At 33.2% G+C, this 288,358-nt stretch overlaps 3 protein-coding genes and 5 long non-coding RNA genes across 17 annotated transcripts; 3 read left to right on the forward strand and 5 right to left on the reverse strand.

Moving 5' to 3' along the window:
* Nucleotides 1-5,912: 5,912 nt before the first annotated feature.
* LOC126892295 (zinc finger protein 664-like) lies at nt 5,913-181,120 on the reverse strand. 7 transcript variants are annotated; one of them, XM_050661800.1, is made up of 3 exons: nt 180,543-181,120; nt 14,536-15,723; nt 5,913-6,501 (listed from the first exon to the last, which is right to left on the reverse strand). In XM_050661800.1, the coding sequence occupies exons 1-3, from the start codon at nt 180,769-180,771 to the stop codon at nt 6,281-6,283; spliced, it is 1,638 nt and encodes a 545-aa protein (XP_050517757.1). In that variant the 5' UTR covers nt 180,772-181,120; the 3' UTR covers nt 5,913-6,280. The 7 variants fall into 7 exon arrangements, with proteins under 7 accessions (XP_050517757.1, XP_050517755.1, XP_050517761.1 ...); XM_050661798.1 differs by lacking the exon at nt 180,543-181,120 and adding an exon at nt 46,418-46,913; XM_050661804.1 differs by lacking the exons at nt 14,536-15,723; nt 180,543-181,120 and adding exons at nt 7,006-7,605; nt 46,418-46,912.
* Nucleotides 46,932-48,967, forward strand: LOC126892309 (uncharacterized). The gene is made up of 2 exons (XR_007700777.1): nt 46,932-47,563; nt 48,684-48,967. It is a non-coding gene; the product is annotated as an uncharacterized LOC126892309 (long non-coding RNA).
* Nucleotides 65,170-71,386, reverse strand: LOC126892308 (uncharacterized). 2 transcript variants are annotated; one of them, XR_007700776.1, is made up of 3 exons: nt 70,015-71,345; nt 65,641-69,855; nt 65,170-65,574 (listed from the first exon to the last, which is right to left on the reverse strand). It is a non-coding gene; the product is annotated as an uncharacterized LOC126892308 (long non-coding RNA). The 2 variants fall into 2 exon arrangements; XR_007700775.1 differs by lacking the exon at nt 65,170-65,574 and having other exon boundaries at nt 68,179-69,855; nt 70,015-71,386.
* Nucleotides 74,831-75,304, reverse strand: LOC126892311 (uncharacterized). The gene is made up of 2 exons (XR_007700779.1): nt 75,099-75,304; nt 74,831-74,999 (listed from the first exon to the last, which is right to left on the reverse strand). It is a non-coding gene; the product is annotated as an uncharacterized LOC126892311 (long non-coding RNA).
* LOC114326576 (uncharacterized) lies at nt 90,927-95,602 on the forward strand. Its single transcript, XR_007700780.1, has 3 exons — nt 90,927-91,654; nt 94,322-94,479; nt 95,422-95,602. It is a non-coding gene; the product is annotated as an uncharacterized LOC114326576 (long non-coding RNA).
* LOC126892294 (piggyBac transposable element-derived protein 4-like) lies at nt 164,358-166,768 on the forward strand. 2 transcript variants are annotated; one of them, XM_050661797.1, is made up of 3 exons: nt 164,358-164,679; nt 164,740-164,853; nt 164,913-166,768. In XM_050661797.1, the coding sequence occupies exons 1-3, from the start codon at nt 164,409-164,411 to the stop codon at nt 166,493-166,495; spliced, it is 1,968 nt and encodes a 655-aa protein (XP_050517754.1). In that variant the 5' UTR covers nt 164,358-164,408; the 3' UTR covers nt 166,496-166,768. The 2 variants fall into 2 exon arrangements, with proteins under 2 accessions (XP_050517754.1, XP_050517753.1); XM_050661796.1 differs by having other exon boundaries at nt 164,358-164,853.
* Nucleotides 181,121-250,103: 68,983 nt separating the features above from the next.
* On the reverse strand, nt 250,104-279,192 carry LOC126892296 (zinc finger protein 681-like). Its single transcript, XM_050661806.1, has 2 exons — nt 278,281-279,192; nt 250,104-251,518 (listed from the first exon to the last, which is right to left on the reverse strand). Exons 1-2 carry the CDS (start codon nt 278,516-278,518, stop codon nt 250,521-250,523), a joined length of 1,236 nt encoding a protein of 411 aa, XP_050517763.1. The 5' UTR covers nt 278,519-279,192; the 3' UTR covers nt 250,104-250,520.
* Nucleotides 279,193-282,233: 3,041 nt separating this feature from the next.
* Nucleotides 282,234-284,661, reverse strand: LOC126892306 (uncharacterized). Of its 2 annotated transcripts, none has more exons than XR_007700772.1 (3): nt 284,391-284,661; nt 284,069-284,330; nt 282,234-283,676 (listed from the first exon to the last, which is right to left on the reverse strand). It is a non-coding gene; the product is annotated as an uncharacterized LOC126892306 (long non-coding RNA). The 2 variants fall into 2 exon arrangements; XR_007700773.1 differs by having other exon boundaries at nt 282,234-283,262; nt 284,391-284,658.
* Nucleotides 284,662-288,358: the final 3,697 nt, after the last annotated feature.

Raw genomic sequence — 288,358 nt, forward strand, 5'->3', positions numbered from 1 at the left:
TTTAAAATCATTTGAATTTATTCCTGGATATTGGTCTGATAGAATCATTTCGATTTGATCATTTTCTGGAATACTATTTACAAGTTTAATGAAATCATTTGCAGTTTGAGTTTTCGATGTCAATATATATGCATATCGTGTGAAGTGGTCTACTAGAATATGTAAATATTTTTTTGTAGAACGGGAACCTCCAAAACCTCCTACTGTGTCTATACTGACAATGCTGAAAGGCTTTGTGGCTGGTCCCAAATGTGACATTAATCCGAATTTTTCTAATCCCCTTGATTTATTTCTAATGCATACTGAGCATTTTTGGCAGGTTTCTCTAATGTTTTTTGTTAAGTTTTTTGCTGTATAATATGTTCCAATCATATTATGCATTTGTTTCACTCCTATGTGACACAAGTTTCTATGAACGTTTTTTAAAAATTCTCTACTAAAGTCTTCAGTCAAAAGGATTTTTTCTCTTCCTTTTATATTTTTGTAATAAACATTATGTTTATTTATTAATTTATACTTATTTTCCTGTATGTCTCTATTTTTTTCTTGATCTTCCAGTATATCTTGGATAGTTATTGAATTTACAATTTTTAACTGTTCCTCAGTATTTTTATCTGGGCCTAGGACAGGATTTCTGCTAAGGCAATCAGCTTCTAAGTTATGTTTCCCAGGACAATATTTAACATCAAAATCATATTGTGATAAATAATATGTTAGATCTCCTAGTTCCTCATCAGTCCTAGATTTTATATTCATATTTTCTAATGGTTTATGATCAGAAAAAACAGTAAATTTCTTACCAATTAAGTAATGTTGCCAATACCTAACACATTCTTTAATGGCCAAACACTCCAAGTATATGGCCTTTTTTCTTTTTTGAACTTCATTTAATTTTTTTGAAAAATAAGCCACTGGTTTTTCTTCTTTGTTTTCCTGTGGTTGTTTTAATACCCCTGCTACTCCCAATAAGCTGGCATCAGTATAAATATGTATTGGTAGATTTGGATCAAATATAGTTAATACAGGTTGAGTTAACAATATGTTTTTTAATTTGTCAAACGAATTTTGGCATTCTGTAGTCCAAATAAATGGTTGTCCTTTTCTCAACAGGTTGTGTAATGGGTTCAATGTTATTGCAATGTTTGGCACATATTTGTGGTAAAAATTTATCTTTCCTAGAAATTGTCTTACATGTTTTTGTGTTCTAGGTATTGGAAATTCCTTTATTGAAATTAAGTTGTCCTTCAGTGGTCGTACACTATTATTTTGTATTATATGACCCAAGTATTTTACAGATTCCGCAGCAAATGTGCATTTTGTAAGCTTTAATCTGAATCCTTCACTTTTGATAGCTGTAAATAGTTGTGTTAGATGTCTGATATGTTCTGAGAATGATTTTGAGAAAACTAGTATGTCATCTATGTAGCTCACTGCAAAGTCAGCAAGTTTGTGTTTTCTTATTATATTACACATTATTCGCTGAAATATAGCTGGGGATGTTTTCAGCCCAAATGGTAAACAAGTCCACTGAAAATGTCCCTCTTGTGTAACAAATCCTGTTTTGTATCTATCTGTAATACGCATAGGAATTGACCAAAATGCAGAATTGATATCAAGGGTTGAGAAAAATTTACAGTTTCTCGTCTTTTGCATTAAATCTTCAATATGAGGAAATGGTTGTGATTGTGGCACAACAATTTTATTCAGGTCTCTAAAATCAATGCATAATCGTGATTTTGTATTTTCCTCTCTCTTGTAAGCTAATGTAACTGGTGCTGCGAAGGGGCTGTATGATTCTTCGATTAGCTTTTTGTCTAATAGCATTGCAATTTGCTTTTCAATTTCCTTTCTATCCTCAATTGAGTTTCTATATGGCCTTCTGCTGCAATATTTTTCTTCTAATAAATCAATGTGTGCTTCATAATCCTTTACTGTTCCTACATCATACTTATCTTTGGCAAATATGGATTTGTTTTCATTTATTAATTCATCTATTCTTAATTGTTGATAGCGATCTAAATGGTTTACATAAATTTCAAAAATTTGATTTTCAAAGTGTTCATTAAAATTTATTAAATGTTTATTTCCCATTTCATTTGACATATCAGATACCTTTGAATTATCATTTGTTTCCTTAGAAGCAAATATTATTTCTTCATTAATTTCCTTAGAAATTTTAGCATTTGTTTGAAAAGTTTTTTCTATTTCCTTAGAAATAGTATCTATATGTATAGGTGGTTTTTGACTTATTTTCAGGTTTTCATCTTGACATAAATAAAAATTTTTTATACAGTCTAAACCAATTAGAAAATCATAATCAAAATTATCCTTGTCAATCACAAAGACTTCAGTTTCTTTTTCTACGTCAAAAATTTTTATACTTAATTTGACCATTCCATTTGTTTTTTTAAGGCCATTAATAGTTTTTAAATTAGTACCTCTAGGATTAATTAGTCTTTCATTATTTATTTTCAACAATTTTGAATTTATTAATGAGACATTTGAACCTGAATCATATATTCCAAAAATCTCAAAATTGCTATTCAGTACTAATTTTACTTTTATTAATGGCAACACTAGCAGTTTTTTTGATTTTCATTTTGTAGTTCACATTCTATTTCTGAGTTGTTGATAAGTTGAATTTGACTATCTTTGTCATTGTGATTATCTTTTGCCTTATACCAACATGCTGATTCTAAGTGGTAACGTGTTCCTTTTTTAAGCTTTTCACAAATACTGCATATGTGTTTTTGTTCTTTGTATAATCTTTGGCTGGTTTTGTATTGTTTTTCTTCAACTTTTTCTTTAAAATCTAAGAATACTTTCTGTCTTTTACCTTGCTTGTTTACCAAGTATTCATTCTTGTTCAACTCACTAAATAGATGAGTAGTTGAAATCAATGAATATTTATCAAGTTTATTCATTATGTCGTCTGGCAAACCTAATACAATAAGGTTTATTAATGTGTCATTGTCGATTGTTTTATTTACTTCCAATAATAATCTTTCTTTTTTTGTTGCATATTCTATAAGAGAACCACTTTGATATTTGAATGTGAATGCGTATTTGATTTGAGACCAACCTTTCTTTTCATATGCATCACAAAAGTTTGTTTTCCAAATTTTCCAATCTGATTGTACTGTGTATTTAATTATCATGCTACTGTACCAATCTAAACATTGTTTTTCAAGTAAGTATTTTAATGACTCTATTTTCTGTTCATCATCTATGATTTCAAATCGTTCGCACTCTCTCTCAAAGTCTTCCATCCACTGACAAGCATTCGGTATTTTTATAGAAAATTTTTCAATAAAAAAACTTTCAGTTACTCTGCTTAAATTTTTTATTGATGGTATTTCTTTTTCATAAGTAGCAACTACAGATTGTGTTTTCTCATCTAAATACTGTTCCCCAAATTGTAAATTCTCACCATCATCTAAATATATCTTTCTCATTTCAATATCTAATGGTACCCATAAATTTCTTTTTTGACCTCTTTTTTTCAAAGAATTTTTTACTTTCATAAATACATTAGATTTCGCTAGGTATGTATGTTTATTTACCTGCTTGAATTCTTCTGGGAGCTCAAAAACACGTCCATCTGGAGTTTCAATTGCTGTTATACATATTTCATTCGTTTTTCCATCTGCGGATCCCTGTATTGTAAACTGGAACTTTAATTTCTCCATTTTTTTGACTAGTAATGTCGTTTTGTAATTATATTTATAGGAATAAGGACAGCTGTGTTGCTCTAGAATAAAGTATTTTATTAAAACATGTTTTAATACAACATTTACAATATTTACCTAGAATAAAGAAACGACATTTAATGTCAATATTCCCAATCTATGATTATTTCTACAAATAAGTGAAAATAAAAGTTTCATAAATGCTTGACATTTCATAAATGACGACGTCTGTCAATCCAATCTCTTCTCAGCTAGTGACGGTTCGGCAGGCCAGGAGTGTGTTCCGAATTTCTAACGTTGGCTGACTGCGTTCCAATTTGAAATTCCAATTTGAGATGACATCTTGGAGCACAGCAATATTAAAATGATGAAAGTATAATATGTAGTTTCATTACATATATATATATAGCATATATATATATATATATATATATATATATATATATATATATATATATATATATATATATATATATATATATATATATATATATATATATATATATATATATATATATATATGCTTTCTGTTGTTTTCCGGGTTTGACTCCGCGTTGAATAATTTTGGTTTTGATAAAAACCATTATTTTGACGACGTTTCGGCAAGATCTCACTTGCCATTGTCAAGTCAGGTAGTTCCGCTTCTCGCTGCTGCTTGAAGTAAACTGAATTTTTACTCACGATACCGTCGCTTATGTAGTTGATCCTGATGCTGCTTGCCCTGCGCGAACTCTGGCTCTTGTTATTGGTCCGGTGTAGGTTGCAGTCGTCGGCGGGATGTTACGCGTGGATGTTGCGGCCTGATTTATTTTGGTCTTTTTCTTCAATACCGTTTTCCAAGTTGTAGGAAGCCGTTGCGCATCATCTCTTTGGTTTAAGCCGTTGGGATTTCTTTCAATTTCTATCGATTCTCTGATTTCCCGTTTTCTTTTTATTTCGATGTTAGCTAACATCGTTGTTTGGTTCAGGTTTATTGTGTGTCCTGTATTTGCGACATGTTGAGCCAGGGATGACGTGGTTTCTCCCCTTTCGATAGCATTTCGGTGTTCTTCTCGTCTTACCTGGATTCTTCGGTTGGTCTGTCCAATGTACGACTTTCCACAATCCCCACACGGAATCTCGTATACACCTTGGCTTTCTAACGATATTTTGGTCTTTGGTGTTGGTAAAATAGTTGAGATCTTTCTGTCCGTATTAAATATCGTTTCTATGTTGTGTTTTCTCAGCACTCTCCCTATTTTCTCTGTCGTACCCTTCACATATGGCAGAATGGTTTTGCCGATCGGCTTATTGTCTTCTGTAGGGTCCTTATCTCTTCTTCGAGCATTTTGAGCTTTTTCGATGTTGTATGTTGAGAAGCCGTTTTTTCTTAACGCTGTTTTCACGTTATGCATTTCTTCATTTTGATGTTCTTGGTCTGTCAGTCTTTCGGATCTTGTAATCAAGGTTTTGATGACTGAATGCAATTGTGCAGGATGGTGGTGTGAAGCAGCATTTAGATATCTATCGGTATGTGTCGGTTTCCGATACACTGTATGGCCTATGTGTCCGTCTTGTTTCTTTATTATTAACACATCTAAGAATGGAATTTGATCGTTTTCTTCCAGTTCCATGGTAAACTGAATTTTATGGTGGATATTGTTGATGTGTTCTAAAAAAGCCTTTAGTTTTTCTTCTCCGTGGGTCCAGATAATAAAAGTGTCATCCACGTATCTAAGCCACAGTTTGGGTTTGTATTCAGCTGTTTCTATTGCCCGCTGTTCTATTTCCTTCATAAACAAGTTCGCTATTACTGGTGACAGTGGAGAACCCATCGGTGCTCCCTCAATTTGTTTATATCTTTGTTCCTTATAGATGAAATAAGTGTTATTTAAACAGTGTTTGGTTAGGTTTAGTGTATCCGGTGATATTGGATACTTTTTGCTTATGATGTCCAGTGATTCATCTATAGGAACATTTCGTTTTTCACGAATCACATCACATTCGTTAAAGAAAAGCGTGGAGTGAAAACCGTTTATTCGATGAAGACGCGCCACGCTTTTCTTTAACGAATGTGTGTTAGATTTTTCCATTTTTTTTTAATTTTTTGCTTTTTGGTTGATTGTTTTTATATTTGTAATTTTAGTCACTCGTAACTAAAGAAAAGCGTTTCCTAAAAATTTTTTTTCATATTTTTTTATTCCATTTATGGTCTTCATTACCTTATTTAAATCAAACTACAGATATTTAAAAACAATTTATTCATAATTATTTAGTTTTTATAAAGTATTTATAACTAATTTCAGGCCAAAATTAATATTTCTATATGCAAAACAAACCAGAAACTAAATTACTTTACTTTATTGAATCCCGTCAAGTCTTTAAAAGTAGTTTACAATCTTCGTCAAGTCACTATGCACGCATACAGTCAACATTAAAAACCATACCACGTGCATGTTGTTTTATTTTTAAAGAAGTGCGCAAAGTCGAATTAAAATATTTTTGACGCGTAAAGAAATCAGTCGATAGAAAAAGCGCGCAAGTCCAAACACGTGCGCACAGACTGACCAACAAACTCACGCTAAACCTGGCAGTGCATTATATTTTTGCTACTAACGGTTAAGATCTTTTCTAGTATGTACTTTCAAATGACGTTTCAAACCACCTGCTTGACCAAACTGTTTAAAACAAATCTCGCACTTGTAAGGCTTTTCTCCAGTGTGCACTCTCAAATGTGTTTTCAAATGACTTGTTCGACTAAACTGCTTTAAACACATTTCACATTTGTAAGGCCTTTTTCCACTGTGAACGCTCATATGTTGTTTCAAATTACCTGCTTGAATAAATTGCTTCAAACAAATTTCACACTTGTGAGGTTTTTCCCCAGTGTGCACTCTCAAATGTGTTTTCAAATGGCCTGACTCACTAAACTGTATAAAACAGATATCGCACTTGTATGGTTTTTCTCCAGTGTGCACTCTCAAATGTGTTTTCAAATGACTTGTTTGACTAAACTGCTTTAAACACATTTCACACTTGAAAGGCCTTTTTCCACTGTGAACGCTCATATGTTGTTTCAAATTACCTGCTTGAATAAATTGCTTCAAACAAATTTCACACTTGTGAGGTTTTTCTCCAGTGTGCGTTCTCAAATGTATATTCAAATGGCTTGTAGTAATAAACTGCTTGAAACAAATTTCACACTTGTGGGGATTTTCTCCAGTGTGCATTCTCAAATGAGCCTTCAAACTACATTTTGCAGCAAATTGCTTAAAACAAATCTCGCACTTGTAAAGTTTTTCTCCAGTGTGCACTCTCAAATGTCTTTTCAAATTACTTGCTTGAATAAACTGCTTCAAACAAATTTCACACTTGTGAGGTTTTTCTCCAGTGTGCACTCTCAAATGTTTTTTCAAATGGCCTGCCTCACTAAACTGTATAAAACAGATATCGCACTTGTATGGTTTTTCTCCAGTGTGTATTCGCAAATGATTTTTTAAATGATCATTTCGAGAAAACTTCCTAAAACAAACTTCACACTTGTGAGGTTTTTCCCCAGTGTGCACTCTCAAATGTGTTTTCAAATTACTTGTTTGATTAAATTCTTTAAAACAAATTTCACACTTGTAAGGCGCTTTTCCAGTGTGAACTTTCGTATGCGCATGCAAAGAAATTTTATGTCTGAACTGCTTAAAACACATCTCGCACTTGTATGGTTTTTCTCCAGTATGTATTCGCAAATGACTTTCTAAATGTTTATTTCGAGAAAACTTCTTAAAACAAACTTCGCATTTGAAAGGTCTTCGTCCAGTTGCAACTGTCCTATTTTGAGTTAATGCTGTTCCTTCGTCGTGTCGACTCATATAATTTCCTTCATAAGATGAATGTTCAGGTTGTGTCTCCATAATCTCCAATTTGTTCTCCTCTTGAAGATAACCTAAAATACAAAGCAATGAAAAAGTTTAATTTTTATGATACTCTATAAAACAACTGTTTTTACTGACCATTTAACAATCAGCCATGTGATGAATCACCGAAGTTATTTTTAACGTTTGCGTTAAAATTAAGATAACTCTGAAAGATAACTGTCGCGATAACTTTTAACGTAAATTCCGTGTGATGTACCATTCACCATTATGACACGAGTTATTTTTCGAACGTTATAAAGGAAGAAAGTATTGAGTTGTCTAACAAAGACAACGTTATGCATAATCATCAAAGTTGGAGCGCGAAAGAGAATCGTGAGAAAGTATACCTACTACCCACCGACCACCGATTCCGAACAGGCTCGGTGGTGTATCATAAAAGTAAATAGAAAGGACATTACTTAAAATCCCTCGATGTTTATAAATTTCAACATGTATATCTCGATTTGATTTTGGTATAATTTTAAAAAGTGTATTACCCTTCTATTTTCAAATAGAAGGGTTTTTAATTCTTATTTTAAGTCTATATGTTTTTGATATTTTTAATTTTGTGCTGCTTTACGTTTGATTAATTAAATTAATAGAATACCGCACAAGAACTTGTGACAACCTGAAGCAGCGTTCAGGTTCAAGTCAAAAGATAAACCTAACATTACAAATCCTCTTACATAACTACAAAGTTATCTCATAACTTTACGTTTAACGTCGCGTTATAAAATGACAGTTGATACATCAGATAACTCAAGAACTGTCAAGAAATAACGCAAGTAGTTAAGTTAAATATGATACATCACACCAATTCGACGGTTATAACTTAACTACAGGATAATTTTACGTTATATTTAACGTGGGTGATTCATCACAGGGCTGATTGTATATTCCCGAGATTTATTATGACTATTGGTTGTAATAAATCTTACTCAAGGTTGTAATAATACCCAATTGAAAGTATCGAAATGGTGGTGCCGAAATGAAATTGTTGAAGTTATATTTCTTTAGACGTGATTGGGAAAAATGTTATGAGAGTTCATTATTATAAAAACGATAGTATAAAGTGCGCCCACACCGACAGTCTTGTCATAAATAAATATATTGGTGGTTAGATGCAGTACCTTTTAGTCCTTAATTAATTATTTGGTATAACAAATACTACTTCATGTTGTTATACTTTATTGGCGTGTTGCAATAATACTAATTACAATAAATACAATAATAAACTATATCACAGGAGGTTTCTTTTATATGCCAATATGCTCTCCCTTAATCACGCACTGCTCTGGTAAATGTCACTTAATTTCATATTTACTTGATTATTGACACTGGGTAGATTTTAACGTGAGGTTTAAATATAATATGTTATACTGAGAATGTTATAATATACTACAGTATGAAGTTAGTTGCTAAATCTTTCAAGTTACGTACTTATGTATCAGTGCAAATAGTCTGAAAAAAATTTATTGGTGTTTTCAGTATAGTTATTTACGAAACAGTTCGTGAAGTATGCTTTTTGCGAACGCACGGGATGTTTAGAGCACGAGCGACAACGGATGCTATACATCGCGTAAGTTCGCAAAAAGTACTTCACGCACAGTTTCATACAATATTTTATCTACGATAAACAAATAAAAAACTGTAACTCTTCGTCACTGGAATTCATTTCTATTCTACAATTTTTAGAACTTTGACATTTAAAAATTCTAACTACTTTCAAACCACAAAACTTTTGTTGTGATTCGTTGCTCATATTGTCATCACCATGACAACGCGAAAGTTAACGATATTTGATTACATGAAAGTGTGTCAAAAAGAGTGCTAAAAAGTAAATCCCATTTAAAATACATTGTTACGCAACGCATACTTTAAACCCTTCACGCACTGCTATCTATGATGACAGTTTTCACAAACTAAAAACTTATACATAATATGAGATAGAATAGATAAAATTTATTTATTATAATTTTTGTGTCTTTGGATTTGTCTCGTCGGGAATAGGATAATAAGTATTAAACTATGATAAAAAGCAATCTTAATAATATATTATTTATACAATCTGGCAGAACAATTCATTTTGGTATCAATTTTACGGCCATAACACACTGACTATACCGGTTGCCGCCCGATAACCATAGTCAAGCAGTGTCGACCAAGGTTATGTTTTGAATGCGTGACCGCTTGCGAACATCTTATGGTGTTGCCTTTCCTTACGTTTTTATTTTCATATTATTTTAAGAAAATTTTGTGGAAAGTAGTAAATATTAAAATTAGTTTAATACAAATAAACTGTTTCAAATATATTTATTTCGTTGAAATCATATAATAGAAAATAACTTTCTTACTTGAGTACAAAGTACCTACACACACATTCTTTTTATTATCAAATGTATAAAATAGACCAGGTCAACAAATTTGTTCCATTATTTTAATTTTTTTTATTGAACGATGGGAAAAATTAAATTTTTAGTGATCTATAATACAACGCTGGGTTAACGATTCTTTCCATTCTTTCGATTTTTTCCATTTATAGTCTTCATTACCTTATTTAAATCAAACTACAGATATTTAAAAACAATTTATTCATAATTATTTAGTTTTTATAAAGTATTTATAACTAATTTCAGGCCAAATTTAATATTTCTATATGCAAAACAAGCCAGAAACTGAATTACTTTACTTTATCGAATTCCGTCAAGTCTTTACAAGTAGTTTACAATCTTCGTCAAGTCACTATGCGCGCACACAGTCAACATTAAAAACCGGTAAGACCCCATTTTAACAGTCCCCGTTTCAGCGGTTCTCGATTCCACCGACCCATTTCAGCAGTCCCCGGTTCAGCGGTACCCATTTCAGCAGTCCCCGTTTCGGCGGTTCTCGATTCCACCGACCCGTTTCAGCGGTACCCATTTCAGCAGTCCCCGTTTCGGCGGTTCTCGATTCCATCGACCCGTTTCAGCGGCGTTTGGTTCTGCAGCATGCCGTTTGAGAGGCATCGTTCAGGAAAATGAGTAAAAACAGGACCCTCTTGGGGACAGTAGTTTTAACAATAAAAAATGAATTTTATAAAACAAACAATAAATTGTCCCAAAATCACCCTATATATAGCTTTGCAATTGCATAAAAAGTAGGGTAATATAGTAAATAATTTGCAAAAAAATTTTTAGATTAATTCATGCAATAGTTTTTGTAAAATTGTAAAAGTTTATCCTAGAGCAGGGGTGGGCAAAAGCCGGCCCGCGGGCCGTATCCGGCCCTTTTGCTTACTTAATCCGGCCCGTTGACAAATTCCGCTAGCAATTTTTGTATCTCTTTTCTCCGCCAAAAACATTAGCTATGCAAAACGTATGTACGTGGTGTTGTCCTCCGGCCCGGGAGACATTTTGAAAATTTCATTTTGGCCCGCGTTTAAAAGTATTTGCCCACCCCTGTCCTAGAGGCTAAATATTTATAACATTATTCTACATAAACCAATTTACTTAGGATGATTCTGCGGGTACCTATCGAAAGAGGGAGAGCGGGTTTATCAAATCAATTTGTTAGAAGTAAAAAAAATATTTTTTTCTACTAGCATGCGGAAAATCACATTTTCCGCACCAAAAAAACAGTGAGTAAAATCCATTTTTTTTACAACCACTACTCAAAAAGAGCTTTTTCTACGCCCCATTTTTAAAGTTCCTAATATTATACCGGTTTGTTGCACTTAAAACGGCTGTTTATAGTTAGAGTGACAAAATGTAAAAAGGCATTAAAAAATGCAACAGCGTTAACTTTATTTCACGGTTTCCATATGCGAACACAATTATTGATTAGTCCAGTTAGTCCACACCATACCGAAGTAAATTGTCAAGTCACCTTTGACTTTGACAGCATATGAACTACACATGTTTTACGTGTGTAAGTGTCAATAATTTAAATTTATTTAATTATTTAGTATTATAGTTGTTCTTACTATTATTATGGATAGGGAAGATTCAAAACTTGAAATATGCACTCGGGGAGAAATCATAGATATGGCAAAAATGTGGAGACAATAAATTTACTGCCAGAGAAATCCAAAGAATATGATACTTTTATAAAATGACGGAACCAGAATAATATTTACAGCTTTACGCAGCGGATGACATTTGCTTATTTTGAAGAAAGATTTAGAAAATTTAAGTCTTCTACATTATGGTCTAGCTATTCAAAACTAGAGCAACCTTAATAATTATCTGATGTTCAAAATATCTATTTCGATTTTATTATTTGTATAGGGCTGTAGAAAAATTTTTGTATGCAACACATGCCTAGTGACTTTTTTTCATTCATGAGATTGCCGGTCAATTTTTCCATTCGTGAAAAAAAGTACCACTTAATGCACTTGTTACATTAGTTAAGTTAAGTTAAGGAACCTTATGTTTTCTCACCTAATTGAAATATGACTTTTGTGCAGAAAAGTGACCTTTCTATGCCACAAAGTTTTTCTGAACAGACAAACTGCACGTTACCTGGCAACCAAGCAACATTTTTTATTTAGTTACCTGATTCCCTGAACATTAAGTTTGTCGACAAACGTCAAATATAAAATATTATTTTATTTTTATTAATTTTTGAAATAAGTGAGGTTATGTCCTGTCCTGACGAAAGCATCATATCTCTGTACCATTCAACGAAATAATTGTAAAATTCAATAATTAAAAAAAATGTAATCAATTGATTTTTCCATGATTTTCCATCATTTTAAGGGGTCACAACTTTTTATTATTTCACTGCATAGGCAGTTCATAAACAGGATCTTAAATGTAGATTCTCATATACAATCTGTTCAATTTTCAGCTCTTAGTTTGTATGAACAACGGAAATATGATTTATTAAAAAATAAATGCTAACTTGATTTCTGTTTGTCATATAAAATTATTTTTTCTTTTTTTATATGCATTTTTTCATCAGCTTTTCATTGAGCCTACATGCAAGCACGGAACATAAAAAATATCTAAGTTTTTCTAATTGTTTATAAGCTAAAAAGTCAGGTATTTTTCAAACAGTTTTTTTAATAACAATTTCAATAAAATGTTATTTTTTTTTAATAGGTACGTCTTAAAATTAAAGTCTCAAATAATTGACTGCGATCTGCTAAATATCTCACAGAGTCACTGTAGGGCAAGAAGAGTTGTATAAACAATTGCTCTCTGGGATAAACAAATTGAATAACTTATAAACTATTTGGTAGAGCTGGTTGAAATTTAGCACACTTAAATAACTCATTAATTGACATAATTATTAATTATCATTAAAGTCATTAAATTTTGCGTCATTGTGCAAAAAATAAAGTTATTAATATTTATAATTTATTGCAAAAATGAGGGTTTTTTTGCAATTATCTCGGTCAATTGTTTATACAGTGAGCACGTAAAGGTTGGAATAAATTCATTTTCTCGAGAATGGACGATTTTGGAAAAAAATCCTGAAACAGGTCAATTTTTATTTTTAAATTACGACTTTTTGGCATATATGTCAATACTATACTAGTGACGTCTATACTAGTGACGTCACCAATCTGGGCGTGATGACGTCATCGATGATTTTTTTAAATGAAAATAGGGATCGTGTGATAGCTCATTTGAAAGGTAATTCAATTCTCTATTCAGTAATATAAACACTAACATAATTATTTATACAGGGTGTCCAAAAAACATTTTTTTAATTAAATTTATTGACATAAAAAGAAGAATGTGTGTAATTTATTTAATTCAAAATACATTTTACTGCTATCAGCAAACAGAAAAAAATGTTTATTTTGCAAATAAATATTGTTTTTTGCTTAAATTCAATATTAAGCAGCCACCCACCTTCGTGACAGTTTGAACATTTAATTTAAGCGAAAAGTCATGAATATTTTTCAAATAAACATTTTTTCTGTTTTCTGAGAGCAGTAAAATGTATTTTGAGTTAAATAAATTACATACATTCTTCTTTTTATGTCAATAAATTTAATCAAAAAAAATTGTTTTCGACACCCTGTATAAATAATTATGTTAACGTTTATATTACTAAATAGAGAATTGAATTACCTTTAAAATAAGCTATCACACGACCCCTATTCTCATTTAAAAAAATCATCGATGACGTCATCACGCCCAGATGGGTGACGTCACTAGTATGATATATATGCCAAAAAGTCGTAATTTAAAAATAAAAATTGACCTGTTTCGGGATTTTTTCCCAAAATCTTCCATTCTCGAGAAAATGAATTTATTCCAACCTTTACGTGCTCACTGTATATTACAATATGCTTACCACCAAACTAAAGAACTTTTTAAGATCTACATTTATTTGAAACATTTTTCTCTAAAATGTATAAGAAACGTTTTATAGTCAAAAAACTGCTTTTTCATTCTTTACAATTGTTTAAAAAAAAGCAAAATCAGCTGTACGTCTTCACGGAATTATCATCAGTTATCCCTCATTTACCGTTTAAAACTTTGAAAACCCTGCAGAACATTTTTACGTGAAATCGATGATTTTTTTCCCTATTACCTGGGGTATATACCAGATACTTAGATATTACTTATCATTGTCATATTATTATTTTCTTATTGAGACCGCCCTATTGGGGACCGCGTTTATGGGGACCGCTGAATCGGGGTGAAACCTTAAAAACCATACCACGTGCGTGTTGTTTTCTTTTTAAAGAAGTGCGCAAAGTCGAATTAAAATATTTTTGATGCGTAAAAAAATCAGTCGATAGAAAAAGCGTGCAAGTCAAAACACTTGCACACAGACTGACCAACAAACTCACGCTAAACCTGGCAGTACATTATATTTTTGCTACTAACGGTTAAGATCATTTCTGGTATGTACTTTCAAATGACGTTTCAAACCACCTGCTTGACCAAACTGTTTAAAACAAATTTCACACTTGTAAAGTTTTTCTCCAGTGTGCACTCTCAAATGTTTTTTCAAATTACTTGCTTGAATAAACTGCTTCAAACAAATTTCACACTTGTGAGGTTTTTCTCCAGTGTGCACTCTCAAATGTGTTTTCAAATTACTTGCTTGAATAAACTGCCTGAAACAAATTTCACATTTGTAAGTTTTTTTTTCAGTGTGCATTCTCAAATGTTTTTTCAAATGGCCTTCCTCACTAAACTGTATAAAACAGATATCGCACTTGTATGGTTTTTCTCTAGTGTGTATTCGCAAATGAATTTTTAAATGATCATTTCGAGAAAACTTCTTAAAACAAACTTCGCATTTGTAAAGTTTTTCTCCAGTGTGTACTCTCAAATGTGTTTTCAAATTACTTGCTTGACTAAATTGCTTAAAACAAATCTCGCACTTGTAAAGTTTTTCTCCAGTGTGCACTCTCAAATGTGCGTTGAAACTACTCGCATGACTAAACTGCTTAAAACATATCTCGCACTTGTAAAGTTTTTCTCCAGTGTGCACTCTCAAATGTGTTTTCAAATTATTTGCTTGAATAAACTGCTTGAAACAAATTTCACACTTGTGAGGTTTTTCACCAGTGTGCACTCTCAAATGTGTTTTCAAATTGTCTGACTCACTAAACTGTATAAAACAGATATCGCACTTGTATGGTTTTTCTCCAGTGTGCACTCTCAAATGTCTTTTCAAATCAACCTTTCGAGAAAACTTCTTAAAACAAACTTCGCATTTGTAAAGTTTTTCTCCAGCGTGTAGTCTCAAATGTGTTTTCAAATTACTTACTTGACTAAATTGCTTCAAACAAATCTCGCACTTGTAAAGTTTTTCTCCAGTGTGCACTCTCAAATGTGTTTTCAAATCACCTCCTTGAATAAACTGCTTCAAACAAATTTCACACTTGTAAGGTTTTTCTCCAGTGTGCACTCTCAAATGTTTTTTCAAATTACTTGCGTAAGAACACTGTTTGAAACAGATATCGCACTTGTATGCTTTTTCTCCAGTGTGTATTCGCAAATGATTTTTTAAATGTTCATTTCGAGAAAACTTCTTAAAACAAACTTCGCATTTGTCAGGTCTTTGTCGAGTTGCAACTGTGTTATTTTGAGTTAATGCTCTTCCTTCGTCGTGTCGACTCAAATAATTTCCTTCATAAGATGAATGTTCAGGTAGTGTCTCCATAATCTCCAATTTTTTCTCCTCTTGATAATAACCTAAAATACAAACAAACTATAATACAAATATATGAGTATAGGAAAAATGAATGTAAAAACAAACAAATGCAATACTTAATCAAAATACATTTTTTACAGAAATTTATCCATGCGTTGCTACGCCTCTGGTAGCAAAATAATTTTTACCTTCATAACCTTACCGAGTAACTTGTTCCTAAAATCTCGTGTAGAATATATTCAAAATCCAGTGACAGCTTACGTATCCACGAGTTTGGACGCAATAGTTAGGCTGCACCTACATTGGATCCGTATTTCTCCGATCCGATATATCGGCCGACGTCGGACTGAGTTGTTTCTCCTATCAAACGTGTTTGGTTTCATTCCCATCGGGATTCCCACTGCAGTGTAGGCACTACGCTTTAATCCTTTGAGTTTGCTTTTCAAACAGACGTCGGATCGGAGAAACACTGATCCAATGCAGGTGCAGCCTTAGTAAAAATAATTCGTTTAGACACTGTAGAATATGTATGCCAAAGGCGCGGGATAAGATGGTCAACAATGCCCCCGCACCGATCAGCCCCGCTACTTATTTTTTCGATAAAGGATATAGAATTAAGCCCTCATGCAAATTTTTAGCTTCCCAAAGATCCTAGAACCGCTTAAATCGAGAAAAGAAGAATTTTTAGGTTTTATTTTTTTGTGAGCGCAATTTTAAATTAAAAAATCTGAAAAAATTCGAGATGATGTATATTTTGAATACAAAACAACCTGAATTTTTTCAGATTTTTGTAATAAAAAGTGAGCCCAGGAAAAATTTTCGAAATTTTCAGGTTATGTAAATATAATTTGGCCAACTTTTAAATAGTATTTTTTTGTGTATCTTTTGCCCTTCTTTTGAATGACAGAGGCAGAATTTTTAATATCTGAGCGGAAAGAGCGAAAAAATTGAAAAAACCGATTTTTGCTGTCTCGAGATGCATCTCGGGACAGCCAATTTTAGGATTTAGGATCCTGACTTCAACAACTTAAAACAACACTAAAAGTGTGAATTTGGTCATAAAATTTGGTATGCGGGCTTATAATAATATTTAGAACAGCTTTTCCAAATAATTTTTTTTCGATATCTCTAACGCGAAGCAAATCGAATCGCATATCGAAAATTCACTCTGTTTGTGGATTCGCAGTAGACCGCGTTTAAAATTTAAATTTCAGTTGACTATTTTAAAAATTGTGAACCATCAACCTGTATGACTGTGTCAAATTTCAAATCTGAATATATTTTGATAGCCGAAATATTAGGGGTGTCTTTATTTTAAATGCGATACACTGTATATTATCAATTTGATAATTTATTGCAACTGATATAGTCGTATTTTTTACACCTAGATTCAAAATATACATTCAAAATACTGACTAATTCAACTAATTTTATCAGAAAAAGTTCAAATTGATTGCATTGAAGTATTGAACCAATTATTGTGTAATAATATAATATACAGAGTGAGGTTTATGTACGGAAACCCTCAAATATCTCGGAAACGGTTAGCACAATTTTTATAAATTTTGGTGGATAGGGGTTTTCTAATGCGGCCGATATTATAGTGATAATTACATTGTTGTCAGATCTTCCGTTTTTCTAAAAATCTAACTTTTTTTTACTTCAATTGGAATACCCTTTCTATTTTTTGCTTTTTTAGTCCTTAAGAAATATTAATTATTTTTCATGTTATATTCCCTATACCTAAAAATCATAATTTCGGAGTTATTGCTACATTTATTAAAAAAAAATTTAAACAAATTATAAAAATCAATTTTTTCGGCCCGGGTAGACATTATTTTACGTTCTTTGGACTATTGGGAACAAGAAAAGTTCTTTTGTAATTTTTCTCTAAAGTTAAACGAGTTCGAGTTATAAACAATTTAAAACTGAAAAAAATCGAATAATGACGATTTTCAAGGTTCAAAAACACAAATCAAAAATATTATTTTTAAAACTGTCTACACAAATTCAAGTCTATTTTATAAGTTACCAATAAGTAATTTAAGCTTGTTTCATTCTAAAATATTGTTTTTTAGTTGTTAATGTAGCCCGATCGCCCGTCCTCTCATATGCGCTTCACTAACAATTATTAAAAAGCAATGTTTTAGAATAAAACGGGCCAAAAAATTTTATAGCGAACCCCTAGAAGAAGGACTTAGCTTGAATTTGGCTACTCAGCAGTTTCAAAAATAATATTTTTTATTTGTGTTTTTGAACCTTGAAAATCGTCATTATTCGATTTTTTTCAATTAAATTATTTTCATCTCGAAAACCATTAACTTTAGAGAAAAATTACAAAAGACATTTTTTCTTCCCAATGATCCAAAGAATGTAACTACACGGGCCGAAAAAATTGATATTTATAATTTGTTTAATTTTTTTTTAAATACATGAAACATTAACTCCGAAACTGTGGCATTTAGGTATAGAGAATGTAACATGAAAAATAATCAGTATTTCTTAAGGACATCAAAACGCAAAAAAAATAAGAAGATTCATTAGATTTCCAGAAAAACGGAAGATCTGACAACAATGTAATTATCACTATAATATCGGCTGCATTAGAAAAGCCCTACCCACCAAAACCTATAAAAATTATGCAAGATGTTTCCGAGATAATTGAGGGTTTCTATACATAAAACTCACTCTGTATATTATAATTATTATAATAACATTATATTAATACGCATTAATTGGTTCAATCTTCAATGCAATCAATTTGACTTTTTATGATAAAATTAGTGAATTAGTCAGTATTTTGAATGTATATTTTGAATCTAGGTATAAAAAATACGTCTATATTAGTTGCAATAAATTATCAAATTGATAATATACAGTGTGTCGCATTTAAGATGAAGACACCTCTATATTTCGGCAATCAAAATATATACAGATTTGAAATTTGGCACACTCATACAAGTTAATGGTTCACAATTTTTAAAATTGTCAACTGAAATTTAAATTTTAAACGCGGTCTATTGCGAATCCACGAACAGGGTAAATTTTCGATATGCGATTCGATTTGCTTCGCGTTAGAGATATCGAAAAAAGTTATTTGAAAAAGCTGTTCCAAATATTATTATTGACCCACATACCAAATTTTATGACAAAATTCACACTTTTAGTGTTGTTTTAAGCTGTTGTAGTCAGGATCCTAAATCCTAAAATCGGCTGTCCCGAGATGCATCTCGAGACAGCAAAAACGGTTTTTTCAATTTTTTCGTTCTTTCCGCTCAGATATTAAAAATTCTGTCTCTGCCATTCAAAAGAACGACAAAAGATACACAAAAAAATACTATTTAAAAGTTGGCCAAATTATATTTACATAACCTAAAAATTTTTTGAAAATTTCTAAAATTTATCCTGGTCTCATTTTTTATTACAAAAATCTGAAAAAAATCAGGCTGTTTTGTATTCAAAATATACATGATCTCGAATTTTTTCAGATTTTTTAAGTTAAAATTGCGCTCACAAAAAAAATAAAACCTAAAAATTCTTCTTTTCTCGATTTAAGAGGTTCTATGACCTTTGGGAAGCTAAAAATTTGCATGAGGGCATAATTTTATATCCTTTATCGAAAAAATAAGTAGCGGGGCTGATCGGTGCGGCGGCATTTTTGACCATCTTATCCCGCTATAGCCTTTAGTTTGTTTTAAAGTATCACTTTAGTTTATTCTGTGTCTCACTTATAGTTTCAAAGCTGCACGGAGACGCTTATTATTAAGTTGACAGTACTATAAGAAAATATCCTTAGTTATGTCCTATTTAGTGATCTTTAAACTGTAAAAGTGCTATTGTGTTCGTGTTTCGCGGACTAGTGTGAATTGGACAGTGAATTCGGCGGTTGAAATAGATAATCTTTGTCAAATACTTCAATAAAAATTCAAATTTATACACTCCACCATTCCATTCGATTGCGCGTGATTGGCTGTAGTTCGTATCTTCTTCATACCTAGTCTATCACAGATGCCCTGAAATACACTCACGGACAAAAATATTCCATATGCATGTGAAATAAAATTTTTTGTGCTGTTATCCTTAACCCCCTGTATCATACAGGGTGTCCCGGAAAATAGTGCGTTCCTTTAAGGTATGGAGAGAATACACAATTTGGAACAAAAAAGTCCTATACCATTTTTTTCTAAAGTTAACCATTTCCAAAAAAAAGTTAACATTGTTTTCCATATACCTGTATTTTAATGTTTGGAAATTTTAATAAACTGGCAACATCGTACGCAATACGGCATAATAAGAACTCGTTTGTGATTGTGATTAACAGTATTTAAAATAATCCAACCTAATAGTAGGTAATACTTATGTATTTACTATTTGTTTACTAAAATTATTTTCTTTTGAAATGTATTGAAATACCTATTGCATAATTTTAAACGAATTACACATCTTTTAACATAAAAACACATCTTTTAACTAAACTAGTATTATGTATTTAGTAAGGTTTAAATGGGTTGAATGCTGAGTATTGCTGAGGGCTTTAACTGAATTACATAGTTTTAATAGTTTACAGTGGAACTTAAATACACCAGATAATGTCTCAGTAATTTGTTTACTTGTGAACTGAAATAACTAAGTTGTACTTACTTGAAAATAATTAATATACCGAATAGATGTTTCAAGTAACCTTTCAGAAACACCATTCATAGGTAATAACATAATAGGTAATACACTCACTATTCGAAAACATTTTCGGCATTGACACTAAACAGGATTCTTTAAAACTATCTGTTTACTATCATCTTCTATCTATTTACATGGGACTGTCTATGCTTAAATTTGCGTACCGCACATAGTTGTCAGATTTAAATTTGGATACCAAAATACATTTTAATTTTTTGGTCAAACGGTTGCATTTAGAAAAAAATGTTATAAGAGTTTTTTGTTCTACATGGTGCCTTCTACCTATACCTTTAAGGAACGCACTATTTTCCGGGACACCCTGTATAAATGCTATAATCGGATTTAAATCTGATCTGGGCTTTATACTGACCAGTATAATTTTTAAATTAAATCTCATCAATGTAAGTCTGCACTATGCTAGAGACATAAAGACGTGTATTACTATGGCTTTCAAATGGCAAAACATGATCTTCCCAGGCAACCAAGAGACAAGAGACGTCAACAACGTCGACGAAACGTCAGTTTTTGTTGAATATACACACGTGGTTGAACATTACGTCATACTGACGTCTTTTGTAGGTGATTTTAAATACGTCAAATTAATGACGTTAAAATACGTTTAAAAGAAGTTTTCATTTCAGACAGCCGAAGTCTGACGGCTGACGTCACGAAATCCAGTCTCCCTGACGGGAGAAGCTTAAAAGTTACAAAACAAAGGTTATAGGTTATGTTTGTATCGTCGTTTGTCGTATTACTCGTATTTCGCCTATTTTGGATTCATTTGGATTTTGCTGGATGTTTTTTGTGTATTTTTAAAACATTTGTTTGTCATTTGTGAATTTTATAAATTTACCACAATGCGAAGTGATTATTTAAGGAAATTATTATTGGAAACTCCAAATGTTGGAGAAAAAGGTAAGCGAAACAATTTTTATTTACTGTTCATTTTTCCCTGATATTTATCAATAATGATGAATTTTGCAAGCAATAACATTATTTTTTTTATTGTTTTAGAATATTGAAGCTGAAAATAATTGGAGATTTAGATCCATATACAATTCAGTCATCAGAAAGCATATAAAGCCTTCAAGCACATAAAAGCCTTCACAACTGGATTTGTTTTGAAAGTTGGAGTAAAAATTGTTAGATTTCTATATATATTATTATTGGAAAGGTATGCCTTTATTTTATTTATTCACCATGAGGAAAAATATTGGGATAACAATATTAGTGTCTTTTATTAGTGTCTTTTGGATAAATTGGTTTTAAATATTAGATTTATTTACGTTTATATATCTGTATGAAACCAGATATATTGTCGTCCTAATTTGTAAACTGTGTAACTCCATATTTCTCTGAAAATAAGTTATTACTGCCATTTATTTGAAAAAATCCCTACTCGTTTAAAAAATGATGCATATGCAGTATGATGCAATGAGTAAATAGTGACCTCTTCGTATACACCGTATCTCCCTTGCGGCAAATTTAGTATGAAAAATATGTAAGTCCCCAGTTTGTCATACCACACTACTGACCTCACTGTTTAGAAAGTGATATTTTCAAGAAAAAGTTGGTGGTAAATAATATTAAATACTCATTAAACAATATACTGTTATATTCCTATTTGATAGGAGAATTAAAATTTATAATTATAAGCAAAATTCAAATTAATATAAAAGATCTTCAATTTTCTCAACCACGGGCATGTAAATTTAGAACAACCTGTATACAACAAACTATTATACTTAGTTTTTAAGAAAGTGATTCGAAGAAGCGGACGGAACTCGGTAACAATGCGCCTAAGATAAACAAGTTTGAGTGACGCGGACCATTATAGTGTTCGCGGAAGATTCGATCATTAGCCTACGCTAAATAAGACTCAGTGAAATAGATAATAGGTCATTAAGTTTTGTAAAAAGTAGAAAGTAAGTTTAAATTGGGAAATGATTATTTGTTCTTGAAATCCATTAAACATATTTAGAAAGATTAAAAGTTGGTATTGAGGAATACGGCGAATTAAAATTTGTGGTGGAATGTTGATTTTTGAATCTGGAAGGGATATGTAGAAAGTAGGGGAATGAATGAGGAAAAGAGATCAGAATGTTTTGAGAGAGTCGAGAGGTGAAGTCGAGTGGTAGACGGTAGTGTACGAAGAGTGAAAAAGCCGGTGTAGTTCCGTGAGTGTTGAGTACCCATCGGAACGAGAGGTAGGCCGAGTCGAGAGAAAAGAATCTCCTTGAGCAAAGAGTGTCCCGGTAGCTGATTGAAGTGGTTCAAAAAAGGTAGAACACGGCATCACGAGAAAAGCAGGAACGAGAGCTATACGAGGTAGTTTTCAAAGGAGAACATTACTGGAGGCCAGGACGAGTTCTTTATCGCAACCAAGGGTAGGAGGAAACGGGTCTTGTGTGAGGACATTCGCAGCTCACCAGATAAAGGTCAGTCTCCTTTGTCAGGACATGAATGTATGGGTTTTTGTATTGAATACCACATTAAAAAATTGAAGAACATAATCGCTAATATCAGAAGATTTTCATCAAACTTAAATCAATTTGTTGCTAATAAATCCTAATAGTTCATTATTAATAAAAATTTTAAATTGGAAACCAAAAGGAAATAAGATTCCCATTTTTAAATGTTTGTGTTAAATAAATATAAGATCTAACAAATATTAAGCAATGATTGCCATTTATATAAAATAAACAAAATTTTGATTTATAATTGTAATCCATATGTGTGTATTATTTTATTTTTCTTCCTATCCCGATTAGGAACCACTGAGAAATACTTAGAAGTCACGAAAGTAAGTAAGTAATTTTATAATTCGCCCTGAGATTGAAAACATATTGATATGTGATCTGGTTGATTAATTAGATTATCATTAATGCATTAATTAAATTAAATTACATATAAGAATATCATCACATATAAATAAATAAGATCACAATAAATGTCGTCCAACGTGGTAAGCATTGAAAAGTATTTCTAGTGGCAAATTTGAAGGATAGAAAGAGAAAAGCCGGTGGTTGGAAATTTATATGCCTGTGGTAAAAAGTGAGATACTTACAGTTGATAACATAAAAATTTAGATCTCTTTAGGTACAAATTTTACATAACTGATTTAATACTTTATTTTTACGATATTTACATGTGATATATTTATGGACAATTTATAATATTTGGGTGAGAAAAAGTCGTCTTGGTAACATACTAGTAAAATTTCATATTTGGCGGGGATAGTACTTCTTGAAAACAAATGTCTGTGACAAGAAGCCAAAGCAAAGACAACAAAAAACAAAAAGAACATTCAGACCAAGAAGATATTTTAGACACGACAATCATGGCATCAGAACAGCAAGAATTATCAGAATTAGAAAAGATATTACAACTAATGCAACTTCAGTCACAAAAAATGGATAAAGTGGATCGAAAAATGGATGAAACAAAACAAGCAATGGATGAAGCAAAAAGGACAATGGATAAAAATCAGGAAGAAACATCAAAGAAAATGGATAAAGTGGAGAAAAAAATGGATGACAATCAACAGGAAACAAAACAAGCGATAGAAGAGAACAATAAGAAAATAGATGAACGCATAGAAAAGTATGAAAAAGAAATAAAAGGATGTTTGACAACAATGAAAAACGAGATAGAACAGCAAGAAATGAGAATGAAGGACCACATGAAAGAACAAGAAATGAAAATTCAAAATAAAATGGAGGAGTTAACGAATGGCCAGAAAAAGGAACTAGAAAATTTGGAAAATAAGTTGGAAAATGCTATTCAAGTAGACAGAGAAGAAGTGGAAAAAAGAATCACAGAAATAGAAAAACAAGTCACCGAAAACAGGACGCAACAGAATGTCGGAGAAAGAAGAGAAACGATTATCAATAGCACAGATGACGTGAAGATAAGGTTTACTTCGTTTTCAGAAGAGTTGACGGCTGTCAGTTGTTACCTCATACAGAGTGTTTTGTTTGGTGGTGGCGGCATAGTGCTATGGAGCGGTATTGTTTAAAAAGGACATACCGAACGCGTGGAGGTGGTTAAGCGAATGTCAACTGATATGTAAATTGAAAACATTTAAGAAACCAGGCAACCAAATAACGTTTACAAAACGTTGAAAAAACGTCATAATTATCACCAAACGACGTCAGTTTATCACGTTTTTTCGACGTCGAACATCACGTGAATATGTCCCACCATAACTCACGTCATTTTTATCACGTTTTAAATTCTGCCGGACAGCAGTTGCAGTCAGATGTCGGAATCAATCTCATACAAGTAAATAGTGCAAAGTAGTAACGCTGACAACTGATGTTTGCAGTTGTCGTCTGCAGTCGTTGTCGGAATCGTACCTTTAGTCAGAAATGAATACATACAAATAAGATCCAATATATTGAATTTCAATGAAAACTATCTGCTTTATATTTATAAATTTTAAGGAAGAGGATTGAATGATAAAAAATAGGACAAAACTATAATAGTCTGTGTTCTCACATATATTTCCATACTATTATAATCCTCAAATTGATTTTTCAAATAATTATTACACATTTTTGCATACAAAAAGATCTACAGACACCTGAAAAATATATTTTTGGTTAAGGGAGTGTAATGACCAAATTAAAATGATAAAAAGAATTTACATGTGATATCTAATAATACACACTTAAAAGACTAATACATAAATACTCATGATGAAGAAGTACATTATAATTAAAAATGAATAACCAGTTTCATATCGCTGCAGCATGAAGCCAAAGCCGTCTTATATTTCAGTTCGTTTAGAGAGCGCAACAAGCACTCTGACTGAACAGTTTCAAAACTCATTAGTTTTTCATCAGAGAATGTAGATAGCTGTAACATCTGTTACAGCTATCAATATTCAGCTTCAATATTCTAAAACAATAAAAAAAATGTTATTGCTTGCAAAATTCATCATTATTGATAAATATCAGGGAAAAATGAACAGTAAATAAAAATTGTTTCGCCTACCTTTTTCTCCAACATTTGGAGTTTCCAATAATAATTTCCTTAAATAATCACTTCGCATTGTGGTAAATTTATAAAATTCACAAATGACAAACAAATGTTTTAAAAATACACGAAATACGAGTAATACGACAAACGACGATACAAACATAACATATAACCTTTGTTTTGTAACTTTTAAGCTTCTCCCGTCAGGGAGACGGGATTTCGTGACGTCATCCGTCAGACTTCGGCTGTCTGAAATGAAAACTTCTTTTAAACGTATTTTAACGTCATTAATTTGACGTATTTAAAATCACCTACAAAAGACGTCAGTATGACGTAATGTTCAACCACGTGTGTATATTCAACAAAAACTGACGTTTCGTCGACGTTGTTGACGTCTCTTCAGTGCCGGTTTATCCAGTGGGCGCTTGGGGCGGGCGCCCAAGGGCCCGGGCCCCGGAGGGGCTCGAAGGGGTCCGTTCCGTTTAATTATAAAAAAAATAAAGTCGCTAAATAATTTACATATTCTTCGAAAAAAACTTCATACGCAGATACGCCAATACACTGCAAACGCCTTTGATCTATTATTACATCTTTTCACACAGTGAACTGATCTATACACAGTGCCGTAGCCTAGCCCCACAGGGGACCCGTGTCAGTGTTTGTGGCGAGGCCCTTTTCCAAAAACTACAGGAGTTGTCAGATTTCGCCATGTAATTCATTAAAAACTACCCAGTTATTGGGTAAAAACTGTTTCTAATAATTTCATTTTGAATTGTGGGGAATAATATCTAATAATTTATCTCACTTTTCGGCTTTAAAATAAGTTAAACAAAATAAGTCCATTTAAAATAGTTAAACGAAAGACAAAAATAGATATACATAAATCTAATTTATAGATCAAGAATAGATTATTCTCGAAAATGCCAATACCCAAACAATAGGTACACACTCTTTCAAACATTCAAAAGTAAAGCGATTAAAAAATTACAATTTGGCATTATACAGTGACCTCTAAGGCTAGCACTCCACTTGCGATTTGTAGTCGCAGCGACAAAAAAATCGTTGTCGCAGAAAATCTATAATCTAGAAAATTAGTCGCTGTTTTCAGAATCGCGAATTGAATGCTACAAGGATGTAACATCAGCTTTTAGATGTTTTTTTAATCTAGAGACAAAGAAGAAGTCAAGACGTCAATTAATACTTTATGCGAGAAACATAAAAACAATGTTGATGAAACCAAAGGGAACTTGCATAATGAAATTGCCCATTTTGTAACGATATGCCAAAATTTGAATAAACATCATACAATTTATGAAAAATTTGATTCTTCCAGGATTTCAAAGCAACTTTTCTCAATATTTTAACTTTACTGCAAATTTATTTGGCGATACCAATACAATTTCTAATGCGTCATGCGAGCGGTCTTTTTCGGCTTTAAAAAGAATAAAAACATATTTAACGTAAAATTTGGGCCAAGAAAACCTAGACGCATTATCACTATTGTATATAGAGAATGAAGAACTGGAGAAACTGAATTGTAATAATATTAAATGGCAGTTTGCGAATGCCAAGTCAAGAAAAAAAGTGATCTAATTTTTGTCTTGATGTATTTTTTAGAATATTTTTGTTGCTTGTCATGTAGTGTTGTTTTGTGGAACTTCCTATTTTTTATTTATGTTTTTAAAAGTATTTTTTGGATTTTTTTTTACATTTGCTATTCTTCTTGCTTGTTAAACAAATATTTTTTCGCGACCCGTCAAAATAGCCCGGTCAAAACAGCCCCGTCAAAATAGCCCGAACACAAAATAGCCTCGACAAAATAGCCCGCAAACAAAATAGCCCCGACAAAATAGATCGCACACAAAATAGCCCCGGTCAAAACAGCCCCGGCTAAAACAGCCTCTTATAAACAATTACATAATTATTTATACAAGGTGTCCAAAAACTTTTTTTAATTTAAATTATTTGACAAAAAGGAAGAATGTATTTAATTTAAAATGAATTTTACTGTTGCCCGAAAACAGAAAAAAAATGTTTATATCATAAATTAACATTGATTTTCGCTTAACTTAAATGTTCAAACTTCCAAGAGGCAGGAAAGACAGGACCCGAGTTCTCTGAAAAGACAATTTTTATTTAATGTGGTTAAGATAAACATCTGAATAGAGGATAATTACCATTTCCGAAAAAATGTATTTTTAAGGAATTATTTCATGATGAATTCTGAAGGGAGCTTTTTTTTTTCGGGGCTATTTTGTCGGGGCCATTTTGTCGGCGGGCTATTATTCCGAGGCTATTTTGTCTGCAGGCTATTTTGTCGGAGCTATTTTGTGTGCGGGATATTATGTCGGGGCTATTTTGTCGGAGCTTTTTTGACGGGGTACCATATTTTTTGGATTTTACAATAAATCTTTATAGTTAATGCATGTGGTTTCTTGTTAAAAAACTGACAACGAATAGCAATGAAGGGGGCCTCTAAACCTCCAGCGCCCAGGGCCCGAAGTTAGGTTAAACCGGCACTGCGTCTCTTGGTTGCCTGGGAAGATCATGTTTTGCCATTTGAAAGCCATAGTAATACACGTCTTTATGTCTCTAGCATAGTGCAGACTTACATTGATGAGATTTAATTTAAAAATTATACTGGTCAGTATAAAGCCCAGATCAGATTTAAATCCGATTATAGCATTTATATGATACAGGGGGTTAAGGATAACAGCACAAAAATTTTTATTTCACATGCATATGCAATATTTTTGTCCGTGGGTATATTTCAGGGCATCTGTGATATACTAGGTATGAAGAAGATACGAACTACAGCCAATCACGCGCAATCGAATGGAATGGTGGAGTGTATAAATTTGAATTTTTATTAAAGTATTTGACAAAGATTATCTATTTCAACTGCCGAATTCACTCTCCAATTCACACTAGTCCGCGAAACACGAACACAATAGCACTTTTACAGTTTAAAGATCACTAAATAGGACATAACTAAGGATATTTTCAGGGGTAGCGGGTAGACTCTCTTTACGATCCCAGTAAAGACAAGTCTGCTTCAGGGATGCGCCCCTGCCCTTGCGTACGCGAGCTCGGCTTTTTCTCCCAATCCTCTTCCGGGAGAGAAGCGGATCCTAGTCCCTATATCCTACCCACCAACCCAAACCTACCCAAATCCTTCCCTCCTCAACCCGCACTGGACCAGCGTGAGGAGATAACGGTCCAAACCTTCAAGTCAATGGATAGCACAAAAAAGAAAAGGCCCCCAGTCCCCAGCACTTCCCAAAGTCTTGATCAAGGCAGCGATCAAACAACAGACGGAAGAGGGGGTGCCAAGAATCCCTGGGCAGGACCCCGCTGCCACAAGATGACAATTTGGCTATGTTCTTACAATATTCGAACTTTGACGGACGACAATAGATTCCCAGAAATAGAAAATGAGCTAAAGGATATAAAATGGGATATCCTGGGTATATGCGAAACCAGAAGAAAAAGTGATGAGTATGTAATACTAAAAAATGGCACACATTTTATGCATAAAGGTGGCGAATACACTGGAGTGGGATTCTTGGTAAAACAAAGCCTCACACAGTGTATCGAAGAATTCAAGCCCATATCAGACAGAGTAGCATACCTTATCATCAGAATTAATAAAAGAACCACTCTGAAAGTGATCCAAGTATACGCCCCAACCAAAAGCCACGATGAAGAAGAAGTAGAAATATTTTATGATGAAATAAGAACAGCTATAGAAACAAATAAAGCAAACTACGAAATACTATTAGGAGATTTTAATGCTAAATTGGGCAAAAAAGAAGAAGATTATGAACATTTAATTGGCAATTATGGCTACGGGCAAAGAAACGATAGAGGAGAAATGCTTCTCAATTTCATGAATGAACATAACATGTACTCAATGAACTCCTTTTTCAATAAAAAACCAAGCAGAAAATGGACATGGATGAGCCCCGATAAAAAGACAAAGAATGAAATAGATTATATCTTAACGAAAAATAGAAACCTAGTAAAAGACGTATCGGTATTAAATCAGTTTGACCTAGGAAGCGACCATAGACTTATAAGAACAAAATTAGTAATAAACAAAAAACTAGGAAGAAAAAGAATACATGAAAAAAGATACAAATGGACATCTGAAGAAATAAAAAATAGTGAATTTAATAAAAAGATAATGTATGCATTAAATCAAGTTAACATGCAGCAGATAAACTCCAATGATATTGATGATTTGAATAACCTTATAACCGAAACAGTGAACAAAAGCATTCTGCAACTGAAAAAACCAAAAACAACACACAATGAATTAGATAAAGAAATATTACAACAAATAGAAAAAAGGAAGATCTTAAATAAATCTAACAAAAAGGGAAGCGCAGAATATAGAGAACTTAATAGGCAGATTAGAAAAGGAATCAGAAAACAAAAAAGAAAAGAAGAAGAAAAATTAATAACAACAACTATTGAAAAAAATAAGAGTATGAAATGCCTCAGACCGACACTAGGACGACGTCAGATAATATCATTAATGGGAAAAGACGAAAATGAAATCACAACTAGAGAAAACATACTGAAACGAATAGAAGAATTTTACACGGAACTCTACAGAACACATCAACAAGACGATGAAATGAGACCAGCACGGAAAATAATAAAAAATGTTGGATCGGAAATAATGCCAAAAGTAACAATTTCAGAGGTAACTACAGCATTGGGAAACATGAAGAGAAATAAAGCTGCAGGAGAAGATAGTATTACTACTACAGATATGATTTTAGAAGGAGGTAAGGAACTCATTGCAATTGTAACTAAGCTTATAGACAGTTGTTTACACCAGGGCAAAGTCCCTAAGAGCTGGAACAACTCTAAAGTAATCTTATTACACAAGAAAGGTGATAATCGAAAGTTGGAAAACTACAGGCCCATCAGTCTATTGTCACACCTATTTAAAATACTCACCAAAGTCATAACTACCCGACTAACAAGAAAATTAGATGAATACCAACCATATGAACAGGCAGGTTTTAGAAAAGGCTATTCAACTTCCGATCACCTGTTAACCACAAAAATATTAATAGAAAAATGTAACGAATACAAGTTTCCAGTTTTTATAGCATTTGTAGACTACGAAAAGGCTTTCGACACTATAGAACACACGGCCGTAATAAACGCAATGCAAAATTGTAGAATTCTTTAGGGAAGTGAAGACAGTCAGACAAGGTGGAAATGTTGGGGTAACGCAAGCTATGAGAAATGAAGCAGGTGAACTGATAATGATGGAAACAGAAATCGTAGAGCGATGGAAGGAATACTTTCGGAATTTACTAAATATTGAAAGTGAGATGGAGGAATCAGAGACTACATTTCATTCTGCAGATGTGGAAATACCACCACCAACACTCCAAGAAGTAAAGAATGCAATAGCATCTCTTAAAGATCACAAAGCACCAGGAAATGATGGTATAAATGGAGAATTGATAAAAAAAGGAGGAAACGTTTTACATCAAAAATTGTATGACATTATTCTCAGAGTATGGCAACAGCAGAAAATGCCTAGAGAATGGAATGGAAGCGTTATAATACCCATACATAAGAAGGGAAATAAAGAGCAATTCCGAAACTACAGAGGCATATCGCTTATTAGTACAGCGTATAAGATTCTATCAATTATCGTACTAAAGAGACTCACTCCGTATTCGGAAGATATTCTAGGCGACTACCAATGCGGCTTTCGAAGTGGAAGGTCAACAATAGATCAAATATTTACCATCCGACAAATATTAGAAAAAAACTGGGAATTCAACCGAGATGTACACCAAATCTTCGTAGATTTCCAGCAAGCATATGACTCGATAAAAAGAAGCAGACTATGGCTAGCAATGCTAGAAATGGGAATACCAAGAAAATTAGTGCAGCTCACTGAAATGTGCGTGGCAGACTCATATGCACAGGTAAAGATAGGAAACAGAACATCGATGCCATTTAGTATAACATCAGGGCTTAGACAAGGAGACCCTTTATCACCATTGCTATTCAATTTGGCTTTAGAATACGCAATAAGTAAAATATCGTCTGAACTAACAGGGGGATTCGCAAATCGAGGATCAAAACTATTGTTGGCCTTTGCCGATGATCTAGATGCAGTCGCTCATTCTACAAGAGACGTAAGAGAGGTGTTTTCACAGCTCGAGGAGGAAACAGGTAACCTGGGCCTTCGAATAAATGAAGAGAAGACGAAATATATGCTGGTGACCAAAAATCCAAGACCAAGAGTTAGGCAGAACGTAACTATTAATGACCACAACTTTGAAGTAGTAAAAGAGTTTAAATATCTGGGAGCAGTAATCACAGAGGACAATCACATAGAAAAAGAGGTCTCAGCAAGAATAGCTGCGGGAAATAGAGCATTATACTCCCTATCATCATTATTAAGATCTAAGCTGCTGAAAAGACAATCTAAATTAAGACTGTACATGTCAATTATTCGCCCAGTTGTTACATATGGGAGTGAAACATGGACTCTACATCAGCGAGAAATAAATAAATTGCTGATATTTGAAAGGAAAGTCCTCAGAATGATATTTGGTCCTCAAAGAGATGAATTGACAGGAGAGTGGAGAAGGCGCCGCAATGCTGAATTGGTGACTCTATATGGTACTGAAAACATCGTCAGACATATAAAAGCTAATCGGATAAGATGGGCAGGTCATGTAGTAAGATCAGAGGAAGACAGAGTGCTAAAGACAGTGTTCTTCGAGAGACCAGACGGTAGAAGATCAGTGGGCCGTCCCAGAAAAAGATGGAGGGATGATGTTGAAACCGATCTATCTAGGATTGGGGTACAACAATGGCAAATCGAAGCGCAAGATCGCAGACGATGGAGGGCCATAGTGAATGCGGCGAAGACTCATCCCGAGTTGTAAAGCCAGTCAAGAAGAAGAAGAAGAAAATTGTAGAATAGACAGCAGATATATTAACTTAATAAAAGAAACTATGAACCAAGCTACAGCTACATACTACCTAAATGAAAATGAATACACGAACCCTGTACCATTAAACAGGGGAGTCAAACAGGGAGACACTCTATCACCCAAACTGTTCACCTTAGTTATGGAGGACGTTTTTAAAAATCTAAATTGGAAATATAAGGGAATAAACATCAATGGCCGCTATCTCAGTAATCTACGATTTGCGGATGACATAATCCTGATAGCTACTGACCTACAAGAACTGCGAACAATGCTTTCAGAACTACACACAGAATCTTCTAAAATAGGACTGAAAATGAATTTAAACAAAACAAAAGTCATGCACTCCGAAGAAACGATGACAATAATAAACAACAAAGTTATAGAAAAAGTTGAAGAATATATATACTTAGGACAAAAAATAATACTAAATAGGGAAATTCAAACGGAAGAAATAAAAAGAAGAAGAAAGTTAGCATGGGCAGCATTCGGCAAACTGAACTATATACTCAGAAATCAGCAAATTCAACTACATCTTAGATCTAAAGTTTTTGATGCATGCATTATTCCGATATTAACATATGGGGCACAAACATGGACAATCACAAAAAAGAATATGAACATACTCAGAGTCACTCAACACGCGATGGAAAGAGCAATGCTTGGCATATCACTTAAGGACAGAAAAACAAACACATGGATAAGAGAGAAAACCAAAGTCACCGATGTGGTACAAAAATCACTAAAATTGAAATGGGAATACGCTGGACATGTAGCTAGGAGCGATCTTAACAAATGGCACAGAACAATTTTAACCTGGAGACCATACGAGCACAAAAGACCCAGAGGCAGACCTCCTATGAGATGGACAGATGATCTGAAACGAACTGCCGGGAAAAATTGGCTACAAGTAGCGTACAACAAAAAACAATGGAAAGGAAGACTTGAAGAGGCTTATGTTCAGATGTGGACGTGAATGGCTAGACGAAGAAGAGGAAGAAGAAGAAGGATATTTTCTTATAGTACTGTCAACTTAATAATAAGCGTCTCCGTGCAGCTTTGAAACTATAAGTGAGACACAGAATAAACTAAAGTGATACTTTAAAACAAACTAAATTTGGCATACATATTCTACAGTGTCTAAACCATGGACCTATAAATAAAGATGGACTAGGCATGTTCTACTCTCTACTCACCGAAATTTGAATCCAAACAGTTTATAGGCACGGGGAAGGAGTCGAGGTGATAGACTGTGAGATTTCCTTCTTAGTCAGTGGCGTACCTTCCAATAATTGAACGGTATTTGAAACATTTTTTTTTATTTGAATAAATGATTACTAATGGTATTTTTAGTATAGTAAACATATACAAATATTTGAAAGAAGTGAGAACCAACGAAAAATAAATAATTTTAATTTTCAATGTATAGAATATATTTAAAAACATTGTTTCACACAAAAGAATAAAGATGAGTTATGCCCGGTCTTTTCACCTTCGAATAACTAGTTATCGGGTAGTTTATTTGACAGATTTACGTGTAATCTGCCGGATAAACTTCCCGATAACTATTTATTTGGAGGTGAAAAGACTGGGCCTTAGTATTCAAAATCACAAATTACCATTATGCTATATTATACAATATTTTATTTAAACTAAAATAATACATAATAGGATGCATCCAAAAAATTACAGTTTGAAATGTTATATCTACTAGTGTGAAAAAATTGCTAGTGTTATTTTTTAGCATATTACATAGTATTTTTATTTTTTTTTTCTAAACAAATTTTCTGCCTCCCAACGACCTTGAATTTGATTAAATATCTGATTTTTAGTTGCTGTGGGGGCAGAAAATATTTTTTTTATTTTAACGCAATTTTCCTAAAATATGCAATAGTGTGTTCGGCAACTTTTGTGAGGTATTACATTTTCGTTTCAAAATAAGACATTTTTTCGTCTGTTATTTATTTTTTTTTCAAATTGAAAATATTTTTTCATAATTTTTAATTGACTTGGGGAGGCAGAATATATTTTCCAATTTCGACCAGACTTTCCCAAAATACTTATTAGTTGATTGGGCAACTATTGTGAGGTATTACTTTTCCATCGAAAAATTTTTTTTCTCGCCTTTTACGATACACCCTAATACATAGGTACGCAATAAAAAAAAACTTAAAACAATTCCTTCCCAAACATTAATCTGTTCAGGGTATTGAGTATATTCTTCTGTTATCCAGTCAGAGATACTTTGAAAAAATATAAAAAAAAAAATGGGTGCACTATGTTGTGAATCTCTCGCTTAGTTATTAGTTGGCAACATTTGTATGTCAGGTTAGACATATCAGTAGACAGAAAAATAAATAGAAGTTATGGAAGATGTATTTATATGAAAAGCCAAACAATAAAGGTTGCACGTAATTTTCCCATTGTTGCCATAATATAAAATTAAAAAAAAAAAAATAGGGAATAAACATATTTTTTGACATGCCATGCCTATTACAGCGAGCATATCAGTCACTACAGATAGTGACGAATTTATATGACGTCATTATTACATTTGGTGAAATTAGAAACGGTAACTGACGTCTGTCATAATATTGGAGGTTAAATATAATTTAGTTACATTATATTCAATAGTTCATTATATTCAATTTAGTTACATTATATTCATTATAATCAAATTATGTAAATAAAAGTATTACATACTAATCATACTATGTGTTTTGGTAGTTTCAAATAGGTAGGTACCTATGGAATTTTTTATTAGGATACTGATACATTTAACAATTATTACGTACCTGTTGCTTTTAAAAACTATTTAAAAGTCACTACAGTTATAAAACTTTTTTGTTTCTGTCCTCACAACAATAAAACTAATATATTTACAACATTTTTTTACCTCCATATTAACCAATTATTTATTATTGACAGATCAAATCAACATCCAATCAGAGCCCGTATAACGACTAATACAATACCATACTGTCGGTGTGCGCATGCACGCGGATCAACAATAAATTCACCCTCAATCTCAATCGCGCCTAAATAAGTATAACTTCAAAAATCATCGATTACGTCATCACGCCCAGATGGATGACGTCACTAATATGATATACATGCCAAAAAGTCATAATTTAAAAATAAAAATCGACCTGTCTCAGAATTTCTCTCTAAATTCGCCGATTCTCGAGATAATGAATTTATTCCAACTCAAACGTCCTCACTGTATATACATACAAAGCAGTAAATATAGAATTGGTATGGGATATATAAATACAGTGCTAGTCAAAAGTCCGTACCCCCCCCTCGTATCTTTTGAACGGTTATACCTATAATAGTGAAATATGGAGGGAAGAAATAAACGGACGTAAGCTTCTTAACTAGTCATGACAGGTGACATAATAGTGACAGATGACGTTACAGAGCCACTGTGACCGATACTTTCAAATTATGGCAAGTGATACCTCGTTTGAGAGGTATTCAAAATACCTATTCAGTCGTACTATTTTTTTTGGGTTCTAGTTGATTTTGATTTTGGTGAATAAATTAAATAAATATAATATTGTACTTTGGCATTTAATTAATAAAAATTCAAATGTCCGCCTATGGTTTTTTTGTCAAAAAATTTGACATTTTTCAATCTAGTAGTTTTTACGTCAACGTCAAACGTTTTGGACAAGTAATCATAGGCGAAATTTTGAATTTTTATTAATTAAATGCGAAACTACAATTTAATATTTATTTCATTTATTCATCAAAATTAGCATAAATTCAAACAAAATTAGTATGACTAAATAGGTATTTTCAATATCTTTCAAACAAGGTATCACTTGCCATAAGGTCCCATTTAAAATTATCTGTCACTATTATGTCACCTGTCATGACTAGTTCTAGTTAAGAAGCTTACGTCCGTTTATTTCCTCCCTCCAAATTTCACTATTATAGGTATAACCGTTCAAAAGATACGAGGGGGGGTACGGACTTTTGACTAGCACTGTATATGTAAAAATAAGAGATTATATGTTTTAGTGACTTGCTCTTCTTGTAGTCTAGTAGGTGTGTATGTGGTGACTGGTTACTACTAGGTGGTTACTAGCTACTAGGTGCTAGGACAGCTGTGCAATAAATTGGCCTGTGTTGTTATACGGCCACAAGGAGAAATTGCCACAGTGTCTTTCAGTTGTCTAAATCAAATTTCCATCAGCACACCAAAATATACAGCCCGAAATCCGTCACTGGCACAAGCCCTTCACGACGATCAGTTTTCATAAACTCAGGCTGTATTTTTATGGCTGATAAAGTCTGATTTGTAAAATTCTCTACTTTACAATGCCCGAACACTGTTTCCGTCAAGAACCAATTCAAAGACAGAGACAGGATGTCATCCGTCTTTCCTTAATGTCATTCGATCTGGGTTCCAACTCGGAACGAACCATAGAAACACAGAACCATGGTTGATTTAGTCACGTGACAAGAACCGATGTCATACCTGTGAGAGAGAGAGAGAGAAAGATAGCACAACATTTCTACAATCTCAAAACTTTCCTAAAACAAATCAACAGAACCATTCTTGCGAAAAAGTGTAGGGGGGTACGGACTACAACCCATGTTGCCAAAACGTATCGATATAACATGCCAACTATTTTATAGGATTGATGGATTCGACCGTTACTTGATGGAAGTTCATTTTATCTAACAATAAAACACTGAAAACGTTTGTTTTCTATACTTCCACAAAATTTATTACAACTATGTGACTACAGCTGATTCGGCAGAGTGCCTTTCTCAAGTGATATAGTTTACAATGTGTTTGCCTTTTTAAGTCTTCAACTGAAGAGGTTGAGGAGTGGGGAGCTGTTTGTCTCGAGTTGGTCGTTCAGAATTATATCTGTATTTTTCAGTTTATTAATTTCCATAGATTCTAAAAAAGATAGCTTAAGGCCTTTATTTTGAATATGTAGAATTTGAAACTCTTCATTGAAAGAATGATTATGATCTAGAAGGTGAAGTGCGTTATGTAGAAGTGTCTGTTTTTCTATTGTTGAATGCCCTTTTGTGTTCTGCTATCCGTTTGTCAAAAGTTCTGCCACTTTGACCGATGTACGTTTTCGGACAGTCACCACAAGTTAGTTTGTACACACCACTCTGTAGTTGCTTTCTCTTTCGGCTTTTATTGTTCTTAATATATTTGCTTAAGTTGTTGTTAGTTCTGAAAGCTGGTGTTATTCCTTTCTTTTTTATGTATCTGGCTATTGTTGTTGTTATCTTGCCAGTATATGTGAGAGAGCAGAAGGTACTGGGTTATTTCTGTGGTGGTGGATACACGAATTTCAGGGCTTTCTTATGGAGTTTTTGGTTTAAAATTTTGTTAACTGTTTGTTCGTTATAGCCGTTGTTTACTGCTATTTGTTTAATGATGTTTAGTTCTATCTCGAAGTTATTTTTTGTCATGGGAATTTCTGTCAGTCTATGTATCATGCTATGGTAGGCTGCTAATTTGTGTTGTGTAGGATGGGATGATGAATTGTGTATAGTTGTGTCAGTATGGGTAGGTTTATGATATACGGAGAACTCATGTTTGTTGTGTAGTCTGGAAATCGTTACATCTAGAAAGTTTATGGAGTTATTCTGTTCTGTTTATATTGTAAACTCAATATTATTATGAAGTGAATTAATATATGATAGAAATTGGTCCAGTTGTCTGTTAGTTCCTGTAAAGCATACTAGTATATCATCCACGTATTTCCACCAATATAAGAACAACAATTTCTAAACATCCCGTATTTAAACAGTTCTTATATTGGTGGAGATACGTGGATGATATACTAGTATGCTTTACAGGAACTAACAGACAACTTGACCAATTTCTATCATATATTAATTCACTTCATAATAATATTGAGTTTACAATATAAACAGAACAGAATAACTCCATAAACTTTCTAGATGTAACGATTTCCAGACTACACAACAAACATGAGTTCTCCGTATATCATAAACCTACCCATACTGACACAACTATACACAATTCATCATCCCATCCTACACAACACAAATTAGCAGCCTACCATAGCATGATACATAGACTGACAGAAATTCCCATGACAAAAAATAACTTCGAGATAGAACTAAACATCATTAAACAAATAGCAGTAAACAACGGCTATAACGAACAAACAGTTAACAAAATTTTAAACCAAAAACTCCATAAGAAAGCCCTGAAAATAGTGTATCCACCACCACAGAAAGAACCCAGTACCTTCTGCTCTCTCACATATACTGGCAAGATAACAACAACAATAGCCAGATACATAAAAAAGAAAGGAATAACACCAGCTTTCAGAACTAACAACAACTTAAGCAAATATATTAAGAACAATAAAAGCCGAAAGAGAAAGCAACTACAGAGTGGTGTGTACAAACTAACTTGTGGTGACTGTCCGAAAACGTACATCGGTCAAAGTGGCAGAACTTTTGACAAACGGATAGCAGAACACAAAAGGGCATTCAACAATAGAAAAACAGACACTTCTACATACGCACTTCACCTTCTAGATCATAATCATTCTTTCAATGAAGAGTTTCAAATTCTACATATTCAAAATAAAGGCCTTAAGCTATCTTTTTTAGAATCTATGGAAATTAATAAACTGAAAAATACAGATATAATTCTGAATGACCAACTCGAGACAAACAGCTCCCCACTCCTCAACCTCTTCAGTTGAAGACTTAAAAAGGCAAACACATTGTAAACTATATCACTTGAGAAAGGCACTCCGCCGAAACAGCTGTAGTCACTTAGTTATAATAAATTTTGTGGAAGTATAGAAAACAAACGTTTTCAGTGTTTTATTGTTAGATATTTTATAGGAATTAGGAGCAATCAAGGTACGTTTTATGAAGTATTTAAATGTCTTTAGGTTTAATATATACAGAGTGGGCAAAATAAAAGTGTCCACCTCGATATTTGACAGTAGATACTTTATTAGATTTTAAGAAAATGACGAAACAGGTCGATTTTTGATCTAAGGGGGACACATTTTTACGGTACACACATCTTTCATTTGTCAACCCCTCCCTTCCACATCCCCACCCCTTATTTTGAAATAGGGAATAAGGTTTGTGTGCTAGCTCATTTGAAAGGTTATTCAATTCTCTATTCAGTAATATAAACATTTACATAATTATTTATAGAGGGTGTCCAAGAAAAAAAATTTAAATTAAATTAATTGACAAGAAAAGAAGAATGTATGTAATTTATTTAATTCAAAATACATTCTACTGCTGTCACAAAACAAAAAAATGTTTTTTGATAAATAAGCATTGCTTTTTGGTTAATTTCAATGTTCAAGCTGCAACCCATCTGCCTTTTGGTAGGTTGAATATTGAATTTAAACAACAAACAATGTTTATTTATCAAATAAACATTTTTTTTTCTGTTTTCTATCAGCAGTAGAATGTATTTTGAGTTAAATAAATTACATACATTCTTCTTTTTTGGTCAATTAGTTTAATTTAAAATAATTTTTCTTGGACACCCTGTACCAATAATTATGGCAATGTTAATATTACTGAATAGAGAATTGAATAACCTTTTAAATGAGCTACCACACGACCCCTATTCCCTATTTAAAAATAAGGGGTGGGAGATGTGGAAGGGAGGGGGTTTACAAATGACAGATGTATGTACCGTAAAAATGTGTCCCCCTTAGATCAAAAATCAAACTGTTTCGTCATTTTCTTAAAATTTAATAAATACTGCCAAATATCGAGGTGGACACTTTTATTTGGGCCACTCTGTATAAATGAAATACTTGATTAGTCACTCGTATGATTTAACATATATCTTATAAGTTCTAAAGTATGAGATTAAAATCCAAAAATAGTATTTGACAAAATCAGTTGGTTATGAGTTACTAATCGTTACCAAGCTAATGTAAGTATAATTGATTTGTGAAGGTTGCATAAAAAGCCGTAACATATTATGTAGTTTTTCCACTGAGTTAAGTTAAACATGTTTAATTTTTGAGAACTGTACAATAGCTAAGTCGGGATAGCATTTGATCTTGCATTACGAGCTGCCCCAAACATTATTTTTCTCATCTTTAGGGGGCGTCAATAGTAGTGTTAATTTAAAATCTCGACTGAATTCCGCCATTGCGTTAGCCGCCATCTTGATTTTAAACGAGAACAGTTTTTGCTCAATATCTCCGCCATTTTCAACTTTTCGACAAAAACTATAAGAACTAAAATTGTTGAAAATGTGATTTTCTATATTTTATTTTATTACAATTTTTCGTGCGGTCGATATTTTCCGAGTTATTGGAGGAAAATAGTGACGGTTAGAACATAATTATTGAATTATCTCGTTTATTATTAGTTTTACAACAAATTTGTACCTATACAAAAATGAAGAGAAATAAATTTTGTACAATTTTGATCTATTTCATTTTTTTGATAAAATCTGATATATCGCTCTGACCGAATCATTTAATGGTTTGCTTAAATTTTTCGGCCAGACAATGTAATGACTTTAATTTTGAAATTATATTGAAATTTTTAATAACTCTTAGATTAAAAAGCAGGTATTATTAACTTTTAATAATAAATTATTAAAGTTAATAAACAAATACTCATTTTAAAAATAATCAATACTTATTTCCATTACGTTAGAACGATCCACTTACTAATCACAAGAAAAATCCAGGTCTGGATTGACAAAAAAAAGCATAAAGTAATTGTGACCTTGAAACAACACCCTGTATATTGAAATTTTCAAAATCCGTTTACATATTTAAAAAGGGCACAAAAAACTAAGTGTAATGGCTCGCTTTAATTTTTTGTGCAGAAAATTTAATGAAATTACTCTTGAAATTATACCGAAATTTTTGTTAGAGTTCTTAAAAATTTCGGCATAATTTCAAAATTAAAGTCATTAATAAATTGTCTGCGCAAAAAATGGAAGCGAACCACTAAACTTAGTTTTTTGTGCTCTTTTCAAATGTTCAAACAGACTTTGAAAATTTCAATACCTATACAGGGCGTTGTTTCAAGCTCACTATTACTTTATATTTTTTTTTGTTAAGTTGTGTTCTCACTATCATATAATTTGATCAAACAGTTTGAGCAAACTTCGGAAGTACGTCAAAGCGACGTCACAATTGCAGTTTGTTAAAATTCTAAAATTCTGTGTTCTCACTATCAGTCTAGTTTGATCAAATTTTTTGTATGGAGTTGTCTAACTTGTTTGTACTTTAAAATTTAAAATTTAAATTAAAATTTTAATTTAAAATTAAAATTTTTCATTATTATCCACAATGAAAACTCAGGAAGTGACGTCACTAACTGTAACTTTCAGTTTGCTCAAACCAGTTTGATCAAATTATTTGATAGTGAGAACACGAGTTTAATCTGGATCTGGATTTTTGTCGTGATTAGTATGTGGGTCGTTCCAATGTAGTAAATAAGTACAGTAAAACCTCAATATAACGGACTAATTGGGGGGACAGGAAGTCCGTTAAAGCCGAAAGTCCGTTATATAAAATGGGTTTAAAATCAATTATTTTTTTAATATGTACTGTATTTAGATACAGTGTACAAATCTGTAATTTAAAAAAGGAATCAAGTTTCGTTTGCTACTTTTTTACTTTTCTACTACTTCATCTAATAACTTTCTGCAGTATACTCGTTTTGGTTGCCAAAATTGTATTTTTCGGCAAAAATTAAAGTTGCCATCTTTTGAATGTCTAATATTTTAAAGGGGATAAGCAGGAACGTTGTCCAACACCAATAAACATTCCAACTCTTTCGGCGGTATTTCCAGTTTTTCTCTTGAAATTTTCTCACTGCAGGTACAAATTCTTTAAAAAACCAATTTTTTATAATATTTGTGGTGTACCTTAGAGCTATAATTTATAATAAGAGACGGGCATATGATGCATTATATTTTGACAACTCTATGTTTATGAGATTTGCTAACAACCATAACAACAGTAGTCAATCCATCGGCGTTAGAACAAAGCAGTGCCGAGATCCTGTCCCTGTTGATTTTTTGTCCAAAACTCGACTTTTCATATTTGTTGCATTCAATTTTTTTTTACATTTGATCGGATTTTTTGTCCATAATATCCAAAGTCCGTTAAATAGGGGTCCATTCTATCGAGGTTTTACTGTATTGATTATTTTTAAAATAAGTATTTAGTCAATAAATTTATTAATTTATTATTATAAGATACTAATACCTGCTTTTTAATCTCAGAGTGCTAAAAAATGTCAATAGACTTAATTTCAGAATTAAAGTTATTAAATTTTCTGCGCAAATAGTTAAAGCGAAGCTATAAACTTAGTTTTTTGTGCTCTTTTCAAATGTACAAACCAATTATATACAGGGTGTTGTGTCAAGGTCACAATTACTTTATATTTTTTTGTTAATCCGGACCTGGATCTTTCTTGTGATTAGTAAATGGATCTTTCTAATGTAGTAAATAAGTCTAGATTATTTTTAAAATGAGCATTTGTTCATTAACTTTAATAATTTATTATTAAAAGTTAATAAAACCTGCTTGTTAATCTAAGGGCCGGTTGTTCGAACGCTAATCAGAAATGATCATTATCAAATATTTAATTACTGTCACCAACTGTCAATGTTAACTTTGATTGGGTTGCTGAAAACATAATTATTGATTACAATTATTAAATTAGTTAATCAATTATGTTAATAATTGTTATATTAATTGATTAACTAATCTCATAATTATAATCAATTATGTTTTCAGCAACCCAATCAAAGTTGACATTGACAGTTGGGGACAATAATTAAATATTTGATAGTGATCATTGTTGATTAGCGTTCGAACAACCGGCCCTAAGGGTAAGAACACAACAAGTAAGTCGATGTGGATGTGTAGGTCGCGGTAGATGCCAGTAGTTAAGTCGCGGTCGATGTCGACAGCACATAGCAAGGAGGTCACCTGCGCTGTCAGTGGAGCTAGATCCACTATCAAGTGAAGTAGTTTAATGAAATTTGAATGACAAAAAGACTGTGCTTTTGCGATGTTGTGTCAGTCAAGTTATGATAGTGATGAAATGCCAGCTGTAAATAATCAGATCCTCCTTCATATTTTAAAAATTTACTGAATTTAATTACTTTAGAAATTCAAAAATAAACTAAATACAAAAAGGGATTATATAAAAAGCATAAACTCAGATAGCGCAGGTAATAACAACTTGGCTTCTAACAACGAATCAATCACAGGAAAGCATTTTTGTAGGCCGCGCAGTAGACAATCATGTAAAACAAACTCAAAAGCATCGATGTAAACCTCCTAGATGGCATCACGCTAAACCTGCACCGCGACTTACCTGCTCTGTTCGCTTCCATTCATTACAATGTGTTTTTTTTACATGGATGTCGACATCGACCGCGACTGACAGCTACACATCCACCGCGACTCACTTGTTCTGTGCTTACCCTAAGAGTTCTTGCAAACGTCAATATGATTTCAAAATCAAAGTCATTAAATTGTCTGGCAAAAAATTTAAGCGAACCATTAAACTTAGTTTTTTGTGCTGTTTTCAAATATGCAAACGCATTTTAAAAATTTCAATATACAGGGTGCTGTTTCAAGGTTACAATGAATTTATAATTTTTTTAGTCCGGACCTGGATTTTTCTTATGATTAGTAGTTGGATGGGTTGTGTTGTAAATGAGACATACGTGTACCAGAAATCAAAAAAATATACAGGGTGGTTCTAAAGTTATTGGTCCAGAAAGAAATTGGTAAAATAAATAAAACATCCTGTAATTTGGTTATAAAAATCGGTGAGGCAATAAATGTGGTATATCTCGTACCGCCTCAGTGACCTCTAATCACCATTCAAGTATTTCCTTTCCCAATGAAACACCCTGTATACTGTATATTACGATTAAAATATGGTCACATTATCTTTCAGACTGAAAGACTAATTGTGGGATATACACTTGAGAGCAAAAAAATCAACTCACTCGCTGAATTTTACAGGTTAGATGTCTCAAACTTCCTAAACCTGTTGTCCGATTTGTGATTTTTTTAGTATGCTATTGGGACCGTGCAAGTTCGGCAAAGCGACCCCTATTTCTTCGCTCTGTACTATTATTCGCACTTTTAATTATATTGGCCAATTATATTAGTCCTGGTTACTGGATAATTGTCAAGGCCATAGTCCAAAAAAATAGTAAGAAGAAAAAATAAGATTCAGGTTATGTTACGAAAACGTGAGCAATTGTATGTAGTAAATAAAATTAGTTATTAAAATGCAGTACTGCACTCAAAATACAATTAATTAAATTACCTTCATATAATAATTGCATATCATATCAATATTGTGGAGCAATATATAATTTTTCTGCTTCAATGACAGAAGGTATGAAATATACGTCAATTTGACAATTTCAATTGACAATATGAATTATTTAAGATAGTTGCAATATTTCTCCGCGACTCGCGCACGGTCGTTTCTCGTTTTCCTTTCCAAGTACTTGCACACCGCGAATAGCCTTATTATTTAAGAAAAAAAGATATAATAATATTGTTGCTAGACAGTTAAATGTTATTTTATACCGGGTATAACAATCAAACTGTTTTTTACTTAAATTTCGGAACACCCTGCGGAATATTCTAGCATATTAAAATATTTAAATAAAAATTCAATTGTAGTCTTAGACTTTCTTAACATTTTGTTTTTTGATTCATTTGCTTATGTTGTTTTATCATTTTCTGATTAGTTTAATAAACAAGCCTAAAGTAGGTTATAAGATATTAACAACTTAATGTTTGTCAAATTATTAACAGTTAAAACGTTTCTGGTTTGTTGCGAAAATTAGTAGAATGCAAGACCTCACGTTCACAAACTGTAATCAAATATTTACAACAGGTAAATGTTCGGACTTTGAAGTGGCCATGGCATAGTCCAGATCCTGACCGGATCGAACATTTGTGGGACATAATTGGCAGAAGACTACAACAGCGTTTGCCACCTCCTGGAATCTTACTAGCAAACTAACATATCTATTACAGTCAAGGAAAAAGATGGAGATGGATCGGCCACACTTTGAGTAAGGACCAAAGCAGCATAGCAAGACAAGCACTTGAATACCAACTAGAGGGGAAAAGAAAGAGAGGCAGACCAGACAACAGCTGGAAAAGAACAAGAGAAAATGAAAAAATTGTACTAAGATGGGGCGAAGTCAAAAAGAGAGCAAAAGATAGAACAGAGTGGAGGGAATTAGTTTACAATTTATCCAGAGAATAAAAACGAAAGATGTGCTGTCCCGACCAGACAGCAATCTTACACTTTTGGCCAAGAAACTCATAAGCGCCCAATACTCGACAAGGAGGGATGGAACAAGAGAGAGATTAATTTATATAATTATTAGCAACTGACGTTCTGCCGGACAGCAATTGCAGTTAGATGTCGGAATCAGTCACATCCAATTTTACAGTGTAAAGTAGTGATGTCTGTCACTGCAACAACTGCAACTGCTGTCTGCGGTCGATGTCAGAAGGTTAACATACTAAAAAAATCACTCACATCTGACAACAGGTTTAGGAAATTTAAGACATCTAACATGTACAATTCAGAGAGTGAGTCCATTTTTTTGCTCTCATGTGTATAAAGGCGGATCTACATCAATAAAAATTTGTGTGTGTGTGTGTTGTATTTTAAAATACAGAAAAAATATTTGTGGCACAAATTTAAATCTGGTCAAGTATTTTTACGACGTAAATATTATAGGATAATCAAGTCCACATTAACCCTACTGTGCCGTGAAACCGCATAAATTTCTTTGAAGTCAACTGAAAAACCGACAGATATCGTGCGTTGTGTGTCACAAAAATATTTTTGAATAAATCCATGCGGCGCACAGTCCACATCAATAAAAAGTTCAACGCACACACATACAAGTAAATTTGTGTCAAATACAATGTAGAACATAAATTTTTATTGATGTGGATCTGGCTTTAGATTTTTATAATATTCAAACTGCTCTACTACACAATTGCTTAAAATGACATAGTGCAGTTTACCTCCCAGGTCCAGAATTATTATCATTACTTACTTTCTTCATTTGTTGTTTGCTTTAATTCAAATGGCGTAAATTTATGTTCTACTTCAGTTTTTACCGATAACACATTTGTTGAGTCTAAAGTTGAATCAAATGCGTTGTATGCATGTTCTCTCTTGGGTTCTTCCGTAATTTCAATTTTGAAGGCATCCAAAGGACCATCATGGTGGGTTTCATTATTTGTTTCTATTTTACAAGTTTTCTCACTAGCTTCTTGTTTCGTTTCCATTTTAATTGTCAATTATTTCAGTTTTGTTTACATAAATTAAATCATGGATGGTGTTGGTGTTTTACAACAAGAGTCTAACGGGTGAAATGTATTGTGAGTGTAACTTGGTCTAACTGTCTAACCTCTAACAAGATTTGTTTACGAAGGAAACTTAATGGAAAAGTTAATTAAAACTTAATTTAAAAAACTTTACAATTTTTCATCCTCTAAGCTAAGGAACACAGATCACTTAACTCTCTTTAGATGTTTCACGCAGGTATCTCAAGGTCATACCACAAACCATAGAGGTATATATTGACATAGAGAGAGTGTCATTCGGAGCGAAGTGACGACACCATCTTTTTTCTTTGGATTAGTGCTACTTCACTCTTACACATAGTAAAGCTGCGACAGTATGATAAACGTCATTTTTAAGTTAGGAGAAGTACGAAGTTAGCTGATGTCTTTCCTGTTATTTTTATTTAGTCACTGACGTCACTGTTTACATTGACATTTGTTTGTAAATGTTTTTAGACGAATATTCTGTTTGGTTTTGTTTTTTATTGTTAATTGTGCAGCGAAATTGTGATAGTAAATTAAATATAAAGTTGTTTATAGCCTACAGAACTGAATTATCCCATAGTAATTATCAGTTTGTGTCAATTTGTTTGTGTGTAAAAAAGAAAAAACACTTTTCCTTGTGTTTGACCGACTTGTAGCAAGGGCTTTCTTGAGAAGCCTGTACATTGCGGGAATAGGACAGACAGGGATAAAATCCTCACTTTTTACTGTTCCCAAGGCTATACATTTCCCCCATGCAATACATTTAAATGAATTTTATCCAAACAAAGGCAGGAACATTGGATAAAAGCAATAAAGAGAACAGATCACAAATTAAAATATGACAGTATGCAGTAAACATTTAATAAGTGGTAAGTTTAAAGTAATTCAACTAAGTAATAAGTTCTTAAAATGTCTACAATAATAATATATATGTACTTACCAATTCGGTTCTAGTTTAGAACAAGGGTTATGTAAAGAAAATCATGCTTGACCATGTAAGATATAGTGTATTACAATATGGTTAAATGCAAAGCTTAATAATGCCTTAATGCATATAGCCTGCCTAAACTGTCCTTAAATCTTCTTCTTCTAATGACACTACAACCATTTGTAAATCTTTGCCTGCTTAACAGCATTCTTCTATTCTGCCCTGTCGGCTACTTTCCTGCACCACTGCCTGATATTCATGGTTTTAAGATCCTTCTCTACATCGTCTATCCATCTGTTACAGGGCCTTCCTCTTGTTATATTTCCTTGGGGCTTCCATCTCTGACATCACAGCTCGATTATCTGACATTTTTTCTAAGCGACCAAGAAAGTTTAGTCTTTGAGACTTTACAAATCTAACAATATCTGCGCTCTGCATTAGTTCATTCAGCTTGTGGTTCATTTTAATTCTCCATGAACCATCTCTACAATGTGTTGGTCCAAATATGTTCCTTAGTATTTTACGCTCAAATATTCTCAGTTGATTTTCATTAGTGGTTGAGATGGTCCACATTTCACATCCATATGTGACCACTGGTGTAATTACTGTTTTGTAGATTCTAAGCTTATACTCACGATTCAGTAACAGTAACTTACTTTTCATTACGTCTTTGTATGCATAAAAACACTTCTTATTACTGATAAGAATCCGTTGTTATATTTCTTGACAGGTGTTGTTGTCATTTTTTATTATTGAGTCTAGGTAGGGAAAAGTGGAGGCATATTCGTAGGTATGGTTGTCTACCTTCAGATTCTCATGTGGATTTGACTTTGTGCACTCCATTTATGTATTTTTTTTTACTTTCATTAATATATAGACCAAACATAGCAACTTCCTGTTTCAGCTCTATAGCTTTTTCGCTTAATACATTTTTGTTGTGGCTTATTATGGCAATTGTCCTTAAATAATGTTAAAATACTCTTGTGATATTTTGTCATATTTGTATGATATTTTTATGGTATACAATTTAGAGTTTTTATTTATGTATTTGTTGTTTTTAGGAATAAACACCAGCTATTTTAAATGTAGGAAAAGGAGAAACTGCTGGAACCTAATTTTACACAAATGTTTTTGACTATTGAAGATTTGGATAAACAACAGAAGTTACTTTGGGCTATAGCTATGTGCAGATTTATTTCCTTGTGGATTACTATGTTTATTCTTTTTAACTATACTTCCTATATTGTTTGTGAGATTAATATTATTATTTAATTGATTATATTAATATTTTGTAATAATAATCAATGCTTTGGTTTAACAAAATAGACAACTTAGAATAGAACAATGCTTTATTGTCATGGAAAATTGTACAATTTATACACAAAACTTACAGAGTCATAAAAAACAATAATAAACACAATAAAACAATAATAAACTAAAACAATAACAAAAAAAATGTTAGGATATAAAGAGACTAACGCTCATAATCGTATTGAAGGTTTTTATATCCTCTTTAAATCCTAACATTTACACAATGTGCTCATACCAGCAACAAGTTTTTATACTTGTGTAATATGAGTCCTATTTGAGAGTACCAGTAGTAATGCAATAGGTCTATAATTGCAGGCATTAGATTTTTCACCACCCTTATGAAGAGGAATAATGATGGCTGTCTTTAGGCAGCTCTAGAAATTTACCTTTCTGAAGGGGCTATCCTAGTGTAAAAGTATGAAATTCATATACTTTTTTGGGAATTTCTAAAATAAAAAGTACTGTACCAATTATTTTGAAAATTTGCATGAACATTTGTTATAAAAAGTACATGTGAAACAATTTTCATAAAAAAATATTGAAAATTAAACGATTTATTCGCCATCTACTAGCACCGTGAAAATAAAAACATAGCTCCACTGCTGCAGTGATTGGGAATAAAAGAGATCCTGAAACATAAAATATCAAAGTTATTATTGAAATATAGGTTATTTTCTATACCATCAAATAGGGATTTTTTTAATCGGATAAAAAATGTCAATTTGGAGGTTTTTGAAACTGAAAATGTTCTAGCTAATTTAAAAAAATTTCAACACTTCGTCATTTTTCCAAAAATCCTAATTGATGGTATAGGAAATAACTTATATTTCAATAATCAATATGTATTTGCAATTTTATAATTGAAGCTATTAATGCAAGAAGGTGTTAACCAGCAAATTACATAATGTGAGATAATTAAGTTCAAAGTTTATTGACTAGAACTTTTTTGCTAATAATTCAATTTGCATTTTACAAAAACAAGTGTTAAGTAAATGAAACCACAATTTTTTGAGGATACATATAGTCCTATAAATCAATAAGACTAAGAGAGTTTTTATAAAAATTACGAAAAAAATGTAAGTTAACACCTTTTTTTACAAACATATTTTTACATTTGAGAATCAAATAACACATAAAAAGGAGTTCAAAAAAGTTTATTGTTAAAAAAACTAGAAAATTTGTGTAACTTATAGTTAATAAAAAAGGATTTAATTATCGTCTTCTTTTCTGAGGCCATGGTAAAAAGCCCAGAAGTTTTCTGGAATGTATGGCATTTGCTGTTGAATATTTTCATATTTTTTAGATGCTATTGGCCTACTTTTATTCACTGGCCATAAGATTTCACCTGTACTTGAAGTTGACTAACGCGTTGCAGTTCCTTTACTTTTTAAAATGGAAACTTCTTTCCAATTGTCATCATCATTTAGAGAATATCTGTACTTTGTTTTACCAAATTCCGTAATTTTTATCCACTTATTTACCACATTATTTAAATGATATTTTTTCACCATTGTCAGCTTTTTTTTTATTTATTAGTTTCAATTTATTAGGAATTGTTTTACATCCACAAACTTATCTTCCATTCTAATAATATGAAAAGGAGTTTTTCTCCTGCACTGTACCATGGTATTTACATACTCATCCACTGTGTAAATATTCTGATGCTTTCTTACTTTTTCGAAAGCAAACAAAATCCCGGTCGGAATCCATAAATGTATAGCCCACTTCAGGGAATTTTTTATGTTCTATTGTATCAAAAACACCTTGTTTTATCAAGTAATGCCAAACACATATAATAAACCAGTTTTGTTTTGACCACCTGCTGAATCACTCCAGATTACAAGATGTTTTTGCTGTGGTTTCAGAGTGGTTAAGAATGCTAGCAGGCAACTTCCAACTTCCTCAGGTCCACGACCTCCCTTGTCTTCTGTCCAAAGATGAAAATACCCCTTGCCGTTTGGCTGGTTTTTGTTAATAACGTACACTCCTAAGTTATATAGCCATACCTACCTTAAATAAAAAGCAGTCTAGTGGAGATTTTAGGTAATGGAAGAGTTTTTTGCATGTCAAAAGTAATGTATAGGTATAACATCAGTTTTAGCCAACTCCATATCTTTTTTTTTTGTTCTTCAGAGGCTTTCTTAAATTTCTCAGAATGTCCATCTGTTGCTTTACCAGAGTCGCAGACTTTACGAGTATCCGATCGGGGAGTACCAAATCCCAAGTTAAAATCTTTAACAAATATTCTCCTGTACATTGCTTCTGACACAACATTCTCCAGTTTCCTCCTGACACAGTACGCTTCGTATAACTCGAACATCTTATTTATTGATAAGGTGGGTGATAAATACAGCCGAGAAGGGTTCTTATTACGAGCATAGTGGGACATTTCTGCTGAGAAAGACTTAATATGTTCATGAACAATCATATTGGTTTCTGCTGGTATTGCCCGATTGTGATGACGACCTCTTTCATCCTTTTTTGCAGTTAATTTATCAGCTGTTATTTGATTTCGAATTAAATCAAATTTTTTTAGACCAATATCAAGCATAGATAAAACTGCGATAAAACAAACCTTCCAAGATTCTCCATCTATTTAAAAAAATATTCGTAAGAATTTGTGCAAACAGCATGTAAAGTGAGCCTCTTACTCCAATAGGTTTCATCAAACTAAACAAGTACAGATTTTTGTCGTCATTTTGTATTAAATAGTAGTGGTTAAATAGTAAGCTTCTATCTTCATCCGTAAAACGTGAATCACATTTTAGTCGACATTTTTCTTTACACAACAGCTTACCTACACTTGACTTTTTAGCTGACTGCACCTGACCTTTATAGTTTATTTATGATTTTTCACCAGCCTTGTTGTTCTTTTTTTTTCATTTCTCATCTCTCACAACAAAATAATTGCACCGAAAACAAACACAACGGCATGTAATAACACCTGATAAACAATTAATGCTTGATTTACCGCGCAAAAATACGCAGATTTTCTTCTGCATATTCTGCAAAAAGGTGTTAACTGCTCTGTTGACACCTTCTTGCAGATACGTCGAGAGTTATCACCTTTATGCACTTCAGGTCCTTTGATAATGGGATATTAACTCCTTTTTTATATACATTTTTAGGGCTATTAATGCCATCTTTTAACAAAAGGCTTTACTACTTAATAGAAATGGATGTTAACACCTATTTGCATTTGATCAGATCAAATTTACAAAAATGTAAGTTAACACCTTCTTGCATTAATAGCTTCAATTCAGGATCTCTATTAGTCCCAATCGCTGCAGCAGTGGAGCCATGTTTTTTATTTTCACTGTGCCAGTAGATAGGGCATAAATCGTTAAATTTTCATTATTTTTTTTTATGAAAATTGTTTTACTTGTATGTACTTCTTTTTATAATAAATAGTCATGCAAATTTTCAAAACAATTGGTACAGTACTTTTTATTTTAGATATTCCCAAAAAAGTATGTGAATTTCGTTCTTTTACACTAGGATAGCCCCTTAAAAGAGTCATTAGTGGGATGAGGACTCCCAACACATTTTCTGGGAGATTTGAGACAATTTTTATGGATAGTCCATCAGTACTACAGGAAGATTTGCTTTTGATACTATTGATTGTTTGGATCAGTTCAGATTAATCAACTAGTCTTATAAATAATGAATTTGAGACCTTTCTTGAATTAGGGAGATAGGAAATCGGATCTTAACAAAATTGATCTCTTGTGACAAAATAGTTGATGTTATAATTTTACTCACATTAATAAAGTATTCATGGTCTGGAAGGGAAAATGTTTGAGCTTTGTGAGTTTGATTTCGAAGAAGATTGTTTATTATGGACCAAATTTCTTTTGCAACACTTTTAAAGCTTCTCAGATGATTTTGATAGTATAATTTTTTAGCTGATTTTTTAAGTTTTAAATAGATTGCCCTGTACTTAGTGATATATTCAGTAACAGAGACGTTGGTAGTAAATTTCTTGATGTACAGGGTTATTCACTTATATTTTGACCCCCCCCCCCCATATATATTTTTGACATACAGTAGAACCCCGCAAATCCGAACTAACGGAAAGTGAAATTTTTTTTAAAAATTCAAGACAAAAACTTAAATACATGTTTATTAGGGGAGATATGCCTGAGACGGCATACTTTTTTTTTAATATTTTGTAATCGATAATCGATAGAGTTAGACATGTAATAAAAATCAAAGTCAGTGCTAGGAACATTTACATAAATATAACATTATTTTTTAACAAGGTACATATTATAGTTTTTTTCTGAGAAAATAAATTGTAAAGTATTACATGTGCCATCTCACCCACATACATGTGGGTAAGATGGCATACCCTTGAAATAAAGGCACTAATCTCGACTCATAAGTCACAAATAATTTTTTTTGTAGTCTTGGGTACACCGGCACATTCGGAATATGACCACTTGCCACAAATTTGGCAAGGTTAGTCATTTGGCACATCTTAGTCAGGTTTTTCGAGAACGAGATAATGAAAAGAGGCCAATACAAAAAATGCAAGCAGCATCTTCCTCGTCACTTGTCTCAATATCGACGGAATCGATTTCGTCGGTTCGAATTCCTCTTAAAACGATCCATAACTGTAACGACAAACTTCAATCATATAACAAAATTAATGCAGTGTAAAAACGCATAAGGGTGAGATGGAATACCTATGCCATCTTATCCACCTGCTTACTATGCCATCTCAGGCAACATTGCAATCATACCGTTTTTTTAACCTAATTTTTCTTAAGCACATTTTTAAGATATAAATCGATACAGGCGTGATAGGCATGCATAAGGTAAAGGAACATCACAAAATTTAAAAACTTACCTCAGGTGTAAAGACTCGCGAATTATAATGTGATACAAAAAAGTCAATAAATATTTTGTCCTACTTAATTAACATTCCAAAGGCTACTGCTGTCAAAATAAAACTAACATGCATAAGTTCAACAATGTCGACAAATTTTAACTTGAGGAACTGAAAACTGTCATACTAGGCACCAAATTTGGAATAGTTTACGAAAAACACGTGATATGCCATCTCAGCCAGTATGCCGTCTCGGGCATACTTCCCCTATACAGAGTATAACCAGAAAATTGAACAATATTGGATTAGTAGGACTTCATTTAAAATGTCTTAAAAATAAATACGTAGGTACTTTATATGTAGTGCTTATAAAGGTTAAACATAAATTTACTTCGGTTTTCTCATAGTCAGGTTACCAGTTTTGCAGGAGAGCTTTGAATTACTGGTTAGGCTGAATTTCGAATAATCCGAACTTTTCAGAATCCGAACAGGCTGTCCCCCCAATTAGTTCGGATTTTCGGGGTTCTACTGTATACAACATACTAGTGACGTCATCCATCTGGGCGTGATGACGTAATCAAATATTTTTTTTAAATGAGAATAGCGATCGTGTGCTAGCTCATTCTTCTTTTTGTGTCAATTAATTTAATTTAAAAAAAATTCTTTGGACACTCTGTATAATTAATCATGTTAATGTTTATATTACTGAATAGGGAATTGAATAACCTTTTAAATGAGCTAGCACTCGACCCCTATTCCAATTTAAAAAAATAGTAGATTACGTCGTCACATCCAAATGGATGACGTCACTAGTACGATAACAGGGTGTTTGGTAAAGAATGGGCGATAGCTTAACCTTAGATTCCTGGGGTTAAAATAGTTCGATTTAAGCTAACTTACCTTAGTACGAAAGTTGATAATAACCGAGATACAGGGTGTCAAAGTTAAACTTTTATTTTATTTATTCTTGAATATTTCCTAACGGCATGAGATAATAACACTAAATTTGGTAAGCGGGGGTTTTTTGGGACGAGAAATCTAAATTCGCCACCAAAAATGATATATAGCAAGATATGTTCTTGGAATTAGAAGATAATAGTAGTCGATCTAAAAATATACTAATCTATAATGTTGATGAGAGCCAATCTAAGGTTACTAATGAGAGAATAGATCATGACAAGGCAAATACTCGAGAAGTACTAACGAAACTGGAGGTTGGAGCAACTGAGTTTAAGGTTTTGAGGGTATGACGTGGTAATAGCAGTAGTGACAGGCCAAGACCACTTAAGGTAATTTTTCAAAATAATACCACAGTGATTGCATGTCTTAAAAACAAACATAAGTTGAAGCCATCGAGCATATTGATTAAATCAGATCTTACTCAAATGCAACGAAATCATCTCACGAAATTATATGAAGAACTTGATAGGCGTAGAAGAAATGGTGAATCAAACTTGGCAATACGATACAAGAATGGTAACCCGTTTATTTCAAAGGTAAAAGAACAAAACCACCAGAATCCAAAAAACTTCCAAATGCGAACATAAGTATGAATAGTCTATCACTTTACTACCAAAATGTGCGTGGTCTGCGTACGAAGCTAAAGGACATATATTTGACATCCTGTTCAGCTATATATGACGTTATTTTCCTAACAGAGAGTTGGCTTGGTCCTGAAATTAAAAGTAATGAAGTTTTCTGTGATTTATATACCGTATACCGTCGGGACCGTGATCATATTTCCAGCGAGAAATCAAAAGGAAGTGGAGTGTTAATTGCAGTTAGAAGTGATATCAGTTCTTGTCTAGTGGAAATTGCCAGTTCAAATGTAGAACAGGTTTTTGCTGGAATTACTATTAATTGCATTAAATATGTTTTTGGCTGTGTCTACATTCCGCCCAGATCTAGATTGGATGTTTATTCCAATCACATTGATACTGTAAAACTAATTATGAATAAGTATAAAGATTCTAAACTAGTATTATTTGGGGATTATAATCTACCAAATCTGATATGGGACGGTGAGACGACTGCTAACAATATAAGTATGATACTGAAATTTTGTTTTATGACGAATTCAATTTTTTTAGGATTAGGTCAATATAATTATTTTAAAAACCAGTATGACTCAATTCTTGATCTGTGTTTCTCTGATACTTATTTAAATCTAAAAAAAGCGGAAGCTTTAATGACGTGTGACAGGTATCATCCCTCACTTGAAGCATTAATATTATTTGATAATCAATATATCAGTTTGGAAACTAATATTTATTATAACTTTCACAAGGCGGATTATTGTGCCTTGAATAATTATTTGCTTCAGATCAATTGGATTGAGTTGTACTGTTTAGAGGATGTAAATGACATTTTAGATGCTTTTTATTCCATTATTTGGAACGCAATTGAACTTTTTGTACCAAAGATATCTATAAAAAGATCGAATTTTCCTGTTTGGTTCTCATCTGAACTTGAGAGTAAAGTCATTGCCAAAAAGATTGCGCATAAAAAATATAAAACTACAAATAAGTATCACCACTATATTGAATTTAAAAATTTGAGAGATGAATGCTCATCACTCACTGAGCAGTCTTACTATGCTTACGTTTCAAATATGGAAGTGAGAATAAATGAGAACGCTGGTGAATTTTGGAAGTTCATCAAAAATAAAACCAACGGACATGGTGCTCTCCCTGGCTCTATGTTTCTAGGTGAGGAAAGTGAGAATGACAAACAAAAAATAACAGAGTTGTTTGCGAAACATTTTGGTACTGTATACAGCACTTTTAATGGTAAATCTCTGGATAACCTGGAGAGTAATGAAATTTTCTCACAACAGATGGAGGTGGAAATTAGTAACTTCGAAGTCACTTTTGACAATTTACTGAATGTGTTGTTGTCATTAAATGTCAATAAAGGGGCTGGCCCTGATTTGATACCGAATTTGTTCCTAAGAGAAAGTGCAGTGTCCTTGTGTGAACCATTAGTATATGTTCTTAATAAATCTCTCCAGACGGGAATTTTCCCGAACAGATGGAAACATTCCTTTGTGTGTCCTATTTTCAAGGCAGGAGATCATAGTGATATCAAAAATTATCGGCCAGTTTGTATTCAGTCAGCCTTATCTAAAGTATTTGAAAAAATGGTTTTGCCAAGTTTGGATAATTGTTTTAGGAACTTTATTATGGACAACCAACGTGGATTTGTAGGCGGACGTTCTACTCTCACTAACCTCTTTTTGTATATCGATAGTATAGGTACAGCAATGGATGAGGGTTACGAGGTGCACTCTATATACACCGATTTCAGTAAGGCCTTTGACCTACTAGATCATAATGTCTTAATTACAAAGCTGAGAAACTCTGGTATCACTGGTTCTTTATTAGCTTGGTTTACTTCGTATTTGCAAGGAAGAACATTGCAAGTAAGATCAGCAGGATGTGTTTCTAATGGATTTGAAACCATGTCAGGGGTTCCCATTTGGGTCCTAAGCTTTTTCTGTTGTTGGTAAATGATATTGGTAGGAACATTAAATCTGAATACCTGATATTTTCACACAACTTAAAGATATTTAAATGCATTAGGTCAGAATCTGATTGTGAGGGTTTGCAGAGAGACTTGGATTCTTTAGTACATTGGTGCCAGGAAAATAATCTTAGATTGAATGCTTCGAAATGCTCATATATTATTTTTTCACGTAATAAGACCACCAGTGATTTTAAATACAAGATCGGAGATGTGGATTTATCTAGGGTTCAGGTAATTAAGGATTTAGGTGTGTTACTGGATAGTAAGCTAAGTTTCGTGGACCATTATGATGCCACTATTGCACGTGCTAATCGGACATTAGGGTTAGTCATCAGAATGTCATATGATTTTAATAATTTGTTTGTAATTGTGAGATTGTTTTTGAGTTATGTTCGTTCATTACTAGAGTATTGTTCAGTGATTTGGAGTCCAAGTTATGAGAATCACAAATATCGAATTGAATCGATTCAAAATAAATTCGTTATATATCTGCGGTATAGATTAGGAACTAGAGGAATGCAATTGAATTCCAGTCAGGTCATGCAGATGTTTCATTTGCACCGTCTAGAGGATCGCAGGCGATACTTTGACCTTAATTTCATATTTAAGGTGTTAAATGGTATTATTGTTGCACCTAGCATTCTGGGTCGAATAGATTTTTATGTTCCAGCTAGGAATTTGAGATGTCCCTTGCTATCCGCTAGATCGTGCAATACACGTCATGCAGAAAATATGCCTTTAAATAGAATTGTTTCTAGTGTAAATGAGTTTCCAAATATAGACTTTATGGGAGTCACACCAAATGCTTTTAAAAGGACTATTTCACGTGAATTATTTTAATTTGGTTTTAATTTTTTGATGTCGTTAGTTTAATTGTAAGTAATGTAAGTTAACTTGTGTTCAATGTTTAATTTTGACTTTTAATTTTAATTGTAAAATGGAGTTTTCTGTCAATAAATATTAATTTAATATTTCCCAAAAGGAGCTACATACGTCTTTCAGCACTCATTTAATACATTCAATTTTTTGAATCAAAATTTTTATTATGTTAATATTTTTATTCAAAAAAGTATACTACATTCATCTCGCTAAACTTAACTGTGTTTGAGATAAACGCATTTTAAGTCTGTGATACATCATTTTTTTCAAAAACGAAAATTATAAACGTCAGATGGAAGTTGATTTAAAAAACGCGTATCATCAAATACCAATTCATGAATCTGACAAACCATGTACAGCTTTTGAGGAAAGTGGATGCCTTTACCAATTTTGTCGTATTCCTCTTGGGGTGACCAATGGATTATCATATTTTCAGAGAGCCATTGATTCTATCAATAAAAAAGAAAATCTACAAGGGGTTTACGCTTATTTAGATGACATAACAGTTAGTGGTGAGGATCAAGATAGCTATGATTTGAATTTACAGAAGTTTTTAAATGCCGTTAAAAAATATGGGTTAACTTTAAATCAAAATAAATGTCACTACAATCAAAAGTTATAAATATTTTGGGATATACAATATTGCACTTCTATGGACAGTAATTAATGAAAAATAAATTCTCATTGTTGAAACAGATACATGAATGAATTTGCTATTTCTATCATGCTGAGTCAATCTGGAAGACCCGTTACTTTTTTCTCACGTATCCTCACAGATTCTGAACAAAAAAAAATTGATGAATTTTCAAGATTTCCATGCTAAGATACGTCCAGTCAGACCGGGGGACTAGCTTGACTTACCAAGAATTTATTAATTACCTACACTCTAAAGGAATATCTTCAAGTAGAACAACACCATATTGAAGGAAATGGTTAAGTTAAAAGATACAATGGAGTTATATGGAAAGCAGTGAATCTAGCATTGAAAACCAGAAATTTAGACATCACTAAATGGAAAAATGTTCTATATACCAGATGCTCTGCACTCTATATGAAGTTTACTGTCTACAGCAACCAATTGTACACATCATGAACATGTGTTTACTTTTCAATGAAGATCAACTAGCAGAAATTCTATTTCTTCATGAAGGATTCAGACAAAGTATTACTAAGAAAATTTGTATGAATGAGTAAGTTTGATCCTTTAGTTGAAGAGGATTATCTTTTAGAAGTCAATGCAGATTATGCCTTAATGCAGTATCCAAACAGAAAGAAAAGTACAGTTGCAACGAAGTACTCAGCTCCTAAAAGTGACCTAAAATTATTGAATCACAATAGTGATTAAGATGAAAATGAAAGTTCAAATAATACACTAAAGAATTCCACTACCAAATCAATATCAGATGAGACAGAAAATTTACCTGTTTAAGAACCGAATCAAGTCTCTGATGATAATCATGAACCAATATTAGAAAATTCAGATTTTCAATCTAGCCGTAAATAAGCTAGAACTAAAAATAAACTAAGATATTTCCAACATTTTGTTCAAAAATAGAAATAGGGCCGCATTAAATTATTTGGGTTATGTTGTCTTGTCATTTGTCATAATAATTAAAGAAAAAAGAAGAATAAAATAATTCTCCTTATTTCAGTTGCCGTCCCGTACCCCCACTTAGTTTCATGTTATGTTTCTCGATACATTGTGCTAGAAAGAGATACCGCAAACCAGTCGAAGAGATCTTGTCGTCAGTGGTGGCGGAGTGAGGGCTCACTCTATGTTAATATATACCTCTATGCCACAAACCATACATACTCATAGACGTTTCACGACCATGTTAATCTTTCGGATCGAATTAACGCCATCTCTTGATTGGAATGGGAACTAAATTAACAAATTTTAGTTACGTGAGAATTTCAAATTATAAATTTTGCGGGATTTTTGATGAAATTTCGCAGGAAATTAAAACAGATAGACAATTCAATGTTTTATTCCATATTTTACTGAAAACTTCAAATATTCCAATTTGTTTTCAAAATGCTAAACACTACTGCCATCCATGTGTCACGTGAAAGCACTGATGTGCAATATTGAGTTGAATGAAAATTTTTGAAAGAATCTTGTAGGATGATTGTTTAGATAAATATTACCTTATAATCTTTTACAAACTTCCAAAAATATATAGGTCCGAAATGTTGATGACACACTTGCCTATTGGAACAAACTGTTTCCAGGATCTATTATATTGTTTTTTTAATGTGGAGAAACACAACACGGGATGATCAATGTAAACTAAAAATTCTACTCATAAAAACGGAGAGGAGGTTTAATACAATTGATTAAAATTTTGATTAAATCTAATTAAAAACGTAACACCACTATAATAAAATAATTAAGCCACAAACTAAAATAAAAAGTAAATAACAAATTAATTTAATTGTCAACTGTCAGTTGTTAAATATGACAAGAGAATTGACTGACAGCGACATCTCTGGATTGGAATGGTAACTAATTTGCTGTCTTGACCTTGACAATTTACGTGAAACGTCTATGAGTATGTATGGTTTGTGGGTCATACTCACGGTTCTTAGACATTACTACGGTGGCCTAAATCGACTAACCAATGAACATTAAGGGTGAGATTACGTCACGAGAGTTTACTGTCATTTGAATCGTAATATGATTTTTTTCGAATCCTGAGAAAACCAAGTATTTTAGAAAAATTTAAACGCAGGATGCAAGATTACATTATTACCGAGGGCGGAAAGCCCCTTAGAATAAACAAGCAGATTCTGTTGAATGAAATATTTGAAATTAAATATCACACTTCTCTTTTATTTTCAGCCCTGTAACTTATTAAAATAAACATTATAGAAGTTTTCAGGGACTTTCAGCCCTCGGTAATAATGTAGTCTTTTATTCTGAGTTTAAATTTTTCAAAAATATTTATTAGTTTTCTCAGGATTCGAAAAAAATGAATACAATTAAAATACATTGAGAATTTTGACATACGTCAAAGTTTTGCATTAACTCAATGTAAAATTCTGAACTGTTGAATTCCAGCTTCCCTAATAATTATTTTACATCAAAAGACATTAGAAACTATTTGAAGAGGATTGAAATCTGTATTGGAAATAACTGTTAAAATTGGTCTACGTAATTAAACATATTCCAAAATTTTGTAAAAATGTAATGCATTTTAGTTTTCAGCCCAAACTTAGGCCACACACAATGCAATAATGTTCACATTTTTGAACTGTCAATATTTTTATTTTATCTTCTATTGTTTAAAAACAATACAGTTAATAAGATACCCTCAGTTGCGGAGACAGGATTAATAATAAAGTTTTTTTATTCAGTCAATGGTGTGAGTACTGTCAGTTAAATAGTAACGTGTGGCCTTATATACTTTTACACGCATACCTATTGTGGCAAATGTATCATATTTTTAAAAATTTTGGAATGCATTTAAATCGTAGAACAATTTTAACTTTTGATTTAAATACAGATTTTAATTCTCTACAAATATTCTGTCACGACTTTTGATGTAGAATAATTAGGGAAGCAGGAATTCAACAATTCAGAATTTTACATTGGGTTTCCTATGGCCCTTTTTACGATTCACCACGAGGTATAAGATAAAATGTGTACTATTTGTCTTATTATTTCATAATAACACAAATAATACACATATATACACAATAACACACATTCAATGATCGAAAATAATCTAAAAATATGGGAATATAAACTCTTGTGACGTAAAGTCAAAAATATAAGTCTCCCCACCACCGTCGGACAAGACAACCGTAATAAAGTCTAATAACCGTGGGTCATACTAAACTAAATGTCATTTTTAGTAATGATACGTTTTTTGAGATGTCGCCATGCACCTGGAGTGAAGATATCTTCTATATCACTGAGTCTGAGTGTCATTATAATTTGTCAATTGTCATCATTGTCAGTGTCAGTATGCCTTTATCTTTTATCTTTACTTTATGTCACAGATCATCTACCTCCTCTAGATGTTTCACGATAACGCTTTGGTTAAATATGAAAAAGAGCGCTCCATGCCGCTTGTATCGGAACTAATGCAAGCGGGAATTTCAAAATGTAATTTTGGTGGGAAGAAAATGTTAGGTTAAAATATTTGTATAGTTGAAAAAAAATAATTTGGTTTTAAAATATGCAAATTATTTTTAATTTCAAATATACAAAATACCATTTGGGAAAAAACAAGACATGACAACGTATTTTTATTTATTTATTTAATACCAGCAAAACCACTTTGTATATACTTTTTTACAAATCGTATCTTTACAAATGAAATTATTAATAGTTATCTTCCAAATTGAGTTCCAAATACTTCTACAAAAGGTTATCTCAAATGATTGAAACATGTGTGCATCTCTACTTGTTGAAGGACTTTCCACTAAAACAAAAAATTAATATAATTGATTTGATAATAACCATATTTATTTCACGTAAAATAATTTTTATTAATTATATATTTTCAGTAGGGGTAGGGGTTACTTACTTGGTGTTACATTCGTTTGCTTCCCTTCCCTACACCACTATGTGTTACTTGTTCTCTAATAACAAATACTTGTTGAACTCACCATGCAAATGTAAGCTAGGAATTTGATCTTCCTAGGGATCTTCAAATCACATTCGTTTTGTTTCAAAAACTGTATTTGAATCCATTTTATCTAAATCAGGATTTTTTATTATTGCTAACAATCAGATAAACATTTACTGACATAAAGAAAGATAAAGGCATACTGACAATGATGACAATTGACAAATTATAATGACACTCAGACTCAGTGATATAGAAGAAATCTTCACGCCAGGTGCATGGCGACATCTCAAAAAACGTATCATTACTAAAAATGACATTTAGTTTAGGATGACCTTGAGATACCTGCGTGAAACATCTAAAGAGAGTTAAGTGATCTGTGCTTTATGTCAGTAAAAATGTTTATCTGATTGTTAGCAATAATAAAAAATCCTGATTTAGATAAAATGGATTCAAATACAGTTTTTAAAACAAAACGAATGTGATTTGAAGATCCCTAGGAAGATCAAATTCCTAGCTTACATTTGCATGGTGAGTTCAACAAGTATTTGTTATTAGAGAACAAGTTATTTGTTATTAGAGACGCGGCCTTACACAGTTAGTGGTGTAGGGAAGCAAACGAATGTAACACCAAGTAAGTAACCCCTACAGAAAATATATAATTAATACAAATTATTTTACGTGAAATGAATATGGTTATTATCAAATCAATTATATTAATTTTTTGTTTTAGTTGAAAGTCCTCAACAAGTAGAGATGCACACATGTTTCAATCATTTGAGATATCCTTTTGTAGAAGTATTTGGAAGATAACTATTAATAATTTCATTTGTAAAGATACGATTTGTAAAAAAGTATATACAAAGTGGTTTTGCTGGTATTAAATAAATAAATAAAAATACGTTGTCATGTCTTATTTTTTCCCAAATGGTATTTTGTATATTTGAAATTAAAAATAATTTGCATATTTTAAAACCAAATTATTTTTTTTTCAACTATACAAATATTTTAACCTAACATTTTCTTCCCACCAAAATTACATTTTGAAATTCTCGCTTGAAATTAGTTCCGATACAAGCGGCATGGAGCGCTGTTTTTCATATTTAACCAAAGCGTTATCGTGAACACTCGTGAAACATCTAGAGGAGGTAGGTGATCTGTGCTAAGGAAGGAAAGGAGGTTAGTACCATAGAAAAAAGTGTTGTCTGATCACAGTAAAGTCCTTTACTGTGTGTCAGTGTCAGTGTGTCTGATTTGGTAGAATGCGATCTTACCCTTCAAAAAATATGTCACGTATTTCAGCACCTGGGAAATTGGAAGGATACTACAAATCTGGCCTCCACATAAGTGGTCTGTAGCTTCGACATGATAGGTGTGAAATTTTAAACGTTCTTGCTGTTGATTGGATAGGAAGGGTAGCGTTCACCCTACCTCCTCTAGATGTTTCACGATAACGCTTTGGTCAAAGAATACATATCTCTCACAAGAACCGACACGGACGGCGATTCTTTTGTTGTTAGCATGTACTTAATTTTAGTATCGAGTTGGCAAGTGTACACGCGAGTACACTGAGAAAAGTCTCGCACATTTCTGGCGTGTATCAATAAAATTTTAGTTGCACTGAGAGAAAGGTTGCATGCAGGGCCGGCTTTTGTTGACATTCTTAATATGGTGGAATTATTTTTGATTTACAAAAGGTTGCAAATACAACACAAAGTAATGGTGAGAATTATATTGATTAAAACCATGGATAAAATACCTTTTTTATCCTGATTTTAGCATTGAAAGACCAATAATAAAATATATTATAGTGGCGTGACATTCACTAATTATTCTTTTTGGCTTATATTGATACAACGATACAAAATATAATTTGTTGTTTTCACCAATTTTGAAAAAGTGTGAACAAATTGGTGATAATTTGAACGACTTGGTGTGACCTAATAGGCTGTCTGTCCGTCCGACCGCGAATATAACTCCTTCAGTCACTATACCAGGTAGAATGACAAATGAGGTGTCAAATGAAAGCTTATAATCCATGGATGGTACTCAAGGTGAGACATTTGACCTAGACTGTCTGTCCGTCCGACCGGAAATGTAACTCCTCCGTTACTATACCAGGTAGAATCACAAAAGAGGTGTCGAATGAAAGCTCATAATACATGGATGGTACTAAAGGTAGGAAATTTGACCTAGGACTTCCGGTTTTAGAAATGCGACCGGAAGTACTCTTTTAAAGTCACCGCAATAGCACAAGTGATATATTATTCGACGCGCATTCGCAAGACGAGAACAAATATATACTTCTGGTTTCATGACTGTCTGTCCGTCCGACCGCGAATACAACTCCTCAGTTACTAATACAGATAGAATGACAAATGAGGTGTCGAATGAAAGCTTATAACCCATGGATGCCCTAATAGCACAAGGACGTCCAATGGACGTCCATTGGACGTACTTCACGGACTTTAGGGACGTCCATTGGACGTCCGTTTTCGTCCGAGGAACGTCCTTTATACGTCCTATTTTGGTCCAAATGTCGCGCTACCGAACGTCCATTGGACGTCCATCTAAGGTCCGAGGGGACGTATATTGGACCTTAATCGGACGTAATTTGGACGTTGATCGGACGTCCTAGGGGACGTAAATTGGACCTTAATCGGACGTAAATTGGACCTTAATCGGACGTAAATTGGACCTTAATCGGACGTAAATTGGACCTTAATCGGACGTAAATTGGACCTTAATCGGACATAAACTGGACCTTAATCGGACGTAAATTGGACCTTAATCGGACGTAAATTGGACCTTATAGGACGTAAATTGGACCTTAATGGGACGTAAATGGGACCTTAATCGGACGTAAATTGGACCTTAACCGGACGTAAATTGGACCTTAATAGGACGTAAATTGGACCTTAATCGGACGTAAATGGGACCTTAATCGGACGTAAATTGGACCTTAATCGGACGTAAATTGGACCTTATCGGACGTAAATTGGACCTTAATAGGACGTAAATTGGACCTTAATCGGACGTAAATGGGACCTTAATCGGACGTAAATTGGACCTTAATCGGAAGTAAATTGGACCTTAACCGGATGTTCTAGGGGACGTGAATTGGACCTTAACAGGACGTCCAATTTTGGTCCAAATGCCACGTTGCCAAACGCCCAATGGAGGTCCACTTAACATCCGAAGGGACGTTCGGTGGACGTCAATTGGCCTTCGTAGGACGTCCCAGTTTGGTCCAATGTCTTGCTGCCGAACATCCATCTAATGTCGTGGGAAATAAAAAATATATTTTTTAAGGAACTTATATTACATCTTATATTAAATTACAATTATTGGATATTACATTATTTACATTAAATTACAATACACTTCTCCAAGAAATTAACGCACCACCTTAAATATGGGGTATTTTTGATGTCTCATATTTCCTAAACCTGTTGTTTCATCTAAGTGATTTTTTTATAATATTATAGCCTAGGCTATAGGTTACCTCCTTAAGCTTGTCATGCACAGGCAGCTATGCTGTAATATATGTACATTATATCATATCGCTCTCTATAGTAATGAGTGAGCCTGCAGACAGGAAACAAATGGTTCCGTATGTGCAGGCTCACTCATTACTATAGAGTGCGATGTGATATAATATATATTACAGTATAGCTCCCCGTGCATGACAAGCGTAAGGAGGTACTTAACCTATAGCCTAGGGCCTAGGCTAGAATATTATAAAAAAATCACTTAGATGCAACAACAGGTTTAGGAAATTCGAGACATCAAAAATGCCCAATTTTTAAGGTGGTGCGTAATCGGTTGTATATACAGGGTGTAACAAAAATACACGTCATAAATTAAATCACATATTCTGGGACCAAAAATAGTTCGAATGAACCTAACTTACCTTAGTACAAATATGCACATAAAAAAAGTTACAGCCCTTTGAAATTACAAAATGAAAATCGATTTTTTCGATTATATCGAAAACTATTAGCGATTTTTTATTGAAAATGGACATGTGGCAGTATTATGGCAGGAATATCTTAAAGAAAAATTATGGTGAAATTTGTTCACCCCATAAAAATTTTATGGGGGTCTTGATCCCTTAGATCCTCCCAAACTTTTGTGTACGTTCCAATTCAATTTTATTATTGTGGTACCATTAGTTAAATTCAATATTTTTGTTTCTTAGTATTTTTCAGATAAGGCAGTTTTTATCGAGTTGCGACTTCTTTTTTAACATGTCTACATAAAAATTTTATGGGGGTTTTGTTCCTTTAAACCCCCCAAATGTTTGTGTACGTTCCAATTAAACTATTACTGAGGTACCATTAGTTAAACAGAATGTTTTTAAAACTTTTTTGCCTCTTTGTATTTTTTCGATAAGGCACATTTTATCGAGATCTGGCTTCTTTTTTAATATGGTTCAAAATATACCTAAAAATGTAAAGCATAAATATGTCTGCATATTATTACCAAGTCTCCATAATCGTACTTAACCATATACAAATATGTGGTGGATTTGACAAATATTCAAAATATTTCGATAAAAATTGACTTTTCGAAAAAGCAATAAGAGGCAAAAAAGTTTTTAAAACGTGTTTAAATGGTACTACAATAATAATTAAATTGAAACGTGCACAAAAGTTTGGGGGGGTTTAAAGGAACAAACCCCCGAAATATTTTTATGGGGTGTCCAAATTTTACTATAGTTTTTTCGTAAGATACTGTTGCCATAATAATGCCACATGTCCATTTTCAATAAAAAATCTCTAATAGTTTTCGATATATTGGAAAAAATCACTTCATCTTGTAACTTCAAATGAGTGATAAAGGCACAGAGACTTAGATGGCGAGGTCACATTGAAAGGATGCCAAACACGAGGACTCCAAAAATGGTACTAAACTACACTACAGCTTCAAGAAAGAGAAGAGGAAGGCCGAAAAATAGATGGAAGCAAGAGGTCGAAAAAGATTTGGAAAGAATGGTGCTACAGGGTCAGAAAAGAAAAATGAATAACAGGAAGGAATGGAGAAAAATCACATATCAAGCCAGAGAAGATCTCAGTACATAAAGAAACGTGAAAATGAAGAAAAAAACAAACTTTTCAAGCCATGGGCCTCTAAGGCCCTTAGTGCTATTATATATATATATATATATATATATATATATATATATATATATATATATATATATATATATATATATAACTTCAAAGGGCTGTAACTTTTCTTGTGTGCACATTTGTACTAAGGTAAGTTAGGTCCAATCAAACTATTTTTGGTCCCAGAATATGTGATTAAATTTATGACCTGTATTTTTGTTACACCCTGTATATATCTACATACTTCGTCTAATTTACTAACTGTTATTTATTTTAACTGAAATATTTAGGCGGTAGGTGTGTTCTTTTTTAGAATCACTTTGCCGAGTACAATGGAATTACAGCCACTAGACATATTTTATTATATACGCGTAGAAATAATATTTGAAGATTTCTATTAATGTTAACCTAAAGAAATACACAATAATATGTTTCATTTAATTTGTATAAATGGATTATAAAGCGTTTTTATGAAGCAGATTTGTTCGGATCACACTGTAACTGTAATCGAACGAAGGTGACATTTTAGAATAAATTGGTAACATTTATTTGACAGTTACGGTGATGACACTTCATATTTGTTTATATTCTTTACTATAAGTATCTGTTTTATTTATTATATTTACTGTTTTTATTATTTACTTTACTATAAAAAGATCCTCTACTATAAAAATATAAATTTCACCTAATTTTATAACGACTTGAAATAATCGAGGTATCTGACAACTTTTTTAGTTGTTATTGTAGACAAACTTATACAAAGAAACCTACCAGCTTTTTGCCAAGAGTTCGGAGCCGTTTTTTAATTATTAACAATGCAGTGCAAAAACTCTTGCACTGCAAATCTTAAAAGATTATAACTTAATTCTTGTTCTCTATTTCTTAAGTTTTTACTTATTTACATTGAATATTAATTTGTTTTGTTGTATAATCCACGTTTACAATAATTATGTGATATATTTGATTTAAAATGGATTCAGGATCTTTTTATACTTTGGCAACTATGTCAACTTAGATCTCTGGCGTAGATAATGACCTGCAACAGTAAGTAAATTAGATGGACTGTAGGTTATATTTGGACATTCCCTGGATATAGTCACTGATGTGACATACCTCCGATTTGTTTTTTCATGAGTTTTGTAAGAGAGACTAAAAACTTTTTTTATAGTCACCTCCTGTTTTCATATATTTTTTGACATGTTTTGTAGTAAATTCAACTATCTATTTACTACAAAACATGTCAAAATTTACATGTGAAAGCAGATGATCCTAAAAATGGTTTTTCATCTCCTACAAAATTCATGAAAAAGCAGATAGGAGAATTATTGTACATTACAATTCTCTGATGTTTGGGAAAAAGGGCTTAAGTCAGAATTGCACATCGATAATGTTTTGATGATTTCTACAGTACTGTAGTAGATTCTACTGTACATACAGTTTACATCTACAACAGTTTTTTTCTGGTCCAGAAATCATCAAAACATTATCAATGTGCAATTCTGACTTAAGTCCTTTTTGCCAAACATAAAAAAACAATCTGGTCATAACTGACCAATGAGCAATTTTAATTTAACCTAAATTACTACTGTTTCTTAAAATGAAGAGCTTACCCCATAGCGTCTCTTATCTAATCTAACAAGATCGTGCACTATTCTAACATACACAGGCACAGCACACAAGCACTATGCTCCGTTTTTCACTATCACCTATCACTCAAACTAGTTCAAAAGGCTTTGTCCTCTTCAATCTTCTAGTTTGCCCAGTAGTATCGAGGAGCTGGATTTCCTCGATATTCTTGAACTTATGAAGTTGTTGCTCGTGACCCTGCTATCTTCTTGATATTTGTTGATAAAGTAATAACTTATTATGCATGGACAATGTGGACTTTCTTCCAACTAGCCAATACACTTTTTATATCTCTCTTTTGCCTTTCATAGCCACAAGGCTATACATTTCCTTCTTGTTTTTTTTTTTTGTAGGCCACTTTCAGCTGATTCTAAAAAAAATTAAAATGAAGGGTAATTTTTCTATTCTTTACAATTAAAAATCAAAAGAAATAGGAAATAGGTACTATTTACAGGTAATAATATGCATGCATAAATGATTCGTTTCATAAAGAATAAAGAAAATTGAAAACGGATTTTATAATACTTACAAAATTGTTTAAACAAGAGATCCAGCCAGAGCCCAGAGCAAAAACTAGCAGCATAGAAAAAAGTGTTGTGTGATTTGACTAGCAGACAGTACAGCAGAAAAGCCACTAATTTCCATTTCCCACACCCCCTTATCGATGCATTTTTTTCCAATCAAAATTTTTACTAAATTTTTAGGTTATCGGTTATCTTATGAAAAACTCTTCTATGATGAAAATGAAATGTGATGACCAATGACCACGCGACGCTACATAGATACTCGCGCGGCAAATTTGAAAATGAACGCAAATTGAACAGTAAATGGCGAATGGCCTCTCTTAAAATCTTGTAATGGAAAATTTTACCCCTCCAGGAAGACATTGTACTATGTTCATAGAATATCTTGTGGTAACTTTCCACCCATAATTTAATCAGATAGATGTTCACGGAATAGAACGGTAGTACCTATATTCCTGGAATGTTTTGTGTTGTTAGGATTAAACTTTTATTTTATTTATTCTTGAATATTTCCTATTGTTAAACATTGTAACCAATAATTTACAAATAAGATTTTCATTACATTACATAAAATCAAAAACATGTTTTGGATATTAAACTATATAGTTTGTTTATAATTGTAATAATTGTATATACAATTTTGAATTAAGATTTAATCTTTTCGATTTAAACTACAGTAAAACCTGTGTTACCGGCCCCCTGCAAACACCGGCCACCTGTACTAACGGTCAGTTTAAAAATTCCCCAAACCAATTACAGTAAAACCTGTCAGTAACGGCCACTAAAAATGAAAAAGCTATTGGCCGATATAGAAAGGTGACCGGTATTGCCAGTTTTTGTAGTCCAGATATAATTGGTTTGGGGAATATTTAAACCGGCCGTTAGTACAGGTGGCCGATTTTATCAGGTGGCCAGTAACACAAGTTTTACTGTATATCTAGACTACAAAAACTGGCAATAACGGCCACCTTTCTATATCGGCCAATAGTTCTTTCATTTTAGTGGCCGTTACTGACAGGTTTGACTGTATTTCATTAACGTAAAGTTAACGCGTAAGTTAATATTTTATTGAATTATTTTGCTATTTGATCCCGTAATTGGTATAATGTGTCCAATATATTATATAAGCGTTCATAAAACGTCCGTATTTCGTCCAGTATGGACGTCCAAAGGACGTTCAACGTCGGACGTCCAAAGGATGTCCATATTTATTCCGTCCGAAGGACGTCCAACGTCGGACGTCCAAAGGACGTCCATATTTATTCCTTCCGAAGGACGTCCAACATGGGACGTCCAAAGGACGTCCGTTTATAGTCCATGGACGTAAGGACCAAAAATGGACCTATTTTGGACGTCCAAAGGACGTCGTGTGCTATTAGGGTGGTATTAAAGATGAGAAATTTGACATCGGACTTCGGTTTTAGAGTTACAACCGTAGGTACTGCTTTAAAGTCACTCAAAATATGATATGAATGTAAAACAAGATGACAAAATTAGTAAAATCGTAGATCAATCAACGCAAAGTTACACGAAGAGTTCTAATATCGACTTCCAGTTCTACTTTCGATTACTTTGGGTGAAAACCTAGGACCAATTACTTGTTTGTCGAGGTATTTCCTAATTCATTATATTCGTTATTTCGTAAAATAATCGAAAAATAACAGCCGTTGTAACCGTCACGGAATCCAATTCTTTTTGGATGACAAATGTTCGTGATCAACAACAAGAAACTGTATATTAAAATCGAATGTCAATATTTTCAATTTTTATTGTCTTGGAAACCAGCCAAAACATTCCGTACATTCCAGCCAAAACCAGCCAGTACATTCTTTAAAGTCGAATATCGGGGTAAATAAATAAAAAACCAATAAGTATTGTACTATTTTATTTCTATAAATATAAAGATGTAATAACTGAAAAAATATATATAGTATACAATAAAAACTAATAAGCAATCGAGAAAATAGAAAAAGTAATTTTTTTAATTAATATATTAATTAATATATATACAGAGAGAGTCTGTAAAGTGGAATAAATTCAATATCTCAAATACTAATTGTTTTTTTGGAAAATGCTCAGACCCGTCGATTAGTATTTCAAATTGTCCTTTTTGACATTCAATAATAATGTATACAGGGTGTCCCAATTTAGAGATATGACGTCATCGTCGATTTTCTTAAATGTCAACACTGTCATTTTGATAGCTAATTTGATAGGGTTTGTAAAGTTATACATAACTGCAAAATATCAAATTTTTATTCGCTACCATTTACAAGATAATAGAAAATAACAAAGTTATATCTGTAATTTGGAATATATTCAATAATTAAAATACTAACTGTTTTTTTGAAAAATGCTCAGACCCGTCGATTAATATATCAAATTGTCCTTTTTGACATATAATAATAATGTATACAGGGTGTCCAATTTAGAGATATGACGTCATCGTTGATTTTCTTAAATGGCAACACTGTCATTTTGATAGCTATTTTGATAGGGTGTGTAAAGTTATACACAACTGCAAAATTTCAAATTTGTATTCTCTACCATTTAGATGATAATAAAAAATAACAAAGTTATGAAAAAGAAGTAATCAACTAATAATTGAATTTAATTATTTCAATAAATTAAGCAAAAACTCATAATGTTGCCCTCAATTATTGTCAAATTGTCAATGGGCAACGTTATGAGCATTTGCTTAATTGAAATAAATAAATTCAATTATTATTTGATTACTTCTTGTTCTTCATAACTTTGTTATTTTTTATTATCTTGTAAATGGTAGGGAATAAAATTTTGAAATTTTTCAGATGTGTATAACTTTACACACGCTATCAAAATAGCTATCAAAATGATAGTGTTGCCATTTAAGAAAATCAACGATGACGTCATATCTCTAAATTGGGACACCCTGTATACATTATTATTATATGTCAAAAATGACAATTTGATATACTAATCGACGGGTCTGAGCATTTTTCAAAAAAACAGTTAGTATTTTAATTATTGAATATATTCCAAATTACAGATATAACTTTGTTATTTTCTATTATCTTGTAAATGGTAGAGAATAAAAATTTGATATTTTGCAGTTATGTATAACTTTACAAACCCTATCAAATTAGCTATCAAAATGACAGTGTTGCCATTTAAGAAAATCGACGATGACGTCATATCTCTAAATTGGGACACCCTGTATACATTTTTATTGAATGTCAAAAAGGACAATTTCAAATACTAATCGACGGGTCTGAGCATTTTCCAAAAAAACAATTAGTATTTGAGATATTGAATTTATTCCACTTTACAGACTCTCTCTGTATATGGAAACGTTTTGATCATTATGGTCAGAAGCTTATATTCCATATGAAAGCAGCCTTTAGCTTTTTTTGTTAGAACGCAAGTATAATCAAGAGAATGTAAACCTATTATGAAGAGTGTATTGTCAATTATCAAGCATTAACTTGAATTTTGAAACAATTTCAAGTAATATTGGATCAAACTTTTTGAATTAGCTAAATTATATAATGTTACTCCTGAAAATCCTGAATTTCAAGTAGTCAGTCATAAATTGTTTTATATATTTGACCTAAGTTATTGTTTTATACAAACTACAGAAACAATTTAATGAAACATAGTTTATTAAATTTAATTTAGGTTTGCTGATAAAAGTACTTTATGGAAGTTTTTGTGAGTATTGGATTCTCAACTTGTTAAACACAGCACGTGACTTGTGGAATGAACACATATAAAATATGACTTTGTGCTCTTCCTGCAGATGCATTTGGTACAGTAGTGTGGTATATTATGAACCCTCTGTATAAATCATAATTTAAATATGATATTAACCTTTAGGGTATTGAACATACATAAAAACAATAGCTTATAGTTTGTATCACATGTTTATTACGAGTGAACTTGAACTATATTTGTTATGGTTCAGATAGGTATAAAAACACGCTGAGCAATCAGTATGGATATAGATATACAAATAATTATTAGAAGTTAGTATGTAGTAAGGCGAGGCGCTATGAATCATTAATGTTATTGTTTAGATATTGGATACCAGTGAATAAAATATAATTTATAGTAAGACGTGTTTAGTCTTTTTAATTAATTAGAACCAGAAGGCAGTAACAACACACTATTTAATACAGTAGAGGTCAAAGAAAGGTTAGAGAATTTTTATTTTTAGATTCAAATTCTTTGTGAAATCCAATAAATACAAAATTATTTTTTTATACGATAGTTTATAGTTCATGAAAAAGCTTAAAATAATTAATTCACATAATCAAGATATCTCAAAAAGAATTAAATTGTATAAATGTTGGAAAATAACAATTAATAGTTGTAGGCTATATAAGAAAATATATATAGAAAATAAGTCTATACAAAATATTATGAGCTACAAACTGATACAAAAACAAAATACTAACGCCAAGCCAAACAAACAACTGTGACAACAAACGCCGATCCTGTACAAGACAAATGTCACCAAAATTATTTGCTATTCATACAAATTGAGAAATGGCCGATCTGGCACATGCGCATAAAAATTTAGTTCATAGATAATCCGTTTGTGTCGGTTCTTGGGAGATATGTATTCTTTGCTTTGGTTAAATATGAAAAACAGCGCTCCATGCCGCTTGTATCGGAACTAATTTCAAGCGGGAATTTCAAAATGTAATTTTGGTGGGAAGAAAATGTTAGGTTAAAATATTTGTATAGTTGAAAAAAAAATAATTTGGTTTTAAAATATGCAAATTATTTTTAATTTCAAATATACAAAATACCATTTGGGAAAAAATAAGACATGACAACGTATTTTTATTTATTTATTTAATACCAGCAAAACCACTTTGTATATACTTTTTTACAAATCGTATCTTTACAAATGAAATTATTAATAGTTATCTTCCAAATACTTCTACAAAAGGGTATCTCAAATGATTGAAACATGTGTGCATCTCTACTTGTTGAGGACTTTCAACTAAAACAAAAAATTAATATAATTGATTTGATAATAACCATATTCATTTCACGTAAAATAATTTGTATTAATTATATATTTTCTGTAGGGGTTACTTACTTGGTCTTGGTGTTACATTCGTTTGCTTCCCTACACCACTAACTGTGTTACTTGTTCTCTAATAACAAATACTTGTTGAACTCACCATGCAAATGTAAGCTAGGAATTTGATCTTCCTAGGGATCTTCAAATCACATTCGTTTTGTTTCAAAAACTGTATTTGAATCCATTTTATCTAAATCAGGATTTTTTATTATTGCTAACAATCAGATTATCAGATAAACATTTTTACTGACATAAAGATAAAAGATAAAGGCATACTGACACTGACAATGATGACAATTGACAAATTATAATGACACTCAGACTCAATGATATAGAAGAAATCTTCACTCCAGGTGCATGGCGACATCTCAAAAAACGTATCATTACTAAAAATGACATTTAGTTTAGTATGACCTTGAGATACCTGCGTGAAACATCTAAAGAGAGTTAAGTGATCTGTGGTAGCGTTATCTAGCCTCCACGCTAGGTACACCATAGCCTCCATACGGTATTGTACCCTCGAAGATCGCTGGGAAAATTTCCACTCAAAATAACAAAATTCAGTTTGGCAACACTGTGTAAATGTTGATAGTAACATATCCTTTTTAAGATAAACACAACTGTAATTTAGTCCAAACAAATTAATATATTTTTTTTGCCAACAAAAATGAGATTTTTCAACCAAATAATGTTTCAAATATGATGTGCAAAATAATTTTTAATTGGGTTCTGCTAATGGGCTTGCTTTTTTTGTCATTAAAGTAAAAAAAACTTACAATTTCACTCATAAAATCATTATTGTCCGGTATCGTCTTAATTATTTTAACTGTACTAATATCCGTCGAGTGATTAATAGGTTCTTAAAAACATTTTAATCTGTAGCGGCTTCTGGAATGTCACAAATATCGAATTTCATTGATAAAATGCGCATATCCCACCGATCTTCGCTTCGACCATACTTCCAATATTTAATATTATTTTATTAAAGTGGGCAATAAAGGTAAAACACAAACAACTTTTGTTTCTTAATTATTTATTTATACAATAATGTGACATTTTACATAGAAATATTAGTATTTAATTTCGATTAAAATGTTTACTTGTTGAATTTATCGGCTGCACACAACAGCTGATCGGCCATTAGACCCAACAACAAAACGCGAAATAAAATATGTATTTTAAAACTGTTGGATAAACAGTACCTACAATCAGAAAAACTTACCTTTAAAAAGGTACTCGATTATGAAATAACAAAAATATCAAAAAACACGACTGAATAGGGCTTTTCATCGATTGTCATTTGTTTCGAGCTTCTGTCATGTGTCACATAATATTAATATATCTACGTCATACGTCTCTGGTTTGTATCATTGGGGGCTATGCTGTATCCTTTACGTAAAGTGATTACGTACATGTGTTAAGTTCAGAATTACGTACATCAGATTACAGTCGTCAAAACATAAGTGTATAAAGTGGTATGCTGTATCAAAAAAATTACGTATCATGTTATTTAGGGTTCTGTCATTTAATTCATGTTAACCCAACTTTTTGCTTGTTTTTAAGTTTAATGTTTATATTTTGAAAAGATGAATTTTGTAAATCGGTTATTTATGTACTTAAATGCTGTGGCAGAAAGACATAATTTAAATCTAGAGTGACTTCAGTTACGAGACAACCAGTAATCCGTTTTTATGAGATATTTCAGTGCCAAAAACTATTACTGTGATATAAAATTAAATAAAACATTGTAATTACTACTAGATTAACAATCTTATATTTTTTATGTTTAGTGATAATGTTTAAAATTTAATGGACTAAGCTCATGTTGTAAGTTTTTATGCTTCTTTAATACAATGCTTTTTTGTCTTAATTTCATTGTATTTACTGAGAAAAGAATTATAAATTTATTTTAGACTTGATGAAACAAATAAATTTTGCGAAAGCTTGATATTAATACATTCACTGACACAACTACATATGAAGTCACTCCTTAAGAAGATGTGACTACATGTGAAGTGTGTCCGTTAATGTGTCTACAGAGTTTTTTTTTATTCTGCCCCTTAACTTAATGACTGCAACCTCAAAATACAGATAACAGACACTAAGAATTCAGCTTTTTCACCCATTTAGTGAAGATGTTTTGTTTACAAATCAACATTATCAGTTTATCTACATTTCTGTATGCTATACCGCTATACCTACTAGAGGTGTATGCTAGCTTGGGAAAAGATCACTACAGGAGCAATGCAACCAATTTGTGACAATAATGTTAGAAGATCCTAACGATTCCAGAGCAACAACTAACACATCCAAGGAGGAAGCTACAGCTACCTGAGGAAAGGAATGCGGAATGTTTCAAACAATCAATGTTTAGAGTTTTTCAAACAAGGAAAGGTTAACGCAGACCTATTCTAATTTGGCTATACTGTACTGATGATAGCTAATGAGTCAGAGACATGTGTCTGTCTTCACATAGTATATCTTAAACATACTGTATTTTTTCCATCCTTGTTGCGAGACGTGCTGATATATACTTCCTACTTGATTTTACTGTCAACTCGCACTGACCATGAGGAAGTGGTTCAAGCACTTCAAAAAATAAAGGAATCGGGATATTCCTGGGGAAATGTGGAAGCCATTAGAAGAGGCAGGAATAAGTTGGCTAATACGTTTATTTAATAGAATTATGGAAGTTGGACAAATGCTAAACGAATGAAGAAGCAGTATATTTGTACCCGTTTATAAAAACAAAAAAAAAATACAATAATGAACAAACTACAGTCATAAAACTACTTAGACACTTCATGAAAATATGGGAGAGGCACAGTAAGTACTCAGTTCTTATTTATACTCATTAGTTTTGGATCAGTAAACAAGGGAACTGCATAGACCTGGATAATGCGTACCAAAAAAAAGTTGATTAATAGCTAGCTGAAAATTATTTGTTAATAGATTAACAGTGTCTAGTCAGACAAACTTTGATGTATGGGAACAGGGGAAGTATTAATTGTGGAATAAGTTAAAAATTTGGAACGTCAGACTTTGAATACGTTTTATGTATTTTGTCGGACAGAACTTCCAATTGATTTGTTTCCATTTCATTACTCTCATGCAAAAATCAGACTGGTGTTTATCACCAACTGGGCATTTTAATGAGTGGAACAAGAAGAACATGTCAAATGACAGGAATCATGTTGGTTAGTAATATCAGTCTGCTTTTTGCATGAGAGTTTAATGAAAAGGTAACAAATCAATTGGATGTTCTGTCTGACAAAATACACATGAGTTTTAGTAATCTACGTTCCAAATTTTTAAACTGTTCCACAATTAAAACTTCCAGTGTTTGCGTACATTAAAGTTTGTCTGACTAGACACTGTTAAGCTATAGGGCTTTTCATTCACAGTCATTTGTTTCGAGCTTCTGTCATATGCCGTATAATCCGTGTATAGGGCTTTTCATCGATTGTCATTTGTTTCGAGCTTCTGTCATGTGTCATATTATATTAATATATCTACGTCATATGTCTTTGGTTTGTATCATTGGTATATGCCAATAACGTATGACGTAGATATATTAATATTATGTGACACATGACAGAAGCTCGAAACAAATGACTGTGAATGAAAAGCCCTATATTAATATTATATAACATATGACAGGAACTCGAAACAAATGACAATTGATGAAAAGCCCTATTAGCAAATTTTCAGCTTGCTATTAATCAACTTTTTTTTGGTACGTGGGATCCAGGCCTAGCAGGGTAAGGGTGCACTCACTAAGGAGACCAAAGGATGGTATCCTCTCCTAGAACAGAGTATCCTACTACTCTTCATTATCGTGAACGATCTCATCGCATTTAACATAATGCATCGGGCGATCCATGATATGGTACGAGGGATACCAGGGAGCGAGGGTCGGCGCCTCGTTGTGAGCACAACTTTACATTTCCTGGTACTTACTGTATCCTGATGATGTAGTGTTAGTAGGAAATAGTGAAAGCTACTTAGAACAAAAACAAAAATTCATTTTATGATATAATATATTGAAGTACTAAACAACTTCATTAAATTGCGGGGTCCGAGAAGTTAGCTACAGATACAAGGAAATGAAGGCCTAACAGTGTTGCCATGTGTTCTTAGAATAAATCGGGAAAGAGCATGTGATATGTTTTTATTAATTTATTTATTGACAATAAATGTAAAACATTAACTATGTAGATAAAATAACGACAAATTTTTTTAAATTTTTAATGTTCTCTAATTATCTGGAAATACCAAGATTTTAGTATCAATAATAAAGTTAAAAAGTGTAAAATAAGTAAAATTCTGCTGCTTCAAGATTTTACTATATATTTTTTGTTTATTATAATCTATATGAAAATGAAATTTGTATAATAAAGTGCAAAGTAAGTAAAATTCTGCTGTTTTAAGATTTTACTATATACTTTATTTATTATCTATATAAAAATAAGATTTGTGTAAATAATAAAGTCGCCAATACAATAATTACAGATTATCTAGTAATATTATTACATAGTATCTTTTCAGTTGAACTTATAGCAATCGAAAAAACTCTAACATTCATTAAAGACAAAAATATTAAAAAGCTGTGATAATAAGAGACTCCAGAATATATGCAACTGAAAATACAGATATACAAGTCCACAGAAATAATAAAGCTGTGATACAGGCTCCAGACTATATGCAACTAAAAATACGGATATACAACATACAAGTCCACAGTACTATTATAGGAAAAATATATAATTTGTCTAAAATGGAAGTGGTAACTATTTATATGGGTAAAGGGTAGGTATATATTTTTTTGTATAAATATATAATATGTATTATAATTCCATAACAAAACGTCAACCTGGTAACAAATGTAAATTAGTGTTGTGTATTATAATGTAATGTTTATTATTATTAATTAAAGTACTTATTTGAAATGACAAATATCGCGATAATAATGTGTTTTATTTATCAAACCGACAAACGCAGAAATTAAAAAAATTGCTATTTGTAATAAGTATAAATAATTTACATACAACTGTCAGAACATTAATAATTAATTAAAAGAAATATATGTGAATCTAAAGTGAATCGCTCTTCCCGCATTTGCGATATGTTCCAAAGTCTTTCACGTGCTACAATAGTTGTAGGCATTTTAATATTTAAAAAAATACAAAATGAACACAAAAATAACGTACTGACGAAGTAAACACTTTTCAGTAACTAAAAGCATTTCAGGTACATTCATTTCAAATAATAAAAAGAAATATAATATAATAAAAAGAAAGTCATAAAATGCATATCTGCGGAACATCTGTGCAATCTGGCAAACGCAAATATAAACGTTCTCACTCTATTGCCAAATCTACTCAGTAACCTATCAGGACAATTGCCACAAAACAATTTCTAATAATTAACTGCAATTATTATCAAAACAAACAACAAATATTTATTCGTTCGTATTTTACATACATTAAAAAATAGCAAAATCCACAAAATAATGTAAAAAAGATAGTTTTCAAAGCTTTCTCTGTATATTTGAAGCGTGCAACATATTATACATTATATACATTCTAATCACATGGCAACACTGTCAAACTTCAATTCAACGTTCTATGAAAATCTAATGTGGCTAACTTCTCGGACCATCCAATTTAATGAAGTCCAAAAAATCACTTAAAAATTAAACACTAAACCAATTAAACTAAAAATCAAATAAAGTCTATCACACAAACAACTTGGTTTCACAAATAAAAATAACAATATTTATTAATATAACATAAACATTTTCACATAACCAAACTAAACGGCAAGTAATTTTTGTTTAGAAAAGTTTAAAATTACGTTTACGCGTGCGTTTACCTAAAAGAAATTACATACGAAGGTAGGCAACCCCTTGGATATCATTGATACAGCATACCGATTTTACACACAAGATTACAGCCTGTAATTCGAGTTTACCGTACGTAATCAGTTTACGTAAATGATACAGCATAGCCCCCATTGTTATATTCCAATAACGTATGACATAGATATATTAATATTATGTGACACATGACAGAAGCTCGAAACAAATGACTGTGAATGAAAAGCCCTATATCAGCTTTTTATGGTGACACAAACATAAACACCAAACACATCACATAACCGACCATATCATAGATAAAGAATATATATACCGGAATAGATAGGAAGCTGTGTAGGTTATTTCTGGACAATGCTCTACAGCGCCACCTAGCGTCCTTAGTCCAGCAACACCTTTTTAAAAAAGAAGGTTTCTTCAAATATAAAGATTAATTAAGGCAATGAGAGCTAGAGGGCCTAACTGATTTTAACATTACTTTACATATTCAAAGAAAATAATTAGAAGCTAACAATGGCCGATTGTTTTAGTAGTTAAGTAGTTTTATGTTGACCAAGAATCATTATTGGTTATTGGTTAACACACAATTACTAAAACAATCGGACATTGATAGCTTCTGATCATTTTCTTTGATTATGTAAAGTAATGTTAAAAACAGTTAGGCCACTCGTCAATTTTACTACACAAATAAAACAAACGTTGGTTTTTTCTACTTTATTTTTTTATAAACATTGATCACATGTACATATTTAAATGTAGTTGGTTAAACAAGTGGCTATTCTGTAGTGTCTATAAATTATTATAATATAAAAAATATTTATGTAATATGTACCTTATGCTTTTGCAATAATTATTACAACCATGATACTATAACGTGTTATTTAAGTTCTTTATAGTATCATGATTACAACCATTAACAGTTAACAACCATAATTATTTATGTAAAACCAACAATAAAACACACAATTATTATCACAAATAATAATTATACCACACCACACCACTCATCACTCCAAAAATTTCCAATGAAAATATTGAAAATGGCGTAGGCGTACACAGACACAGTGTTGCCAGTGCCAGGTTAGCCGAAGCTCGAAGTTGCTCGAAGCGATAAAGCACTGAACCATAGATACAGTAGGAAAAATGAAAGAATACCCATGAACGAACATATAAAACACGCTGTATTTTCCTCTCACCGTGTCACACAAAAAATTGGCCAGCGCAAGTACATCTAATAATTATTGTTACATGTACTTGCACTCGACAATTTTCTTTGTGACACGGTGACAGGAAAATACAGCGTGTCTTATATGTTCGTTCATGGGTATTCTTTCATTTTTCCGACTGTAAATAATATATAGTATTACCAGATAGATAGGCAACTCACTGTAAAAATTTGGTTCCTTACGCCATTTGCGAGCGATGTGTTAACGGGAGAGATTAAATATCCAGCACGCAACCGCGCTGTTGCCAGATTTACATCTTTTCTTTTAGCGGGAATTTTAAAATTTCTAATGCGAATTGGTTTAAAATTTGACATCCGAATCTTAACCTTACTTTTGTGATTATTTATTTACAAATATGTAAATAAATTGAAACAAGTATTGTATGTACTGTGTTATAATTTAAAACGCTTAATTATGCTAGTCTTACAAAAATTAAGCTCAAAAAGATATACTTGTTTACAGTGCAAATTAATGGCAATAGGGATTTACGATTTCATTTGCAGGAAAAACATGGGCAACCTACCCAGCTGGTAAAATTTCAATTCAAAAACTCTTTAGGTAGGTATGGAATAACTTCCACATTATTATTTATTTTTTTAAGTATTAAGGTTGATGTTGATATCAAAGGTAGTTTTATGTAGGTAGATACTAGATAAAAGTAAGCTATACTACATTCGCTCTCGCGAGATTTTTTTTGACACTGACGTTAGTAATTTCTTTTTTGAAAAATTCAGTTGTCAGAAGTGACTGGAAATTACTACAAAACCAACGCACCTACTCATATCCAATATTATTAATAGTAAACAGACATAAAAATAACATAAACCTTACGCCAATCAATATTTATTTATTTAAACCATTATAATGTATTGATAGCAAATAAGAAAATTATTTATTGTACAAAATAAAAATATTTTGTAGAAATAAACTTCACAAAATTTTATGAGATTAGTAGACACTCCCACTATTTCTAATAATTCTTCTTTTTTTAATGAAAGATTAAGTTGATTTGAGTTGATTTTAGCAGTTAATAGTGTGAGGTAGGAATTTTTGTGTTGTACGTTTCCTATTCCGAATGTCTCAAAAAAAATCTCGCGAGAGCGAATGTAGTATATAAGTAGTATAACCACAGTATAGGAGGAATTCCTCCTATAACTAAGGAATATAGACTGGTGTAACTTCCCATGTAATAATCTGTTGTTTTTGTAGATTTTACTGTGTGGATGGCACAGGAAGAGAAACAAAATAATATTCAGTACTGCAGTCACAGGAGTACAAAAACATGAAGCATCTCATTATGTATGTATGCCATTCTCAAACAATAATTATTGTACAAAACAAGATAGAGATAGAGGGTAAATGTTTACATTAGTAAGGCTACTTGGATTAATCTGAAATTTGCACAGTATATTTTTGACTACTTTTTATTCACTTTACCTTCTATACATTTTTTCGCGCTGAGCTATAGTTTTTCTGTATTTTTCATTCAAAAAACTAATATTTTGACGTCAATTTCAAATCGCCTCCGCCATTTTAATTGCTGTCAAGGAAGTGCGTATGCGTACTGCATACCTTTTAAAGCACTGTTGCCACATCTTTCAAAATTATTGTTTATGGCAAAATTACTAGTTCCAGTACTAGAGACTTTAGCAAACGTAAAATAAAGGATCTTTTATTCGGCGGGCGTAATTTCGGCCGGTAATCCCTTGGCCTACCTGCATAAATGCATTACACTCCTGGGGTACTCTACACTCTAATACCCGAAAGTTAGGTTTTGACGAAGAGTTAGGTCTTCCTCCTTTGAAAATTGTACTGTGTAATATATAATATAATATATTGATTTTTTAAAATTAGCAAAATGTATGTGCAAATTATCATAAGACTTATAGCTTATTACAAGTATCCTGTAATAAAAGATCCTTTATTTTACGTTTGCTATAAGTCTCTAGTACTGGATGGAACTAGTAATTTCGCCATAAACAATAATTTTGAAAGATGTGGCAACAGTGCTTTAAAAAGTATTTGACAGCAATTAAAATGGCGGAGGCGATTTGAAATTGACCTCAAAATATTAGTTTTTTGAATAAAAAATACAGAAAAACTATAGCTCAGCGCGAAAAAATGTATAGAAGGTAAAGTGAATAAAAAGTAGTCAAAAATATACTGTGCAAATTTCAGATTAATCCAAGTAGCCTTACTAATGTAAACATTTACCGAAATTTTACCAACTGGGTAGGTTGCCCATGTTTTTCCTGCAAATGAAACCCTAAATCCCTATTGCCATTAAAAATCATTTGCACTGTAAACAAGTGTATTTTTTGAGCTTCATTTTTTTTTTAAAGACTAACATAATTAAGAGTTTTAAATTATAACACAGTAAGTACCTACAATACTTGTTTCAATTTATTTACATATTTGGAAATAAATAATCACAAAAGTAAGGTTAAGATTCGGATTCGAGAAAACAACTATCAAATTTTAAACCAACTCGCATTAGAAATTTTAAAATTCCCGCTAAAAGAAAAGATGTAAATCTGGCAACAGCGCGGTTGCGTGCTGGATATTTAATCTCTCCCTGTGTTAACTAATCACCATTTGGCGGGAAATTCAAATGGACAAGCATTAATTTTATCCGTTTAGCGCCTCTTGCGGGCAATTTCGTTACTAATTAAAATATCTTATTATTTTACAAGAAATAATCTCACCTATATTATTAAAATAAAATACCAAAACTTACTAAGCTTGTTAAAGTATTTTATTTAAATAATATCTAAGTAAAACTCATAAATTATTCGGAATTCTCAAGTTGCAAAATATGTTATTTTTGCTGTCAAATTTAGTAAGGAAAAGGGATATAAAAAAGTTAGACAATTTTTTTCTAAATATAGGTACGTGTATTTATTCGTTGTTTCAGATAAAACACTTATAAACTAATTACTATTTACCTATGCATATTCTAACTTTTCTATGATCTGTACACAACAATAATAAACCATGTTTATTTTTTTTATTAACACAACACCAAAGTTCTTTCGCAACTAAAACAAAACTACACACTACACTTTATAAACGAAGGATAAGGAACCAACTGAAATTGAAATTACTAAGAATAAATCGTTACAGATAATACAATAAAAACTGTAAACTAATAGAAAATTATTTGTATTTGCACTAACTGTCATTACTTTTGAAGAATTGACATCGTTGAGTTAAGCCTCGTTTGATTATTTTATTTGTGACATTCAGGTATGGTGTTTTAACATAAATGATTGGTTAAAGTCTTCGTGAGCGAGAAAGGCTGTCGTTTCTCTTTATTTAGCTGAGCGGTGTGGAAGTGGTGGGGGAAATTCCCCAATTTTTCCATATGAGATTCCGGGGCATGCACTGAACCTCCGAAAAAAAAAAACGACAAGACGGATCTTGGACCGTGATAGTGTGACGTCAAAACGTCAAAATTTTTCCAAACACGTTGTGTCTAGATATAGTATTTTTACTACAAAAGCGATATTACGTAGGTCAAAATTTTTGACGTAAGAGAACTGTCAAAACATTAGAATGTGACTTTTCATTATTGCCATTGTTTATTATAAACATGGCAATAATGAAAAGTCACATTCTAATGTTTTGACAGTTCTCTTAAGTCAAAAATTTTGACCTACGTAATATCGCTTTTGTAGTAAAAATACTATATATGCTAACGTGTACGCAAATAAAAAGGTTAGGTAGAATTAAACGTCATAACAAATATTTTTCTATCAAACAACATATAAAAATAGCGTGTATCAAAATATACAGTCACTGCCCACGCTAAATAGTCACTAGCTTGATAAAGTTTAACTTTTTTATTTGCGTACATTTTAGCGTGTACCTAGACACAACGTGTTTGGAAAACTTTTTTTGACGTCACGACTATCACGGTCCATTCTTTTTGCATTCGATTCGTGAATGCGCCAGGAAACTTTGTGACTCCGAGCCATAATATAATATTGAAAAACTGCATACAAAAAATGCATTCTTAAAGTGTTCTTAAAGTGCATCTCAAACACACAATAAAAAAAATTCAGAACTCATCAATTATCGGCGCCAATGAGTTCAATTTTGTTACTCGGGGGGTTTTTTGGGGTCGCTGAAAACGAATATGACGTAGAAAGTGATCTCCGGAGTACCTGGTGCCCAGGGTACCTACTATTTACTTCGTCTTGTGGAGATTTCAGAAAAATTTATTAAAAGATTAGTCAGAAATAATTACTCGAGGGTTTTTGGGGTTGCTAACGATGAATATGACATCGGATTTTTTTTAATGAGCATGACATCGAATATGACATTTTTTTGGGTAGATTTTTTGAGTTTCTATATCATTAAATTAAATATCCGTGGATTTTTCTTTCATTTCGGTATATCGGTAAACTGGAGCCAACTTCGGAAGACTTACCGAAATTTCGGTAGCCCTGGCAACACTGCCGAACTTGTACTTTTTGCTTGTTGGTATTGCGCAGACAAGAACCTTTGCTGCGCCATCTCTTGTCCTTAGTCGGTACAAATTTCAGATTTCAGGGGCCTGTCAGTCCCATAAGAGTTACCAGCCCATGGACCATATAAAATAAGTGAACGACAACGAACGAACGAACACGAACACAGGGCCTGGATTCCGTGCACTGTAGATATCTACATGTCGCTTTCTATCGATGTCAATTTTCGTAAAAATATTTGAATTTTAGCTTTAATTGAATTATTTTCTAGTTTTGCTAGGTTATACTCTAATTGATGCTGAAGTGAGACTTAGTAAAACAAGAAAATATTTGAATTAAAACTAAAAATTCAAATATATTGACATTAATAGAAAGCGATATGCGCAGTGTCAATATATTTTAATTTTTAGTTTTAATTCAAATATTTTCTTGTTTTACTAAGTCTCACTTCAGCATCAATTAGAGTATAACCTAGCAAAACTAGAAAATAATTCAATTAAAGCTAAAATTCAAATATTTTTACGAAAATTGACATCGATAGAAAGCGACATGTAGATATATACAGTGCACGGAATCCAGGCCCAGATTACAGATTCACAGATAGCGCACGATTTGTCAAAAGTCATGTTCCACCAATCACAATGCCGACATCAGCGCCTCTGACTAAACGGAAGGAAAATAAATACGATTACATGTTTTTTATTAGAGTTAGCGGGGCATGGTTAGCACAAACCATACATACTCATAGACGTTTCACGTAAATTGTCAAGGTCAAGACCATGCCCGCTAACTCTAATAAAAAACATGTAATCGTATTTATTTTCCTTCCGTTTAGTCAGAGGCGCTGATGTCGGCATTGTGATTGGTGGAACATGACTTTTGACAAATCGTGCGCTATCTGTGAATCTGTGTTCGTTCGTTCGTTGTCGTTTACTTATTTTATATGGTCGGTTATGATGTGATGTGTTTGGTGTTTGTGTTTGTCACCATAAAAAGCTGATATTCAGTCGTGTTTTTTGATATTTTTGTTATTTCATAATCGAGTACCTTTTTAAAGGTAAGTTTTTCTGATTGTAGGTACTGTTTATCCAACAGTTTTAAAATACACATTTTATTTCGCGTTTTGTTGTTGGTTGTTGGGTCTAATGGCCGATCAGCTGTTGTGTGCAACCGATAAATTCAACAAGTAAACATATATTTAATCGAAATTAAATACTAATATTTCTATGTAAAATGTCACATTATTGTATAAATAAATAATTAAGAAACAAAAGTTGTTTGTGTTTTACCTTTATTGGCCACTTTAATAAAATAATATTAAATATTGGAAGTACCGTATGGAGGCTATGGTGTACCTAGCGTGGAGGCTAGATAACGCTACCCTTCCTATCCAATCAACAGCAAGAACGTTTAAAATTTCACACCTATCATGTCGAAGCTACAGACCACTTATGTGGAGGCCAGATTTGTAGTATCCTTCCAATTTCCCAGGTGCTGAAATACGTGACATATTTTTTGAAGGGTAAGATCGCATTCTACCAAATCAGACAACACTTTTTTTCTATGGTCAAGACAGCAAATTAGTTACCATTCCAATCCAGAGATGTCGCTGTCAGTCAATTCTCTTGTCATATTTAACAACTGACAGTTGACAATTAAATTAATTTGTTATTTACTTTTTATTTTACAGTTTGTGGCTTAATTATTTTATTATAATGGTGTTACGTTTTTAATTAGATTTAATCACAATTTTAACCCTTTGACTGCGGGAACCGCATATTTGCGTAATTTCAGTAGTGCACGAGATGTGCGGGAAACGCATTTATGCGACAGGGCTAACCGCTTCGCTGCGGTTAGCGATTATTTGCGGATAGACCAAAAATAACGTAAACAAAATATAAAATATATTGTCATCAGATGTTTTCTTATGAATGGGCGTGAACCGCCCACCTAAAGTGCCTCGAGCGGGATGAGTAGGAGGGGTAACTGAGGAGGTGTTTAGTACATATTGCGAATGCGTTAGTACCGTAAAGTGAAATTGTCGCTAATTATTACGTTTTGTTTGAGATAAAAAATACTGGTAATAACTATTACATCATGCCGCTGCCACCAAAAAGGGGTAAACATTATTCGATGGCGGAATTGGAAGAATCATAAGAACAAATGAACCCTATCATTTGTTTTACTACATTATTTATTATATATATTATAATAGTTCTAGAATTGACAATAAATAGTTGAAATAAAATAATAAAGTAAAACAAATGATAGAATTCCAACAATTAAGTCAACTGTAACCTAAAAGCCAAAAATATTTGCTTCACTGCGGGAGACGTCTATTAGCGCCGCAGTGACGAGATGCAAATACTCTCAGTAGCTCCGCAGCGAAAGGGTTAATCAAGTGTATTAACCTCTTCTCCGTTTTTATGAGTAGAATTTTTAGTTTACATTGATTATCCCATGTTGTGTTTCTCCACATTAAAAAACAATATAATGGATCCTGAACCAGTTTATTCCAATAGACAAGTATGTCATCAACATTTCGGACCTATATATTTTTGGAAGTTTGTAAAAGATTATAAGGTAATATTTATCTAAACAATCATCCTACAAGATTCTTTCAAAAATTTTCATTCAACTCGAAACACATCAGTGCTTTCACGTGACACATAGCAGTAGTGTTTAGCATTTTGAAAACAAATTGGAATATTTGAAGTTTTCAGTAAAATATGGAATAAAACATTGAATTGTCTTTCTGTTGTTTTAATTTCCTGCGAAAGTTCATCAAAAATCCCGCAAAATTTATAATTTGAAATTCTCACGTAACTAAAATTTGTCAATTTAGTTCCCATTCCAATCAAGAGATGGCGTTAATTCGATCCGAAAGATTAACATGGTCGTGAAACGTCTATGAGTATGTATGGTTTGTGGAGGTTAGGGTTAAACTAGACAGGAGTCAAATACATAGATAGGGCATGCTTTATACTGTCAAAATTAAATCAATATGGCAGCCGGGAGGCAGAGAAAAATGTGATCCTAGGTTTCAACTTACAGTTACATGAAAGCATGGAGACTACAATGCCAAACTCAACTCCACCAGCCTTACACCTAAAGGTAGAAATGCTTAGGACTAAGTAAGTAAAGTAAAAGTTGCACCATAATACTCAATGGTGCAACGTGTAGGTTTCGTTAACTGCGCTTAAAGGCTGTATGACACTATGCATTTTCTTGTATCATTTCTAATATCGTTTCTGATATCGTTTCTTGTATCATTTCTTGTACGTACATTTGTGCCCTGTATGACACTATGCAAGTTCTTGTATCGAAAAATGTATGAAATTCGGCACGTGATTGGTCGAAATTTTGTTTGTCACCCTGTGTCACGTTATGGTAGTACTGCATCTACAGACACAGCTGATTTTAAATATTTTATAAAATTTATAAACTTTTATATATGAAGGGTCCAATGTATAAACCGGTCAAGTCACATAAAGCAAAATGTTCAGAAGTAAAAACATTTTGAGGTACAACTGTGAAATCCTCCACCGGTTTATGCAGTATCAAAATGCAGGCAACATATTATACGCTCTATTATTGATATTTTTAATCCTATCAACCTGGTTTATGCACTGGAAGATGCAGAATTTTATGCTGTGCATGAATAAATGATTAACTCATTTTTCCCAAAAAGTGGACTTGCCCGGTTTATGCATTGGACCCTTCATATGTAATTAACATTTTAATGTTAACCAGAATTTTACGTTGACTGAGGTTGATTATTTGTGTTTTTATTTTGTTTTGATATTTGTGCCAAAATATTTGCATTAGAATTATCTTCAGTTTGATCCAAATTAGGAACTATTGTATTTTCGTCTATTAAAAAATTATGCACCATGAAACCTAAATTTATAGTTTGAACTTTACTAGGAGCTAAATATATGGTTATTAGTAGAACAGTAGTCCATACCAAACGGTATAAGTATCAATAAAAGATTTATAAATAATACCTACAAAAACACAAATAAATTCATCAATACATTATCTTTCATTTCAGCCGCCATTATGAGTAGAGTAAGTAATTTTGACATTTTAGATGTTTTACCAGCAGGTTTTACGTTTTTGCTCTTTGCGCAGAAATTGGCGCAGTTCTTGTACAATAATCTGTGCCTGACACAAATTCTTGTATCGTTTCTGATATCGTTTCTTATTGTATCTGTGTATCCCTAACAACACACAACATTCCAGGAATGTACTACCAAAGTTCTATCAATATTTGAATGTCCTGGACATTTAGGGAACATTCGGTGAACATCTGTTTAAATTATTCCTGGAATGTTACCATAAGACATTCTGTGAACATACTACCAATGTTCCTATATTTTAAGTTGCGAAATAATACATACGTGTAAGAGATACAACATTACTTATAACATACCAGACAAACTAAGTGACATTTTAGGCCTACAGTGCAATAATATGTCAAATTTAAAGAGTTTCCCAAGATTATAAACATACAAATGTAATAAAAATTATTGTTCGCGAATATTCAATTTGGAATGCGATTTTGTTAATAAAAAAAATACTTATAACTTATGCAAAACCCAAGAGAGGCATTTATATTTATTTCTTTTGCGTTCATTTTCAAATTCGCCGTGCATATATTTTTGTGCATGGCGCTTGAGAGGGCATCACGTGACTAAAAACGACCAACCATCGACCTCGCTTCGGCCATCTTGGCATCTTCATCTTGGCGACCTTGCCTTGCCGTGGATTGTTTTTAGTTGTTTGTATTATTTGTGCTTTTTAAGAATATTTTTTTAATTCGGATACTTTTATAATAGCTTTAATAGTATTATTAACATAGTGCATAAAATGGTGTCCTGTTTTTAACGCAGTTGGAGTAGCAGAAACAAATGTAGATAAAAAAATCTGCAGGAATAACGTTTCAATTATGACAGAAGCTCAAAACAAATGACTGTGAATGAAAAGCCCTATTAAAAGGTTAGTATGCAAATATGTAAACGAAAGCATGCCCTGTATTTCAGAAAATAAATTAATACTATTAATACCCTAATAATACTATTCATAAAAAATCTTTTAAGTAACGTAGATGTAACAAAGTGAATAAAAGGCATAAATCAGAAGAATTATTATTTTATTTTATAAGTTAATAATTGGTCATATCCATTTATTATTTTAATAATAATTGTGAATAAGCCACAAACTTCGCTTATTCCTAACTAAAATAGTGGTAAAAATTTGATATAAACGGATTTGCCTAAAATGGCCTATTTTTTTGGACTTAGCCTAAAAACCCAAAAAAAGGACAAATTTTAATGTTTTTGATGTGGCAAATTATAAAAAATGCATAAAAAGTATGAAAAAGACACAAAAAAATTAAAAACTGTAAATTATCATAAAACGAGAATACAAACAACTAATAATATAGTAAATTATTTGAATAATATTTAATGTAATCGAAATATTGTAATTATCAACAGGTTTTTGATGTTATTTATTTATATTCATTAAGTTGCACATCAGAAAATTACCAAAATTACAGTTATGCGCAATACTCAAGTTGTTGTAGATATGCGCACTGTTGCCACATTTAAAATTTATTTTTACGGAACAAAGATGTAATCGCATATTTTTGGTGTCTTTTTCATACTTTTTATGCACTTTATATAATTTGCCACATCAAAATCATTAAAATTTGGCCTCTTTTTGGGTTTTTAGGCTAAGTCCAAAAAATTACCATAAAATGACAGTACAAACAACAAATAAAATAGTAAATTATCAGATTAATATCAAATGTAATCAAAATTGTAATTATCAATAGGTTTTTGATGTTAATTATTTAAATGCATTTAAGGTGCACATCGGAAAATTACAGTTATGCCCAGTAGTTGAGTTGGTGTACCTGAAAGTCATCTTTCCGTCCATTTTAAGGGTATTTCCGCACAGACACACTATCACGTCCTTCAACACCCCGTGATTAACAAAAAACTTTAGCACCTCGTCCTTGGTTTTCGCCATGTAGCCAGCTTCTAACACGCCGATGCTACATGGTTCATCTCACGCCATTTTTGATGCTTAGTCCTAACACAAACACGGTATGAACAAGAAAGAACGAAAAGGACGCGCTGGTTAGCGTCGGTAACGCTAAGCCAACCCCCTTCTACCTCCTTAGTTAAGGGATGAAAGCATCGTTGCCAAGTTTAAAATTTTCGCAGAATTATTTCCATACCATATTATTTTTGTATACCCCATATTATAAATGCAAATGCAGAAAGATGTTAAAACCAACTACAAAAAACTACATAGTGTTTCTTTTATAATTAATATTTATTGTATTAAATAAATAAATTATTATTAATATAATATTAATTATTAATAAAATTAAAAAATTAATAATATTATATATATTATATATTATACAGTACAATTTTCAAAGGAGGAAGACCTAACCCTTCGGTCCAAACCTAACTTTCGGGTATTAGAGTGTAGAGTGTTTTGTTAATTATTAATACAATTAAAAAATTAATATATTATATATATTATATATTATACAGTACAATTTTCAAAGGAGGAAGACCTAACCCTTCGGTCCAAACCTAACTTTCGGGTATTAGAGTGTAGAGTGTTTTGTTTACCTGCCTTAATCCTTCCGTTGCGCGCAATCACAGCAACCCTCTTCAGGTAAATTTCAGTACCCCAGGAGGTATTTGACCGCTCCTGGGGTCATTCAAACCATTCAAATAAACAATAAATGAGACGAACTACGGCAGTCAAGGCCAAGCAAGGTCATTATGATGCTCGTTTCAATCTTTCTTTGTCTTTTTCTTCTTCTTTTATTCGATTTGCTTGGCCTTGACTGCCGTAGCTCGTCTCATTTATTGTTTATTTGAATGGTTTGAATGACCCCAGGAGCGGTCAAATACCTCCTGGGGTACTTGTTTATGTATGTTTATGTTTGAATAAAAAATAAAGCACCTTCCGTCTTTGCACAAGAAATTATAAAAAATTTTAAATTAGGCAACATTGCAGAAATAAACTGTCATCAATCCATACGTAAGCGATCTGCGCATACTGTAATGGCGGCCATAATTTGAAATTGATGTGAAAATTTCACATTTTTAAATGAGATAAACACAAAAATTAAAGCCGAGCGCAGTTAATTGTTAATTTTAAAATGATAAGAAGGTAAGGCAGATACCATATATACAGTTGTCAGACTTGTGGGAGCGGTGAGTCAACACTAAATAAATACCAAAATAGTAAATAGAGATAGGTAATAACAAAAGGATTTGTAAAACTAAAATAATTCTTTTTGCGTTTTTGCTAGTGTATGCCTTTATAAATAGGATGGTAGACCACACACTATAATATGCAGTACCAACTAATGAATACACAGAATATTATAGTCGATTTGCTAAACTCAGTCTCAGTACTAATTACTGTAATTTTGGCAAAATTGGCCAAAAACAAAAAAAATTACCTACTAAAATCACTAGCCAGTTGTGTCTGAGTTTGGGGAACCGACTATACTAATAAACAATTTCTAAGCTGTTTTATAATAATTTTGTGAGTTCATTAATCATATTTTTTATTTAAAACTAAAATTTGTTAATAATGCTTAGTAATGCATATATTTTGTATTTTTAGCTTTCCAGAAGATCCTGCGAAGAAGACATGAAGTATAGATCAGATTTGTTAATAGAGGAGTATGTTCAGAACACTTTTTAGAAAAAGATATTGACAGAACTTCACTTTCATCTGTTCGTTTGAGAGACTGTGCTGTTCCAATAGCTTATGTCACACAGGTATATGCATAACCTAATTAATAATACAGTCCGTACAATATAGATACTGTTGTAATTCATTATCTACATCAGAGATCTAAGTTGACATTGTTGCCCAACTACAAAAAATTTTTGAATTCATTTTAAGTCAAATATATCACATAATTATTGCGAAGTAGATTATACAACAAAACAGATTAATATTCAATGTAAATAAATAAAAACATCAGAAATCGAAAACAAGAATTAAGGTATAATCTTATGTTACAGTTATTAAGGTACCAAGGGTATTATAGGGATATACGTTGACCGAAAGCGTTATTATTATAATACCTGTGGTGCCTTCAACGTTTAATGCCCGACTAAATTATTCTTTATATGCGAAAAATTTGAATGAATTTTGAATTGATTAGTTTTTAAATAAGTACATTTACCAGTAACAGTAGTAACGTAATTGTTGTAACCATAGTTTTACTTAGGTTGATATTTGTCAACTTGACAGTATCTAAGTCGTTATTTAAATTTAATGCCCAAGGGCGTTATATCGTACTTAACAGACTTCGAAATGTCATTATTTGTCAAATAATGTACCAGTAGGACATTAAAGTAAATAATAAAAACAATAAATATAATGAATACTAAATACTTATTTGTTTGTGAAAAATCTATTTCTTTGTGGCTTTTTTGTAATTAATTATTCTAATGGGGAAATAAGCCACAATTTACTTGAAAAAATAATTTTATTAAGGTTTCTACTTCCACATCGGATGTCGTTGTCAAAATACAAAATGTTCATTATTATTATTTTATTTATTAAATATTATTTATTATTTATTTAAATATTATTTAATATTTATTTTTTTATTATTATTATTTATGCATATTATTACCTGTAAATAATATTTCTTCTGATTGTTAATTGTAAAGGATAGAAAAATTACCTTTTATTTCATTTTCTTTTAGAATCAGCTGAGAGAAGTGGTCTACAAAAAACCAGAAAGGAAACGGAATATGTGGCTACGAAAAGCAAAAGAAAGGTTTACAAAGCAAATGTGACACATTTTTTTATAATATTTAGGAATGTCAGCAAATTACATTAAAAAATGTATGTAAAGATTTTTTGCAATAAAAATGTTTATATTTATCAAGGATGTATTATTTGGTATGGCCATATATCGTCAGTGATGTGACAGTACCTCCTATCTGTTTTTTTCAAGAGATTTGTAAGATAGACTAAAAACTTGTTTCGGCCACCTCCTGTTTTCATATATATTTTGACTTGTTTTGCAGTAAATTCAACTATCTATTTACTACAAAAAAAGTCAGAATACGTACGAAACCAGAAAGTGACCTTAAAAAATGTTTTTCGTCTCCTGCAAACCTCATGAAAAAACATATAGGAGGTATTGTCACATTACTGACGATATATTTCAGTGAATGTCTAAAAAATATACTGTGAATGTTCAAAGAACGTTCGTAGACATTCATGGAATGTTCTAACAAGACATTCAGTCTAAAAATATACTGTGAATGTCCAAAGAACATTCATGGAATGTTCCAACAAGACATTCAGTCTAAAAAATAGACTGTGAATGTCCAAAGAACATTCGTAGACATTCATGGAATGTTCCAACAGAACATTCTAAGAATATTTAAAATGCTGACACAGCACTTTCCTGGTACTTTCCAGGGACATTCGTGTGCATTTGGGGACATTCCAGGAATGTTTTCAATGTCCTGTGTGTACATTCTAGGAACATTCATGGAATGTTTTGTGTTATTAGGGATGACACTATGCATTTTTTTGACATATCAGAAACGATATTAGAAATGATACAAGAACATGTATAGTGTCATACAGCCTTTAAGGCACGTCTTAAGGCGGCGCCAGATATGCGGTATTTGGCAAATATACTGAACAAGTGCTTGCTAAATATCAAATATTTGAGTGCTCATGAAGGTGTTCGTTAAACGGCAAGCACCTTGCACCACATATTCGAGATTTTTCGTATATCGAGCCACTGCGGGAACAGCAAATATATTCTAAACGAACAAAAAAAGGTACAGAATGGATAGTGATACAGAGCTTCTTATAAATTCAGCTGCTTTTGTCATTATGTCTGGTGAAAGTTTATTATTAAATAGCAGAAAAAAAAGCAATTTGCATTCCATATTATAGTTTCATTTTCATATGCATCCAAAAATTGTAAAATACTTTCATTTGGTCCACTCCATATTTATTATTTTCAATATTTTCTACACTCTGTGACAATAACTAAACTACTTTAATAACGTTATAAACTTTAACCTAACCTAAAAAACTTGCTTGTGCTTGCAAAAATATGTGGATGACTCTAAAAATATTCAAACGGCGAATATTTGTTTACTTTGAAGTGTTGAAAAGACCGACAACGTACGGGAATATGACAAATATTGGACAAGCACTAAAATTGGTCAATGCCAAATAGTAAGCAACCCATCCACACTAATAGGCAAATAGCAAGCATTTGCTCGGTATTTGCCAAATACCGCATATCTGGCGCCGCCTTTAAGTTTAAAATAAGTTGGGTACAACCTGGCATTCGTCTTCTTTACGTTCTATCACTGGCGAAGCGTCCATGTAACCACTGTTACCATTGGTAACAGACAAATCTTACAAATAAATATTTTATGACTATGTACTATGAAATAATTCCATTTATATTTTTTACCAACAGAAATATTTATTAAAAGTACCTAATTCAGTAAATAGCCAACTAGACGCACGAAAATATTGGCGAGATTATGTGAATCCGTTGCACGTTATTATGATGTTACCACATTTGGGTATGGTAACGCAGGAGATTCCTCGCTTTCGCTAGAGACTAGCTCGTTTCGGAAAATTTTGAAGGAGCAACGGCTCTAGAGACGGCGCTTTGGCACGCTGTGTATATCAGCATTGTAACCATATATTGGTTTGGTAACAACGTTGGTTTAGTACCTATTACAGATTACAGTGTGCGTGCATTTAAACATGGAAGAGTGTTGCTGCGTATTTCGTAATCGATCAACTACTTGGAAAGTCATTCTCGTTGTATATTTCTTTTATATAAATATATAATTTTGAAGAAAAAAATGGGATTATTGAAAATGGAAGACTTAAAATATAAACATTAGTTTTCAAAATATGTTCATTTTCCTACTTGTTAATTTTTTTATGTTAATTTTATGATAATCTGTTTAGTTTGTTTATTATTTATTGTTATACCTATTACATATACATAATTACATACAAAATACATATAATTTGGGAATACTGATTTGTTTAATTTTATCCCACAGGATTAAAAACAAAAACTTATATTTGGGAGGTTCAAAATAATTTTTTTAAATAAGATTTTTTTACATCTGGTTTTAGTAACACTTTCGAAAAAGTCACGCGTCGCCACTGCGTTCTATCTTCTATCAAAGGTTGGAAATAATCATGGCAATGAGGACCCTGTTGCACTACTGCATTCGAATCCTCCCCTTAAGTTCTTAAGCCAGGATATTCTTAGTGTTCCCACATTTCGCTTTCCTTGGATTTTGCCTTGCATAATAAGTTGTAATAATGAGCATTTTTGCCCTCTCACCACATGTCTTAAGTATTCAGGCATTAGTGACCTATAAATAGAACGCTGGTCTATAATGGGTTACCGATTCTTTCCATTGTTATTCTTCATTACCTTATTTAAATTAAACTAGATATTTAAAAAAAATGTAGTCAAAATTATTTGGTTCTTATAAAGCATTTATAGTCCTGTCGCCAGGGGGGGTACAACGGCCTCGTTAATTCAGATGGACTTACCCAAGTTTTTTTTATGTATTTTGACCCGTAGAACACGAATTTTTTGGGTAACAGTTGATCCGGATGTCGATAAGATTGTTATAGACCAAGAACTTGAGGAATCAAATAACAGCGATTTTTGGCAAAACAAAACAATATTTTGTATTTTTTGGGTCATTTTAAGCAAAAAATATTTCTACAAGTTTTTTAGTAGGATGCACAGTTTTCGAGATAAACGCGGTTGAACTTTGAAAAAATCGAAAAACTGCAATTTTTAAACCCGAATAACTTTTGATTAAAAAATAAAATAGCAATTCTGCTTAGCGCCTTTGAAAGTTCAAGTCAAATTATGTCGGTTTTGATTATTTGCATTGCTAAAAATTTATTGTGTTATTGTTAAACAAAGCTACAAACAACTAGTGCGTGAGTGATGTTTCTATGATTTCTCATTTAAAATCGAACGAGTAGGTAGAATAGGTACTAGTGCAATCAAGACTATTTCTACGTTACATGCGTTAAAACGCATGTAAAAGCACGGGAAACCCTACGTGTTTATAGCTTTGTTAAACAATAAAAAAATAAATTTTTACCAATGCAAATAATCAAAACCGATATAATTTGACTTAAACTTTCAAATGCGGTAAGCAGACTTGCTATTTTATTTTTTAATCAAAAGTTATTCGGGTTCAAAAATTGCAATTTTTCGATTTTTTTAAAGTTCAACCGCGTTTATCTCGAAAACTGTGCATCCTACGAAAAAACTTGTAGAAATATTTTTTACTTAAAATGGCCCAAAAAATACAAAATATTGTTTTGTTTTGCCAAAAATCGCTGTTATTTGATTCCTCAAGTTCTTGGTCTATAACAATCTTATCGACATTCGGATCAACTGTTACCCAAAAAATTCGTGTTCTACGGGTCAAAATACATAAAAAAAACTTGACTAAGTCCATCTGAATTAACGAGGCCGTTGTACCCCCCCTGGCGACAGGACTATTATAACTACATAATTAGTAATTTTTGGCCAAATTTAATATTTCTATATGCAAAACAAACCAGAAACTGAATTACTTTAAGCGCGTGATACACACGCAATCTTTAAGTACGCGGGTTTAAAGATCGCGGACTTACTCGGCTCGCCGTCCGTCGGTGATACACGGCAGACTTAAAGTACGCGGTTTTAGAGATCGCGGTCGCCGTCGGTAGCAATAAATTTAGAAACTGTCCTCGTGGTTAAATTTTTTATTTTCTGTGTACCTAATTTTGCTGAAATCTTATGTTTTTTAGTAGAGTTTGATTATTTTTTTGATCAGGTTTTATTAAATAGAAGAATAATTTGATTTTTTATAAGTGTGGTAAGCTGTCAAAATCATGATGTATGCACTTACTTACTAATAAGTATAGCACTTCTTTTTGATCTATTTTTATTTAATACAAGGTAGGCATAAACAAACAAAATATCATATTTTATGGTAAGATGGTAATATTTTCATCAGGAGGATAAAACAGCCTATAAATAATTAGGTTTACTCAAAAACAAATAATCAAAATAATTTAGTATAGCTTAAAATAGTGTTTTACGGTTTTCTCAAAACCTATAAAATGTAACTGGTCTCCTTTCAACAATAAACGATTGAATTATTTCTAGGCAATTTGCTTAATTAGTGAAAATGAAAATAGTGTAACTTTAAACGCAATAACATGATGGCTCGAGGCTCGTGGCTCGTGGCAGTGATACACGTACGGGTTACGAGTAAGATTTCAAACTTGTTGGATCGACGGCGTACTTAAAGTGATACACGCGCGAAAAAGGTCGCGAGCCATAAGTTCACGTACTTACTCGCGTGTGTATCACCCCTTTTACTTTACTGAATTCCGTCAAGTCTTTACAAGTTTATACTTAACAATCTCCGTCAAGTCGCTATGCACAAAGTCAACATCCTAAATAGGCCTGGGTCCAGCGTACCAAAAAAAAGTTTATTACTAGTAAGCTGAAAATTTGTTAATAGCTTAACGCTGCCTAGTTGAACAAACTTTGATGTACGGAAACACTGGAACAGGGGAAGTTTTAATTGTGGAACAGGTTACAGGTTTCAAACGTCAGACTACGAAAACATCCCATCAGTGTGGGCTCTTGGCTTTAGGGACAGGGTCGGCAAGGTTTTGTCTCCAAAGGCTTCAATTTCATAGGAGATCTTTGGTTTTTGTTTTTTTTTTGTTTTTTTTTCTATAAATTTAGAAACTATACATGTTTATAAATTAACTCTAGTCTATGTTGTTTCGAAGTAGCAAAATGGGTTATAATGTATGTAATTGTAAAATTTATTATTGTTTTGGAGGGATTTTAAAAGTTTTTTTCTATCGAAATTTGAGACAAGTTTGACATTCTCTCCTGTTTCATGGTGTTTCGACAATACGTTTTGACTCTTTTGAGACAAGAGAAATTGTTAATAAAATATCAATTGTTAATCAAAATATATAAAACTTTCTTATTTTATTTGATTAAAAAATGATGGATAATTTTTAATGAACTTGTCGAAAGTGCACTTTACATCAACAATAAATTGAACAAGAAATTGACAAAGTTATTCAAGGTCAAATTTGGCTTACACAAAACACAATTCTACATCCAATTTTGCCGTGAATAAAAAGAAAATTGACAAAATAAAACATATCCAATTGTTCTATTTCATCAAATTCCTTCATTTTCTTTTATAAACCATATATTTTGTACTCATCAAATTTGGCCTTGAATAACTTTGTCAATTTCTTGTTCAATTATTGTTGATGTAAAGTGGACATAATAGACATTTTGAAAATTCTTTGGCGTAACTTTTAAATTTTGAATAGTCAAAGAGGTCAATGACTTATAACAGTGAGTAAATAATAGTTTTGCCTGGTGCAATTGTTTTAACTTTTGTCCGGAGCCCATACAATTCACTGGACATCAAGACAGCCCCGTCATAAATTTGTAAATAATCTATCCTTTAAATTAAAACACCAAAAATATATTCTGTCTTATGGCTTCTACTCACGTCTGAAAACCTAACAACCTCTCATAAATTTAGACGTAACGCGTATCGAAGAACAATTATTGATACTTGTGAATGACATGTTACCTCTATCAGTAGTTTCGTCTACTTCTACCGAAAAGGATCAAAATGTAACTACTAATTGATTCTTTCATTCTGTGCTGTTTTAGGTACGCCGGTATATTCTTCGAGTCAGAAAATAAATTAAAAAATTCCATAAAGTATTTGTTAAACAGTTTTATTTGTTCTCTATAATTAACTTGATTTAACGAATGTTTCGATACATCCTGTCCCCTAAATGGTAATTCCTAACAACTTAAAAGAATAATTACAATATCAATAATAATATTAATAATTAAACGACGTAAAACTACTTACCTATTTCATGGCAATACGTGGCTACGTACGTGCCTTTCTACCGTTTGCAGATCACCGCTCGGCCTCGGCAGAGGTACCCGCTGCCGTACTTGCCATTCAAATAAGTACGGAGAATGTATAATTGGTTGCCTATCGGCTAATATTCCATAGCTTCTTATTATATAGCAAATCCTCGATCTGGGGACGGCATGCCGTGCCGGGCTTTATAATAAGAATTCACACAATCGCAATCGGGTGCATGGCTATAGGATCATTAATTTGAAAAGTCTCTTACGCACAGCGCACAGGGATCCCTTAACTAACGTATCGGGATCGAAGTCTTTTAAAAACAATGAATAAAATTTAGTCTGTATTATCTCACAGATATATTTTTTATTTCACAGAAACGAATATCATCAACTCCGATTAAATTAAATATTTAAAAAATCTATAATGTGTCCATAAATGTGTGGGTTGACACTGCCGACCCTGACGAGCCGCCACTGCATCCCATGTATTGTCTTTGTCGGACAGAACTTCCAATTGATTTGTTATCCTTTCATTAAACCTTCATGTAAAAATCTGCTGTTTACCACCACCATAATTCCTGTCATTTGACATGTTCTACATGTCGGAATTATTAAAATGCCCCACATATTTATTGGATAAATTTTTTTTCATGTATTATATATAAAGTTTGCTATTGAATAAACCTGCTACTTTTCACAATCATAAATTTGTCAAGATGACACGTTCCACAATTAAAACTTCTCCTGTTCCAGTGTTCCCATACATCAAAGTTTGTCCGACTAGACACCGTTACCCTTCGGATGACCAAGGGGGTAAATTTTGACGCCAATGCATGCTTTTATTTAATAAATTCAGACATATTTTCAATTTTAAACTCATTATTTTTTATTTGACTTTGATATCATTACGGATACCCTCATATTTTGTAATAAAAAAAATTCCTATACTTAACGAAAAAAAAATTTGAATTTGGGGTCAAAGACGAACTGCCTTGGCCTTCCATGTTTTAATTTTATATTAAGTAAATACCGTCTATCGTCGCCTCAAAGCAACAGTAGGATATTAAAAAAAATGACTTGTGATATCTATGTCAAATGATTCGAAATAAACCCTTTTGTTGAGTGTAACACTAAAGCGCGTGATACACACGCAAACTTTAAGTACGCGGGTTTAAAGATCGCGGACTTACTCGGCTCGCCGTCGGTGATACACGGCAGACTTAAAGTACGCGGTTTTAAAGATCGCGGTCGCCGTCGGTGGTTTGTGCTATTTAGGAATTTTATCGTATTATATATACTTCGTATCGTGTTATATATTTTTAATACTAATAAAAAAAGACGAAATCGAAAAGTGTGGGTAACAAACAAAATATCATAGATAAGAGTAATATTTTCATCAGGAGAATAAAACAGCCTATAAATAATTAGGTTTACTCAAAAACAGATAAACAAAAATAATTCAGTATTGCTTAAAATAGTGTTTTACGGTTTTCTTAAAACGTATAAAATGTAACTTGTGTCCTTTCAACAATAAACGATTGAATTATTTCTAGACAATTTGCTTAATTAGTGAAAATATAAGTGTAACTTTAAACGCAATAACATGATGGCTCGTTTCAGTGATACGTACGGGTTACGAGTAAGATTTCAAACTTGTTGGATCGACGGCGTACTTACTCGGCGGACTTAAAGTACCCGTACTTGCTGTGATACATGCGCGAAAAAGGTCGTCGAGCCATAAGTTCGCGTACTTACCCGCGTGTGTATCAAGGCCCCGTCTCAAATAATTGACAGTTCAATCAAATAATTGACAGTTATTTGATCAAACTTGACAGTCAAACTTGACTAGTGACACAAACTACACGTACTAACTGTCACTTTGTGTCACTAACTGTCAAGTTTGATCAAATAACTGTCAATTATTTGAAGGTGAGACGGGGCCTTTCACCCCTTTCAGATAAATAAAAAGTGAAATACTTTTTTTTATAATTTTACATATCCTTGTGTAGCTTAATTCCCTTTAACCCAAATGTTATAAAGACCGCGTCCCACCATCAAATAATTTGATCAAACTGGTTTGAGCAAACTGAAAGTGACAGTTAGTGACGTCACATCCTGAGTGTTCATTGTGGATAATAATGAAAAATTTTAATTTTAAATAAAGTACAAACAAGTTAAACAACTCGATACAAAAAATTTGATCAAACTAGACTGATAGTGAGAGCACAGATTTTTAGAATTTCAAAAAACTGCAATTGTGACGTCACTTTGACGTACTTTCTCAAGTACGTCAAGTTTGCTCAAACTGTTTGATCAAATTATTTGATGGTGAGACGCGGCCTTAATGCAACACTAAGGCCTTTCGCACACACAGCTACTAAAAAGAAACTAAACTAGTTGGTAACTAGAATTATCAACTGGTTATCAACTATGGCTCGCACACTACGCTACTGAAAATTAATAAAACGAGTCACTTCTTGACTGTACTTTCTACTGAATAGCTTTATTAGGCCGTGTTTAAGTTTATATATATTTTCTGAAGCTATTTTCTTGTGGAATTTTTGTAATTAACTAGTTTTTGATGGGAAATAAGCCACAATTTTACTAAAAAATGATTTTATTACCGTTTCGACGTCCAAATCGGATGCCTTTGTCAAAATACAAAAAATATTAATGAATTAAACAAAAGTGTTGTTGTTTAGTAAAAAATTCTTCTAATAATTGATTTGATCTGACTCATTTATATCGGCAATTCAGACATATATTATACATTTTAAAGTAGAAGACTTTAACCCGGGAGTAGTCGCGCTCACTTCTGTAACGTCGATAGTCGCGTGTGAGATTCTATCTCAAAATACGAATTTAAAACAAATTTTTATTTTGTACTATTTTTATCTACTTTTTATATTGAAAATATATATTTCCAACAATTTTATTAAAAAAAAACCTGTGTTAACGGCCACCTGCCAACGTCGGCTACCTGTCCTAACGGCCAGTTTAAAAATTTCCCAAACCAATTATATGTAGACTACAAAAACTGGCAATACCGTCTACCTTTCTATATCGGCCAATAGTTCTTTCATTTTTAGTGGCCGTTACTGACAAATTTTACTGTACAGTAAAACCTGTGTTAACGGCCACCTGCCAACATCGGCCACCTGTCCTAACAGCCAGTTTAAAAATTTCCCAAACCAATTATCTGTAGACTACAAAAACTGGCAATAGCGGCCACCTTTCTATATCGGCCAATAGTTCTTTCATTTTTAGTGGCCGTTACTGACAGGTTTTACTGTATTACGAAAAAAAATGAAATGTGAGATTCTATCTAACGGAGCGACTACTCGCGGGTTAAAGCTAACTGGCTCTCCCCAAAGCCATAAATTCCACAAAAAGAAGAAGAAGAAAAAAAATTCCTACGCATTACTACACCCCTCCTCGAGGCACTTACGAAATTTTTTCAAAATTGCAAAATTTTTCATCAAGTTATCGCGAAAAAGGATAAAAATTGAGATTCTATCTCACCGCGCGACTACTCGCGGGTTAAAATGATATTGCTGTTATTATTTATTGTCACCGTGGCATGTAGTTGTATTTTTAAAGACAGATCACATATTATGATTTTTTTGTGACGGATATTCTTGAGTTGGGGTTGATTTCATGTAATCGAATGAACTATCTTTCAGTAAAGTCGTCACAGGAATGCAACTCGTAAATATTGGCAATATCATTTTAAAGTCTTCTACTTTAAAATGTATAATATATGTCTGAATTGCCGATATAAATGAGCCAGATTACATAAATTATTAGAAGAATTTTTTACTAAGCAACAACAATTTTGTTTAATTAATTAATATTTTTTGTATTTTGACAACGGCATCCGATTTGGACGTCGAAACGTTAATAAAATCATTTTTTAAGTAAAATTATGGCTTATTCCCATCAAAACTGGTTAATTTAAGTTTATATAGGCACGTATGTTTTCCACTTCTTGCACTAATTTTACATTAAACGACTCTTCCACCAATTTCGCGTGTAAAACATCACAAAAGGCTAGAAACTAGTCCCCAAGCGATCTGCATGTCCAGTCCGCCGTATCTAGTAGCGCTGTGTGCGGACACTCATTTAAAATACATGGGCAGTGACTACTAAGTAATTGATTGGTAACTAAAGTTACCTACCGGTTTCTTTTTAGTAGATGTGTGTGCGGATGGCCTAAAGGCTGTATGACACTATGCATTTTCTTGTATCATTTCTAATATCGTTTCTTGTATACATTTTCTTGTACGTACATTTGTCCCTGTATGACACTATGCAAGTTCTTGTATCGAAAATTGTATGAAATTCGGCACGTGATTGGTCGAAATTTTGTTTGTCACCCTGTGTCACGTTATGGTAGTACTGCATCCACAGCTACAGCTGATTTTATAAAATTTATAAACTTTTAATTAACATTTTAATGTTAACCAGAATTTTACGTTGACTGTTTGAGGTTGATTATTTGTGTTTTTATTTTGTTTTGATATTTGTGCTAAAATATTTGCATATCTTCAGTTTGATCCAAATTAGGAACTATTGTATTTTCGTCTATTAAAAAATTATGCACCATGAAACCTAAATTTATAGTTTGAACTTTACTAGGAGCTAAATATATGATTATTAGTAGAACAGTAGTCCATACCAAACGGTATATTAAGTATCAATAAAAGATTTATAAATAATACCTACAAAAACACAAATAAATTCATCAATACATGATCCCATTTTCATTTCAGCTGCCATTATGAGTAAGTAATTATGACATTTTAGATGTTTTACGTTTTTGCTCTTTGCGCAGTTCTTGTACAAGAATCTGTGTCTCAAATTCTTGTATCTGTGTATGACACTATGCATTTTTTTGACATATCAGAAACGATATTAGAAATGATACAAGAAAATGTATAGTGTCATACAGCCTTTAGACAACATTCATATCATACAGTTATATTTTGTCGTTTACCCATTTTGGTCACAACATTAATGCAACACTAAGTTATCTTCGCATATCCTACTGTTGCCATGTAGTTATTCATGAATTGCGAAGATGTCTTTTTTTATATTATCCGCCTTGCGGTCACAATATTATCTTCAGTAATCTTAAACAATAGTTGTTATACTATTCAGTGGCGACGCGTGACTTTTTCTGAAGTGTTACCAAAATCAGATGCAAAAAATCTTATTTAAAAAAAATGAAGATATGGCCAAATGTATATATACACTCACCGGCACAAAATTCCGCCACCCAAAATTTTTGATTAAGTTTGACAATCTATAACTTTATTATTTGTACTTCGATTTTAAAGATTCTTGCACGAGTTTGTAGGTACATGTATTGATGTCAATTGCTATTATTGCGGTAACAAAAATTTTTCCTTATATGGCATTATACGGGGGTGAATGTAAGCGTTGTTTTTTCTCCTAACTTTAAAAAATTCTGTGGAAAAATTGGAGGGCTGATTTTGTTTCATACCCATTTTGTATTATCCTGGAGGTATCACTAAGGTCTTGCTTTTTGAATTATCTGAATATCTCTTTTCTTGTAAGAACTGTAATTAAAAACACTGCTTTGAAGGTTTATTTAATTAAAAATATCAAACGAACTAAAATTAACAAAACAAATTTAACAACAAAACAATTCAATAGCGGTTATGTCCAACTCTTGCAGCAACGACTGCTCGAAATCTGTTTAGCATCTAATAAAGATGTGTTTTCCTTGCCTGGGGAATAGCCCGATATTCCTCTACCAGGGCCATAACTGTACCAAATTTTCTGTAGACCTAGGATGACTTTTTATTCATCCCATAAATGCTCAATATGATTGAGATCTCGGCTGCATGCGGGCCTTCTAATCTTATCAATCCACCCTCAATTGTATGAGTCAATCAGTGTTTTTATTTACAAAAAATGGTACAGCTCTAACAAGAAAAAAGATATTCGGATAATTCAAAAAACAAAATGTTGGAGATGCCTCCGGAAAAATATGACAGGACTATAAAACAAAATCAGCTATTCCATTTTTCCACAGAATTTTTTAAAATTAGGAGAAAATACAACGCTTCCTTTCACCCCTGTACAATGACATACAAGCAAAAGTTTTTGTTACCGGAATAATACCAAACAATATGAATACATGTACCTACAAACTGGTGTAAGAATCTTGAAAATCGGAGCACAAATAATAAAGTTATAAATTGTCAAACTTAATCAAAAATTTTGTGTGCCGGAATTTTGTGCCGTTGAGTGTAGCTTCAATAATATCATTTTGTATATCACTTGAAACTCTCGAAAAAACAGATGTTTCTAGATGTTGACAAAATTTTTGATCTTTTTTTGGCAATTAATGTTAACAATTCCCTGTAATTGCCTGGATTGTCAGAGTCGTCGCACTCAAAATCACCACGAAACGCTAGTTCTTGTTTGGCCCAAAAACATACAGTATCTATTATAAGTGTGCTAAGGATATACCTATCTATTTTTTTAACAAACTCGTTATGTCTAGCAATATTTGCTTTAAAAGCTTGGTTAAGAGAACTTTTGGAGAACCCAAACTTAATCAAATTGGATATACATCTTACATGTAGGTAACGAAGAAATTTCATGTCTCCTTTTTAAAAATCTAACACTGTTTAAATCGTGAACCTGGTCCACCAATTTTTCTGTAGAAACCAGAAGACATGGCCAACAATACAGTTATATTATATACATAAGTATATTTTTCTTGCAACCATAATATGTATAACCAAGGATTTTCACTGTACCAACTAAATTTAAAATATAGAACTACTTTTGTTGATTCCTTTTTTAAATTGTTTAAAATAGGTCTTTCATTTTTAATCTCATTTTTTTCTTCAAAATTATACAAGGAGAACTATTTTTCAAGTAGTTGATCGATTAAGAAGCGACACTCATCCATGGTTAACTGCACGTACACTTTTTATAGGTACTGTCACCAATTTTAAATGTGGTAACAGCGCTACTGATACACAGCGCGCTTATGCCGTCGCTTCTTCAAAATTTTCAGTCACTAGCCGGTCCTGAGCGCCAGCAGCGTGGGTATATAACCATTGTAACCAGAAATGAGTCTGGTAACAGGGTATAATAAAGTGCAACTGAGTCACATAAACTCGCCAATATTTTTGTGTCTACGAGTAGTTGGCTATTTACTGAGTTAGGTACTATTACTACATAATATAATAATATATTTCTATTGGTAAAAATATTAGTAAATAGAATTATTCATCGTCATAAAATATTTATTTGCAAGATTTTTAACTGTTACCAATGGTAACAGTGGTTACCTGGACGCTTCGCCAGTGATACTATTGCATTCACGTTAAAAGGTGTAAGTTAAGCCAGTGTTCAGTGTATTTAGCGAAGAAAAATGATACTGATTTTTATTGGTTATCTGGAATTTATAAAGCACAGGAAAAAGGCAAGTTAAATTATTAATTATTTACAGATAGTGTCAATACACGATAAATTCTCCTTTCGAAACTTCGCACTGATTTAAGAAAATGCAATAAGCTTTTACTTTCACAACTTTCAGCATGCGCTATTACCAAAACTGAGTCTGATTATTTTTTCATTTTATTTTGTTTATTAGCTTTGTCAATTTCTTAAATTATTGGAAAAAAGTATGTTGATGTTATAATTTATGTAATAAAATGTTTGAACAACAAAATTGTTTTGTTTTTTGTATTGGAAGGTGTAAAATTTTAAACAATACTTCAGCGCAATATAAGCTTATATAACAAAAAGGACCCCGCACAAACCTTATGGAAAATAGGTCCTAGTGGATTTCGTTCATACTTTAAGAAAATACCCTTTGAAGCATCCTGATAAAAAGTTCTCATGGGCACAACTCAATCGTATGAAGGATTTTCAAGATATGGAGGCCGAAACTCGGAAAATTATAAGATTTACGGGGTATTCAAATTCCGTGAGTTACTGGGTATTTGGCAACATGTATAAGTTTGGATCAAGGAAAAGTACTAGTAGTCTAGGATTTTTTCCTGGCTATCCAATGGCGACCTTTACTTTGACCTTGACCTTCAACGGACGTCATCTTCTAGAGTTTCGAGGGTTTTAGGCATTCAATTGATATAAACAGATTACTCATGGGTTTTTGGGATCGCAAAACACGAATATGCCATAAGAATTGACCTCCGGATGACACCACTGCAAGGGACGTCATCTTCTAGAGTTTCGATGGTTTTCGGCATTTAATTGATGCAGATGAATTACTGGAGGGCTTTTTGAGGTCTCTATATACGAATATGCCACCAGAACCGACTCCCGGAGCACCTGGTTTCCAAGGTCAATGAAAGGGGCTCCTGGAGTTTCGAGGGTCTTTGGTACTATTGATGCGAACGAATTTCTCATAGCTTTTTGGAGTTGCTGAACACGAATACCTAATCAGAACAGACATCGGAGTACCTGTTGCCTAAGGCACGTCACGCTTTGGAAATTCGAGAGCTTTCGGTACTAAATTAATGTAAACTCATTACTCACAGGTTTTTGGGCTGCAGAACGTGAATACGCCATCAGATCCGACCCACGGAGCACCTGGTGCCTAAGGCAGGTCTTCTTCTGGAGTTTCGACAGTATGCATGTTCGGTAGTATGCATGTATGCATGTTCGGCAACCCCAAAAACCTAAGAGTAATCCATTTGATTCCTCCGAAACTCCAGAAGATAACCTGTCTTAGGCACCAGGTGCTCCTGTGTCTGTGCTGATCACGTAGTCGTGTTCAGCAACCCCAAAAACCTATAACTTATCCGTTTGCATTATTGTAGTACCAAAGACCCTCGAAACTCCAGGAGCCCCTTTCATTGATCTTGGAAATCAGGTGCTCCGGGAGTCGGTTCTGGTGGCATATTCGTGTATAGCGACCTCAAAAAACCCTCCAGTTATTCATTTGCATCAATTAAATGCCGAAAACCATCGAAACTCTAGAAGGTGACGTCCCTTGCAGAGGCCCTGGCCACCAAGTCATCCGGAGGGCAATTCTGATGGCATATTCGCGTTTAGCGATCCCAAAAACCCATGAGTAATCTGTTTATATCAATTGAATGCCGAAAACCCTCGAAACTCTAGAAGATGACGTCCGTTGAAGGTCAAGGTCGAAGTAAAGGTGGCCATTGGATAGCCAGGAAAAAATCCTAGACCACTGGTACTTTTCCTTGATCCAAACTTCTACATGTTGCCAAATAACCAGTAACTCACGGAATTGGAATACCCCGTAAATCTTATAATTTTCCGAGTTTGGGCCTCTATATCTTGAAAATCCTTCATACGATTGAGTTGTGCCCATGAGAACTTTTAATCAGGATGCTTCAAAGAGTATTTTCCCAAAGTATGAACGAAATCCACTGGGACCTATTTTCCATAAGGTTTGTGCGGGGTCCTTTACGGATATCGTTAAAAAAACAGATTATCTTTTAGGGCAACAGTAGGACAAGTAACTTTTTTCTCAATTATTTTTCACTTTTTTGTGAATTAATATAATAGGTCTGGATCCCGCGTATGAAAAAAAAGTTGATTAATGGCAAGCTGAAAATTTGTTAATAGCTTAAGGATGTCTAATCGGATAAACTTTGATATATGGGAACACTGGAACAGGGGAAGTTTTAATTGTGGAACAAGTTAAAAATTGGGAACGTCAGACCACGAAAACGTCACATGTATTTTGTCCGACAGAACTTCCAATTGATTTGTTACCCTTTCATTAAACTCTTGTGCAAAAATCAGACTGCTATTTATCACCAAATGGGCATTTTAATGAGTGGAACACGTAGAACATGTCAAATGACAAAAATTATAACAGGTGATAAATAGCAGTCTGATTTTTGCATGAGAGTTTAATGAAAGGGTAATAAATCAATTGGAAGTTCTGTCGGACAAAATACATGTGACATTTTCGTTGTCTGACGTTCCAAATTTTAACCTGTTCCACAATTAAAACTTCTCCAGTTCCAGTGTTCCCATATATCAAAGTTTGTCCGAGTAAACACCTTTAAGCTATTAACACATTTTCAGCTTGCTATTAATCAACTTTTTTTTCATACGCGGGATCCAGACCTTTAACTTGTTATGTGACGCCTGTAAAGTTAGGTACTCAAACAAAATTCCATGTAAATCCATTCAAATATAAAAAAGTTATTAAGTAGTGAAGTTTCGTAAAATTTTCAATTACGTTTTTCTCGAAACTACATTTTTTAACATATCCTACTGTTGCTTTGATACGACGCTATTACGTGGAATTGAATGTAAGAAACATTCCAATACTGAAAAAAATTGTTTGTTAACACTTTCGGTGTGGTGATGAGCCCGTGTGCATCATGCTTGGCTATCCGCTCAGTACGGTGATGCACACGGGTGCATCATGAGATTTCGTTCGCCCAAAAAATCTAAAAGTGGGGAAACCACGCCCAAAAGTGGGTGAAGTCCAGAAAAAGATTAGATTTAGTTAATTTGATTGGTGATAAGGTTGTTTGGATGTTTGACTGATGGGATTGTGTGGAAGGTGAAGTTACTGTGCTGCTGTTTACAACTTACTTAACTTAATTTAACTCACATACTATGTAGAATAATAAATTTAATAAAAATAGTTTTATTTCTAAAAGTAGTGTTATTATTACATTAACTTTAATTAGTTGTAGTGTGATACTGTATTTTAACCGACTGCGCGAAGCCGCTCGGTAAGTGCTCGAATCCATACATAGGAGCCGACTTGCCGAATGACGGTCCGGCACGAAGGGGTTAAACCTGTGGCGAAGTAAATTAGTGTATATTTTAAAATTTCTTTAGCTATAAGTTCAGAATGATGATTCCAGTTTTTGTTCAGTTGTGATTAAAAATCTGTTTTACTAATGTTTATTTATCATTTAATCGGAAAACACACCGAAGCGATAACGGCGCAACAGCGTTCACAGCGATGGCGATCGCGATCCAACTCGTCTGAAACAAACAAGTAGATGAGTTGAATCGCAATTGCTATCGCGTCGAGATCGCGTTGGTATGTTTTCTGCTTTATTGATAGACTAGTAACATTAAAATTAAGAATACATTATTTTATTTCTTAAAACAACTTAATTTTTTTATCAATAATTATCATTTTTTTACTGGAGGTCATTTTTACCCCGGTTGGTCATCCGTGTAACAAAAAAGGTAGGTCATCAGAAGGTTAAGCTATGAACAAATACTTTATTACAAGTCGAGTCGCTGTACAGAGTCAACATCAAAAACCATAATACGTGCGTATTTTTTTCTTTTTAAAAAAGTGCAAAATCGCATTAATATAATTCCGAAGCGTAAAAAATTTGTTGTTGAAAAAAGCGCACAAAGTCAGAATACGTGCACACAGATCAATCAACTAGGCAGTGCATCACACTTTTGCTACTAACGGTTAAGATCGTTTCTAGTATGTACTTTCAAATTACCAATGCCAGAAAACTGCTTAAAACAAATCTCGCACTTGTAAGTCTTTTCTCCAGTGTGAACTCTCAAATGTGTTTTGAATTGACTTGCTTGGCTAAACTGTTTAAAACAAATTTGACACTTGTAAGGTTTTTCTCCAGTGTGAACGCTCATATGTTGTTTCAAATTACCTGCTTGAAATAAATTTCACACTTGTGGGGATTTTCTCCAGTGTGCATTCTCAAATGAGCTTTCAAACTACATTTTGCAGCAAATTGCTTAAAACAAATCTCGCACTTGTAAGGCTTTTCTCCAGTGTGCACTCTCAAATGTCTTTTCAAATCACCTGCTTGAATAAACTGCGTCAAACAAATTTCACACTTATAAGGTTTTTCCCCAGTGTGCACTCTCAAATGTTTTTTCAAATTACTTTTTTTGTTAAACAGCTTAAAACAAATTTCACAGTTGTAAGAAGCTTCTCCAGTGTGAATTGTCGTATGAGCATCCAAAGAAATTTTATGTCTGAACTGCTTAAAACACATTTCACACTTGTAAGGCTTTTCTCCAGTGTGAACTCTCATATGTTGTTTCAAATTACCTGCTTCAATAAACTGCTTCAAACAAATTTCACACTGGTGAGGTTTTTCTCCAGTGTGCGTTCTCAAATGTGTATTCAAATGGTTTGTAGTATTAAACTGCTTGAAACAAATTTCACACTTGTAAGGTTTTTCTCCAGTGTGCACTCTCAAATGTGTTTTCAAATTACTTGCTTGAATAAATTGCTTAAAACAAATCTCGCACTTGTAAAGCTTTTCTCCAGTGTGCGTTCTCAAATGTGTATTCAAACGGCTTGTAGTAATAAACTGCTTGAAACAAATTTTACACTTGTAAGGTTTTTCTCCAGTGTGCATTCTCAAATGTGTTTTCAAATCACCTGCTTGACTAAATTGCTTAAAACAAATATCGCACTTGTAAAGTTTTTCTCCAGTGTGTACTCTCAGATGTGTTTTCAAAGTACTTGATTGACTAAATTGCTTAAAACAAATATCGCACTTGTATGGTTTTGCTCTAGTATGTATTCGCAAATGATATTTTAAATGTTGATTTCGAGAAAACTTCTTATAACAAACTTCGCATTCGTAAGGTTTTTGTTCAGTCGCAACTTTCCTATTTTGAATTAATGTTGTTCCTTCGTCGTGCCGCCTCAAATAATTTCCTTCATAAGATGAATGTTCAGGTAGTGTCTCCATAATCTCCAATTTGTTGTCTTGAGAATAACCTAAAATACAAACAAACTATAATAAAGATATATGAGTATAAGGAAAAATGAATGTAAAAACAAGCCAATGCAATTGGGACCGTGCAAGTTCGGCAAAGCGACCTCTATTTCTACGCGCTGTACTTTTATTCGCACTTTTAATTATATTGGCCAATTATATTAGTCCTGGTTGCTGGATAATTGTCAAGGCCATAATCCAAAAAAATAATAAGAAGAAAAAATAAGATGCAGGTTATGTTACGCAAACGTAAACAATAGGTAACTTGCATAAAATTTAAAATTGGAAAAAAATGTTATAAATCACAACAGAACATAATTTAAAACATGTATCAATGATAAAAAAGTTTTGTTTGTCTTTCGTTTTTCCCCTAAAGACGATTAAAAATTCAAATTATTCCAGCCAGCAAAAAACGCGTCGTGACGTCATATGGTTTTGCATTTACATTTTACACCAAAAAGTAAACAAAATTAATTAGACATTATAAACGTCAGTAAAAAATACAGTTATGTGACGTTAAAAGTGTTTTTGTTCGTTTGAACTATTCATAGAAAATTTTTACTTTTACAAAATGGTTTTATTTTCAATAGTAAACCTTCTTTTCTTTCCTTCAAAAACTGTATCAAACTCCAGTCTCAACAAACTGGTATATATTAGGTTTGTTCCAACATGAACTTTTGGACGGTCCAGAAACCGTCACGAAACTACTTGTACCGCTTGTTGTGCGCATGTTCGTAACCGTATCGCCCAGTTATCGTCCGATGACGGTAATCCAATGATAAAAACCAACGACGTATGCCGTAGATGGCCGTAGATATATTAATATTATGTGATACATGACAGAAGCTCGAAACAAATGACAATCAATGAAAAACCCTATTGCCTAATTACTGAAATGGTCATCACGAAACCGTCACTAAAAGATCACAATTCTTGTTGGAACAGTGGGAAGGACGATCCGAGGACGATCATATTTTTGTTGGAACGGATTTTGTTTACTGCGCAGGAGCGTTACCGTTTCGTGACGGTTCTCGGTCGTGTTGGAACAAACCTATTATTACAACGACATAAGATAAATGTCATTAAAATATAAATATTTTTCCTTTATTAACCTACGACGAGCTGGCCAAATACCCAAGTAGGTGGAGGCCAATAAACTAAAGAAGGAAAAGAAGAATATACCTAAATATAACGCTGTGTCTAGGTACACGCTAACGTGTACGCAAATAAAAAAGTTAGTGTCAGAGTGTTGGAATTTGTTTAATTGCGTTGTGTTTATACTTTAAATATTCATTAGTAAAGAGATTTCTTATTTTTTATTTGTTTAGTGTTTGTTTTTAAATTAACTATGCAGTGTGGACAATTATTTAGTTGTTTTAATGAGTTTAACAACATTTTAAAACAGTATGAAAAAGTTAAGAGACTATAAATTAATATATATTTTTTTAGTTATAAGTGAAATACAGTATTTAGTATTACAATATAGTACAATATGTTACAATTTAGTATATACAATATTTAGTATTACCGTCCAAAATTAAAATAAAAGGAAGACATAAAGCTTTCACAATAATAATTAACTTGTTATGAAGCTATTTCCTCGTGGAATTTTTGTAATCAACTATTCTAAATGGGAACTAAGCCACAATTTAACTAAAAAAATGATGTTATTAACGTTTCAATGTCTAAATCGGACGTCGTTGTCAAAATACAAAATATTATTAAATTAAACAAAAATGTTCTTGCTTAGTAAAAAAATTTTTCTAATAATTTATTTAATCTGACTAATTTTTGTATTTTGACAATGACATCCGATTTGGACGTCGAAACGTTAATAAAATCTTTTTTTAGTTAAATTGTGGCTCATTTCCCATTTAGAATAGTTGATTATAATAATTAACTTAAGTATAAAAATTATTTTAGCAATATTTTGTACGTGTCATGTCAACTAAATACATTTATTTATTTTGCTAACCTAAATAATATACTTTTATTATATACATTGATTTATTACAATTAAGTTTGAAACATCTGAATAGTTCTGCTTCCTTTCCCTTAACAAATATTTTTCTATCAAACAAACACTAAACTTATCAAAATCGCATGTATTTACCAAAATATACAGTCACTGCGTACGTTAAATAATGACGTCACTGGCTTGATGAAGTTTAATTCGCGTGTATGTACCTAACTTTTTTATTTACGTACACGTTAACGTTTACCTAGACACAGCGAAATATAACCATAATAATAACTAATGTAAAACTAGGTGACGTCACGGGCCGTTCGAACTACTTTAAAATACCGAAGACTTTAAATTTGTACTTCTAAGTTATTATGAGGTTTTGAAGCGTGAAATTTTGGAAATCTCATTTTTATACAAAACTGAACATTATTATGTAATAACAAAAAAATGTGCAAGTTCCCTACTGTATGTAGTAAATAAAATTAGTTATTAAAATGAAGTACTGCAAGCAAAATACAATTAATTAAATTTACCTTTATATAATAATTGCATATCATATAGTATTTTTACTACAAAAGCGATATTACGTAGGTCAAAATTTTTGAGGTAAGAGAACTGTCAAAACATTAGAATGTGACTTTTCATTATTGCCATGTTTATAATAAATCCTGTTTATAATAAACATGGCAATAATAAAAAGTCACATTCTAATGTTTTGACAGTTCCCTTACGTCAAAAATTTTGACCTACGTAATATCGTTTTTGTAGTAAAAATACTATATCAATATTGTGGAGCAATATATAATTTTTCTGCTTCAATGACAGAAGGTATGAAATATACGTCAATTTGACAATTTCAATTGACAATATGGATTATTTAAGATAGTTGCAATATTTCTCCGCGACTCGCGCACGGTCATTTCTCGTTTCTCTTCCAAGTACTTGCACACCGCGAATAATCAAAATAAAGGATAATAAAATTAGATACATGATATATCTCTTACAGAAATTTATCCATGTGTAGCTACGCCTCTGGTAGTAAAATAATGTTTACCTTCATAACTTTACCGAGTAACTTGTTACTAAAATCCCGTGTAGAATATATTCAAAAACCAGTGACAGCTTATGGTGTAGGAAACAGGTTGAACCTTGCAAAATGGACACAAGTCCGGTTTTATTTTTTTTTGGTATATCAAGGGGTGCTTATTAAGAGACTAACTTTTTCTTAAAAAATTTCGCCCCGGAACCCCCCTTTTCACCCCTTTAAAGGGGGTAATTTGTGGTTTTTGCGGAACGTAGCCTTTCCTGTACCTTTTGCAAAAAATTTATTTTATAGAAATATGAAGAGGACTATATTTTCTACGATTTATTTCCCAACAGCATATGTCTATCACCCACCGTTTAGTGGGGGTGGGGACTCGAAAGTTGACAAGTTTTTAAAAAAGATGTTTTAAAAAAAGAATGTGTGTGTACTTTGTACGCACGTAAGAAGTTATACTTCTATTATAATATAATTTCAACGAAATAAATATACCTACTTAACAGTTACAATACAAAAAATTAACAATAATTACCAAAAATGAACCAAAACTTTACAATGCCAAATATTAAAAAAAAGAGAAAAAAATATGAATCGTCCGGGATTTGAACCCGCAATCTCGCGATTTTTTGATCTCTGGTCCAATGCTCTACCAACAAGGCCATCAAGCCGCATGCTACGTACCTTTCAGATATACATAATTATACATCACGGTGACAAGTGAAATATAAAAATAGATGTTTTATTATTTTACGCCCAAGGAAGACAAAACCAAAGACACAAAATTATAATAAAAAACCTTTTAAACCACCTTTTTCAAATTGCGCAAGTTGTATTATTAATATTAATGTTAATAAATGAAATATAAATATTTTGACGTTTCACAATTTGACAATTCACTTTTAACTGCAGTGCCTTAAAATTTTTAAAGCACTAGTGCCTTAAAGTAGCATTTTTAATGCTCCTATGGAGTCCCAAAAATTGCATTTTTAACACGTTTGTAGAAAAATATATTTAAAAACACTAATATATTCTTTCCACACCTTTTCTGGACTGATACATACATAAATTAAAACATTTTGAAGTATAACTTCAAAAATGTAATATGAAAACTATTTAAAAAGGCAGTATAACTATTAACTAACCTTTGTTGTTTCTCTTCCCACAAATTTTAAAACGCAACAACCATACATAACCAAACCGTCAACCGTCCAAACCACAGCTGCGCTACAGCTCCATATTGGATAATTTTTGACATGTCATTTGAACATCCAATCAGAACAAAGTTATAATGCGCATGCGCCGGGATCGTAGGTTTTAACATATAAAAATTCACCCTAATATCGCGCGTAAAGAAGTATAACTTCAAAAATTACTTTTCCCTAACTAACGGAAACTGAGAAGAAATCCTGCGGCAATTATTCACAAATAAGTAACTGATTTTTTGGTATAGGTTTCACTTAAGGGTAATTGCCCTTTTTTTAATTACAGGGTGTTACATTTTAAAAAAACCCCTTTTTATACCATCTGAACCGTTTATGCTAGAGTAAAAAGACTTTCAGCGATTACCCATGTACTGGTGCTATTTACAAATTTGTATAATGCACCCCCATTTTTCCCCGGAACCACCCCAAAAAATAGAAGAATTAATAAGGAAAGTGATTTTCTTGGAATCCCTCACACACAATGCCATTTATTAATATACTTCATATATCATTTTGTTCTCGTTATTATTACCCATGCATGGACACCAAAAGCGATTTCCTAGTGCAACCCCTGTAGCCAAAAAAAAAAAAATAAACAAAATAGAGGGTTGAAAAAAAATATTTTTTTTTGCTTTTTGATCCATATAGGCATATGCTTCATCAACAGTGTTTTTCAAAAATATATATGGTTATTGCAACATTCCTGCGGAAGGGCTATAACTTTTTTATGTGCACATTTGTACTAAGGTAAGTTAGGTTCAATCAACATATTTTTGACCTCAGAATCTATGGTATAATTTTTTCGGACATGGACACCCTGTATAAAAGTACATATCTCTTTTATTATTGAACATAAGCAAATTAATCAAAAAACAAAATGTTGAAAAAGCCTAAAGCTACAATTGGGTTTTAATTTAAATATTTTATATATGCTAGAATATTCAACAGGGTGTTCCAAACTTTAAGAAAAAACACTGTTACACCCGGTATAAAATGACATGCACCTGTCTATCAACAATATTATTACATCGATATTCTGAAAGAATAAAGGTTTGATTCCAAGAACGACTGCAGACAGCAGTTACAGTTGTTGCCATGACATATAAGGTAAACCCGGGGAAGTGTGATTGTGGGGCAAGTGTGACTATACTATATAAAATTTTCTACAATTTAGGTATGCCAGCGGCATCTTGTGAGTAGAAACTTAAGTTCTTGAAACAGCGATCTATGCAAATACGCAGTTTGTAGAAAACACCTAATTTGATATTTGACCGTTGGCGTATGTTAGTACGAATTAACTTGTTGATGTTAGTGTGCAGACTTTGTTTACAAATTTTGTGAGAAGCGAGTATTAGGCGGTAAGTAAATATTTTATAGTATGCAGGATTGTTTAACAACTATATTACATTGTATGTATTAAAAAAATTGCCAATTTTAATTTTTAACTGAATTATGACTTAGGTCACACTTACCTCGTTTATATTGCCTACTGGGGTAAATGTGACCACGTCTACTGGGGCAACTGTGAACTTGCAAAACTATCTTTTAATTTTTAATTCTAGATTCAATATGGTACGAAACTATAAACGGAAGTTGGATCGAGCAACCAAATATACCCAAGATGATTTAAATCACCCCTAACAACACAAAACATTCCAAAAATGTACTATCAAAGTTCTATTAATGTTTGAATGTACTGGACATTCAAGGAACATTCGGTGAAAATCTGATTAAGTTATTCGTGGAATGTTACCACACGACATTCTATGAACATACTACCAATGTCCTATATTTTAAGAGAGGCCATTTACGATTCAATTTGCATTCATTTTCAAATTTGCTGCGCGTGTATATGTATTTAGGCAATCCAAACCACATGACTTCTGGTTTTGGTTGGCATGGCATACAGGTTACAGAGGTTATGTTTGTAATATCATTTCATTTCATCATTTCACTGTTTATCGTCATATTTTGGATTCATTTGGATTTCGTTTGCTGTATTTTGTGAACTTTATAAACTTTACCACACTGCAAAGTGATTATTTAAGGAAATTATTATTGGAGACACCAGATGTTTGGAGACAGGTAGGGCAAACAATTTTTATCAATGTTCATTTTTCTCTGATATTTATCAATATTGATGAATTTTGCAAGCAATAACATTATTTCTTTTATTGTTTTAGATATTTATTGAAGCTGAAAATAATTGGGGATTTAGATCCATATACAATTCCGTCAGAATTGGATTTTACCATAAAGTGCATTCCACCAAATTACTATTATACAGGGTGATCAACTTCTGTGACAAAGTCCAATATATCTGTTATTATACAATATATGAAAAAAAGTTGTTAATAAAAGTTATAGACACCTTTAATGTACACATTTTAAAATTAGTGAGAAATATACAGGGTCCTCCATAACACGGTGCCAAACCAAAGTTATGTTTTTTTAAATGAAACACCCTGTATTTTATTCGAAATCTGGTTTCTCTACATTTTTCTGATTCTAGAAATATAACACTTGTCTAGGGTTATACTGAGTGTTTCAAAGTTACGAGCACTTTTATTAAAAAATCATACTGATTTGATCGCCCTGTATGTTTCTAACGGTGTAATATAAACTTATTTTTTTAATGCTTTTGACTGTCAAAATTAAAGTAGTTTTGCAAAAATGTACAATTTTTTTATAACTACATAAATTGTATACAGGGTAAGTCAAAATGTAAATACAAGATTTTCTTCATAATTTTAAATGGAACACCCTGTATTTTATATTATCATCGAAAAGTTCTATCAATATACTTACGTATCTTTTAAATATTCCCTATACCTAAAGTTATTAGTTTTCGAGATATTTTAGTTGTATTGTTGATAACAGCATGTATTACTTAGTTATTAATAACAATACTTTAATTTATTAAAATTTATTAAAAAAACTAAATTAAATAAAAAAAATGTTCAACGTACTTCTCATATTATAAAAGGTGTTCAAAATGACCTCCCATAACGTCTACACAAGCCTGGAGACGAGTTTCGAAAGACCTACTGATGTTTGTAAACATTTGTTGTGTGACACTTTGAAAGACGTTTTGAATCCTTATTTTCATATCGTCAACTATTGTTGGAGGTGCCCTATACACTACGTCTTTAATATAACCCCAAAAAAGAAGTCACCTTCGGTTAATTCTGGTGATCTGGGTGGCTTGTGAACTGGCCCATCTCTTCCTATCCATGTTTCAGGTAATAGTTCATCGAGTTCACCGTTGACAAGTGCGCTTTGGTGAGCAGGGGCTCCGTCGTGAAGGTTCCACATATGTTGGCGAATGTTTAATGATACATTTTCAAGTAGAATAGGTAAATGATTCACTAGAAAATTTAAATAAACCTCACCATTTACCGATTCCTCAAAGAAAAAGGAACTATAACGTAATTGCTTATGATTCCACCCCAAACATTTGAGGACCATCTCGTTTGACTATGTGTCTGAGCACAGTACGGATTGGTTGTGGAATAATAATGAAAATTATGTCTGTTTACACTACCATTTTTGTGGAATGTTGCCTTGTCTCAAAAAAAAAGGACAAACTCAAAAAAATCTCTCAGTATAAATATTTGTTTTTGTGACCATTGACAAAATTGTACTCTTCGCTCGAAATCATCCCCAACAAGTTCCTGATGTAATTGTATATGATATGGGTGCATGTTGTTTTTCTTGAGTATGTTTTGGATAGATCCATAACTTATATCTTGCTCTCTTATAATATTTTGAATACTTGTATGAGGATTTTCTGTAACAGGCAGTAAAACATTTAATTCATTTTCATCCGTAATAATGATTTTTGTTTTTTCCTTTGCTTCATAAACAGAACCAGTACGATTAAACCAGTCTAATAAGTTGTCAAATGCTCTCTTATTTGGTTGTTGATGCTATGGACACCGTTCCTTATAAATTATTGTGGCAACTAATGAGCTTTTTAAACACTCTCCTAAAATCCGTATCACGCCTGTCATTTCTTCACGACTAAAATTCATTGTTAGGTAACAATTATAACAATATGGCAAACAATTATAATCAATAACAAAAGTAAAAACGTACAGATAATTAAAATCTTACATCTGACAGTTCTTGTGTCAATTAGGTACTTCAAAGCCACCTTAAACAAGAACTTGCAGCAATTTGTAATTCCCATTTCTTCGCGGAAAATTAATATCATAAACTCATTGGAAGTTTCTAATATTAAGGGTAATTAATTTACTGTAATAAACGTATCTATGAGTTATCAACAATTAAACTAAAATATCTCGAAAACTAATAACTTTAATTATAGCGAATATTTAAAAGATATGCAAGTATAATGAAAGAACTTTTCGATGGTAATATAAAATACAGGGTGTTCCATTTAAAAATATGAAGAAAATCTTTTATTTGCATTTTGACTTACCCTGTATAAAATTTGTGTAGTGATAAAAAAATTGTACGTTGATGCAAAACTACTTTAATATTGACAGTCAACAACAGTAAAAAAATAAGTTTATATTATACTGTTAGAATCATACAGGGCGATCAAATCAATATGATTTTTTGATAAAAGTGCTCATAACTTTGAAACACTCAGTATAACCCTAGACAAGTGTTATATTTCTAGAATCAGAAAAATGTAGAGAAACCAGATTTCGAATAAAATACAGGGTGTTTCATTTAAAAAAACATAACTTTGGTTTGGCACCGTGTTATGGAGGACCCTGTATATTTCTCACTAATTTTAAAATGTGTACATTAAAGGTGTCTATAACTTTTATTAACAACTTTTTTTCATTTATTTTATAATAACAGATATATTGGACTTTGTCACAGAAGTTGATCACCCTGTAGATATTGTAGATGAAAGCGTACAAAAGCCTTCAGGCACATAAATATTTTACAGCTGGATTTGTTTTTAAAGTTGGAACTCACAAGCAACAACTTCGTAAGTACCTACAAGAATATTGAGAAAATCCAGCTCCTGGATACTACTGGGCAAACTAGAAGATTGAAGAGGACAAAGCCTTTTGAACTAGTTTGAGTGATAGTGAAAAGCAGAGCATAATGCTTGTGTGCATGTGTATGTTAGAATAGTGCGGTTAGAAAAGCAGAGCATAGTGCTTGTGTGCCTGTTAAATTAGATAAGAGACGCTATGGGTGAGCTCTTCATTTTAAGGAACAGTAGTAATTTAGGTTAAATTAAAATTGCTCATTGGTCAGAGTTATGACCAGATTGTAATTCTAATGAACAATTCAATACAATGAATCGTCATCGTAGTGATGATTATGGAAAAAAAATATATGACAAGATTTTGTGCAATAAAAATGTTTATATTTATCAAGGATGTATTATTTGGTATGGCTACATATACAGTCGGAAAAATGAAAGAATACCCATGAATGAACATATAAAACACGCTGTATTTTCCTGTCACCGTGTCACAAAGAAAATTGTCCAGTGCAAGTAACAATAATTATTACATGTACTTGTGCTGACCAGTTTTTTGTGTGACACGGTGACAGGAAAACACAGCGTGTTTTATATGTTCTTTCATTTTTCCTACTGTACTTCTGGTATATCGTCGGTGATGTGACAATACCTCCTATCTGCTTTTTCATGAATTTTGTAGGAGATGAAAAACTTGTTTGGGCCACCTCGTGTTTTCATATATTTTTTGATTTGTTTTGTAGTAAATTCAACTATCTATTTTCTACAAAACAAGTCAAAACTTACGTATGAAAACAGGAGGTGACCGTAAAAAATGTTTTTCGTCTCCTGCAAAACTCATGAAAAACATATAGGAGGTATTGTCACATCACTGACGATATATTTCAGAGAATGTCTAAAAAATATACTTTGAATGTCCTAAGAACATTCATGGAATGTTTCAACAAAACATTCAGTGTAAACAATATACTGTGAATGTTCAAAGAACATTCGTAGACATTCATGGAATGTTCCAACAAGACATTCAAGGAATGTTTAAAATGCTGACACAGCACTTTCCTGGGACTTTCCAGGGACGTTCGTGTGCTTTTGGGGACATTCCAGGAATGTTTTCAATGTCCTGTATGTACCTTCTAGGAACATTTCTGGAATGTTTTGTGTTATTAGAGACGCAGTGGCAGAAATAAAAACAGGGCACATAAAATTCGATATACCGGGCACATAAATTATATAATATTCCTAAAACAACATTATTCTACCATGTGACTGGTGCTCGGAGTGGGAACGTATCGCTAAGTGTGTGAATATTAATTCTATTTTGCTCCTGCATTAAACCCGTTTTTCGCGAAATGCAGAGTAAATCAATTATAGCAAACGCATAAAGTGTGAAGTTAAGTGAGTAATCTTTGCGCAGAACGAAAAATAATAAACTAAATATTGAAATTGTGCTCCAAATTAGCAAAAATAAAAGGTAAGCGTAACACATAAGCAAATAAAACGTCATCGATATTACGATATTCGAAGTGGAACCTCGTTGGATTGGAACGCGGTGTTGCCAAGTCGACAGGGAAGTCCTGTAACTGGGGAGGATCGAAATAGTATACAGGGTGCGCCAAACCTCTGGTTTTCTTTGATTACGGCTAAACTATGAGATATACAAAAAAATATTTATAACAAAACTAATGTGTGTCAAAGAGGTCTATAATTTAAAATTATTTTCAATTATACAGGGTGAGTCAGAACGACGGTATGAACCAAAGTTTTATTTTTTTAAATGGAACACCCTGTATATTATATCATTTTTGAATATGTTATTTAAAAATATGAAAAATTTGTATAAGGTCTTATAGACCTGAAGTTAATAATTTTCGAAATATTTACATTTTTATTGAGAAAAATGGTAATATTTGTAGGGTTGTGGATTATGTTTCCAATTAAACAAAAATTTAGGTGATAAGTCAAAGTTTTTAAAACATAGTGTTATTTTTAAATAATTTAATATTTTTTACTTTTAGCCATAAAATATACAGTGTGATCACTATTTGCAAATACAAAATTTTCTCATTTTTTTTAAATGGGACACCCTGTATATTAGTTTTGCGTTGTGTAGTAAATATTACAACCTTTCTTTTGCTATAAGGTTGTATGTACCTAGCATGTTTCGTTTTGTAGATATTTTTAAAAAACTATAGATTTTACGTTTTTGCTGATTTTTTATTTAAAAATTTTTTTGCAAAAAAAAAAATAATTATAATCTGGTTTTAGAAACATACACTAAAATATAAAATATGAAAATAAAAACGTAATTAAAGATTAAAATAAATCGTATGCTAGTACAATTCAATTGAATTTAATAACTTTAAATTATTTTACAAAAAATATTTTACCATATTAAAGAATGCATAAATTAGTTACTAAATTAAATAAACAAACAAATTTTAAATCAACCGTAGTAATTCTTCTACCGCAGCAAATTTCCTGTACCAAATTAATTGTTAGTTATATTGTATTTACGAGTAAGATCAGTTAATAACTTTTTAATTTACCTACACCTTGAGAACGTATAAAGTATGCTTTGAAACAAATGAACGTTATGGAAGTATATTAAGAAGTAAATAGTATCTATGTACCTACTCGTGTCACAAAAGCTGGTAATAATTTCTAATGGTTTCGCCCAAAACAAATGTCATGTCCAAAAATTTTTCGGTTAAAAAATTAAAATTTAAAATATAAAAAATTGTTACAAAAACTTCAACTACAAAAGTGTTACCAGCTTTTGTGATACCAGTAAATACTATTTATATTAATAAATAATTTGGCTGATACATTTAACATTCACTTGTTTCAAAACATACTTTATAATAATTTTTATATTCTCAAGATGTATGTAAGTAAATTTAAAAGGTAAATTAAAAGTTTAACTAAATGCTACTGTAGTAGAAAAATTACTACGGTTGATTTAAAATTTGGTTGTTTATTTAATTTAGTAACTAATTTATGCATTCATTAATATGGTAAAATATTATTTGTAAAATAATTTAAAGTTATTAAAAACTCAATTGAATTGTACTAGCATACGATTTATTTTAATCTTTAATTACGTTTTTATTTTCATATTTTATACTTTAGTGTATGTTTCTAAAACCAGATTATAATTATTTTTTTTGCAAAAAAATTTTTAAATAAAAAATTTGCAAAAACGAAAATCTATAGTTTTTTTTTAAAATATCTACAAAACGAAACATGCTGGGTACATACAACCTTATACCAAAAGAAAGGTTGTAATATTTACTACAAAATGCAAAACTAATATACAGGGTGTCCCATTAAAAAAAATGAGAAAATTTTGTATTTGCAAATAGTGATCACACTGTATATTTTATGGCTAAACGTAAAAAATATTAAATTATTTAAAAATAATACTATATTTTTAAAATTTTGACCTATCACTTAAATTTTTATTTCCTTGGAAACATAATCCACAACCCTATAAATATTACCATTTTTTTCAATAAAAATGTAAATATTTCGAAAATTATTAACTTTAGGCCTATAAGACCTTATACAAATTTTTCATATTTTTAAATAATATATTCAAAAATGATTTAATATACAGGGTGTTCCATTTAAAAAAATAAAACTTTAGTTCATGCCGTCGTTCTGACTCACCCTGTATAATCAAAAATAATTTTAAAATATAGACCTCTCTGATACACATTAGTTTTGTTATAAACATTTTTTTGTATATCTCATAGTTTAGCCGTAATCAAAGTAAACCAAAGGTTTGGCGCACCCTGTATACTGCTCAATATAATTTAATCAAAAAAAAAAGTAAGACGTTACACTGAGAAAGGTTAAGTTTCTGAGGAGATAGTCCGAACAAGACCTTTATCGCAGTGAAACGAACCAGTTGTAATGAGCGGAGAAGATAAAAAATACGAAGAGCTATTTCGAATAGAAAGTGACGGTACTACGACAGAAGAAAACGACAAGAAGAGAAAAGAGGAAGAATTGGAACGGGCTTTTAACAAAAGTCGAAAAATAAGCAGATCTCCATCCTACAGAAAGGAGAAAATGGAGGAGAATGTACAAAAAATTATGGAAATGATGGCAGGAGTAAGTTTAAAAATCGAGGAACAATCAAGAGAACTTAGCGAGATGCGTAGAGAGCAGAAAGAATATAGAGATGAAATAAGAGTGCTATGACAGGAGAATATAACATTAAGAGAAGAAAACACGAAACTAAAACAGGCAGTTTATCAAATAGAAGAGCGGCTTGAAAGTTTAGAAAATCAAAAAAGGCGAAAAAATATAATTATACAGGGTTTGAACATGGATACAAATGACCCAGATATCCTAAAGCATGCAATGAAAAATTGTATGCAGACAGAATTAGAAGTAGATGTACAAATAGAGAAGGCTCTGAAGTTAGGAGAAAAAGTTTGTTTGGTTGAGCTTGAAATGGAAGAAGATAAAAGAAAAATCATGCAAACAAAACCAAATTGAGAAATCGAAAAGAAGGTCTAGTTCTAGTTTATATCAACAATGACCTATCAAAGAACGACAGAATTGTACAGAAACGTGTCAGATAAAAAGCGCAAGAACTAAGAAAGGAAGGGAGAAAAGTGAAAGTAGGGTATAAGAAAATATATGCCTATCATGAAATATGACGCTGGGATGGAATGAACAAAACGTTGGTGGTAGAGACCAAAGCAAAAAACTAAGCAATAGCAATGATTATAAATATTCCACTAGATAGCTCACCTCTTGGTAACCGAAAGACGTATCAACAACTAGATGGCGCTACTCGAAAACCGTATCGAGATTTCTCATTCTCTCTCTGACTTGCGAGGAGGTAGGAGTAGTGTTAGGGCCGAACTTAACCTATAGGTGTATTATCTGTGACAAGTGACAAGTGTTGTGACAAGTTATAGCAAAATTTAAAAAAAGGACTCACATTTTAGATAAAATGGCCTCTGTACCGCATAAGTGTGTTTACGCGGGATGTTTTGAAAGAAACGATGGAACAAATAATAATATATCTTTCTTTAAATTTCCCCTGAAAGACGTATAGTCCATTCTTTCACGGTTTTTGCTCTAAATTTTAAAGAACCGCTTGGATTGATATGAAATTTGGCATACGTATAGCTTACATGTCAAAGAGAAAAGGTGATATTGTGCCGATGTGTGCTTTTGCCCTGGGGGTGACTTTCACCCCCTCTTTTGGGTGAAAAACTATATGTCCAAAATAAGTCCGGAAATGGGTAAACTGACTAATTTTAAGTAACTTTTGTTCTATAGAGCTTTTTCGCCAAGTCAACACTTTTCGAGTTATTTGCGAGTGAATATGTTCATTTTTCAGCAAAATAACCACATTTTTAGACGGTTTTTCGCAAATAACTCAAAAAGTAATATGTCTGGATCCCGCGTATGAAAAAAAAAGTTGATTAATAGCAAGCTGAAAATTTGTTAATAGCTTAAGGGTGCAGTACAGAAGCAGTTTCAATTGTGGAACAGGTTAAACATTTGGAACGGTCAGACCACGAAAACGGCGCATCTATTTTTTTCCGACAGAACAGACTTAAACTCTCCGAGCAGAGATTAAACTCTCATGCAAAAATCAGACTGCTACTTATCACCAAATGGGCGTTTTAATGAGTGGAACATGTAGAATACGTCAAATGACAGGAATTATGACAGGTGATAAATAGCAGTCTGATTTGTGCATGAGAGTTTAATCTCTGTTCGGAGAGTTTAAGTCTGTTCTGTCGGACAAAATAAATGTGCCGTTTTCGTGGTCTGACCGTTCCAAATTTTTAAGCTGTTCCGCAATTAAAACTGCCCCTGTTCCAGTGTTCCCATATATCAAAGTTTGTCCGAGTAAACACCCTTAAGCTATTAACAAATTTTCAGATTGCTATTAATCAACTTTTTTTTCATACGCGGGATCCAGACCTATAAGTATTTTGTCGAAAAAAACGTTCTTAGCAAAAATATAGCCTATAAAAAAGTAAAAAAAAAATGTTCTAGGCGTTAGGTCTCTGGATCTCGTAGAACCAGAGTTATAGCCAATGAAAAATAGATTAAAAAAATTAAGCACTTTTTGGGGAAAACCCATTATAACTTTTTTAAAGTGTTTAAAAAAAGCTTTATTTTTTTTACAAAAAGTTTCCTTTCAAAACATTAAATTTAAGCAAGTTACGCTCAAAATAAAGTTGGTCCCTTTTGTTTTTGCAAAAAAAAACGGGAAGACCACCCCCTAATTAGCAACTTAAATGAAATTAATCGTTACCGCTCCACAAATTATTTTACTTATGTTGTGTTTATATGATCTGTAAGTTTCATCGAATCCAAGTGCTTATTTTTGAAAAAAATTAGTTTTAAAGTAAAATTTTTAAAAATTTAAATTTTGAAAAATATGCTTTTTTTTTTCAAAATAACTTAAAAATTGTAGGAGATACCAAAAATCTCGAAAAACAAAAAAAGTCAGATTTGTTTTTCTGAGTATCATGTATTATTGTTTTGTTTTTCTGTTAGACAAAAATTGATTAAGATTTGGTGTTTCTAAATTTGCATACATTCGTGATCAGTGACTCGTTCAACCCCTTTTAACTACAGCCCTTTCAATAATAAGGACTTTGAACCGATGAAACTTACAGATCATATACACAATATATACACCAGTCAAGAAACTTGTGAAGTCGTAACGATTAAGTTCATTTAAGATGCTAATTAGGGGGTGATTTTCTCGATTTTTTTACCAAAACCAAAAGGAACTAACTTTGAGCGTAACTTGTTTAATTTTGATGCTAGAATTTTTTTTATAAAACAAAAATGAAGCTTTTTTTAAACACTTTAAATAAGTTGTAATGAGTTTTCCCCGAAATGTGCTTCATTTTTGGTTATTTCACGTTAAAATATCCATTTGGAATTTGACGAATATGAACCTATTTTTCATTAACTATAACTCTGCTTCTACTAGGTGTAGAGACGTGATATATACACCATTTTTTTAAAATTTTTTACAGACTATATTTTTACTAAGAATGTTTTTTCGACAAAATACCTACTATTTGAGTTATTTGCGAAAAACCGTCTAAAAGCGTGGTTATTTTGTTGAAAAAATGAACATATTCACTGCCACATAACTCGAAAAGTATTGACTTAGTGAAAAACTCTATAGAACAAAAGTTACTTAAAATTAGCCAGTTTATCCATTTCCACATTTCCCACAAAACTTGAAACTGATTTGACGGAGAAGGTAAAAAAATTGGAGTATCAAGTAAATGCTTTAAAGAAGAAGTGCCGTCAGAAGAACAGTCAGCGTTGTAGAAGAACAACAAAAAACAGAAAATCGGCAACCAAATTCATGATAGAGGTACTGTTAGAAAATAAAAGCATATACGTGCACACTTTTCTTAATATGCAGTTTTCACACAAAACTCGTTCACAATGGAGTCACAATGAAAAGGATTTAGCTCTGGCCATTTATTATAAGTCTCCTAGTTGTTAAAAATTTTTAATTAGATCTCTTAACTTTATATTACCTTCAGTAAAAACAATTCAAACTTGGTTGCGTGTCATTAAATTAAGAACTGGTTTAAACATTTCCTTAATTGACAAGTTGAAGAAAAAAGTAGAGACAATGGATGAGTGTGAAAAAATTTGTGTATTAATGTTTGATGAAATTTGTTTGAAAAAACAATTGGAGTACAATAAATTAGATGACATTATAGAAGGGTTTCAAGATTTAGGTGCTTTAGGAAGAACAAACAAACTTGCCAACACAGGTCTGGTTTTCATGATGCGCAGCTTGCTACATAATGCTACGCGGCTTGCTACAGGTGGTCCAATACATAGCGGCAACTTTAAAAACATTGTAGTTGAAGTTGTTTCAAAATTACAAAATATTGGGTATATACCAAAAGTCTTGTGTGATCAAGCATCTAATAATAGAGCTTTATTTAAGCTGTTAGGCGCATGTAAGGACCAGCCTGCAATAGAAATAGGAAATCAGAGGATTTTCACTCTGTTCGCTACACCCCACTTATTAAAAAGTCTACGAAATAATTTTCTTAACAAAAAGTTGACGTTTTTTGCCGATTCTAAACAAATACCGTGGCAAGATATTGAATACACATACAACGTCGATAGAACCAGTGTGAGAGCACGATGCATGGTGAAAATAACAAACGTTCATATAAACCCTAATAATTTTCAAAAAATGCGTGTAAAATTAGCAGCACAAATTTTTTCCAACTCAATTGCCTCAGCAATATCAACAGCAATCTCTGTAGGGCAGTTACACACCAAAACGGCTTCTCTTACTGCCGAATTTTTGAAAATTATAAATAATATTTTTGATGGTCTTAACAGCAAATATTGTAGTGATAGTAATCCAAACAGAAAGCCAATGTCAACTTTAAGCAAGTCAACTGAAAACTTAAAAGCAGGTTTAGAATATTTTAAAAAAATTAAAGTTTTTGAAAATCAAAAAGAGAGAAATAATATTCACTGTCTACACGGCTTTCAGTGGACCATTTTGTCAGTTTTATGTTTGTGGGAGGAACTTCAAAAATAATATAATGTGTCATATCTTTTAACATCTTTTCTGAACCAAAATCCTCTAGAAAATTTTTTCTCTATTGTGCGCAATAGAGTTAGTCTAGTGCGTTCATAAAAAAACATGTGTTTTTACTTAATAACAGGCGGCAGCTGGTTTGTCTTTAGTTTCATGCGTGGAAGATAATGATTCTAGATCAAAAGTATGTGTTTTATCTCGTCAGGTATTAATGACGCACGGGTAAATAATCGTGGACTCAACTGAATGTTAAACTACACTATTAGTTTTAGTTTATATATACAGTAGATATTAACAAGTATTTTATAATATCAGGAAAACAATATCAGTATGTCTTAAAACCTTGGAATCATATGGAAACTTTTTTATTCAGTTTAGGGAAAAATGTATTATTGATAAAAACTTGCACGTCCTAAAACTCAAAATGAAAGAATCAGATGTGAAATATTATGAGTCGTATACCAAGTTTGTTAAAAAATATTAATTCTTCTCAAGAGTAATATACCTTCATTTTTAAAGCACTTTCATATAAACATGAACGTGGTTTTTAATTGTTCTCGACTTTTAATAATAAAATGTTTCGATATTGTCAATAATGAAAGTACTGCTTGAGAACAAGAAATAATAAATATCTTTTTTTCCTAAAATTTTAATTTTACTATCTTAGTTTGAAAATAATTAAGATTCAAATATACTTATTTACTTTGTTTTAAAATATGATCTAATTAGTGATGTTTTAAACTTTCTAATCCTGTCCGTTTATCAGCTTTTACCTATTGTTCCTAGGCAGATGGCCCTCAACTATTTATATGTTGGAAATTCCCTGTCATTTTATCAAGATATATGTATACCAAATTTCATACCAATCCAATGGATTCTTTAAAATTCGGAGGTTTTGCAATATTTTACCTGGGGTGAATGGGTTAGATCTGGAAAGAAATTCTGTATATCAACTTCAAATAGTTTATTTCGCATTAGTTCTGAAATATCATTCTTTTACAAATTGCAAAAAATAATTTACATGTGAATTATCACTGCTAATTTTATTATGTATTTTCTATTTTGTTGGTATGTGTGATATGGTACGGACACGTCCAGAGGATGGATAACTCAAGACTCCCTAAAATAATTATGCAATGGGTACCACCAAACCGCAGAAAGAGAGGAAGACCCAAGAAATCTTGGAGAGAGGGAGTAACGAAGGCGATGAGCGCAAGAGATCTTAGAGAGGGCCAATGGGATGATAGAGTGTCATGGAAATTAGGCATCGGACAACGTCGCAAGACGTTTTAAAACCGATTGATATATATATATATATATATATATATATATATATATATATATATATATATATATATATATATATATATATATATATATATATATATATATATATATATATAAAACAAAATATGCTCAAGGTGGAATGCAACCATAGACACGTGTTTCTGACTTATTAGTCGTCATCAGTATGATATAGCTAAACAGGAGCAATGCAACCAATTTGTGGCTAACTCGCGCTAACCTCTCCTTGTTATATATATATATATATATATATATATATATATATATCTATTTTGTTGTTTTTTGTAGTGTATTAATAATTAAATAATTTTTAAGAAACCTCTTCACTATTTTTATTAATCAATTTTTAGCGTTTTATCTGAAGTAAAATCGGAATTCCAAAATAGAGATTACAATCGCGTTAAAATTATTTGTTAAAATGCTGAATACTACCCTTATATCGTTGTCTATTACGCCAGCCAAGCAACTCAAATTTATTTTTCAATCTTGGCAAAAATTTCAATAAAAGTCGCCACCGTCCAGCCAGTTAGTACTTAGACTTGAGGGGCAAAGAGGTGTAAGTGGGCGGAGTTTAACACTGAATTCGGTTTTACCTAAAGGTGAGGTATCTATGTAGTTATTAATCAATGGCAATAGCAATGAAAGGAAACAAATGACGACGAAAAATGTAAAGAAGAGGATTACGAACTATGGAAATAAAACAAATCAAGACAGCAATAAAAAAGAAAAGCCGAAAAATGACAAGATACAGTTTGCAACAGAGATAAATGAGACGGAAACGACGCAGACAATGGACAAGGCAATAAGTAAAAATAACAAAAAGAAAACTAAAGTCAACTTGGGTACATGGAATGTAAGAGGTACATACGAAACAGGAAATCTCAAAGAATTAATTAGAGAAATTAAAAGATATACTGTAGAAATAATAGCTTTACAAGAGACAAAACAATTGGAGACAGAAATAGTAGAAATAGAAGACGTGGTATTTTTTAAAAGCGGGGGAGAAACCAGAAGGTTAGGAACAGGTTTTATAATACAGCGAAAATGGAAGGAAAGAGTAATGGCATTCCATTCCAACCAATATCAGATAGATTATGCACAATAAGATTAAAAGGAGACAAACGAAACAAGCATAATAAATGTACACGCACCGATTGAAGATGCCACAGAAGAAGAAAAAGATGAATTCTACGAGCAATTGGAAAGAGAACATGATAAATTACCAGGGTTTGACATCAAAATAATAATGGGAGACTGCAACGCCAAAGTCGGAAGAGAGAATATGTACGAGCACATAATAGGAAAATATAGTAAGCATGAGGTGTCGAACGATAATGGCCAAAGAATAATAGGCTTTGCAACAGAAAGGCAAATGGTGATAAGAAGCACACAATTACGCCGAAAAGATATACATTATATAAAGGAACGTGGACTTCCCCTGATAAAAAGACAGTAAATCAGATAGACCATATTTTAATAGAGAAGAAACATGCAAACAATGTAATACATGTAAAGAGCATTAGAGGAGCGGACTGTAACTCGGACCACTACTTGGTGAGAGCAGAATACAAAATCGAGCATAACATAAAGAAAAACAATAAAACAAAAGAAAAAATTGGAAAACAATTCAACATAGGACTTGTAACCAGAAAGAAGAAGATTTTCTGTTGGAGTGAATGCACAGAGAGTGATAAACTCCAACAGAAGTAGGAAAAGGTAGATCTACTTAATGTAGCCAAAGGAACAACAATGTGGCTTCTGCGTTGAAGAAGCTGAAGTCTCAAATACTACTTTGCAGTAGTACTTGCATGGAAAGATGCTAAGACGAAGAGTATAGAATTGATATAGGACTAAAGATGAAAATTATGAATAGATAGATGTAACTTGAATAGCTAGCTCAATATGCAAGAGAATGACCACTTGACACTCAAGGAAGGATTCGGCCAATTTGCACGGCTATTTCTGGCTGGACAATAAATTAAAGGAAATGTCAATGATGGCTAGAAAAGAAGATATTAATACAATGTTCACAAAGTAGATAGGGTAAATATAATAATATAATGAAAATAGAATAAATTTTTGGGCGCCAGAAGAAGGATAACTGGGTTAACCCTCTTCCAGGTATTCTACGCTGCTATAGAGTATATTAAATTTGTAATAAAAGTATATTAAATGTACAAATATAAAGGAGTAATATGAGAAAAAAAAATATGCACAATAAATATAAATTTATTAAATTTAACTACTAGATGTTCACAATCTCCGAGTTAAGACAAGTAACTAGTCTGTGACTCTAAAATGACAAAAAAATGATACTAGTGAAAGTCAATTACAAAATTATCACACAAATGTGATCTAAGAATAATCTTAATAAGGTTAGAAAATCTAAAGAAGGGTACCTCTAATACAGAAAGTACAACTTACACCTAGGTTAGTAGAACCTTCACCAAATAATAATGGTACGTTTATAATACGTACACCTTAATTCAATACTACCTGATATCGTAAATAATATATAAATAACTCAATGTGAGTTGGACAGGCACAAGCCTTTATCGAATAAATAAACCTACGGTTGGATACAACAGATCCTTTTCTAACTCGTAGTTTATAATAATAATAGCAAGTGAAACAAGAAACAATTCTGAGGGAATAGAGTCCAGAAGTTTATAGGAATTTAATGAGTTAAAGTTAAAATAAAGTTAATAATTGAAATTTTGAATAATATTTGAAGTTAATTTTGAAAACTCTAATTCAACCTATACTAAAATAATGAAATGAGTTTAAATAATTATATAAAAATGGAAACCAGCATAAAAATAATCAAAAAATGAGTACCGACTACTATTGTAGGGGAAAATATCTGAGCTCAGAGATCTTTACCTTAGATATTGCAGAGTATTGGGGAACGCTATTAATTAAATATTATGTTGTTAAGGAAAAAATACCATAAAAATATAAAACAGGAAAAATGTGTGTGCAATTGAACTATAAAAATGTACTAAATATCACAAAAACAGTCTGTCTTTACTAAGAGCACAGTAAATGTTCCCAAACAAACCCCTTTTACACAATCTTCGAGTTGATGTAATGAGCACCCTAGGGTGCTAACTCTCGCTAGCAGCTGTCCTGCTGGAGGTACAGGAGAGGAAGACTGGTAGAAAGCAGCTGAAGGTACTCAAGACTGGTAGAAAGCAGCTGGAGGTACTCAAACGAAAATGTGTGGAAATAATCCAGGCTGGTCGCCTAGTGATTGTTTCTCTCAGTGTGGTCTGGCCTTCGTGTTGTTGTTATGTGACCTTAAGATTTCATGGTAGGTGCTAAAAAAAACACAGTGTGGTGTTACTACCAATCTACCAATGTCCAAAAAAAAGAAGCAAGAGATACGAGGAAGTGTTTTTATTCCTATGGGAATAAGAAGAAATAGGTCATTAAGTCCAAAAACTTGAATGACTAGACAGCTTGACCTTTTATCAAGTTGTTATCAGATGACCTTGGTCAAATAACACATGTAATTTCCAATTTAAATACAAAATATAATTACTGTGGAACAATATTTTATTATAATATATACAGAGGTCTATAGATATATTATACAAGGATGAAATATAGTATGACTAGGCAATGGATACTTATAGGAGATCTGTAGACTTGAAAGGAATATAAAAATTGAGTTTAAATTAGCTCTATTTTTCAACTGGAAGCACAAATTAACAACGAACATTCAATTATCTCTAGATGAGTTTGATCCATGAAAATAAACCATAAAAACCATGAAAACAGACTATGTGAAACTTAATTAGCAAATGTCAAGGACTTCCAAAATGGCTGAATAAAATAATTAATAAATGTGTATTTACCGGGGCGGAACTCATTGTATATAATATTCTCCAAAATTCTTCAACTTCACTGTTCACTGCTGGATAACTTCACTATAGTATTTATGGTAATCTTTAATACATTTGAAACTTGGAATTATAGGTGAATAATTTCGTTCAAGCCCCGCAACCTAGACCGTACACTGGAGAACAATGCCCGTTCACGGCCTTCAGTTACCAGCTGAAATTCTTCGTACCCCTCTCCTAATCATTAACTGTCAACGCGAGGGAACCAACGTTGCTACGTTTAAATGTGACATCAGTAAGCATTTAACAATTATGTTTTTGCTTTACGTTGTATCTTAACAAACATTGAAAGAAATTATTCCCGAAAATATTTAAATAATATTTTCAATGATTAAATATTATCTTCCCAACAATACTTGATTCTATAAGGGGCGGAACGCCACATTCCCCGTCGACTACGAAAAAAAAAAAAAGAATTTAATCGAACTTTTTTCTTTTTTTTTCCAAAGTATTAAACTAAAGTAGTGGTAGTGTATCATTCCCCGCTGATTCGCAAGATTACAAATAATCACAACTAATAATCAAGGGAAGGTAGGATGGTCACTGCAGCAAATAACAGAAATTGCAATATGTGACCCGAAGTCCTAGTAAAAGTGACTGGTTTTTTTTTTTTTTTTAAAGCCAAACAACCTAAAGATGAGACATAATTTATAATGACAAATAAGTGTCGAATTGGCACTAAATCCAAAGTTGAACTATCCATGGACATCAGATTTATAATGGGTATATCCAAGGACGGACAACCAGGCAAAGGTGTGAGCCAATCCGTAGAATAACACAAGTAAATATACTAAAGTAAGACCCAATAAATCAATAACTAGAATAAGTGAAGAATCGAACACTCAATCCTAAATTGAACTAGCAATGGACACCAGATTCGTAATAGCATATCCAGAGAAGAACAATCAGGAATATTTATGGAGCAATTCTCACCAATACCAAATAATATAAATACTAAACATACCCAAGGAATGCAAATACATTAACCAAAATAAATGTGGAATCGGACACTCAATCCAAAGTCGGACTATCAATGGACACCAGATTCACAAAAGCATATCCAATGAAGAACGACCAGGAAGATTTATGGACCAATTCACATCAATACTAAATCAACCAATACTAAATCACATAAATTAATTAGGCCTATGTACAACCACAACTGGTATACGAGCCTATACAACTAAATAAACAAAATAAGTGAGGACTCGGACGCTTTATCCAAAATCGGACTATCAATGGACACCAGATTTATAAGAGCATATCCAAAGAAGAACGATCAGGAAGATTGGTGTACCAATTCTCACTAATACTAAATAAATTAAATTAGGTCTATCGACTAAAGTAAGTCATTGACTAACAAAAATTGGTACGTGTTGTTGTTCACTAGCTATAGCATGTAGCTACAATAGATGCATGGGAATAAGAGATACAGATAACGTACCAATTGTAATAATAAAATCTAAATGGTGAACTGACAAGGTCTATGACATCATGATACATGATAGGAAAAAAAATATAACGAGAACGAGCAACCAATTTTGAATAAAACTGTAGATTCATGCGCTCTCGCATACATAGAATTATCCAGGAAATATCCCTGAATCTAAATGACAAAACTAATGCCTCAGGAAAGAAGAGGGAATGAAATAAAAAGAAACAATTAATTTGTCGAAACACCCTCAATACTGAATTAAATAAACCTACGATGTATAGGGAAAAACAAAGCATTGATTGATAAATACGTGCACACTAGAATATTTACCATCAACGGTCAAGGTTTAACATACTATGAAATAGGAGATAAAATATAAACTAAGTAAACTTCCCTATCAACCTATAAAAAGGTAAATGGAATAATTGGACTAAATACACTATGTGATGACGAATAGACTTCTGCGTACTCTGCCATGAAAACACAGATTACGAAGTCGTATAGCAATGGCCAGTTGCTGAACTTCGAACCCACGGATTCATTAGCTAGCATTGACAAAGCATTGGCAGACTAGTTCATAAGAAGAAATCCATACATACATCAAAATTCCAACCTAATTACAGAATCATACAGTGTAGGGCATAACGATATAAATGATTACAAAGATATCCGTGACAAATGTGGATAAAGTAAACCAATATCAAATTAAAAACCACAACATCTTTCCAATATGGCAAATCCAATATAAAAAAGATATATAAAAAAATAGGATGTAATCAAATATCAAAAATACAACATACAACCTAAGATAAGTAGTGTATAATATTGTTAGTTCCATAGTTCCATAATAAATATCAATATTAAACCAACGTACTTGTATGAGCCTACATATTCAAATATATACTTAAATATACAATAATCAACATCCCTCCTATGCTAAGGGGTGATGTGCACATACTAAAAAATACAAGTAGGTTCTTATTAACTAGATGATCCAACTGACAGGGTTAGTAATTAAAAATGTTGATTCATAATAATTAAAGTGCAACATTAATAATGGAAAAAAAATTGATAAGCTCATGTATAAGAGTACTACATAAATAATTAACCTAATGATTCATAAATTGGAAGTCATCTAACAACCATGCCAAAAGACAAAAATTGTACCTGCTCTATCTGGTGAATAAAATATTAAACTAAAATATCAAATCATAATAAGGATTGAGCTAAAGACAAATAGAGGAAGAGGTTAGCTCTAAAAACCCTATAGAGTTAATCTTCTTCCGAAGATGACGAATCAACCTCATCCATGGTGTTATCAGGCAGTAAATCCTTTACGTGAAATTGTCCAATTCGTTTGTTAGTCGCATTGTCCTTCAATTCATAAACTAACGGAGATATTACCTTCACAACCGTACAAGGAATATATTTCTGGCAAAATTTTGCCGAAATAGCATCACCCTTATTGGACTTCACAAAGTTTCGCTTCAACACTCTATCTCCAACGAAGAATCGCAGATCTCTTTTTCTCAAATTATACTGCTGCTGGTTCCTTAAATAGGAAGTTTTTAACTTCTTCCTAATGTCAGAAAAAATTTGAGGTAGAGTCTGGAGATCATCTAAGCGATGAAGGTTATCGGATATCTGAGGGAGATTTGTGGAAGTATCTGAAATTGCACCAAAATAGTCACCAGATAAAGCAACATTTCTACCAAAATTGAGATATGCAGGAGAACATTGGGTAACCTCATGGACAGAGGTCCTTATGGCTTGAGCTATGGAATGGATATATTGATCCCAAGCTCTGTGATCTGGGAATGTATAGGACCTTAGGGCTGTGACAATACTGCGATTCACTCTCTCAGTATGATTGGCTTGAGGATGGTAGGCAGCATTATAAAAGGTCTTCTGAACCTTATATTTAGTTAGAAGGTCTTTAAAAGCCTTTGACACAAACTGAGGACCATTGTCACATGACACAATTTGGGGAACACCAAACAACAAAAAGACTTGTTCCTCTAAATATTTCAGAATGGCTGGAGTTGTGGCCTGACGAAGAGGACAAACTACAGGAAATTTGGTGAAATAATCCACAACTACCAAGCAGTAAGTATTACCCTTATAACTACGAGGATAGGGTCCAATGAGATCCAACGAGATCATCTGCCAAGGAAAATTAATGTTCCTAAAGGAACCCATGAGTCCAGCTTGTGGTAAATTACTGGGTTTACAAGTCGCACAAACTAAACACTTAGAAATATACTTTTTGATAGACTTGCGCATGCCAGGCCAATAATATAATTCGGCAATACGATGAAAAGTTTTATAAAAACCAAAATGTCCAGCAGTAACTTCATCATGAAACATACGTAATATGTTCTCCCTATTTGGCGTAGGTACAACTATTTTCCAATCTGACATATTGGATAAGGCCTCTATAGGACTTAAGATATGTTTGTACAGTATATTGTTCTCTACCTTAAAATCAGGATAATTTTGTGGGTCTTGAGTAACCCTATCAATCATATTCTGATACCACTCGTCAGGAGTTAAGGTGGACAAATCTAATACATTAAGATCATGAACACGGGAAAGAGCATCAGCAACCACTACCCCGTTGGCCTTTCGATGAACAATCTTATAGGAATAGGCAGCCAGTTTGCATATCCATCGGGAAAGTCTCTGAGATGGGTTTTTCATACTATGAAGCCATACCAAGGAACTGTGGTCCGTAATTATGGTGAAATTACGGCCCTCTAAATAATAACGAAATGCTTCCAACCCATGTATGATAGCTAAGAGTTCTTTCTCAGTGGTGGAATAGTTTTTCTGGGCCTTATTCAATTTCTTACTCGTGTAAGCTATGGGATGTTCCGAGCCATCTTTCAACTGGAACAATACGCCACCAGAAGCAGTATTAGAGCAATCAGTCATCAAATAAAAATGCTCATTAAAATTAGGTGACATCATGACTGGTGCGCTAGTTAAAGCCTCTTTAACGCGCCTAAAAGCTTCATCGGCCTCAGGAGTCCAGGTAATGGTCTGCCCCTTTTTCCTGTTCTTCAAAAGATCCGTAAGAGGTGATAACAAGGTAGAGTACGAAGGTACAAACCGGCGGTAATATCCACACATTCCCAATATCCTACGGACTTGGGTGGTGGTCTTAGGTATAGGAAAATTCTTAATAGCAACTATTTTCTCAGGATCAGTCCTTAGACCCTGATTATCAACAACATAACCCAAAAACTTAAGACTAGGGCGACAAAACTGACACTTATCCAGATTAATTGTTAGATTAGCTTCCTTAAGACGTAAAAACAATTTATCTAAAATTTCCATATGAAGGGAAAAATCAGGAGTGACTACTAAAATATCGTCCAAATAATAGAAAACATAGGGCTCTAACTGTGGACCAATGACTAAATCCATCAGACGACACATTGTCTGAGGAGCAGAAACAAGACCGAAAGGCATGGTGACAAACTGGAATAATCCTTTACCACTGACAGCAAAAGCAGTATATTTCTTGCTCTCTTCACTCAGTGGGATCTGTAAAAAGGCCTTAGACAAATCAATCGAAGAGATGTATTTGGCATTCTGAAGTTTGCTCAAAATCACGTCGATTCGGGGAATTGGATAAGCATCCCTGTTAGTGGTGATACTGTTTAGTTTTCGACCATCAAAGCAGATCCTGAAGGATCCATCCTTCTTCTTTGTTAACCAGAGTAGGGAACAATAGGACGACGTTGAATGTTCTATGATATTTAAAGCAAGCATCGAATCTACTTCTTTTTCTAAATCTGCCTGCCAGGCTTGAGGTATGGGATACTGATATAATCTGAAAGGAGTAGGATTTCCCACCTCAATAGTGTGAGATATTAATGAAGTACGACCTAGTTTGTCATTTGAAGAAATAGTAGTAAACTGAGAGATCATATTCTCCAATTGCCTTTGTTCAGAACTAGATAAACTGGAAAAATCATGAATAGCACTAAGGGTAGACAGATTAAATTCAGATATGGAAAAGGAAAAATCAGAACAACTTAAAGTGCTATTAAAAGCATTGAAAAAGTCCATACCTAAAATTATAGAATTCTGTACAGAAGGAATAACATAAAATGTAATTTGCCTACATAAATTTGCCACTGTGATTTCAATTTGTAGTTTGCCTGTAATAGACTGAACTGTACCATCTGCTGTAGATACTTGCAAGGATGAAATGGGCATAATGGGAATATTAGCATTTTTCAATAAATTTAATGAATGTGCTCCTATCAACGAAATATTAGAGCCACTATCTAATAACGCTAAACACGATTGTCCTAAAATTTGGATAGGTAAATATGGCCTATTATCATTTTGTTTCCTAACCAATAAAGAATTAATATCTAAATCTAAAATATTTGGTTGGCTACAACCGTTATATGGAACTACTTCACTATCAAAATTATTATTATACTTAACACTACTAATTAAAGAAGAATTTGCGGGTTTGTAATCATGTGAATCCCGCGAATTCAACGTATCCTGACTCAAAGTTAATTTCTGGACTGATTTTGATTTGTGGTGTGCGCTTGTTTCTTGAATGATACTCTCTTCCCTTTCCGACTGGAAGATGGGTTTGAGTTGCTGGGTGTGCTTGGGCCATCGGTCTCGTTTTCTGATGGGGTTTGATTCCCTGATTGGGTGTTGGACGGAGAAACGCTCAGGGGACGGACCTCCGACATTTCGTTTCCCGAACACTTAAAACAATTTCTTTTAAGGGTGTTCTCTCGGCCACAACCATGGCAGAAAATACGATTTTGAGGAATCCCACAATTGTAAAACGGATGACCAGGCTGATCACAATTCCAGCAGACAAGAGAACTAACAACCGAAATATTATGATCATGGCCCTTATTTGGCCAAGAACGTTGCCTAAAGGAAGTTGGCTGAGAAGAAGAGTTAGAAGAGGATCGAGATGTGGATGGAGGTTGAGAAGACCAGGATAAAGTTTCCTCCAAACGTTTGCACTTTATAGTAAGGTCATCAATGTTCTGAATGTCCATAAGAGCTAATTGTTGATGATAAAAGGGTAATAGACATTTAAGGATGATTTTAATTTTAGCTAAATCTGACAAAGGAGTGTCTAAACGACTACACATACCTAATATAGTATTAATAAACATAGTAACAGATTCCCCAGGTTTCTGCTTATGATTCTTAATTTGATCTAGTAGGTCGTCCTGGAACGAGTACGTAAGAAAATCTGACTTCAACTTTTTAATCAGATCAGACCAACAAGAAAAATTACCCCTATTATTCCTAAACCAGGTAAAAGCTGTCCCGGTGAACAGTTCAGCAGACGCAGCAAACAAATCCTCTTCAGAAACACCTCTAGATACTCGAAGACATTCAACCCTTTCCAAAAATGACATCACATCAGTGTGCTGTTTTTCACCTGAAAAGGAAATACCCCATTTGTGTACTTGCACAGGTTTGGAGTAAGTGAAACTAGATACATTGACTGGAGCATTAGGAGTAGAGGTAGCTATGGGGTTAACTCTAGAATCAAGTTCACCCTCTAGTGTTAGTATTCTAAGAGAAACAGATTTCTTGAAAGGTTCCTGTTCTTCTGTAGGACAGTGTAACAAGTGTACACGGGCAGAAATATGGCCTAGACGAGATGTTAATCGCGCATACTCTGTATCCTTTACAGTTCCCTAAACTTTTCAATTTTTTAGACAAGCTGTCCAAGGTTTCAGTGATTCCTTTCTGTTGTTCCTCAAAAGGAATGGATACAGCTGAAATTTGGAGAAAACTCCTATTGCCTTCTTGTTGTTTCAAAGCACCTCTCAGAAGATTGCGTTTTTTATCGACAGTTGTCGACTCCTCGGGCATTATGTCCCTAATCTTTAATTCATAATCCAATTCATCCACCAGAAGATGTTCAGCTTTAAAAGCACACATGATGAGAGCAAAATTATTGACAAATAGTCCAAAGAACAGAAGTATGAAAGATACCTAAGTTTCTCTGTTTCACTGTTCACTGCTGGATAACTTCACTATAGTATTTATGGTAATCTTTAATACATTTGAAACTTGGAATTATAGGTGAATAATTTCGTTCAAGCCCCGCAACCTAGACCGTACACTGGAGAACAATGCCCGTTCACGGCCTTCAGTTACCAGCTGAAATTCTTCGTACCCCTCTCCTAATCATTAACTGTCAACGCGAGGGAACCAACGTTGCCACGTTTAAATGTGACATCAGTAAGCATTTAACAATTATGTTTTTGCTTTACGTTGTATCTTAACAAACATTGAAAGAAATTAATCCCGAAAATATTTAAATAATATTTTCAATGATTAAATATTATCTTCCCAACAATACTTGATTCTATAAGGGGCGGAACGCCACAGACTACTAAAAGATAACAACACACAGAAGAAGTATGAACAGCGAATAACCAACAGACTAATCAGGGAACAAGAAACGTCAAACCCAGAGAAACAATGGGAAAATATAAAAGAAGCAATCTTGAACACAAGTAAAGCAATCCTAGCGAAAACCAAAAGAAAACACAAAACAAAAGATTGGTATGATGAAGAATGTCAAGAAGTAGCAGAAGCAATAAGAAAGGTAAGACTCAAAAATCTCACAAATGACGAAGAAAGCACTAGAGAAGAATACAGAGAATTGAGAAAAATCATGAAAAGAAAATGTAGAAGCAAAAAGAGAAAATACAACGAGAACAAACTGAAAGAAATAGAAGAAAAATTAAAAAAAAAAAGAAATAAGATCATTCTACCAGGAAGCAAAAAAAAATGGAAAGAGGATATCAAAAAAACAACCCATATATGAGAGATGATAAAGGGATGTTGCTAAATGAGCCGGAAAAAATAATGGGAAACTGGCAAAACTATTTCACAGAACTGCTAAATAAGAGCGAACTACAAAAGGAAACAAACCATGAAATTGAAGATGATCAGATAGCAATAGACATACCCACAGAACAAGAAATAAAGAACGAAATAAAGAGCTTGAAAAATAACAAAAGCCCAGGAATAACAGAAATATCGGCCGAAATGATAAAATCGGGAGGAAAAAGACTGCAGAAAGAGATATATGACCTAATAAAAAGAATATGGGAAGTAGAAAAATGCCAGAAGAGTGGACCATAGCAAGGATATGCTCTATATAAAAAATGTGATAGAATGCTATGCGAAAACTACAGAGGCATCGCACTATTAGAAATAGTTTACAAAATCTTGGCACAAAGTATAAGAAAAAGGCTTAGTCAATATTCGGAAAAAATACTGGGAGAATACCAGGCAGGTTTTAGAAACAACAGATCAACGACTGACCAAATATTTGCCTTAAAAGAAATACAGACTACCTGTTACGAACATAAAACAGTACTATATGCTTTATTCATAGACTTTAAGCAGGCTTACGACACAATAAACAGACAGCAGATGTACGAACTGATGAAAGAATTGGGGATACCAAGTAAAATTGTCAGGATGGTAAAGATGACGATGGAAAACACAACAAACGAAATAGCTTGGAAAGGGTATACATCCAAAAAGTTTGAAACCAAGGAAGGATTACGACAAGGAGACCAACTATCAACAACGGCATTCAATCTAACATTGGAAGGAATAATCAGGAAAAACAGAATAAACATGCAAGAAACGATATTTAAAAACGGCCACCAATGCATAGCATTTGCAGATGATCTGACGCTATTAGCAACAAGCAAAAAAGAACTACAAAAGTTAAGGAAAAACATAATAACAGAAGCCAAAAAATTCGGACTTAAAATAAATGAAGAGAAGACAAAGTATATGATAATGGGAGAGATCCAAAAAGAAAAAGAGAATAACATCATAGTACAAATAGATGGAGAAAAAACATACTCGTTCAAAAGAGCCAAAGAAATTATTTACCTGGGAGCCAAAATAGATGAAAATGGTCATGAAGAAGGGGAGATAAAGGCAAGAATAGCTAAAGAAAATAAAAAATATGGAGCATTACGCACATTATTGAAATCCAAATATGTATCAAGAAAAACAAAAATAAGAATTTATAAGACTGTTATCAGACCGACAGTAATATACGCATGCAAAACATGGGTGCTCAAAAAGTCAGAAACAGACCTTTTAGAAAGATGGGAGAAAAATGCAAAGAGCAATATATGGAGGTGTGAAAATAGAAGGTCAGTGGAGAAGAAGAACCAATAAAGAATTGGAAGAACTATATCAAGAGCCAACGATCACGACGAGAAAATGGGAAGTAAACGAATGCCAAAAATGGTACTCTCACGAAGACCAATACGAAAGAGGAGGAAAGGTAGGCCAAGGAAAAGATGGAAGGACAGTGTGTATGAAGACTTGAAGAAAAGTAACATTGAGAGATGGAAAGAACTAGCATTACACAGAAGGAGATGGAGAGAGGTGATGAAAGAGTGTATTAAAAGACTGAAGAGTAATTAAATAAAATTTATAAGTTTTATAAGTTATATTAAGTTATTTATTATATTATTTATGTAATCAGAAATGTAAACATTTTAGCCCTAGGCCTACAAGGCCTGTTGCGCGTAATAAATAGTGACTGGTGGTCGAGGAGTTAAAAGCAAATCGCAAGGGAGGGCTCCAGCGATTCCACTCCAAGATGAGACTAGATTGGCCCAAGGAGTAAAAACTATGGAGCAGTGGAGATTTGGAATATCCAAATTGGAACTATTAGAGATTGTTCGTGAATTTGTTACCAAAAATGGCATAAAAACTACATTTAAGGATAACTATCCTGGGGATGAGTGGTTTGGGAGTTTTAAAAGACGTCACCAACTTAGCATAAAAAACCCCAAGCTGTGGAATACCCAAGAAAAAAAAATGACAGATCTTTTCATCATCCAAGAATATTTTGATATTCTCAAAAAAACTTTAGTCCACCTAAAATTAGAGGACAAGCCGCAACTCGAATAAACATGGACGAAACATCCATTTCTCACGACCCCAAAAAAACAAAAGTCGTGGGAGCTAAAGGTAAACCAAGTTCCAGAGCTACTTCCGGTCCAGGAAGAGAAAACACCACGGTTATTTCAGCAGTTTCTGCATCAGGGACGAAGGCACCACCACTAATTGTATTCAAGGGAAAAAATATTTGGGATGCCTACCTACCAGATAACAAGAATGCTTTTCCGGGAACTGCTTATGCAGCCAGTCCCAATGGATGGATGGAGAGTGACATATTTTTTAATTATTAAAAAAAAAACGTTTATTCCTGCATTAGGAGAAAATAGGCCGGTACTGTTGATATATGACGGTCATAGTACCCATATTAGCATTGAAGTAGTTGAATTAGCACAACAGAATGATATCACAATCATCAAACTTCCTCCTCATACCAGCCACCTTCTGCAGTCTTTGGATTTAGCCGTATTTAAGTCTGTAAAAGACACTTGGGACCAACAACTCGTAACCTGGCAGAGACATAATACTGGCCTTAAAATTCCAAAAAAAAAAGAGTTTTCTTTGATGATTGGCACTACATGGAAAAACTTAAGCGTAGAAATTATCAAAAACGGGTTTAGAAAAGCTGGTATATATCCATTTAACCGTCATGTCATACCAGAGGAAAAATACCACCCTGAAAGCATAAAAAGATGGAAAGAACAAAAGAGTTTAGAAGACCAAACAATAGTTGTAGCTGAAACCGCAAATACTAATATGAATGCTATTACCGCCGACAATGTTGATCAGTCGGTAAATAAAGATCAGATTGTGGAAGACCATACAACCAATATTTCTGATGCAACTCCAAGTAGTAGTTCTTCAAAAATAAGTTTTGATGAGCTGCTTTTAAACACTGTTAAACAGACAAATAAGCAAAGTCCTTCGGGCTCAAAAAGAAAGAAAGTAGCTGCAGGGGCAGAAGTATATATATATATATATATTCGTATGAACTTTACACATTGCAGTTTTAACTTAAAAAAAGACAATAACAATAATAAATAAAAAAGAAAACACAAACATAGAACATATAAAATTAAAAATTATTAAATTAAAGTCGAAGGTTGCATCCTCGAAGCCACTCTCTTGCCTTGGGAGTGAGTTGGTGGATTTCTTGAAGACTGCCAAAGAACTTGGTGGCTGGGCACTCGAAGACGATGTGGTTAATGGTTTGTTCAGCAGCGCTGCATTTGTCACATTCCGGACTGGCATTTATACCCCATTGATTTAGCGATTTGTTACAAATTCCATGACCAACTCGTATTCTATTTAGGTTGCACCATTCACGACGAGGAAGAGAAAAGCCGTCTGGTTTAATTGTGGGGTTTTCTATCAGATTGGAATTTCTGATGTCTGGATTCCATTCGCCCATCCAGTGCTCTTCCTTAGTGAAATCAACCAATCTTGTAGCAGTTCTAGTAGGTGGATGTCTGGATTTCAGTCTTAACTGCCTTTGGTGTAGTTCAGCGATGTCTGTATTTATCGGTAGTGCTGGGTTTTGTTGGCATTTTTGCACTAGGGTGTTGAGTGCGGCTAGTCGTCTTGTTGCTGGTGGAGCGATGTTGCTTAAAACTGGAAGCCATTGGATTGGTGTGGACTTTATAGTTCCCGTTATGTGCCTCATTGTTTGGTTTAACTGGGTATCGATGACTTTTGTGTGATGACTGTTTAGCCAGACAGGAGCACAATATTTTGCAGTAGGATATACTAGGGACAGCGCGCTCGTTCTAATTACATCTGCATTAGACCCCCATGATGTATTTGCTAACTTATGGATAATATTATTGCGGGTCTTAATTTTTGCTGAAGTTTTTTCCAAATGCTGTTTGAATGTTAGGGTACGATCTAGAGTTACGCCGAGGTATTTTGGGTTAGAACTGTGCTTTAGAATGGTTCCATCGCATTCTATATTTAGTCTGTAATTTGCCTTGTGGTTGTTAAGATGGAAAACTGTTACTTCAGTCTTCGATGGGTTTGGTTGTAGGCCCCATTTCTTAAAGTATCTGTTAACAGTGTTTAGATCTGCTTCTATGGTGGTTTCGGCGACTTTTATGTCTTCTTCTTGGGCACCCAGAGCCATGTCATCGGTTATGAGATGTTAGCACCTCATTGATCGAATTTCGTAAAAATAATTATACCATCCTTTTGCTCACGGTTTGTACAGCAATGATCACTAGGTTTCAGATTTTGATCACCTGTAGTTTATTTTTTATTAAGGGTTCAAAATTCAAGGACGAAAAAAAAGATGTTGGCACCTCATTGATCGAAATCTTTAAAACAAATGACTGTATTCGATAGGAAATAAAGCTCTGAGCAATGATCACCTATTTTGAACATTGATCAGGCTTTTTTTTGCACTGAAAATAATTATTAAAGTTGCAATAACATTACCACGCACGCGCAGTCCATTAAAAATTTTATATCTAACAGGAGCCCAGTTCTTTAGCGCGGTAAAAATTTTAAACCTACTGTGAAATCAGTGCCTTCCCGAGTTTTGCTAAATTACTATGTTACGGCTAGTATTTCTGAAATATATTTATACCATCTGAAAGTTAACAAAGTGCTTACGAAAGGACACACATTTCCAGGGTTTAGTCATTAGCAGATAATTTTGTATTAATTATTTGAAAAATTTTCAAGGACAGTCACTCTTCGATCTCATCAAAATTCTTGCAAGCTTTTTACTCTTCGAACGAATCTTTTTCTTACAGTGCTGCGCGATTTTGAATAAGTAATAAATTATAAGTTCTGACCTAGAAAACTCAGAATTGATTTTTTACATTATAATCACACAAAGCGGTTATAGTTAAATTTGTTGCTATCTAGAGAATGTAAAGATTATTCGTGATAATAAGAATTGTAATATATTTCTTTGTTGTGGATATTAGGACTAATATAATCCAAGGAGACTAAGTCAGATCACACTATTGGCAACTGAGCATCTTAAAACATATGTCTTATTATATGCATTGTTGTCAGGTCTAAAAGTTACTTTTTCTCTTAGAGTTTTTTATACCTACCTAATAATATTATAATTATTATACTATATTATATTATATTATATTATATTATGTTATATTATATTATATTATATTATATTATATTATATTATATTATATTATATTATATTATATTATATTATATTATATTATATTATATTATATTATATTATATTATATTATATTATATTATATTATATTATAATAATTATACTATCATTTTTTAAAAAGGAATTTCTTTTTTTAAGCAATGATACTATTATATAAAACTGGTGATTTTTTCCTTCGCCATGCGACGGGGGATATATACAATCAATTGCCCTGTACAGTCGCTGCACTCAATTTTTTTCTGGCATCCTCTAATTTTATTTGACAACCAACGTTTTCTGACTCGTACTTTTTTTTTATTTTATAACTATGAGAAAGACTGGATTGATTTGGCTAATTTTGATTTTGAAATATTTTTAAAAGTCGTGTTCTCACCATAGATATAATAACACAATAGATTAGGCCAGGTCCGAAAAATAGCCTAACGCGGAGAAGTTCTGGTCGGTGGTCTATTTATCTCTCTTTACCGGCGCTTAGCTTTCTCTCTCTAGCATATGATGGCTGCCGCTTCTGTGTCACTGTCGTTCCATTAAACCCACCTCTTGGTAGATACGCTCACACTCGCACGACAGACAAATATAGCTAGACTACTGTACTTAACCCGCGAGTAGTCGCGCCGTTAGTGAAAAATTTTGCAATTTTGAAAAAATTTCGTAAGTGCCTCGAGGAAGGGTGTAGTAATACGTAGGACCTTTTTTTATTTTTTTTCTTCTTCTTCTTTTTGTGGAAATTATGGCTATGGGGACAGTAAATTAGCTTTAATAATTGTTATAAATAATATTTTTATTATCTGGACCAGAATAATATTTCATTGTTTATATAATATAATAGGTACAATAAAAAGTATTTTTCAACATTTACTCTGCGATAAAGTTTAAAATTCAAAACCCTCCAGTGATTGACAGACTCCTAAGCCTAAAAAGACTTTGGCCAGAAGACCAAGCTGCTAGGTCAATTCCAGAGAGTCGTCAATCGCCAATGGACGACACCTGCCACAAGCCAAGAACTTATACCATATAATTACGGGTGATTCCATTTCAAATCACTCAATTTTGGATCAAAAAAACTTTTGGATCTCCGATTTGTCTGAAAATTTGTATATATATAGCATCTGAGAGATGTAGAAATAAAACATTTAAGGTCGAATTGTCTTCTTCTTCTTTTCTCAAATTGTTATTTTAAGCGATTTTATCGTGATTTTGTATTTATTTAAACAAATTTGCATTTTCTATCGTAAAGTATCAATGGAAAACATACTATTTTAATACAAGGGACTCAAAAATGTCATTTATATGGCATTATAGGTATAGGTAACAAGTCATTTGGATTCAAAACAGGTTTTTGATCAAATTCTTTAGTGTAGAAAACGTTAAAATACCGTCATTTTCCTTCATTTCCAAAATACATCATAATCGATTTGGCTGAAAATTTGCCCACAGATAGCCAAAACATAGGACTTTAAGTGGTTAGAAGGATTTGAATTATATTACAATAATAAAAAAGTTACATGCAATATCATGGTCAAAAATATAGGCGGTTACTGTAAGTACAATTAACTCAGAAAATATCGACCTCACGACAAAAATTTTTAAAAAGAAATTGTAATAATTGTAAATACGATTTATTATTAACAATTTCAGTTTCTACCATTTTTGTGGAAAAGTTAAAAATGGCGGAGATATTGTGCAAAAACGGTTCTCCTTTAAAATCAAGATGGTGGTCGCGATTTTAAATTTAGACTACTTTTGACCCCCCTAAAGATAAGAAAAATAAAATTTTGAGCAGCTCGGCATGCAAGGTCAAATGCTATCCCGACTGGACTAATTATACTTTTGAGTATTTTGAGTTTGTATTGTAATGTAATTCAATGCTCCTCCTAGCGGCGCCGCTTGGTACACTTCGCGTCATATAAAACTGGTACACTTTTTTTCCCAATGTAAACCTGTGTTCAGACTGACAATTATTGTTCGTGAATCACTTCGTTGTTGCCATCACAGATAACGCAAATACAAAACGCAAAGATAACGCAAAAAAATAACGTTTAAAATGTATATTTCGAATAATTGTAATACATATATTTAAATTACACACTTGTTCACTGTAAAAGTTATTCATTTTGTATTAATTTCAAATTAAATTTTTAATTTTTCCAGTGTGTTTTATGTATTCTACACAACTTAATGCAGTTTTGTCCTACAATTTACGAGAAACCAATCACACCTCTCGATTTGACATTAAACATAATAATTTAAAGTCATGCCAAGATTTATTATCTATCATTATTTTTGAATTGAAATATTTTTATAAATTATAATAAAAACCGAATCAATGTATGGATACTTAATTTAGATGACGGAAAATTACAATTGTTTTAGTTTTTAGTGTATTAAAAAATGCGGTCTGTCGCACAGCCCCGTTTTTACCTAGTTTGATATAATATTTTCGTTGAACTGGCAACTTTGCCCTAGAAATTTAAATGACACTTGTGACAAGATCAACTTACACAACTTGAAAAACACGATTTTCGGTTATAAGAGTTGTACCAGTTTTTTTTGACGCGAAGTGTACTATCGTATCTCGGTTAACAGAATCCTGATTCTTGGTCGAAATTTATTTTTATTCATTTTGTCATTCCCCGTTAGAGGATAGTATAACCACACTCTGCTGCAGATATTTTAATATATGCAGTTCTTCTTCGTTTCGAGTTGATTCAATTCAGTCTACTTGCATAGCCTCTTTGATAAGGGGTAGAGACCCCGAAACACGGTGTCAGAGGATGGCAAGAGACTCGAATTGAATCAAAACGAAAACGATTATTTTCTTTTCTAATTCAAATCATTCTAACCACTTAAAGTCCTATGCTTTGGCTATCTGTGGGCATATTTTCAGTCAAATCGATTATAATGTATTTTGGGAATGGAGGAAAATGTAAAAATAGTTATTTATGATCATCATCATCATTGGCTCGACAGCCCTTTCTGGGTCTTGGCCTGTTCCAGGATTCTTCTCCACTCTGATCTGTTTCGTGCTTTTTTTCTCCAGTTTTTTATTTTTAAGGTTTTTATATCATTTTCTATTTGTTCTAAATATCTCAGCTTCGGTCTTCCTCTTGTTCTTTTTCCTACTGGCATCTGTTTGAATGTTTTGTTTGGTATTTCGCCTTCTTCCATTCTTTCTACATGTCCCATCCAACGCAGCCGTCCTATTTTAATGAATGTTATGATATCTGGATCCTGGTATATTTCGTATAGTTCAAAGTTGTACCTTCTTCGCCAAATTCCATTTTCTTTTGTGCCCTTATATATGTGTCGCAAGATTTTTCTTTCAAAGGTGGCTAGCAATGTTTCCTCTCTTTTAGTGAGTGTCCAGATTTCTGAGCCGTATGTGAGTACCGGTCTTATTAGGGTTTTGTACATTTTGTTTTCCTTGCGACGTTGTCTGATCTTAGTTGCCGAATTAAGCCATGGTAACTTTTATTGGCAATAAATATTCGCCTCTTCACTTCCTCTGCTACGTTATTATCAGATGTGACTAGGGATCCCAAGTATGTAAAGTTTTTTACCCCCTCAATGTTGTATTATCCTATTGTTATATTTTGTGGCTGCCTTATTTCTGTGTTTTTACTTACCTGCATATATTTTATTTTGTTCTGGTTGATTTTCAGGCCACTATTTTGTGCAGCTCGTTCTATTTGATTGAATGCCTCTATCATTTCTCTTCTTGATCTTGCGATTATGTCAACATCATCTGCAAATGCTAGTATTTGCACGCTTTTATTAATTATTGTTCCTCGAGTGTTGACTGTTGTGTCCCTCATTATTTTCTCGAGTACAATGTTGAACAAGATGCATGATAGAGCGTCTCCCTGGCGTAGTCCCTTTTTCACATCTATTGTTTCCGTTAGTTCGTTTTGTATCCGGAGTTATTTATGATATTAATGTTAAAAGTACACGTTTAAGGCACGCATGTGAAAATTTTCAGAATGAGCGAAGCGAGTTCTGCAATTCACATGAGTGCCTTAAAAATGTATTTTTTAACACGCATATCATACAATATTTTTTCTACAAACGTAATTACAGGGCAATATCCACAAAAACTTTTAATTGAACTTGACTGACATTCCATTTTTATATTTTTTTGACATTACATCAAAATTGCCTATACGGTCAATACGAACTGCAGTGCCATACAAATTTTAAAGCACTAGTGCCTTAAAGTGGCATAATGATCGTATGGAGTGCTAAAAATTGCATTTTTAACACGGTTGTAGAAAAACGATATTTAAACGTTTTATACACTATAAAATTTGATCAAAAACTGATTTTCCATCAAAATAACTTGTTATAATGCCATATAATGATATTTTTGAGTCCCTTGTACTAAAATATATTTTTTTCATTGATACTTTACGATGTAAAATGCAAATTTGTTTAAATAAACACCAAATCATGTATAATCGCATAAAATGACATTTTGAGAAAAAAAAGAAGAAGACATTTGACCTTAAATACTTATTTTGTATTTGCTGTCTTTTTCTATAACAAAAGTTTGTTATTTATAGAAAAAGACAGCAAATACAAAATAAGTGATTGATGTGATCGTTCATGGGGCTTTTCATTCAGTCATTTGTTTCGAGCTTCTGTCATGTGTCACATAATATTAATATATCTACGTCATACGTTATTGGTATTGCCAATGATACAAACCAAAGACGTATGACGTAGATATATTAATATTATGTGACACATGACAGAAGCTCGAAACAAATGACAATCGATGAAAAGCCTCTTTCTACTTTTTTACATATTACACAGCAATTTTTTTGTATGTTTGTTAAAGACAAGTTACATTTTCCTACTATTCTTTGTATGTCCTGGTGGCCGGTGGGAGGGGTTTTAACACCCAAACCACCCCCTGGGTGCGCCACTGGTGCCATTAGTATGAGATTAGTAACAGCCATAACAGGATGTTTCTGTCGCAGCTTAAGGTCTGTTAAGAAGACTTATTCTGTCTATCGATCTCACTCTATCTATATATTTAATATCGTTCTGTATTTTCTTGTTTGATAAGATCTACGTACCCAATCGTCATTATTATCATGCACATTACCTTTTTGGAATCCCTAGTTTGTCCATAAATACCTATATAAGTAGTACACGTTGTTTTTTAATGCAACCACATTTTAAAAATTACGTTTGTTTTCTGTTATCCACCTTGTTTCAAAATATAAAAGATTGAATATAAGAAATAAAACAAAGCAGGATTCGTCCTTTAAATCGCTGATACGGTAGCGAGGTTTGATAATTGCATTGCAATTTGCAACCCAGAAAATAAGCTAGCTTCCAAAATAAGCAACTTGTTACAGAATATGTTTGTCTTCAATCAGAATTGTATTGATAATTTTCAAATAACAAGTTCAATAGTTAAGTTCAAAGTAAGCTGCTTATTATTACAATGTTAATAAATGCTGAAAGTTATACCTACTAAGTGAATAAAACGTTAATGGAAGCCATCGAGATGAATTATTACATATTATTTATAAATATTTACTTAAAAACGTAACTTATTTCAAACAATTTTATACTGTATTGTTCTGAAGCTATTTTCTTATGGCAACTTAGGATAAAACGCCAAATAAATTTAATTTCACACTTAAATTGTGGCTGATAGATAAATAAAATAGTAAATTATAATTGGTTTAACGATATATACTGAAACTTAGGCAACAAGGCAACACTGTATAATCAGCTGTCTATCAAGTTAGCCAACTTGTACATTCATAATAATCCAGTAGAAGGGATAGAACTATTAACAGAGAGAGAAAAAAATTACTTCTAATGCAAATTGTTGTTACCATCAGCAATGTTGCCTGAGTTTCAATATTTATTTAAATCAACGAACTTGGTTGAAATATTACATATAAATGTAAATATTTACAAGTTTATCTCGATGGCTTCGATTAATGTTTTGTCCATATTAGATATAAGTTCACCATTTATTAACATTTTAACAATAAGCCCCTTACTTACAAATTAACTATCGAATATATAATATATGTATTTATTAAACCGATTAAAGGCAAATATGCACCTATATAGGTATATTTTTTTATTTTTAAAAATAAAATGCAAATATTGAGCATAGTTATTTATTAATATTATCTTGCTCAAGCATACTTTCGATCTAAGTATACCTTCCCAGAATGAAGACATTTACTTAAAATTAACGATACAAATAACATACACTGGACAAAGGACAAACAGATTAAAATATTTGAACGAGATAACATTGTTCAGGGTTTGGTCTTGATGGTAAAAATATACGGTGATGAGTACATTAATAACTGGCAAAATAACGGAAAACATATTACGTTGTGTATATAAATAGATATGAAACCAGTAGAGGTGGGAAATTATATATAAAAACCTAGAAATTTACCTTATATTGATAGTTTGGCCACGTATCGGAGTCAAATTATGACAGAATTTATAAAATTTTCCTGCCACAGTTTGACTCCTATACGTCGCCAAACTCATCCGATACGTCTTAAGGTGAGAAACTATGAATATAATGTAAATTTATAGATGTCTATTAATAATTTCCCACCTCTACTAGTTTCATCTCTTTTTACCTCTCAACGTATTATGTTTTCCGTCTTTTGCGTTATTTTGCCTGTTCTTAGTGCACTCATCATACTGTATACCTATTCAGCAAGAATGTTCTTATTATAGAAACTAGCTTCAACTCAATTAAATTATCAAACCTTGCTTACGCATGATAACGCAAAAGATTGAAAACATAACACGTTGTGTAATAAAAAGAGTTGAAACTAGCAGAGGTGTTAAACTATCGATAGGAACCTATAAATTTACATTACATTACATACTTCACCATCTTTAGACAATTTTAGTATGAAAGGAGTATGACAAGCAGAGATATGTAAAGAAAATAGATCAGGCTAGTCATATGCCACTCAATGCATCGGGGTGTAACGCCGATATCAGGTACGGTGGTCTAGATATCTTTGTCTGTCGTGCGAGTGTGAGCGTATCTACCAAGAGGTGGGAATAACGGAACGACAGTGACACACAGGCGGCGGCCATCATATGCTAGAGAGAGAAAGCTAAGCGCCGGTAGAGAGAGATAGATAGACCACCGACCCGAACTGTTCCGCGTTACGCTATTTTTCGAACTGGTCTAATCTATTCTGTTATATCTATGATGACAAGTGCCACTGTTACACAATTTTATAAAATTCTCCTGTCACAGACGTCTAAAGGTGAGAAACTATGTAATATAAATTTAAGTATAGCTTCCTATTGATAATTTTACATCTCTACTAGTGTCATCTCTTTTTATTTCACAACGTGTTATCTTTTCTCTCTTTTACGTTATTTTGCCCGTTATTAGCTCGCTCATCACTGAATATTTTATAAATTCTTGGCTTGTGGCAGGTGTCGTCCATTGACGACTCTCTGGAATTGACCTAGCAGCTTGGTCTTCTGCTTCTGGCCAAAGTCTTTTATAGGCGTCTGTCAATCATTGGAGGGTTTTGAATTTTAAACTTTATCGCAGAGTAAATGTTGAAAAACACTTTTTATTATACCTAATAAATAAACAATATTTTAAACTTATTTTTATTTATAAACATATTTTCCGTATATTAATTTTCGATATTGTCAAAAATAGAGATATTCTTGAACAAGGAGCACATTATTTAGACACTTTCTATACAACTAATAACGCATTTGATATCTGATGAGATTCAATGTATAGAGTAGGTATAGAGATCTTCTTCCTTACGTGCGGTTTCATAATCAGTTAAAGTGGACTTTAAATTTTAAGTTGGTAACCTTATCATATGGGGATTTTCATTCACAGTCATTTGTTTCGAGCTTCTGTCTTATGTTGTATAATCCGTGTATATTAATATTGTACACAGATTATACAACATCTGACAGAAGCTCGAAACAAATGCCAATCGATGAAAAGCCCTATGGGTAAATGTCAATTTTAAAGTGTTAAACATCAACTAAAGTTCACTTTAACGTTGACATTTACCCATATGAATTATTGCATTGATAAAGGTAATATGAATAGTCTCCCGTTTTATACCGCTCACGTGGCTTTGGGAGTATAGCAGGGTAGTCTGCTATTGGCTCCGTGCGTCTCTACAGTCTCTACAGTCACGTGACACGCTGTCAGATTTTGTCAGGACGTTTTAACATTGAGTCTTATGGGATTATTTTGTTAAACTTGAATATTTTATTTTGTAGTGATAATAACCGAATACAATTGTTAGAATTCATTAGTTATTAATTTATACTCTAATTTATAGTGCAACAAAAATATTTTCTTTTTCGTTAATAAATATTTATTGACATAAACTGCGATAGTGAGGTTATGTATACAAAATCAAACTGATAATCAATATTGGAAATAGAAGAATTTATATCAGATTAAGTGCGTTTTTTATTTTCTGTTTATATTAATACATAATATCACTAGCGTGACACGGCATTTTTTTTAAATGTCTCATTTAAACATACACAAAGCGTCCTGATAAAATTTCAAAAAACCGCCACCATGAGCAGGTCGGTCGATTTTGTTTTGACACTTTGTTAACGCTCAGAGCGAATATCTAGGGCCTACGGTATACAAGGAAGGTAACACCTTCAACCACCTTCAACAGCGTGCCACGCTTCAACCGCCTATTATTACCCCTGGTTTTACCCAAGGTACTCATTTTATTCAGGCTGAGTCGACCTGGGGCCTATAAAAATTTTAAAAATGTCTAGTTGTTCTTGCCGGCGGTAGGATTTGAACTCCGGACCACCGGCACGCGAGCCAAGCACACTACCGCTTAGCTACGCCGGCCCCGACGTAGCCTTAGCCATTTATTTATTAGCCTTAGCCTTTATTTATAGTATCATGGCCTTAGCTATTGATAAAGGTACCAACTTAAAATTTAAAGTTCACTTTATCTGATTATGAAACCGAGCGTTAAGTCGTGTTCTCACTATTAAATAATTTCATTAAACAGTTTGAGCAAACTCCGGAAGTACGTCAAAGTGGCGTCACAATTGCAGTTTGTTAAAATTTTAAAATCTGTGTTCTCACTATCAGTCTAGTTTGATCAAATTTTTTTTATTGAGTTGTCTAACTTGTTTGTACCTTACTTAAAATTAAAATTTTTCATTATTATCCTTATTATCCACAATGAAAACTCAGAATGTGACGTCACTAACTTTCAGTTTGCTCAAACCAGTTTGATCAAGTGGACCGAAAAGGCCGCGTCTCACCATCAAATAATTTGATCAAACAGTTTGAAGTACGTCAAAGTGAAGGCCCCGTCTCACCATCAAATAATTGACAGTTAATTTGATCAAACTTGACAGTTAGTGACACAAAGTGACAGTTAGTATGTATAGTTTGTGTCACTAGTCAAGTTTGACTGTCAAGTTTGATCAAATTAACTGTCAATTATTTGATGGTGAGACGGGGCCTTGACGTCACAATTGCAGTTTTTTTGAAATTCTAAAAATCTGTGCTCTCACTATCAGTCTAGTTTGATCAAATTTATTGTATTGAGTTGTCTAACTTGTTTGTACTTTATTTAAAATTAAAATTTTTCATTATTATCCACAATGAACATTCAGGATGTGACGTCACTAACTGTCACTTTCAGTTTGCTCAAACCAGTTTGATCAAATTATTTGATGGTGGGACGCGGCCTTAAAGGCCCCGTCTCACCATCAAATAATTGACAGTTAATTTGATCAAACTTGACAGTTAGTGACACAAAGTGACAGTTAGTATGTATAGTTTGTGTCACTAGTCAAGTTTGATCAAATAACTGTCAATTATTTGATGGTGAGGGGGCCTAGACAACTCAATACAAAAAATTTGATCAAACTAGACAGTGAGAGCACAGATTTTTAGAATTTCAAAAAAACTGCAATTGTGACGTCACTTTGACGTACTTCCTCAAGTACGTCAAGTGTGCTCAAACTGTTTGATCAAATTATTTGATGGTGAGACGCGGCCTTGATAGTCGTGACGTCAAATCAATGTTGGCTACCCTGAAAAGTTTCCAAACAAAGCAAAAATTCACACGTGGTGTTTGTTTTGGTTTTTATAATTGGAATATATTGCTTATTGTAAGATGTTTAATTTTTACAAAATGGTAATGTGTTGGGTGTTGGGTACCCGTGATTGTAATCAATGCTCATAGTATATTTCCCACCATATTTCCATATAGGACTGGTTAAGAACCTGAAGAGCAGTAAGTACTATGTAGTGTGTAAATCCTTGATTTTGTGTAAGGACATTTATAAAATTAAAAGCAATATGATTGATATGACTAACAAGGATTGTGTCTTAAGGCCCCGTCTCACCATCAACTAATTGACAGTTATTTGATCAAATTTGACAGTTAGTGACACAAAGTGACAGTTAGTATGTATAGTTTGTGTCACTAGTCAAGTTTGACTGTCAAGTTTGATCAAATAACTGTCAATTATTTGATGGTGAGATGGGGCCTTTAAGAAAAAATGTGCAGATTATTGTTAAAATAAAATAAAATTAAAATGGATTACACAAATCACGTGTATAAACAATTCACAGATGTCAAACCTTTGCTTTGTTTGGAAACTTTTTGGACCTTTTGACGTCGCACTATCATGGCTCATTATTTGATAGTGAGAACCAGAGATATGTCAACAATAGATCTGGCTAGGGATATGCTACTCAATGCATCGGCCTCCTATACTGTGGCATCGAGGGGTAACCAAAGATATTATACACATAGATTTGGTCAACTCCGAAAAATAGCGTAACGCGGAGCAGTTCGGGTCGGTGGTCTATCTATCTCTATCTACTGGCGCTTAGCTTTCTCTCTCTAGCATATGATGGCTGCCGCCTCTGTGTAAAGGCCGCGTCTCACCATCAAATAATTTGATCAAACAGTTTGAGCAAACTCCGGAAGTACGTCAAAGTGACATCACAATTGCAGTTTTTTTGAAATTCTAAAAATCTGTGCTCTCACTATCAGTCTAGTTTGATCAAATTTTGTGTATTGAGTTGTCTAACTTGTTTGTACTTTATTTAAAATTAAAATTTTTCATTATTATCCACAATGAACACTCAGGATGTGACGTCACTAATTGTCACTTTCAGTTTGCTCAAACCAGTTTGATCAAATTATTTGATGGTGGGACGCGGCCTTAACTGTCGTTCCATTACTCCCACCTCTTGGTAGATACGCTCACACTCGCACGACAGACAAAGATAGCTAGACCACCGTACTTGATATTGACGTTACACCCCGATGCATTATTTAGCATATCCCTAGCCAGATCTATTCTTGACATATCTCTGGGTGTAACGCCAATATTAACCCGGAAGTAGTCGCGCTCACTTCTGTAACGTGAATAGTCGCGTGTTAGATTCTATCTCAAAATTGGAATTTAAATACGGATTTACAACAAATTTTTATTTTATATTATTTCTAACAATTATTAAAGCTAATTGGCTGTCCCCATAGCCATAAATTCCACAAAAAGAAGAAGAAGAAGAAATAAATAAATAAAAAAATCCTACGTATTACTACACCCTTCCTCGAGGCACTTACGAAATTTTTTCAAAATTTCAAAATTTTTCATCAAGTTATCGCGAAAAAGGATAAAATGTGAGATTCTATCTAACGGCGTGACTACTCGCGGGTTAAGTACAGTGGTCTAGCTATCTTTGTCTGTCGTGCCAGTGTGAGCGTATCTACCAAGAGGTGGGAGTAATGGAACGACAGTGACACACAAGGTAGATTATTGCATACTATCTATGAACCTTGAGTGACACAGAGGCGGCAGCCATCATATGCTAGAGAGAGAAAGCTAAGCGCCGGTAAAGAGAGATAGATAGACCACCGACCCGAACTGCTCCGCGTTACGCTATTTTTCGGACCTGGCCTAATCTATTGTGTTATTATACCTATGGTGAGAACACGACTTCTAAAAATATTTCAAAATCAAAATTAGCGAAATCAATCCAGTCTTTCTTATAGTTATAAAATAAAAAAAGTACGAGTCAGAAAACGTTGGAGGTTGTCAAATAAAATTAGAGGATGCCAGAAAAAATTGAGTACAGCGACTGTACATGGCAATTGATTGTATCCCCCGTCGCATGGCGAAGGAAAAAATCACCAGTTTTATATAATATTATCATTCCTTAAAAAAGAAATTCCTTTTTAAAAAATGATAGTATAATTATTATAATATAATATAATTATATAATATAATATAATCTAATATAATATAATATAATATAATATAATATAATAATTATACTAATATTATTAGGTAGGTATAAAAAACTTTAAGAGAAAAAGTAACTTTTAGACCTGACAACAATGCATATAATAAGACATATGTTTTAAGATTCTCAGTTGCCAATAGTGTGATCTGACTTAATCTCCTTGGAATAAAATAGTCCTAATTATATCCACAACAAAGAAATCTATTACAATTCTTATTATCACGAATAATCTTTACATTCTCTAGATAGCAACAAATTTAACTATAACCGCTTCGTTTGATTATAATGTAAAAATCAATTCTGAGTTTTCTGGATCAGAACTTATAATTTATTACTTATTCAAAATCGCGCAACACTGTAAGAAAACGGTTTGTCCGAAGAGTAAAAAGCTTGCAACAATTTTGATACTCGATTCTAGATCCTGACCCGAATATTAGCGGCGTGTAATTTGTGTTGATAAACTTGAATCGCGAAATGGCCTGTTTATTATCGGTGGCAATTATGTAGTTCACTTTTTCAGCAATAAAACGACACTAGCATTTGTTTCAAGCTCTATTTTATTCTTCCAAGAAATAAAGTCATCATGGTTGGAAAACTCTATTGTATCGTATAATCGTATTGCATAGGAATGCTATGAGAAGTTTCATAATGTTTAATAAAGTCCTTTTTAAAAGTTGCATGATAATTACACAGAGAACATTTATGATGAAATGTTTTAGTTTCTGCAGAAACTGATACATTTGTGTGCACTTTTTTGACATGAAAGTTTAAACTTGACTTATATCTAAATTAAAGGGGCAATTGCATCCAATTTGTCGGGATGCGAACTTTTTACATGTCTTTTTAACACGTTAAGCCCCATGTGTACCACACTGGCACACACTCTAGTTTTATCTGGGACCGTGTGTACCTATCAGGCCACAGCGAAGTGTCGTGTTCCTAATGCCGTGGCTCGTCGAGGATCGCATTTGCCGTGCTTTCTTATGTATAAATGTGTGTAAACGGTCTGTGGTAAACAAAATCAGAGGTTGGTCCGTTAAACCACGTGTTCACAAACAGGTTAGGTTATAATTTCTAACATGCTTCAGTCAGTATCGGTTCGAACGTGTAACGAGGCTAACACTATTTTCTCTTCAGTTTTTTGTTAAAAAGTGGAACTAAAAAATAAGATAATGTTCCGTAAAGGACTATCGGAAGACGAACTTCGCAGACTTGCTGAGGAGAGTGACTTTAGTGATAGTAGTATGTCTGAAAGTACGTTTTATGATTCTGATGCCGATCCAGTGTACAATGAAAATGTTACTGATGGTTCTTCAGACTCATACAGTAGTGAATATGAGTCTCGTAGAAAAAAAGCTAAAATTTGCAAACAAACACAAAATTGCAAAGAATTTACTGCAGGTTCTAGTTCTAACCAAAAGGAGGCTGATACAAGAAGGATAGGTAAATTATTTAAGAATGCACAAATTCGGTTTGTACTTTACTTTTTTTTTTGCTTTGTAGAAAAAGCTGAATCTGCAAACGTTAGCCTGGAAGCTGTTATTGACGATGTATCAAGAAATAAAATAACTGCAGGTCCTAGTTGTATCCAAAAGGAGGCTGATACAAGAAGGATAGGTAAGTTATTTAGGAATGCACAAATTCTGTTTGTAGTTTACTTTTTTTTTGCTTTGTAGAAAAAGCTGAATCTGCAAACGTTAGCCTGGAAGCTGTTATTGACGATGTTGTATCAAGAAATAAAATAACATGGAGCGATGTGCCAAATCCAGATGATCTCAATAAGTTCGAACTATCATTTACTTCAGGAATAAATCAGGAAGAACTCGCAAAACTTACATACCACAAACCAATAGATTTCTACCTACTGTTTATCGACCGTCAAGTGCAAGATTTGTTGGTTACTGAAACTAATAAATACGCCGAACAAACCATAATCGCTGGTATTGTAAATGAGTCAATAACGAAACATTCGCTTATGAGTAACTGGAGACCAATTGACAGAAAAGAATTGCTTCGATTTTTGGCTCTCATTATTTGGATGGGGTTAGACAGAAAACCGAAACTCAGAAATTATTGGAGTAACAATTTACTTTACAAAAATGAAGTTTCTAAAATGTGTGAAATAAGTAAAAGTCGATTTGAAATATTATTACACTTCTTTCACATTTCAGATAACGAGAGCTGCCCACCTGGAAACAGACTCTACAAAATTTCTCCTCTTGTACAAATACTAAATGAAAAGTTTCAGAAAATGTGTACTCCTAGAGAATCGTTATGTATTGACGAAACTATGGTGCCATTTCGTGGTAGACTTAGTTTTTTGCAATACATTCCTGGAAAAAGACACAAATATGGAGTCAAATTGTTTAAACTTTGCGTCGCAGATGGATATACGTACGCCGTTAAAGTGTACGGTGGAAAAGAGATGCAACCATCTGAAAAGTCGTTAGCATCCAGAGTGGTGATGGAACTTATGCAACCGCTTCTAGATACAGGCAGAAGTTTATATACTGATAATTTTTATACGAGTGTTGACTTGGCTCATGATTTAAATAATAGGAAAACCCATTTAGTCGGAACATTACGTTCCAATAGGAAACATAATCCCAAAGCGGTAGTCAATGCAAAATTAAAAAGAGGTGACATGAAGTATCTACAGAGTAATACAAAAGTTGTTATCGGAAAATGGAAAGATAAACGGGACGTTTTGTTTTTAACGACCAAGGATATTCCTTTGATGATAGATGTTCAAACAAAACGTGGACCTGTTCCCAAACCATCGACCATTGTTGACTATAATTCTGCAAAATCTTTTATCGATGTGTCGGATCAAAAGGCTGCATATAATTCCCCTGTTCGACGAAGTATGAAGTGGTATCGTAAATTGGCTGTGGAATTACTAACAAATACCGCACTTGTGAACTCTTTAGTTCTCTACAAATCTGTTACTGGCAAACATCTCTCAATTACTGAGTTCCGTGAACAGATTGTTCAAAGTCTTTTAATGCCTCAAACAACTTCTGAAAACTCTTTAACAACTTCTGAAAACTCTTTAACAACTCTGCATACGTTGGACGAGAAAGAGAAAAGGGGAAGGTGTTCAGCATGTTACAAGAACTTTTCGAACCGTGAAGGAAGAGCATCAGCGATGAAGAATGCCAAAAGGGTATACACTTTTTGTCCGGCATGTGCCGTTAATACCGCATATATGTGTGTTAAGTGTTTTGTGAATATTCATACATGTTCTTTGAAAAAATAAATTGTTTTTGTATTTTTAAACTTAAAATATCTTAGGGAGAAGGTATTTGATTATCTTCCTGGTGTGAGCCAATATGGCACACATGGTCCACATTAAAACAAATTACAAAAATAATTATAAATAGACCGTGTGTACCCTGTTGGTACATGCTGTTTTTTTACTTAAAAAATGTATTTTGTTTTTATTTTAGAATAGAAATAAATAGTTATACACATTCTTATTTCAAAATTATTAAAAAAATGTTCCGGTCTGACAGAAAAATTATGTCATGATGGTCCGGGGCTTAACGTGTTAAATCATGTTTATGTTTATACACTTTTTCGCATTTCACGCACTTATTAATTCTTTCCACACCTAACATTTTCGATGTCAAGAAAATGAAATACATACTCAAAAGCAAACACAAACACACAACTGTAAACAGTAGAAATGATTGAATCGGAAAATTGATCTAACAGCTTCACTGTTCAATTGGTAATTATACAAAGAGTCTACATTCTACCACATCCAATAATATTTTAATATTAAATATCATGTAACCGCAGTAAATATCGGTTTTTATTATCACTAACTAGTCTTTTCAGCGTTTTAAATAACTCAAATTTCGTCGATGTTTATATAGGCAACCCAAATTACACGCCGCTACCCCTCGGGTCAAGATTTAGACAGAATAATCTTACTCGGACCGAAGAGTGACTGTCCTTGAAAATTTTTCAAATAAAGAACAGAGCTCCTGTTAGATATAAAATTTTTAATGGACTGCGCGTGCGTGCTAAGGTTATTGCAACTTTAATAATTATTTTCAGTGCAAAAAAAAGCCTGATCAATGTTCAATATAGGTGATCATTGGTCAGCGCTTTATTTCCTATCGAATACAGTCATTCGTTTTAAAGATTTCGATCAATGAGGTGCCAACATCTTTTTTTTCGTCCTTGAATTTTCAACCCTTAATAAAAAATAAACTACAGGTGATCAAAATCTGAAACCTAGTGATCATTGCTGTACAAACCGTGAGCAAAAGAATGGTATAATTATTTTTACGAAATTCGATCAATGAGGTGCTAACATCTCATAACCCATGTCATCGGCATAAATAAATTTGCGCGAGGTGGTAGTTTGTACATCTGACGTATAAATATTAAAAAGAAGAGGAGACATAACTGACCCTTGTGGCAAGCCATTTTGCAGGTTTCTGAAATTACTTTTTTTCCCATTTAGGTGTACTTGAAAAAGTCTGTCACTTAGCATTTGGTTGATCAACCTGTTGAACGAACGGCACGGTACCATCTGGTATACTTTTATATAAAAGACCCTCCTTCCACACTGTGTCGTAGGCGCAGGTCAAGTCTATGAAAGCTGCTACTGTTTTAAGTTTCTTTTGGAATCCGTTCTCAATAAATGTTGTTAAGGAGAGGACTTGGTCACCACAGCTTCTTCCCGGCATGAATCCAGCTTGTTCTTGAGGAATATTTGACTTTGTAAAGTAAAATAGTCTCTTTTGGATTATCCTCTCGAATATCTTGTAGCAGACGCTTAAAAGAGCGATTGGTCTGTAGCCCTCAGGTAGTGCAGGGTCTTTCCCAGGTTTAGATATTGCGATGATCTTACTCTTTTTGAAGGATTTTGGAAACTTCTGCTTAGTCAAGATTTGATTGTAAAATTCAAGAAGCCACTTACTGGTATTCGGACCGATGTGTTTTATAAATTTAGGATAAATGTTGTCAACTCCTGCGGCTTTACGACATTTTATTAATTTTAGAGCTTCTGCAAGTTCTTCTGGCTCGATGAGCTTCATTATTGGTAGGCTTTGTTGTTGAGCAATTTTGGCTTGTTTTAACTGAGATCGAACTTCTCTTTTATGATCTTTTTCTATTACTGGTTTTGAGAGGTTGGCTATGCGTTTGCCTATGTCTTCCGGTTGTGGGGCTGTAGAGTTTGCTGTAGGTTTGTTTGAACCAGAGTCTAGTTTCCTTAGAAGATTCCATGCGGTGCGGCTGCTGTGTGTGAAATTGAGATTTTCTAAAGTTTCCCTCCACCTTGTGGTTCTCGCGGAGTTTAGGGTTTCTAAGAGTTGTTCACCAACTTCAGGATCTCCAGATTTCTCATACTGATCAAGTAGTTCTTTACATTAAGCGTTCCAGCATGGGATGTAGGATTTGGTAACTCCACGTGGAATGTGCTTTTTTGCACACCTAATCACTAGTGATGCGAATCTTTCATAATTTTGAACCTCGGGTTTGATATGTCTTATATCACTTTCAAGTTGAAATTTAAACTCTTCCCACCTTGCCTTCCGGAAATTCCATATTGGCAAAGGGATTTAATTTATAATAGGGATGGTGGTGCCCAAGGTTGTAATTATTGGTCTATGTTGGGATTTAGGAAAGTTATCGAGAACTTCCCTTGTGGCGTTCTTAAAGTCATTTTTTGAGCCCGTTCCGCTGGAAGATATATCCGTGAGATCGGGATTGTAGCCCTTTTTCCATCTTGCAGAATGGAAGGTAGGTTTCTGTTTTGCATCGTATAAAAGTTTGAGATGGTGAAACTCAGCCCATTCGGTGATTTGTTCTCCTTGTTGGTTACATTGGTTATATCCCCATGTAGTATGGTGGCTGTTAAAGTCTCCAGTGTATATTGTCGGGTGAGAAAATGTGGGAAGTACGTTTGGTGGTTTGTATATATTGACTATAGTTATTTCGTCTACTTTCACAGCGAGTATAAAAATCTCTTGTGTCGAGTTAGAGTGAAATGTGCTGTAATGTTTGATGTCTGCTCTACAGTAAGTCGCTATATCATACTGAGCGTGGTTGAGTGAAGCTATTAGTGTGTATCCAGGGATTTGGCCACGGTTTTTTAATTGTATGTCGTCTGCAGTATGTGTTTCTTGAACGGTAACCACGTCAATCTTATTCTTTGCCAGGAGCTTGCCAAGATACTCGCTCTTGCTTCGGCTGATGCCTTCGATGTTCAATTGGCATACTCGAACCGTTGGTCCGATTGTCAACTGGCTCTGACAAGAGCCATCATTTGATCGTTTTGTGTTGTTCATTGCAATGTGTTCGCCAGGAGATCTACGAGAGACAGGTCTGGCGGTTCTATTGTTGCTAGTTCATTTAGCGTTACCCAGGGTGCACGTGTAGTATTCTACTACGGACGCGAACTAGCTTTACACCCCGGGGGCAAAAGTCGTTACTTCCGAAGAAGTTCTGAATAAACTTACAGAAGAAAATAGATTGACGAACATAAAAGAAATAGAAAAACAAACAAAGGAAGACGAACGTAGAAAGAAAAAAGCAAAAATTCAAAAACCGAAGAGAATTAAGAAACGAGAAGAAACTTTTAGTAGCTCAGAATCGAAAGAAGATTTGGTACAGGGCCCCCGTAACCGGGCGTGCAACGCGTGCGGCGCACGCGGGCGTAACCCCAAAGGGGCGCCATATGAGTATCAAAAATATAAATTTCGATCAAGAGGTCCTTATATTTCACAATATCGAAAATTATTATTATGAAAAGTTGTTTGGAATTAATTAAAAACTATGTTTTAATATGCAATTACATCCTTTTAATTAAATTTTTTTTCTTCTCAAATTACAGATACCCAACGCCTTTTTCATTTATTACGAATAATGCGATAACTCTTTTATTGTTATGGATTAATTAATTAATAATAATAAAAGAGTTATCACATTATTTGTTATAACTGAAAAGGGCTAATTATTAATAATAAAAGACTTATCACATTATTTCTAATAAATGCAAAGGGCGTTGTTGAAAAGTACAATTAATGTATAATAAAAAGTTCTTTCTAAAAAGCTTTGCATGGTCTAAAATCTAAGATGCAACCATCAAATCCTATCAAATTTTTTCATCTAGATCACAATATATTTCAATTAGAAGGATGTAATTGCATATAGAAACATAGTTTTTAATGCTGAACAACTTTTCATAATAACTTTTCAATATTGTGAAAACTAAATGTACTTTGCTCTTGGCCGAGATTCATATTTTTTGACATACCTCGTATAAGATTCATAAAATTTGATATTTCTGTGGTGTCAGGGTAAAAGTTCTTAAGTCAAGTTTTGGTCATTTTGAGTTAAGTGGACAAGCGGAAAGATAACGTTCTATACTTGTGTATAAAAAATCCTAAAAAAATTGTGGGTAAAAAAAAGTCGTATACAACGATTAAAGCATACAGAATAACGGCGGAAATAATAATACCTATAAGTCAAATCTTGCGATTTTTGAAACAAATCGCAATACGATGATTTCTGACTTAAGAACTTTTACTCTGGCACCACAGATTTGATGGTTGCATTCTGAGTTCTAGACAATGCAGAACTTTTTATGAAGAATAACTTTTTATCGTAAAATTAATAATAAAAGTTTCCCATATTATGGTTCCTAGTTATGCAGACACCCTGTACAAAATTTGTTTGAAAACTTTGAAATGACAAAATATTATTGTTTATTTACTTAAATGTATATTTTTAATTTAATATGCAGGGGGCTTCATTAATGTTGCAAAAAAATTAAGGGGAAAGGCGCAAAATGTCGCCTGTCAAAATTTTCAATGTGTTTTAAATGTATCCATTTTTTTCGAATCCTGAGAAAACTAGTATTTTAAATGTTGTTCTGAATTTTAAATATTTTTAAAAATAGTATTTTAAAAAAATTTAAACGCAGAATGAAAAATAACGATATTGCCGAGGGCCGACAGCCCCTTAAAATAATTAAAAAGATTCTTTTGAATTAAATATTTGCAATTATTATAAATCACACTAAATTTTCTCTTTTATTTTCACCCCTGTAACTTATTAAAATAAACATTTTAGAAGCTTTCAGGGATTTTCAGCCTCAGTAATAAGGTAGTCTTTCATTCTGGGTTTAAATTTTTCAAAAATATTTATTAGTTTTTATAATAGATTTAAAGGGCGCTAAAATATGTCCCGCACGCGGGCGCCAATCAGTCTTGCGGGGGCCCTGATTTGGTAGAACATGTTGACTTTGAAGATGATTTAGATCCTGAAATATTTGAAGAAAACGAGCAAATAATTGAGAAAGAAGTGCCAACAGTTGAAGAGTTGGGAAATAACCAAATCGCGCTGGGTATTTGGGTTGTTGTAGAGTACACATCAGTGGAACCTTGATTATCCGTCTCTCCATTAACCGTCACCTCTGTTAACCTTCAGGGTACATACAGAAGTTGTATTGACTACATTAGCGATAATTTTAATGCAAAAAAAATAAAAAAAGTTAATTTGATTTGTGATGAGGGCACAAACGGCTATCCATTGCTGACAGATAAAGAAATCATTGAAATGGCAACAAAGGCGGACCAAACAAATTCAGAAGCTGACACAGGCTTGGAATTTGACTGTAGCTTTATTGATGATAGTGCGGCAGATTCGTGCAAATATTTATAAGAATTGCACATTTAATGATACAAGCATATAAATTGGGCCACATATACTGCACATATAAAGGTTCAAATTTAGATATGAGGCCATCTCAGATTTTGCCTTTTACAAAAATGGCGGACATTCAAAATGGGCGACTATACATATGTGACTAATGGCACGATATCTTTTGAATGAAAAGTCCGATTTCAACCAAATTTGGTACATAGGTTCTTTTTGTGATTTACAAGGTCTATGTCGTGAACTGGAAGAATCGGTTTACCAGAAGTTGTGTTTTTCCTGGTTTTTCACGTAAAACTATTTTATATTATGTAAATAATTTATTTTCAATTTTTTTACCCTGTATATATTAATTTTTCATAATGGTAATACCACCATTGAAAAGAGCGTAAGAATATGTTTTAGAAAATATTTTGAACTTTTTAGTTATGTTAATTACCATTTAATAAATGCATAACGTATCTTCACATGTACCTTTGTGTGGCAGATTCGTGCAAATATTATAAGAATTATTGTGAATTTAACGGTAGAAGCATATAATTTGGACCACATATACTACACATACAAAAGTTCAAATTCAGATATCAGGCCATCTCAGATTTTGCCTCTTACAAAAATGACGAGTATTCAAAATGGCGGCTATACATATGTGAGTAATAGCACAATAGCTTTTGAACGAAAAGTCCGATTTCAGCCAAATTTGTCATCAAGGTTGTTTTTTGGATGAATAAGATCGAGGTTTTAAACCGGAAGAATCGGTTCACCAGAAGTTGTGTTTTACTGTTTTTTTTTATGTAAAAATCTGTTGTTTTTTTCAATTCGTTCACCCTGTATATATTAATTTTTCAAAAAGTTAATACCGCCATTGAAAAGAGTGTAAACATAATTATTACGAGAGATTTTGAACTTTTTAGTTATGTTAATTACAATTTAATAAATGCATAACGTATCTTCAGATGTACCTGTGTGCGTCAGATTCATTTTGAATGCCCGCCATTTTTGTAAAAGATAAAATCTGAGATGGCCTCATATCTAAATTTTAATCTTTGTATGTGTAGTGTGTGTGGTCCAAATTATATGATATAACCATTAAATGCACAATAATTCTTATATTATTTGCACGAATCTGCCGCACATAGGTTTATAGATACATGTGAAGATACATTATGCATTTATTAATTGGTAATTAACGTAACTAAAGAGTTCAAAATATTGCCTAAAAATATTTTTACGCTCTTTTCAACGCCGGTATTAACTTTTTGAAAAATTAATATATACAGGGTGAAAGAATTATTAGAAAAACAACATGTTTTTACATAAAAATCAGGAAAAACACAACTTCTGGTATATCGATTCTTCCGGTTCAAGACTTTGGTCTTGCACATCAAAAGAAGAACCTATATACCAAATTTGGTTGAAATCGGACTTTTCGTTCAAAAGTTATCGTGTTATTAGTCACATATGTATAGTCGCCATTTTGAATGCCCGCCATTTTTGTAAAAAGTAAAATCTGAGATGGTCTTTTATCTAAATTTGAACCTTGATGTGTGTAGTATACGTGGTCCAAATTATATGCTTCTACGATTAAATTCACAATAATTCTTATAATATTTGTACGAATCTGTCACACATAGGTACATGTGAAGATACATTATGCATTTATTAAATGGTAATTAACATAACTAAAATTTTCAAAATATTTTCTACAAAATAATTTTATGCTCTATTCAATTGCGGTATTACCTTTTTGAAAAATTAATATATACAGAGGGAAAAAAATTGAAAAAAAAAAACATATTTTTCACATAAACAACCAGTAAAAACGCAACTTCTGGTAAACCGATTCTTCTGGTTCACCACATACATCTTGTAAATCAAAAAAAGAACCTATATACCAAATTTGGTTGAAATCTGAAGTCTCGTTCAAAAGTTATCGTGCTATTAGTCACATATGTATAGTCGCCATTTTGAATCCCCGCCATTTTTGTAAAAGGTAAAATCTGAGATGGCCTCATATCTAAATTTGAACCTTTATATGTGTAGTAGTGATGTAACGAATGTCATTTTTTGAACATTCGCGAATACGAATGCGAATGCGAATATCTGCTACCGACATTCGCGAATGCGGATGCAAATGCGAATATTCAGTTTTTTTTTTAAATTTATTTATATTTTTGTAATGTTTCCTAAATTTTAAATGAAAAGTTAATTGATATTCAGTGTAAATGAATCTGAAACTTAAGCTTTATTACATAATACCAAATAATAAAAAAAATTTAGGCTGACATTGTGATTATACAAGGTTAAGTTCTATCTATCTATTGCCCTTCATTTGTCCAAAGTTGAACGTAGACCTCCCCCTAATTTTTCCACGCTTCTCGGTTCAGTGCTAATGCTGTCGATCTGATCCCTGCGTATCTTTTTAGATCATCCGACCATCTCCTCTGTGGTCTGCCCCTTGCTCTTTTGTAGTCTCAAGGTCTCCAGTGAGTTATCGCTTCATTCTATCTTCCGTCTCTTTGTCTAATGTTGTGTCCTGCATATTTCCATTTGAGAGTAGCTGCATGCTTGAGGTTAAGTTACCTTTTCTTAATAAAAAAAAAAAAGAAGTGAATAGATTTTGATTTTATTAACCTAATATTATCTTCAAATTATTTTTTTTTCTGATATATTCGCAAAACATTCGCACAAATTTCGCGAATGCGGATGCGAATGCGAATATGCAAAAACATGCGAATACGAATGTTCGTTACATCACTAATGTGTAGTATATGTGGTCCAAATTATATGCTTGTATCATTAAATGTGCAATTGTATCGCATATCGGCCGCACTATGAACCTATTGTAACTGACAAAGATTTGTGTAAATAATCTAGAGAAGCTGCATAGCATATGCAATAATTCATCGAGTGGTATTCTCAACAAGAAGAAGCCAATAAAGTAGATTGCATGATCTTATGCCGATTAAGAAATTCAGCGGTCGCAAAATGTGAAGTAACAGAAAAACAAACACAGATTTCAGAATATTTTAAATTGATTCGATTGTATGAACACAAATCGCTCTTATATTGTCAAACAAACCATAAAAATGAAATTTGAGAGTTGTACTATGAATTTTTAATTTTTTTTTTTGTTCTGTTAACCATCTTTTCGATTATCCGTCATACCCTTGGTCCGGTGCCCTGATGGATAATCGAGGTTCTACTGTATTAAACATTTTATTGGAAGAATTAGTCATAGTCATAGTCATACTTTATTGATCCTTTAAGACATTCAAAATAAATGTATAGGATACGTAAATGTATATTAATACAATATTCACAGTGTAACAAAATTGACAAAACATAAAATATATAAAATAACATTCTTACTAGTAAAATATGAAGCTACTGCAGTTTGTCCTCCAGATATTTATTTATCGAATAATATGCTGTTCTTATGAGTAAATTTTTTTTTAATTTAGTGGAGAGTGGTATTTCTTTGTTTGGAATAGTTTCTTCTCTAAAAAAGATCACAGAAGATGGACGTGGAAAAGCCCAGATGGTAAGACCAGAAACGAGATAGACTACATAATCAGTGACAAAAAATATATATTCAACGATGTCACAGTCCTTAATAGCTTTACCACAGGCAGCGATCATAGAATGGTAAGAGCCAAACTAAAATTAGACTTAATAACAGAAAGATCCAAAATGATTAGGAAGAAAGCCAACCCAATATGGATTGACCCAACGAATTTAAATGAATACCAAGGCAATATCAATAAAATCCTACAACAAAATGAATGCATGAATAATGTAGATGCCCTAAACGAAAATATCGTAGAAGCTATTCGAGAGGCTCAAGTAAAATGCTGTCCTAAAAGAAGCCAAGACGAAAAAATAACCATTGAAACAAAGCAACTAATGGAAACTAGAAGAAAAATCAAAGAAAACGAAAGCACTGACGAAGAAGAACTGCGAAAAATAAACAAAGAAGTATCAAAAGCTATAAGGAAAGATTTAAGGAAATTTAAGAATGAAAAAGTCCAGCGGACTATAGAAGAGAATAAAAGTCTGAAAGTCCTGAGAAGGCGGCTAAACAATGGAAAATGCGAAATACACAAACTAAAGAACAAAGAAGGAGTCCCCACATCAAATAGAGAAGAACTACTACACATAGTTGAAGACTTCTATCAAGAACTATATACAAGCCAAAGAGAAGACCAAAAGAATTTAGAAGCCGCTGCATCACGCAAAGTTATCAACCAGGGTTCAGAGCTCATGCCAGAGATCACACTAAGCGAAATCCAGGACGCAATGAAAAGGATGAAAAACAACAAAGCGCCAGGAGAAGATGGAGTCGTAATAGAAGCTATAAAGATGGGTGGACGTGTCCTTCTCAACCAAATAAAAATTTTGTTTAACCTTTGTCTAACAGATTGTTGCATACCGGAAACATGGAACAATGCAGTAACAATTTTACTACACAAGAAAGGAGACAAGGCGCACCTAGAAAACTATAGACCAATCAGCTTATTGAACCACATCTATAAAATGTTTACCCGAATAATTACGACAAGACTAGAAAAAAAGTTAGATTTCTACCAACCCCGAGAACAAGCTGGATTCCGCTCAAAATTCGGAACGAACGATCACCTACAAACAGTAAAAACCTTAATAGAAAAGTCGATAGAATATAACAAACCACTGGTACTTATCTTCGTAGACTTTCACAAAGCCTTCGACACTGTGGAATTAGACAGCATTATAACTGCTCTGAACAATAGTAGAATAGATTACCGGTTTACAAAGTTAGTGCAAACATTATACCAAAACGCCACAATGCGTGTAAAACTACATGATACTACCAGAGAAATTCATATCAAGCGAGGTGTGAGACAGGGCGACACTCTCTCACCTAAATTATTTATAGCGGTCCTCGAATACGCCTTTAAAATGCTAAAGTGGGAAAATAGAGGAATAAAGATAGATGGAGAAATGCTCAATCATCTGCGTTTTGCCGACGATATAGTACTTATTACCGAAGATCTGGGTGAAGCACAACAAATGCTACTAGAGTTAGAAAACGTGTCTTCAACAATAGGTCTAAAAATGAACATCAGTAAGACCAAATTTATGACAAATTTAGTTCCCAGCGAACACCTAACCATCCAAAATCAAGTGGTAGAATTGACAGAAAAGTACATATATCTCGGTCATGAAGTCAGAATAGGCAAGGACAATCAGACCTGCGAATTTCAACGACGAATAACACTTGCTTGGGCGGCGTATGGATCACTAAGAGACATCTTTAAGAGCAACATCCCGACAGCTATGAAACGGAAGACATTTGACCAATGCGTTCTTCCTATTATGACATACGGAGCAGAAACTCTCACGCTCACAAAAACAACAGCACTAAAAATGCGAGTGGCACAAAGGCGCATGGAAAGATCGATTCTCGGCGTGACAAAAAAAGACAAAATAAGGAACCAAGACTTAAGGAAAAGAACAGGTATCACTGATGTCGTTGAACGTATAGCCAAGCTGAAATGGAATTGGGCAGGTCACATAGCGCGACTGAAAGACTCACGATGGACCAGAAAACTAATTGACTGGCGCCCAAGAGAAGACAAACGCAGCAGAGGACGACCACCAACACGCTGGATGGACGACATTAAACGAATATCCAAGAAATGGCAACAAGAAGCACAGAACCGTGAAGAGTGGCGAAGAATGGGAGAGACCTATGTCCAGCAGTGGACAGAAGAGGTTGTATGATGATGATGATGATGGTATTTCTTTCACAGCTTTTGGCAAATGGTTGTATAAGGTCAGACCCATATATCTGAAACTATTTTGAAATTTGGATGTTCTGTGTTCAGGAACTCGTAAAGATTCAGCACTTCTTGTATTGTAATAGTGATTGTCTGCATTTACTGGAAATGTATTTATTTCCTTTTTTACATAGAGTAAACATTTATAGATATATAGGCAGTAGAAAGTTAAAATTTGATATTTAATAAAAATTGGTTTACAAGATTGTTGATAATCCAAATTAAAAATTTTACGGATAATTTTTTTTTTTGGGTAATGAACACTTTGGCACTATCTACTGAGTTCCCTTATAAAATTACATTATAGCACATGTGTATAAACGTTTATTAATGCCGTTTTTAATTCTAGATATAGCATGAAAACTTTATTCAATTTCATGTTCACTGAATTCACTTGCTCTGACCATTTCAGATTACAATCAATGAACACACCCAAAAACTTTGTAGAGTGAGTGGAAGATCACATATTGGGTCTATTGAATAAAAAGAAGTATAGTATTTTTACTACAAAAGCGATATTACGTAGGTCAAAATTTTTGACGTAAGAGAACTGTCAAAACATTAGAATGTGACTTTTCATTATTGTCATGTTTATTATAAATATGGCAATAAAGAAAAGTCACATTCTAATGTTTTGACAGTTCTCTTACATCAAAAATTTTGACCTACGTAATATCGCTTTTGTAGTAAAAATACTATATGTATTTGCTTTTACTTAAAAATATTTAAGTAATTACTTAATATTAATTGAATAAAGTCATTTCTTTAATGGATTATTTAATTACTATTAAGTAAATACTTAAATACGAGGAAGTAAAAGCAAATACTTTTTTTTATTCAATAGACCCATTGTTTCTATCATGGATGGTTAAGTTATAGTCATTGGTAGATGAGTTGTATGAATGAAAATAAATAATTTCTGTCTTGTCAATGTTTAATATTAGTCTGTTGGTATTACACCAGCATCTAAAGCAGTCAACAACAGTCTTCATTGTCATTTTTAATTCCTAGAGTGTACGTGCAGACTATTAACGAGGTATCGTCAGCAAACCTTGATATTATAAGTGCCCTTATGTGATCTGGTAGATCGTTAATAAAAATTAGGAATAATAATGGTCCCAGCACGGATCCCTGTGGTACTCCTTTGTTTGTCGTGTATGGTTCTGAGTTTGATTCTTTAATTTTCACAGCACTCTTCCTGTCACTTAAGAAATCTATTACCCATTCTAGAAATATCCCTCTAAAACCAGCATTATATAATTTATTGCGAATAAATGTTATGTCTAAGCAGTCAAAAGCTTGTGGTAGATCAAAAAATAGTCCTGCCAAGTGGTTTCTACTATCTAATTCATCATAAATACACTCAAACAAGTTGCATGCAGCCGTGAGTGTCGACTTTTTTGGTCTACATCCGTGTTGGTTTGGAGTTAATAAATTGAATTCTACTATAAAATTTAACATTCTGTTGTATACAACCTTCTCTATTACTTTGGAAATTATGCTAAGGACAGATGCTGGTCTATAATTTGAAATATCATGAGGGTCATTCTTTTTGAAGATTGGAATAACTTTTGCCATTTTAAATATGGATGGAAATTGGCTGGTTGTTATTGAGAGATTAACTAAATCGGTTAAAGGATTCAATATATGCTCAATAATCAGTTTTATTATTTTTACAGATATGTTATCAATACCAGTACTAGGATTATTTTTTAATTTATGGATTGTATTTTTTATTTCAATTGGAGTTACGGGTAAAAAGAAAAATGTTTGGTTACACATTTTTGAGGTAGTACAAGAAGAAGGCAACGATGTGCCAAAATGAGTTTGAAGATTGTATTCTGTAATTGTAGCAAAATATGAGGCAAACGAATTAGCAATATCACAAGACTTGTTAATAATTTTATTATCATAATGTAGAATAATATCATTGATAACAAGATAATTGATAACAAGATTAAAAATGAATGGAAAATTTGCTTTTTAAGATATAAAAAGAGTAGTAACACCTTTTTTGGCCTGATATAGAAGACGCGGATATGATAGTTGAAGACGATATCGTAAAAACTTTACCAGAACCCGTTAAAGACAGAAGGGATCATTTAATTTTTTATGTAAATTTTGTCGGGTTGAACCTTCAAATCTTAAAAAGTTTGTAACTTGCTTAAAAATAAATAAATTAAAGTTTTTTAAACACTTAAAAATTCGTGTTTTCTTGCATTTTTAAATTATTTACACTTGCCCCAAAAATAACACACGCTGTTGTAAGCTAAAGTCCATTGTCACACTTAGCCCAAATTGGCTGGAAAGTGTGAACCATGGATATCTAAAAAAAAATTAACATAATTTCCACATCAGATGTTACGAACGTGTTTATGGAACGTTTGTGTGGAACGATGTTCCACATCAGACTTAAAACATCTCCTAAATCATGCAAAATATGTCATAAAAATCATCTAACTGAAAACTAGTTCACACTTCGACGGGTTCCCTTATTTACTTTGCACTATTAATTTGTATAATTATTAGCAACTGACATTCTGCCGGACAGCAATTGCAATTAGATGTAGGAATCCTTCACATACAAATTAACAGTGCAAAGTAGTGATGTCTGTCACAGCGACAACTGCAACTGCCATCTGCAGTCAATGTCGGAATCGTACCTTAGGCTAAACATACTAAAAAAATCACTCTCATCTGACAACAGGTTTAGGAAATTCTAGACATCTAACGTGTACACTTCAGCGAGTTGTTTAATTGCTTAAAATGACAGTGCAGTTTACCTCCAAATTATTATCATTTACTTACTTTCTTCATTTGTTGTTTGCTTTAATTCAAATGGTGTAAATTTACGTTCTACTTCAGTTTTTACCGGAACTTCATTTGACTCTAAATAATCAGATGGGTCGTATAAGGGTTCTCTCTTGGTTTCTTCAGTAATCTCAATTTTGAAAGGATCCAAAGGACCATCATCATAGGTTTCATTATCTGTTTCTATTTTACAAGTTTTCTCACTGGCTTCTTGTTTCGTTTCCATGTTAATAGCCAAGCCAATTATTTCAGTTTTGATTACACAAATAAAATTATGGATAGTGTTTTGCAACAAAACAAAAGTCTAACCTACCTAACCCTAACATAAGATTTGTTTACAAGAAGGATTAGACTAGACATGTCAAATAGGGCATTCTGACATACCTGTCAAAATTAAATCATTAGACATGTCAAATAGGGCATTGTGACATACCTGTCAAAATTAAATCAATATGGCAGCCGGGAGGCAAACAAAAATTGTTATTCAAATTCTAGATTCCGTGCACTGTAGATATCTACTGTTTTATTTTATTGTTATTGTTAAAAGAATACTACTTTATGTTTAATTGTATTTTATTTTTTATCTACGTGTTACATTTTAGTACATGTGGCTTCTTCTGCCGCCATCTGCCATCTTCCCGCCCAGTCATCACCATGACAAGACACTTGACAGGAAGCATGAAGTCACAAAACATAGAACATGTATAACTAACTACACAACACGCTTTTTCTTCTTCTAAAATAAATGATAGTTCTCTAAAATATTTTGGGGGTTTAACAACACGAGGGATATGTCTAACACCAGCTTCAGATGGATTATCATCACCATTGTTACATCTTTCATATGTATCACTATCACTCATAAATACATATTCAATATCATTATTAGAAACAATTTTACTTTCACCATCTGACACAGGCTGATCCAAGAAACTATGAGTTTCAAGATTTCTTGAAGCTTCATCATTAGTCTCTTTGACTATAGAACTCTCTTCTGAAAGTATTACATGACTTTCATGATCAGATCCATTTTCAGAGAATGAATAACTATCGCTATGTGTTGGAATCATTGTATAGGGTTTGTAGTATTAACAACAGCATCTGCATTATTATCAAATTCATAGAGTAAATCTGACAAATTTCTATCACATATATTTACAGGTAAATTTGTTTTATTAATAAACTTTCTATTCCTTCTAAATTCATTGCCTTCAAAAACATTAATATTTTGTACCTGTGCTTCCGTTACCTCCGATACTCTTCTCTGGACAGAATAATTTTGGTCCTTGAAAAAACGCACTTCGGCAAATTCTGCATGTTTGGTTGTATGCTGGACACTTCCTAGGTTCATGTGCGTAGGAACACCGTGAACATTTCTCATTTTTCTTATTTGTTCTTCCTTCAGGTCTTCCATACCTTAAGGCGAGTACTTCCTGAGGCTCTTCCGCTGTTTTGTTGAGCAACTCAACATGCTACATGGTATCACTTCGATGCTTCGACAATATTCCTGCATTTTTTCCAGGGACATAGCAGGCTCTCTTAACAAATGCCGTTGTACTTGCCTATCCTGTATGCCAAGAACCAGTTTGTCTCGAATCATTCTATCAGCATAACTTGCCTTGCATTGGTCATTTTCACATACAAAGGCACAATTAGATGCTTGTTTCTAAGTTCAGTAAGGAACGAATCTCTAGTTTGGCCTTCTTTTTGATGGATACTATGAACTTGAAGGTTTCCATAGTTGTATTAGTTTTTGGCAAAAAATGGTCATCAAAACAAGAGACAAGACATCTTCAAGCTTGCTGGTCTTGCAGTTTGGAAAAGTGTTGTATACATCTAAACAAGATTCACCAATGATATTAAGCAGTATGCTATTTTTATTTTCTCAGCTGCAGTATTTTTTTCAGATGCTAACATGAAAATTTCAAACCTCTGTTTCCATTTCAGCCATCCATGTGGTTGTACATTAACCCTTTCAGTCATCGTGTCCACACCCATGGACATCGATTTTCAAAGCATTCTCTTAAAACATCGATGGTTATTATCGCCCAAATCATTTTGTCCATGTGTGGGTACATGCATAAGAAAAGCATTGAATACATTGATAGCCATCTGTTAGTCGATTTGTGAAGCTATATAAAACGCAAAACAGGTTGCATTTAGCACGCTGTCGTGGTGGTGAAAACACCTGTTTGTTATTGGAACGATTTCTATTAAATAAACTTGTTTTTTCGTACAAATACCTGCTGATTTGGGTAAGTAAAGAGCATTAGTATAGTGTGTTTATATTATGTATCAAACTGTTGACTGAAAATATCTTATAAAGTGGTGTATATTTATATGTCTATGTAGATGGACAAAATGACTTAGGCATACTTATGCATATAAAAATTAGCAAGGTCGTGTTGTTTTAGATATCCATAAAATGGAAAGTTTACCGTCAACTAGTAAAAAAAAGAGATGGTCACGACCCTTGACTGAGGATGAACTTCTGGATTTACTCATGAAAGACGATGACTCAGAAATATTACGTTTGTCAGATGCTGATGACGCCAACAGTATTGCGGATCTAAATGACGTTTCCTCAGAATTTGGCGATGATATCCAAGATATTGAGGAAACTATTTTTGACGGATTGATCCAAGAACAGAAGTCAACAGAAAGAGGTGAGTTAGAAAATCTAGAATATCCCAATGAAGTGACTACAGAACAACCAATGTCTGAGGACATGAAAACCAAAGAAAATTCCAACCAAACCACTGAAAAACAAACAACTGCAAAGGAGAGACTGCTAGAGTTTTGTAAAGAGTTCAAACTCACAAATAAGAAAGATGTTTGTTGGAAAAAAAATATTACCTATCTTACCAGGCCAGTACAGTGGTTTGTTCCAGAAGAAGTACAAGTTCATGAATTACCTGCTCCTATTGAATATTTTATGAAATACATACCTGATGCTCTGTTTGAGAAGATTTCAGAAATGACTAAATTATATGCCGTACAAAAAAATATTGCTCCGTTTTCTCCATCAGATAAAGAAGAAATAAAGTGATTTGTAGGCATTCACATTATTATGGCGAATGGATTTAGTGTCCGCAGTCATATAAACCCAAACAAACAATAACAAACATTATTATGGGAAATCTAAAATTCCCAAGAGCAAGACTGTATTGGTCCCAGCTTACAGGTATTTCAATTGTAAAAGATAATATGACATTCAATCGCTTCTCTAAGTTGCGCAATACCATTCACTTAGTAGATGTAACAGCAAGAGGTGACGAAACAGATCGCATGTGGAAAGTCCGAGAAATATATAATTCCATTAGAAATCGTTGTAGGGACCTTCAAACCGAAACAAATTTGTGCATTGACGAGCAAATTGTTCCATTCAAGGGACAGATCAATGTCAAGCAGTACCTCCCAAATAAACCGAAAAAATGGGGGATCAAATTATGGATATTGGCTGGACAATCTGGTACCATTTACGATTTCATCATATATCAAGGTGCTGAAACGGAAATAAAAGAAAATTATGCACAGTTTGGACAAGGAGCTGGAACTGTGATGCAGCTAGTTGAGAGAATTGAAGAAACTCATCACGGTTTGTACTTTGATAATTTCTTTAGTTCTTATCACGTCTTTCAATGGTTGAACAATAAATCTATTATGGCTGTCGGAACAATTAGAATAAACCGATTTTTTGGACCAGAACTAACATCTGATAAAGATCTAAAACAAATGGTAGAGGTAGTTTTGATGTAGCGGTTAGTGAAGATGGAATTGTGATTACAAAATGGTTCGACAATAAACCAGTTTTAGTGGCTTCAAATTTTGTTGCAGCGGTAAAAATGGATTTGTGCCAGAGATGGGATAAGACGTCGAAAGAGTATATAAATGTATCTAGACCGGAAGCCATATCGCTTTACAATTCCAACATGGGTGGTGTTGATAAGTTAGATTTTTTATTGAGCGTTTACAGATCCTACAGACGATCCAGAAAATGGACTGTACGTATGATAACACATGCTATAGATATGGCGATAGTAAATTCGTGGTTGGAATATAGAAAACAAGCTGAACTGCTAGGCGTACAACACAATAAAATCCTTGATTTGTGGGACTTTAGAATGAGTATTGGGCAACACCTCATTTTACATAAGGTTCCACCAAAGAGAGGCAGACCATCTGGTCAAGAAAATACTGGTACAACAAATAATAAAAAAACCAAAACTGAAGCAAGGCCATATATTGAATTACGGTTCGACAGCTATGGACATTTTCCGAAAATAGATGAAAAAAAAGATAGTACACGTTGCAAAATGGAGAACTGTAAGGGAAAATCACATACATTTTGCGTGAAATGTAATGTTCACTTATGTTTTGTAAGCGGTCGTAACGGTTTTTTTAAATTTCATGTAAAATGATTAATTCGTTATTTACAAAGAATATTGTTTATTTCGTCATTCTAATGATATTCAAATAAATTTCTAAAATCTTCAGGTTTATTTTATTTTGCTTCAAGTCATAATGTCCATCAACATGGACATGTCATATGCCAAGTGACATATGACATATAAAAAAAATGATGTTAAAATTATCAACAAAAATAGTTTATTTTATATACCAAATATGAGAATTTTCCCATAGCTCAAAAAAGTTGTGACTGAAAGGGTTAAAAGCTTCAGGAGGCTTAAAACATTCCATTTTTAACTTTAACTTTATTAAGACTGTAGGACTCAAAATTATTATACCATATTCTTCACACTTGACACCATGTTTTATTTTATTATTGTTAAAAGAATACTACTTTATGTTTAATTGTATTTTATTATTTTTTATCTACTTGTTACATTTTAGTACATGTGGCTTCTTCTGCCGCCATCTGCCATCTTCCCGCCCAGTCATCACCATGACAGGAAGCATGACTTGACAGGAAGCATGAAGTCACAAAACATAGAACATGTATAACTAACCATGATACTATAAATAAAGAGATAGTATTTTCCCGTAGCTCGAATACGTCCGAGTTCGCGCATTGATTACGTAACTGGAGACCGGAAGTTGAATTTGAATTCTTGTTAAAGTTAAATGGGATTTGTATGCATTATGTGATGAAATTATTCAATTAGCAAAATAACATTAAACTTCAATGTATTCGAAAAGATTTTAGTGTCGAGATTCCAGTCAAAATAACTGTCCAAGATAAAATATAAAATACAACCGCGAACAATTCAAAGTAATCGGACATTACGAATGATTACGAACCATTACGAAGTTGCGGGTCTCCACTTACGTCACGACTTCCGGATGTGCAATATATTATCTTGTTATTTATAAGGTTTGTTCCAACATGAACTTTTGGACGGCCCAGAAACCGTCACGAAACTACTTGTACCGTTTGTTGTGCGCATGTTCGTAATTGTATCGCCCAGTTATCGTCCCATGACGGTAATCATATATTTGTCATTTTTGTTGGTGACAGCTTGTGTGCTTTTAGTCGATCAAAAGGCTCAAAAAATTTAAAGAATTAAATCCTAGTGCTCAAGTCAGTCCAACCAGCACATTATGCATTTGCCCGATTACTGAAATGATCATCACGAAACCGTCACCGAAAGATCACAATTCTTGTTGGAACAGTCGGAAGGACGATCCGATGACGATCATATTTTTGTTGGAACGGATTTTCTTTACTGCGCAGGAGCGTTACCGTTTCGTGACGGTTCTCGGTCATGTTGGAACAAACCTTATCATGTAACTAACTACACAACATCTACATGTCGCTTTCTATCGATATTTGAATATCAAAATATATGAATTTTTAGCTTTAATTGAATTATTTTCTAGTTTTGCTCTAGTTTATCAATTAGAGTATAACCTAGCAAAACTAGAAAATAATTCAATTAAAGCTAAAAATTCAAATATTTTGATATTCAAATATCGATAGAAAGCGACACGTAGATATCTACATTGCACGGAATCTAGGCCCGGGCCTAACTGTCTTATTAAGGTTTGTTCCAACATGAACTTTTGGACGGTCCAGAAACCGTCACGACGATCACCGTCCTGCGCAGTACCATGGAACGGATTATTTCGTTCCCAGGGAACGTGAATTATCTAGTAACAAAACGGTAATCTGACGGTTCTTGGTCGTGTTGGAACAAACCTTTTTAGTTAGCTTTTTTTTTTTCTTTTTTGGCTTGGACTATGGTCATTTAGCCAGTCTCAATCAAAAGTAAATGTATTAAAGATATTGCCAATTAGTGAAACTTGGTTATTATAATATTATTACAATTTTTTAATTATTATTTACCTACTCATTACAGCTAATGTACATATTATGTTTATAAATATAAAATGTTTATCAAGAACACATAGTGTATACATTTTACAAATAAAAATATTAATGTTAATATTAAAATAAATGCATTCTTTTTTGTATTTTATTTTAGTTTTTTTTTGTTTTGTTTTTTTTTTGTCACTACGATAGGATGTCAACCCGGTTCAACCCCGCGGAGGTTTAAATCCTCTTAGTGATTTTTTTCTTAATTTTTTTTATTATAATTTTTTGAAGTGAAAACTTCTTTAGGGACGTTGTGCGATTTTTGGATAGGGGAAAAAGCATTGAATTCGCGACCGTCATCGCTTATGCTATAGGTATATTATGTGTATGTATATATAAATTGTCTAGAAGTATTTAAATTTAAAATAAATGTAAAACCTATTTCAGGATGGGGACAAAGGATTTATTTCGCGACCGTCATCTCTTCGGCGAAATAAATTTTATACGTATATTTATTATGTGTATGTATATTATATAAATTGTGTAGGAGTATTTAAATTTAAAATAAATGTAAAATCTATTTTGGAATGGGGAAAAAGGATTGATTTCGCGACCGTCATCGCTTCGACGAAATAAATTTTGTACTTATATTATTACAATGTACGTATAATAATAGTAATATTATTGAAGTAAAAACTTCTTTAGGGACGTTGTGCACTTTTCAGATGGGGAAAAAGTATTGAATTAGCGACCGTCATCGCTTCGACGAAATAAATTTTTGAACTGAACACTTCTTTAAGGACATTGTGCACTTTTTAGATGGGGAAAAGTATTGAATTAGCGACCGTCATCGCTTTGGCGAAATACCTTTTTGAAGTGAAAACTTCTTTAGGGAATTTGTGCACTTTTTAGATGGGGAAAAAGTATTGAACTACCGACCGTCATCGCGACTGTCATTGTTTCGACGAAATATTGTTTTGAAGTGAAAACTTCTTTAGGGACGTTTTGTCCTTTTTAGATGGGGAAAAAGTATTGAATTAGCAAACGTCATCGCGACCGTCATTGCTTCGACGAAATAATTTTTGAACTGAAAACTTCTTTAGGGACGTTGTGCCCTAATAATTTTTGAACTGAAAACTTCAGTCCGTTCCAATATGTTTCGGTAGATTATGGAGGATATTTTCATGTGAAATCCTCTCATCTTCGTAAAGCTCCCGTATATAAAGTTTATATTGTATTTTTCATATGTACCACTTCCAAATGTGTTCATTTAGAGTTGGTGACTGGTCTTACTGCTGAAGCTTATATATACTATGTCTCAAAAGATTCATAGCTCGACGTTCTGCACCATCATGCATTTGGTCAGACAACGCCACAAACTTTTACGGGGCCAAGAACGAGTTGCATGAATTATACGAATTATTTCTAAAACAAGATGTTTCAGATGAAATCAGAGATTTTTGCACAAGTAATTATATAGATTTTAAATTTGGTACCCCTTTGCACCCAGAACAGTTCGGACTTCACAAACGGGGAATCCAATCTGCAAAATATCATATTAAACGACTCATAGGTAAAGAGATTCTTACTTTTGAATCTTTCTATACAATTTTGTGCCAAATTGAGGCCATATTAAATTCCCGTCCAATCACCAAACTGTCATCTGATCCATCTGACCCTAGTTGTTTAACGCCAGGTCACCTACTTATAGGCAAACCACTCATGGCACCTCCAGAAGTAGACGTCACTGATTCACCAACAAACAAGTTATCGATGTATCAACGAATTTCTCAGATACAACAGCTATTCTGGAAGAGATGGTCAATTGATTATCTCAATTTACTTCAAAATCGCAAAAAATGGCAAAAAATCACAGACACACTTAAAGTTGGGGATGTTGTTTTAGTCAGAGACGATTTTTCCCCTACACTTAAATGGAATATCGCTCTCATTACAGAATTAATTCTTAGTAAAGATGGATTAGTTCGAAATGTTAGATTAAAATCTAGAGACAAATATTATACTCGCTCAATTAGTAAGATCGCCCGTCTCCCTATCAATACAGGGTACGATTAAATAGTAGTAGCAGTTATGTCTTGAAAAGACATTGCTAACATTTAGTTTTTTGTTTTCTTCTTCTCTTCTCGGCGGTGGGGAGTATGTTTAAATTTCATTTAAACATACGAAATAATTTAAAATATTTCGTCAAGTTCCATTTTCTTTAATATCAATTTGTCATTATATTTGTAAGTAGATTTTAAGATTAGCAATAAGTGACAATGTGTAAGAAAATGAAAACAATTCACCGTGCTCTGGACTGTCACAAAAAACTTCAAGCAGAAAAGTCAGTCAAATTTTTTCCTTTTTCAAGAAGCAATACCTCTCACACCTCTCAGACATAATTTTACGCAATACTTTGTGTAAAAGTCAAGATAGTTTTTACCCTCAAGAAACAATACCTTGTTTTCTCCAAGTTTTACGCAATATTTTGCTTTGAATATAGTTTTTGCACTGACTGTGAGAAGCAATACCTTGTTCTCACACTTTGTACTCCAGATAACACAATACTTTGTGCTACCAGCAGACAACCTCAGCCTCCACCCTTTGTGATACCAGTTCGTTTTCAGTCGTCGATGTGACCAGTTGTGTTTTGTTTTGGTTGTCATCACGACCGACTTACTCAAATTTGTTTAAGTGTTTTTGTTATTGTTTTGGAGTGTTGTGTAACTAAACTCGTTGTAAGTGTTACCAGATTTGTTTGACTATTCTACATTTTGTTTACTTTTTTAACATTCAACGACCCAATTAAATATTGCTTAACCTTGACCACCATGATCTACAATTGTGATATTTGCTTGACTGAATTTTCCGAAAACGACAAATATAAGATACGTTGTCATGGGGACTGTAGACGATATTTTTGTCTCAAGTGTTCTGGTCTCAATAAAACCGTCTCAAAAACTCTACTAGATCCAAAAAATGCCCATTTAAAATATTTCTGTACATTATGTGATTCACCTAGCCTCAGATGTTTAAATGAAAAAGTAACAAATTTAACAAAAAATCAAATACCACAAGAGAACTTTGACGCCTTACTTCAAGTTACTAAAAAACTCACAGATAATTTGCCTGTATTTATAGAGACATATGATTTATTAGCAAAAAATGACGACAAATTAGACTATCTTACAAAAAAAATTGACGAGATTCATAAATTAAATAACTTGTTAAATCCTGAGTATCTTTTAAAATCCATAAGGCAGATGGAACAAGATATTTTCAATATATCGTCAGTTTTTTTCGGCTGTTCAAATGACACGATTAAAATACAAGTCCAAGATACACATTCATCTGAGATAAAGTTGGGATTAGAGAGGCTCTCTTCACAGATCAGTGAAATATCTAATCAAATGTGTAATCTTTCCAACAAACTACCTACTATACCAACGAAGAAAGAGGTATCGAACAAAAACATAGTATATGCCACTTCAAGTACCCAAACTGAAGACACCCAGCATTTCGAAACCAGTACAGTCAAAAAAACAAAAATTGCAGAAGATAAATGTCACTTTGTCGTCATTAGCAACTTAGCCCCAATATACACACCTATACAAGTAGTTCATTACATTAAAGAGAAGCTAGGTATCAAGAAGTTTATAAGATGTTACGCCCTCCTTAAAGATGCCAACTCAGATACTGGCTCCTCATTCAAAATAGGTATTAAGTCTAAAACATCTATTGACTTATTATTTAATAAAGAAATTTGGCCACCGGGTGTAAACGTTAAGTGGTCTACAGAATCCTTATACCCCGAACCAACGACTTCATCTGAGACAGATATAAATCGGAAGAACATCAGAAGCACGGTTAACTTGGAAAATCCAATTACCATTCCAAGTAACAACAAGAATGAAGTTGATACCACAAATATACTGACAGACAAGCAGGCCATTGCAATGTGCAAATCTAAAGATCCTTTCCGTTCTCATATTAATTTCATTAAGAAGGATACTTTAGAACCATCGATAAATCTGGATCCTTTGACCCCACCAAGAGTTAGATTGACCAATAACTCGAATAGTCGATATCTTTTAGCCAGATTAAGGGAACCGGATATCTTGAAGGCCATTAAAATTCATCTTGCTTTTCTACACGACCAACCTGCATCAGTATTTTATGATGGGTATACCAACACAAGTGTTAAACTGTTTCTGGCTTCCGAAGGACTTCCGACTAAAAATGAAGATCTAAGAAAAATTCTTCTAGAATTCAACGATGCTTATGGAATCGGTGCAGATGAAGTAGACGCTGATCTTGCTGCTTTTAGGTCTTTTCTCACTTCGGAAAGAATTATTCACCTGCAAAAATCAAGGGAATGTCACCGAAATTATTATTCCACTAGCTCTCCAAGACGAAATTTTTAAATAATACGACGTGTTCTGAGGAACTAGAAACCTCGAATAATTTTAGTGATGACAACTTTAGTATGGTTCTGATTAATATTCGTTCTATAAGAAATAAAACTGACGAATTGTTTTTGTTTCTAGAGGAATTAGGATTTCCCCAGTTAGTTGCTGTTACAGAACACTGGCTTGCAGTCAACGAGCCTTTTTTTGTAGAGAAATATACCACAATTGCTAGGTATGATCGTCCAAACTCAGCTCATGGAGGCACCCTAATTCTTTCTGCAAACAATGATTTTTCTCTGATAACAAAATATGACTTTTTGTTGAATGAAGCCTTCTTTGAATTTTCCTTAGTTTTTAATAAAAATCTTAGTCTTTACATTATTTGCATCTATAGATCACCTGACTCTTCCGTGGAACTATTTTTTCAGAACCTGCTAAATTTGTTAGATGACTTGCCTCACAAAAGCAGAAAAATTCTATGCGGAGACTTCAACATAAATTATGCTGCTGCTTGTGCTATCCAAATGTTCTTGGTCAACATATTTGAATCATATGGTCTCTCAATGCACGTTAATTCTCCTACAAGGATTACAAAAACTACATCTACCATAATTGATTATATTGTCTCCGATTTCTCACCCCTTGATGTTTGCTCTACAGTTATTAATGCGGAACTATCGGATCATGAAGCAGTATATACGAAATTTAACATCTTCAGCAAACCCTCCTCGAAAACCCGACGTTTAGGTAGGATTTTTTCCGCTCGGAATTTTCATAAATTTCAAAATTTATGTTTAACTTCTGACTGGCATTTTCCTTCTACGGACGTGGACTATAATTTCAGTGATTTTTTGGACAAGCTTGTCTGTATTTTCAATAAGGCATTTCCTTTAATTACGATTAAGCCAAAACGTCGCAAACCCTGGACTACCAAAGGTATCCGCATATCAGCAAAAAATATGCGTTCACTACTTTATATCAAGAAATTTACTACCAACGTCTCTGTCACTCAATATATCACCAATTACAGAGTCACATACTTAAAACTCATCAAATCAGCTAAAAAAGCCTACTATCAAAATCGTCTGGGAAGCTCCAAAAGTGTTGCAAAAGAAACTTGGTCCATAATAAACGATCTTCGAAATAAAACCCACGCAGCTCAAACATTTGCCCTTCCAAACCCTGAAAATCTAAACGAATACTTCATTAACGTGAGTAAAAATATAACATCCACTATTCAGTCTCAACAAGATCCCATTTCCTATCTCCCTAATTCAGAAATTGTCTCGAATTCATTCTTTATAAGACCAATCTATAAATCTGAATTGATCCAAACGATCAATAGTATCAAAAGCAAATCATCTTGTAGTACTGATGGACTATCCATAAAAATCTTCTCAAATCTCACAGATAATGTGTTAGAACTCCTCGTGTCACTAATTAATGATTCCTTTGAAAACGGTAAATTTCCAGAGTGCCTAAAGACAGCCATTATTATTCCTCTTCATAAAGGTGGCGAAAAATCTAATGCCTGCAACTATAGACCTATTGCCCTACTACCGGTACTCTCCAAAATTATTGAGAGGCTCATAAAAACCCGACTTATGTCCTTTCTCTTTGATAACAATATTTTATCACAAAATCAGTTCGGCTTCTTAACTAATAAATGTACAACTGATGCCATGTTTTCTGTACTTCACGAGGTTTACCAAGCACTAAACAATAATCTTTATACTGCCACTGTTTTCTGTGACTATTCCAAAGCTTTTGATTGTGTAAATCACAACATTTTGATTAAAAAACTTAATTACTATGGAATTCGAGGTATTTCTTTGAATTGGTTTAAATCTTACTTAGATAATAGGAAACAATTGGTTAGAGCAAATGATACTGACTCTAGTCTCAAAAACATTATATGTGGAGTACCACAAGGTTCAGTATTGGGTCCTCTACTTTTCCTGATCTTTATAAATGACATCACTAATTTAAAAATCGATGGAAAAATTTTTCTTTTTGCTGATGATACCAGTATCACTTGGAGCAACTCAACTATTGCAACTCTTCATGCAACTATAACTTCTGATCTTCTTACGATAAAAACCTGGTCTGACTCTAATTTACTCTCCTTTAACGTGGATAAAACGGTAGCATTATCATATAAAGGTGCTCTTCAACCCCTGCTTGTGAATAGCAGCCAGTTGATTCTGTAAAATTTCATGGTATTCTTTTAGACAGCAACCTCAAATGGTCCCTTCATATCGATTTGTTAAGTAAGAAACTCGCCTCGGCCTGCTATGCCATAAGATCTGTTTCGAAGGAACTCAATTTAGCATCTTCTAAAATAACATACTTTTCTTTATTCGAGTCTCATCTTCGATATGGTCTTCCTTTTTGGGGGTCTAGTACAGCTGCCCAATTTGATGTTATTTTCAAATTACAAAAAAGAGCAATAAGATATCTGTTTGGCCTCAGAAGAACAACCCATTGCAGAAGTTACTTTAAAGATCACGAAATTTTAACCCTTCCATCTTTGTATATTTTAGAAACTGTTTGCTTAATTCGTAAACACATGCATGTCTTTCCAGCAAGGCCTCATCATGACTACTCCACCAGAAATTCAACTTTTGATGTCTATTTACCGATCCCGTCTTCTGAGTTAGTAAAGAAATCTATACTATATTCCGCAAAAAAACTATACAACCATCTCCCTTTACAACTTAAATCTGCAACATCCTTTCTCAAGTTCCGTAAAATGACAAAAGCTCATTTATCTAAAAGAACATATTATTCAGTAGAAGAGTTTCTTAATGACTAACTAAGAAATCACAGTAATGTACAAGTAACTAAAGTGTATTTATCTATATTTGGGTGTCACATACAGCAGCTTAAACTTATTAGTTCCTTTGTTTGTGTTTTATTATATTATGTTGTAGGTTCAATTTTGCAATTTATAGTAATTTTGCAATATATTGGTTTTTGTTTTTTTTACTTCACTTTTTTTAACTTGTTTATATATTTTTTTTATTGACGATTTATCTAATTTTATAAAATTGTATTTGTTATTGTTATTGTTATGTATATCTTTGTTAAGCTATGTTAAGCTTTGTCCATAAAATTGTATAATTTTCAGTGACAATAAAGCATATTTCTATTCTATTCTAGTCTATAACATTTTTTTGCGTTTATTCTTATAAGTTTGTGTCACGGACTATTCACAACATATCTGTAAGTTTGTAAGTTGTTATTGTTACATTTATTTCTAAAGTTCAGCTAGAATAGGGTTTTCAGGTTCTTTCATTTAACTATATATTTTTTTTGTACTCTTGTTTACTATTATTTTTCTTTTTCCCATTTACAATATACAATTATTGTCCTAGTTATACGTTCTTTTAATTTATCTTTAGCTTTAGTGGAATTATATGTCAGCTCATTTTTCTCTTTAGTACCTTTGCTACCTACAGTATTTCTTTTGAGGCACAATATTGATATTTCGATATTAAAGCAAGAGCTCTTCTATTTACGATCCTGCACCTGTGCTTGTACATCTCTTATCCAAGATCTTTTCAAGATTGTTGGACACTTGGTTAACTCAATTGTTAACAAATACTATAACAAAAATAATCATATCAATCCCTCTGTGGGCTATTTATTTCTCCTTATAACTTGGACTTTGAAAAGTAAAACTATACGTGAGTCTCTACGAGGTTAGACAAACAAAACTGCATTAATCAACCTTCGTTTTGTTTGCATATTTAGAAACAATATCTTTTGTAACAACTGAAATTATTTAAAATTATATACATCTTATGATACATATTATATTATACAGTAAGAAGTTTTTTTCCCTTACTGTACACCTCCCAACGGGGAAAAAATGAAAGCAATGTAAATCCTTTGCGCTTCATTTTTCCGTTCGCACGTTTGGTGTTAATAACCTACATATCTCGTTTTGTAATGAACACAACTCAAAAAAATCGTTTACAATTATTAATTCCGTGAGTATAAAGTAGTCTTCTTTCTATTCTCACTTAGTCAATTTTTCACTTTACACTTTGCACTATTGGTTACCCCTGTACCTCATATTTATCTAATCAGTATACAGCTTAACATTGTTCTTGTGAATTACTAAGTGTTTATTGTTTTTATTTATGATAACATTAGGTGCTCTATCTTCAATAACTGTATATGGATCTGAAAACAAAGGATCTAGTTTTGAAGTTGACTCCTAACTAATACCTTGTCTCCTTGTTTATATGTTACGGTGCTTGTCTTGGCATCGTATCTTGCTTTACTAACTTGTTTTGCACTTGTTAGCGTCTCTCTGGCCTCTTTCGTTGCTGTTTGAAGTCTGTATCTTAGCTCTAAAGAGTAGTCGTCAAAATTATATAGTGGTTCCACTTCGTTCTGTAGATTTGTCGGTAGTCTACAGGTTTTCCCGAATACCAATTCAAACGGTGTGTAACCTGTTGCTGAATGTACTGAAGTGTTATATGCAAAGCAATAATATTGTACCCATGTACTCCAACTTGTCGGGAATTTCGACAGTTGTATTCTCAGATACGCATTTAAATGCTTATGAGTATTCTCTATCGCTCCAATGGTCTCGTGGTGTTATGCTGCGGAGTTTAGTTGCTCTATTTGCAGCAATACGCATGTTTCCTTAAATATTCTTGCCATAACCTCTGTGCCTTGGTCTGTTACAATCCTTCTGGGTACTCCATACCTCAAAATGAAATTTTCTACCATGATTTGGCTACTGTTTCGGCTTCTTTATTCTTTATTACATATCCTTCTATGTATTTGCTTAATTCGCATTGTAATGTCAATATATATTTGTTTCCATTGTCATCTTCCTCAAGTGGGCCTACAAGGTCTATGAATATCGTGTCAAATGCGGTGGTGGCTGTCGATGTGATATTCATGGGTTGTCTGTTTATTTTCAAGTGCTTGTGCCTTTGGCAGTCATCGCATCTTTTTACATATTCTTCGACATCTCTGCGTAATCCGTTCCAGAAATAGTATTTCCGTATATTTCTGTACATCCTATTTATACCTGCATGCCCTCCTGTAGCTAACATGTGGAAGTCGTTAATTATAACTCTTCTTAATTTCCAATCTGCTATATTTTGTTTGTCTTGTATTATACAAACTGTTATACCTTTTCCTTTAAAAATTCTTGGATCCTTTCGTATTTCGTTAAGAATTGGCCGATTCTTATTACTTTTTATTATCACTATTTCCTTAATCTTCCTTTGTGTGCACATATTTACTAAGTCTCCCAGCGTTGCGCGAAGTGCGAACGCCGATCGAGATTCTTTACTTTCCGAGCCTCTCAACGACGCGTATAAAGCTGACGTTGATCGAGAATCTCGGATTAGATAAATAATATCATCATCCTTATTAAATACTATATTGTTTTCTATATATATTAGCAGATTTCAATTGTATATGTTTTTATTCCTCCTTGTCTATCAGTTTTACTTCTATCCCATTTTCGGTGGTTTCAGCAATTCGACAACGTCCGGTTGATCAGTCCTTACGTCCTCCGAATTATGTACTTCATCCTGCCTTTTAGCCTGTGCTCTTGTTGTCACCAACATGTGTTATCCCGTATCTCTGTTTATTCGTTTCAGTTCTTCTGACGTGATTTCAATCCGTGATAAGGCATCTGCTGGCACGTTCTCTGCTCCTTTCACGTATCTTATTGTGAAATTATATTCTTCCAGTTTTAGTCTAAATTTCGTTAATCTGCTAGACGGATCAGTCATTCCAAATAGGTATATGGTGGTCTGTTAGGATAACAAATTCTTTTTGTAGTAACCCACATAACAATGATGTTCGCATCATGTTCTAAGCATATACTACCAACATTCGTCGGAGTATATTCTTTTTAGTATATGTGTAGTACAAGCATAGCATCTACCTTAAAAAACATTCTAAATTTCATGTTCTTTGCATATACTTCAAAGTATATTCTCGTACCGAATATACTAAGTATATTCGTGTACGTAGGATCTCGGAATATTCGTAAAAGTTTATTCTTAGAATATACCTTTATCGAATATTCTTAACACATACTTATAAGTACATTCTTAACACATACTTATAAGTAGATACTTTCAAAAATATCTTAAAAATAATTTGTATGTATAGGAAGTATAATATTAGCCTTATAGATTATCAGCTTCGTTATTTTTTAGAATACATAATTAATAAAATTTATGTATGTAGGTAGTATTGGACGAATTTCATTTCAAAATTGTTGTAGGGTAAAAAAGTTTAAACATTAATTGTATTAACGTTTACATAGATACTATTAAAAATTCGTTTTCATAATTGAAATGACTTTACCATTTCGAGTTTATCATGAATCATTAGTATTTTTACATCCTTGGAATTTGAATTTAGGTACATTCAATTCAATAGGCCATTTCGCAGAACCAAAACGTGCCAAACTGCACAACCAAAGCAACCAAAGGCTTTGGCGTTGCCAACCGTCGAGTAAGCTTTTTCCGTCAACTTACCTTAAAAATTCCCACTTTTATAAAAAAAAACTTCCCTCCTGTTTACAAAATCTGAGAAGATATGTTGAATTATTTTCAAATATTTTGATTTTTTCTTAATATTTTACAATTTGGACTGGAACAATAATTCCCTTTTGAGTTAACTTTTTCCCTTTATCACCTTTTATGTTGAAAATTCCCGCAAAAAGGGAAATTTCTCTCCGTTTGGCAACACTGACCACCGATTTTGTTATTCCACAATACATTCATAACCCCCCTCCCCCCATCATATTCTGATCATTTCTATTCTTACCTGAATGGATCAGGGATAGGAAAAAACCGTAAAATATGAAAAAGAAAACAGGCGTTATTTCATTATTTGTATCATCTATGGATCTATGCAGTGTTAAGGATGAAGGCGAATGATGTAGTACTAGGACTAAAGAACATACATAATCTGTTTATTTTGTTTGCGGTGCTTCAAAATACATATAATCTATTTTGATAACTCAATATTACCTTATTAAATAGGTACTTAAATAGGTAAGTACATATAAGTATTATATAAATTTTAGTTACTTATTATGCATAGTTTAGTTTAGCTAAATATTATATAATGATTTATATAAATAACTAAAATTTATAAATATGTACTTACTTTTTAAGTAATATTGTAGAATGTAGGTACTAACTACATTCTCATTTGCAATTAAAATATGTAAATAGATATTTGGTAGAACCAGTAGAACCTAAGATGAGATTAGGTGATGCTGAAAACATACTTCTAAGCAATATAGCACTTGATAGCACTTTCTTAGAATATTTTTAAAAATATAATATTCTTCCCATACAAAGATGTGCGGTAGTACGTTCTTATTATATAAATAGAAGGTTTATAGCACTTCCTTGGAATATTCTAAAAAGTACCTTCTTGGTATAAACTAAAAAGATGTGCGGTAGTATGTTCTAAGTATACACATAGAAGGTTTATAACACGTCCTTGGAATGTTCTAAAAAGAACATTCTTGGTATATACTGAAAAGAAGTGCGGTAGTACATTCTAAGTATATACATAGAACGTTTAAGTACTGTAATGTAGTATATACTCAGTATCTGCTCTGCACATTCGCAATGGTAATTACGCACATTCTCAGTATATACTTTTTCTGAAAAGTATGTTCTATGAATCTACTAAGAACATGAAATTGTTATGTGGGAAGTAATGTCTCCATTTAGAGATACTCCATACTATTACCAGTAATTCCTTTTCTATTGTACGGTAATTTAGTTCCGCCTTGTTCAGTGTTCTACTAGCATATGCTACAGGTTTGTCATTACTATTTGAAAGTGTGGCTCCTAATGCTATTCTTAAAGCATCAGTCCTTAAAATAAATTTGTTTTCTTCCGATAAATCCGGGAATTCCGTTACGGGTGGGTTTGTTAATGCTGTCTTTAGTTTGTCAAATGCTTCTCGACATTCTGTCGTCCATTCGAATTTTACATTTTTCCTAGATAATCTATTAAGTGGTGCGGCTATTTCCGCGAAATGGTTTATATGTTTCCTATAATAATTTGCAAATGCTACGAACCGTTTTGTTTCCTTCGCGTTCTGGGGTGTAGGATATTGTGTCAATGCTACTAATTTTTCTGGGTCTGGGGCTATTCAATTTTCCGAAATCTTGTGTCCTAAGTATAAGAGTTCCTTTTTTATAAACTCGCATTTCTTTGGGTTAAGTTTCAAGTTAACTAACTTTCCTAAGTCTCTCTAGTACCTTTACTAGGTTCTGGTTGTGTTGTTGCCAAATACTATCAAGTCGTCCAGATATATGAACATGCTTTCGTAATTTAATCCTGACATTGCCATCGTCATTGCTCTTGAGAAATATCTCGGGCTTGTCTTCAGTCCCATGGGAAGTCTTGTCATCTGGTATTGGCCTCTATCTGTTGAAAATGCCGTGTAGGGTCTAGAGTCTGATTCTAATTCTATTTGGTAATATCCCTCATACAAATCTAAATGTGAGAAATATGTTGCTCCAGATAAAGCGTCCAAGATTTCTTCTATACATGGTAGTGTAAATCTGTCGTTTTCTATTTTATTATTTAGTTCTATAGTCTATTACTATTACCCATTTTTTCATTCCCTGATTATCACTCTTCTTTGGTACTATAAGTAATGGTGATGAGTATTCCGATACTGCGTTTTCAATAATTCCTTCCTCTAACATTTTGTCTATCTGTTTATTGATTTCCGTTTTCTGTCCGTGTGGCAATCTATATTGTTTTCTGTAAACTGGTGTCGTATTTTTCTGTAATCTAATTCTTGCTTTGTATATATTCGTTGTAGTGCAAGGATCGTCCTATAGAGATAAAAAACATCTGCGTATTTCGCACAAATTCTTTCTATGGACCTCTTTTCTTCTGTCATGGTCTCCGTTTGTATGGTGTTCAAAAGTCGTTCGACTCTGTCAACCGTTTGTCTTGTTTCTCCCATGCAAAAAAATATTGAATTTGTCTAAATTCTGTATTGTAGGTTTAAGATTTCTAATTTTTATATCTGTATTATTTACATTTATCATTCTTACGGGTAACATACCGTTAATGGGCTTAACTATCAATCCTGCGGTAAGTACTCCTTCGAAAACTTCTTGTGGCATGACCACGTATTCTCATGTTTCCGTTCCTACATAAAAAAATGTATAGATTCGCATCTTGCTGGTAGAATCGAAAAATTTTCCCCTATTGTTTCCATAGGTACTTCCGATGTTTTCTTTTTTATTTCCAGTGTTAGTCCTAAAGTTTCGTAGTTTATTGTTGCTTAATATCTTGACAGAAAATCTGAGCCGATTTTCCGTCCACATTATGTGAAAAACTTTTCATGACTGAAAATTCATGTCCTAATGTGATATATCCTGATTTTTGTACTAATTCTATGTTACACAAAAGTGTTCCCATCGTAAACGTACTTCCTGATACTCCATTTAATTTTATTTGTTTGCTTTTATTCATGTCTTCGTCATTGTCTAATGATTCGTTGAAAATTACACTAACAGCTGCGCCTGTATCTATTAACAGTCGTATACTTTTTCTTTAAAATGCGCTGTTATGTAGTTCAATCCATTTATTTCAAATTAATTAGCTTCTATTCTTGGGGTCACGAAAAAACTCTACTTCGGGTATTTTATGTGTCCTTTGTTCGCTTGTAGTTAAATATGTTCCTACTACATTACCTCTTTTATATCCTCTTTGATGCGTCCCTTGGTTGTTGTTCTCTCCTCTCGGTGACTCTAAGATCCTCTACGTTTTTGAAAATTGGTTTGGTTATTGTATTGTTGTCTCATTTGTCCCTGTGGTCCTCTATTTCTGCTATCTTGATTTTCTTCCTTCCTTCTGTCGAATCTATTTCTATATCCGTGCGCTATGTTTCTTCTTCCTTTCCTATGTGCCTTACACATGTGATATACATTTGAAGTCTCTGTTCGTGCCATTGATTCTTCGTCCTTAGCGATTGCTTCCGCTAAAGTTGAGATTTCTTTTGCTTTTAGTATTGTTTTAATTTTTTCATCCTTGAGTCCATTTCTTCTTCTTCTTCTTCTTCTTCTTCTTTTTATATAGACATTACTCTGTCTGTTTTTCAATGTGCCTCCAGTAAGTTGTCATTCCATCTTTTTCGTGGTCTTCCCACTGATCGTCTTCCTATTGGGGAACCGTCTCTCGCCGTCCTTACTACTCTATTTGTTGTCATTCGGCTTATGTGGTCGTTCCATTCTACTCTTCTGCTTTTCACCCAGTTATTAATGTTGTCCACCTTGCATCTCCTTCGTATATCTGCACTTCTAGCTCTATCCCACATCGTCTTACCATCGATTTTTCGCAATGTTTTCATCTCTGCTGTTTCTATCATTCTTTTTGTCCTTTCTGTATCATGAAATTCTGCCTTTCACTTCTTTTCCGATGTTTTTATTTTTCCATATTGTTTCATTCAGGCAACCTGCGGCTCTGTTTGCTTTATTCACCTGATCTTCCACTTCTGTTTCGAGCTTTCCGTAGCTGCATAGTGTGATGCCTAGATATTTAAACTCCATGACTTGTTCTATTATTTGACCCTCCAGCTCTAATTTACACCTTATTAGATCTGATGTTATAACCATGCATTTAGTCTTTTTTGGGGAAATTAACATGTTAAATTTTCTAGCGGTTATATTAAATTCGTGCAGCATACGTTGTAAATCATCTTCACTTTGAGAGATTAGTATTGCGTCGTCTGCATAGCAGATTATTTTAAGTTGTTTTTCTCCCATTTGGTATCCTTTTTTTGTTCTTACTTTTTTTATTATTTCGTCCATGATCAGGTTGAACGACAGAGGACTCAGGGAATCTCCCTGTCTTATTCCATTGCCAGCTTCAATTGGGTCAGTTAGTTCTTCATCTACTTTTACTTTTATTGTGTTGTTCTGGTAGATATTTTCGATCGTTTTAACTATTCCTAGAGGTACCTCTCTTGTGTACAATAAATGGATAACGTCCTTTAATTTGACCCTGTCGAATGCCTTCTTAAGGTCCACAAAACATAAGTATGCCGGTTTGTTGTATTCTAACGATTTTTCTTGAATCTGCCTCATTATAAATATAGCATCGGTGCATGATCTTCCCGACCTAAAACCTTGTTGTTCCTCTGCTAATGTTATAATTTTATTCAGTTTGTTTGTTATCACTTTGGTCGTTAATTTTAGTGTTGTGTTTAATAAATTAATTCCTCTGTAATTCTCCGGGTCCGATTTTTCTCCCTTTTTGAAGAGAGGTATTAGGATGCTTGATCTCCATTCTTGTGGTATTCTGTTTTGTTCTATTATTTTTTGGATTAGTTTTAATAATTGTTTGGTCAGGTCTTGTCCTCCATACTTTAGTAGTTCATTCGATATTCTGTCCTCTCCTGGCGATTTTCGATTTTTTAATTTCCTTAATGCTTCCGTTACCTCTGCTTCTTCAATATTTGTTTCTTCGTTTGTTGTCATTTCAGGTGTTGGTGGTTCGTTATCGTTATCTTTAGCAAACAGAGATCGAAAATAGTCTGCCCAAGTTTCCTTCTGAATGTGTTTCGTTTTTATTAGTTCGTTCATCTCTTTTCTTTGTCCGCTGATCATTCTCCATATTTCCTTTTGTGTTCCGTAGAAGTCGTGTTCCATATGTTTTGAGAAACTCTCCCAGTGTTCTCTTTTTATTTGTCTGACTAGAGTGTTTGTTTCGTTTCTAATTCTTTTATAGTGGTTGTATGCCTGTTGTGTTTGTTGTGTTCTGTATTGTAAAAAGGCTTTCTTCTTTTCTTCACATTTTATCTTCACTTCCTCTCGAAACCATGAGGTTTTCTTTTTTGATATATTGGTATTCGTTACTTTCCTCTCTCCAAGTGATTCTGTTGCTGCGTTAATTATGTTACTTTTGAGTTTTTCCCAGCTTTCCTCGACGTTATCGTTTTCTAGTATTTCATTATCAGCAATCTTCTCTGATATTCTTTCTCTATATAAGTACTCCGTGGATTCCGTACTTAGTCCTTCGACTTTGATTTTTGTTTGTGTTGGTGCCCCTCTCTTAGGTTTGAAGCATTTCATGGTGATTCTAATTTTACATGGTACTAGGCTGTGGTCACTAATTACATCTGCTGAGTTGAGGCATCTTACGTCAATTGTACATTAGTTGTCCATTGACAACTCAACATTGGTTGAGTCCATTTTTGAATATGCTTATAACAATTTTTTCATTAACTCCTGCTAACACTTCTTCCGATCCACTGTTGCCATTGGCTTGTGCAATCGTAAGCTTAACCATAAGCTACTCCAAATTCGTTCCGAATTTTTCTATGGATCTATTTGCTTGTTTGACTGAGCTTATCTCAGCCGATAAAACAGGTACTGATTGTTTCACTGTCATCTTTTTCTTAATATCCGCTATTAGTTCGCCAATCGTGCCATATGGACCTTTTAGTCGTAGTTTCGCTGATTGTGTCAGTTTAGCCTTCAATACGTATGTAATCAACTGCTCCTTTCCTAGTTCGTCCAAAAATTCGTTGTATAATTCGATTGCATCCGTGAATGCCTTGATCGATTCTTCTGTGGTTCCAATATGTGGGATCAGGTTCCCTGCGGTTTTGAGATCAAATTTTTCTGCCATTGTATCGCCTTTATGCTTCTCCTTTCTTTTTTTTAATACGACTTTTATTGCTTCAATTTTTTCTTTTGTCCTTGTAATTATCCCCCTGACGATTATCTCTTAGGTCTGGATCCCGCGTATGAAAAAAAAGTTGATTAATAGCAAGCTGAAAATTTGTTAATAGCTTAAGAGTGTCTAGTCGGATAAACTTTGACATATGGGAACACTGGAACAGGGGCAGTTTTAATTGTGGAACAGGTTAAAAATTTGGAACGGTCAGACCACGAAAACGGCACATTTATTTTGTCAGACAGAATAGACTTAAACTCTCCGAACAGAGATTAAACTCTCATGCAAAAATCAGACTGCTATTTATCACCTGTCATAATTCCTGTCATTTGACATATTCTACATGTTCCACTCATTAAAACGCCCATTTGGTGATAAATAGCAGTCTGATTTTTGCATGAGAGTTTAATCTCTGTTCGGAGAGTTTAAGTCTGTTCTGTCGGACAAAATACATGTGCCGTTTTCGTGGTCTGACCGTTCCAAATTTTTAACCTGTTCCACAATTAAAACTTCCCCTGTTCCAGTGTTCCCATATATCAAAGTTTGTCCGACTATAGACACCCTTAAGCTATTAACAAATTTTCAGCTTGCTATTAATCAACTTTTTTTTCATACGCGGGATCCAAACCTATCTTGTTTTTCGCTTTGTTCTTCTAAATTGTATATTGTAAGCGTTGCATTAAATTTGTCTGTGCAGCATATTAATTTTTCCAACCACTTATTTGTAATATTCTAGCTATTTTGTCGTTGTATCGTGTCTTTTCCCAAATTCCTGTCCAATATTCTTAGTTTCTCCAAAATTTGTCGAAATTTTTCTTCTATCATAAATAAAATATGGTTCCCGATAGTCTTTTTAATCGGTCAACTAATATATATATATATATATATATATATATATATATATATATATATGAATTAAACGAAAAGATTTCTCTGGTATACAGAAGAAATCTTTTCCGTAGCGGACGCGAAAATGTAAATTTCAAAGTCTTCATAAAAGACGATGAACGACAAAAGACACCTCTTTGTGTCACAGATTTGTCTACAAAGCCACGTTATTCGCTACACATTCGTCAATAACGGAGAAGAACCGTGATATGAAAGGAAACGGCAATTGCATTTTATTTCACTTCGACCACCACCGATATTCTACACGACGTGTTTCGAGCTCATGTCATGCTCTCGTCAGGAACATCTAGGTGGATGGTCGAGGTGTAAGAAAATGCTTTTGGCCTTTCTGGTAATAATAAAATAACCAGACTTCAGTACACTTGGTACGACATCTATATGAATTAAACGAAAAGATTTCTCTGGTATACAGAAGAAATCTTTTCCGTAGCGGACGCGAAAATGTAAATTTCAAAGTCTTCATAAAAGACGATGAACGACAAAAGACACCTCTTTGTGTCACAGATTTGTCTACAAAGCCACGTTATTCGCTACACATTCGTCAATAACGGAGAAGAACCGTGATATGAAAGGAAACGGCAATTGCATTTTATTTCACTTCGACCACCACCGATATTCTACACGACGTGTTTCGAGCTCATGTCATGCTCTCGTCAGGAACATCTAGGTGGATGGTCGAGGTGTAAGAAAATGCTTTTGGCCTTTCTGGTAATAATAAAATAACCAGACTTCAGTACACTTGGTACGACATCTATATGAATTAAACGAAAAGATTTCTCTGGTATACAGAAGAAATCTTTTCCGTAGCGGACGCGAAAATGTAAATTTCAAAGTCTTCATAAAAGACGATGAACGACAAAAGACACCTCTTTGTGTCACAGATTTGTCTACAAAGCCACGTTATTCGCTACACATTCGTCAATAACGGAGAAGAACCGTGATATGAAAGGAAACGGCAATTGCATTTTATTTCACTTCGACCACCACCGATATTCTACACGACGTGTTTCGAGCTCATGTCACTCTCGTCAGGAACATCTAGGTGGATGGTCGAGGTGTAAGAAAATGCTTTTGGCCTTTCTGGTAATAATAAAATAACCAGACTTCAGTACACTTGGTACGACATCTATATGAATTAAACGAAAAGATTTCTCTGGTATACAGAAGAAATCTTTTCCGTAGCGGACGCGAAAATGTAAATTTCAAAGTCTTCATAAAAGACGATGAACGACAAAAGACACCTCTTTGTGTCACAGATTTGTCTACAAAGCCACGTTATTCGCTACACATTCGTCAATAACGGAGAAGAACCGTGATATGAAAGGAAACGGCAATTGCATTTTATTTCACTTCGACCACCACCGATATTCTACACGACGTGTTTCGAGCTCATGTCATGCTCTCGTCAGGAACATCTAGGTGGATGGTCGAGGTGTAAGAAAATGCTTTTGGCCTTTCTGGTAATAATAAAATAACCAGACTTCAGTACACTTGGTACGACATCTATATGAATTAAACGAAAAGATTTCTCTGGTATACAGAAGAAATCTTTTCCGTAGCGGACGCGAAAATGTAAATTTCAAAGTCTTCATAAAAGACGATGAACGACAAAAGACACCTCTTTGTGTCACAGATTTGTCTACAAAGCCACGTTATTCGCTACACATTCGTCAATAACGGAGAAGAACCGTGATATGAAAGGAAACGGCAATTGCATTTTATTTCACTTCGACCACCACCGATATTCTACACGACGTGTTTCGAGCTCATGTCATGCTCTCGTCAGGAACATCTAGGTGGATGGTCGAGGTGTAAGAAAATGCTTTTGGCCTTTCTGGTAATAATAAAATAACCAGACTTCAGTACACTTGGTACGACATCTATATGAATTAAACGAAAAGATTTCTCTGGTATACAGAAGAAATCTTTTCCGTAGCGGACGCGAAAATGTAAATTTCAAAGTCTTCATAAAAGACGATGAACGACAAAAGACACCTCTTTGTGTCACAGATTTGTCTACAAAGCCACGTTATTCGCTACACATTCGTCAATAACGGAGAAGAACCGTGATATGAAAGGAAACGGCAATTGCATTTTATTGCACTTCGACCACCACCGATATTCTACACGACGTGTTTCGAGCTCATGTCATGCTCTCGTCAGGAACATCTAGGTGGATGGTCGAGGTGTAAGAAAATGCTTTTGGCCTTTCTGGTAATAATAAAATAACCAGACTTCAGTACACTTGGTACGACATCTATATGAATTAAACGAAAAGATTTCTCTGGTATACAGAAGAAATCTTTTCCGTAGCGGACGCGAAAATGTAAATTTCAAAGTGTTCATAAAAGACGATGAACGACAAAAAACACCTCTTTGGTGGTCGAAGTGAAATAAAATGCAATTGCCGTTTCCTTTCATATCACGGTTCTTCTCCGTTATTGACGAATGTGTAGCGAATAACGTGGCTTTGTAGACAAATCTGTGACACAAAGAGGTGTCTTTTGTCGTTCATCGTCTTTTATGAAGACTTTGAAATTTACATTTTCGCGTCCGCTACGGAAAAGATTTCTTCTGTATACCAGAGAAATCTTTTCGTTTAATTCATATAGATGTCGTACCAAGTGTACTGAAGTCTGGTTATTTTATTATTACCAGAAAGGCCAAAAGCATTTTCTTACACCTCGACCATCCACCTAGATGTTCCTGACGAGAGCATGACATGAGCTCGAAACACGTCGTGTAGAATATCGGTGGTGGTCGAAGTGAAATAAAATGCAATTGCCGTTTCCTTTCATATCACGGTTCTTCTCCGTTATTGACGAATGTGTAGCGAATAACGTGGCTTTGTAGACAAATCTGTGACACAAAGAGGTGTCTTTTGTCGTTCATCGTCTTTTATGAAGACTTTGAAATTTACATTTTCGCGTCCGCTACGGAAAAGATTTCTTCTGTATACCAGAGAAATCTTTTCGTTTAATTCATATAGATGTCGTACCAAGTGTACTGAAGTCTGGTTATTTTATTATTACCAGAAAGGCCAAAAGCATTTTCTTACACCTCGACCATCCACCTAGATGTTCCTGACGAGAGCATGACATGAGCTCGAAACACGTCGTGTAGAATATCGGTGGTGGTCGAAGTGAAATAAAATGCAATTGCCGTTTCCTTTCATATATATATATATATATATATATATATATATATATATATATATATATATATATATATTGTTATATTTCTATTTGATATGAATATAAAAAATTTTCAATTTTCTCAACCACGGGCATATAAATTTAGAACAACCTGTATACAACAAATTGTTATATTTAATTTTAAGAAGTGATTAGAAGAAGCTTACGAAACTCGGGACAATGCGCCGAGAATAAACAAAGTGAATGGCGCGTACCATTATCGTTGTTCGCGGAAGGTTCGATCATTAGCCTATGCTAAATAAGACTCAGTTGAAATAGATAATAGGTCATTATCGTTGTTCGCGGAAGGTTCGATCATTAGCCTATGCTAAATAAGACTCAGTTGAAGTAGATAATAGGTCATTAAATTTTGTAAATAGTAGAAAGTAATTTTAGAATGGGAATTAACTATTTTTTTTGAAATCCATTAAGCATATTTAGAAAGATTAAAAATTGGTTTTGAGGAATACTGCGAATGAGAGTTGGTGGTGGAAGGTTGATTTGTGAATCTGGAAGGGATATTTAGAAAGTAGGGGAATGAATGACAAATATAGAGCAGAATGTTTTGAGCTGTCGAGAGGTGAAGCAGTAGGAGACGGTAGTGTACGGAGAGTGAGAAAGCCGGTGTAGTTCCGTGAGTGTGGAGTATCTATCGTGGAACGAGAGGTAGGCCAGGTCGAGAGTAAAGAACCTCCTTGAGCCAAGAGTGTCCCGGTAGCTGATTGAAGTTTCGAAAAAGGTAGAACACAGCATCACGACAGAAGCAGGAACGAGAGCTATACGAGCTAGTTTTCAAAGGAGAACATTACTGAAAGCCAGGACGAGGTTTTGATCGCAGCCAAGGATAGCAGGAAACGGGTCTTGTGTGAAGACATTCTCAGTTCACCAGAAAAAGGTCAGTCTCATTTGTTTGGACATGAATGTATGGGTTTTTCGTATTAAATACCACATTAAAAATTGAAGAACATAATCAATAATATCAAAAAAGCTTCATCAAACTTAAATAGAATTGTTGCTAATAAATCCTAATAGTTAAGTGTTAATAAAAACTTTCAATTGGAAACCAAAAGGAAATAAGATTCCCATTTGTAAATGTTATGTTTTAAGAATAATAAGATCTAGCAAATATTAAACAGTGATTGCCATTTAAATAAAATAAACAATATTTTGATTATAATTGTAACCCATATGTGTGTATTATTTTACTCTTTTCTTTCATATCCCGATTAGGAACCATTGAGAGATATTTAGAAGCCACGAAAGTAAGTAATTAATTTTATAATTCGCCCTGAGATTGAAAACATATTGATATGTGATCTGGTAAATTAATTAGATCATTATTAATGCATTGATTAAATTAAATGACATATAAGAATATTATCTCATATCAATAATCAAGATCACATCAATATATATATATATACAAAATATGCATAAGATGGGAAGCAACCACAGACACGTGTTTCTGACTTATTAGTCGTCATCAGTATGGTATAGCCAAACAGGAGCAACGCAACCAATTTGTGGCTGTAATGTTAGAAGACCCTCAGGATTCGAGAGCAACAACTAACACATCCACGGAGGAAGGTACAGCTACCTGAGGAAAGCAATGCCAAACGTTTAAAACGTTTTAAAATCAAACAAGGAGAGGTTAACGCGAGTTTATAGATATCGGCATGGCTCGCAACAATGAAAATACAAAATATGCATAAGATGGAATGCAACCACAGACACGTGTTTCTGACTTATTAGTCGTCATCAGTATGGTATAGCCAAACAGGAGCAACGCAACCAATTTGTGGCTGTAATGTTAGAAGACCCTCAGGATTCGAGAGCAACAACTAACACATCCACGGAGGACGGTACAGCTACCTGAGGAAAGCAATGCCAAATTGATGACGACTAATAAGTCAGAAACACGTGTCTGTGGTTGCATTCCATCTTATGCATATTTTGTATTTTCATTGTTGCGAGCCATGCCGATATCTATAAACTCGCGTTAACCTCTCCTTGTTTGATTTTAAAACGTTTTAAACGTTTGGCATTGCTTTCCTCAGGTAGCTGTACCTTCCTCCGTGGATGTGTTAGTTGTTGCTCTCGAATCCTGAGGGTCTTCTAACATTACAGCCACAAATTGGTTGCGTTGCTCCTGTTTGGCTATACCATACTGATGACGACTAATAAGTCAGAAACACGTGTCTGTGGTTGCATTCCATCTTATGCATATTTTGTATTTTCATTGTTGCGAGCCATGCCGATATCTATAAACTCGCGTTAACCTCTCCTTGTTTGATTTTAAAACGTTTTAAACGTTTGGCATTGCTTTCCTCAGGTAGCTGTACCTTCCTCCGTGGATGTGTTAGTTGTTGCTCTCGAATCCTGAGGGTCTTCTAACATTACAGCCACAAATTGGTTGCGTTGCTCCTGTTTGGCTATACCATACTGATGACGACTAATAAGTCAGAAACACGTGTCTGTGGTTGCATTCCATCTTATGCATATTTTGTATTTTCATTGTTGCGAGCCATGCCGATATCTACAGGGTGTCCCAAAAGTAGTGGAACGGTCGAATATCTCGCGAATTAAACATCGGATCAAAAAACTGAAAAATACGTGTTCAATCATTTTCAAAAATCTATCCAATGACACCAAACATCAACCCCCACTACACCCCCTGGAGGTGGGGTGGATGGTAACTTTAAAATCTCAAATGAAAACCCCTAGTTTTTCTTGCAGATTTGGATTCGTTACGTAAAAGTAAGCAACTTTTATTCAAGACATTTTTTCGAACTGTGGATAGATGGCGCTATAATTGAGAAAAACGATTTATCCTGATACCATAGGTAAATTATAGAAACGGTCTAATATCTCGAGAAATACACTTCCAAATGAGAAACCAAAAAAAAGGTTTTTAATACTTTTTGAAAACCTATCGAATAACACTAAACATGACCCTCCAATCCACCCACTGGAGGTGGGGTGGGGGGTAACTTTAAAATCTTAAATAGCAACCCCACTTTTTATTACAGATTCGGATTCGTCATGAAAAATTAAGCAACATTTATTCGAAACATTTTTTAGAATTGTTGATAGATGGCGCTTTAATTGGAAAAATACGATTTATTAGCGACATCTATCAGCAATTTTAAAAAATGTTTCGAATAAATGTAGCTTAATTTTTCATGACGAATTCGAATCTGCAATAAAAAGTGGGGGTTGCCATTTAAGATTTTTTTCATTTTTGGTGTTTGTCGATAGGTTTTCGAAAAATATTAAAAACCTTTTTTTTGGTTTCTCATTTGGAAGTGTATTTCTCGAGATATTAGACCGTTTCTATAATTTATCTATGGTATCAGGATAAATCGTTTTTCCCAATTATAGCGCCATCTATCCACAGTTCGAAAAAATGTCTTGAATAAAAGTTGCTAACTTTTACGTAACGAATCCAAATCTGCAAGAAAAACTAGGGGTTTCTATTTGAGATTTTAAAGTTACCCCCCACCCCACCTCCAGGGGGTGTAGTGGGGGTTGGTGTTTGGTGTCATTGGATAGATTTTTGAAAATGATTGAACATGTATTTTTCAGTTTTTCGATCCGATGTTTAGTTCGCGAAATATTCGACCGTTCCACTACTTTTGGGACACCCTATATAAACTCGCGTTAACCTCTCCTTGTTATATATTAATGTGATATTCAAAGAGCGGTGTGCTCAAAGCACTTGATTAGATAATTAACTAATTAATTAAATTTAATTTTAATGATGCACTTATGATTTAATCACACTATTTAATGCTCTAATCTCAGGGTTTTATATTCTCGTGCTTCAATATCTCCTTTGCTTTACATATGATAAATAAGGTCAAAGATTAACGGAATAAAACACATATATGGTACAAAAGCATCTATTGAAATAAATTCACCCTCAAAATATCCTCTAAAAATAATATTTCCTATTCTGATTATTGAAATAACCCTACCACTATCTAAAGTACTTATTGAAATTTGCGTTATGAATAATTCTACAAAAAGAATAAAACTGTCTCTCGGATGATGAGTTGTCCAAATTCTTGTCTCTGGTCGCCTACAATTTACTCTTAGCAGCCCCCTATGTAGTCAGCAACCTCGCAACAAATTATTGCAAGCCTATTGTCATTAATGACCCCCTACAGATGCACGTATCTTTCAAAAAACAATGCTAGCCTTTTCTCCTCTCGATAAACTGAATCTATTTCTCGTTCCGGCATGCAACGGTGACTCTTGGAATATAAGTAGAACAATATAACTTACAATGCTTTACGTGATGAGCTTCCGTCAGGACACTTATTTCAACAAACTCACAACTATTCACTTATCTGCCTTACCAATTCAGGAGACTCTTAGAGATCACCACTAGTCGACTTAACGATCATTTCACAACTGACTCTTCTTCCACCCTCTAACATTTCGCTAAACTCCCATTCTTCATACCTAGCCCCTCCTTTTTCCTTCTTCACCAATCCGAGTTCCTCAATTTTATCCCCATCTACCTTTCAGATAACAAACACCAATTTTCCCTACCATTAGAAATTTCCTAAAACTAATTACATGCCAATCGGTTTTTTTTTTCCTTTCTTAATATCTAAACAAAGATTACATTCATTTAAATTTCTAAATACAATTGTTCCCTCGCCGCAAAAGTCCATTTGGGAAACCCGGTCTCATTGTCCAAACACATAACCACTTTCTTATCATACTAACTGTACAAAGAAAATACTTAATCCCTATTTAAATTTTGTTTACCTACGGCCATCCAAAGATAATTGACTTTCATTTCTTCGAAATGAATTTTGGTATATTTTTATTATATGTTTTAACTTTTCTAAAATATTAAGATCGAAACCATATTAATTCAAATTTTACATATCTTAACAACTCCCCGCCATTTGATTTGCCGAAAAAATTCTGTTATTTATTTAAATGACACAAGTTTTTTTAGGATCAAATTATTCCATTATGTTACCAAACTCTACTCATGATACTTATAAATGTCGTGAATGTTAAAAATACCCCGTATCTTGCCTGTCTCTATATGCGCTAATTCATAACTATTTACCCCATTTTCCGTATTGACCCTATATGGACCTTCAAATACCGGCATCAATTTAGCACAAATACCATTTTGTAAATTGGACACCCTCAGTGCCCTCACTAAAACTTTATCCCCTTTCTGGAATGTAACCGGCCTTCTTCTTCGGGTCCTCTCTTGCCTTTGGAGATATTTCTCTCCACTTCGTCTCAATCTTCGTTGAACCACCTCGATCACTTCTTCGTATTGTCTGGGGGCGGTGTCTTCCCACGGTCTCGTAGGCATTGTTCCTTTCATTACATATAAAGGCGTCTCCTTGGTAACCGTATTTGGTGCACAGTTCAAATACGTCTCTATTTCAAACACTTTTCTGTCCCAATGTCGATGATGTTCTTCCGCAGCAATTCTTAGAAATTTTGTGACTTCTTGTATAAAACGCTCTGATGGGTTGCTCTGTGGATGTCGGATGCTTACAAATTTTGTATTTATGCCTCTCTCTCTTAATTCCCCTTTAAAACGGTCATTCCTAAAGTATGTCGCATTGTCCAACAAAATATTGTCTGGTCTTCCCACTGTTTCGATAAAATCGTCTATCTTCCGAAGTATTTCAGCTCCTTTCGTGGTTCTACATGGGTACAGTTTTAAATACTTTGAGAAAACATCCACCATAACTAATATGTGTTTATTCCTCTGTGTTGTTGTTATTAAATCGCTCAACATATCAATGGCGACAATATCTAGTTTCTTCCGAGCTATGACGTTTTTTGTGATGTTTTCGTTTTTGAAATTCTTACTTTTACACTTTTGGCATGTCTCGCAATTTCGAGTCATCTCTTTGGCTATTGTATAGTCCTGTCGACAAATGTAGTTCTCCCTGAACATAAGCCACACCTTCCTGCTTCCAATGTGTCCGTTGTCACAGTGTAATTTTGCTAAAACTTCTTTTGCCATCTGTTCCGTGATTACATATAGTTCTTTACCATCGACCCTCTTAAAATATAAGTTATCTTCTTGTTCGGCCCTTTGCTTTTCTCTTTCATCCAGTTGTTCCTGATTTTCCCTGATCTGAGCCAAAGAAAATAAGCCTGCTTCTTCTCTCATTATGTTCATGCCAACGTGGAGAGTTTTGTGGTCCTCTTTGCGGAATTGTTCATCTCTCGTCAACGCATCAGCCAAGATATTGTCAGTTCCTTTGATATATTTAAATTCAAAATCATACTCTTGAAGTAAAAGAATGCCCCTATGAATTCTATTATTTACCAGCCTATTTTTCATTATATGTACCAAAGCTGCATGGTCTGTTTCAACGGTGAATTTTGCCCCTAGTAGGTAAAACCGTAATTTATTTACACAAAATAACACACTGGCGAACTCTAATTCAGTAACGCTGTACTTTCTCTCATATGTTTTGGTTACACGGGAGACAAAACAGATTGGCACCTCTACATCGTCTTGGATCTGTGATAACACCCCTGCGAATTTTGTTATGGAAGCATCGGTCCGGAGAATGAAAGGTTGATCATATCTTGGGTGGTGTACTCTTACAGCTGTGGAGAAAGCTCCTTTTAAATTTTTGAAAGCCATTTCTTGTTCCGTTCCCCATTTCCACCTAACATTTTTCTTAAGTAATGCTATCAACGGTATTTCTTTTGTGCTGATGTCTGGTATTAGTTTTTTGAAATAGTTTACCATTCCCAAAAATCCCCGCAATGTTTTTAAATTGGTTGGCCTAGCGTAGTTATTTATAATTTCGATTCTATCTTCTGCAAGACTAATCCCTTTTGTGTCTAATTTGAATCCTAAATACAGTATTTCCTTTTGGAAAAACTGACACTTTTGAATATTTAATTTCAATCCCGCTTGATCCAGTTCTTCTAGCACAGTGTGAATATGTCGTAGATGGCTTGTTATATCTGGTGAGAAAATTAATAAATCATCTATGTAATGTACAACAAATTCTTCATGCCTATTTAAGATTGTGTTCAATGCGCGAACCAAAGCAGCGCATGCACTCTGTAGGCCAAATGGTACCACCCTAAATCGGTATACCACTCCGTCGATCTAAAAAGCGGTATAATTTCGACATTTCTCTGCCAAAGGTATTAACCAAAAACTATGTTTCAAATCGATTTTGGAAAAAATGTGTGACCCTGTGATTCGTCCAAATATGGCTTCGATGTTCAAAGGCGCTTCGTATTGCGCGATTGTGTGTGAATTAATGTTTCTTGCATCTAAACATAATCGCAAATCACCACTCGATTTTTTAACGCATACTATCGGGTTGATATATGGAGAGTCACATCTTTCTATCACCTTGTCTTCGATCATTTTTTCAATTTCCTGTCCGACGCTTTGCCTGTATTTATACGGGATTGGATATGTCTTGGATTTAAAATTTTCCAAGTTTTTAACTTTAAAAGAATGTTCATAATTTTTAGCCACTCGGCTTTCTTCATTAATCAAATCTCCATAATTTTCTAGAATCTTCTCTACTTCCTTTTCCATGTTTTCTCCACATTTTAATTTTCTTTCATCCTCATTTTGTTCGCATGTGTTCACTGTCCATAATATTTCTTCATAAAATTCTGGATTCTCGTCCATTATTGCCATTTCTTCTCTGTCCTCATCCTTTATTTCTTCTTCTGTTTTTTTTTTATCTTCAATTTCCATTTGGTATCCCGAGCACCATGTTTCTACTGCTTTCATTTCTCTTATGAGAACTTCCTTTTCTTCCTGCTTCCTTTCTGTTTTATCGTCGATTGCCGACAATTCTTCCGTATCTTCGATTTCCTGTCTTTCTCTTGTATCCACCGTGTTTTCCTTCTTTCTTTTTGAACTCTTCTTCTTTTTCTTCCTTCTTTTTTTTTTCTGGTTGATTTTTTTCTTGTACTTTCGGTTTTTCCTCTACAGTCATATTGATTTCTTTATGTTTTTCCTGTTCATTTATCTTTTCAACAATTATTTTCCTCTCTATTTCCGTTTCTTCTTCTATGTTGTCTGGTTCTGCTCTGATTTCCAGTTTATTCTCCGAAAAATTTATGGTGATATGTTTTTCACTCAATTCATCAATTCCCGCTATCATATCATGGTTTAAATCTTCGATCACCACACATTGCATAATATAGTATTTGTCTCCCACTCTGATCCGCACTCCCAAACCTTCATTTACTGTCGTCAATTTTTTGTTGTTTGCACCCACTAAAGCAACCCTAGGAATTTTATACACAAATCTGTCCAAATTTAATTCTTTTACTAGTTTCTTATTGATTAACGATATCTCCGATCCAGAATCAATCAAAATTTTAATCGCTTTATGTTTTATAAATGCATCTAAGAATATTAAATTTGAATTAGAACTTTGTCTTTCATTTCCCGCCAACTGTATAAACTCTCTCGGATGACAAAATATACCGGAGAGTTGTTTATGTTTGTTCAGTGGATGCTTTATTGAAAATCCTGTCTGGATTCATTGCATACATCTTCTTCCTCGTTTTCTATTGTTACATGATTCATCTCCCTTCTATTTTGTCGTTGGAAATTCTGATTGTTTCTACCGTCCCTTTGTTCGTTCGTATTCCTAGTCGGAGGATTTTGTGCATCTCTGTTTCTGTTGTGATTTTCATATGTTCTATTTTTTTCGTGATTCCTGTTATCATAATTTTGTTGTCTATTGTAATTTTGGTATTCTCTCGGCCTATCTTCGTTTGTTGATTGGGCATGTCGGTTTCTCTGGTCATAATTTGATTGATACCTTCTTGCCGGTCCATTATATTGTTCATGTTGTCTTCTGTTTCGCATTTCTCTTCTTTTTGCTTCCCTTACTTGAAGGAATTGGCACAAACTATCAATATCTTGATAGTTTCTCAAAATCACGTGGTCCTCCAGCGTTTCTTCGAAATGTCTGCTTATCATTTCTACCAGTTGTTCGGTAGAGTATTTGTAGTCTAGATATTTGGAATTGTTATATATCTGCAAAGCATATCTTTCTTCCGATATTCCCATTTTCTCGTGATATCTTCCATTCTGTAGCTCTTGGTTGATTTCCCTCTGTTTAACTTTCCCCCAGAAATAGTTGAGAAATTTATTTTCGAAATCTGTCCAATTTTCAAACTCATCTTCTTTACTTTCATACCATAACGCTGCTCCTTCTTTCAGATGGTTTCTAATTGTTTCTTTGCAGTCGTCAAAATATCTAATATGTTGCAATTTGGTTTTCAAATTTTTAACAAATGGTACTGGGTGTGTTTTTCTAATATCCCCTCCAAATTGTATTTTCGCGTCGCTTGTACCAAGGATAATCATTTCCCTTCTTTCTCCACAATTCTGTTGATTCTTGAGTTCCGCAATTTGTTTTTCGTTTTGCTTAAATTTTTCTTCTATTTCTCGCCTGTCTTCTTGTATTGCATTTTCAAATTTGCTTTCTAACTGTTCTAATTCCATCTTCTGCACAGTCTTAATATCCTTCATTTTAGTTTCTATTTCTTCTCGTTGCATCTTCAGTTTCCTTTCTGTTTCTTCTCTAACTTTTTCTAAACAGGCTTTCACTTCATTTTCATATTTTTCCAAATGCTTTTCCAATTTGCCATCATTCTCTTCCAATTTCTGTTCTATTCTCTGTGATATTTCTCTTTGTGTTTCTTCCATTTTTTGTTGTGTTATTTCCATGGCTCGTTTTGCTTCCTGTTGATTTTTCTCTATTTTTTGTTGTGTTTCTTCCATGGCTCGTTTTGATTCCTGTTGATTTTCTTGCATTGTCCTTTTTGTTTCCTGTTGATTTCTATCCATTTGTTGTGATTGGAGTTGCATCAGTTGCAATAGTTTCTCTATTCCTGTTAATTCCTGTTCTTTTCTCTCCATAATCGTTGTATCTCCTTCATTACCCAATCCTTCTTCAACAATTTTTTCCTCTTCTCTGTTATTCTCTCTGCTTTCTTGCATTTTGCTTTGCCTCCTTGTGGTCGACATGTTGTTTCTTTTTGTTACTGTTTTCTTTGTCCCCGCCAAATGTGAAATTTTACAACACTCTATAAGTTGCAGAACACGACAAATATTTCTCCCCAAATTTAATAAATTTTCGCCACAAATATCAAATATGCAATCAGTAAATTTCAAAATAAATATCAAATGTACGATTGGTAAAAATATTAAATAATTCAATAGCAGTAAATATCAACTACCTACGATCAATCCATAAATCAAAAATATTTTTACACCTGGAAAAATTGTCAAATTATCTCTGGATCACCTGTAGTTATTCCTTATCTCTTTCCCTACCATCAAATGCAAAGCTGCGATATTTTTTAAGCCACCACGTTCTGGGCTCCAGTTAATGTGATATTCAAAGATCGGTGTGCTCAAAGCACTTGATTAGATAATTAACTAATTAATTAAATTTAATTTTAATGATGCACTTATGATTTAATCACACTATTTAATGCTCTAATCTCAGGGTTTTATATTCTCGTGCTTCAATATCTCCTTTGCTTTACATATGATAAATAAGGTCAAAGATTAACGGAATAAAACACATATATGGTACAAAAGCATCTATTGAAATAAATTCACCCTCAAAATATCCTCTAAAAATAATATTTCCTATTCTGATTATTGAAATAACCCTACCACTATCTAAAGTACTTATTGAAATTTGCGTTATGAATAATTCTACAAAAAAAAATAAAACTGTCTCTCGGATGATGAGTTGTCCAAATTCTTGTCTCTGGTCGCCTACAATTTACTCTTAGCAGCCCCCTATGTAGTCAGCAATCTCGCAACAAATTATTGCAAGCCTATTGTCATTAATGACCCCCTACAGATGCACGTATCTTTCAAAAAACAATGCTAGCCTTTTCTCCTCTCGATAAACTGAATCTATTTCTCGTTCCGGCATGCAACGGTGACTCTTGGAATATAAGTAGAACAATATAACTTACAATGCTTTACGTGATGAGCTTCCGTCAGGACACTTATTTCAACAAACTCACAACTATTCACTTATCTGCCTTACTAATTCAGGAGACTCTTAGAGATCACCACTAGTCGACTTAACGATCATTTCACAACTGACTCTTCTTCCACCCTCTAACATTTCGCTAAACTCCCATTCTTCATACCTAGCCCCTCCTTTTTTCTTCTTCACCAATCCGAGTTCCTCAATTTTATCCCCATCTACCTTTCAGATAACAAACACCAATTTTCCCTACCATTAGAAATTTCCTAAAACTAATTACATGCCAATCGGTTTTTTTTTCCTTTCTTAATATCTAAACAAAGATTACATTCATTTAAATTTCTAAATACAATTGTTCCCTCGCCGCAAAAGTCCATTTGGGAAACCCGGTCTCATTGTCCAAACACATAACCACTTTCTTATCATACTAACTGTACAAAGAAAATACTTAATCCCTATTTAAATTTTGTTTACCTACGGCCATCCAAAGATAATTGACTTTCATTTCTTCGAAATGAATTTTGGTATATTTTTATTATATGTTTTAACTTTTCTAAAATATTAAGATCGAAACCATATTAATTCAAATTTTACATATCTTAACAATATATATATATATATATATATATATATATATATATATATATATATATATATATATATATATATATATATATATACAGAGAGAGTCTGTAAAGTGGAATAAATTCAATATCTCAAATACTAATTGTTTTTTTGGAAAATTCTCAGACCCGTCGATTAGTATTTCAAATTGTCCTTTTTGACATTCAATAAAAATGTATACAGGGTGTCCCAATTTAGAGATATGACGTCATCGTCGATTTTCTTAAATGGCAACACTGTCATTTTGATAGCTAATTTGATAGGGTTTGTAAAGTTATACATAACTGCAAAATATCAAATTTTTATTCTCTACCATTTACAAGATAAGAGAAAATAACAAAGTTATATCTGTAATTTGGAATATATTCAATAATTAAAATACTAACTGTTTTTTTGAAAAATGCTCAGACCCGTCGATTAGTATATCAAATTGTCATTTTTGACATATAATAATAATGTATACAGGGTGTCCCAATTTAGAGATATGACGTCATCGTTGATTTTCTTAAATGGCAACACTATCATTTTGATAGCTATTTTGATAGCGTGTGTAAAGTTATACACATCTGAAAAATTTCAAATTTTTATTCCCTACCATTTACAAGATAATAAAAAATAACAAAGTTATGAAGAACAAAAAGTAATCAAATAATAATTGAATTTATTTATTTCAATTAAGAAAATGCTCATAACGTTGCCCATTGACAATTTGACAATAATTGAGGGCAACATTATGAGTTTTTGCTTAATTTATTGAAATAATTAAATTCAATTATTAGTTGATTACTTCTTTTTCATAACTTTGTTATTTTTTATTATCATCTAAATGGTAGAGAATACAAATTTGAAATTTTGCAGTTGTGTATAACTTTACACACCCTATCAAAATAGCTATCAAAATGACAGTGTTGCCATTTAAGAAAATCAACGATGACGTCATATCTCTAAATTGGGACACCCTGTATACATTATTATTATATGTCAAAAAGGACAATTTGATATACTAATCGACGGGTCTGAGAATTTTTCAAAAAAACAGTTAGTATTTTAATTATTGAATATATTCCAAATTACAGATATAACTTTGTTATTTTCTATTATCTTGTAAATGGTAGAGAATAAAAATTTGATATTTTGCAGTTATGTATAACTTTACAAACCCTATATATATATATATATATATATATATATATATATATATATATATATATATATATATATATATATAGTAATGTTTGAATAACGGCAATTCGGTCAGTTGAAAGAAAACTCTATTTGTTTTAAGTCTCAATATTTCGTCACTATTTGGTGACTTCTTCAGGAGAAAACTGCAAATTTATTAATATTAGACATGGACAAACTTAAATATTTCGATACTTACAACTATAAGAGTAAAAATTTAAATTTCTTTAACATTATTTTGAAAATTGATTTAGAAAATGACAGATTTTATTTTGACTTATTGGGGAGTTATGGTAACTGCAATATATTTTATATTAATAGAATGTTATCTGATATATACAATTTTTAGTGAATAGGTCAAAGTAAAAAAGGAAATTATACATTTACGAAATTTTAAGGTGGAAAGGTAATAGTAGAAAACTAAGAAAGGACCTAGAGTAAGTTAAATTGATTTATAAAATGTAATTGATGGTACTTCATGAGTTAGTGTAAGACTGGTATTTAGAAATTTAAATAAAATTGAGGTAGATTAACTATTAGAAGATAAATTGGGTAATTTGTTTATTTAAATGTTATGTATTAGTTAGAATATTACAGTAGATATTACTCAAATGGTTAGTGTCAGTCTTATAATTAATTGATTCTGGAGTTTTGTTAATATGTACCATCTCAAGGAAAAGTCGCTTTTTATAATTATCAACTTGTTCCAATATTTTTACATTATTAAAATCAAATTTATGTCCTGTATTTATATGGTGATCTACTAAGGCACAACAGTTTTTTCTTATATTGCAGTCACTTTTATGTATATATATATATATATATATATATATATATATATATATATATATATATATATATATATATATATATATATATATTGTAAATTGATATATATATATATATATATATATATATATACAGGGTGTCCCAGACTAACTTACCCACGCTATATCTCTTAAAGGAATAGAGATTTTCGAATGGGACAAAAGGTGATATATTCTACTTGTAATACACTTTAATATAACGTACAAAAAAATCATCCCCTAAATAATCATCCCTTAGTTACAACCCCTAACTTTAATTTTTTTAATAGCACCCTATATATTTTTTTATAGTTTTGGATGTGGTCTTCTATCGTCTATTCAACACATTTTTTGAAAATAAAATCGGTTCGTAAATAACCAAGAAAATATCAGTTTAGTTTTGTTAATTATGTGTCCCAGACTAATTTATCAAGGCTATATTTCATAAACGAATAGAGATTTTCGAATGGGACAAAAATGATCTATTACATTTGTAATACACTTTAGTATGGCCTAGAAAAAAAATATCCCCTAAATATTCATCCCTTAGTTACAACCCTTTACTTTATTTTTTTTAATAGCACCCTGTAAGTTAGGGATGAATATTTAGGGGATGAATTTTTTCTACGCCATATGAAAGTGTATTACAAATGGAATAGATCAGTTTTTGGGCCATTCGAAAATCTCTATTCGTTTAAGAAATATAGCCTGGATAAATTAGTCTGGGACACACAATTTAACAAAAATAAACTGATAGTTTCTAGGTTATATACGAACCGATTTTATTTTCAAAAATGTGTTGAATAGACGATAAAAGACCACATCCAAAACTATACAAAAATATACAGGGTGCTATTAAAAAAATTAAAGTTAGGGGTTGTAACTAAGGGATGATTATTTACTGGATAATTTTTTTGTACGCCATATTAAAGTGTATTACAAGTAGAATATATCACCTTTTGTCCCATTCGAAAATCTCTATTCGTTTAAGAGATATAGCGTGGGTAACTTAGTCTGGGACACCCTGTATATATATATATATATATATATATATATATATATATATATATATATATATATATATATATATATATGTTCGGAAAGGCTTCCGCGGTTAATACAATGAAACTTCTCTGAAGCTAAAATCAATATCAATAAAAGAATTAATATTAAAAATAAACTCACCAGGCTTCCGGGTTGAACCGCGTCGTTGATTTCTAGGCCGAGCTTTCGACGTCCTCTCTGACGTCATCTTCAGGGCTTCCGGGGTCTCAGTCTCCTGAGGCTCCAGACACTACACTCACTACTCACTGCACTACTGTTGTTGTTGACGCTGGGGCGGGTATTTATACCGTGGACTGGCGTGACTGACGTGGCTGTCGATGACGTGGCGGAGTGGGAATTAGCGCGAAGACTATTCGGAGCGGGATTTGGATTGGCGCGAAGATTTTTGACGGCGGGAATTGGAGCAGACGATGTTTTCTTTAGGAGGGGTCTCCAAGTCGAAGGTAAACGGATGCCATCATCTCTTTTATTGAGACAATTTGGCCGTTTTTCGATTTCTATAGCTTCTCGGATAAACAAAGGATTATCCGGGAAGCTATAGAAATCGAAAAACGGCCAAATTGTCTCAATAAAAGAGATGATGGCATCCGTTTACCTTTGACTTGGAGACCCCTCCTAAAGAAAACATCGTCTGCTCCAATTCCCGCCGTCAAAAATCTTCGCGCCAATCCAAATCCCGCTCCGAATAGTCTTCGCGCTAATTCCCACTCCGCCACGTCATCGACAGCCACGTCAGTCACGCCAGTCCACGGTATAAATACCCGCCCCAGCGTCAACAACAACAGTACTGCAGTGAGTAGTGAGTGTAGTGTCTGGAGCCACAGGAGACTGAGACCCCGGAAGCCCTGAAGATGACGTCAGAGAGGACGTCGAAAGCTCGGCCTAGAAATCAACGACGCGGTTCAACCCGGAAGCCTGGTGAGTTTATTTTTAATATTAATTCTTTTATTGATATTGATTTTAGCTTTAAGTTTCATATATATATATATATATATATATATATACTGTATATACTATATATATATATATACTATATATATATATACTATATATATATATATATATAAACTATTTCCGTGTATTGGGACCGTGCAAGTTCGGCAAAGCGACCTCTATTTCTACGCTCTGTACTTTTATTCGCACTTTTAATTATATTAGCCAATTAGGTTAGTCCTGGTTGCTGGATAATTGTCAAGGCCATTGTACAAGAATTCATCTGTACTCAGTAGATATATCTTAAAAACACCCTGTAATTATCTACGATAATTACTTTCAGTATTTATGTCATCATAACAACATTACAACCTTCATTCGATTATATAAATATTGTTAGCCAAGATCACGATTCACTAATAATTGCAGAGTCAATTATAAACACTTTTCATGGTCGATGCTGAATAGGCATTTCTAAATATATAAACAGTTAAACTATAACAAGGGAATTCTTTATTATTATATTAGACATTCGTCATTCTATTTTGGTGATCAGACGTAATATTTCCACATTAAAGATAGTTTTCTACACGAGATGTTCTTTGGGTGAGGTGCTACCAGCTTATACTAATGCGAGTGTAAATAAACCAACTCAACAAGTAAGCGTATCAATTATTCCACCCCTCGGATAAGGGATAACCACCCTCACCGGGAGAAGATAGCCTTAGTGCCCAGGGCTGTCATATGGCGATCCAGAACCAGGGAAGAACGCAGGACTGGTGAACAGGACAGGTATGGAGAAACACGTCAATGTTCAGGCACCTAGACCACCTTAGACAACAGTGTGGTATATGTAAAATGGATGGAGACATCAGGCCGACGCGGAGCTGAGAATGGAATAGTATGGAGATGGAACATCGTGGGACAATGGACAATGGACAATGCTATGGAACGTGCAGCGAGGACTTGTGATACGAACAAAGACGCGTAAAAGTGGTAAGTCCATATTAGCTATTTTTATGGTATTTCCTGATTAGTATAAAGTATAAACATTATGTGCTACCTTAATTACATTAATATATGTTTCAAGTTTACCTATTCTTACTTAATTATTCTATTCTATTACCAATATTTATCAATATACAAAGATTTTTTTTTACCCTCATATTAAGTTATTATAGGACGCAATGATACAATTTTATATGATTTTTTACATATTTATCAACGTATACCTTATCCTTGATGACTTTTATTCATTTATTATTTGACTACTGATTTTTAGTACATTTTTGCAAATTTTATGATTTTAATATTTGCTATCGTAAATATACCTATCAAAATAAATATACGATATAACAAATATACGCTATATGCATAATACATTTAAATTATTATTCTAACTACTTATTTACAAGGGTTAATATAACGTTATTTATTTTTGAATTTTTATTACTACTGCAATTTTTACATATTTTTACCATATATTGACGTATTATTTTATCTCTATATTTTTTTACTATATATCTATATACTACATATCTATATACACCGTAAGACTATCGAATTTATATTTTCGCTAAGAAGTGCAGAAGCTGGAAAAAAGAAAAAAAATTATGTATAAATGAGTAGCAACAAAGTTACTTGGGAAGATTTTGTCAAAATAGTTGAGGAAATTGCACAAGAAATAGACAGGCAAAGCAGAAGAGTCTTAAAGAAAAAAGTTCCGAAATCTAAGGACATAAAGGAAGAAGTAACGACACAGCTAATTAAAGCTTATAACAAGTTCACACAATTGACTAGGAAAAACTGGGAAGCACTTTCGGACAAACAAAGGGAATCGTGCAACAAATATTTTGGAAAAATCAGAGACAAAGTTATACGATCATTTCAAGCAGTAAATGTGAGAACAGTGGTTCCAAGTTCAATACATCAACCAATCGACAAGGAAGTTGAAGAGGAACAAAGCGATGAGGAAATAGAAGAAGGAAAAAGCGACGAGGAAGGAGAAGAAGAAATAATTAACGACGAAATAAAAGAGAAAAAAGGTGACATAAAACAAGATATAACAATATTAAACATGGCTTTGACAATCAATGAATTTTTGAATATCGCAAGCAAGATATTGCCCAACGAGTTCGATGGAAGCGCAGGGAAATTACAACCATTTTTAGACGCATTAGAACTACTTGGAAAATTGGCAGAAGGTCATGAAGACACAGCTGTAACGCTAATAAAAACGCGACTCACCAATAAGGCTAGGAACCTAATAACCACAGAAGATACAATTCCACGGATAGCTGAAGTACTAAAGAAAGAATTAAAAGGTGATAATCCGAAGAATTTAATAGCCAAATTAGCCAAAAAAAGGCAAGGGCATAGAGATGCAGCAGTGTACGCATCTGAAGTGGAAGATTTAGCAGAACAATTAAAAGTAGCATACATAGAGGAAGGAATGCCACTTGACTTAGCAAAGAAATATACGACGGAAGCCGTAGTAACAACAATGAAACGAAACGCTAATGCAGAGAAAGCTAAGCTAATACTGGAAGCAGGTAACTTTACATCACCGCAGGAAGTAGTATCTAAATTTTTGTCGATCGATACGACTGAAGAAAATGCACAAGGAAGAGTCTTAAATTATAGGACAAACTACGAGAATAGGAGAGGACAGCAGCAATACAGAAGAGGATATCATAACAAATATGACAGAGGAAGAAGAAATAACTTCGGACAACGGAACGAAGGAGAAGCAACGGACAATCAACGAAATTATTCGAACAGAGGATACAGACAATTTAACAATCAAACATACAGAGGAAACCAGAGAGGCGGATGTAACAGGAACGTAAGGTTACTAGAAATAGAGGACAGTCAAGAAGAGCAAGAAAACCAGCAGTTGGGGTTTTGAATGAACAAGAAGTTGGAAGCACACAGGCAGAAATAAAATATAACATTTACAACTTCGACCTAAACCTAACGAACTTTGTACGAATGAAAACAGGAATTCTTGAAAACACAAGCACTTTTATCATAGACACAGGAGCTGACATTTCAATACTAAAATGTTCACAAGATTTCATGAAGGAACAGGTGAAACCAAACACAAAGGCAAAAATAAAAGGAGTCACTAAAGGAGAGTTGCAAACAATGGGAGAAGTTGAGACAACACTCGAAGTAAAAGGAACTCGATTCGAACACATCTTTCAATTGGTAGAACCTAACTTTCCAATTCCAACAGACGGAATCATTGGGAGAGACTTTATTTCTAACTTTCAATGTATACTAGATTACGCAAACCTTAAAATGCACATTAAAGAGGACAACGATTGTTACATTAGTACGAAAATTCTGGATAATATAGACAATGACACCATAATAATACCGCCTAGATGTGAAATTTACAGAATCGTAAAAATTTTTCAAACGTTAAAGAAAGACAGGATAGTGGAACAGCAAGAAATACAACCAGGAATATTCATAGCAAGAGCAATTATTTCAAGTAATAATCCATACATCAAAATTTTGAACACAACGTACGAAACAGTAAATGTAGACGCAAGCACAATCAGGACGTTGGATATTAAACTATTCAATATATATAGGCTAGTCAATGACAGCAAAGACAGAAAAAAAGAATTACGAGAATCACTGAAATTAGACATACCAGAATACATACGAGACAACTTAGTATCGTTATGCGAGGAATATTCGGACATATTCGCCCTAAGGCATGATATGTTAACCTGTAACAATTTCTACGAACAAAAACTAAGAGTTAAAGACCAAACTCCGGTATATATCAAGAATTATAGGACACCTCATGCGCAAACAGAGGAATTAAATCGACAAGTACAAAACCTAAGAGACCAAGGAATCATAGAACCATCTACATCCGAGTACAACAGCCCAGTAGTACTGGTACCGAAAAAAGCTATAGATGGAGGAAAAGCATGGAGATTATGCATAGATTTTAGACAACTGAACAAGAAGATAGTTACAGACAAATTTCCATTACCAAGAATAGATTCGATATTAGATCAACTAGGAAGAGCAAAATGGTTTTCAGTTATAGACTTAATGTCAGGCTTTCACCAGATACCATTAGAAAAATCATCGAGAAAATACACATCGTTCAGCACAGAAAATGGAGCATTTCAATTTACCAGATTACCTTTTGGATTAAATGTAAGCCCAAATAGCTTTTCAAGAATGATGTCAATAGCATTTTCAGGATTAACACCAGACAAAGCATTTCTTTACATGGACGATATCGTAGTAATTGGAATATCCGAAAAACATCACTTAGACAACCTGAAAAAGACATTCGAGACATGTCGAAAATTCAATTTGAAACTTAACCCAGGAAAATGTCAATTCTTTAGAAGGGAAGTAACATATTTAGGACATGATCTTTCTCAAGAGGGAGTATCACCAGACAAAGCGAAGTATGCAGCAATTGAACAATATCCGACACCTAAGACAGCGGAAGAAACAAAGAGATTTGTAGCATTTTGCAACTATTACAGACGTTTTATTAAAAATTTTGCGGAAATATGCAGACCACTCAACAAATTATCGAGGAAAGGAGTAGAATTTTCGTGGACCGAGGAGTGTGAAAAAGCATTCAAAAAGCTTAAAGCATCTCTGACGAAACCACCAATTTTAAAATATCCCGATTTCAACAAACAGTTTATCTTAACAACAGACGCATCCAATGAGAGTTGTTCAGCAATCCTAAGTCAAGATTACAACGGAATTGACCTACCTATAGCATATGCATCAAGAAGTTTTAGTAAAGGAGAATGTAATAAACCTATAATCGTTAAGGAATTACTAGCGATTCATTGGGGAATTAATTATTTTAAATGTTATCTATATGGAGCACCAACATTCAAAGTAAAAACAGACCATAAACCTTTGACACACCTATTTGCAATGAAAGAACCAACCTCAAAACTCACGAGGATCAGATTAGACCTAGAAGAATATGACTTCGAAATAGAGTATATAACAGGGAAAAGTAACTACGCAGACAGCCTTTCAAGAATAACATTGCATCAACTAAAAAACCTATACATAGACAACGCCCATATACTAGCTATAACAAGAGCTCAAGCAAAAGAAAAGGAGAAAGAAGCAAGACAAACAAAGGCTGAAAGTGAACTCGCACTACAGCCAGAATCCACCAAACAGACAGTAAGGAAGGTACTAAATAATTTAGAGGCGCATAGACTACCAATTTTGTCCTTTGGAGCAGAACTAATCTCACCAAGACTGAGCATTAGGGCCAAAAACAAAATAAAATGCAGCAAAAGCATAGCCACAGGATTGAATCATTTCGATTTAAACCAAGCGTTGGTACAGCTTGATAAGCTGGCGGTAGAGAATGCAGTACGTAAAGTAAAAATATACGTAAATGATATTATTTTTAAAATGTGCACAATTGATGAATTTATTAAAGAAGGAAATAAAAAATTGAAGAATATAGAAATATAAATATGTGAAGTACCAGAAACAATAAAAGATGACAAAGAAAAACACAGATTAATAGAAGAATACCATAATCACCCGATGTTCGGAGGACACTTAAAGAAAAATAGACTAATAAAGAAGCTAAAAGCAAGATTTAGATGGAAAAATTTAGAAAAAGACGTAAGAAAATACGTTAAACAATGCCATGAATGTCAAATTAACAAACCGAATAGAACACTTGTCAAAGAAGACGTGATATCGGACACTTCTTCGAAACCAGAGGACACAGCGTACATAGACACGATAGGTCAACTCACTAGAAGCAATGAAGAGAAAAAAGAGCGGCAAGAAGAAAATAAGCCCAAAACAACACCACAACACTTTAAAAGAGGAGACCTAGTCCTTGTAAAAAGGGAAGAGAATGGTAAGTTTGATAGTCTTTATGTAGGTCCTTTCACAATAACAGAAGTAAATAACGTTAATTGTAAAATCAGAATAGAAAACAATAAAATCAAGGAAATACATAAGAATAGATTATATGCTTACAATCCGAAAACACAGTGAGTGACAAGTGTTACGAAACAATGTTGTTAAACGAACATTTTATATTATTTATGTATTTGCGTAGGCTTAGGAAGTTTGTATATAAAATAAATTTTTTGTATTGATTACAACACAGTATGGGTTAGTAGTACGACTTGCAAATTTCCCTCCCCGTAGTCGGAAAATTCCTAAAAAGGGAAGGTGTACAAGAATTCATCTGTACTCAGTAGATATATCTTAAAAACACCCTGTAATTATCTACGATAATTACTTTCAGTATTTATGTCATCATAACAACATTACAACCTTCATTCGATTATATAAATATTGTTAGCCAAGATCACGATTCACTAATAATTGCAGAGTCAATTATAAACACTTTTCATGGTCGATGCTGAATAGGCATTTCTAAATATATAAACAGTTAAACTATAACAAGGGAATTCTTTATTATTATATTAGACATTCGTCATTATATTTTGGTGATCAGACGTAATATTTCCACATTAAAGATAGTGTCTCTTTCTACACGAGATGTTCTTTGGGTGAGGTGCTACCAGCTTATACTAATGCGAGTGTAAATAAACCAACTCAACAAGTAAGCGTATCAATTATTCCACCCCTCGGATAAGGGATAACCACCCTCACCGGGAGAAGATAGCCTTAGTGCCCAGGGCTGTCATACCATAGTCCACAAAAATAATAAGAAGAAAAAATAAGATGCAGGTTATGTTATGCAAACGTAAACAATTGTATGTAGTAAATAAAATTAGTTATTAAAATGCAGTACTGCAATCAAAATACAATTAATTAAATTTACCTTTATATAATAATTGCATATCATATCAATATTGTGGAGCAATATATAATTTTTCTGCTTCAATGACAGAAGGTATGAAATATACGTCAATTTGACAATTTCAATTAACAATATGAATTATTTAAGATAGTTGCAATATTTCTCCGCGACTCGCGCACGGTCGTTTCTCGTTTCCCTTTCAAGTACTTGCACACCGCGATAAAATGAAAGTAAATAAATAAAACCTACAAATAGATGTAGCACCTAACGAAAATGTAGAAATTATGCAATATGATTCATGTATTCAGTTCAAGTTCACTTATGCAATAGGAAGTAGTAATAAATAATCGTTTTGCTTACTAATCAAAAAAAATTCATGACCTGCCTTATATTTTGATGCATTTAGCGTATGTATTTAAAAACAATGAAACAATAGATGGTGCAATGTTTTTGCTTTTATTTTTAGATTTAGAGATTGTAATTTTTTTTATTGAAACGAAAAGTTGTTTCATAGTAAAATTAAAAAAATGAAATATATTTAGTCAGCTGTATAATAATTAAATATACACATATTAAAAAGATAAACCAATGTACTCACTTTTGTCTTTTCACTTCTATGTCCGTGGGCTGGATCCAACGATGCGTCAGTGGCTGCGAGGTGTGGTCCAGTCGTTTCTTCCATCGTGAGGCAGCTCCATTTAGGGCAGGCTCCATAAATCAGCTAACTGAAGGGGAGATGGATACTTTACCCCAATTTTCCATGTAAATTTCCAGCTGTTGTTTTCCATAACCATTTCTTCTCAGCTGTCCAGGTTTAAAGGGCTAAGGGTCGCCATGTTATGTTGGTATTGTTACGTTGGTAGATTGCCATGATAATCTTGCGGGCTTGAAATGTCGAGTTGAAACACTGACTGTAACTTTATAACTTTATTTGCGATTTACAACATCAATCAACATAAGGTTACTAAGATGTTGTTTCACGGGATGGTCCTTTAGGACACACTTCTCGCAGGACGGCTCACTGCATAGTAACGATCTCAATAATAACAATACTATAATAATAATCATATCAATCCCTCTGTGGGCTATTTATACACACACCGGCAAAATTAGCCGAACACTTTAAAAATGGGACATGTTTGATGTCTCGGATTTCCTAAACCAGTTGTCCGATTTGAGTGATTTTTTTAATATGTTATAGCCTTATCATTTAAGAATACTGGTGTAATAATTGATAGTAGACAGGTAAATGTCATTTTATACCGGGTGTTACAATCATACTATGTTTTTTCCTTAAAGTTCGGAGCACTCTGTGGAATATTCTAGCCTATATAAAATATTAAAATTAAAACTCAATTGTAGCCTTAGGCTTTCTTAACATTTTTTTATTTTGATAATTTGCTTAGGTTGGATAATAAAAAAGTTAGGTACTTTAACAACTAGTCCTTTTCTTCATCAATACAGGGTGTTTCTAAATAAGTGTGACAAACTTTAAGGGGTAATTCTACATGAAAAACTAATGACCGTTTGCTTTATAAACATATGTCCGCAAATGCTTCGTTTCCGAGATACGGGATGTTGAATTTTTTCTTTTCAACTGACGATTTATTTATTGCTCTAAAACCGGTTAAGATATGCAAATGAAATTTGGTAGGTTTTAAGAGGTAGTTATTGCGCATTTTTTGACATGCAATTAAGAATTGTATATTCACCATTGGCGTGCATACGGGTATAAACATTTTAGATATATCCCGAATGCACGCCAATGGTGAAAATAAAATTTTTAATTGTATGTCAAAAAATGCACAATAACTACCTCTTAAAACCTACCAAATTTCATTTGCATAACTCAACCAGTTTTAGAGCAATAAATAAATCATCAGTTTGAAAGAAAAAATTCAACATCTCGTATCTCGAAAACAAAGAATTTGCGGACATATGATTATAAAGCAAATGGTCAATAGTTTTTCATGTAGAATTACCCATTAAAGTTTGTCTCACTTATTTAGAAACACCCTGTATTGATGAAGATCGTGACTAGTTGTTAAAGTACCTAACTTTTGTATTATGCAACCTAAGCATATGATCCAAATAAGAAAATGTTAAGAAAGCCTAAGGCTACAATTGAGTTTTAATTTTAATATTTTATATAGGCTAGAATATTCCACAGAGTGCTCCGAACTTTAAGGAAAAAACACAGTATGATTGTAATAACCGGTATAAAATGACATTTACCTGTCTAGTAACAATATTATTACACCGATATTCTTAAATTAAAAGGCTATAACATATTAAAAAAATCACTCAAATCGGACAACTGGTTTAGGAAATCCGAGACATCAAACATGTCCCATTTTTAAAGTGTTCGGCTAATTTTGCCGGTGTGTGTATCTCCTTATAACTTGGACTTTGAAAAGTAAAACTATACGTGAGTCTCTACGAGGTTACACAAACAAAACTGCATTAATCAACATTCGTTTTGTTTGCATATTTAGAAACAATATCTTTTGTAACAACTGAAATTATTTAAAATTATATACATCTTTTGATACGTATTATATTATACAGTAAGGAGTTTTTTTCCTTACTGTACAGCCAATTCTTTTATCATAAACTGCCAAAAAAAATTTATTGAATTTTATGCATCACTGAATTTGTTTCGAAGTATGTTTCCTTCAACATAACTATGAGCTTTTCAAAATATTCATTATCATTTTTGAAATTATTGCGTCGAAACAATTTTGTCACCTAAAGGGGCAACACGGGCTCGTCGGACCCTAATTGTATTTATACCCAAAGTCTAAATCTTTGGTACAGAAATTAATCTGGCAGTCAGGTAATGTTTTTGTGGATTATCTAAACGACTTTTATGATTCCGGATATCCAATAATAAAGTCTAAACGTGTAATAAACAATGTAAACATCTCTTTGATGTGAACATCAAAGAGATGCTTACAATAGGTGTTATATCTATTCTAAATGAATTTAAAAAACTGATAATCATTGTTGGAATGCAATAATATTGTTAGGTAGGTACCTATACATATTTTAAAATAAATAGTGCATCTGATATCAGTCGTTTGAAATCGATGTTAGTGTTGACAACTAAGCTCCTAAAATTAGATTGAATTACAGTGAAAGTAGATAGTGCGAATAAAATGCCCCGAAAATCATTATCAGCTGCAGAACTGCAAGATATTGCTAATAATTTATGAGATTCCGATGATAAAGAATCTCCTGAAGTAGGTGGCATTGAAAGTGACTCTGAAATTGAAGATAATCTTTTGGAAGAAAGTGAAGAGGATGATCAGCAAGTAGTATTGAGTGATAATGAAGAAGAGTGTGTAGCTACAAGTTCCCAGATTTCAGGGTGTGTAATTTTGGAAACTAAGGATGGAATTAACTGGAAGAGTCAACCACAACCGACAGGACGTATGCGATCTTGCGACATAATAAAAAGCAAAGTGCACAAAGTAATGTTAGCACCTGGTCAAAGTGTAGATGACCCTGTTCATTCCTTTTGTTTGTTTGTGGACGAAAAAATTGTGAACGAAATAGTGAAGTGTACAAATAAAGAAGCCGAAAAAGTCTTGAAGATAGCGAACTGGAAATCTCTAGCGACTCTACAGAACTATATGCCTTTATTACACTACTACTAACTGCAGGCACCTGAGTGCCAACATTCATAATGTAGATATACTTTGGAGTAAGTTTTATGGACCTACAATACACGGTGTTCAAGAGAAAATCTAAATAAAAGTTGATCAAACCCTCTATTTTTTTTGCTTTTATGCTAGCAGTATCCCTTGTAGATCAAAAATACGTCAAAATTAAAATCGGCTACGGGGCACTTTTTTACGCATGCGTAAAAGAAAATTTTTTCTATTTATTTTTCCATTTTTTATTTTTCTTTATCTGTATAATCGGATTTTCATATAGTATTTTAATATGTGGGAGTATGTATATGATATGTATACACACTCACACATATACTCACAGACATACACATACACACAAATATACCGGGTGTTGAATAAACGGGCCATAAGAAACGATGGGGAATTCTTAACTGTTGAATTAGTGCTTCCCTAATTATTTTAAATCAAAAGTCCTGACAAACTATTTGTAAGGGACTGAAATCTATATTAAAAACCAATGTTAAAATTGTTCTATGAATTAAACATTCCAAAATATTGCAAAAATCTTAAACAATTGCAAGAGTATTATTAGTCCAATCGACCTCTAAAACTCAGATTTTACCTCTAAAAACCATACGAACCAGCTAAATTTTGCTAAGAGTATCAATTTTGGGACCCCAAAAAAGATGCAAAAAAGATTGCCACTCCTACCCCCGGGCTTCCCTCTAAAACTACCCGTTGTATAGGGGGAAATCGAAAACTTCATATTACGAAGAATGTGTTCACACCGTATAAAAAAATTATTTAAACAAAATGTAGCTGAGATTCTGAACAAAAATGTTTGTTAGCATTTTTTGTGCAGAATGAACCGTTCTTTCAGAAACAACGCTTGAAGCGACCGGCGATTTTAAATGTCAATTACGCCCTCGAACTCAATTTTTTAAATAGAATTTGCATCAAATTGACGGTCAAAATTCGATACCTACCTGTGATCAGAGCGTCCTTTTGACAAAAATCCAAATGCGTTTTTAAGATAAAATATGTTCAGCTTGGTGTCTAATTTTCGCATTTTGTAGTAAATTAAGCCAGTTTCTGTATAGCTGTTAAAGAAATAAACATTACTCGATTTTTGCCACATTTTTTTCGATTCTCATGAGATCAATAAAATTTATTATTTTCCTTGGCTGGTCGATTTGGAGTTTCCATTATTAGAGCACAATCTTCAAATCTTCAAAAATTCAATTTTGAGTTTTTGCAACAAATATGAGGCATTTGAAATATGCCTAAAACACGGTGAATTTAAACTTTCACGTTACAAACGATCTAAAACGTTGAAAACTGCTTCTGTTCGATAACACAAGTAAGTTTCTCGAAATTAAACAAATTTAGATATAAATTCCACTCACGTCTTTCTTCGTAGAAGCATTTTCCCTGACGTAAGATCATTTGTAATGTGATAGTTTAAATTTAGCGTGGTTTAGGCATATTTTAAATGCCTCATAGTGGTTGCCAAAACTCAAAATCGAAATATCATGTTACAAATTTTGAAGACTGTGCTTTACTCTAATAATGGAAACTCCATAGCGACCAGTGAATGAAAATAATTAATTATATCGATTTCATGAGAATCTTAAAAAATGGCAAAAATCGCATAACACTTATTTATTTAACATTTATATTGAAACTGACTTCACTTTCTCAAAATGCAACAGTTGGATTGGATATCAAAGCTGCACATTTTTTATCTTTAAAACGTATTTTTATTTTTGGTAATAGGATACTCTGATAAAAAAATATCGAATTTTTACCGTCGATTTGATACAAATTATTATATTTAAAAAATTGAGTTCGCGAGCTTAACTGACATTCAATAAAATCGCCGGTCGCTTTAAGCGTTGTTCCCAAAAGAATGGTTTATTTTGCACAAAAAATGCTAACAAACATTTTTGTACAAAATCTGAGCTACATTTGTTGTTTACAACATTTTTTTTATACGGCATAAAAATATTTTTGGTAATATGAAGTTTTCGGTTTCCCCCTATACGAGGGGTGGTTTTAGGAGGAAGCCCGGGGGTAGGAGTGGCAAAGAGGTTTGCATCTTTTTGGGGTCCCAAAATTCATATTTTTAGCAAAAAACAGCTTGTTCATAAGATTTTGAGAGGTCAAAGATGACTTTTAGAGGTCGATTGGATTAATAATAGTCTGACGACAATTGTTTTACATTTTTGCCAAATGTGTGTGTGTGTGTGCGTGTGAGTGTGTGTGTGTGAGTGTGAGTGTGTGTGTGTGAGTGTGTGTGTGTGTGTGTGTGTGTGTGTGTGTGTGTGTGTGTGTTTGTGTGTGTGTGTGTACAAAAATTCATCTGTACTCATTAGATATCTTTTAAAAACACCCTTTAATTATCTACGCTAATTTCTTTCGGTTATTTAAATGTCATCATAAACAATTCCAACCTTCTTTCGTTACATAAACATTGTTGACCTAGATCGTGAGGTGTAAGTATACATACAGCCACTATAAACACTTTTCAGGGTCGACGCTGACTTTGCACTTTTAAATATATTTATACAACCAAAACATAATAAGGGAATCCTCATTACACATTCCACATTCGTCATTCTATTTTATTAGATGTAAGATTATTCACATTAAAAGAGAGTGTCATCTACACTCCGCGGGACGACGTTACGTAGGTTGCTACCAGCTTATACTCATGCGAGTATAATAAAACAACTTCAACAGTGAAACGACTATTAATCATTCCACCCCTCGGATAAGGGTTAACCACCCTTACCGGGAGAAGATAGCCCTAGTAATCCTGGACCATCATATGGCGATCCTGCCAGGATTACTTTCGGACAAACAGAGGGAAGCGTGCAACAAATATTTTGGAAAAATCACGAGACAAAGTTATACGCTCATTTCAAGCAGTAAATGTAAGAACAGTGGTTCCAAATTCAATACATCAACCAATCGACGAGGAAGTTGAAGAGGAACAAAGCGACGAGGAAGTAGAAGAAGAAATAATTAACGACGAAATAAAAGAGGAAAAAGGTCACATAAAACAAGATATAACAATATTAAACATGGCTCTGACAATCAATGAATTTTTGAATATCGCAAGCAAGATATTGCCCAATGAGTTCGATGGAAGCGCAGGGAAATTACAACCATTTTTGGACGCATTAGAACTACTTGGAAAATTGGCAGAAGGTCATGAAGACACAGCTGTGACGCTAATAAAAACACGACTTACCAATAAGGCTAGGAACTTAATAACCACGGAAGATACGATTCCACGGATAGCTGAAGCACTAAAGAAGGAACTAAGAGGTGATAATCCGAAGAATTTAATAGCCAAATTAGTCAAGAAAAGGCAAGGGCATAGAGATGCAGCAGTGTACGCATCTGAAGTGGAAGAGTTAGCAGAACAATTAAAAGTAGCATACATAGCGGAAGGAATGCCACTGGAGTTAGCGAAGAAATATACGACGGAAACAGTAGTAACAACAATGAAACGAAACGTTAATGCAGAGAAAGCTAAGCTAATACTGGAAGCAGGTAACTTTACATCACCGCAGGAAGTAGTATCTAAATTTTTATCGATCGATACGACTGAAGAAAATGCACAAGGAAGAGTCTTAAATTATAGGACAAACTACGAGAATAGGAGAGGACAGCAGCAATACAGAAGAGGATACCATAACAAATATGACAGAGGAAGAAGAAATAACTTCGGACAACGGAACGAAGGAGAAGCAACGGACAATCAACGAAATCATTCGAACAGAAGATACAGACAATTTAACAATCAAACATACAGAGGAAACCAGAGAGGAGGACGTAACAGGAACGTAAGGTTACTAGAGATAGAGGACAGTCAAGAAGAACAAGAAAACCAGCAGTTGGGGTTTTGAATGAACAAGAAGTTGGAAGCACAATCAGGACGTTGGACATTAAACTATTCAATACATATAGACTAGTCAACGACAGCAAGGATAGGAAAAAAGAATTACGAGAATCACTGAAATTAGACATACCAGAATATATACGAGATAACTTAGTATCGTTATGCGAAGAATATGCAGACATATTCGCCCTAAGGCATGATATGTTAACCTGTAACAATTTCTACGAACAGAAACTAAGAGTTAAATACCAAACTCCGGTATATATATCAAGAATTATAGGACACCTCATGCGCAAACAGAGGAATTAAATCGACAAGTACAAAAACTAAGAGACCAAGGAATCATAGAACCATCTACATCCGAGTACAACAGCCCAGTAGTACTGGTACCGAAAAAAGCTATGGATGGAGGAAAAGCATGGAGATTATGCATAGATTTTAGACAATTGAACAAGAAGATAGTTACAGACAAATTCCCATTACCAAGAATAGATTCGATATTAGATCAACTAGGAAGAGCAAAATGGTTTTCAGTTATAGACTTAATGTCAGGTTTTCATCAAATACCATTAGAAAAGTCATCGAGAAAATACACATCGTTTAGCACGGAAAACGGAGCATTTCAATTTACCAGATTACCTTTTGGATTAAATGTAAGCCCGAATAGCTTTTCAAGAATGATGTCAATAGCATTTTCAGGATTAACACCAGACAAAGCATTTCTTTACATGGACGATATCGTAGTAATTGGAATATCCGAAAAACATCACCTAGACAACCTAAAAAGGACATTTGAGACATGTCGAAAATTCAATTTGAAACTTAACCCAGGAAAATGTCAATTTTTTAGAAGGGAAGTAACATATTTAGGACATGATCTTTCTCAAGAGGGAGTATCACCCGACAAAGCGAAGTATGCAGCAATTGAACAATATCCGACACCTAAGACAGCGGAAGAAACAAAGAGATTTGTAGCATTTTTCAACTATTATAGACGTTTTATTAAAAATTTTGCGGAAATATGCAGACCACTCAACAGATTATCGAGGAAAGGAGTAGAATTTTTTTGGTCTGAGGAGTGTGAAAAAGCATTCAAAAAGCTTAAAGCATCTCTGACGAAACCACCAATTTTAAAATATCCTGATTTCAACAAACAGTTTATCCTAACAACAGACGCATCCAATGAGAGTTGTTCAGCAATCCTAAGTCAAGATTACAACGGAATAGATCTACCTATAGCATATGCATCAAGAAGTTTTAGTAAAGGAGAATGTAATAAACCTATAATCGTTAAGGAATTACTAGCGATTCATTGGGGAATTAATTATTTTAAATGTTATCTATATGGAGCACCAACATTCAAAGTAAAAACAGACCATAAACCTTTGACACACCTATTTGCAATGAAAGAACCAACCTCAAAACTCACGAGGATCAGATTAGACCTAGAAGAATATGACTTCGAAATAGAGTATATAACAGGGAAAAATAACTACGCAGACAGCCTTTCAAGAATAACATTGCATCAACTAAAGAACCTATACATAGACAACACCCATATACTAGCTATAACAAGAGCTCAAGCAAGAGAAAAGGAGAAGGAAGCAAGACAAACAAAGGCTGAAAGTGAACTCGCACTACAGCCAGAAGCCACCAAACAGACAGTAAGGAAGGTACTAAATAATTTAGAGGCGCATAGACTACCAATTTTGTCCTTTGGAGCAGAACTAATCTCACCAAGACTGAGCATTAGGGCCAAAAACAAAATAAAATGCAGCAAAAGCATAGCCACAGGATTGGATCGTTTCGATTTAAACCAAGCGTTGGCACAGCTTGATAAGCTGGCGGTAGAGAATGCAGTACGTAAAGTAAAGATATACGTAAATGATATTATTTTTAAATTGTGCACAATTGATGAATTTATTAAAGAAGGAAATAAAAAATTGAAGAATATAGAAATATACATATGTGAAGTACCAGAAACAATAAAAGATGACAAAGAAAAACACAGATTAATAGAAGAATACAATAATCACCCGATGTTCGGAGGACACGTAGGGAAAAATAGACTAATAAAGAAGCTAAAAGCAAAGTTCAGATGGAAAAATTTAGAAAAAGACGTAAGAAAATACGTTAAACAATGCCATGAATGTCAAATTAACAAACCGAATAGAACACATGTCAAAGAAGACGTGATATCGGACACTTCTTCGAAACCAGAGGACACAGAGTACATAGATACGATAGGTCAATTCACTAGAAGTAATAAAAGCAATGAAGACAAAAAAGAGCGACAAGAAAAGAATAAGCTCAAAGCAACATCACAACATTTTAAAATAGGAGACCTAGTCCTGGTAAAAAGGGAAGAGAATGGTAAGTTTGATAGTCTTTATGTAGGTCCTTTCACAATAACAGAAGTAAATAACGTTAATTGTAAAATCTGAATAGAAAACAATAAAATCAAGGAAATACATAAGAATAGATTATATGCTTACAATCCGAAAACACAGTGAGTGACAAGTGTGATGAAACAATGTTGTTAAACGAACATTTTTATTTTTATTTATGTATTTACGTAGTTTTAGGAAGTTTGTATATAAAATAAATTTTTTGTATTGATTACAACACAGTATGCGTTGGTAGCACCACTTGCAAAATTTTCTGCCCGTAGTCAGAAAATTCTTAGGAGGGAAAGGTGTACAAGAATTCATCTGTACTCATTAGATATCTTTTAAAAACACCCTTTAATTATCTACGCTAATTTCTTTCGGTTATTTAAATGTCATCATAAACAATTCCAACCTTCTTTCGTTACATAAACATTGTTGACCTAGATCGTGAGGTGTAAGTATACATACAGCCACTATAAACACTTTTCAGGGTCGACGCTGACTTTGCACTTTTAAATATATTTATACAACCAAAACATAATAAGGGAATCCTCATTACACATTCCACATTCGTCATTCTATTTTATTAGATGTAAGATTATTCACATTAAAAGAGAGTGTCATCTACACTCCGCGGGACGACGTTACGTAGGTTGCTACCAGCTTATACTCATGCGAGTATAATAAAACAACTTCAACAGTGAAACGACTATTAATCATTCCACCCCTCGGATAAGGGTTAACCACCCTTACCGGGAGAAGATAGCCCTAGTAATCCTGGACCATCATATGTGTGTGTGTGTGTGTGTGTGTGTGTGTGTGTGTGTGTGTGTGTGTGTGTGTGTGTGTGTGTGTGTGTGTGTGTGTGTGTGTGTGTGTGTCTGTGTGTGTGTCTGTGTGTGTGTGTCTGTGTGTGTGTGTCTGTGTGTGTGTGTCTGTGTGTGTGTGTCTGTGTGTGTGTCTGTCTGTGTGTGTCTGTGTCTGTGTGTGTGTGTGTCTGTGTGTGTGTGTGTGTCTGTGTGTGTGTCTGTGTGTGTGTGTGTGTGTGTGTGTGTGTGTGTGTGTGTGTGTGTGTGTCTGTGTGTGTCTGTGTGTGTGTGTCTGTGTGTGTGTGTCTGTGTGTGTGTCTGTCTGTGCGTATGTGTGTGTCTGTGTGTGTGTGTGTGCGTATGTGTGTGTGTGCGTATGTGTGTGTGTGTGTGCGTATGTGTGTGTGTGTGTGTGCGCGTATGTATGTGTGTGGTGTGTGTGTATGTGTGTGTGTATGTCTGTGTTTGTATGTGTGTGTGTATGTCTGTGTTTGTATGTATGTGTGTGTGTGTGTCTGTGTGTGTGTCTGTGCGTATGTGTGTGTGTGTGTCTGTGTGTGTGTCTGTGCGTATGTGTGTGTGTGTCTGTGTGTGTGCGTATGTGTGTGTGCGCGTATGTGTGTGTGTGTGTGTGTGCGTATGTGTGTGGGTGTGCGTATGTGTGTGCGTATGTATGTGTGTGGTGTGTGTGTGTGTATGTCTGTGTCTGTATGTATATGTGTGAGTGTGTATACATATCATATACATACTCACACATATTAAAATATATGAAAATCCGATTATACAGATAAAGAATAAACCGAAAAATAAATACAAAAAATCTTCTTTTATTCATGCGCAAAAAGTGTCCCGTAGCCGATTTTAATTTTGACGTATTTTTGATCTACAAGGGATACTGTAAGCATGAAAGCAAAAAAATAGGGGGTTCGATCAACTTTTTTTTACATTTTCTCTTGATAGAATATTATATTATATTTAAAGCTACCATGGGGTTAAAACGATTCAAAAATTTGCTAAGATTTGTTCGATTTGACGATAAGAACACGAGGTCTGAACGAAGAAGGAACGACAAATTAGCCGTCTTTTCAAATAAAATGGCCTGGTAGATTTACAAAAGTATTTATTTATTTATTTATTAAGTCTTTATTGGGCTCCAAATGTTTATTACTTGTGAATAAATATTTTTTCTACAAAAGTTTTCTTGCATTTCATTATTTTATGCAAATCCTTCAGGTATATCGCACCCTCGAGGTAGACCTCATACTATAGTAGCACCTTTTTTTAATCTAGACAATTTAAATATAACTTTAATAAAAAATCAAAAAAGAATATTAGCAATATATGGGTAAATATAAATAGTACATTCACGAACAGTGGTGGGTCCAACGGACCCGAGGTGCCCGGCTACGTAAGTAAAATGTGTTGCCCGGATAAGGGTTTTAAAATAATTCCGAAGCGTAAAAAATCTGTTGTTGAAAAAAGCACTCAAAGTCAGAATACGTGCAAACAGATCGATCAACATGGCAGTGCATCACACTTTTGCTACTAACGGTTAAGATCTTTTCTAGTATGTACTTTCAAATGACGTTTCAAATTACCATTTTCAGAAAACTGTTTAAAACAAATCTCGCACTTTAGTTTTAGACCTCACTCATAGGTACTGGAGAACTAAAAAATCTATACCTTTGGTAGAAAGTTGTCTAAGTACGGTAAAGTACAGTGAAGTTATCTATAAAAGCCAAATTCCGCCTTACTACAGTGCAATGACAAAAACATTATTTTGTAACAAGGTTAAAACATGTTATTTAAACTCACATTTACCGCCAAATATGTTTGATATACTTATTAGAGAAAAATGGTCAAATTTTCAGTACATATTTACCGATGGGTCAAAAGACGCAAATGGAACGGGCTGTGCAGTATTCCACGAAAATAAAAATTACCATCATCAATATAGCCTACCTATTGAATGCTCAATATACACAGCAGAAATGATAGCAGTAATGTTTGCTGTTCAGTATGTACTACTGAATCCAACTAGCAATTATGTTATATTTACTGACAGTAAAAGCGTGGTGGACAGATTAAGTAACATTCAAACAGTCAAACACATAAACCACATTGAATTGAATATACTTAAAACTCTGTTTGAAATTACACAATTAGGAGTAAATGTAACAATTGCTTGGATTAAGAGTCATTCGGGAATAAAAGGCAATGAAATAGTTGACAATTTTGCTAAATCAGCCTATGTGATCGGAGAAAAAATAAACAAAAATTTAATTCCAGCTTCAGATATTGATACTTTTAGCAGACAAAAACTTAAAAATAATTGGCAATTGCATTACAGAGAATGTAATACTGGCTCAAATTTTGCTCATTGTAACCCTAGGATATTCTCAAAAAGATGGTTTTACACAGAATATAACAGACATTTTATAAAGACCATTAATCGGCTGAGAGCCAATCATGCTCTTACGCCATATTACATGCATAGAATCGGCTTGTCAGATACTCCCAATTGTACTTGTGGCAAAATCGGAGATCTAACACATGTCATATTAGAATGTCATTTAAACATAAATAACATAAACGACCTTTATAAAGAATTAAAATATTTAAAATGTTTTTTCCCAATAAACCTTAATACTTTAATATTTACAAATGATATGGAAATTCTTCATCTCATTTATAAACATGTTAAATTATGTAAATACAAGTTGTAAACGTAATATAATAGGCATAATTTGTTAATGTGGTTTGAAAAAATTAAAAAAAATATATATATAAAAAAAACACATAATAAAATAATAACAAAAAAATAATAAATAAAAAAAAAAGAAAAAAAAAATAGAAACAAACATTAAAAAAAAAGAAAAAAATAGAAACAAACAAAAAAAAAAAAGAAGAAGAAGTGTTTCGCACAAATTAAAATATATATTAAAAAAACAGTAAAATAATTAAAAAAAAACAAAATAAAAAAAAGCTACACAATGTACCAATGTAAAAAAAAAATAATATTGTAGAATGTACTTATGTTTATAAGAAATTTATGACTATGAATCTGCAATCAATCACAAACAAGTCTGGCTAATTGGCTCTGCCAAAGCCATTTTTCAAAAAAAAAAAAAATACTGTATTTGTTGTTTTCATGTATATGAAAATTAATTATTTATTTTATTGTTTTCATTATATTATTTATTCTACGTATCATATTTACTAAAACATAACTGTGTATTTACAATTAAAAAAACGTACCTATCTATTTATTGTATTATATTATAATGTAATATGTTGCTATTTATGTTATTTACGTTAGTATGTTATTATTTATTATTTTATATCTTATTTACCGAAACAGGTGTATCTACACCTCTCGGAGACCTTAGGGTAAATTTATTCACTTTATATGTAAATATTTAAAAATATTGTACCTATTATTGTTGAATAAATTATTATTATTATATACTCTTTGTTGCTTCTATCAGTTCTTCACTTACTTCCTTCTTCTTTAGGCTTTCCCATATATCTTTTCTTTTGACTGAGTCGAATGCTTTTTCCATGTCTATAAAGCTCAGATATATTTCTCTATTTTTCTTTAATGCTTTTTATATTACTTGTTGCATGGTGAATATATGGTCTTGTGTGTTGTGTCCTTTTCTGAATCCACTTTGTACGTCCTCTAATTTATGTTCTATTTCTTTTCTGATTTTCCTTTCTATTATGGTTTCGTATACTTTTGCTGCTACACATAGTAGTGATATACAGTGGAGCTTGGACATTACGGCCTCGGTAGTTACGTCATCTCGGTTGTAACGTCAATTTTTAATAGGTCCGGCGAATACCTATTCAATAACATTATTAAAAACCCGGTTTTATCGGCTAAAAATAAGGTAACCCTCGTCTATAGCGTCACAAAATTTTAAAGACGGTTGTCATTTTTTTTATTTTATGAAGGATAAAGTGCAATGGGTTTCCGGTTTGCAAACTTTATTTTTCGGAAAGGGTTGTGCAGAAGAAAATAATTGAATTTTTCAGCATTAGAGAACTTTTTCATAAAATGTAAATTTTATATACATAATAGGTTTTATTTCTTATTTTTTTTATCTTAAATGCAGCAATAATGCCGTAATAAAATTTTGCCTCGTTAAAATCTCATTTTTTTCTACCTCTTGTATAGCGTCACTCTGATATAGCGTCATTTTTTTACTGGACCCTTCAATGACGCTATAAGCAAGTTCCACTGTACCTCTATAGCTCTTACAGTCTCTTGTGTTTCCTTTCTTGTATATAGGTATAATTACTGCATTTGTCCATTCTCTGGGTATTACTTTTCTCTTACATATTAGGTTATATATGTATAACAATTTTTCTCTTGCTTTTACTCCTACATATTTCATCATTTCTGGTGCTACTTCATCGCTTCCTGGTGCTTTTCCAATCTTTATCTTTCTTATTGCTTCTTCTAGTTCTTCTTTTTCTATAGTTTCTGGATTTTCCGTGTTTCTCATGGATACTTTGTTGATGTGGCTTTCCTTCTCCATTGTATTCGCTTGATTTCCATTCAGTATCAGCTGGAAATGTTCCCTCCATCTTTTTATTATTGTCTTATCGTCATTTATTATTGTTCTTTCCTTGTTTATTATTTGTTTCAGTTTCGTTTCTTTGTTGCATCTTAGGGTTTTCAGTGTTCTATAAAATAATTTTACGTTTTCTGTACTGTTTTCTTCCATTTTAAAATCTTTTTATATACTTGGCTTGGTTGGTGTCACGGACTCCGCAAATTTTGTAATCCATTTTAAAAATAGTTCTAGGCTACCTAGACACCTGAAATTTTCAGGATAGCTTAGAACTAACAATGCAATATTTAACTGCTATTATACAGGGTGATTAATTAGTGGGGTGAAGCTTCGTAGATCCGTTATAGTAATGTATAGGGATAAAACTTAATAACAAAAATTGTAGCGAACTTTTGAGCTTCACATTACAAAATTAGATACAATGTTACAGGGTCTTCGATAACATAGTGGCAGAACAAACTTATGTTTTTTTTTTAATAGAACATCCTGTATTTTATTTAAAACCTTTTTTATATACTTGGGCTGGTTTTTGTCACGGACTCCGCAAATTTTGTAATCCATTTTAAAAATAGTTCTAGGCTACCTAGACACCTGAAATTTTCAGGATAGCTTAGAACTAGCTAACAATGCAATGTTTTACTGCTATTATATAGGGTGATTAATAATTAGTGGGGTGAAGCTCCGTAGATCCGTTATAGTAATGTATAGCGATAAAACTTAATAACAAAAATTGTAGCGAACTTTGAGCTTCACATTACAAAATTAGTTAGAATGTTACAGGGTGTTCGATAACATAGTGGCAGACCAAACTTATCTTTTTTTTAATAGAACACCCTGTATTTTATTTTATATTCGAAATCTTCATAACTTTTCGATTACAAACATATAAAGGTTTGGTATGTTATACGGGGTATTTACAAAGTTATAACCAATTTTATATGAAAATCGTAACAAGTTTAACTAACTGTATAAATAAAAGCAAGCACAAGGTCAATGGTTTATTGACGTCATATTTTTTTTATTTATTGTCAAAATTTTCGTAAATGGTTGTTTTGCTAATTTGCTTTATATTGAACACAGGGTGAGTCAAAACGCAAGTACATTATTTTCTCAGTAATTTTAAATAGAACACCCTGTATTTTATATCATTATCGAAAAGTATCATTACCATACCATAGTTTTTGTATAACATTTCCTATGTGTAAATTTATTAGTTTTCGAGATATTTTAATTTTTCAGAGTAAAATTATTAATAATTACGGGTCTAAATCGTTCCAAATTTTAAGTAAGCCATGACTAAATAATTGTCTAAAACTTACAATTTACGATTACTGATTATCAATCTGTAATCAAAGTTGGCTACAATTTTTGTTATTAACTTTTATTACTATCTATTACTTATAACGGATCTACAAAGCTTTACCCCACTGACCAATCACACTGTATGGATAAATCGATTTTTTTTTTTCATTTCAAACTATTTTAAAAATGTGACTAATGCAATGATATTTTAAAGTACGTTAATATGTTAATAAATCGATATCTACAAATTGATGGTGCCTCAGTGGCATTAGACTGCAGATCGAGAGGTCCCCAGTTGTTGCGTATCTTTTTTAGTTCTTTTAATAAATAATTAAAAGTTTATATACTTAAAATTATATATATATCATTTTAAACAACCGTGGTATTATAAAAAATACTATTTTATACTAGTGTAATTTTTGGAATCATAATTATAAATAACAGTTAATACACCTACTAAAAATTCATATTTTATAAGTTAATTATTCTTTCCAAACATGTTGTGTCCTATATGTACAATAACAAAACCGTGGTATTATAAAAAGTACTTTTTTATTAGAGTGTAATTTTTGGAATTTTAAGCATGTTATTATTAAATCGTTTATCGTTAAATTATTTTATATTCTTTCCTATAAATAATAAAAAGGTTTTATTATAAAAAAGTTCTTTTTTATAAAAGTGTAATTATTTTCTCCGAATTTTTCCCAACTTTTCTTTTTCTCTTTCTTAACTATCTCTTTAACTTTTGTTCTTTGTCTCTTATAATTTTCATATTTTTGTTGTGTTTTGTCTTGTATGTTTCTTTCCATAATTTCTTCTTTTCTTTTATTTCTCTTTTCACTTCATTGTTCCACCAAGATGTTCGTTTCCCTCTGTTGTTATTTATTGTAGTTCCACATATTGATTTAGCTGTTTTTATCATAGCATTTTTAAATTTTCCCCATTCTTCTTCTATTGTTTCTGTTATTTCATGTTCATTGTCCATCTCTTTCTCTAGCCCTTCTGTGTATCTTATTTTCGTTGTTTCTTCCCTTAGTTTATAAATTTTTATTATTTCTTTGTGTTTTATGTTTATGTTCTCATTTCTTTTTATTTCTTTTCTTTTGCTTTTGAATGTGGTTTCTAGTAGATAGTGATCACTACCAATTTCATAACTGCTTTTCACCCTTACGTCTCTTATCCAGTTCTTCTCTGTTTTTTGCACTATAGTATGGTCTATAATTGATTGTTCGTCTCTTGATTTTACTTCTCTTGTTATCTTGTGTATCCTTTTTTGTTGGGAATGTGTGTTCATCATCAGCAGGTTATTGTCTAGACAGAATTCAAGTAGTAATTTTCCATTTTTGTTTATTTTTTCCTCCCCATAAGGTCCTATGACATTGTTCCATTTTTCTGCTTCTTTCCCCACTCTACTGTTCATGTCTCCTGTGATCACAATTTTCTCTGTACAATCATTTATCACTTCTTGTAATGTGTCCGAGAACTCATTCTTTTCGTTTTTTGTTGCGTCTTCATCTGGTCCATAGCATATGATTAGGTTTGTATTGGTTTTCTGTATCCATATGTATGTCTACTCTTAGTATACGTTCGTTGTAATATATCCAATTTTTTACTTTGTTGATACTGTCCTTCTTAATCATGCACGCTACTACTGCCTGAGCTCTCTTCGTTTCTTCCACTCCACTGTATATTAGTAACATTCCGCTTTCTAATATTATTGATCCTCTTCCTTCTTTCTTTGTTTCTGTTATAGCTACTATTTCAATGTTCTTATCTCTAATTTCTTCCCCCAGTTCTATTTCCTTCCCATTTATACCTCTTACATTCCATGATGCCATTTTCAAAATTGTTCTGTTCTTTTCTGTGTTTAAGTTGTACTTCAATTTGTTTTACCTTCCGTTTGTGTTATTATCTTTAAATCTGCTCATGTCCCTGTTCTGTGCCTGTTTTGTTTCTCGGTCCGTCATTGTGTTTTCGTCAGCTAGTTTTTTGAACAAGTTGGTTCTGTATTGTATGTTATTTCTTCTGTCCGGCTTGTTTTTTGGTTCCATTTCCACGTAATGCCTTCAATAACTATGAGACCATATCCAATTTTTGTCATTTTCCCATTAGTCTTTTCATCTGCTGCTATCTTCCTAAGATTTCTTTGTATTTCTATATCTTTTAATGTTAGGTCACATTCTATATATACTCTATGTTGCTTATAGTTCATTAGTTTACCCTTGGCTTTCAGTATTTTCATTTTATCTTCGAATTTTTTACATTCGATAACACACATTGTTTCATTTATCTTTTGTACCCTATTTATTTCTGATTTTACTCCCATTTTTGTTTCTATGAAGTTCTCTAGTTGCTCTGCTTCTATTGTGTCTATTGGTAAGCCTCTCATTATTAGGTTATTTTTCTTCTTTTCTTTCTGACATGCTTCCAAGGTTATTTCTATTTTATCAATTTTTTGTTTCATCGTATCCATTTCTTTCTTTAGATTTTCATTTTCTCTTATTATTTCTTTCATTTGCAATTTGTATTCACTATTTTCCTTCCTAATTTCTTTTAGTTCCTCAATCATATTACCCATTGTATTTTTTATATCTTCCAGGTCCTTGTTTTTCTTTTTATTATCGCTTGCTAATTGTCTCATTAGTTCCATCATTTCGTTTTGGCTGCTGGTTTCATTCGTTGATGTTTTCGAACTGTCTGGTGTTCGGTTCACTTTTCTGCTCCTGCTAAATATGTCTTAGCTCCTCTTTGCTTTTTCTTTTACCGTCTTCATTAATGCTATCATTACCATCCGCCATCTTTCTTCTTATTCAAATAATTAAAGCACCTATGTATTTATAACTATAAATATTTGTAACGGTTACGGATCGCGACAAGCGCCGCACCCACCTCAACAGTTAAATCTTAGCAATTCTCGATCCTAACCAGTTTCGACTTCTACCGCTTGTAAATACATATACAATCAATATCAAAACAACAAATAAATTCAGCTTTTATAATTCTGTATATTTTTACCGAAACCTGTATTACAGACCTACTGTTTTTGTTGATAATTATTATTGTTTATCGCTCTTAATCACCCGTCCAGCGCAAAAAGCTCAACCCGTTTCGTCCACTCAGAGGTTTCACTTTTATCCGTAGGGCAATTAAAAACTAACTATTAATTTATTAATACAGTTCATAAACAGATATCTGATTATTTACTTACATAAAGGTCCTTTTTAATTACACTTTGCACTATTTTGTATGCAGATTACACTCGAAACCACCCAAAAACTAAAATTTAATTTCGGAGAAACACTACACACGTCCAACTAGTACGATTGCCACGTTCAGCAGTTCTTGCGATTGCCACATTCAAGTCAGAATACGTGCACACAGATCGATCAACATGGCAGTGCATCACACTTTTGCTACTTTAAGATCTTTTCTAGTATGTACTTTCAAATGACGTTTCAAATTACCATTTCCAGAAAACTGCTTAAAACAAATCTCGCACTTGTACGGCTTTTCTCCAGAGTGCAATCTTAAATGTACTTTGCGTTGACTTGATTGCCTAAACTGCTTCAAACAAATTTCACACTTGTAAGGTTTTTCTCCAGTGTGCACTCTCAAATGTTTTTTCAAATCACTTGCATGACTAAATTGCTTAAAACAAATTTCACACTTGTAAAGTTTTTCTCCAGTGTGCACTCTCAAATGTGTTTTCAAATTACTTTTTTGGTTAAACTGCTTAAAACAAATTCCACAGTTGTAAAAAGCTTCTCCAGTGTGAACTGTTGTATGAGCATTCAAAGAAATTTTATGTCTGAACTGCTTAAAACACATCTCGCACTTATAAGGTTTTTCTCCAGTGTGCACTCTCAAATGTGTTTTCAAGTCACCTGCTTGACCAAACCGTTTAAAACAAGTATCACATTTGTACCGTTTTTCCCCAGTGTGCACTCTCAAATGACTTTTAAAATGACCTGGTTGACTAAATTCCTTAAAACACATCTCGCACTTGTAAAGTTTTTCTCCAGTGTGCACTCTCAAATGTGTTTTCAAATTACTTGCTTGAATAAACTGCTTCAAACAAATTTCACACTTGTGAGGTTTTTCCCCAGTGTGCACTTTCAAATGTTTTTTCAAATTACTTGCGTCAGAACACTTTTTGGAACAGATATCGCACTTGTATGGTTTTTCTCCAGTGTGTATTCGCAAATGATTTTTTAAATGTTCATTTCGAGAAAACTTCTTAAAACAAACTTCGCATTGGTAAGGTCTTTGTCCAGTTGCAACTGTCTTATTTTGAGTTAATGCTGTTCCTTCGTCGTGTCGGCTCATATAATTTCCTTCATAAGATGAATGTTCAGGTTGTGTCTCCATAATCTCCAATTTGTTGTCCTCTTGAGAATAACCTAAAATACAACAAACTATAATACAAATATATGAGTATAAGGGAAAATGAATGTAAAAACAAACAAATGCAATAATCAAAATAAAGCATAATAAAATTAGATACACGATACATATTTTACAGAAAGGCTATAGCGGGATAAGATGGTCAAAAATGCCCCCGCACCGATCAGCCCCGCTACTTATTTTTTCGATAAAGGATATAAAATTATGCCCTCATGCAAATTTTTAGCTTCCCAAAGGTCCTAGAACCTCTTAACTCTTAAGTCACTACCTGTATCATAATGAACTTCATTATGATACAGATTTTCATCAAGATACAGATTTTTAACCAATAGAATCGCGATATGGCATTCGCGATAAAGGTGGTACACGCGCAGTGACCAATGGCGAGTCAAATACATACGCTTTGACAGTTCTCAATATGTAAACAAACCGTCAAACTGACAAACTACTGAATTTATTTGTGTTACAAAATTAATAAATTTGATTTTTAATTATGAAATTAATTTTTAATTCTAATGTCTGATTAGTGATTAAAATAAGAGTGAACACTATATTTTAGATTTTAAAAGTTAGCTGCATAATAATTGTAAACTGACTTAATGAAGTCTAAGGGCCGGTATTTCAACAGCTACGCTTTTGCTTAGCTAAGCCTCTGTCAAACGTTAAGGAGAAGCTTAAGCTGGGTGCCGTATTTCCATCATTTCCGTAACTAAACTCGTCCTCAACTGTCAAGTTAATTGGTTTGGTACCTCTGAATACGTCAAAATGCCAGATCTAACTGTTCTGAGGTAAAAACCACTACTGTCAACATTTAATTTTATCTTGTCATCTGTGTCGGTCTTATTTTTACTTCACCTAATTTTGTGCACATGGTAAATGTGTTGTTAGTATATTGTGTGCATATATTTTCTCTGGTTATATTTTTTATTGGTATTCTGCATAAGCAATAGATCCGTCTTTGTAATTTTGTTTATTGGATTTATATTCCTTAAAATGTCAAATTGGAATGTAAGTCGTCGGCTTAATTCGCAAACTACTTAACTCCTATCGGTAAAACTTTTCAGGAAACGCTAAAAACTGTTTTCTGTTAATTACACGACAAATATATAGATCGGAAGAATAAAATAATGTAGAGCGGAAGAATTCACATTGAATTTTAATTATATTAAGTCATTAAAAAAACAAAATAAAGGAGTTAGGTATTTTTCTTACTATCTTTCAGTAAGTCGTCCCAGGAACGCAACTCATAAATATTGGCAATATCATTTTAAAGTCTTCTACTTTAAAATGTATAATATATGTCTGAATTGCCAATATAAATGAGTGAGATTAAATAAATTATTAGAAGAATTTTTTTGCTTAGCAACAACACTTTAGTTTATTTTAGTAATATTTTGTATTTTGACAACGGCACCCGATTTGGGCGTCGAAACGTTAATAAAATTATTTTTTTCATTTTAATTGTGGCTTATTTCATATATAAATAATTAATCATAAAAATGCCACAAGGAAATAGCTTCAGAACAACAATAAATCTAATAATAGCTCTTACAAAAACAGGTTTATTTTAATATAGTAGTGAATAGAAAATTCAGCAAAAGTAGTAAATTAACATTTTTTTCTATGTTTCGTGGGGTAGCTTATCATAAAAATCGTGATAATCACGTTCCATCGATAATTTTAATTGCTGGAGGTACTGAAACTTTTCTTTTTTAATTCTAAGTCTATTTTTATGTAGTTGGGAAAAGGCGATAGAACTAATAGGCAGAACATTATTTATATTAAGCCGTACTGGTAAGGTTTGCCAATCTTCGGTGTGACGAAGCTTAAAAAAATACCATCCTTTGAGTATTTTAAAGCTTTGATATCGTTTACAGTGGGTGCACCGACAACAGCTTTGCCTGGTCTTATTGATTTAACGAACTGGAGGTGATCATATTTTTTGAAGAAATCGTGCGTTAGATATTCGAAGTCATAAGGACTTTTATGGCAAGCAGTTTTACAGATGGATACATAATCTGCTGGAATATTAATTTTTTTATTTCGAATTTGCCTCTCAATGACGGAGTGGACACTGTCTACCTCCATCTGGGTGTGACCTTTTTGCAAATACTTTTGAGTTACCGTTAACCCAGTATCCAATGCAAAGTTTAATAAACCATTTGATAACGTTGAGTTACTGTTTTGGTGCCCGCAACCATCACTTCATAATATGATTTCAGTGTCCTCAGTGCTTTTTTCTTTCAAGACCTGCTGGTTGAGTCGTCGCTGGGCCATCGAGGTGTAAACATCGTTAAAGCGCTCCGAAAAACCGGTGATTAAGAATTCTAATTATCTTATCAACAACAATAAAAAAAACCCATTAGCAATAAGTGAGAAAAACAATATGTTCCCTTCGGGGAATCTTATTGGGTTCAGAAATGGACAACCAGTTTATCAACAACAAAACATACAGAGCGATCCAATAAATCTACAAATAACACAAGCAACTAATAACCAACTACAGTGGCAGCCAACAATGATGAACCAACCAGAAAATGCAATGAACATGAATATGCCAACTATGCAACAACAGTATCATACAACTCCTATACAGACAGCAAATACAAACTATTACTCTCAACCAGTTCAGCAGCAAATGCCGACATCAAGTAAAAATAGTGCAAATATCGAAGACAGAGAAACTCACTATATGACATCAACCAGCGAAGATGAAGAAGAAAATCAGACAAACAGTAAAAACGCTTGGCAAGTCATGGGAAGCAATAAAAGGAAGAAAATACATAACAACAAACCAAATCCAAGCGAAATTGAAACAGGTAACCGATTCCAACCGCTGTCGAAAGAAACAGAAGAAAATACTGGAAACGCAGAAACCAACAAAATACCAAAACCTCCACCAATATTTGTACACGGGGTACAGGATTTCAACGAGATGACAAAGCAATTAGAGGAAATAGCGAAAAAAGAAGAATACCAGACAAAAAGTTTAATAAACAACGTTGTCAAAATAAATTTTGAAACACCAGAAATATACCGAAAATTGGTTAAGGAGTTCAAGGAAAAAAATATATACCATCACACGTACAGACTAAAAGAAGAACGAGCCTACAGAATCGTGATCAGATACTTACATCACTCAACCAATACTGATGACATAAAAAGTGAGCTATCTCAGTTAGGGCACAAAGTTAGAAACACAGTTAATGTAAAACAACAAAAAACCAAAGAACCACTTAATCTCTTCTTTGTAGATTTAGAACCCGCGCAAAACAATAAAGATGTCTATAATATAACAGGCCTACAGAACAGAGTAGTACTCATAGAACCTCCACGAACTCAAAAAAACAGTATAATACAGTGCATGAGATGCCAACAATATGGACATTCCAAATCATATTGTAATAAACCATTCGTCTGTGTAAAATGCGGAGGCTCACACAATACCACCACGTGCAAAAAGTCAAAGGAGACGCCAGCCATATGTGCGTTATGCAATGGAGGCCACCCAGCCAATTATAAGGGATGTGATCACTATAAGAAACTTACCAAAGGAAGCAACAAAAACAATGGAGAGCATCAAAACCCATCAGCAATCTACACAAATGATATACACACAAGAAACACACAACAACTATCCAATCCACTGCCCCAGGGCTTGAGCTACGCTGAAGTAACTAAACACAACCAAACAGAAGATACAACCACTGTGTTAAACAAGTTTTTGGAAGAATTCAAGAATCTATTCAACCAACTAATCCAACAAAATAGCATGGTCCTCAACATGCTCACCATGCTTATGAACAAAATGAAATAAATGGCTAAGTTTCTTCGAATAGCCCAATGGAATGCCAACGGCCTTCCAAGCCATACAGAAGAAGTGAAAATATTTCTAGACATAAATAAAATTGACATATTTTTAATTAGTGAAACGCACTTTACGAACAGAACTTATTTTAACATACCTAAATATAAACTATATCATACTGAGCATCCTGACGGCACAGCCCACGGAGGTACAGCAATACTCATCAAAGAAAATATTAAACATCATGGAACTACTGAAGTACAAAGAAGAACACATCCAAGCAACGACAGTAAGCGTTGAAGCACTTCCATATAATGTCAACGTAACAGCTGTGTACCGCCCTCCTCGCCATAGTCTAAAACGAGAACACTATGAAGAATTTTTCCAAACTTTAGGACCAAAATTCATTGCTGGGGGAGATTACAACAGCAAGCATACCTTGTGGGGGTCACGACTTATAACAACAAAAGGCAGAGAACTGGCACATGTTATACAAAATAAGAATTACTCATTTATCTCGACGGGAACACCAACATACTGGCCGACCGATCCCAACAAAAAACCAGATTTATTGGACTTCTTCATAACAAACGGTATTGGTATAACTTATACAGATATAACACCAAGCTATGACCTAACTACTGACCATAGCCCAATAATAGCAACGGTAAGTACAACAGTTATCACTAAAAAACCAAAACTCCACCTGCACAACAATAAAACAAACTGGGACACTTACCGACAAATAATTCACAATACTATCGAAATAACAACGAGGCTGAAAAAACCGGAAGAAATAGAAGAGGACTATAACAAATTTATAAACATACTACAGTATGCAGCTAAATCAGCTACCCCACAAAGTAGTCCCAACAGAAACATAAGTAATATACCTTTAGAAATAAAAAAAACTGGTAGCTGAAAAAAGAAAGGCCAGATCTGCATGGCAACGAACACACACACCAGACAGCAGAACAAGATACAATCGCATCAGCAACAAATTAAAATCAAAGCTGCAAGAAGTCAAAAATGACTCATTTACGAATTACATCACCAATCTATCAAGACAACACAACTCTATATGGAAGCCCATAAAAAGTAAGAGAAAGCCAATAACAGCGTTACCTCCAATACGTAAAAATCCAACACCACCAGGACCATGGGCAAAAAGTGATAAAGAAAAGGCTGACCTATTTGCCGAGTATTTAGCAGAAGTTTTTACTCCACTTAATGACGACCAAGTACCAGAAGCGAACCAAATATTAGAAGAACCACTACAGATACAGGATCGAATAAAACTATTTACTCCAAAAGAAATTAGAGACGTAATTGCCACCCTAAACCCAAAGAAGGCACCAGGCGAAGATCTGATAACCGCAAAAATGTTAAAAGAAATACCCAAAAAGGGCATAGTTAAACTACTGCACATATTCAATGCAATACTTAGATGTGACTACTGGCCCACAGCACTCAAAATTGGACAAATAATTATGATACCAAAGCCTGGCAAAAACCCTCTAGATGTCTCATCATATAGGCCTATCAGCTTATTACCAACAATCTCCAAGTTGCTTGAAAGACTTATCCTAAACAGAATAAATGCAGAAATAAATCCACAAAATTGGATCCCAGATCATCAGTTCGGATTTCGACAAAGCCATTCAACGATACAACAATGCCATCGCATAGTCAACGCCATCAACCAGTCACTTAAAAATCAGCAGTAATGCACAGCAGCCTTTATAGACATCAGTCAGGCTTTTGACAAAGTCTGGCATCCAGGCTTGTTATGCAGAATAAAAAGAATTCTCCCAGCAAGTTACTACAACCTACTGAAAGCCTACCTACACGAACGGCAGTTTAAAGTAAAAGTTAATGAAGAAGTCTCGGAATACAAGCCTATTCACTCTGGCGTACCACAAGGGAGCATACTAGGGCCATTATTGTACGTACTATATACACATGACTTGCCTACAAATGATAAAACAACCATCGGGACATTTGCAGACGACACTGCTATTTTTGCCAAGCATGACGATCCTATTGCAGCAACATAAAATCTCCAAGAGCATCTAAACTCACTTGAAATATGGCTGAAGAAGTTGAAGTTTAAGGTAAACGAAACAAAATCATCCCATATAACATTCACTCTCCGGACTGGAACCTGCCCACCAGTAACCATCAATCAAATAAAAATACCACAAAGTAATCAAGTCAAATATCTAGGGCTACACTTTGACAATAAACTTAACTGGAAACACCATATAACAAAGAAAAGAATGCAACTTGACCTAAAAACCAAAGAACTTTACTGACTCATTGGAAGAAAATCCCACCTTTCAATAGAAAACAAATTGCTAATATATAAAGCAGTGATAAAGCCAATCTGGACTTATGGCATTGAACTGTGGGGCTGTGCCAGCAAATCCAATACTGTGATTATCCAGAGAGCGCAATCCAAGATACTTCGAGCAATAGTTAATGCACCATGGTATGTATCAAACCAAACTCTACACACAGATCTAAAAATTCCATATGTAACCGAAGTCATCCGAGAAAACAACAGAAAACACCACAACAAACTAGAAGACCATCCTAATCCACTACTTCATCCACTACTGCAACCTGTCCGCAATAGAAGACTCAGAAGAAGCTGGCCCTCCGACCTAAGAGGTAACTGAGGAAACATCGCGTAACTGAGGAAACATCGCTGGATGTTTACCTCTCCACGTCACCACATTTACAATAATTTAATTTAATGTAAGACCAACAAATTGACTTGTAGATGTTTGTTTTATATCTGATTGTCAATAAAGGGAGATAATAAAAAAAAAGACCTGCTGGTTTAGGAAATGAACAATAATACTAGTAAACTCATTACTTGTGAGCCCACCTTCCGATTCGTTCCACAGGTAGCAGAAGCCTTTTTGGCGTTTAATATCATACATTGTAAAATTATGCACAATTAGTTTGGTTTTGTAATAGAGGCTGGATACATTTGATTTAGGACAAAGCAAAACTGATTGAAGATCCGTAGTAAACACTTCATTATGGGACTCTTTATCATTATCTTTTTCAACCCTTGCTTCTTTTTTATATTTGTCATGCTCATTGTAGATATCTTCTGAAATATTCCCTGTTTGAAAGGACACACAGGTATCGCACAGATCTTTTTTTGGCCTATACAAAGAAAGTTTATTTTTTTCAAATACTTTGTGAAAAGTAGCTATTGATACCGCTTTCTCATTTTGATTTATGCAGAAATCAGATTTGTAGAACTTGTACAGTTGGCTTTTGCTAGTCCAAATAGGTTCCAGGTAAAGTTTTGACGAGGTAGCTCTACAATAGTGCGATTCCAGTTTTGGTAGGGAATCAAAGAATATTTGAAGCTGTTTCACACCATGATTATTATTACCAGAATTTTGACGAGTTTGCACAGTCATATTTTCCTCCAGTCCGATCTTGGCCCATTTCTTAATGACCCAATCCTTCACACCAAGGGTGTTTAAAAACATTGTTTTACAAATTCTTAGCCTAGAGGAACCTAAGAAAAATTCGTTTAAATATGTTCTTCTCGAAACTTCATTCAGGGCTCGTTTTCTAGAGGTACTTTTTACACATACATGGTTTCTTACGAACATCTTCTTTTCGGCCCAAGTGTATTGCCAGAACTCTTTGAAAATTCTTCTTCTCTCAGGTTCACTTATTTTAGTGCACATTAGGGCGGAATTGTTATTTTTACTTAACTTACGATTGCAACTTTCTCTTATGGATTTGGGTTCTTTTAATAAGTCATACCTCCATTTTCCATTATCTTTTTTTTTCCTTGGTAAGACTTTCCCTTTTCTCTATTTAAACTGTTTTGGATCTTTTTCCAACTTTTGGATCTTTTTTTTGTTTATTTCATACTTTGTAGACCGTTTTCTTCTCGGGCTTTCGTCTCGAGGATCATTTTCATTTATTTCACCATGCTGCAAATCTTAAATACTTTCGGCCGATTCAGAACTGTTAGACTCATCTGAATTCGCTACAAAATCAGGATCGTTGTTCTCATCGCCATCGCTAACTTCCACATTTTCTGCAGGGCTACCGGCCAGTATTTGGTTGATATCTTCGATTGTCTCCATATTTTCATGGGGTATTTCTGCATTGTTGTCATGAAAAATGTCATTCTGGCCATGACCTATCTCTACGGCTTCATTATTTGTTTCTGCATAGCTGTCAAGAAGTTCCGAAGGATGTTCATTAGTATCATTAATTATAGTAAAAGTAGGATTCACTAAGGTTTGAGATATTTATTTATTTATTTACGGGTTTCCCCAATTTCATAAAAAATATACATATATAAACAATAAGTAGAAGTAAAAGTAGTAGTAGTAAAGTCCAGTAAAACAGTAAAAAAAACAAAAAATAAAATTAAATGAATTAAATGAAAGTGTGACATCATAAAACTGTAGTAAGTACATTACAATAAAACTAAACTTAACATACACACAAATCTACTGAAAATATAATATTAAGAGTAAACAGTAGCGATCAACAGGTAGCAATAAAAATATAACTTCGGGAGATAGTATCATAAACTTTGGCAACAGTGGTAATCTTTGACATTAATATTATTGACAATTTAACTCATAGGCGCGCTAAATGGAAGTACATAACCGAAACAATTTTTTTATTAGTAAATAAATATTTCTAAAAATAAACCAAAATGGGTGAAAATTGTATGTTAACATGGTATTTGCACGAAATAATAATAATAATAAATAATAATTTCGTTGTGAAGCGAAACGAGAGCCGTCTTATTTTATTTAGTTCATAGAGCGCCAAAGGCACTCTAGAACGGCCCTTCAACCATTCTTAGGGTCCCATCAGAGGTGCATATTTCATTCTTTTTGAATTACTAAAATTCGGGCTACCGTTATCGATTCACAACGAAATGATGGCATGAATGCCGTGGCGGTATCTGCTAAAGACGAACGAAAGTTTTACTTCTAATATTAACAATATCACAAATAAAATAAAACTTATTAGAACTAGTCTTCTGGTTAAACCAATCGTGGCTTGCGGCTTCTAAAATTTGCAAGCCAACGAATTGCCGGAGCTAAGAAGGCCGAAGGAATTCTACCAGGTTACGTCGTACTTCATGGAATGATTATTTATTATTTTGATTAGTTCTACTAGTAATCTGAGCATTGGGAACTAATCTTTGTTGGAATTTTACCGTGCTGGACAGGTGGGAAGTGAGATGCAGCCTGATAGATCTTCCTCGGCATTGTTAGCTCCTGCAATTCGTTGGATTCCAAATTTTAGAAGCCACGAATGATGTAACCCAAAAATTAGTTCTAATAATAAAGTTTTATTTTTGATATTATTAATATTAAAAGTAAAACTTTCATTCGAATAATAAAACGGTATTGACACTCCCCCCATATTTCGTATTTCCGTGTACACGTCTGGACGTGAGCTGTAAGCGAAAATAATCATACAAGTGACATACAGCGTGTCTCGTTCCCTGTTCAATTGCTGCTGGCGTGGTATATACAGTTTGTCTCGGTAAGTTCTCATTGATTATGCATACATATTCTAGAGAACACATGGTTGCAAAAATATATGTTATAGGCTTAGGGTTGGAAAAAAACAAAATTTGTAGTTTGTTTAATTTAATCGTGAGAATATAGGAAACTAATATGGTACATATTCTAACGTTAGTTTGAAGAACATAATAGAAACGTTTTGAAAATGAATGAAAAATAAATAAAAAAATTGACAAATGCATTAAATTGCATTAAATACATCTGAAATGGAGATAAGTTATATATTCTTTGGTGGACTGTTTTTGATTAATGTTTTTGTTTGTTAAGTTGCCCTGAACACTTATTTGATTAACAAATCAAAAACATAAAAAAATTGAAAAAATAACAACTCGTTTTTATTACATACGGTCCACATATACATAATACTAGTTCAGTAAAAAGTTACACTATTTCGAGCGTTGGGGTTTGGGGTGAGGGGGAGTGTTAGGAGAAGTTGATAAATTAGTAGTTTTTACGGTTTTTGGTTTAAAGTGAAGAAAGTTCTGTTCAAAAATATTCTACGTCACATTTAAAACAAGATAGGTTTTATGCATAACTGTTCTAAAATCAACGATTTCGGTTGTCGGAAATCAACCGTTTTCCATATTTTTCATATATATTGTTTTATATTTATTTTGTTCTTCTTCTTCTTCATGTTACTTGTCCGTTGGCTATTATCATAGCAATTTTAATTTTGTTTGCCGAGTTTCTGAATAACTCGATCGATGTTAGTCCAAACCATTGACTCAAACCATTACTCGAAAAGTATTAACTTAGTGAAAAAACTCTATAGAACAAAAATTACTTAAAATTAGCCAGTTTATCCATTTCCTGACTTTCTTTGGACGAATATTTTTTCACCCCCAATAGGGGGTGAAAACCACCCCCAGGGCAAAAGCACATATCGGCACAATATCAATTTTTTATCTTTGACCTGTTAGCTATGTGTATGCCTTTCATGTCAATCCAAGCGGTTCTTTAAAATTTAGAGATTTTGCAATATTTTACCGTTAAAGAACGGACTATTTGTGTAATTACAAGTATAATTTAAAATTAATTTCGATTATACAGGGTTAGATAATGTAGTTTAAAAATAATAATAAATTCATCATCATGTAGAAAAGAAACTGTGAATATCAAATATTTTGTTTTATTTTAGAAGATATATCTGTATTCCCAGAACCTTCACAATTCATCTTACTTGATAAACGGAAGTATTTGCTTCATGCCATCTCCTTAGGTTTACCATACCAGGCAACAAAAAATGGTATCGTTTAACAGGTAAATCGCGGCGAAGGCGATGGCAAAGCGTCCGCTTATGTACAAAGTCTAAAGAATATTAAAAAAAAAATGAATAACCATTTTCAATTTCGTTGCAAAACGAAAATACAGCCGAACCATATTCTAGTCCAATCAGAGTGTGATGCAAGCACCTCTACCGGTTTCGAAACTTATTAGTCTCTCATCAGGAGGCACATATGCTACTCTCCCTGATCCAACCAAAACAAACACCAATCTATGCCATTTCGTTCGTTGCAATCCGGGACTGCACGCTGGGGTTTGTTTTGGTTGGATCAGGGAGAGCAGCATATGTGCCTCCTGATGAGAGACTAATAAGTTTCGAAACCGGTAGAGGTGCTTGCAGCACTCTCTGATTGGACTAGAATATGGTTCGGCTGTATTTTCGCTTTGCAACGAAATTGAAAATGGTTATTCATTTTTGATTTACATTTACTCTGTGTGGAGTATGAAGTGAACCATTCTCGTTGGAACTTTACTGCGCTGAGCAGATGGGACGTGAATTGTAAATTGTAGAATTCACTCATCTTCCTTACTCTCAGCATCCGTACGGCTTACAAATTGTAGAAGCCTCGGAGGTGTAACCACAGAAGGTTCCCATTGTTTTTATTCTGGTGGGATGTAGAATAGCATTATGTTGTTTTATATGCCATTAGAGTGAAAACTTAGTCTTTTTTTCTAAAGAATATTATTTGTAACGTGTAGTTTTTGAACCAATTTTACACAAAAACATTGACATACAAATTCATGTTTGTTTAGTGGCAAGAATACTTTGGTTTTTGCTTAGTGAATGTAAAAGCAGTCGCAATATCTCACCTAAATTAATAATTTATACATCTCAACAAAAAATAAAATATATAGGAAATACTACCCTGGAAATTGCTCGCCCTATCCGAATCCTGCTTATAAGTTTTACTATAAACGTATATATCTAATAGTTTAGTCGTAAGAAATGAACGACAGATTGAATCAAGTTCGAAAATATTGTCACCAATGATAGTCCTGTCGCCAGGGGTACAACGGCCTCCTTTATTCAGATGGACTTACCCGTAGGACACGAATTTTTTAGGTTACAGTTGATCCGGATGTCGATAAGATTGTTATAAACAAAGAACTTGAGGAATTACATAACAGCAATTTCTCCAAAAAAAAAAACGTTGTATTTTTTGAGTCATTCTAAGAAAAAACTGTTCTTACAAGTTTTCGAGATAATCGCGGTTGAACTTTAACAAAATCGAAAAATTGCAATTTTTGAACCAGAATAACTTTTGATTAAAAAATAAAATAGCAATTCGGCTTACCGCATTTGAAAGTTAGAGTCAAATTATATCGGTTTTGATTATTTGCATTGCTAAAAATTTATTTTTTTATTGTTAAACAAAGCTATAAACACATAGTGTTTTTCGTTCCCAATACATGCGTTTTAATTCATGCTACATAGAAATTGCCTCGCTTGCATTTGTACCTACTCTGCCTACTCGTTCGATTTTACATGAGAGATCATTGAAAGCAACACTCAAGCGTTATGTGTTTATAGCTTTGTTTAACAATAAAAAATAAATTTTTAGCAAAAATAAATTTTTTCGGGTTCAAAAATTGCAATTTTTCGATTTTAAGTTCAACCGCCTTTATCTCGAAAACTATGTATCCTACGAAAAAACTTGTCAGAACAGTTTTTGCTTAGAATGGCCCAAAAAATACAAAAAAATGTTTTGTTTTGAGAGAAATCGCTGTTATGTAATTCCTCAAGTTCTTTGTTTATAACAATCTTATCGACATCCGGATCAACTGTTACCCAAAAAATTCTTGTTCTACGGGTCAAAATACATAAAAAAACTTGGGTATGACCATCTGAATAAAGAAGGCCGTTGTATCCCCCTAAGGAAAGGACTATGAATACCTACCTCAAAAAAATTGGCATTTGTACTGTAGTCAGGATTTCTGTACCTAAACATAGATTTATTACGAATTTCATTTTCATGGGAAACAACTTTTCACACTTTTTTTTATTTATGACAACAGTAGATTACTTCTTATAGGTAGGTACTTACATTATTAAAATTTGTGGTGGCTCCAATTTCGGTGTTCTCATAATTTTGCCACGGCTTTTAATGGACTTTTTCTTGGAATGATTCGCTTTATTTTTCGTTTGATTAACTTTTCTCATTTCGTTAAACTATTGATAATATTGTAGCGTGATTAGTGTAATTACTTCTAATTACAATAAAACTAGCGGTTCGTAATTTATATACGACTTTATTTATATAAGTTACAGACGAATTTATCTTATACACTAAAACTTATTCACAAAATATGCCCGTATTTATACCCAGTTGTTATTCTGGAACAATCGACTCCCATCTCGAGCTATCGGCTTGTTCCGCCTACGTGACGTACCTTCCAGAATTCTCCGGCGAGGCCTAGCACATCCGATTACGTCATTCTCGAGGTGTTTACTGTTATACGGGGATCGGCCAAGATTTCTCTTCCGCTACACTGCTCCCCTCTCAAGATCTGAGCGTCTCGATCAGCAACTCTAAATGAAGGCCCAGGATGGCGGAATCTACACGACTCTCCAGCTCTGCATACACCCTTCAAGAAGAAATAACAGTCTACTGTCTTTGAATGGTACGATATCTTCGGGTTCATGCAACACACAGTGATTTGTACACCAGTTCCTCTGAAGACCACTTCAAGCATGCTTCTCACAATCTTCCAATCCAGATTTTCTACTGCATGGCCTATTTTTGGTAAAGCCAAATTTTTGATGTCATAATTACACACGATTTTCTTCAAATTAGTTAGAGCACGCCATATGTTCTCGTAGCTTGGCGTGTCCGTATAAGACTTTCTGGTCACCATATACAGCAAAGATCGAGGACCATCTTCCAATCGCAGTACTCTTCCAATTTTAGGCTGCTGATTTCTTAACTCGTCCAGGCGGCCGAACTTTCTATTGAATACGGACGATATTCCTTTAGTCATCTCGAGGTCTTGGGCAACACAGTGGGCCAGAGAGACGTTTTCTGGAACACCAAACAGATCTTGCTGAACTTCTGTGGTCACGCCGAATCTAGCACTCTTTCTCGCTGCGTAATTTGACATAAATTGATTAAAACTTGGCTGTGCGACATCTTTCATCTCCTGTTGGAGGACTCGGGCTTCTTCTGTTTCATTTGAGCCAGCATATGGTGCAAGACGATTTATGTGAATAACTTTTGGTTTACCGTTTGGCAACTTCTTAATTCTATATATTACGTCATTTATTTTCTTCTTAACTTCATATGGACCTTCCCATCGTCTTTGCAGTTTAGGACATAAGCCTCGACGACGTTGCGGATTATAAAGCCAGACAAGATCACCTACTTCGAAGCTTTCATTCTTGCATCGAGAATCATATTGATCTTTCATTCTGTCACTGGCTATCTGGATGTGTTGTCGGGCAAGTTCATGAATGTTGTTCATTCGTAATTTCAGGCGGTCAACGTAGTCTTCGCCTGCAACATGTTCCTCGGAAGGTCCGCAGCCAAACTCTAGGTCGCAGGGCAACCGAACTTCACGACCCAACATCAGGCAGGTTGGTGTTTGACCTGTAGTTTCATTTACGGCCGAGCGGTAGGCCATCAGGAATAAATGAATGTGTTGGTCCCAATCTCGCTGATGTTCAGATACAACTTTGGACAAGTGTTTACCCATCGTTCGGTTCATCCTCTCGACCATCCCATCTGATTGAGGATGCAGGGGTGTTGTTCTGGTCTTATTGGCACCAATCAATTTACAAACGTTTTGGAAAAGAGCTGACTCAAAGTTTCGCCCTTGGTCGGAGTGGATCTCCAAGGGAACACCAAATCGGCTAAAGAATTCTTTAACAAGTACCTCTGCAACGGTAGCAGCTTCTTGATTTGGTAATGCATAGGCCTCAGTCCATTTTGTAAAATAATCCATGGCTACCAGGATGTATTTATTTCCAGCATCGGTTTCTGGAAATGGACCTGCAATGTCGATAGCTACTCTTTCCATAGGACTTCCAACATTGTACTGTCTCATGGGTGCTCTCTTTTTACCAACCGGACCATTACCGGATGCACACGGTTCACATTTTCGGCACCATCTTTTTACATCATCTTTACAGTTCACCCAATAGAACCGTTCTCGAACCTTTTGCAGAGTCTTCGTAATACCAAAGTGTCCACCTGATGTACCGTCATGCAACTGACGCAATACTTCTGACACTTTACTTTTAGGTACAATTAACTGAAGCTTAGATTCTGTACCATCATCGTTCTCAAAGGTTCTGTACAGAAGATCATCTTTTAGTACCAGGCAATTCCATTGGCTCCAGTAGGCCTTGACTTCTGGACTACATGCACTAATGTTCTGCCAACTAGGTCTCTCACCTTGCCGCATCCAATCCAATACCCTTTTTATACATGGATCATCTTCTTGGGCGTCTTGTAACTGTTGGGGCTGCCATTGCTCATTAATTACGGTGGTTCGTCTCACGGGGCAAAATCGTTCCTCTAATTTGGCACAGTGATTACAATTCGCACTGCATTTCCGTATCGAGGAAGCATCTGTATTTGAACCAACTCTTCCAGCCCTCTTCATGCGTCTCTTCGGCATCGTGTCACGAATCACCCTCCGTACCATTTCCACCAAACGTTCATCTTTTCACTTATCGCCTTTTTCCCCGGTTATTACTCGATTGTTTCGTGAAGCTTGGCTAGCTGCTTCGTGTTCCAAGGCAATAGCAAGTGCTTCATCTAAAACTTTCGGCCTTGCTAGTCGTAAAGATTTCTGTAGTTCATTATCTTTCAGCCCATTGACGAAGGTATCTACTGCAATTTCTTCTAAAACGCTGTCTGGCACCTCTGGATAAGCCAACCGCACCACACGAGCCACATCTGCTTCAAATTCTTGCAGATTCTCACTTGCTCGTTGACTTCTACTTCGCAGTTGTGCTTTGTATACTTGTTGTAGATGGGCATCTCCATAGCGTTTTTCTAGACGAGTGAACAAGGTCTGGTAACAATTTTCTTGACCCTTAGGAATTGATCTTAATATATCTGCAGCATCACCTCGCAAAGCAGCAGTCAAGGAAACAGCCTTTTCCTGTTCGGTCCAATGATTGGCGGTCGCAATAGCTTCAAACTGTCTAAGATATATGGACCAAGAGGACTTTCCATCAAATGGTGGTAATTTGAATCTCATATTATGCGACGTTTCGTCTCTCGGTAGTTCACTTATTTATATCGCACTAAGTTAACCGAACACCGACACCAACTGTAGCGTGATTAGTGTAATTACTTCTAATTACAATAAAACTAGCGGTTCGTAATTTATATACGACTTTATTTATATAAGTTACAGACGAATTTATCTTATACACTAAAACTTATTCACAAAATATGCCCGTATTTATACCCAGTTGTTATTCTGGAACAATCGACTCCCATCTCGAGCTATCGGCTTGTTCCGCCTACGTGACGTACCTTCCAGAATTCTCCGGCGAGGCCTAGCACATCCGATTACGTCATTCTCGAGGTGTTTACTGTTATACGGGGATCGGCCAAGATTTCTCTTCCGCTACAATATGTTAAAAATAAAAAATTCTCCTAAAACTCTATACTCGCATTAGAATTCGAAATATTTTTACGTAAAATATACTTACCTAGCTACATTGAACTAAAACACAATTAACAACAGTCTATTATTTCAAAGAGGCCAACAACTTATACAACAACAAAAATATAATAAATTAACTATCAATAAATACTATTTTCTTATGAAACAACTATAACGAATTTTTAAATTAACACACTACTGCACTGAACAGATATCAATAAAGATGACAGACCAAATTAGAGAAAATCTGACGCAGGTCTGTCAAAATGACAGTGATAATTTCTGTATGTTGCCTAATTAGTTATTTAGTTATAATATGTTCGATTTCTTGTTAGAAATAAAAAATTTTAGTAGTTCCAAGATTACACAAAATCTAGGCATGGGATAAAATAGTTTATTTGAAGAAAGTTTATTATTTTTTTCTTCTTAATGGCGGTACAGGCTCCTTTTTTCAATATTTTATTTAGTTATAGAGTAATTTCCACATACTAAAATATTTCTAAAATTGGGCTCTGTACCGCCATTCTTTATTATATTACGAATATGTGTGCCAAATATCTCGACAAAATATTCAAAATTAGAGCCGCAATTTTGGAACGCGTTTGATGCCACCTGTTGCTCGCTACTGTAGCCTCTTAAACATAAGTGCTGACTGGAAAAATTGATTTTAGTTGGTTTTTAAATACTCTACTGGAAGAAGAGAATAAATCGATGTCCAAATCATTCAGGTGACTCAAAGTTCTATCTATTGGTGAGTTAAGACCATAGTTTGTTGAATGATGAGGTACATGGAACAAGTTATTATTTCTCAGATCATGGTTTGGAATATTAAAGTTTATTAATTTTAATAAATCAGGGCAATTGATTTCACTATTTAATAGTTTATAAATAAAAGATAGATCATTTATAATTCTACGGTCTTTTAAGGAGTGCAAATTGAGATCTCTACGGATGATGGTATAGTTGTGGTTTAGTTCAATAACATTATATCCCAATCTGTACGCTGCACATCTTAAAAACTTATTTTGAACTCTCTCGAGACAAACAACATGAACATTATAAAATGGTGACCAGACAATACAGGAGACTTCTAATATAGATATAACCAATGATGAGTAAACAGTCTTTATTGTATTAAGGGAAAGATCAGCACAACTGCGAAGTATATAACCCAATACTTTTGAAGCCTTTGCTGTCACATAGTTAATGTGATCCACAAACGATAAGTTTTCATCGAATATTACTCCTAAATCCTTTACTGTTTTAACATAAGAGAGCGCTTTACTGTCGATGACATATGATGATTGATATTTTTTGCAACTTTGTGGAAGCTAATGAAATGGCATTTATTAACGTTTAAAAAGAGTCTGTTTTTGTTACACCACTCAACTAAATTATTGAGATCGTTTTGAAGGAGACTACAATCTTCATGATCTTTGATAGATCTGTACATCTTTAAATCATCAGCAAATAGCAAGTACTTAGAGTGATTAAAACGTTCACCTATGTCGTTAATAAATAGATTGAACAGAAGGGGCGAGCAATGAGCACCTTGTGGAACTCCAGATTTTATTTGTATTGCATCTGACATAAATGAACCCAGTTTGACTTTTTGTGTGCGACCTATTAAATAGCTAGCAAACCACTTTAAAAGCTGATCGCTGAAACCATATGCCTTAAGTTTATGTAACAGTAAGTAGTGGTCAATCCTATCAAAGGCTTTTGAAAAGTCTGTGTATACACAATCTACCTGACATTTTCTTTCCAGATCTCTGATAATAGATGTTTCATAAGATAGTAAGTTTGTAGTTGTGGATTTCTTGTGCATAAAGCCATGTTGATAATTATTTATTAATTGTTGACAAGTAAAACTAATATGGTTATAAATCAACTTATCAAGTAGTTTAGGAATGGTCGATTGTTTAGATATACCTCTGAAATTTTCTATATTTTCTCGTTCGCCAGATTTAAAAATTGGAATTAAATGGCTAGTTTTCCATTTATCAGGAAGAATGCCTAATTTCAATGATACGTTATATAGAACAAACAATGGTTGAGTTAGACTGTAAGCACAGTTTTTCAAGAAAAAATCGGGATGCCATACTCAGAATATGATAGAAATTGTGTACTGCAGTATTTATGTCATTTAAATTTAAATACTTGTGCCAATTGATAGGTCCCAAATAATTCTGTAAGCTAATATAATCAGCGTTTCTGAAATCATAGTAAAATTCTTGGCACAGTAAATTATTTGTAATGTCCGATATAGGTAAATCAAAGGAGTATGGTTTGTGATGGGTAGATTCAGAAAAAATAGGATCTATTGCAGATGAAACTAGAATACTATCCACATTCGAAAATAGTAGATCTAAAAACTTATTATTAGAGTTAGGAATAGTAATATGTTGTTTAAAATCAAGAAAAGCATAACATTGTGCTACACTAGAAATGTTTTCATTCATCTGAGATGGTGATATATTATTTAAATCGGGAGTTATCTTAGGCAAGTTAAAATCACCAAAAATATAAAAGCTGCACTTATTATACTGAATTCTCAAATCTTCAATCGTTTCAACATGTGATAGATAGCAATTATTTGGACTGTTAGGAGGAATATACACGCCACCAATGATAAAATTAAAATTTGAAACAGAACAAGATATAAATAACTGCTCCACTGAATTGTTTATGTGGCTCATTCTAAAAGCTTTTATTTTTCTATGAATAAGTATCAAAATCCCTCCACCTCTACTTTTAGTATTTGAAAGATTAGATCTATCACATCTGAATATCTGATAATTAACCAAATAAAGTTCCTTATCTAGGAAATCATCGTTCAACCAACTTTCAATAATGACGAGATATTGGTCCTATCAGGTCATCATCTATTCGCCCTTGAAAAGAAAAAAGTATAATAGATTATACAAAATTTTCAATTTCATATCATAACAACTAATATAGTCAACTGCACTACTGACGAGCTTGTCTAAAAAATAGTCCCAAGTTACTCTTTGTATGAATTAAATTAAAATACACTGATACCTAATGGTTATTTACTATTAGACTTTATTTACAAGTAAAAAACCATTTGAAATATTTTCGTTTTTCTTCTTGATTCACTGACTATCTTTTAGGCCCACACATTAAGTAAGGTTTACTGTAATATTATAAAATCTACCATTATTGTCTACAAATATTATTTCTGCGTCTTGTATTATCGTAGCATCTACATCATCAATAATATTGCTTAATTGCTGGAATATAGTAACGGTCGATGTTGGATTATTATCCACATTTTCTTGAATGATGGCACTCTCATTGGCGTTGTTTAGTGCATTAAATATTTTGTCAATTAGACGGGACATCTTCTGCAAACAAAAAGCAGTTTTTAAATAAAAGATTTTACCACTTATACTTTTAAATTTAGGTAATTCAAACTAACGCTCCGCTAAAAATTCGGGGAAAAATGCGTATCTCCTGTATTCTGAATGTTTATCACTAAACTATATTTAACAAAAACTCCCTATCTCCAATTACTCTAAATACGAGAAATTTACACAATATTTGGCAATAAATATAACATTGAAATTAGTCTATATTATAACTTACAATGTTACTTACCTAGTAAGAGTGTTTTCACGAATGTAATCACTTAAATTACTGCATGATTTACTTAAATTTTAGGAGCACATGTGCAGTATTTACAACAACATGGGAACTACTGGAGTTCCGTATTCTGCTATCGCGAAATTGGCAGGGACGGACTTACGGTGTTTTCTGTTGTGCAGATAATAAATAAAGCAATTTAATTTTGGACTTACTGGCTATTTTATCGGATGCACTCCATTTATGTGAATAAATAACACCAATATAAAATTTTCACCAATATGTGGAGTTACGCATTTTGCGAATGAAGTCGACGAAGTTTACTTTTGTAAAATAAATATACCAAACATTGTAGAAATAAATAATTTTCATGTGCCTACAGCTTCCAAGTGGAGTAATAATTATATTTTAATAATCGTTAATAATCCAATAATAACGTTATTATGCAAAAGTTGGTTTTCAAAATAACTCTACAATTATTAATCTATAGAAATAACCTCAAAAAACAGAAAACAAATTTTAAGCAAAGGCTTAAACCAACTCCCGCGCGGGCTTAAAATTATTTGGATTAAGCCTATGCTTAAGCCTCAAATTGAAGTGGAAATACAGGCATCTAGGCTTAAAGTAAGCTTTGGCTTAAGTGCGGTTGGAAATACCGGCCCTAAAACTGTTCTTCTAGGATAGTATTTATTCGTTGTTATTATTCTAAATGTTAGTGTGGAGTAGATTGTATATTTGCAATTAAATAAATTAAAAAAAAATACAAATATTTGTATGTACAGTTCAGTCTTTACCCGTGCGTCATCATTTAAAGCATACGAAATAAGTCTGAAATTTACTAAACGCAACGGAAAGTGGATATTATTCCGATCACAGATTATAGTTTAAAATTTGACGTTATCAAATTAATAGAATGTCAAATTTAAGTTTTGCTTTAAAATTTTGGTGCATAATTAAAGCTACATTTGAAGTAGCTTAATGAGGAAAAAATTGTCGAATATGTCCCTACTAAATCTTGTATTGTGACCTTTAAATCGCAAACGTTACCTAAATATGTAGTCATAAATAAGGTTATTAAAGAAATTGAAGTGTATAAACAGAAAGTTCTGTTATGTTTCAACTGTCTTAGGTACGGCCACCTAGGCAGTCAGTGTAGGAGTCAGCCAAGATGCAATAGATGCCAAGAACCTCATAATTCTAAAAATTGTACAAAAGTTGAGTTCACACAAGTATGTTTCAGCTGTAAGAGGAATCACTTGACTACGAATTTAAGCGCGTGTCCAGAATTCACACGACAAAAGTTAATAAAAGAAACGATGGGTTTAACAAACGTTAATTTTTACGATGCAAATAAAAATACATATACCAAAGAATTCATATGCTAGTATTCTTATGTCAAATATAACAAACAATGATACAAATTTTTCACAAAATTCACAACCTTCTACTTCTACCCAAGGAAATAACTTTGCTAAATTTATATTTAATCCTCACACCAACACCAGTAGGCCAAATAGTCCAGACCCAACTGATATAGCCAGAAAAGAAATAATATCTGTAGTTTCCCCTCCAAAACATTCTGAGGGAATAGTTAAAAGTCAATTCTATCAACAAAACTTAAACGTTGCAGATTCACAGTCAGAAGACTTAGATTCTTCTGTAATAAATGTCATTTTAGAATCAGTTCTTACAATTGTTAATTCAATTAAACAAAATAATAATTTTAATATTTCAAAATCTGATGTAATTCAGTTAATTAGTAACCATTTTAACCAAAATCTAACATCAAATCGCAGGCCTAACTAAAATAAACATATTACAATGGAACTGTCGTTCGGCAGTTGCTAATAAACAGAATTTAGAATATTTACTCCATCAGAACGAAATCAGTATAGCTCTATTATCTGAAACCTGGTTCAAACCGGGAAAATATTATAATTTTAAAGAATTTAATTGTTTTCGAGCTGACCGCCCTGATGGATATGGCGGATGTGAAGAAATAATGTGAAGAAATAATTTTTCCAAATACGTATTCGTTTACATATAAGTGTATTTCCATTAAAATTTCACCTTTCAGAAAACGTTTACATATAATTTCTTTATATAATGAACCCAATACTAAGTTTCAATTCAACAATGGATAAATTTTTTAGAAAATATATCAAAACCATTTATAATAGGAGGCGATTTTAACGCACACAATTTGGCGTGGGGTTGCGAAGTTGATGATAGATTAGGTAAAGATCTTCTAGATGCTATAGAATATTGTAATTTAGAATATTTAAACGATGGGTCTCCCACTCTCGCTATTTCCAAAAAACCTTCTGCTGTAGACTTAACCATTTGTTCCCGAGATTTTGCTTCTTATTTCCATTGGAATACTCTACTAGAACCTCATGGATCTGATCATGTGCCAATCATTATTTCATCACAAAGTTTCTCCGCAACAGAAGCCACATCCAGTAGAAAACATAGAATATGGAACCTTAGCAGAGCCAATTGGATGACTTATGCCAGTACTTTGGAAACAATGGAAGTTCCATTAATCTACGAAGAATTGTTAACAAATATATACCAGGCAGCCAACATCGCTATTCCAAAATATTCCTCCATTAACGAAAAAAACAGAAGCCATATTCCGAAACCATGGTGGAATTGGGACCGTGCAAGTTCGGCAAAGCGACCTCTATTTCTACGCTCTGTACTTTTATTCGCACTTTTAATTATATTGGCCAATTATATTAGTCCTGGTTGCTGGATAATTGTCAAGATCATAGTCCAAAAAAATAATAAGAAGAAAAAATAAGATGCAGGTTATGTTTAGCAAACGTAAACAATTGTATGTAGTAAATAAAATCAGTTATTAAAATGCAGTACTGCAAGCAAAATACAATTAATTAAATTTACCTTTATATAATAATTGCATATCATATCAATATTGTGGAGCAATATATAATTTTTCTGCGTCAATGACAGAAGGTATGAAATATACGTCAATTTGACAATTTCAATTGACAATATGAATTATTTAAGATAGTTGCAATATTTCTCCGCGACTCGCGCACGGTCGTTTCTCGTTTCCCTTTCCAAGTACTTGCACACCGCGAATAATCAGTGTCAACTAGCAGCTGAAAGTAGAAAACATGCGTTCATTAATTATAAACAGAATCCAACGCTCCAAAATTTAATAGAGTATAAACGACTTGACGCTGTTGCAAAGAAAATCTTCAAACAGAAAAAAAAGAAGAATTGGATTGATTTTTGCGAAAGCCTAAACTCAAGAACACTATTAAAAGATGTCTGGAGAAAAGTTAATTGTTTTAAAAACCGCAAACAAGCCAACAGACTACCTATTGATCCAGAAGATACATGGTTGCAAGATTTCCACAGAAAAATTGCTCCGGCATGGGTTCCAAATGACGACACCGTACAAGAAGATATTCAAACAGTATCCAGACAAAACCACAATTTTGACGAAAATTTTCATCTATGGGAATTGCATCGAGCCCTTGAACAAAGAAATAATACTTCTACAGGTATAGACAATTTGTCATATTCGCTGTTGTACAACTTACCGATCGAACATAAAATTTCACTACTAAACATTTTCAACAATATTTGGACAAATAAGATACCAGTACCAAATAGTTGGAAAGAATACCTGATAATTCCTATTAAAAAACCTGGCAAACCAGACCGTGATCCAAATTCTTACCGACCTATCTCCTTGTCTTCATGTCTTTTAAAAACATTCGAAAGAATAATTAAAAATAGATTTGAACATTGGTTAGAACACGATGGTATACTTCCAAGATCCCAATATGGTTTTCGCAAGTCTAGGTCTACTCAAGATGCAACTGCAGCTCTAGTTACGTCAATTCAGCTTAACTTTACAAGAAATAAGTCTACAGCAGCTGCATTCCTTGACATTTCCGCTGCTTTTGATAATGTTAATTTAGACATTCTTTACAAAAAAATGTTGTATATTGGAATCCCTAATTCATTTGCTCTCTTTTTAAAATCTTTATATTCCAACAGATTAACTTATTTAAAAATTAATAATGATGAATTTTCATATCCTCGACTAACTAATATTGGATTGCCACAGGGGAGTATTTTAAGCCCGATTTTATACATACTGTACAACATAGATCTTGAAGTAAGTATACCCAACAATACAAAAATTCTTCAATATGCTGATGATGTTGTTTTATATACAGAAGGAAAATTGTTAAGTAGATGTGAGGATAATTTAAAAGTCACATTAGAAATCGTAAATCAGTGCTATGAAGAAGTAGGATTATCAATTTCTGACACAAAAACTGAGGTGTGTTACTTTACAAAAAAGCGTAGAGTTCCACAAGGCAATCTTAACGTTGGAAAATTTAATTTTCCAATTAAAAGCTGTGTTAAGTATCTTGGTACCTATCTAGACAGGAAATTGTCATAGAAAGATCACATTCATCATATTGTTAAAAAATCAGAAAAGTCAATAAATATTTTAAGAGCTTTCTGTAAAACAAATTGGGGAGCAGACCCAAATATTGCTTTGATGTTTTACCGTAACATGATCAGACCCATTTTCGACTATAGCTGTCATTTGTTTGGATCAGCGACCAATACACTTTTAAATAAACTTGAAATTCAAAAAAATAAATGCTTAAGATTATGCCTAGGCTATTTAAAATCCACTCCAGTCCAAATAATGGAAAATGAAGCAGTGGAACCTCCATTGCATTTACGCCGCCAATTTCTCAGTGATAAATTTACAACTCGAATTCTGTCCAAAAAATGTAATTACCTTCAAGATCTACATGAGCTATCAGTTTTAGACCTCACTCATAGGTACTGGAGAACTAAAAAATCTATACCTTTGGTAGAAAGTTATCTAAGTACGGTAAAGTACAGTGAAGTTATCTATAAAAGCCAAATTCCGCCTTACTACAGTGCAATGACAAAAACATTATTTTCTAACAAGGTTAAAACATGTTATTTAAACTCACATTTACCGCCAAATATGTTTGATATACTTATTAGAGAAAAATGGTTAAATTTTCAGTACATATTTACCGATGGGTCAAAAGACGCAAATGGAACGGGCTGTGCAGTATTCCACGAAAATAAAAATTACCATCATCAATATAGCCTACCTATTGAATGCTCAATATACACAGCAGAAATGATAGCAGTAATGTTTGCTGTTCAGTATGTACTACTGAATCCAATTAGCAATTATGTTATATTTACTGACAGTAAAAGCGTGGTGGACAGATTGAGTAACATTCAAACAGTCAAACACATAAACCACATTGAATTGAATATTCTTAAAACTCTGTTTGAAATTATGCAATTAGGAGTAAATGTAACAATTGCTTGGATTAAGGGTCATTCGGGAATAAAAGGCAATGAAATAGTTGACAATTTTGCTAAATCAGCTTATGTGATCGGAGAAAAAATAAACAAAAATGTAATTCCAGCTTCAGATATTGATACTTTTAGCAGACAAAAACTTAAAAATAACTGGCAATTGCATTACAGAGAATGTAATACTGGCTCAAATTTTGCTCATTGTAACCCTAGGATATTCTGAAAAAGATGGTTTTACACAGAATATAACAGACATTTTATAAAGACCATTAATCGATTGAAAGCCAATCATGCTCTTACTCCATCTTACATGCATAGAATCGGCTTGGCAGATACTCCCAATTGTAGTTGTGGCAAAATCGGAGATCTAACACATGTCATATTAGAATGTCATTTAAACATAAATAACATAAACGACCTTTATAAGGAATTAAAAGATTTAAAATGTTTTTTCCCACTAAACCTAAATACTTTAATATTTACAAATGATATGGAAATTCTTCATCTAATTTATAAACATGTTAAATTATGTAAATACAAGTTGTAAACGTAATATGTAATAAATAGGCATAATTTGTTAATGTGGTTTGAAAAAATTAAAAAAAAATAATATTAAAAAAAACACAAAATAAAATAACAAAAAAAAATAATAAACAAAAAAAAAGGAACAAAAATAAAAAAGAATAGAAAAAAAAGAAGTAAAAAAAGTGTTTCGCACAAATTAAAATATATATCAAAAAAACACAGTAAAATAATTAAAAAAAAAATAAAAAAAAAGCTACACAATGTACCAATTTATCTATAAAAATAAAATTGTAGAATGTACTTATGTTATAAGAAATTTATGACTATGAATCTGCAATCAATCAGAAACAAGTCTGGCTAATTGGCTCTGCCAAAGCCATTAAAAAAAAAAAACTTAATAGATTATAGATTTTGTTATTTTATTCACTTTGGCGGAACCTTAAACACAAGCATTCAACTGTGTCAACAATGAGGTTAGCTTTGTACGCAAAATTTATCAATTTATCGTAAAATAACATAAACTTATTACAAAATTTCTAACTCCAATATAAAATTAGTTGTGGAAACAACTGTTTGTATACTATAAAAAACTTCAAAATGCAAAAATTCGACAAAATAACAGCAAAAAATTCAACAAACTGACAGCCACAAAAGTAAACACACCAAAACGTCAGAAATTGTACTTAAAATATGTGAAGGCATCCCCAATCGTCTTTCTTTGTACTTATCTGTTTTCAATGCACTGAGTCTAAATCGTTCATAAAAATAACATGTGTTTTTACTTAATATCAGGCGGCAGCTGGTTTGTCATTAATTTCATGCGTGGAATGATACTAAATAAAAAGTGTATATGTGTTTTAAAGACTCGCGGACTCAACTGTAGCTCCTACCTCTAAGCTAATAGTAAACTTCCCCAACATATAATCTTATTGTAATTATTATTATCACTTACTTTCTTCATTTGTTGTTTGCATTTCTTCAAATGGTATAAATTTGTGTTCTTCTTGTTCTACTTCAGTTTTTACGGATAACACATTTGAGCTTAAAGAATCAAATGCGTCGTATGCCGGTTCTCTCTTGGGTTCTTCCCTAATTTCAATTTTGAAGCCATCCAAAGGACCATAATAATAGGTTTCATTATTTGTTTCTAGTTTACAAGTTTTCTCACTAGCTTCTTGTTTCGTTTCCATTTTAATTGCCAATTATTTCCAATGAACTATTGCAGTTTTGTTTTTACAATTAAAAGCATGGATGGTGTTTTGCATATTTAATAATATTTATATTTGCAAATTGCAACTGCACCAAAATAAGAATCTAACCTAAGATCAAAGATCTTATACACATAGATTTGGTCAACTCCGAAAAATAGCGTAACGCGGAGCAGTTGGACTCGATTCTAGATCCTGACCCATTGCTTAGCGGCGTGTAATTATGATAGGTTTGTTCCAACACGACCACAGTATATAGGTTTATACAACAATCAGTATAGTCACTTGCCGTGAAGTACGTTATGAAAAAATGTTCCATTTTTCCCACTGCGCATCGAGACCTTGCAGCCGGACGCAAGCGCATAACAGCGTGTGTTATACTGCTCAACATTATTTTTGATACACTGCTCGAAAATAAATAGGACAAATTTGAAATAGATTTTTCGAAATAAGGAATACTTTTCTACAATTAACGTTTACGAAGCTCTTGACAATTTATCGATAGTTTCATAAATAATTATTACTGTTGTTCTGAAGACTAAATGTATCAGCTTTAATGGATTCATTGAGATAATAAGTGCGTTCGCGGGTGCCTGTCGGCGACAAATTAGCAGCAAAACGCATGCGCACTTTAAAATTATATAAATAATATCGTTAATAGATAAATATACAAGGTATATTTACCTATTATAATTTAATAATTAGTTATTAATATTAATTAAAAGTAAATATACCTTGTTTATTTATCTATTAACGATATTATTTATATTAAATGAGGTTAGAAATTGTAGGCGACAATTTGTCAACTGTACCCGCGAACGCACCTTATGTATAGTATTTTTACTACAAAAACGTTATTACGTAGGTCAAAATTTTTGACGTAAGAGAACTGTCAAAACATTAGAATGTGACTTTTCATTATTGCCGTGTTTATAATAAACATAGCAATAATGAAAAGTCACATTCTAATGTTTTGACAGTTCTCTTACGTCAAAAATTTTGACCTACGTAATAACGTTTTTGTAGTAAAAATACTATACCTACGATTTTCAACTAAATAATTTTTTCTATATAAACAAAATTTTAGTCTAACAATGGGCTCTACTTTATCTTCATTGGTCTTCTTCTTCTAATGCCTACTCCACTAATGAAGGTTGGCTATAACCACTGCAAATTAGTTTCATTATTAGCGAATATATTTATGGATTTCTAAAGAAATATTGTTTTCACTCAGTTTTGAAAAAAATGTGAAAGCGTTGAATTATATACGTCCGTCTGTCCGTAAACACAACTCCTCAGTCATTAAACCAGATAGAATGACAAATGAGGTGTCGGATGAAAGCTTATATAATCCAAGGATGGTACTAAAGGTGAGATATTTGGCAAAGGACTTCCAGTTTTCAAAATGCAATCGGAAATACGGTTTTAAATTCTCCGGGATAGTACAAGCGATATATTATTCGACGCGCCGTAGCAAGAGGAGTCTTCCTTCTTGTAGGTAGGCTTTAAAGACTGTTTCTTCTTCAATATTAGCCTCCTAAATTGTTTAAATTATCGCACCATCTTTTTCTTAGTCTGCAAATACCTCTTCATCCATTTGGTGACTTATCTCGTGCTATTCGTACTATCCTATCCTCTGCCATTCTACTAATGTGTTCGTTCCACTCCAGTTTCCGTTTTGTCACTCATCCATTTAGGTATGTCTTCTACATTGCATGATCTTCTTATGTTTTCGCATCTCTCTCTATCCAATAGACTTTTCCCTGATATTCGTCTAAGTATTTTCATCTCGGTTGTTTCTAGTAGTCGTCTCGTTTTAGATGTTTCAGGTCTTGTTTCTGCCGTGTATGTCAATATAGGTCGAAATGCTGCTTTATAGATTCTTGCTTTTGTGTCTTGTCTTAGGTGTTCGTTCTTCCAGATTGGAAGAGATTAAGAGATCCCAGCGCTTTACTTGCTTTTAAGCTTTCTTGTAGTACTTCCTCTTCAACATCTCCGTAACTGGGTATATCTATTCCCAGATATCTAAACCTTGCTTCCTGCTTTAATATTTTCCCATCAATTTCGATTTTACCTCGTAGTGGGTATTTAGATGTCATACATGTGTTTTTTCTGCTGATATTATCATATATTGATATTGTATTTCTTGGCTGTTGTATTGAAGATGTGTGTTAATCTGGAGATTGTCTTCTGTCTTGGCGATTAATGCGGCGTCGTTTGCATAACCTAATATTTGGAGTTTTTTGTTCCCCATTCTGGAACCATGATCTTTAAATACTGCTTCTATTATTTCGTCCATTATTAGATACATTAAAGAGCAGTGGGCTTAACGGGTTCCCTTGTCTGACTCGGCTTTGTACTGGTATAAACTGTGTTAGTTTTCCATTTATCTTTGCCTGTATTCGATTATGGAAATAGATGTTTTCGATGGTTCGTATAATATTGATTGGCATGTATCTTCTATACAGTAAGTGTAAGACGTCTTCGACTTGGATGCGATCGAAAGCCTTTGTCAGGTAAAACATAGATATGCTGTTTATTGTACTCGATGGCCTTTTCTGTGATTTGTCTTAGTACGGAAATAAATAGTACAATACTGGCGTCTACGCTACAAACGCATTCAATATGCTAAGGAAAATGTGGTCTTCACATCAGATGACAATTAAAACCGAAAGACTATTCAACAGCAACGTGAAGACTGTATTACTATATGGAGCAGAAACTTGGAAAGTGTCAAGAAAATGTATTGGACAGATGCAGGTATTCATAAATAAATGCCTAAGGAAGATTCTTAACATTTACTGGCCAAACCGTATATCAAACCAAGAGCTATGGACAAGAACTAACCAGAAACCTATGTATATCTAAAATAATATGCAAAAGGAAATGGAGTTGGATGGAGCACACACTAAGGAGACCTGACACAGACATAGCGAGGCAAGCCCTAGAATATACACCACATGGAAAGAGAAGACCAGGTAGACCCGTAGAAATGTGGAAAAGAAATTAATGCTATAGGGCTTTTCATTGATTGTCATTTGCTTCGAGCTGCTGTCATATGTTGTATAATCTGTGTATAATACTAATATACACAGAGATATGTCAACAATAGATCAGGCTAGTCATATGCCACTCAATGCATCGGGGTGTAACGCTGATATCAAGTACGGTGGTCTAGCTATCTTTGTCTGTCGTGCGAGTGTGAGCGTATCTACCAAGAGGTGGGAGTAATGGAACGACATTTACACAGAGGCGGCAGCCATCATATGCTAGAGAGAGAAAGCTGAGCGCCAGTAGAGAGAGAAAGATAGACCACCAACCCGAACTGTTCTGCGTTACTCTATTTTTCGAACTGGCCTAATCTATTCTGTTATATCTATGAATATACACGGATTATACAACATATGACAGAAGCTCGAAACAAATGACTGTGAATGAAAAGCCCTATTGGGAAAACCTGGACAGAAATAAAGATCAGTGCAAAGGATAAGACAGAATGGAGGCAGACAGTTGACGCCCTATGCTCCGCATGGAGTGAAGAGGAATAAGTAATTAAGTAAGTACTGGCGTCTACGCAGGATCTTCCGGATCTGAATCCTTGTGAGAAATCTAAAAAACGAAGTACTGATGTCTTGTCAAGAGCTAATGAGAAAACTAATAAGAGGACTTTTCTATAGAGGAAAAAAATAATAATACATTCGAATTATAAATTATATTTTGAGAATTTCAATTTTACAATACCAATTTTATTTTTTACAGATATATTCCCTACAAGCATTTCAAATTCATCCTTAAAATAAAGTTTAATAGGTACATAAAATGAACTTATAAATTTCTGTTTTGAAAGGGTTGTAGATACCTACTATATACCTACTCAGATCTATACCTACTCAGCATCATATTGAGAAATCACAGAATCGTAAATATACAGTAATGAGCACTCACACTAATAACCGGCAAAATAAAGCAAAAGATGGAAAACATATTAACTTGTGAGATAAAAAGAGATGAAACTGGTAGAAGTGGAACTTATCGTTATAAACGAATAAATTAACATAACCTTGGATAAGAGTTTTAACCTCCATTTTTCACTTTGAGTGATATTGGGCTAGTTTCTGGGTCCGTGTATTTTCATACACCACCACACAAACCCGCCGACACCAATGTAGTTTAGAAATAGCTATCTCTAAACTACAGTGGAACCAGCGGGCTTGTGGGACATGGTATGAAGGTACACAGACCTAGAAACTACCCCAATATCACTCACAGTGAAAAATAGAGTTAGCAGGTTAACACTCTTAGCCGACGATAACATTACATAGTTTCCCACCTTTAGATCTCTGTGACAGGAGTATTTTATAAAATTCTCCTGGCACAGTGACAGTTCTCATACTCATCTGATACGTCTAAAGGTGGGAAACTATGTAATGCAATGTTAATTTATATGTTTATATCAATAATTTCTCTCAGTTTCATCTCTTTTTACTTCAGAATGCATCCCATGTTTCCCATCTTTGGCGTTATATCCCATATTTTGCCAGTTATTAGCATGCTCATCACTGCATATTGGACTTTTTACACATAGTATCTTAGAATCCCTTAGAAGTAAATAATAAATCATGTACCTAGTTTTATTTTCATCAATAAATTCATGAAAGTATGACTGATGTTGAAAATTCATTTGACATACTGGCAAATAATTGTAATTCCTTCAGAGGAGGTGTCCCTAGAAAGAATAACATATGTTTTATATTAAAATATATTAAATTCATATTGATTAGCAGAATAAATAGAGTTTTTAGGTTTAATTCTCCTCATTCACATAATTTAATACCAGATAATGTCGCCCTACTTCCATATGCTAATGACCTAGTTTTTTATATAACAGCCTAAACCCCATTTTGGACTCCATTCACATTAACCAATATTATCAGATATTCATGAATAGTGTCACCACAATCTTCTTTAACAACATACTATTCTTTCATAGATCTGGTCGTTATCACAATATAATCCCATATATACCAAAAATTCATGCTCGAGTGAGAAATTGGAAAGCCAAGCAAAGGATAGGAAAGAGTGGAAGCTGATTCTGGAACAGGCCAAGACCCACCATGGGCTGTAGAGCCAATGCTGATACCTAAAAATGAACTCAAATATTTAGTGGTCTTTTTGTCCCGCAATCTTAACTAGAATAAGCATATTGAAAATATAATTGGAAAAACTATTAAAGGCATGGCTGTGCTGCCTAGTAAGGCCCATATAGATTTTTGAAGCATCTTTATGAAACCAGCATGTAAACAATTATTATATATTTAAAAATTAGACTCACTATGGATAGAGTAGTAAGATGATACAACGAATGCAGAGGTAACCGTCTATATTTGTTATCAATGGTTTCTAGGAACATGGTTCTTCAAAACAGATGTCAATGATTTTTAGAGTTTAGATAAAGAGGGTTATGTACCAAATTCATGAAAAAAATTTACACTTTCTCAGAATCATCCAACGATTTGAAACATATACTCATACCTTCAATTATATATGTCATAGATTCCCTTAAGGCACTTTGCCACTGGTTGTAACTTCTCAATAGATGTGCCTACAGAATTACAAAATTATCATTCCAAGACATATTTCGTTTATTTTATTTTGCGTTGTTTTGCAACCCGCTTTTCAGTATTTCTGCAAAGGCCTGCTCCTCAAGATGCATATTTAAAAGTTAATGTAACAACACTGAGGACTGTTCATAGAAAGTTTATCACATTGAACAATTTCTTTTCATTCTGCAAACCTAAAACGACAGCACGTCAAAAATGATGTCAATGATATTAAATAGAATTTACGTTCTTACCGATTTTCATCCATGGGGCTGTGCCATGGGCAACAGGAAGAAACTCAAATTTTTATGGTGCCTGGAATTTTGCCACATAAATAAACACACACATTGCCTTTGGGTTAAATTCATCATAATCCCAATTCAAAATCACCAACCTTCTTAGAAAACTGGAGAAATACCACAGTAATGCACATTAAATTCGAAGTAAACCAACTTAACAATTGCAAAATATGAGAAAACAATAATAAATAACTCTAAATAAACAACTGTTTGTTTATAAGGTTATGTTTGGAATAAACATACATAAATAAACCAGAAGTACTCAACTTGCGGTTAGCGAAAACCAAATACTTTGGCTTCGGAGCTTCTAGACAATTGACAGTTATAAATTATTGGGGACTTAGAAATTTTACACCCGTATTTTGAATTTCTCTAATAGATGGTTTGTTTAAACCCCAAATTTTCCTTTAAGGTTTTTTCTTATTAATTGAAAACAATCATTTTTGTTTAAGAATATTTTTATTATGTGAAATATTTATGTTTTTCTTTGGTAGTAGGTACCGTCTATTTATGAACCTTGGTAGGTACCTACTGTTTTTGATGTGGTAATAATATAACTTTCATAATATGGTTAATTATTTGACTGTAATTTATAACTTTCCTATGGTTAATTATTTTATAGAGAAATTCAAAATACTGGTAAAATTGTTAAGTCCCCAAGAGGCCAAGAGGTACCGAACTATAAGTAACATATCCTATACATACATATAGGTACATATTATTATAAGGTACCTACATGACAAAGTTTTTTATTTAAAATATTGCTAATATGTACTATAATATAATTAGGTTAATAAGTATATTTTGAATTTCATTTACATTTATATAGATAATCTACAAAGCGAAGTGAGGTTTTTCATTTACTGCCTTAAACTCAATGATGTATAAGTTGTATATGATGTATAAGTAGTATAGGTACAATATATATACTTTTCAAATTGCCCGCCAAATCCAGAGAACTGTCAATTGTCTAGAAGCTCCGAAGCAAAGTATTTGGTTTTCTCTAGACGCAAGTGATCTACTCACTGTTGCCAAATGTCACCAATTTAGATAGTTACTTGTGATTAATTGTTTGAATACATTCAATCAATAATCAGAAAATATTATTTTTCAAATTTTATACAAGTGTGTACGTAAAGGATTTTACCATTTATGAATTTAATTTTCAGCTTTTTGAAAAAAATCGATAATCATAATTATTTTATTATAATTTTGGAATATTCTTTATCGGAATATTTTAAATCTTGCAACAGCAACATTTTCCTCCTAGTCTACTGCGCAGTCTGCTAGGAGTTTCTGCAAGCGCAGGAACCGCATAAAAACTAGAGTGAACTAACTGTTTCGAATAGCAAAAAAACTGTGACACGACCGAGAACCGTCACGAAACGGTAACGCTCCTGCGCAGTAAACAAAATCCGTTCCAACAAAAATATGATCGTCCTCGGATCGTCCTTCCCACTGTTCCAACAAGAATTGTGATCTTTTAGTGACGGTTTCGTGATGACCATTTCAGTAATTAGGCAATAGGGTTTTTCATTGATTGTCATTTGTTTCGAGCTTCTGTCATGTATCACATAATATTAATATATCTACGGCATACGTCTTTGGTTTTTATCATTGGATTACCGTCATCGGACGATAACTGGGCGATACGGTTACGAACATGCGCACAACAAGCGGTACAAGTAGTTTCGTGACGGTTTCTGGACCGTCCAAAAGTTCATGTTGGAACAAACCTTATATAAACTTAAATCGCGAAATGGGCCTGTTTATTATTTAAAAGATATCACAAATGTATATAATATACAGTATAAATTAAACAAATATGGAACATAGCTTCTTAAGACAGTTCTAAGACACAGTGTTTGAACTACATTTGAGATAATGGACCAATATAAAAGTTCCAGACATTTAAGACCGCGTCCCACCCACGGTTATTAGACTTTATTACGGTTGTCTTGTCCGACGGTGGTGGGGAGACTTATATTTTTGACTTTACGTCACAAGAGTTTACATTCCCATATTTTTAAATTATTTTCGATCATTGAATGTGTGTTATTGTGTATATATGTGTATTATTTGTGTTATTATGAAATAATAAGACAAATAGTACACATTTTATCTTATACCTCGTGGTGAATCGTAAAAAGGGCCATAGGAAACCCAATGTAAAATTCTGAATTGTTGAATTCCTGCTTCCCTAATTATTCTACATCAAAAGTCGTGACAGAATATTTGTAGAGAATTAAAATCTGTATTAAAATCAAAAGTTAAAATTGTTCTACGATTTAAAGCATTCCAAAATTTTTAAAAATATGATACATTTGCCACAGTAGGTATGCGTGTAAAACTATATAAGGCCACACGTTACTATTTAACTGACAGTACTCACACCATTGACTGAATAAAAAAACTTTATTATTAATCCTGTCTCCGCAACTGAGGGTATCTTATTAACTGTATTGTTTTTAAACAATAGAAGATAAAATAAAAATATTGACAGTTCAAAAATGTGAACATTATTGCATTGTGTGTGGCCTAAGTTTGGGCTGAAAACTAAAATGTAAACATTTTTACAAAATTTTGGAATATGCTTAATTACGTAGACCAATTTTAACAGTTATTTCCAATACAGATTTCAATCCTCTTCAAATAGTTTCTAATGTCTTTTGATGTAAAATAATTATTAGGGAAGCTGGAATTCAACAGTTCAGAATTTTACATTGAGTTAATGCAAAACTTTGACGTATGTCAAAATTCTCAATGTGTTTTAATTGTATTCATTTTTTCGAATCCTGAGAAAACTAATAAATATTTTTGAAAAATTTAAACTCAGAATGAAAGACTACATTATTACCGAGGGCTGAAAGTCCCTGAAAACTTCTATAATGTTTATTTTAATAAGTTACAGGGCTGAAAATAAAAGAGAAGTGTGATATTTAATTTCAAATATTTCGTTCAATAGAATCTGCTTGTTTATTCTAAGGGGCTTTCCGCCCTCGGTAATAATGTAATCTTGCATCCTGCGTTTAAATTTTTCTAAAATACTTGGTTTTCTCAGGATTCGAAAAAAATCGTATTACGATTCAAATGACAGTAAACTCTCGTGACGTAATCTCACCCTTAATGTTCATTGGTTAGTCGATTTAGGCCACCGTAGTAATGTCTAAGAACCGTGCGTCCCACCATCAAATAATTTGATCAAACTGAAAGTGACAGTTAGTGACGTCACATCCTGAGTGTTCATTGTGGATAATAATGAAAAATTTTAATTTTAAATAAAGTACAAACAAGTTAGACAACTCAATACAAAAAATTTGATCAAACTAGACTGATAGTGAGAGCACAAATTTTTAGAATTTCAAAAAACTGCAATTGTGACGTCACTTTGACGTACTTCCTCAAGTACGTCAAGTTTGCTCAAACTGTTTGATCAAATTATTTGATGGTGAGACGCGGCAAAACCAGAAATCATAGCAACACTAACATTGGCATGTAGAAAATATCTTTGAACTAGAACCTCCTACTTCTATCTCTCTTTTTAGGAGTTTACTAAAATAGCGAGCCCAGCTGAATGAGCCGAAAGTAGATAATCGGACTGAAGGCCCCGTCTCACCATCAAATAATTGATAGTTATTTGATCAAACTTGATAGTCAAACTTGACTAGTGACACAAACTATACATACTAACTGTCACTTTGTGTCACTAACTGTCAAGTTTGATCAAATAACTGTCAATTATTTGATGGTGAGACGGGGCCTTTAAGGGTCCGCACCGCGCCAAGGAATATAAAGGCCGCGTCCCACCATCAAATAATTTGATCAAACTGGTTTGAGCCAACTGAAAGTGACAGTTAGTGACGTCACATCCTGAGTGTTCATTGTGGATAATAATGAAAAATTTTAATTTTAAATAAAGTACA

This window comes from Diabrotica virgifera, chromosome 9 (genome assembly GCF_917563875.1).
Source record: "Diabrotica virgifera virgifera chromosome 9, PGI_DIABVI_V3a".
In the NCBI taxonomy this organism is placed as follows: Eukaryota; Metazoa; Arthropoda; class Insecta; order Coleoptera; family Chrysomelidae; genus Diabrotica; species Diabrotica virgifera.

Coding starts and splice junctions, on each gene's coding strand:
- LOC126892295 (XM_050661798.1), bottom strand. CDS start 46,652: ATGGAAACGAAACAAGAAGCTAGTGAGAAAACTTGTAAAATAGAAACA. Junction 15,724..46,417: donor GCAAACAACAAATGAAGAAA/GTAAGTAATGAT, acceptor TTTGTATTTTAG/GTTATTATCAAGAGGAGAAA. Junction 6,502..14,535: donor GAAGCAGTTTATTCAAGCAA/GTAATTTGAAAA, acceptor TTATTCAAGCAG/GTAATTTGAAACAACATATG.
- LOC126892294 (XM_050661796.1), top strand. CDS start 164,409: ATGTTCCGTAAAGGACTATCGGAAGACGAACTTCGCAGACTTGCTGAG. Junction 164,854..164,912: donor GGCTGATACAAGAAGGATAG/GTAAGTTATTTA, acceptor TTTGCTTTGTAG/AAAAAGCTGAATCTGCAAAC.
- LOC126892296 (XM_050661806.1), bottom strand. CDS start 278,518: ATGGAAACGAAACAAGAAGCTAGTGAGAAAACTTGTAAACTAGAAACA. Junction 251,519..278,280: donor GCAAACAACAAATGAAGAAA/GTAAGTGATAAT, acceptor GTTGTATTTTAG/GTTATTCTCAAGAGGACAAC.